Source organism: Pezoporus flaviventris, unplaced genomic scaffold, assembly GCF_033815535.1.
Source record: "Pezoporus flaviventris isolate CSIRO_AGI_PZ_B2104156 unplaced genomic scaffold, CSIRO_AGI_Pfla_v1 ptg000036l, whole genome shotgun sequence".
NCBI lineage: Eukaryota > Metazoa > Chordata > Aves > Psittaciformes > Psittacidae > Pezoporus > Pezoporus flaviventris.
Window position 1 is genome coordinate 1,851,385 of NW_026892584.1, and position 288,358 is coordinate 2,139,742.

At 38.4% G+C, this 288,358-nt stretch overlaps 1 protein-coding gene and 1 long non-coding RNA gene across 2 annotated transcripts; one reads left to right on the forward strand and one right to left on the reverse strand.

The window, feature by feature from the left end:
- The first annotated feature begins 14,752 nt into the window (after positions 1 to 14,752).
- Positions 14,753 to 210,181, forward strand: SPON1 (spondin 1). Its single transcript, XM_061462830.1, has 16 exons — positions 14,753 to 15,014; positions 22,297 to 22,403; positions 54,279 to 54,412; positions 72,811 to 72,884; positions 73,557 to 73,679; positions 77,398 to 77,546; positions 172,345 to 172,409; positions 200,395 to 200,596; positions 201,647 to 201,787; positions 202,125 to 202,200; positions 202,629 to 202,811; positions 203,119 to 203,289; positions 203,402 to 203,569; positions 204,499 to 204,663; positions 205,935 to 206,198; positions 206,499 to 210,181. Exons 1-16 carry the CDS (start codon positions 14,792 to 14,794, stop codon positions 206,660 to 206,662), a joined length of 2,409 nt encoding a protein of 802 aa, XP_061318814.1. The 5' UTR covers positions 14,753 to 14,791; the 3' UTR covers positions 206,663 to 210,181.
- Positions 210,182 to 246,326: 36,145 nt separating this feature from the next.
- LOC133274732 (uncharacterized) lies at positions 246,327 to 277,959 on the reverse strand. Its single transcript, XR_009745218.1, has 4 exons — positions 277,868 to 277,959; positions 270,805 to 270,917; positions 247,065 to 247,214; positions 246,327 to 246,805 (listed from the first exon to the last, which is right to left on the reverse strand). It is a non-coding gene; the product is annotated as an uncharacterized LOC133274732 (long non-coding RNA).
- Between the last annotated feature and the right edge of the window lie 10,399 nt (positions 277,960 to 288,358).

Consider the following 288,358-nt stretch of genomic DNA (forward strand, 5'->3'; position numbering starts at 1 on the left):
TCCATACTTCAGTATAAGTAGTTTTGTTAGTTTCTTGCACATACCTTTTGGAACAAAAATATCTCATCCTTTCCAAAATTCTGTTGATTTACTGTTTCTACAACATTCAGTGTTGTGTTTCACATTCAGTACACATTAAACATTTAGTGTGCACTTCAAGTTTTCTTTGCAATAAGACTAATCATTTTAAAAACTAATTTGTGTAAAGTAACATTTGCCTACCATTGCAATCCAAAATAAAGCTTCATCCACATTTGGCAGAACATGTGTTTTGTGGGAGGGACAATGGTAAAGACCTAAGGAAATCTGAACAAGTAAACCAAAGAAATAGAATTCATTAATAAAAGCCCACTTGGGGCACTGGTTAGTTGAACTCCCTTCTGTTTTAGACAGTTGTAATCCCAGACGAAGCTTTCCCTGGCAGCATTTCAGGGCAAAGCTCATTTTCGTTATGAGGAAGTTCTCTTGAAAAGTCTCCTTACTTAGGTCAGGAGACTGAGGTTTCTTAAGCACAGACTACAAATGCCTTTAAGTTTTTATTTTTGTCTATGTTTATTGCAATCAGTTACATGAAAATTGGAAGAATGCTGATGATGAACAAGGAGTGATGATTTGGAGGCTGGTGTCTTACTCCATGAGCTCTACTGAGTCAGCTGATTTCTGTCCTTTAGCTTTTATCTTTTCTGAAAGAAATTATTTTCCTTAGGTTTGGGAACAGTATCTTTTGTAGCTCAAACCCATGCAATTCTGCAACAGCTGAAATACCAGAATCTTTTAAAAAGTGAAGATAGGATTTCTCCTGGGCTTATTTTGATTCCCAAGACCTGTCTGCAGATTACTTATACTCAAGTATAATTCTGTGTTTGCAGATACAGATGCTTATCATTTTGCAAGTAAAAGTTTTTGTCTTCCAGAAAATAAGGGATAACCAAAATCACAACATTTTAACCAGAGCAACAGGATGTCTGCCTCTTTAAGGGGAGTGGTGGTGTGTAGTATCTGCTGTATGAATGCCTTCAAAGATCATTTATTAGCTTCCACCCCTCCAAAACCCCAGCCTCCTAAGCACAGTACAAGTGTGTTTTGTATGTCCAAATGCTTAGGAGCACCTCCAAGGACATTTTGCTGGGTGCAGATACACTGCCTTTGTGGAGACAAGTTAAACTAACAGCAGGGATGTTTTATCCTATTTCCATTGCCAGATAAGCTTTCTGGTCAAACAGAAGACTTAGGAAAATGCCTTAAAATCAGTCTTTATCTTACAACACTGGAATGAGATACCCTCTATTCACATATGAAGATGGTTTGGCCATAATCATAGCAGTTATCTCTGCTTGCTCCACTTTCCACCTTGGACAGATCCCAACCAGAGATCTGGTATTTGTAAAGGCACTCTTTCTCCATACTTTTCGGATTATTTTACAGTTTTAATCTGTTCTTTCTCTGACAGGTGTAGCAGTTTTGAGACTACAGTGACCTAAAAATTATCACAAAATAACTCTGCCACAAGTGCTCACTCTTTCTCAGAGACTTTGATCTCTATTCCTCTAGTCCAAAACTGGATCTTCCTAGATCAGTTATAAATATTGTACTAAGCTCTTGACCTCTCTGTTTACCAGCTTTCTTCAGAAATCACATGGAACTTCAACAAGGAATCACACAGTAACAAGTTACTGCGTAGGGAATCTATTTGCCCAACTCCTGGTGTTTTTTCATTTTTAAATGGCTAATCTGCAACTGCAGTGGTACCAGCCTTTGCTAATCAGCCTGTTATTTTGGGATAAAATCACAAACCATGTAGATGAGGCCCTCAGTGGTACGGTTTAGTGGTGGTTTTGGCAGTTCTGGGGTAATGGTTGGACTCAATGATCTTGTCTCTGTCGTAGAAAGCTGGGATTTGGCTACACCAGTGTCTTCCTTCATTTCATATCTAACTGACCAAAATGATTACCAGAAACACACAAGTAACACAAATGAGTCCTGGCACTAAATATTAAGGGCTACTGGCTACAGTTTTGTTTGTTTTACTTGCCTTGTCATTAGCTCCTTCTCTGTTAAATCTATACTTCATTTCATTTGGCTTCGTAAAAGGCTTCCTAGATGAACACTTATTTCTGCCTTTACGGAAATATTGAAATGACAAAACAAAAACATCCAAACTATTTCTAAATGCTAATTTTACTTATTTGTTGGTAAATAAATGAACACTTGAACATTAGTGACCAACAACTCTGATGCCCTACACTTGCTGTAGTAAATGCTGATGTCATTGTAAAGTGTATAATTTAGCATCTGTGTCAGATTATTATTTTTTTTTAGGCTTTACCTCATTATCATCTGTAACTGAGCTTTACAAAGCTGTAACTCTTTCTAAATTGAATTTTAAAGAGTGTTTTGAACCCTAATTCACTTATGGCCACAAACTCCAGGTGTACAGATACAGATTAGTTATTCTTAGTTTACAGTTACTTATTTTTTATCATCTGTTTCTCTAGAAATTGTGAAGCTCTGATTTTCTTTCATTCTTTAAAAATCTACTTGTATTTCTCTTCCTCAGTATGTTTTGATAGTTGTAATTCAACAGCCTAGTTTCTAAGTATTTCTTACGTGCTCTCACATATTGCATAAATTAACTAAATTGCAAGGACCTGTATGTGATAATAAATTCTTGCAATCAGTAGAGCAAAGGAATATTTTTAGTAATTTCCACTCCAGGCTGTAATTTGATATCTAATTTTCTTACAAAAAGCTTTTCTTGCTGACCCATTTTGTCTTCAGCTGTTCCACATGATACAATGTACCTCGCTTTTCAAAATGCCTGTGAATGATGTCTTTGAAAGAAGGTTTTTCTACATGACCCACAATCATTTTTCAAAAATGTCATCCCTAGTCAACCATTATTTGGGTTTTCCCTGTGCACAACACATTCCTGCTTCAGTGATGTGTCATCTTTTTAAAGACAGCTTTGCTGTTACAGTAGGAGAGTTCACAAGGTGCAGAAGTGTCGTCACACTTTCAGTTAGAGTAGGACAGGCCCAGTCCAACAAATCACAGGGTCGTTTTATCAGTCTTTTGACTCTTCTGTTTGTGTGGAGAAGCTCAAATGAAGGTGTTGAATTAGCACAGTACACCTGGCTCTGACCCTTCATCTGAAACTTGAATAAAGTAAAACTGAGTGTCTGGAAAGCTAAGTCAGAAGGCATTTTGACTCCCAAAAGACTTTCTGATAGGACAGTGTTTTGCAGGATTTAGGTTAGGTTTTGCTTCAGAATTTTCCCCAAATCTGCGTATTTCTACTTTACTGGGAGATGGTTATGGATAGGCTCCGTGTATGGTGATGCTTGTCCTTTGATGGGATGTCCAGGCACTAAAAAAAGAGACAGCTTATTTCATGAGAGGATCATTTTTCCTTTCTATTTCAATGAGATCAGGGTATGGCTATTTTTAAAAAAGCACTGTTTCCATAGCTGCAAATTTAAATTGCATTTGATGGCATTACATTTACGTATACATCTACAAAAATACCTTGCTATTTTGTGGACAGTCTCAAATTTCAGATAATTTCTGAGGACAAAGTAAAAACCATTCTCTTTCCCAAATGCTGCATAGCTTTCAAAAGCTCTTGCCTATCTGTCTAGTACATATATTGTTAAACCAGACTGTACTTATTTTTTCCTTATCAAACAGTAAAAGGCAATAATGTAGCACTGAATCGGTGGGGTTTACCTGCTGACAGATCAACATAGGTATTTCTCTCTGTGTCATTATATACTTTAATGCTTAAAAAAAAAAAAAAAAATCTGTTGGAAGCTTTATGGCCTACGCAGTGCATTCTTTGCTGCAAAGTTTTATAGGATTGTTCTAGTGATTAAATCACAGTCATAAAGAGCACTTGTCAATAGTTGTATTGTGACTAATTTTTCATAAATGGGGTCCACTGTGGAACCGAGTAGTAACATGCTTTATTTCGCTAAGTGAATAAACACAAAGGCTTCCTTATTACAAAATAATAAAACCTTCAGTTTACATCTTCTAGATTAAAGTCTAAAGTCATTCATGGTGTGCATAGGTACAGGATAATTGAATTCTTAGTAACAGGTCTAATAAATTTAAGTGGACATGAAAATAGGACTACAGATGTGTTTATGTACCTGTATGTGCTGTTAAAAGATAACAAATTAAACTCTTCAGTTTGAATTTTTTTTCACACATCTGACTAATAGAATTGTTGAACTATGGATGTACTTTTTCCTTATAATAATATTAGAGCTTTTTGAACCTTCAAGGTAAAAAAGCCAATTTGGGTTTTTCAAGACCTTCATTCAAATAACTTGAGCATGTATTATTTTATGAAGTTTATTTTAGTACAAGTTTACTTGACCTGTAAGGTTGGACCAGATCCCTAACAATTATGTTGTTTAGGAAAGCAGTGTTAATGTATGATAGAGCCAATACAGGCTAGAAATCCAGAGTTAAACTCCCAGGCTTGTTTTAGAAATATTGTACATCAGAAGGGTTAAAAGCCTCAAAATAAATTTTTGAATAAACTGACAGGAAGCAAAGTGAATGACCTTTTAATAAAATGTGAAAATAATCATAAGAGTAGAGAAAATAACCTGTTCTAAGTGACTAGGTGCAGCAGTACTAGCTGCAGCTATTGCTGTGAGGTCATGTATCCATTTTTGTATTGTTATAAAGTCTGTTACCTCACAAATTTTGTGTATGATCTTCTGTTCTTTCTTTTCTTGTGTTTTGGAGACCTTGACACAAACACTTCCATTACTGTCTTGTGGTTTGTGTATTCCATTGCCTTCTGTCCCAGTAGAAGATTTTATCAGCTGTAGATCTTGTCAGTCAACATTACATTTTTCAAGAATAGGCTTTACTTACATTGACAATAACATCTAAAATGGCAGACTTGCTCTTCTTGGATGTAAGCATTGAAGGGTTTCTAAGCACAGTAGTAGTGAGAAGTAAAACTTGTATTGATAGATTTATATTATCCAAATAAACTGGAGAAATAATATGAAGTAAGTAGAATGTAAATTGGTAAAGATGCATGGAGTGTGTGATAGATGGGAAGAATCAGCTGTGCAAGTAAAAGATGGAGAATGACTAACAAGGCTGTAGTACTGTTGAAGAAGGATAAGATGGGTACAGTGAACAAGACAAAAACTGAACTAGTTCCAAAGTAGCAGGCACTTTCCTGCATATGAGGACATGAACTGATCAAGAATAGTTTTGAAAATTATAATCCTGCTTTGGTATATTTCAGAGGCCCTTTCAGGCCTGTTTGCTGTGCTTTCTAATGTTTGATTTTTGAAAACATCACAAAGTGTTATCAACTTTTCTTTGTACTACAAATGCACTTTCAACAAGTACCCATTGCATGGCTGCAACAGATCGAACTTGACTGAACTCTAGCTGCAGCTAAAACCGAGTCCTGCTCCTTCTCACCCCCTACGCATTGTTTAGTTCTGCTGCAGGAATTACAAATTGAATGCTCATCTTGAACTAAAGCTTTACCATTTTATTAGGTTTATCTCTGCACTATGAATTAAATTAATGAAAAAAATTTCATCAGGAAGAAACATGTTCCACGTCAGACCAACAGGGAAGTGCAGGGTATCTGGTTTAAAGTTGCTCTCAAAATACTGGGGAATGGTTTTTGGCTTCTGATGATTTCTAAGTGATGTAATAGAATTTTTTTAGCTGTTTGGGATCAAAAGCATCTATTGCCTTTTTGCCTAAAATTAGAGGGGACTGAACTTAATGATCAAGTAATTCTCTGTAGTTATATATCCTTCTCCCGGCACAGCTCATCAAGTTTATGGCTTTGCATTATTCACAGTCTGTGGCATTCATTATTTTTTGTCAAAGAAATGAAGACTGATTTCTTCAAGTATTCCTGAAGTTCTTGAGTACATAGCCACTTTAAAAGCTTGATCAGTCATGGTTTGAATTTTCTCATGGGGCCGGGAACTTTTCCAAGGGTACGCTGCTGTCTCCAGATACTTTTGTGTTCTCTGCTTTTTCCAGCTTATGCATTGCAATCACTGACGCTTTGTCTCATCTGCTTTTTCTATATTGGATTTATGGAAATTATCACAAAACTCCTTTCTATACCATTAGTCTTTTGATATCACTATGCCCCATGTAGCATATCCTGCCGCTCTCACATCACCTAGAACTAACCTCTCTGGAGTTCTTTGTTCAAGTCTTTCTCTGTTTAATCTCATACTCATATTCTTTATCATGTGCATCTTCATTATAGTATTTTTTTTCTTCCATTCTGGTTTTGGGGTTTACTTATACAATTTTCAACGTTCTAGTGCTCTAAAAATATCTTGGAGAATAAAGCCATTAATTTTAGACACTTGTGATCTATGCTTTTCATATATGGTAGTGCAAAATAATGATGAAAAAACATAATGACTTAAGATCTTGATGAAATATGGTATTACATGATGTTTTGCTTTGGATAGGGGAAGGCAGGGCATTTGGTAGTTGGAGAAATCCATTCCACCTTGCTGCTCCTGTGATTAAAGAAAAAAACTACTACATACAAAAGTATTTCACAACTGTATTGGATTTAGACTTTTTGAGGGTGGGGTTACAGTAGTGTGCATATTTCAGTGACCACAGTTTATCTTCATAACTTTTCTGATTTCTCTAGAAACATTCCAGATGAATCCCTGTCAGTTGACAGAGCTGAAGTCTGGAGGCTGTCAGATGTCATTGTCTGCTCCAGCAGATATGACCTGTGAAACTGATACGAAAGAATATAAGTTGTCGGCAGACTTTCAGTTATCATTGTGCTTGTAGTTACTAATGGATTGTGTCTCAAAGAAAATTACATTCTCTCCCAGTATACCAGGTGAACCTCTTTGGGTGGATCTCTAAAGGAAAAGATACCCAGCTGCCATTTCCAAGCATTCCCCAGAAAACTGTCCTTGTTTCCAGTATCTCTGATCTTATTCTCAAGAATAAGTAAACTTGCAAAATACATTCCAGAGCTGAGAAAACTAAAATGTAGCACAACATGGAGCACCAAATTCCAGGAGCTCAGTAGAGACACTGGTTTATGGCACACACTGGTATCCTCCCACATTAACTCCTGTGTATTCTGTAGGCTACAAAATAACTCACTTTTTCACCTACATATGACCCTCCTCCTGACACTTTTCTCCTTCCTTCCCTCTAGCATTCTCTTTACTACTTAGGCACCAATTACCTTTCTTCACAGAGATAGTCTAATGAATGTGTTGCTAACTAAATCCTGTGGACATGCACTTAGCTTTGTAAAACAGCTTTCAGACCTGCAGAAAGCAGGTGCGTTTGAAAGTTTATCTTTTTCTTTTTTTTTTTTCCCCAGCTATGCCAGCTGCTCAGGGATATTTCTTCCTTGCACAAAGCCTGTTTTGCATTACCAGCTTGCAATTTTAACCTAATTTTAATTAAAATAAGATGATGTGCACACCAAACTTACAAGGTACATTGTTAGCATAGTACCTTTGGCTGTTTGAAATTCCATCTGTTTGCCAAGCAAGAAATGCTAACTTTAAACATGTTGTATTTTTCCCCCTGTGTATATGAATATACACATTTGAAAGTTTTTCATATATGTATTTTTTTTTTACCCATTTGCTGTCAGATATCTTACATTCCTTTCTAAATTGCAGCCACAAAACTCCTTTGATATGACAAGAAATGGGTCTGTAGATCTCTGAAAGATTTCCCAAAGCTCCTTCAATATTTGAACTGGAAATCTGAGATTTAAGAAACTTTGTTGGAGAACTGTTGTGTTTTTTTTCTGTCATCCCCAGCTGCAGAATCTCTCCATAGAGATTTCATGAATAGTGACTGTCTTTATTTCGCCTACACTTCTAGTGACCTGCATGAATATACAGCAACATTTGGTGTAACAGTCAATTGGAAAAATGCACTGAAGAGAAACTTTCTAAACCTCGTTCATTGCCCTAAACCTGCTTTGAAACTATCTTCCAATACTTGTAGAGCTTTAACCATTGCATACAGTAACAATACATAGCTAGTAGCTATTCCTAGGTTGTGTTTTTTTAACTTTAGATCTCAGCGCTTTACAGAGGTATTCCGCTCTCCTGTTTGATAGGGAGCTGAGCTACAGAGAAATGTGTGCTCAGACTCAGCCCAGCTGTTCAGTGGCAGAAGGAATTCTGACATGTAAGTCTCTTAGTCTTGCAGTCCCACCTTGGCCTTGAGTCTGAGTCCAGACAAACCTGCCACCTAATGAAAGATGAAAAAAAAAAAGCATCAGTCCAACCTGTTACAGTAAAAAAAAATTCTTTTTTTTTTTTTTCAAGGAAGGCCTACTGAATTCTGAAGGAAAATATGGACAGAATAAATGCATAACAGGTAGCAGGAGGCGGTTGTAAAAAGCATTGCTTTGGGAAATGGTTCTATAGTGCAAACATTTGTGTTCTTGAATTATAGTGCCAGCTTGCAAAGGTGTCAGTGAGTTATGTCGCTGATGGCATCACCTTATACTTAAGTTTTCTTCAGGTTTCTTCTGTCTTGGTTTCATGGTCAACACCAGAGATCTCAAAGAGTTCTTCATCCTTCCCCTACCTGCTTGGTTGGAGATCTGGTGGTTGTTTTGGACAGGGGTTGTGTGTGTCTTTGAAGGTGATGCAATTCTTGGTTTTGAATCTTTTGTGTTAATAGGATGTGTTATTTCACGAGCATTTTCTCTCCACTTTTACAATGTAATTGTTACTGTAATCTGAGCAAGTATGTAATTAAGTCCTATTCTTATCAGTTGATTGAAGCTTTGATTATTTATTGTATAAAAATGCTTTTTAAAGAGGACGATGGATTGATTGGTTAATTGAATCAATAATAGGTATATATAGAGCTTGGTGAATGTTTTTATAAATGATTTGTCCAGATGTCTTTTATTTTCTTAATGGAAAAAGATGCAGCCCAGGGATTGGTAAAAAAAGTTGTTCTGTATACAAAATTGAATTTATATTAATGCTTGCCCTGATTTTTTATCCTAGCCATTCTTGAAAGCTCCTTACAACTTTCATAGGTGAGCTACTGAAAAAAGAGGAGCTTTATCACGTATCACATACCTTAGAGGAATAAAAATGCAGGGTGAGCAAGTCAGAGCAATAATGTATCTACAGTGTTGAGCAATTCAAACACTATGATACAGTGATAAGCAAGCACTGAGTAGATATCTGTAAATGGCAAAGGTGCTGAATAGCAGAATTCAGTTTGATTAGTGTTCATTAATATTTTAGTCAGATTCAGTCAAGTTAGACTAAGGTCAAGGCTGATGCAAGAGAACCAGCAAACATGTAAATTCAGTATACTGAACAAATTGCCAAGATGCTGATTTCTTTTGGGTTGGGATTAGTGTTCTAAATTAACAGAAACCCTTGTAGACATGTTGTGTGGCTTAGTTTGGAAAGAGCATAAATGAATTTGTTTCTAGTTAAGGTTTTTTTTGTTTTGTTTTGCTTTAGAGCTAAACTTTTATTCTGTGCTAAAAGCTTATGTCCTAGGTGCCCATGGACATAGTGATGGTGAGACCAGCAGTGGTGGGCACCTGGAAGAGGGGCAGCAGGGGGGGTGGATGGCACAAGCACTAGAGGGAGAGCACCAAGGAGCACGTCCCCTCCACCCCCACCATGCAAACTGGGATGTTCCTAAAGGCAGCAACGGGTGGGGGAGACAATTAGGCATAACTGGATGAGATGTGACCTAGAAATTGCTGGTACTCCAGGTTTATGTCAGTGTATTTTCCTTATGGGTAAAAAGCCTCATGCTGGGCTTGGCGAAGCTGGTTCTATTTAATCCACTCTTTGGAGTTTTCAGGCATTCCCACGATAGCTTTTGAGTCACTGTGTGGGATAAAGGGAGAGATATTTTAAGAACATGTTTACTCTCTGGTATTGGAAGGGATCCTGAGTTTAAATGTTCCAAGAAGCCTGGGTCTTTCCTCAGCAAACCTCTTCCCCAAAATAGACTGAGGGTGGAAGATGAGTTTCTGTCAACATCTCAACTTGAAAGATCCATTCAAGAACAGCTTTACTTTAATTCCTGCTCTGCCTGTGGTACCCGGAGAGCTGGCAAGACTTTTCTAGATCTTTTGCAGCCTCTGTGCTCTCTTAAAACCATGGGACAAGACATATGTTTTCAGCTTCATTCAGTTTTTGCCCCAGTTAAGCACAAAAGGAACCTTAACAGGGCTTCTCTCTCTCCTTCTGTTTCAGCATTGCAGTATTTCTCTAGTAAATGTATGATACTATTCTCATCCTGTCAAGAACCAAATATTTCTATAAAATTAGAAATGAAATGAGTATTAGCAGTGAAAACTTTTTTGTATTGTCACTATAAAAATATGCTGAAGACATGCACGAATGATCAAGCAAATGTAACTGAGCTACTGGGAAGTTTAATATTGGAGATGTATTGCATTGACTGACAGTAGTATTAAATGGTGAACAGACCTCTGCAAACATTTACTGTCATTACTTTTCACTACTTACATTCTTATGAAAGAGGAAGCTGAGAACAGTGCTACAGAGCCATAATAGATCATCTTAAGTGTCTCCCAAGCCCTTTCCTTTGTCTAACAGGACAACAAATATAGAATCCTTGGGTTGGAAGGGACCTTAAAGCCTGTCTCCAAATCTTTTTACTGTACAGGCTTCAAAGACAGCGTGGACCAATCTGCATTAGAAAAGACTCATTCCTAATGTCGATAGAGGAGAATTGTAGAGGCAGCGATGGTATTTTCCATTTAAATCAATAGAAGAAGTTTCTGTCTTGTTTAAGAAAATGGACTGTGACTGCTGGGGGAGTGGGAAAGGAAATAGAGATACAAATTAGATGAATAGCTAGAGCTATAGTATGACATAAAGGTCTAAAAATGGGATAGGCTTATTTGAAAATGCAATCCTCAAATTCCCTGCTTACCCTCCCAATCACCAAAGATTTACTGTAGAATCTTTTGAAGTGTTATTTGCCAGTCATCTCATGCACTCTTACTTTGCCTGAACAGCAGTGTCCTCTGTCTTGGCAGGGATGAGCAACTAAATATTTAGCAACTAAATATTTAGAGAAAGATCTCTCTGGGGACTTCCTACAACCTATGTCTCTTAATTTGGTAGTAGTATTCAGAATGCCCTTAGTGCAAACTTCCAATATTAAGTGATCACCCAAACTCTGAGTAGCTTTTGATCCCAATACAATTATTGTTTTCTGAGGAAGAGAAGGCTCCTCTCAGTCTCCAGAAAACGCATCCTGTTCATTTGAGCTCAACTTTAGAGGTCTCACATTTCCATGAGGAACTGACGGTGCCTCAAGAAGACTTAGAGCTTCACAGTTACAAGCTTTCTAAGAAGTGAGGGGTGAGGATATAAGAACTTGCAAGCAAAGCAAGGAATTGAAACCCATGTCTCTCTGACATCCTAAATGATAATTTAATCTCCAGCTCTTGTGTCAAAGCATAGGCATCACTCTTGCCAGTCATCTTTTGAAAGAGATGAATTCCCCTCTTATTATTAATATATATTTATATATTAAAGCTGGGCTTAAGCTTCTAGCCTGTGGGTTTGGGAAGTGACTTTTACAGCCCAGTAAATTATGAAGCACTTGATGTCTGTGAGATCTAGGGCACCTGTCGCCTTTATTTCTTTTTGGCTGGTTTTGTGGGCATCTGCTCAGTGAACTGACTCTTCTAAGGGGTCAGATAATCTTGTAATCATTTTAGACATTAGCCTGAGGCCCTGGTTTACTTTCAGGACTGGGGCCTTAAAATTAGGTGTTGCATAGCCAAGCATTGCATTGCACATATCACCTCATAGGTAATTCCCAAGACTTCAGATAGATATTTGAAATTGGAAAGAGAACTTTTAAAATGCCACCTACGATATCTTCCAGTCAATACAGGGACATTCTGCACTAGTTAATGCAGTTTTCTAAAATGGCAGTTAAAAATGAGCTCCTTATTAGAGAAACAAAAGTAAGACAGACTGCAGATCTTGTGAAATGCTTTTGTTTGTTAAGAAAGCCCACTTTGTGGTGGGAGGGGACAGAGTATCCTCCAACCATCACAGCTTCATCATATGCAATATTACCCCATAATGGTTATTATGCCTAATAGTCGCGGACAGCAACTTGATTCATCCCAGGAAGTACACAAAGAAAAGCAGCACTGCAGTCTCTAAGATACGAAGCTTGTGCTGTTAAATTTGCCATGGATGGCTGGATTCATCACTTTGCATGTGTCTTTGACTGATACATCATGCTGGATGCTTTAGGCAAGCACACACTAATTAGTAGAACAAATAGAAAACCCTGAGGATGCCCATGCTTAATGACATTGCCCAGCTTCTAAACCGGCTCTGCGACAAATTACTTATTTCACGGTTGTAGGCAGCGCAAGTTAATTTATCTGTATCAGTTGCTGAGTTGAGGCATTCAATTTTAACAAGGCACACTGTATTATACCTTTCTAGGAAACTGTCCAGCACCTTAGCTTTTAACAAAACAGAAACTAGAAGAAACAGGCCAGGCCAATTCAGGGATAAAAAAGTAAAAGATACAGAATCTATTTTAAATTTAAAGAGTCAACAGATGCTGATGAATTAGTTAACTTTTAATTAGTTTGGTACCATATAAAACCCTGAAAATTGTGAAAAGGAATCAAACCAAAATGCTCAGAGGAACGCTGAGTTAGAACCCAGAGCTCTGGCTTGGAACAAAGGTGGATTGTGCAGGACCATGTGCGGTTCTCAGTGTGAACACTTCAGTCAGGTAATTGCTTTTCAATCAATCTCAGCAAAAGAAATGAGAAGTCTAGTATGGAGAGTGAATCACAGGCATCTTACACCAATATGGTTATAGTTGTCATTTTCAGTTGTGTATTGGTTTGCTTTCCTTCACTGATAAATTTGACTGAACCTGGATAAAGTGCACCTTGTTCTCATAAAATGAATGAGGTGAACATAGCAGTCAAATGATACGAGTCAATGACATGGCTGAACTGTAGTCACTTAATTACCTAAACGAACATGATTTTCAGAAGTGTGCAACTAAATATACAATAACAGGTGGATGAGAATTTAGCTTTTAACTTTGTCATTACTAAACATATGTTTTGAGGGTCTATTGGTTTATATTCTTTATATTTTTGTTTATATGTTATATGTTTACAGACAAGCTTACAGTAGCAAAGCTCTTGGCGAGTATCCTTCCAGAAAGTAAAATGTTCAGTGTCCTAACAGAGACCTGGAAGAACACCTTTATTTGGCACATAGCACTAGGCTGTTGCTAAACAACTTCTAATGGGACGTTTGGAACCCAAAATCTTGCAAATCTGATACTAACAAATGCCTTAGTGGGCACCAAGAGAGTTTGAAGCTGCTTCCTATTTCCCATATTTCCAAGGGAGTTGTGCTTAAATGCATTGCATTTATGACTCTGCTACAGTCTTCAAGGCAAGGTTAGACAGAGCCTCGGGCAACATGGTCTAGGTGGCAAGGTGCCCTGGCCTATGTCAGGGGCTTGGAACTAGATGATCTTAAGGTCCTTTCCAACCCTAACCATTCTATGATACTCCCAGAGATGGAGACTAAAAAGGAGTTTGCGCCCTCTTGTACATCTGGTGTTCTGAAAGTACCCAGGTCCTGATGGAGGACATACCTTTCCAACTTTCTTTTCCACTTATAAAGCAGTGGAGAAAGGGAGAAAAGAGCAGCACCTGGGGATTGAAGCCTTGGGGATCCTGGGCTGTCAAGGTTGATGTGTTTTCCGCTGCCATAAATTCCTTTTGTGGCTTTAAAGAAGTCATTATGTGTCAGCATGCCTTGTATTAAGGCAAAACAATGAGACCTGCTCCCTCCTTATTTAATCCTGTTTGCATCTGTCTGGGTTTTTTCAATATCTCCCATGTTCATGGAGGTGAACTTTGTTCTCAGCTGTTGTGTGTAGATGGTGTGCTTGCAGGCACACTTACATAAACACAGGTACATCTACATACGGGTACACTTACACAGCCTGCACCGTTGGTGTGCATGCTTGTAGGCTGGGGTAGGAAAAAAATCTCATGTTTCTGGCACATCTATCTCTCTGCATCTCTCTCCTCTGTGGCACTGAGATGCTTACCCCCGAGAAGCTGCAGTCGATGGTCCTTGCTTGTCGAATGCAAGCTGTTGTCTTGGTCCATCTGCACTGGTTTAGTTGATAATGTTTATCATGTCTGCTGGTTTGGAGAGAGATGGGGGAGTGGAAGAGTGGGAAATTCTTCGGGGCTTGTTATCCCTGCAGTAACTATAGACTGTGGCATGAATGTGGGTGATTAATTTCAGGTCTGAGGGCTCAGCCCGAGTGGCAGCCTTTCTGCCGCTGGATGTCTGGGAGACAACAGCGTCCCCCCCTGCTCCGCTCCTCCGCCGAACACAGTGAATTCAGCTAGGCTAAATAAACACTGCCGAGCCGCTAATCACACGCTCTGAAACAAACCAGCACTTCACTTCGGGCTCTGGGCAAGATCAGACGTACCTCCTCCTCCACTCCCTCTCCCCTCCCTCTCTGCCCCCTCCCTGCTTTTCCCCTCCCTCTCCCCTGCAGCCGCCCAGCCTGTCCCTCCGACCCGGCAGCTTCACGCTGGGGGCTGCTGCCGGCTGGGGCTGCCCGACCCCGTCCGGCCCGTGCTGCCCGCCGTGCCGGTCCTGGCCGCCCCCCTTGCGGGCGCCGCCGCCGCCGCCCCGCCGGTCAAAAGTTGTGCGAAGCGCCGAGGATGGGAGCGCATCTTCAGCCTCTCGCCCTGCGGCTTCTGGCGTTGACTTTCCCCTTGGTGGCGAAGGGCTTTTCTGACGAAACCTTGGAGAAAGCCGCGAAATCCGAGGGATATTGCAGTCGTATCCTGCGAGCCCAAGGCACCAGGAGGGAAGGGTACAATGAATTTAGCCTCAGGGTGGAGGGCGACCCAGAATTTTACAAGCCTGGGAACAGTTACCGGGGTAAGTTGACCATCCTCTACATCCCCTGTGAACGACAGTGGTCAGGACAAGGGGCTCAAACTATAACGTGTCTCTGCCTGTCATCTGTGGATCCCTTTTAGCGTGCATGTGTGACTGCGTGGGTTAAAACAGGGTAATATATTCCCACGCATTACTTTATTGGGGATGCTTTCATGACAAGTGAGAAGGAGTTGGATTTCACGGTATCACTTTACTCCCAGCCATTAACTCAGTATTGGGAGGAATTTCCTTTCTTTTATGAATTCTCTGTACCGGCTCAGCGCTAGCACAAGATCACAAATTGATGTAATACAAACCACACTCTTCCCCCGTTTACCTACTTCTCTAAGATTTCTTCCTATCCCTTTAAATGTAACACAGTGAATAGGGGAAGCTTTAAGATTCAGCAGGAAGGAAACTCGGAGCTAGTTGTTCTTGCCCTGAAATAGGAATGTTAATATAATGAGTTAGCATATGGGCAAACAGTGATGCAGCACGCTGCCAACTGCCCACATTTTCCACTTATGTTTATCCCACCCCCGTCCATTTTTTTTTTTTTTTTTCTTTTTTTTCCGGGGAAATGAACAGATGGTTCAAACAGGAAAGAGGCAGGGATGGTGCTAATGACCACTGCAAATAAGAGATGAAGGCATCGGCTCTTTGCTGAGCAGTTCACATGCAATCCTCGAAATTACCTTCCGGAGTACATTTCAGTGTGTTTTTCTAGTTAATAGGCAAAGGCAGTTTTTGGTCACTTGTCCTGCCTCACCATATAATACCTTTAGAAACAAACCTTGGAGCACGTTGTTAACTTCGTCTTTTAAAAGCACTTTGAAAACAATGTGGATGTTTTTAGGTACCAGAGCTGATGTACTTGTTGGGCAATATCTACTTTTTGGAAAGCAAATTTTGAGACTTTCTTCTAAGTATTTCTCCTTACCTTCCTTAGATTCAGTGTAAAGAGCAATGTTTTCCCATTGCATGAACATAGGAACCTTAGCATAGACAGGGAGGAAAAAGTGTGCACACAGCATAGGCACCATGTTCTCTTAAAGGCTGAAAAATACATCTGCAGCAGTGATTAACTGTTTTGAGGATCATCTTGTAACTTTTCATTACTTTAATTTTTATTTTTTATTTCGCACCCCTCCTTAGGAATTGTTTAATTTTAATGTGGTGTGAGGAAATGCCCATTTCCCACAAATTGGTTGACTATTGCAGGTGTTAGGATTAGTACCTTGGGTCTGAAAGATTTCATCTCGCATGCCTGCTTGATACATCTAAGAAGGGTAAAGATAAGTGCTGTTTTCTTTGATAGTGACAATTGTGAATGTTCTTAAAAAGTTTTGGAGTTTATTTCCGTAGAAGTGTTGTTGAATATTTTCAGTCATCTACAGAAGAGGTTTCTATTGTGTGGAGCCATAGGGGGAAGGAAACCCCCGATGAATTAGCGCAACTCATTTTGTAGAGATACTAGGTCTTGGCATTAGGAACTCAATTAATAAGATCATATTAGTATATTGTAGCTTCTTGGCAGTGAGAAAATTACAGATAATAGTAAAAAGTAAAAATGTAGACCAAATATGTGCCCAAGATTTTGGTACTTAGTATTGAAGTACTTAGAGGGCACATAAGATTATCTAGACAGACCTTTAGCAACACTTCCTAAATGGCGCGAAGAAGTAAATGTTACCATAGCATACATGTTATCTATGGCAACAGTTAAACTGCACAGCATTAGAGGAAGTTTCAGAGCTCATTCCCAAAGGAGTTTGTACAGTGCAACTGCAACTCTATTACTGTCTCATACAAAAGCTAGAAAATCCAACTAATGATAAAAAAAAAAAAAGGTGGGAGGTTTGTGGGGTTTTTATCTGTAAATTACTAGATGCACAACACTGAGGAAGTTTTGCACAACCATTGTTGTGCTGGAGCCAAATGTGCCTGTTTCTATGGCCCCTGCTTGATTTAATGCAATCTGGATCCTTGGCACATTCCCTAGCAGGCTCCTGGAATAAACTAGTGTGTATGCCAGGTGGAGAACAGAGGATTTAATTGCACGTAGAAATGCTGTGCTCCACCAAGTTGATGTTATAGAGGCATCCATTTATGTTCGTAACTCTGTTGATCATTGGCTGCTGAGACGCTCCTGTGAGACCCTCAAGCTACAGTGACTGGAGGGAACACCGCAGCACTCTTGCCATGGGAGAGTCAGATAATCACAGTTCACAACTGCCATTTGTCTTTGGGGAAGTTTCTATGGCTTTCCTGTAGCTACTTGCCTTAAATCACGCAGGATCTATTTGCCCTAAAGGGAAATCTCTGGTGGATCTGTGTGTGTGAAAGCCTTGGTTTTCCACTTCTCTGGAACTGTGGCAGAAGAAATGGCCCTGACCCCTGAATAACCTATTTGAATGAGTATGTGCCTCCTCTGGTCTGCACACACTGGCGGCAGTAAAAAACACGTTTTCCTGTCTCAGACACTTCAAAACGAGGTACCTGCAGAGCTGAGGAGATATCTTCCTTTTCTCCCTTATGTCTAACAAAGCGACACTGGCTATGGGCTTTGTGGTGTCTCACAGGGTTGGTGACATGACTGATTTATAACATCTTATTTGGGACTTCAGATGCTGTAGTCTGCAAGGGACCTTCATCTGCCTGGTCTTTCAGGCTGCAGTATGTTGCATCTCCCCTGGCAGCCAAATGCATGTGGTGGGCAAATCCTCCTGTAGTACCACATTTGTGGGCATACCATCCTGGGATGGAGATTCTCTCCTACCTGCTGGTTAACTTACACCCTGATGTAGCTGCTCTTTCTTCACTGAAGGTCAAAGTTCCTGTTGCATTCAAAGGACACAAGTGAGCCTTAAGTTTAGATGGTGTCATGGGGTAATGATCTTTGAAAGTACTCAGTCATAGTTTTATTGTTCTGTAGAGTTAGATTAATGATTGCGTGAGTTTTCCATGAAAAATGGGATAAATTTGATCCTATTAAAAATACAAATGAAATTGCTTCTAAAAAAAGGCAGCAGTGTGTCCATTTCATGTGCTAACATGCAGTGGACATGGTTTCTGCCATGCAATTAACATATTATTCTGATGAAGAAAACAAAGATTTGACTAGTGTAGTCCTTAGATATACCATCTATATGGATGCTGTTTATCTTTTTTTAATGGAATTTCCACTTGCAGGTTTGTTCACCTCAGTTTCCAAGGAAAAGCTCATTTAATCTTGCATAATGCATTGCACTGGTTTGCAGACTTCTAAGGAATGTTGAACCTTTTTCTTTCCATCTCTCTTCCCCCCCCAAGATGCAAACCCTCTTTTCTATACTTTGCATATAAACAGTCATCCAGTAAAAATTTTAGCGATTCTTAAGTTTCACAGATTATGGTTAAAAGCAGATATTAAAAGTGTATTTGTTGGTACTTGTATGATATACAGTGCAGGATGTGCTGTTGTGTAGGTTGTAGAAAGTCAAATTTCATGCCTGAAACCAAAGGAAAAATTGCTTTGATCACCCCACCTTTAGCTGGGGAGACTGGGGAAGGAGGAGTGTGTTGAAGGTGTCTGCCAAAATGCAATTTGTAATCAGAGATTTGCTGGAGGGGGTGGAAACAGACAAAAGTAATTGTTAATATGTAATCTTTCCCTTAAAGCATAATCTTTAACTTTGAAACTTGCACTGAGATGTAACTGAACTTTACAGGAAGTTCATATTATTCAGTGGATATTAATGTGAGTACAGTGTGAGCAGTGCCCAGCTGGTTTGTTAAAGGGCAGAGTTTAGCTCAGGAAGAACTCTCAACTCCTAGGGAGGAGGAGCTGCTCTCTCTTGTGGAAACCAGATGTAGCCTGACAGCTTCCCACTGCTGACTGTGCAATGTGAGCCTCCTCCTGGGCTGAAAAAATCAGTTCAGAGCCAGTGCCTACAGAACCACCACCATAACAAGGCTGTGTATTTAGGAGCGCCTCAAATATAAGCCTTGCACTGCAGTGGTGTCTGAGCACACTGGGTAGTTCAGAAAACTGACAGAAATCTTTTCAGCTTGAGTGTTCGTTAACATGTGCTCTGGTCTAGTCCAGGGGCCACCAAAGCACGTGTTCGTGTTGGTACCCTTGAGTTGAGGTTGCACAGACACTAAAATCCTCAACAAGTCACACCAACATCTCACTTGGGTCCACTTTGCTCCTGCAGTCCATCACCCTCTGGCCCCTTGCCAGTCTCTGGGTGTCCTGTTCCTCGGCAGCAGTGGCTACTTAGGGGCTGGACCTGGGTCAAGTCTCCAACGGTTTGTTCTCCCTTTAGGCTGGATGTGTTCCTTGGTCGGGCTGACAGCAGAGCCGCCTGGTTGCGGGTGCTGGAGGAGCAGTGCACCACAGGGAAGGGCAGGATCATTTGTGGTGGGGAAAGCAGGGATTTATTGTGGGTTTAAATGACTGTGCAACCACAGCATGAGTACTGCTAACCTTAGGCATGCAAAAACTGTAAGTCAGGCTTTGGAATGACCTTCCTGTCTTCTTTTTTCCTTTTTCTTTCCTGATGTTTTTGTAGCATTTCAGATGTCCTCTAGTTTATAGGTAGGCATTTGTTTAGAAATTTGAAAGCTGGCTGGTTTGATCTGTAAATTTGTGAGGAAAATGATGAAAACTGTTGAGTCAATTCACAGCTGGATTCTCTGTTTGCATAATTAAGTGTTTCTGGTGTAACCTTTTACTCATAGTGATTCAGAGTTTTGAATTATATGTAATACATGGAAAAACTTGTTTAATGTAAATACCTTTATGACAATTAGTTTCTAAGAATTGGTGTTCAAGCAAATGTGATGCATTTGTGCTTGTTGAGTTGAGCAGTATGCTGTTGTCAGTTACTGTAACTGAGGGGCTGGCTGTGGATTTGCATTCAGATAAGAGCTGCGAAAGTGTGTGAAATTGGACAAATAATACTAATTATTGAGCAGATAATGGATTAATTAATTGGAGCAATACTTAGAAATGTAATAAGAAATCTTAATGCTATTTTGCTACTGCTTAGTTCCTGTATATAAAATGTGAAAGTTTTTCTCCCCCCAATTATGAATTTTAACCTTATTATAAGGTTCCATGGGATGGAAAGTGTGCTGAAAATTCTGAGAGCTGGGGGACTTGCTGTTATGCTGATTGCTGCTCTAGGTTTGTAAAGGTGCTTGCAGGCATACAGGTCTAAACAGGTCACTTCGATTTAAATTTTTAACCTTTTGTCTCTGTCCAAAAACCCCCTTTTCCACATACAGTCAGGAAGTTATGTATGTTTTTTAGACCCAAATACAGCTGCATAATGCTATAAATCTTCAAATCTGATTTTATATTTTTCGACAACTGAATTTCTGGACCAAACAGCTCTCCATATATTGCAAATAACTCTGGGAATATTTTGAAATCCATCTCTTTTAAGAACAATCTGTAATTTTAGTAAGGTGATTCGACCTCTCATGGCCTATTTGTGTGAGGAGGAGTCTTCTGTGAACACTCTCTTATGAAGCAGCACTGGTAGTTGTATGAAAGCTCTGGGTGGTCTTTAGTTTTTATTGTGCCAGTCAGGGTTTGAGAGTGCGACAACAGTGCACTACAAGCAGCGCTGCCTGCATTGTGCTTAAAGTAAAAGCTACTTAAAAGCATCAGTAGTCTGGTTTTCTGTCTGTCTTAGTTCAAAAAGTCCTTTTCCCTAATATTTACCTCTGTTTCAGAAAAGGATTCCTAAAAGGTGTTGAAAAAGGTTCAGTAATTTTAAAACTCCCCCAAAAGTCCTGCCTCAAAGTTCTGCCTTTTTCCGTCTTTCTGATAGTGTTACGAAGGGTTGCAGCTGGTGTCACTTGACTGTTGCTGGTGGTGCCTAGGTACTGATGATGGCAAACCGGAAAACCATACAAATGTATCTTGCTCTAGCAGAAAAGGAGGGATGTGATCCTAGTCCTGAGTGTTGCAAAATCAGATTAGTCAGCATTATGTTACTTGTTCTCTGCCGGTGGCTCTAGTGACACCCTCCTGGACGGGACTGGTATGTAAAGAAAGGGGGATTGCTGATGTGTAGCATGCTTTGGGCAACCGGAGCTGCCAGTGCAATCTTTAGAGGTCAGCTTCAGCTATGAGTTGTACTCTGCATCCTCCTCTGCCCTGAGGTTCAGGGAGAGGAAAGACAGTTCTAGAGTGACCATCTCCACCAGCTGGAGTGCTGAGCTGGAGCAGACAATGTGGTCATCTTGCTTTGCAGCTAAAGAAACTTCCTGCTGAAGTGCTGAAATGTGCTGAAATACCTATATCCTTGTCTGGGCAGGACAAAAGCTGAAGCCAGATATTCAGGAGATGTTCCCTTGCATTAAAGAAACCCACAAACTGAAACTGAATAACCCACAAGGAAAAAAAAAAAAAAAAAAGAGATCCACCACAATAACCCTCTGTCCTGCCTTCAGCTTGGATAGAGTTAATTTTCTCCCTAGTAGCTGGTGCAGTGCTGAGTTTTAGCTTCAGTCTGAGAACAATGCTGATGATAACACATCAGTGTTTTAGTTGTTGCTCTGTAACACCCTGATCAAGGACTGCTCAGGCTCTCATGTTCTAGCAATGAGGAGGGGCACAAGAAGCCAGGAAGAAGCAGGGACAGGACACGTGACCCAAATTAGCTAAAGGGGTATTCCATACCACAGCACGTCATGCCTAGTATATAAACTGGGGGGAGTCACCTGGAAGGGCAGATCACTTGCTCGGGTTGGGCTGGGTATCGGTCAGTGGCTGGGTTTATTGTTTTTTTCCCTTTTAGTTTTATATTATTTTCCCTTGTTATTTCCCTTGTTAGTATTAGTATTAGTAGTAGTATTAGTATTAGTAGTATATATTGCACTTGAGTTATTAAGCTGTTCTCATATCAACCTGCAGGTTTTACATTCTTTTGATTCTCCATCCTGCCTGGGAAAAGCTAAGGTGAGGGTTTAAACCAACTGTGTTTAAACCATGACGCCCTTGTGTAGATGTGAGCAGATTAGCAATCTGCTTTGAGGGGAAAAATACCCAAGCAAATCCACAAACCCTGAGGTATTTCACATCATGCCAGTCTTCTCTGGTTTATGTGGAAACTTGGACTCAACGTTTTTATATTCTGGTTGGCTCTGCTCCATGTTGTTAGCGCTCTAGGTCCGGTGAATACCAACTTAAAACACATTAAAAGTTGAACTCTGAAAATATATGCAAGTGTTGACTTCCCAATTAATATTATATTTCATTATTTCTCTGTTCACTGTATCTTAGTGACACTTTCTGCTGCCACTCCTGCTTACTTTCGAGGATTCACGTTGATAGCCCTTAAAGAAGGAAAAGAAGGTGACAAAGAAGATGACCATGCAGGAAGTTTTCAGGTGAGAGAACTTTGCTGACCTGCACCTCTAGGAGTCTTCCTTACTGCATGCTTGGCTCAAAGGGTGATGTTACACACACAGCAGAATGCAGACAATGTTGTGTAAGCACAAATATTTGTGGAAGTTGACGTGAGAACAACATGGCATATTTTATATTCGATGCAGCCTCTTAAAGAGGTCAAGACTTTTGTGCCTTGACTTCAGACTGCCTTCTCACATTCTTAGTTAAAAATAAGCATTAATTGTTTGAACTAGAGGCTAGGACACCAGCATTTGTTATCCAAATAATATGAAAATTGCTTTGTTCACATTTTGCTTTTTGTGTTTCTTTGCCTAGATATTTTTGTCCATTCAGATGTAGATTATGACTCTGAGAAGTGCTTGCCACAGCTATAATTACTACTTTATCAGTCATAAATTAGATTCTGCTGTTTTATTGATGCTCTGTAGTATTTTACTTAACAAACACATTCAGCGGGATGAAATGTTGTTTATCCTTATTAAAATGATCAGAATCCAGAGTGATGATTCACGTAATAGTGTTTCCAGCTAATTCAAGATCACATTGCATGAAAGGAATTCTGGAAATTGAGAATACAGTTCATATTTCTGAAAGTAGGTAGAAATGATGTAGTTCTGTTGTTTGTTGATTCTAAGATGAAGCATTGTTTGCTATTTGACTTTCCAAACTTAGAAAAAATGTTGAATGATACTGACTATAACTTACAGGATGGGTAATAACATTGATAATAATAACAGTTTATAGAAAATTATGCTTACCTCAAAGAATAAGTTCTATATATTTAAGGGAAATACTCTAAAGTTCTAATATTGGTGATCTACAAGGGGACAGAAACCAACTTAATCCTAGCAGCTCTTCCTGAAGCATCTTGTGGTTTTTGTGTACAACAAATACAATATGCAAACTCTACATGTATTTGCCCTTAGTTTGCCTAGAGGCCTTTCTGCTTTTTATCAGAAAATCTAGAATAAGTGCGAACTTATTTGATATTGGAATAACTCCATCATCCTTGATATTAAACAATTTCCTAATAGCATTTGAGTGAAATATTTTTAGTTTTCTTAGGTTGTTTTTTTTTTTAGTTTTTTTTTTTTTTAAAGCATAAGCTAGCATTGAAACATCAGCTGCTGTTCAGGAGTGGAAATGGCATTGTTTTATCTGTTTTAAAAGAAACTTGTCACCATTCATTTCTGTATTTTAGTTGTTAATATCTCTCTAGCTGTGGGTTATGGGAAAGACTTGGCCTGACTTTTGCCTTTATGGCTAGGCATATTTCTAACTCAGTGCAGTGAGAACCTCACTAAGCTTTGCTGAAGTACAGAGGAATTGAAAGTGAGCAGAGTGGGATGCAAATGGAAAATCTGTATAGGTCAAAAAAAAAAAAAAAAGCCCAGTGGGTCTCAGTGGAAGGAAGATTGCTGAATTAGCTTTATTTTATGACTTGCAATCTGAAATCAGTATTCTTGTTGGTGGATGAGAGTTTCAAAGGCTCTCACTGTGCTCACCCCACATCAGCACAATTAACTGAAGTTCACTCAGGTAGTGTCTGCCAGTCTTGATGCAGATTTAAGATTCATACTGGAGTATCCAATGAATACTTACAATGATGAATACTGATGTCTCTTGTGTTGTGGCTAGGAACTAGAGAAGGAAAAATGTTTAGCTCAAGGGTTTGTGCTGCTTTTATTATAATGTGGAGGTCCTCATGGTGTCTGAGCAGCTGTGCAGTGGAATTAAAACCTGTGTGTGCAATAACTTTCACATTGCTCACTGTTACATTTTTCCTGTGCTCAGATGGAGAAAAGGTTATTCAATGAATTACTCAGTGGAACAGAACTCAGTGAAAATTCCTTAATAGTGGCAAGAAACTAAATGCTACTGCTGGACTACTGGCATAAACCTCCGCCTCCATGAGGAGACACATAAACTCTTCAAATGATAGTCAAGGCAAAGCATGTGAATGCACTGCATGAAGCGGAGTGCTTTATTCATGTTAACAAGACTTTGCAGTATAGCCAGGATAGAAAGAAATGAAAGTTGACCACAAAAAGCATGTCTTCCCCCATGCTTTACAGATTGTAATCCACCTTATTTTCAAGCCTGTGAGCATCACTTTCAGGTCATGAAGCGTGTGTTGTAATGCTTTTGGTGGGGAAAACCTGAATCCATGCTCTGCACTCAGGTCAAGATTCTGTTGGGGCTGTGGCTTCTGTTTTACACAGCTATAGAGTTTTAAACTGATCAACAAATGTAGTGCCTCAAAGCACTGGAAAGGGGCACATGCTAGAGCAACAAGGTGTTAAGGGCTGACATCTCAGTGACTGGTGTGGACATTGTACACTCGGGCTGGAAGAACACTTTTTAGCAGTTGTGGTCATGCTGCAGCAGTTCGAGTGCTGCAGCCCACTGCAAAGGGTGACTTGCAGTAAGCAGCTGCCATGACTTGCCTCTGCAGGGGCTTTGCTCTGCTTTTTACAACCTTCTTATGGTTCATTTACTTCTGTCTGACACTGCGAGTCAGCAGGAACGGTCAATCTTCATTAATCATTAAGCTGCAGGGTCTTGGTCCTATAAATAGCACAGCTGTTAAAAAAGTTCTTGGACAGACAGGTATTTTTGGGTTTTGTATTCTGGTGGGAGTTTTTTGTTTGTTGTTTTTTGGTGGTTGTTTTTATTTTTTTGTTTTTCTTTTTTTTTTTTGCTACTTATGGTTACCTTTATACTTGCCATGGAGCAGAGACCCTTAGGGAAGTGTAGTTTGGATTCTGCCATCCTAAATCTGTTTTCCTCTGAGAAAGTTGAGGCTTTTAAATCTGATTTTACTACTGTTTATTTAATGCTTTGACACTTGTTTTTCTTTGTCCTTTTATCACACCCAGTGCACAATTTGTCTCTAAAACAATCGACTGATATTGTCTCCCACAATTGTGTAAACGTATGTTAAATAGCTAAATTAAATATGGTTGGGGAGTTAAAGATGCCAAATTCAGTCATAGAAGTCTGGGGATATTATAACACGGCTCTTACACCAATAGTAATTGTAGAACTCAGGGGCACAGTGCACACTTTGAAAGCTTTGGTTATCATGTCCTGTTGGCTTCTTTACATAAGCCGTTCCCAACTGTTGTCATGCAGATTGCTGATCTGTCTCTTTCTTGATGTTTAGCAACAGTCTGGAAATTGTTTGAAGGCAGATTATACTCTAAGGCAACAATCAAGCACTGATTGTCTATAGGATAGTACCTAAACTGGCCTTCTTAATCATCATATGTATGCAGTGTAATAGATTGAGTCTGGTAAATAACATAGAATACTAGCAATGTAGTTCTGACCCTCATCTCGTCTATCTCCCTTGTTTTATGAGAAAGAATAAATATCCCAAGAGAACTCTTGGTGGATGTTTTCTGAATCTGTTCTGAAGAGGTGTTCAACGCCACCAAAAACTTCATCTCTTGATGTGGCCTGTTCAAGCTTTAAATAATGTCTAAACTGGAACTTCATTAATAGTGTTTATATTGCTCTCATAATATTTTCTTCCTAAATTAAGAATTTGCTTGGTATTTTGAGACAGTTATTACGAAGTTTCCCCTGTTCTCTCTCCAACTTCACATACACTCTGCCTCTTTCTTGTTAAAATTTCCATATTTTCATTGTAGGGCATCTTTTTTTTTAATTTTGTCATTTCTGCAGCTGAGAGTTCAGTCTTATTTATAACCCCCTGAAAATAGTCAGTCTGGACCCTCAGCATAGAATAATGTAGGATTCAGATAAAATAATCCTTGGGAGCATCATAATTTCTTCACTTGTCTCCATGCAGAATCCCCTAAAGGTACTAAATGTGCCTCTATTGCAGGAGCATCACAGCATTGGTCAGGAGGTCCATGATAAAAGTCCTAAATCCTTTCCTGGATGTGTTGCTGCCTATGTTGTGATACCTCGTTTTCTGTCTGCATTTTGTTCTAAGTGCAGAGCTTTGCTGAATTTATAAAAAGTTCTAAACTACAATCTTATCCTCCAAAGTGCTCACCATTCATCCAAAAATTGGTGCTATTTGTGGACTTTATAAGTACATGTTTGAAAATTAATGTGAAATATTGTGTGCAAATGTGACCTGCTTTTCTCATGTACAGTGATAAACTGAGTCATAAAGACTCAAAATTAGAACCTTATCTGTATTGCTTTGCATGATCATTTGTTACATACTTACGTCCACTATTTTTGTGGGAGTTCGGTGTTAAATGCATTTATTGTATTAGTATTTCTGGAGATGTCCTTTTGACTTATTTTTCTTTAGATTGAATTAAGCAATTCTTAGTTTAGGTTACCGAATTTAACGATCCACCAGTGCAAAACCACCACAAGAGCATAAGCAGGCACTGCAGTAGCACGAATGAAGGTTTCATTAAAAGTATGGCATTTGTGAAAAACGGGAATGTGTTCTGAAGAAGAAAACATTTCAGGAAAGCTAGAGTAGTAGTGAGCTAAGTGAGGAAAGTGGTCTTTTATTCTAAGTTCTCCTCGGGGCTTACCCTGAAACAATAGCCCAACCTTTGTTTCGTTGCCTTTGCTGTTGAAGACGTGCTGACTGGTGACCAGGTCTTTTGAATTGTTTAGCTGACTGATGTGCTTACTAAAGCTTTTAGATTAAAAGATGTTTTTACAAGCTCTTAGAAAAGTAGCTCCTCAGTTGCAGTGTTCCAGCATTTTACAGGAATTTGACAGCTTTTTAAGTAATCAATATCACTGCAGTTTGAAAGAAGCAGTCTTAAAAGGCTTTTAGCCATGTCTCACGATTTATTTATACTTATATTTATAGGCAAAGCCTGTTTATAGTTTTCTTAAAATTAATGACTGCAATTATTAAGCTTTTTATATTAAAATTAAGCTATACTTACGTAATCTTGATGTTGCACAGAACTTGTATTTTGTTGTGGTTTTTTTTTTTATTTAACCTTGTATCCCAATAAAAGCACATCGGGCTATTTAGTAAACTGCTTACTCTGAGATGTATGCAAGGATATAGTTTTGCTTAACAAGTGCTCAGAACTTTGCAGTACTTTGCTCGTCTGCATTCTCTACATTCCCTTTTCCAGCATTTTATCACTGAAACTGAGTCTGTCCTCTTAGTGCTTGTAAGCACATGAAAGTAATGCGTTTTTACTCTGATGTGAAACGTTCAATCACTAATGGTTTGCAAATCGGGGGGTGGGAATGAATTTCCAGTTCATAGTGAAATCTCATACTTTAGGTTTCTTAGTAAAGCTTCCTCACAGTACTGAATGACAACAATGTTTCTATCCAATTACATTTTCAAATTTTAAACTCTTCAGGGTTTTCATGGAGGAGGGCTGAGACACTGCGGGTAGAAACACAGTCCTCAAGTGACGGATGATGGGAGGGAGAAAGGACTCAACCTATTTACTTGTGTCCTTAAGCCTAGTAATTATATGGCCATAACATTATATACCTGCATTAAATTTTCAAACAGAATACACAGTAGTATGTGCTGGTTTCAAAGAGGCATGGATGCTGTGTGCCCCCCCCCGCCCCCCAAGGGGGGTGAATGCAGTTGCATCCAAGCACCTAAATGAAAATTGTCTTTCTGAAGTACCGATCAGTTCTACTACCAGCAGGGGATAAATCAATGTGAAATACCTGCACACAGTCATTAAATTAATGATCCAAAAGGATAACTACAGGAATACATTAAATATGAAAGAATTAAAATATGCCAGGTATATGATTTGGAGACTGAGACAGTAGAGGTGAATTCTGAGTCTGTAGAATTTAAGTCTCCAGGTTTTTTGCATTAGTGAGAGTGTTCATGAATTTTCTTTCTGTAAGAATCATTGCGTATATTATCCTAGACAGAAAAAAAGAAACAATTTCATAATAGTAAAACAAGCTCTAGTTCTCACCTTTTCTGCAGGGTGGAATTGATTGTTCTTGATGTAAACCTTCACATATTTTTCTACAAGTCTCTTGACTTCCACATGATGATACTCAGGGATTAAATGAGTTTAAAAGCAGATAAAAGGTATCTGCCACAGGCTGGTCTAGCATTGATTGGAAAATGTGAACACTTTGAATGAGATTAAATACCAAAATCTCTGGTACAGTGGAGAAAACAAAATCTGAACCACTTGTTGCCAAGGGTTTGGTTAAAAATTGCTTCAGGAGATAGCTGTGTTTTGCTTCATACAGCAGGAGATAATAATTTAGCAGACTGGTGAGTTCCAGGAACTTGTAGAAGGCCAACAGCTCTGTGATAGTCACTATTTGTTACTGATGAGGCTGTAGGAAAAGCTACCAAGATTTTGACCATGTATGGGGTTTTGCATTCTTCCTTTAAGCGTTTATTTGGATTGGTTTGAGTTTACCTGATGAATGAGGCAAAGACACTTTGTGCATTGTAACATTTCCCAGTGTTTATACTAAATGTTGGCTTCTTGCACCTTGGAAATTCCCTCAACTCACTGTATACATAGTTGCAATATCTTTTGGAATTAATTATTGAAAGCGTAACATCTCACAGCCAGAATCAGAAATCAGCAAATTTCTGAATACTGCCCTTTTATGTATTTTTACTACAGTGGGTCTTTGAAGTAAGATGCGTTTACAAAGAGGAAATAAATATTAAACTGTACTTGCTTGCAGTATAACTTCGCTACTAAATGAAAGTGGGTTTTGGTTACTCAGTCTTGGCTCTTGTCCCTGTTGACAACTTGCTTATCTCAGTTGTTTCACTGGAGAGAAGGGATGACATCCAGAGGGACCTTGACACACTTGAGAGGTGGGCCAACGTCAACCTCATGAAGTTCAAGCAAGCCAGGTACAAGGTCCTACACCTGGGTCAGGACAATCCCAGGCACTACAGGTTTGGCAGAGAAGAGATTCAGAGCAGCCCTGTGGAGAAGGACTTGGCGGTGTTGATCAATGGGAAACAACATGAGCCAGCTTTAGTGCGTGCTCACAGCTCAGAAAGCCAACTGTAGCCTGGGCTGCATCAAAAGCAGCTTAGCCGGCAAGTCAAAGGAGGTGATCCTGCCCCTCTACTCTGCTCTCGTGAGACTCCATTTGGAGTACTGTATGCAGTTCTGGTGTCCTCAACGTAAAAAGGACATGGAACTGTTGGAACAAGTCCAGAGGAGGGCCACGAGGATGATCAGGGAACTGGAGCACCTCCTTTATGAAGACAGGCTGAGGAAGTTGGGGCTGTTCAGCCTGGAGAAGAGAAGGCTGCTTGGAGACCTCATAGCAGCCTTCCAGTATCTGAAAGGGGCCTATAAGGATGCAGGGGAGGGACTCTTCTTTAGGGACTGTAGTGACAAGGGGTAGTTGGTTCAAGCTAAAAGAGGGGATGTTCAGGTTAGATATAAGGGTAGTGGAACAGGTTGCCCAAGGAAGTTGTGAATGCTTCATCACTGGCAGTATTCAAAGCCAGGCTGGACAGAGCCTTGGATGACATGGTCTAGTGTAAGGTGCCCCTGCCCATGGCATGGGGGGTTGAACTAGACGATCTTAAGGTCCTTTCCAACCCAAACCATTCTATGATCTCACCACTGTGAGTCTTAATGTAGTTTCTTGGTTGATAATGTAATACAGAAAAGCCAAGAGGCTTTTTGTGACAGCCCTCTGGGATTTATGTGGCCCAAACTTTTCCACCATGAGTGCAAAGAGGATGAGTGTCAACACATAACAAGCTGAAACAAGGCAGGGTAAGACCAGGTCTGAGGAAGAACTTTTCCTCTGTGAGGACAGTCAGGCAGCGGCAGAGGTTGCCCAGGGCAGACTATGAAGTTTCTCACTGCAAGTTTTGAAGACTTGTCTGGATACAAGTATTTGTATGCCTAGTAATGTATTTTGATCATTGAAGTTATGAACAAATGCAAACACACAAAATACTGCCCAGTCTCTACTACCTACTTTAGAGTGTGCACTGTAAGACATGTACAAACAGCCTTTTACATGGGCATTTGAATCAATCTGAAAAAGTTCATATCCTTTGATTTCATATTGAACAACTTGCCTATATATGTATCTTTAAGCTAAATAGTCATAATTTGAACACTCAAAGCAGAAGTCTCTTTCTCCCCAGCACCCCTTCATCAGGGCATACACATGCTGATGGAAGCCTGCCTCTTGAGATATGACAGCTAAAATTCCTGACTCCTTTTCAGATCCAAGGCTTATCAGAGTCAGGTTATCTGAAGTCCAACTTCTGCCCTGCCTTGCAGCCTACCAATACGTGCAGCCTACCCGCACAGTGCTGGGTTACTCCATGGTCAGATATAAGAATTGCTTAATTAAATTTCCTGTTAAAAGAGAGTATCTACTAGTTTATTCTGTTCCTTGGATTAACACTAAACTGTAAGGCTTTCTGGTTCTAAGAGGCTCATTAGAGAATTTTTTCCTAGAATTTGGCGCTGACACATCAGCTCCACTCTGTGAGAAGAGTAAAGAGTGGAAATGACTCGATAGGACAAGGGGTAATGGGTACAAACTGGAACACAAGAGGTTCCACTTAAACTTGAGAAGAAACTTTTTCTCAGTGAGGGTGACGGAACACTGGAACAGGCTGCCCAGGGAGGTTGTGGAGTCTCCTTCCCTGGAGACATTCAAAACCCGCCTGGACGCATTCCTGTGTAACATTATCTAGGTGTTCCTGCTCTGGCAGGGGGATTGGACTAGATGATCTTTCGAGGTCCCTTCCAATCTCTAACATACTGTGTGATACTGTGTGACTCTGGAAGCACTGTCCCTTTCTGCCATGGAGACTCCAGTCAGGTCTTCAGACACATCAGCATTGGCAGTTCCCTTCTTGCCCTTTTGGGACTTGGGATCATTTGACACCTTACAAGGTTCACTGTTCAGGTCTCAATTCCAGAGTTGAGGGCAGTTTTGCTCTTGCAGTTATTTAATTCAGAGCCAGTCTGGTTCCACGTGTGCAAATCCCACTAACTCTTTATCAGTCAGTAAAAGCTGTATGTTCTTCCTCTGGGCGCTGTTTGACAACTCAGTGACTCTAAAGGAATGTATTTCAAATATGCCTTTTCTACAGCCCAGGTATTCTACCCAACTTGTTGTTCCAGTCTCAGATAGTCTTTCTTCACATGGCGACTCACCTGGGCCATGTGAAATTTTAGAAAAGACACTTAACCCTCTGGCAACAGCCAGGTGCTTTACAGTTACCATTGTAGCTCTAGATGTACATAGGCTCCAAGTTGTTTGAAATGTCTGTACAGTGTCTCTTTCTTCATTCATCATGTTGCCATCAGGCTTTCCTCCTTAGAGTTCCCCTTTGGTCTCCTCATTATTTACCTACTTCATCTAAGGCACTCCTCAATTGCTCTAGGTTCTTTGTGTCTCTACTGAGAAAGATCGGCACTCTTATCTCATTAGCTCCTATTATCCTTCTTTAATGCTCCAAGAATTACCTCTGATGTAGTTATTAGCAATTCTGCAGCATCAGAAAACCTTCAGTGTGTCAGTTCCAATGAATTGTACCTTAGAGCAAGCATCTGTTCTTTGCACTTCCACTTCACATAAGGTTACGAAGCCCTTATCAGGTATTTCCTACTGATCTGGACTTCTTCAGCTATCGCTGCTTGCCACCTTCACTATGATAGCTATGGATCTGGACAACTGTGCTACCCTTATAATGACACAGGGCTTTAAAAGGAAGTGTTATCCTGGGGAACATGCTTATTCTGATGCTTCTCTCCAAAAGAGCACTGCCAGCCACCCGGCTGCAATGACTAGGCTACAGACACAGAAATATGTCTGTAACTGAAAGTCTTTTCTCATAATGTGCTTTCTTTTCACTTCAACTGATTGTGGGGGGTGGGGCGGGAGGAAGGAGGAAGGTGATGATAAAGGTTGAGGCTCAACTTGGCAGTTTCTCCAGGTTATGCAGACTTTTCTACTGCTGGAAAAAATCCTGCTGTCAGTCCTCTGGACTTGAGGGAAATATGCAGTAGAAACTCTCCCAATTAAATAAAGAAGATGACTTACTTATTATTGCCCCCGCCCTCCCGCCCCTTTGTGTTCAGAGAGTCTGGTGACTTGGAAACAGAATGACCCTTTTAAATTCAGGAATTTACCTGCCTGACTCAACAACGAATGATTGTGGTAGGAAAAATCCTTCCTCCATGTTTCATAGTCAAGTGAGGAAAGTCCTCACCACAAGTCATGGCTGAACTAATTGCTAGCAGACTAAATGAACTGCTTCCTATGGCAGTTGTCTTGAGAGCTGCTTTTTAAATTCTGAAGGGAATTTGCATTACCAAAGCGACAAATATTCATTATTCTAGACTGCATGTGTACCCTTCTCAGCCCCAGATACTGTCCACTCTGACAGTCTTCCTTAATAACTACTTCCTTTCTAATGATGGTAGGGACCTCTCAGTGTTTGCGGAAGGATACTGTTTTAACTCCCGTTGCTGTCCTGAACAATTGTAATTGATTATTCTCTTTGCTGTGATAGTTCTTTCTCATGACCTAATAACCCAGGATCGTTAGTCATCTGATCACAGTGTATTTATTCTACACCAGAGTGATACAAAACCTGTTCAGGGAAGTGGCTGTATCTTTTACTTCTGGTGCATTCAACATGCTTGCCTTTTACTGCTTTATCCTAATGTACCTTCATAGATGTTTTTAGTCATTTCATTTCATTTAGCCAGGAATGCAGATCCATAATGATGCCCTCAGAATCACATGCAAGGACTCATACAACTGAAAAATACACATTCTCATCCTAAACACATCAGATGTTTTGTTTCGATGCTAGTCTTACTCAAGAGACCTTGCAGACATGTTTCTGAGTAGGATGCTTGATTTTCTTTGGTCTATTTTGTCTGAAAACTGCAAGGTAAGGCTAAGATGTAGCTTTAAGAAGTCTTCTTTCCCTAACCTGGCTGAGACTAGAGTTCCAGACCCCAAAGCCATATAATGTTGCTTTTTCTGTCCCACCTACTCTTGCAGAACTCCAGGGACTTCTCTTGTCCAGCATGATGCTGGATTGCTTCAGTGTTAAAGTGACTGTTCACCACTGGTTTGTGAAGTCTGGGATTATAAGGATATTGCTAGATGAAAGTATTTATACAGAAGGATCTCTTCAGACATATGCACAAAGTTCAGTCTTCAGAATTTCTCCTGGTTTCAACCTGCATTCTTGATTATTTTCTAATTGCTTGCTATCTACCTCATCCTATGCTAGATATGGTCACCTGAATGTTATCTCCTAGTAACATAAAGCCCTGCCAGAGAGGTTTTTAGTGGTCATCTGCTACATAACTGTAATTTTACAAGGGCATCCTGAGGCACTATCCCAGTGTGCAGTCCCACCAGTGGAATTTTATTCACTCCTGTCTGTTCTCCTATGACCTTTCTGTTAAGCACTCACACTAATCCCAGCCTGCCCCTGCATCTCAGTCTGTGTGGATTTCCTGATGGTGGTCATCACTGCTGTAAGAGTAATGCTTTCATGAATGACTTCTCATCTGCTAAATTGTTCAGTCACTGAATTGCCCTGGTACCTGTGCAAGACTGTCAATCAGCAGAAAAAACCAGGGCATACGGCTTTCACTTTAAGCCAGAAAGGTTATCTCTGTCTCCTCTCCTTCCTGGACTTGCCCCTTTAGTTCTGAGATCTTCCTAAATATAAGAAGAGCTTTTATGTTCTGCATTGGCTGAGCCATGTCCTTTCCTCAGACTCTAATCCCTGTATGCTCTATCAGGGAGACGCCAAAGAACAGCCGTAAAGAGATACGGTCTCACAGGAGACCACTTCTGAGTCAGGTTATTTCTCAAGCCGTAGTATAGGTGTTTCTATACTAGATAGCAGATAGAAGATAGCTTCAGGACAGCCTCTGACTTAGAGGAGTGACTGGCAGGAGATTGACTTGCTAAGGAAGCACTACAGATGCAAGGATATATCTAGAAATAATGCACTATGTGCCAATATAGTTATACAGTTTTGTTTTCTGAAATGATTCTTAAGTCCCAAGTAATTTTGTTAGTGGAAGGACCTGTTGCTGGGAATCACCCCCGGGTGGAAATTTCCATAGCAGCAATCATTGAAAGGGGACAGAAAAGTTACTTGTGAGTATGTCACTCCTTGGAGGTGGCTTGCTTGTCTTTGTTTTTTTTTTTTTTAAAACAAACCCAAACCAAACAACAATTTAGCTCCATCTATCCTGCCTTCTGCTCTGTTTTGCCTCCCTTTTCAGTTGCTGTGAGAAAAAACTGAAAATCATGTGTTCCACTTGACTTTTTTCGTGGCTTTATAAAGGGTAGGATATGGATGCACCCTGCCCATACAGCAAAAGCAGAATTTTATGGCTTGCATGCTCTTGATTTCAGTTGATATAGGTAAGTGAGAACATAATGAATACCTATATAGGCAAGACATCTCAAGAAGCCATTATTACTGGCAACCTGTATATAAAAAAATAGTCAACCTCTATAAAAAAATAGTCAAATAACCTCCCAAGCAATATTTCCTGGAAAATATTTTATTTGCTATGCAGTTACTTTTGCTTATTAAAAGAGCATATTAAAATTAATTTTCATATGAAAGTAAACTAAGAATAGTAAGGAAATTCCTGACCCAGCTACACAAAAGCTAATGTTTGGCTCTTGAAAGTGCTTTTCAGAGCACTCAGTAATTAGAAAGGGAAATTGCCTGCTGGTATAGAGCTGCCATTTTGTACCCCATTCTCTGCATTGTCACTGTGGGTAGGGTTATTATGCAATCTCTGGCAAGCTCAGCCTACCAGACTGCTTACTAATTTGTAGGCTGGAGGTGTAAATTGAAAAGCCTTCATCCTGCTTCTGTTTACTTCATGTATTGAACTGGCCTCCAATTATTCTCATCTATGTGAATTGAGGCACTGTTGTTGCTCTTGCCTCTTTTTTTTCTTTTTAACTTGTGGGTGGGCAGAGCTCATTTGGACCTGCCTTTCTTTTCAAAAGAAACATGTAAAAGAACAAGTATGTAAGAAGTAGTTTCACTACTTGCTGTTTTATAACTTTAATGATTATATAACTTGATACAGTCAGTAGTGTAGCAGGGTTTCCTTAGGGCATTACCAGTGTTTGTTCATGATTTGTCAGGTATACATCACGGTTTTGTTCTCCTGGAACGAATTTCATTTTATCCCCCATCCCCCGCCCCTTAATTCTGATTTTAAAGCTGACTCTGCTTGCATAGGAGGCTTAATTGTACCTGATGTTGCTCAGTTTCGCCTGTTTGTCACAAACTGATTTTTGCTAACCTACTGCTTTTAAAGAGGAGGAAAACAGAGAAAAGGAGAGAGGGGACATAAAGTAGCAAACCAGTCTTTAAAATGAAGAAATGCTTTCTCCTGCAACGTCTCTTGGGCAATAGGTCAATTTCATAGGAAAATTGGCTACCTATACAGTTAATAGAAAAATATTTTGTGGGAGCTTCAGGGAGGTATTTGAAATGGTTGCCAAGGCAGCAGTTTGTATCTTATTGGTGGTCCTTTTGCTCTGGCCTCTCTGTACGTGATCGTGTGGGAATCACAGATGTAGGAATAAAACAAGAACCTGCAGTTAGTAAATTATCCTCCATGCTAATCCTACCTGTTAAGAAAATCTGCCCACACGCTGTGATAAATCCCAGTATTATTAAGATAATCATAGATGTTTTCTGTATGTTCTGTGTGCATAGGGCCAGTATGGCTTTTGGCTATGCGAAGTTTCCTGGCTTTGAGATTGTTTTAATAACCTAGTTTTAAAGGTTATACAAAGTACTTTACATAAATTAGAGCTGGGTTATGATATATTTAGACACTGGGATTATATAATAGCCTTAGCTTCAAATACATTGTGTTCCAGACAATATTTTGGATTTTTTTTCTTGGAGCTCGCGTGAGATTTCTGTAAAGGATGAAAAAGAGCTGTCAGCTACAGGCTCAGAGCTGTCTGTATATTGACCTGTTTTTTCCTCTTTGTTCAGCTGATGATCATCAGCTCATCTGATTGCATGAGCTGCAAAATATATTAAACCCACGTAATAATAAACAACCAGCTTTGTATGTGATGCGGATGTTACGCAACTGCAAGCTTCCACAGGAAGGACACAGTGTACATCACAGTATTCTGGGGTTTCTAAACACATTTACCTCTTGCTGCTGACTATGAAAGAGACTTGGAATTTCTTTTTGGGAATAACAAACCTGATACAATCTATGTGAAAGCTTATCTTGGAGTATAACCATTGCTGTTCATATTTTCACATCAATACGCATCATGTCCAATTAGAAGTTAGTTTATGCCTGAGCCAAATAAGTGAGAATTGCATAAATATGTGAAGGAACACTGCAAGATTAAAAATATGATAACCATAAAGGCAGGATAAAATGCTGAACTCCCTGCTGTTTTAAGATATTTGACTCTTGATGCATACTTCTTGTATGAATTTAGAGAAATTATCACTAAATTTTTCTTTTTTTTTTTTTTTTTCCACAGTTAAATTTGCTGAATCTTGCCCTAATGGTTTCTGTTGTCAGTGCTACCAGAGTTGTGTTTACATTTACGGATATAATACAGCTTTCAAATGTGCCTTTATGTTGCCTTTCTACTGAAGTTTTTGGAGTTTTTGCATAAATTAAATTTCATAAACGTTTTTGTAGGAAGGGGATTTATCATATCCACTTTACAGAAGAGTAAATGTTGAAGTAACTTACTCAAGGTCACATAACATACTTGAACTACCATTAAACTTCAGTTCTGCTCTCCACTTGTGTTTGCCTCCCAAGTCAGGAATGTTTAAATAGTCATCTGTCTTCTTGCATTCCAGTCCTGTCCATGCATAAAATCACAAATGTTTGTAAAATGTATAACATTCCAACTGTAAGTGTGAAATACAAGATGGAGTTTTTAACATACAGGAGTGTCTCTACAGTGGGGTCCCTAAAAACAATTCCAGTATGATAGCTGTTGTGCTGTATTGGAAAGATAAGCAAGTCCTTCCTACTGCAGGATTAAAATGACAAAACCCCTCCAAATATTCTTGGTGCTCATGGCTTAGTCACTTAAACCAATAATTGGGTTTGTATCTGTACTATATTTTAGTTCTTCCTGTTGTTGGCACAGATTCAGAAACAGCAGCATTTACATGTATTTTAGATTAGTAAACAGAATGAGTTAATGCCTACTGAGCTCTGTATAATATGGAAATAGTGTGTTAAAAAAAAAAAAGGGTTAAAATAATCGCAGAAGTAGTGAGTCTCATCTATTAAATATTATTCCCAGCCTTTCATTTTAATACTTCTCTAATTACATGGTTCATATTCTGGAGACAAGCTGTCATTTATCAACTCTTGGCATCTCTTGCAAATTAATTTTTCCTTTATATGTGGTTGAATTTCTGACCATCAGAAGCTGTTTTTCCCTTTTTGAACCATTTTTTCCCATGCTGCTTTGTTCAAGTTGAGGGTTGCATACCTTGTAGGATTGTTCTCTCAAGTACCTGTGCAAAATTTGTAAGAAAGTCTGCAAAAGATGTAAAAGCACAGAAAAATAACAAGAAAATGAGTGCTGACTTAGAGCTTTGTATAGCTTTTAATTGAAATGTATTGAGAATAATTCAGAATAACTACCAAATGTGAATCTCTGAATAGACACCGGTGTGATTGGATGTTCATAACCTCTGAGGCAGATTTCCCATATCGCCAAAATTTAGCTTTAAATGTGAAAAATGGCATGAAACTTCTCAGTAGTCCCTTTGCTGGAAGCATTTAGTTTCTGCAGTGAAAGTCCTGCATTATTTCTAGGCCTTACATGCTCACGTTCTGTAAATGTTTCCATAGACAGGTTAGGCTATTTGTGTTACTCGTGTTGAAATTACATGATTTTGGGTACATTCTGTTCTCAGATAAAAACCTTCAGAGTTACATACTTCAGATTATCACATGGAAATCTAGAAGAAAGGGACAGCTGTTTATATTCCTACATGTCAACACTTCATCAGGTTCCAGTATAGGTTGGGGAACGACCTGTTAGAGAGCAGTGTAGGGGAGAGGGACCTGGGGGTCCTAGTGGACGACAGGATGACCATGAGCCAACACTGTGCCCTTGTGGCTAAGAAGGCCAATGGCATCCTGGGGTGTATTAGAAGGGGGGTGGTTAGTAGGTCGAGAGAGGTCCTCCTTCCCCTCTACTCTGCCCTGGTGAGACCGCATCTGGAGTATTGTGTCCAGTTCTGGGCCCCTCAGTTCAAGAAGGACAGGGAGCTGCTGGAGAGAGTCCAGCGCAGGGCAACGAAGATGATTAAGGGAGTGGAGCATCTCCCTTATGAGGAAAGACTGAGGGAGCTGGGTCTCTATAGTTTGGAGAAGAGGAGACTGAGGGGTGACCTTATCAGTGTCTATAAATATATAAAGGGGGAGTGTCACGAGGACGGAGCCAGGCTCTACTCAGTGGCAAACAATGATAGGACAAGGGGTAATGGGTACAAACTGGAACACAAGAGGTTCCACTTAAACTTGAGAAGAAACTTCTTCTCAGTGAGGGTGACGGAACACTGGAACAGGCTGCCCAGGGAGGTTGTGGAGTCTCCTTTCCTGGAGACATTCAAAACCCGCCTGGACGCATTCCTGTGTAACATTATCTAGGTGTTCCTGCTCCGGCAGGGGGATTGGACTAGATGATCTTTCGAGGTCCCTTCCAATCTCTAACATACTGTGTGTGTGTGAAAAGATGGTATTGTCTTGACTTGTATTTGGTGCTGCACTTGGTTTTATATCTTATGGCACCCTCTCCCAGATGTCTCAAGTCATGTGAATGAAAGAAGCTTTGTTCAAGGTTGGAAAAACTACCTGTAGCAGATTAAGGGTAGTAAAAGAAGACAAGGAAGTACAAAGAAACGTTTTTTAATGCATATAAAAAATGAGAAACAGAAATTAATTGACTACGTACTTCACAAAATCGTAGAACAATGCAGGTTGGAAGGGACCTTGTAAGGTCATCTGGTCCAAACCCATATGGGGGTGATACCTCTTTTATTCCATGGAAATCTGATCATTGCCAAAATGAAAGTTTGTGCATAACACCTTTGCTACTGCCTTTTGCCTTGTAACTATTGCTGGAATTTGTATTTCAATGACCAGGATAATGTAGGAGCTGAATGCAAAGAATAAGGCTTCATGATTTCTCAGACTCTTGTGTAGTATCAATCTACAGACAAATAGAAGCTATATATCTTGTGACTATCAGGCTGTCAGAAGCACATAGAATCATAGAATAGTTACGGTTGGAAAGGACCTTAAGATCATCTAATTCCACCCCCCCTGCCATGGGCAGGGACACCTCACACTAAAGCATGCATGAACATGGACAGCACTGTGAGTGTATTGAAGACGTTTTTGATTGGGAGCAGAAAGTACAGGCAATTTTGGGTGATTTCTAATTAATGTTACTGCTTCCTTTTGTTGCTGCTAAATGAAAGACACACCCAAATAATGCAGAAGGACTATTTATTTTCTGCAGTTAGGGCCAGTAAGGCTACACAGGAGGTTCTTTGAACCAAGAGGAAAAGAAACTGGTTGAAATGAGAAATTTTCACTGTCAAAATATGCTACAGTTCAAACTAGTTAAACAATGTAATCACTTAGAAATTTCCAATAGAAAGGTCAGCAGTGCTTTATATTCAGATAGTACTGAAGCATACCATTCTTTTTACTGCATTATATACAAAGCTAAGCATTAAACAAAATATTGACTCAACAATGCTTGAGATGATGAAAAATCAAAACATTTCAGAATGGATTGTTTTGAATGTGTTAATTTTTCCAAATGCTTTAAGATGATATTTCAATAAAATGGCCTATATCCAGAAGAAAAATTAGTTTTGACAAAATTACATGTTGAAACTGGAAATGTTGTAAAATAATGTTTTTCCTATTACTTGTAGTTAGCAATGGTAGGAGTTCTAAAGCCTAAATCTCAGTGTAGCAAGAAATACTACCACGTCAATTAGAAATGTAGTTTAAAATGTACCTTTGACATAATGAAATGTCTGGGGTTTTGTTTTGTATTGAAGTGGGTTTGCTCAGAGCGCAAAGTTGAGGGCTGGAAATGGAGCCAGCATGAATACAGTTTTGGCTCCTTTAATTCACATAATTTATTCCATTCTTCTCGTTCTTGATTAATACACATTTGCCTGTTTTGCAGCAACGGCGTATTGCTATTGTTGATGCTACAGATCTGCAATTTTAAACTTTCTTGTTTATGTGTCAAATCGGTTTGGAAATGAATTTTCTAGTTTCTTAATGAATATCCCTCTTGGTCTGTGACTGCATATATTGAATTTCTACTAGTCCTAATGAAATTTCAAGTGGAACAACTTTATAGTCTTGAAATACATATTCATTGGAATTAAATCCCTTTGAGATGGGGATAAATTTATGTCTCTTTTTGGTTTTTTCTTCCCTAAAGGTATTGTGTTGTCATCTGCATGTATGGTAAGATGGGAGTACAAATTTTTAATTGGAAAACCTATTTACAGACATAAAGTTGACACATATAAAGAAAGCTTCTACTTCAAAGCAAAATATGCTAAGCCATCAGGAGATGAAAACTTTGTCTAATGCATATATACATATATATACATATATACGGTTGCTCTGAAATGTGCTTGCAGCTTTAGCTATTCTATGCAGCAAACCTGAGATCATTATGTTGCTTGCAGCTTGGTGGTGTCAAGGCAAGTGATGTAGGCAGGCTGTATTCCGCTTTCTTCTTCACATTCCTCATTGCTCTTCCTACTCCTTCTTCCTCCAATGTGGGCAGAGTGGCCAGCCTTGAGAACTGGCACCATATGTAAGCATCTGGTCTGCATGGCACCCTCTTGGCAGGACCTGGTTTCACACACAGAATCATAGAATCATAGAATAGTTAGGGTTGGAAAGGACCTTAAGATCATCTAGTTCCAACCCCCCTGCCATGGGCAGGGACACCTCACTTTAAACCATCTCACCCAAGGCATTGTCCAACCTGGCCTTGAACACTGCCAGGGATGGAGCATTCACAACCTCCCTGGACAACCCATTCCAGTGCCTCACCACTCTAACAGGAAAGAATTTCGTCCTTATATCCAATCTAAACTTCCCCTGTTTAAGTTTTAACCCGTTACCCCTTGTTCTATCAGTATGTCCCTAATGAAGAGTCCCTCCCCAGGATCCCTATAGGCTCCCTTCAGATACTGGAAGGCTGCTAAGAGGTCATGCCTTCCTCACCTCAGTTTTACTGTGTTTCTGTCCTTCAGAAATTTGCTGTCCTCTATGCAATTTTTCTTGGAAATGCACTTGGAATGTACAAATACTTTCAGAAGCAGATTTATCAAAATCACTAGATTAAAAAAAAAATGTTTTGTGCCAAGTACTTGACAAAAGTGATGGTCCGTGTCATAATGCAGAGGTACAATCAAGTTAACATTTTATTTGGTCTATCATTTGAAGCAAGATAGAATCTGTGTATCCACTGAGGATTATGAAGAGCCACTGTACTAATGTGGGGGGAGGAATGCTATTTTAGGCCCTTGTGCAACAACAGAGTTGGAGCTTTTTATGCTTTGTAAATGTTTTGTAGCTTTTAAAAGTTAAATAGACAATGATGTCTGCATGAGAAGATGCCACTTAATATGGCTTTGTTTCTCTAATCATAATAGTATCAAACTTCTTCAGACTCCTGCGTAGGAGAATGCTCGTCATTGAGGCATGCTTCTGCCTGCTAAGCCAGGTTTAGTGAGTGAGAGTTGCATTGGACAAACCTCATCTTTACCACTGTATACTGCTTGGAATTAATGTGAAAGCAAGATACCACTATATATATTGGTTTTAGCCTGGCAAAGTTTGTTAGTCTTTATAATGTTAATCTATGTACAATTTAATATAGTTCCATTTCAGTTTACAGCTTATTTTTTTAGTACTTCAGTTTACAGAGCTCTGAAGAATTTTCTTACAAGCTTTTACAAAATTTATTGTTACCCTATTTTTTCAGAATCCATTCCTGCATTTTTATTTCCTTTAAGAGGATTGTGCAACTCTCTAGCAGACATCTTATAGCATGAAGAAGTATCATGAAATATCGTAATTCCAAGAGAATACAGAACCTTTTTTAAAAACAAACAAACAAAAGCAAACCCAAAGCAAAACCAAAAACCAAAATCTACCCCCCAAAACAAAATCAAACATTCCAACCAACCAAAAAAATAACCACCCCAAACCCAACCCAACCCAAAACAATGAAAAAAACACCACTAAAACACACACGCCCATGAAGCTTTAAATGACTTCTTTCCTGATATGCATGCTATTGTTTTGTTCCCTTAATGAACCCTTTGTGCAAGACAGTATTCAGAAGTGTCCAAATCAGGATTTAATAAATGCAGTTTTCACATTTGGTGGTGAGAGATTTTCCTTTAGTGACAGCACTTAACTCCCTTCAGTTGGCACTTGAGGAAAGCCTACCACACTCTTGAAAAGAAACCTGAAGTCTGCCCACAAGGCTCACCTTGTTGCCAGACTGTGGCTTCACTTTTGACTTACTACAGTGTGTCTTTCTGAAGCAGAACCCTCTCATACTGGATGGGAAAAAAAGCATAACATGTTGATTTCCTTGAAACTCTCAGTAAGCAGGTTTAATTTACCAGAAGGGTACTACAGATAATGTGAAATTAGGCTTTATTGAAAACCTTGGACACAGAGGCAGGCAGGGGAATTACTCCTGACTAGACTGTACAGTCTGTGATGTCCTCTAAGGAAAGAATCTGAGGATCTGTGCATTGGCATATCAAAAGTAAGAGAAGCCTTAACTTGGATTATCTCTTGTCTCTGCCTAACATGCAGGCACACACTCATATATGTACAAAGAATTTGGTGGCTTTATATTTGCTCTCAACTATGTCAGTGCTGCCACAAACCCTGACTTTCTGTAGCTCTTCCGTACCGACAGTATTCCTCATTCAATAGCCAATGCAAATTGTTAACCAAAAAATTTGAGAGCTCCTTTAGGGAGGTAAATGCTGCCTTAAATTTATCTTTATAAAGCCTGTAGTTCCAGTTCACCTGTGTTTTTTCTCTAACTGTGGTTTTAGCAATAGATTAAGTCTCTCTGAAATAGATTATGTTCTGTATGCAGTCATCTGAAGGCTATGGGAATTTGTGTGGAATCTGCCTGAACTAGGTTAGGATGTATGTTTTGGCATTGAGATGCTCATGAGAAACATGAATAGCACAAGTGCCAGAGCTGCTAATGTGTCAAAGCTCCAACACCAAGCAGGATAATAATGCTATTAAAAATATGTATTCTCTGTGATACTTAAATCCCTTCTTAACTTAAATGAAGAGCTCCAAGTGAGGTAGCTATTCTTGGCAGATTATTCATAATGCGGAGTAGTGTAATATTTCCTAAAATGAAGGAGAAATGAAAAGCCTGAACAAACTAAGCAAGTTGAAAAATGCTGATCCAGTAAAATGTGCAGAGTCACATTTTGCTATGTATTTCATGAATTTGATCAATTTTGATTCTAATAGCAGAACAGGCATTTCCTTTGTAGTTTACTATCTAATGTTATGTTGTAGAATACAGTAGAAATATAGTAATACTATTGTTGATTACATTAGTAAGGAAGCTCCCTCTGGGTTTAAGCTCGTGTTGTACTTTGTACTCTACAGAGTCATAGATAGTAAGGTTCCTTTGGCTGGCAATTAACACTCTGACAAAGGCAAGAGAGGAAGGTTGAGGAGGAAGGCAGGCTGTTATCATCACTCTGCAGGGAGAAACTGAGATATAGAAAGGTGGCTTCAGTAGAAGAGCTATGTGTGTCTTTTGAGCAGCCACTATAAAATTTCTTCCTTATCCAATGTTTTGTGTGTCTCCTCAAATTTAGCATTGCTTTTCTTTTGATTGACTGGTTTTGCAACTGTGTTCTTATCGGGGATGTTGTTCCTGAAATAAAAATGGCAGTTCCTGAATTTAAAATGGAATTGACAATGAACCTAGAGTTCCTTGCCACAGAAATGTAAATGAGAAGTGCGTGTGTGAGCAGAAGATAAGGTCCATGTCTTCTGTGTGAGCCCACAGCAAATATTTCTCTGGCACTCACATTACTTGTGTATTGCTCATTACGGTGCTGAAGATATAGGCAATATACAATTGTGACAACAGTACATGAAGAATGATATTCTTATCAAAAGATAATCACATCATTAATTTCAAAGGGAAAAGCTACACCTCAGCAGTCTCATTTAACACCAACTTTACTAAACTGACATGCAGTGATTAGTAAATGACTCTCACCCAGTCCATGTGGTTTGTTCTGATATGAAAGCCAGATATTTCTGATTGCTTAGATAATCTTTCTGGAACTGATGGTAAGAATGGTGGATTTAGGACTAAATCCTACTTTCTGTCTCAAGTATTGTTTCATTATGACCATCAGAATGTGAGGGGTTTTTGTTATTTACATTTCTCAACTGTTTCGCTGCTTAAAGCTTATGTTTATGGTGAACAGAAGTTCTAGACCACTGAATTTAAAGTATGTCCTTGACTGGACTTGGATGGTGGCTAGAAATCCTTACTAACAAAGTTATCTATTAGTTGCAGTGAAGGCGCATCCTGTCAAGCATTTATAAATGGTATTTTTGTGCAAAGATCTGTATGCATTGACAGAAGCGAAGACATATGGGCTCACTCATGTAAAGACAGTTCCTGCAGTTATTTAGGAAAACCCTAGTACCAGTATGAAAAGTTTCATATAGTTCTGACAAATTAAGAATGTGCTGACAAGCTTTTCCTTTGCATATAGCAAAAATATAAAGGCTGATTTTTTGTGAAAATATGCTCACAACAATCAGACATGCCTTTGACTTTCCTCAAGCATGTCCATAAACATATTTTGGATTTGTCCTAGATTCAGTCCTGCAAGGGTCTAAGCACTCTTCCTCTGATTTCTAATGACCTTAAGCTACATGCTTAGCGTAAGGCCTGCATGTTTGTTTAGGTCTATATTTATAAGTCTTTGTCTTGTGCTGAAACATAAAGAATCTGAATGAATCCTTTACTATAGGGATTTAGAAAATGTGAGGGAAAAAATATTTTGTAATGCATTGTTAGTTTCCTTTACATGCATGCATAAGTGGCCTCCTGTGTCACCCAGGCATTAATCTTATTCACTAAAGTTATTTTGAATTTTTGGTGCTGCCAGATGCAGCACCATGTGTGTATGTATATACATATGTTGCAGTTGCAGTAACAAGGCCAAAGTGCTCATGCTGACTTAAACATAAATTCTTGATGGAGACGTGTTATATCTGACTACTGATGAGCCCTGGTTAAAGATGAAACACGAGGCCATGGCTGGGGAGGAAGTTTGGAAAAGTGTTCTGCCCCTTTTCAGACAGGGGCCTTTGTTTGTGAGGCTCAGAAATAAATGCAGAAGGAGCTTTGTTGTTTGTTTTTAATTGAATATTTTCAAAAGTGCTAAGTTAGCATTCTTAGAACTGATGTGATCTCAGCCCTGAGAGCAATGCTAGAAGAGATTATCAATATTTTGGGGAAACTTTTTGGTGTCTTGTCTCTTCCGAAGGAAACACCAGTATATTAACCCTTCTAATGAAATACAGAAATTTTCAAATTGTGTTTTTGTTGGCTAAAAATTTCTTCCAGACATAATTTTGCGTTAGAAGAAGAGGTGGCCCACATGTGTTAAAAGGCATTCGATCTAGATAGAGAGAAGATTCAAGTGTCTTGAGTTGTTAGAACAGGGATTGCACCAAGGAGTTTTGCAGCCCTGAAGAGTGCTCCTCCAAGCAGCAATTTCAGTCAATTTCCAGACTGATTTCTCTTCCTTTTCAATCCCTCTGCGTTATAAACCCAGTAAAATACGTCACTGGGTCAAGCAGGGAAGTCATTAAAATAAACAGAGCAGAGATTTGAAGACACATTCCCTGACTGTCAAGTCAGTTTTTGCCCTTGGTTCAGTGAGTATACATGTGAGGTAGAATGGACCAAGAAAAGAGACTTGCTGAAGGTTACTCACTCTGTAGAAGCTTGCACTGACAGTGAACTGCCCAATTCAGAATGCATGAATGAATCCGAGTCTTCCATAGCTGAAGCAGAGCCTTTAATGTTGGTCCCAGAGCAGGCTCTACTAGAATGTCCTTCAGCTTTTACAAGACAAATAAGTAAATAAGGTTTGTCTTCTAATCCCAGTGTGCAGCCAAATTAAAATATAAACTTTTTTTTTTTTTGCAAAGCAAGGTTCTTATTTTTTAACAATATTTAAATTTCCATTTTAGATTAATTTTGCTACAACCTCTTGATATGTTGAAAAATGCTGTCATGTAAAAGATGCCATTGGTAAACTGGAGCTCTGCCAAACTTGTTTTTTTTCTACTTCCTGGGATCTGTGAGCTTCAGTGCACCAAACTGGGCGACCTTTGTCAGAATTTGGCTACTCTTTTTACAAAAGTGAGATAAAGGGTTGGTACACAGGGGGGCATCCTAACTTTCTGGCTTCCACGGGTTTCCCTGACTTGAATTCCTAGTTGATTCATTAGCCACTTTGCCAATAGCTCAAATTAGATGGAAATCACAGAGCAGGCTGATCTGGGCTTCTCATATTTAATCTTTTCCCAAAGAGCTCCTGTTTATGAAGTCTGAGACCAATTGGAAATACAATGAGCTGTTAAGGATAATAATAAATAAGTTTTTATAGAGCATTTAATACATTGTTTTGAAAAAGGAGGTCAATGTCTATATTCCCACTTCACAACTGAGGAACAGACAACACTAAAGTGATTTGAGAAAGGTTGCCTAGCAATAAAAATTACATTTCACTTCCAGTCCAGTGTTGCTTTATTTTATATCACTTCCTTTTATAAGGCTGTGAAAACACTTACTTCCTTATACAATGTGCCAATGCCTTTATCCGTCTAGAAAATCAGGTTACAATGGGCTCTTAAATACGAGGTAGATAAATTGCAGCAAATATATTTGTGAGAGATCGCAGCAGTCTTTTTCTCTTTCCAAAGAAATGTGTATTATAAGCTTATATGAAAGATCCTAACTGTAGTAACTTGCACCAGAAATATAACAAATCCTTAAGTTTTTACTGCTTTCAAGTGGTTGTTATCTGAAAATTCTTGATTACGAAGTTGATTTCTGTATAACATCCTCTTCAGCAAGCACTGTTTCTCTGGGGCTGAAAGCACTTGAGGTGCCACCTATCAAAAGTTACTTTTTTTCCTTGTGAAAATTTCTTATCAGACTAAAATGCTTCTTACTTTCTTTGCAAAATAAATAATACTGAAGTAGTTCGACAACATAACACTGAGTATAAATAATCCCTCTGCAAAAGTATTATGTAAAGAATCCTGTGTGTGTCTTTGTTGGAGTTTATTGTGGTTATAGTAGTATTTGAAATGAGTGTGTTGGTTCTGTAATCTTAGAAGGATCATTTACACTCTGATCTTCCACATACAGGGAGGAGAGTAACAAGAAATCCATATGAGCCAGTGATAAGCCTAAGTGGTCATTCTCAATTTTTTATTTTGTTTTTTTTTTTTTTTTTTATATTGGGTTTGGTTTTCTGCAGCTGCTGCTTTGGGCTGTCCTTGGCTCAGGTGAAGGGAACTGCAGCTAGAGCACTTCTGTGATTAAAGCTGACTGTTCCCAGGGGGCCAGCCAAAGATCACCGTAACATAGCCTTGCTCTGTGTCCACATCATCCTCACTGTGGTTGTTTTTCTGTCTTAAGGCTGCAATAGTGCAGTTCTGCTTCCTGATGCTGGGAACAGTTTTGAAACTAGTACATCCTCATTTTCATTTGACTAAGTGTTCGTAAAATTTGCCCTTTTTTCACCTGCTTGTTTCATGCTTCCGAATGTAAGCTGTATCTAGATCATAAAAGAATCCTGATTTCATTGACAAGCAAGTTCAGTCTCTTAGCTCCTGCCTGAAGGGAATGAAAAAAACGTGCAAGTTAATGTGTTTGAATAGTTCAGCGTCGTCTGACCTCAGTACGTTTGCTCTAGATTTAAGTCTAACTTGATTAAATTATACATCAAGCCAGAAGTTCTGTTTCTTTGAAACTAAAATTTTCAGTCTTGCCCAGAATCCTCATACCTCATTTCAAATGCTGTAAAAGGAGCTGTGTAGGCTGAACACAAAACACGAAGAATAAAGGTAAGCCATTTGTCATGCAAGGCACGAAGGGACTCGTTGCTTTTGTACCAAATGTCACCCGAAGTATATTGAATCAATTTACCTAACTGTTTTCATAGCAATATTAATGTTGCACTTAGAAGAAAAATTTGTAGGAAACAAAAAATAAACTTGTGACCTTTAATCCACTGTCACTGAGTACTTGGTTGAAAGCAGTCTCAAAGCACAATGGTCTGTGTTTATTCATCTCTTGAGTTTCAGGGACAGCTTTTACTAAATTGATAATTTTCAATTTACAAGTATATGCCTTTATAATTCAACATGTTGCAACATTAAGTTAGCCAAGAATGGTCCAAACTCAAGAAAAAAAATATAGTGTGTGTGTATATATATATATATATATAAATAAAATAAGGTTTACTAAATGCTGTCAAGTTATTGTTATCTGTCTTTACCAATATACATCTTCTTTTTTCATATATATAGAAGTAAGAAGAAATTGCTGTGCAAGCCATCCATAGACAGTCTCTTGGGCAGGAAAGACTGTTTAGTGTAAAAGCTGACAGTGTGGTGCGTCATCTGTAATGCACTTCAAGTTCCCCTCATGTTGATCTTCTTTCTTTCTCTGTTTGAATTGCACCTCAGAATAGACCCTCCTGCCTGCCCTACAACAGGTGTAATGTAACTCTCAGGTTTGTTAGGCTGAACAGCAACCTACAGTACAGTGTGACTACAAGATTCTTGAGAGCAAATATTTTGTTAATGCATAAGAGTCTCATACAGGATTCCTGCATTTTTTCCTTTTGATCATCCAGCACAGCTTGCTTTTCAATGAACACACTATTCAAATTGATTGTTTTAAAGAAGAGAAGGTAGTTGGACAGAAGTATTCAAATACTTCCCTTCAGAACACCTCACAGACAAATATTGTGGTTTTGTTTTTTTGTTTGCTTTTAATTTTTGGAAGATGGTTTATATCAGTTCTGTGATTCTGCACAGACTCTGAAGAAAATACTGTGTTCTTTAGTCAAAGAAATTGGTTACAAGAGACACATCTTTGAGGCAGGTTTTTTTTTAAACTGACTTTTTACACCATGAGGTTTCCATTCCATATAATAATCTCTCTTCTAAATTAATCCCTAAAGGCCAAATATTATTACCATTGTGTTAGAGCCAATGTTCTTTTTATAATGGAAAATTTTCCTCAAGGAGGTGATAGTTTTTCAACATTCTGGAAGTCAGGCTCCATATTAGCTCTTCCAAAGAAGAACACTGCCTACAGAGATGCTTATCTGGTGAACTTTGAATGTTTTGTTTTGTCTTTAACTCAGTTGTTCCAGTAGAGCACAGCTGTTTCAGTGGGTGGAAAGTGATGATGTGTCCACAGAACAAGAAATGGTGCTGCAGATCCCAGCCAGTGGTTTAAACTGAGGAAGTGGACGCAAGCCAGTAGAGGATTTATATAACTTCATTTCCTTTTGTTCTTTATATTAATTCCCTTCTTTGTGGTGCATAGCATTCTGACTTTTGAAAATACTGATAGAAATGTAATAATAGAGAGGACACCTGCTTGGTGTCATTTATCTGACTACCATTTTATAGAAATCAGAAACAGATAGCAAGCTCTATCACTCAGCATGAAATGTTCCAATTCTGGGAAAAGAAAACCACTCATTCATCAGTTTAACTACTAAGCAGTTTTCCAGTCCTGCTTTTCAGGAGCACCCAAAACTTGTCCTCAACCCTGCCAGTGTTTGGAATAAGCAAGGAATGCAAAGCTGAGCCTGGAGCTGGTAAATTCTCCCTTTTACTAATCTTCTTTTCATGCTTGTAGATTTACCCAAGTTCAGCTAGATACTATGACATTTGTTCAAATCAAGGTTAACTCTAAGTGTTTTGTTCAGGATTTACACTAGTTTCCCTATGGGAATAAATTGGTCTAATAATATTACATTCATAATGGGAAAAACCCACAGCAAAGCACACTAAAAACTAAATAGAAAGTTAAGATAACGTCATTGCATTTGTGGATTCGAAGGAATTAATCACATAGAGAGTCCACACCTCTGAGACCTCAGATTCTTTGGCCAAGGTTTCTTTTAGCTTTTAGGAATTTTGTCCATTATGTAGTTAATTTGCTGGCCAATTACTGAAAATGTGAGGCTTCCCGTTACAGATAACCTGGAGTTTTAGAAGCTGTGATTTTGCAAATGCTGCATTTTAATCTGCATGCCTTTTTCCTGCCAATTCTTTCCTTCATGCTTATGTGGTCTGACTTGATTCTAGGAGGAAAATCAGGACTGTATTATTTTCAGAGATTAAGTATCCTTCTCCCCCCAACCTCAAGTTGGCCAGGATGCTAACGCTTTCTCCTGTGCTATGTGTGAGTGAAGCAGTATCATCGACCGTCCTAAAATACTGTGTTATTTGGAATCTTCTTGTATAAGTAGTGAACCCATTCTGTATCACCCCCTAAGAACCTTTCATAAAGAATCAAATCTCCATGGATATGGAAAAAAAAATGTAATTTAAAAAATATATATTTTGAGTTTGGTTTATATTTCTCTGAAGTCCTAGAATCTGCATCATTCTCCTGTTTTTTATAAAATTTCTTAACATATTTTTTTTTTCTTTAATCCTCTCAGGTTAATTGGCATTTGAGCCTTTCCATCTACTTAGGAGTTCTTTACTATATTCTGTCAACAGTAGGAGTCTTTATTAAGATGTGTTCTCTCTAATTTTTCTTCAGAGGAGTTCTTTTTTTTTGGAGGATCTTGTCCTTTTGTGGTCAGATTTTCCCAGTAGACACTGATTGCCTAAGTCTTCTTGCTCTGATTGTTCCTGATGCAGGAAATTGTAATGAAGCCTTGAGGTTCAACCACTTCCTGTTCTTCCAGGATTGTGTTCTAAAATGCAGGCAGAACTTTTAAATTACTTCATTATAGGCATCTCTATTCCTTGAGAAAATTCATAACTAGCTCAGTTGCAGGAATTGGGTAGATTATAGAAGTGCAAAATATGTCTACATTTCTGTGTGTTTGTTGCTACTGGAAAAGGTCACGGATGTACTCCCACTTAATGACTATCTAGAATTCAAACAAATATTTCAAGTTCAGGTTTTGCAGTAGCCAAAAATTTGACTTATAATAATGACTCACAGTTGCTCACAACTCCTTCTTGAAATATTAGTTATTGGATTTGATTTTGGTGTTCCTTGTGACTGCGTTTATTACTGGGGGAAAAAGCAGGACTCACTCACCTAGAATGGATTCAATTCACCTTGAATGAAACAAAAATTGTCTTAACATGCAAATACATCACAGATGGGTCTACAATGATGACTGGCGGAGGAATGGTATTTAGGGATATGAAAACAGCCAAGTTCTTGTTGACTGAAAATAGAACTCTATCCTTTGAGAACACAGGTTCATTTCAGTTGGCTTCTCAAGAAACACTCACTAATGAAGTTTGTGGCAGAAGAGCTAAACTAAATTTGCAAATGCCAGCATACGTGAAAGGTTCATTGATCATTGCTGAGTAGTTTTTACCTGGTCAGTTGTAAAGTAGTTAAGCTTACCTATAATTCCTCAATCTTTCTTTACCTGAACTGAACATGTTTTTAAATCTTTTAGCTAATGTGAGTTATGATGCTACAGCAGCAGTTTGCATCTGACAAGAGAATATGGGGCTAATGTAACTTGTACAGTGATTTTCAAATTTTCTGCTTTTCTAGAACAGCTGTCTTTTAGGATGACCTCCTAAGAGCCCTTTCAAGTGAATCATCCTGCTTTTCTATAACGTGCAATAGAATTTTATTTTGTATGATATAAAAATCACACACTCTTCACTAAAAGCTTCCACCAAAACTCGGTTTTGATTGAGAATTAATTCCTGTGAGATATGGATAAAAGGTCAATTGACATGGTCCTGAATAATCAAGATAACCTTTCTGAGGGATAAGTGAAAAGTTTTAGGTCTTTATTTTATTGTTACATAAATAAGGCAGACAGAATGAATACAGTTCATGACCAAGACAAAACTGTAGAGTAGGGATTTATTGATGCTCAAGTTCATTAAATTGTATCAGGTGGAAGTATAAAATGAGCAGTGTCACTTTAAGCCTACAGTAGATTGCATGCTTCAGTGTTAGATAAAATCTAGCAAAGTAGATGTAGCTGTACGCAGTGTTTAGTTACACAGATTCTGCAAAGCATTTAAAGAGTTGAACAATATTAGTGGCTTTAGATTTAAATCCCATTAACCATTACCCCATTGACCAGCTAAATAGTTTTTCAGCATTCCTTTAGGGCAGTGCCCCTTCATTCTGCCATGGAAAACTGGATAGGTTTGTGGGCTCAGCTAAAAATGTTTAGGAATGATGGAAGTATCATTGGGTGAGGCAACCTTGCTGCTTGCTCACTAAAGCAGATCTGGTCAAACTATAGAGATTGCCACTTTTTCAGACTGTAAAAAGTATTTTGTTTTGGTTTTTTCTTTTTTTTTTTTTTTTTTGCTTGTTTGCTTGTGTTTTAGGTTTCTTTGGGTGTTTTGGCTTGTTTGTTTAAGTTCTGTTTTGGTTTTGCTGGTTGTTTTTTTTTTTTCCCCAAATACTTTTTTAAAGTTATGTTACTGCCAGAAGATTTTTATTTTTCAATTGTAGTCTGGTAAAAGAGTCTGTGTTGTTACAATCAGAATTGTAAAAAAGCTCCTTCAGAGTTCTCTTGTACATGGATATATACAGCTTCTTTCCTCAAATGATAAGGTTTATAATTCATTGCCTGAATCTTGACCCAATGCAATGTGAATTATGGCTTCATTGAATGAAAGTGGACCACCAAGTAATTCTGAAGAGAAATTTGCAATATCACAGTATCACCTGTTTCCAAATCAAACTTGGCAGCTTCAGATGAATTTTCTTTGAGCTGTGATGAACAGAAGGTTTAAATTACAATCCCTGAAGAACATATGTAATGACAAAGCTATTTTGTCATAGACACCTTTGAGTAAAATCCTTAGAACACCACCACTTCCAAATCTGCCTCTCTGGTTTTGTGTTGACTTATGCCACCTAAACCTTTCTGTTAAACATCAATCAACCAAAAAAAAAGCAAAAAGCTCTGTAAATTGAACTAAATAATGGTCTCTGAATTATAGACTGTTATGATTCACATTACCTCTTCTGACCTGGAGATTCTTTTGGTACATCAAGAAGAATACTGTTTAGGCAATATTTACATGGATGTCCACCCATGGACAGATGGAACATGTTAAAAGCATGTTCCACCTGTCCTAACCAGTTGCCATGATATAAAAAATATATTAAATTATGCATTTTAATTATTTTTAGTTCATTAACATTTACGGGACGCTCCAGTAATCAGGATCTACAGAAAAAGGTTATCTGTAGCCTCTCTCAGAAAGGACTAACTTCTGTTCCCATGGAACTGAATTATTCTTCTGTCTTAGTTTTTTGGATTTTTCATTTTCATTTCACTGAATAATCTGCGTGTTATAAATAAATTTACCAAAGTAGTGCTGAGCTAAGCAGAGAATTATAAATAACCCCACTGAAGGGAAAACATGAACTTACAAAGCACATTTAAGAGACATTGGCTATCTACATCCTTATCTTTTCATATTCTTCTATTTCCTCAGATCATAGATGAAGAAGAAACACAGTTCATGAGTAATTGTCCTGTTGCTGTTACTGAGAGCACACCTAGGAGGAGGACACGCATTCAAGTGTTTTGGACAGCTCCTCCTTCCGGTACAGGCTGTGTAATTCTGAAGTGAGTATTTTAAGGCATATTAAACTAACCATTAAAGTAAAATTTAGTTAATAATGAATCTAATATTTATTAGATTAGGAACTACTGGTGTTCTTACATATTTTTTTCTTCTTTGACACATTGTGTCAAGGGTTGTACTACTTGCACGATGAAATATTAGCAACTTAAAGCCCAAGTAATCAAAGTTACTCCATGCCTTCAGTAACTATTGAATTGGTAACCCTAATTGAACTGGGTAGGCTCTCAGTCATTTATTTCATGTGAAAATCTGAAGATTCTGAATCTTAAAGGTTAAATTTCCATTACTTCATTTGAGATTTGGATAAAACACATGATCTTAATTCAGATGATTAACAGGGATTTTCTGTAGAGTTGGGATTTTCTAAACTGACCTTTATCAGTAAAAACTGATTTACTTGTTTCAAGGTGAGTGCTTCGATTTTTGACCTGGTGATCTGATGTTTTTCTATTTTTTCTATAGGCTATTTTAAAGCATGTGCATCCATGCTTTTTAGCAACAGACAAAAGTAACATTATGTAGGTGCACTTTGCTTTAGGGCCGCTCATTTGTCTGTAGACACCTTAAGGCACTTCTTACTATGAGAAGTGTCAGAGGAAACTGTCAGAGAAACATTGTCTTATCTCTTAAGATTTTGCTTGTCATATTTAATAGGACAGGTTGGTCAAATATGCATGGAAAATTGGGATTTCTTTGCTTGCTTTGAATCTGTGTCTGTGATTACCCTTTGCAACTGCCAAGATGTGCCCTACAGTAGACCAAAGGATTTCAGAGAGTCTTGTCAGTACTGGGGGCACCTTCAGAGACATAAAAAATTCCAGGTGTTTTAAGGAGATGCTAGGGTAAAGGTTGCACTGAAGATAGTTCAGTGCAATTCAGAAAAATGTGTTATTAAAATTGCAGCTGATTTCTGAGCAGGCTGCAAAATTGCCACCAGCAACATTGGTCCATGACTTGCTCTCCCCTTACCCTGTGCTTCTCTTTCTTCTCCTTTTGCTAGTTATGTGAAAAATGCAAGCTTGCTCCCAGTGGTTTTATTGAGCTCCGAGGGTGACTGCCCAATTCCCGAGGGCAGTTCAGAGAAAGAATGAAACAGTCACTGATAGTACAAGTTGCTGATGCCAGATACTAACATCATAAAGTGGCATTTTGTTTGTGTTGTGGTGCAGTCCTCTGTGGCATCATACATAGCAATCACTGTGGTTTTGGCATTAACATTTGCATTTTTTCTTTTGTATGTAAAGCTTTGACCACATCCAAATTAGAATTTACAGTCAGCACTCTATAACCCTTCTTTATGGTCAGCTCCCATGGAAGAGCATAGACATGTTGGAGGCAATTATCAAAATTATTCTGTCATTTGTGAAGGCTTAATAATATGATAAAAATGAAGGTCTAAAAGCAGTAATTATTTTAAATAGTTAAGTCCAAAGTCATAATGAAAAAATCCTGAAACCTTGACCTTTAGAGGACACAAAAGCCATCTGTATTTTTCTATTTTCTGTGTGTGATGGAGTGTATGTAGCTTTTTATTATCAATACATATCTGTTTCAGTCCTTGGAGACTGTCTGAACATTTTTTTTCAGAATTTCCAAACCAGAATGGCAGCATATTGGAGCCTGTTCTGAAACAGAAGGATATACTTTTTCCTTTGCACAATTGACTTCAATATATAGAAAAGTTAAACGTAGTCAGAAGTAAAGCATAGCGATCCATAAAACTTAATATGGTTGTAGTGCTAAATATTGGGTCTTTTTTTAGGTTTATAATGGGACAATTAAGTATAGAGGCTTCCAGGAAGTTTTTCCTGGACTAATACTGCAGGTTGGGAATTTTTTTTTTTTTTTTTTGTCATGGTCTGTGAAGTCTGTTACCTGTGATAGAAACAATTGCCCCCATTTGACTTCTTCTCAATGCTTTCTAGGCTTAGTGGTCAGTCTGGTTGTGGCAAGCATAATGTAACACAGAAATGGTAATTTGCAGTTCTAGGGTTCAGTAAGGGATGCTAAATCTTTTGGCACTAGCACGTGTGTATAATGCTAGCTTCCTGGGGGACTGAAAACTACAATGTTTAGGAGAATATGATCACTACTTTGCTTTCCAAAACATCGCTTGCTGTGCAAAAGCTTAGAATTGAGGGGAGGAAGAGGGAAATAGTGCAACATTGAATGGTAATTCATAATTGCTTAGTCAGGGACAATTCATCCATTCTTTTCATTCCCACTACGTGATGACACTGAAGTAGCCTAAGAGTTCAAATCTTCCCAGCTCTTTACTAAACTGCCACTGTGCTGAATGTACTTCCAGGATGCAAACAGTAGCCAAGGCTCTGTTTTTCCAAAGGCTGTGCTTGAGTCTCACTGAAGACACAAGACTGCTTAGATTTCACACAGTACTCAGGAGACCCTCTGGCTTTAAGCCCTCTTTTCACTTGCCTGATGTATGCTAGGAACACTGTGCAGCTAAATCCAGTTATAGGAAGGTGCACCAACTCCAGCATACCAGCTCTTGAAACTATTTCTGCAGATGGATGAACTGGAGAAACAGTGTATCATTTGGGGGATGGCTTCAGACACTGCAAGACAATTTCAAACACCTTGATTTTTAGAATGACCTAATGAAAATGGAATGCGTCATCAGGTATCAGTGTAGTGAAACTCATCACAGCACTAGGTACTTGAATGGGAAGTTTTGCTGTGTGGAACAAAGTTATTATAAAAAGATAAATCAACAGAATGCTCTTGGGTCTTACGTAGCAATAAGGATTCACTTGGCTGCCTCTGGAACTGTGCTAGCTTCAGAAGTTACCCAAAGCTATCAGCAGGAGCAGGAAAGTGCTTGCAACAATATTTTTCTTGCTTCTGTGGTTAAATGTACGTATCTGGACCATTCTGAACTGTTACACTGTGCGCAGTCTACTTGCATGCATGTTCGGAATTCAAGATCTTATCCTAACTTGCTTTCCCTTGTGTCTTGTGATTGATTGGATGCTAAGGTGCCATGTAATCATATGATAGGATCAGATCATCGCCTTCATTTTCTGATAAAAATTTCTGTTCTAAAGCCTATTTACTAGATTTCTGGGCACTTCAGAAAGCATTTGCTTTCTAACATTTATAAGCGGTCATTAAAAGTTTCTCAGGAGTGATGGAGAATCACCTCTTTTAGGCCTCATCTAGCCCCATATTCCTAGATTGGACTGATTAATTGGATTCCTCCAGATTAGGTGTCTCTGAGCAGGCAGGTAGAGGTCTGACCACTGTAATTGATGGAAAACTCAGAACAAATAGTTTTCTGGAAGTACTAGAATTATATATACATACATACATAATATATACACACACATATATATATAAAATATATACTAGAATTCCATAATATAATACAAGAGTGAAGAAAATGTTGTAAATTGTCTTAGTTGTCACATATTAAAATTTCATGGTAGGGAGAATCTTGTTAACATCCAAATTGTTTCTATCTGTCAGCTGGTGCAGATCTCATGGAGTCAAGTATTGCTAGATCGTAATTATCTTTTTCTCCTTTAGCATTTGGTGATTTTTGCTGAGTCTGAGATTAATTGTTGATGTAGTGAATGATGACTGTATGCAGATAAGTTGTATTCAATTTGCCATTTAGAAAAGAAACCACAGTCCTCTGATTGGCTCCTGGAATAATTTTCTCAGGCAATGGATGTGACTTGTATGGGAAATGTAACAAAAGTTCTTGCTGACGAGTTCCTTCTTTCTGCTATGCATATAATTAAATAGCCAACAAATTGAAACCTGGTATCTATAAATAGCGTTTATTACCATTACTACTTGCAGAAATCATTGCATTTATCATAATATTTCTACTGTATGTTTCTAGAAATATTTTCTGAGACATATCCAGGGAAATGTTTTCTATTTTTTCAGGAAAATTGTGAAACATTGTTTTTCTGCATACGTAATGATCTCCATGATTTTAATTACATCGGGGTTGGCTTGTATGTAGTCAGAGAGTAGAGGAATTTTAATATAAAAACTATGATATATTTAGTAGATCATCTTTTAGGTAGTTGTGCTATTGTAGCAAAGCTACCATAACTACGAGAACAACTTCAGTGTACCAACCCTAACTATAATATGATTCTACGAATATTCGAAGTATAAAAGCAAACAACAAAAAACCCTGCTTGTTTGAATTGGGTATCGAGCCTGTTATTCAGTCTTTTCTAATTATCGTTTCAGTCCTCCTGTGCAACTGTTCAGATATGTGTCAACAATTTTACCTGCCTGTTTATGGGAGTGCTAATACTGAAGCAGTTGAGCACAGTTATAAAGCATTTACTGAAAGCTTTCCATTATGACTAAATATAATGGCCAAGGAGACACAGAGAATAATCTCGCTGCCTTGCCCAGCAAGAGCTTTTAGTAACAATTATATACAGTTTGTGGAAAAATAGAAGGTAACAGTTCTCATATTGTAAATAGCTATATTGATTTTCCCAGTGGAATTAATGTCTTCTGCATGCAAATGATCAAAATTCCTGTGCTAATCTTTAAAGAAATACCAATCTGTATCTTCCAGTTAACCTCTACTCGACAGCAGCAGTAAACTGCTTCTGAACTTAATTTTTCATAGAGATAATAACAGCATAGCTTAATATTTCTTTGTGCATAGCTTAAATATTTTATGTAGACACTTTCTGTATTTCTACACAATTAAGTTAGCAATCTAAGATATTTCTGTACATCCTAACAGTCCTTAGAACAAATGCAACCTTTGATATATAGAAAATGTGCAGTTTCCATATGCAATTCTTTTGACATGCTGTCATTTTTCCTCCGCTCTTCACTTTTAGAAACTGATGTAACAGAAATGTACACAGCTTTAAATGGCTAGGGGCATAGATTGGAAGTGAGTAGATTTGGGTCCATTCCTATTTTTCACACACAATTATTACAGCTCAACTCATTTTTCAATGCCTCTGTTTTCTCAAATGTAAATAGAGGCCAGTGACTCTATAAAACACTGCAAGACAGAAAAGATTGTGTTAAACTTTCTATGACAGTTAGTATTGTACTATTCTAATTACTTAAAAATAATTTAAATGTTTTCTTTACTATGACAGTTAGTATTGTACTATTCTAATTACTTAAAAATAATTTAAATGTTTTCTTCATCCAGCTATTTTCTTTTTTTTTTTACAAAAAAAGGACAAAAATGTAAATATCGCAGTGTAACTAACTGCTCTGTATTTCATTTTTTAGGCTAAACACCCACAGAGAGTTTACTTGTATTATGAAAGAAGAATAACCCACATTCCTATACACCTTCTGTATTTATAGCAGCTCTAATATTTAGTTGTAGAAATGCATATTTGCGTTTTAATGTACACAGTAGCAGTCCCTTGGATCTACTGACTAAACACATCTACATTTAAAACAATAATCTGTTTCACTTCTAGTTTCTCACAGATAGAATATTGTTTGTGTAACTTCACAATGGAAACACCTGAATTTGGAACTTTGTAAATGGATTTTCTTGTAATTTTTTGGTATTCTAAATAATCTTTGTTGCAGCACAATTAATATAGTGATCCTGTAAAATCTAGGTAGATTCATTCAAATGCTGTTTTGTTTGCAAGGGCGTAGTGTTGCAAAGAATCTTAATGGGTTTGCTACTGGAAGAAGGGTTTACTCTTTCAGGAGCACAAAGCAGTAGAAACACAATGTGGAAAATAAAAGGTAGTAAGAAAATGACGGTCTTTTCTCTTAGCGGTAAGGGGAATATAGTTATGGCTTTATTATGGAAGACTGTACATTCAAAATGCCTACAATAATTTCATATTTAGAAAAATCAATGTCATGGTACGTTTTGAGGTACTTGGAATTAATGTGCAAGTACTCTCATTGGTTACTATTTTGCACAAATACTTGTTTTTTGTAAAACAAGCTTTTAACAGAAACAAACAAACTAACAAAAGTGTCTTTTGATGAGCAGTGGGGTAGGAATGCCAGCGTTAGAATAGTACAACATGCTTCATGGTAAGACACTGATGTCAGTTCCCATTTTGATCATTGTTGAATTTTCTCCAGATTTTCTGGAAAAATCTGCAATTGAGATTAATTATTCAAGTTCACGTTCAACATAGACTCAAACACAGAGCTGATCAGAAGTGGACTGTATTCACATCTGATACTTAGAGAGATGTATGGGATATTTAAAACTTTCATTTTTATTTCTTAGAAATAATCCATGCAGAGTTTCTTGGTCCTTCTACATTGTCATAACTGTTAAGAGTACCTACTATGTGTTTAAATTGTGCACCTGGAAAAAAAAATCACATGAAGAAGTATGTCATTTGTAGTGCTACTATACCGATACTATATAGATCTACTTTCTGATCCAAAGCTTGAAGATAAATAGAGAAGCCGTGATAAATGATGTCAGAAGGGATTTTTGTGAAATACCCAGGTCTTTTACTGTCTGACAACAGCATGACAATAGGATGTACTATGAATGAGTTGCCCCTGTCCACTTCCTTTCTTCTTAGAGGTGGAGCTTTGGCAGTTTCCATAAGAAAGTGGTGCCAATACTTACGTATTACTGCTACCGTTTTGCTAATACGATTCCTCTGATGCCCCTTATTCTCAGGTACTGTAACCCTCTTTTCAAGCCGCCCTTCTAGAAATCTGATTGTTCTTATCAGCCTTGTCTGACCTGACCCCATATGATCCATGTCCTTGAATTTTGATGCCCAGAACTGGGCATTGTAATCCTACAGATGCCTTACATGTCTCCATGTGGTCCTAGAGAAAGTGCTTCCAGCAGTGTTTGCTGCTTTTCATAAGAGAACATTTACTAGACTTCCTTCATCCTGCTATCAAATGCTTCTCTCATTTGCTTTTCCATTTCTTTGTACAAATAATTGCTCTTATCTAAAACTAGGACTTTGTGTTCAATGTTATATAATTACAGCTTGATACTGTCTGCAGTCAGGCACTTGTTCTCTATTCATGTTATTAATGCAAATACTGATGTATGTGCATAGCTACACTGAACTTGAAACTCTTCAGTGAGTTACACCTGAGTTCTAAACACATGAAAAAGCAAAATCATTTGTTTTGAACACATGAATACTGCTGCCCAAAAATTCCTGCCATCTATTTCTGATGTAAGTAATGTGTAAGCATTTTTTTTTTTTAAAAAAGATAAAATCTGAGATTTGGGGTCTGTGTATTTAGAAATCTTAGATTTATGCAAAAAAAAAATCAAGAAAATATTTTCTTTGGTAGTATTTTTTTATTGACAAAATTTGTGTTGAAGGAGGATAAATCCTCAAAGAGTTATTGCATCTATTTATATATACAAGACAGGAAATGCAAAAATATTTAAGACATGTAAGGAAGGAATATATCTGAAGTATCTTGCACTGAAACCTGATGTTGTCTGAATTTTGCTCCCAGTAAGTGGAGAAATAAATCAGAACTCTGATTTCTTTCTGGCCAAGTCTTTAGTGTAGAGTCTCTATTTTCATAAATGTCAAGTAGTGGCATGATTAAAAACATAATAAATAAACAGACTCCATAATTTTCTTGCTGTTTGCTGTTTGTAAATGAAAATAGTTTTTAATTTAAGAACCCAGCAGCTGTAGAGTGTTTGCCATGCAGTAGCAGCTGTCAGGAGCACTCCTGCTTATGTTACAAACAGATGTTTAATTTGACTTCAATGACATTGTCAATTTTTGAGGGGAAACAAAGAGAGGAAAGGAATAAAAATAATCATCATAATCATAATTTGATTTCCTTTTAAAACATAAAGCAGAATTGCTATTGATGAAATCTCAAATGTTTTCATTTTGTTTTACTGAATATTTTAAATCAGTGGGGTTTTTAATTACACGAATTGAAATTAAGCTTTCTCAGTGCATAGTAATTCATGTAAAGGAAGGGAATTATGTCAGGAAACGAATGTGTTATTTTAATGTAGTATGCTACATTTTAAAAATATTATTTATGAATCAAAATATACTATTTCTGCAGTTTATAGATGAAGAGATTTTTGCCTCTATGTTAAACCCAGGGCAACAGTGAGCCCACTGTAATACAAACATCATTCTGTTTACTGCAGTTTAACAGTATTCTCATTTCACATCAACAAAAGTGAAGGGCAGAGTGGGTCCAGTAATGATGAAATGAGATAATGAAAGAGCTAAGTAACATGATGTGGCTAATTTTTAATTTTAGTGACCAATGATTTTATACAGTATGTGCCCTGTGACTAGGAGGCCTTAGTAAAATGTGATTTTAGAATATCTTGGCAAGATCGACTGTTACTCAAAATGTTTATAGACCTAGACAAGAGAGATGAAATTGGCAGTTTATGGTCTCAATACTGAAACGCTGGCAATTTTTGGATGCTACAAAGTCTAATTTAAATTAGTCATAAAGATGGCACACCTTCCTTGTCATTTGCTCCTTTGTAATCCAATCTGCTCAGGTATTTCAGGGCTCTGTGTCTCTATGAGGGTGTGCAATAAGCCTGCAGTTAAATTAAAGAAGGTATATTGGGTATGCTGATTTGTGTGAAATTTTCTGTGTTAGCAAAATTTTTCTAGCATGCCAAGTTCAGTATTTGCTGAACTGTCTGCATGCCACAAGAATCCAGCACAGCTCTGCAGAATACATTTTATAGGTAAAATTTCAAGCCCAACTGTATTTCGGTATGAAAGGCAAATGGGTGAATTAACCATCCTTACTTATAGTGAATAGTTTTTAAATTCTCATGTGGATTTAAATATATTAACTGGAGACTCTTGAAGAGTGTTCAGAATCTGAACACTGTATTTATCTTAATTTTCTTTTTTTTTTGTTTTCATATGAAGCACCACTAAATCAGTTCTGATTTGTTTCCTTAAAGCAGTTGCTACGTGGCTTACTGCAATTCTTTAGAAATTATGAAAGGAAAAGAGCACCTAGAAATAATAATTGATCTTCATGTAAACTGATGAATTGATTCTTATTGTCTTTTTACTTACCTGGTTTGACAGTGTTTTGAAGGGGTTTGTGAAAGGGTTGAAACATTAAATTCACCAATAATTGAGTGGTTTTTTTTCTTGCAGTAATTAGGTACGCACTTTTTCTGTCTTTTATCCTTCATTAGACATGCATTAAGTATCTTTGCTGCCTGAATGCTTTCTGCACTGCTTTCCTGAATAAATAGATCTGTTGCTCAGTCAGTTCACTGCTTCAGCAGAATGTGGTTTGAAGTCTTGCAATGCACCAGAAAGCAAGCTTGGTTCCTTCAGTGGTTCCTGGGTTTTCATTTGCTGCAGAATAGATATAAGCTGCAGATGCCAAGGGCCTGTGTCTAGCGAAGGAATCGGCCCTGTTTGTTAGGGAGGTAATGAGCTTGATGCTGGCTTACTGCATATTGTATCTACCCTGGTGATATGTTTAATTTGTACCAACACCTCATTTAAATTCTACAGATTACCCATCCTAATGTTGCTTGCCATACATATCTCTGAAAATTGAATATACGCTTGCTTGGTACATAGGAAAAAGGTGTAATCTCTCATGATGCAATTGCCTTGCAGTAGTTTTTTGAAGTAGATACACAATGAGACATGAAACTTGTCTACAAAATAGAAAAATGTTCCATACTGCAGGGCTGATGCCATATTCTGAGATGCCACCATTTCATGATGGTTCATAAGGAATTGTCTTGTTCATCAAAGTTAATTTAGATAACAAATACTAATAAACAGCCATTTATCTAATCGCTCTGTATAAATTGTGGACAAAACATTGTTTTCAATACAGTGAAGAAACCCAAGTAGTTCTTCATTCTTCCCACTTTTATAGTATTTGCCTGCATTTTTGCTGCACATAGTTCTACGCACAAAATACTAAATTTGTTCAGGCAACTAAACAATTAACTCATAATTAAACAACAAACTCATTAACAGGAAGCAAATTTCACAGATACTCAGAAATGTGTATTATCAGTAAGCCATTGCATTCAGCAAGAATAAATTTTTAAGTACTATCCTAATAATTTTTCAGTTTTCCAGTGGCTACTCATGCATCAGATGAAATTCAGGCTGTGATTGCCTTCTGATTAAGTGAAACTGAAGTTGGTAATTGATTTCAGTGGAAGGTTGGTCAGTTCTGAATGGAATGTCATCTCACAATCAACAGCAGCATAAGATTGCAGGGCACATCTCTGTTTTCAAAACACCTTCAACATCATTGCATGCTTTAATTTTCAAAGCATGTGTGTATTCTGTCTCTCTGTGTGAATGCTTGGTGGTAGCAAATAACTGCCTGCTATGAAAACCAATATCAGACTGGTATCTTGCAGATTTGTTTTCTTTGTTGCTTCAGTTTTGAAATCTAAACCAGCTACTGGAAGAGTTCGAATTGCACTGCTGTGGTCCATCACAAAACCACAACTGATTTGTATATTTCGCATGCACAATACTGGAGGAGCAGCCCTGCTTTTCTCTTCAACTCTGATACCTTGCTCTATTTCCTCCCGTGTCTGTAATCATGTGCAGTATTTCTCAGTTATCCACATTCAGACATTTCCTTCTTAGAGTTTCTAATGAACTTAATCTAATTAACTTCACTTTTCTTCCACATAAAACTTGGTAGGGCTGGATTCTAGATCCTAGACTTTGCCTGCTTCTCAAAGCTGCTAATACTAATGGTAATTCACAGCCTTAATCCTTTCATTTCTACTTACTGCTGTTCACAGTGCTCCTTTAACAGTGCTATTTATGTGCTCTCCTTGTCCTGATGATTGAGGGAGATACAGACTGCATAGTGTTTCCTTAATCCCTAGTCCTTTATGCATAGTTGTAATCATTGTAATCACTTCTTCCATGAAATGGTGACCTTTATCCAGATCAACAAGATTTCAAGAGCACCACAGAGGCAAAAGGCTTCTTGATACTGTTGGGTTGTTTTCCTCTCCCTGCCGCTGAATGATGTTTTATGGAAAAAGCTTCAAACCAACCACCTTGAGAAGGAATCGGTCACCTTCAAGGAGGTTCATTATCCCAGACAGTTTTGGGAAGCTAATTGTATATAATGTATATGTAGTCACAGCCACAATTCTCAGCAAAGAGAGAGGACTAGACTTTTTTCTTGCCTCCCTATTCATATCTTGGACATTTTTTGATTCTTTTCCTAATGCTTTTTTTTTAGTACCTTTCAACATTGTTATTTCCTTAACCCTAAGGGTATTTTTCTGATTTTCACATAGTGTGCTTAGCAACTCCTTCTCCATTTATTTTCTTGGTCCTTTTGTTTGCTGTGCTCCAGTAACAGTGATTACTGTATATTTCACTGTCCCAGGTCTGTGCTGCTTTAGCTGCTGAATCTTCTTTATCATCCTATTCAGCTTCCGGATCCTTACTCCTTTGAGCCTTTAGACACCTAATTCATAAGTGTTCCCCATGTCAATTTTCATGCTTATGAATCTCTTTTACATCAATTCTTATTAAAAAAACAGCTCTGTCACCCAGCCTTTACCTTCTCCCAATCTAATCAATCATCTGATATTGTTTTCCCTTTGCACAATAATCTGGGTCAGGTAAAATCACAACAGACTTTTTTTGGTGTCTTTAAACTTCAAGGATTACTGTGGTCTGTTTGCTGGGCTGACCTGCTTAGAGTTGTTCCATTCAGCTTCAATGCATGCATGCCCTGTACACGGTTTCCATCAATATACTTTGAAATTCCACTAGTAAGCCAAAGGTGATTTCTGTTGTAATTTTGTACTGAAATCGTTCAAAATCTTCCTCAGTCCCATGTGTAGGTGTTGTCTGTAAATGATTAGGCATTGCCCTTCTGTTCCCGTGTTGATTAGAGCACAATAAAAGAGATCAGGTTACTGAACTTGTCTGAGGCTAATCTGTGGTTTGTTAATATTAATGTCCATGAAACAATAGAAGTATTGGAAGCTCTGTGCTTCCCGTCATGATCCTGGCAGAGTATACTTTAAAGGCAACTTCTTATTCGCATCATTCATAGGGGCAGTACATGTGAATGTTTCATTTTTGCATTGTCCAAGCAGCTGCTCAGTATTCCCAAACATAAAATGAAGAGCACAGCTCTGGTATTGATATTTTTATTTATTTGTAGGTTACTGGGGCCAGCTTGTTTTTTTGATCTGTTGTAGCAAAACTGCTACTATTGCTGCTGGTGTGGCAGCTAATCAGACACTAGAAGATTATATTCAATTTAGCATTTCTAGGACTGAAGCAGGAAGAGTAAAACCCTGCTGTACAGGCTCCCTGCATTGCATTCTCTAAAAATCTACCTATCAATGTTTTGCAATAATATTGGCTACAAATCCTTACTGCAACAAATTTTTGCAACCAGAACAATTGTACGAACTGAAGACTCTACCTGACATTGGTCTCGGCTGCAAACTTGTTGCAGCAGATGTTAAACAAAGAGAAGCTTTATGAAAACCTGCCTAGTAGAATAACTTCATGGATTAATTTGATCATTCTTTTATAACTGTAAGTTGCATGAACAGGGTGGTCTTTCAGCTATTTCTGAAATACAATTTGAATGTGCCTTCTTCCCATGTACTATCCCTTCAGAATGAGGAAAGTGGAACAGATCAGTGCCCTCTTATCTTGATTGGTCCTTTCTTTCCTTTCATTTCTCTGCACTCATGTCTTCCAGTGTAAACAGGCAGTATATCTTGGCATGAGCTGTCTGGATGTTTGGTAGGCTGCAGTCTCATCAGAAAAGCCCAGGTAGAAGAGATTCAGATATTACAGGTATTAATTCTTGAAAGCTGAAACGTGTGTCTTAGCTGTGCTATCTCTTCTGATGGTTTCAGATCCAGTTCTAGTGGATATGTAGTGACAGACTTAACTTCAAGTACTAAAGGTACTGCATCCAAATAATCCTACTCTAGGCAGATATATTCATAATTTTAAGGTCTCTTTTTACTATTAAGCATTTTAATATCAAGTGAAATTATCTTAGTTTCAGTGGGTATTAATTCTGTTCATTGTGTCACATTAACCTTCAAGCTCCTGTCAACTGAAATGAGGTGAAGATTTTTCTTGATTGGAAGACATCAAGACATTTGGAAGATTTTTCTTGATTGGAAGACATTGCAAGACACTTTACTCCAGTTTGGATTCCTGCTGCTGAATACCCAGTAATCAGTATATCACAAGTGGGTGGACCTGGTTAGGATGTTTCTCTGACATATTTTTGTCTGTACAAGCAAATAATTCAGTACACTGCTAGTTGACACCTCTTCCAAAGCAACAGCTGGAGAATAACAGCTCTGATATTTTTGGGTTATATCTACAAATTTTCTTCCTTCCTTCCTGAATCCCCTACAGATATTAAAGATTTAGAACAATTTTTCTAAAGTTTTGGGGAATTTTTTTAAGCTTCATTGACTGGACAATTATGTTGAAGTTTAACTTTTACTTATTTTTCTATTTTTTAAATACAATATAAAAAAAAATGTTGTTTGTGGGTTTATTTTCTTGTTTTTTATCACCCCCAACCTGGAGTGAGGGCAAGTGGCTTGACAAGGGAGAGAAATATGTGTAGGATATAAAGATTAAAAGAAATGTAAAAGGGCAAATATGTTTTTTACCGTGTCACGGCTGTCCACACTTGCTGTGCAATAATAGCAAGATCAGCAGAGGTCAAATAGTGACAGCAAAGAGCTTGAGCACCGGTGAAGAATAGCGCATATTGGAGGGTTTGAAATGGAACCTTTGCCAGTGTAGTTCATTTTTTTGCCATATAAAGTAGGTAAAGCAGACTAGAGACTGAAAATGGGGGCAATGATTGCCCCTTCTCTTGAACAGCCAGAGGAATCAAGTCTTTGACAAATGGGTGTTATATGGGTTGCACAGGCCTTTTAAGCAGAAGTAAAAAAAAATGCTTGATAAGTTTTTTTGTTTTTTTTTTCATTTTTTTCATTTTGATTTTTGGATTTATTAGTTAATACACAAATGCAGTGCATCAGTTCTTATTACAAGTTAGCTCAATGGATACAGCTATGAGGTTGTGTGACTTTGGGCCCACTAGCTTGATAAAAATGATATTCCCACCTTTGCTAGATTTTTTCCATCTACTCCACAAAACCCGTGCTCAGAATAACAAAATAAATCTATTCCCCAAACACCCAGTCCTATCCAATCTTTTCTGCCTTTTCTTTATAATGCCTAGTTTTTAACTTAAAGGAGATAGTACTTGCTACAAACAATGGTGACTAGCAAAATACCTGGTGAAGATGCAGCCCACAAAGAGCAGTAGGCTTTAAGCAGTACGAAATTTGCCCAGGAGTCCCAGACAAACTCCTCCTTTCATCTTTTTTGCTTCTATTGTTTTGGATTCTCTTCTCCCACAAGTAATAGGTGTAGTGTACATGTCAGAAATACTTTTGTCAGTATGAGTTTTTATGCTGTAGATTTTAGATTAAATATTTATGTCTTGTGGCCATTCAAGCAAAGAACAGAGAAATTTTCTGAGGACAAATACAAGATAGCAGCATATATAATTGTGTTTTCCCTTAGAGCTTTTTGTTGTATTATACATGATGGCCAAATCAGTCCTGAAGTAAGTGAGCTTCCATGGGTTTTGTTTGTTGATTTCCTGTTTTGTTTGGACTTTGTAAGCGGTGTCTTGTTTGGTTCATTTGAGTAAGCTTTGGCAAACTGGTTCTTTAAAATTATGTTTAAAGCAGAGGATCATAGAATGCTGTAGGTTGGAATGGACTTCTGGAAGTTGTTTAATCCACATCCCTGCCTGAAGTTGGTGTTGTTACATCAGGTAACTTGAGTAGGTTGCTAAGACATCTGATCAAGTTTTGAATATATCATGGGGCCTTGAATGTCTAGGCAGCCTGTTTCAGTGTTTGATCACTTTGACCGTCCTTGTGGTAGGAAAGATTTTCCTTGTATCTGCATGACATTTTTTGTGTCCACACTTGTCTGTTACCTTGCATCCTACCCCCATGCACTTCTGAGAAGCATCTGGCTCTACCTCTTCTGTATCTTTCCTATAGTTAGCTGAAGACAACAAGCAGTAAGATCCGTCCTTTGCATTTTCTTCTCTCAGCCTCTCCTCAAACATCATGGGCTCCATTCCTCTAATAATCTTAATAACCTTTCACTGGAGTTTCCCTAGTAATGTAGTGTCTTTCTTTAATTGGGCAGCCCACAACTGGATGTAATACTCCAGATGTGGCCTCACAATTATCAAATGGAGGGGAAGAAATCCCATTCCTCTACCAGGTTACTAAGCTTTTGCCGACACTCCCCCCCCTCCCCAGGAGGCTGGTGCCTCCTGACCCAGCAGCTATGGCGTTCTGCTGACTCATGGTCAGCTTGTCCACCAAAACCGCCAAAGTGTTTCCTGTAAAGCTGCTCTCTGGCTAGCAGGTGCCCATACTGTACTGTTGTAACTGCATTATTCCACCCTGTGTGCAAGACTTTGACTTTTCATGGGGTTCCTGCCAATCCATTTCTTAAATCTGTTGGAAATCAGCCTGAGTACTAGCCTTACCCTCCAGCATGTCAACTGCTCCCTCAATATCCTTTGCAAACTTGTTGAGGTTGCACTCTACCCTCTTATCCAGGACATTAATGAAGATGCTATTGCCCCTACTGTCAGTCCTGGAGGATGGCGGCTGGTAACTGGCCACTGTATGAGAAATTAAAGCATCTTCATAATGTGTGAGTTGTGACAATGCATATACATTGCAGCTCAGATTGCTCTTACTTTGAATTTTATTAATCATCATACATGATTTTCCAGTTGTATACTACAGTGTTTGCAAAACCTGATTGATGGTGTATAAAAAATAGTATGTCTTTCACTGAGTCTGTATGCAAATATTGGTTTTCAATTGCAGTGTAGCACACAGAAAGTCTTTAAAGTTGTCTTTGGTTTTCAATGCAAAGACTGGAAAACCTAAGGTAGCATGCCACAGGCTGGCCATTGGGCTGATATTCTTGCCAGCAGTTCTTTTAGTGGTTTTGTTTGTTTTATTTTTCTCCTTGTTTCCTGCTGGAAACCTTGAAAAAGATTTCTCAGAAAGCTTTCATTCTGCTTCTCACATACTTGATTGGTCTCTTCTGGCACTTTAAATTGCTCCATGATAGTTTTCATGTTAATATGAAAGACAGATAGGTTTCATTTACTTTCTATTATTTGCTACAGGCTCATATTTATCCCTAGTGTAAACACTGCCTTATAAAGATGAGACCTAGGAGTTGCCCTTCACCAAATACTGGCAGATCATGTCTTTGCTTTTTGCAAACATCAGTCTTGCTCTTCCTTGTTTCACAGTTTTTTCACAGTGTTGGTTAGTGGCCTGTGTTGTCATTTGCTACATCTTCCTTTAGGAGTTGCCAGCACTACTATGGATGAGAGTGAGCTGTAGTTTGTGCACCCTTTCAGGTTTGATCTAGCTTTGAGAGGTTTACAAAATCCACATATTCTCCCAGGTGCTTTACAATGTGAAACAAAGAATTCCTTCCACTCCTACTCTAGCCTTGTACCTTGGCAAAAAAAGCACAGTACAATTGCATCTTAATTTTGGTAACTTTATGGGTGGGACAATTGCCAAGTTCTTAGCCAGTTTTCTGAAAACCTGAAAAGGATATTTTTGGGTATAGACTCTGGGCCAGATGTAGCTCTGGTCTGGCCACGCTCATCACCCTCTGTACTGGTTGGTAGGGGTGGCAGGTGCATGTGCCCCGGCTAAAGCCCCAACCAAAGCCTTGGCCAAATCCCACTAAATCTTCCCCTGAGACAGGCTCCAGGGAAAGTCTTCCGTGCGCAGCTCTTGTCCGATCCACCTGGTGGCGCTGGTGGCTCAGGGGCGGGAAGTGGGCCCTAAGTGCACGGGGTACATGACCATAGCTGGTCACAGGTCAGACTGGCCCAGGATGTGAAGCAGCCCCCGGGGCAGCCATTCTGAGCCGCTGCTCCACAAAGCAAAGCTCCTGCAGCCGGGGATCTCCCTGGAGTTGGGAGCTGGTCGAGGGGAGAGCCCTCCCTGTGGAGGTGAGTGATGGTGCACGTTGGGTTCTTGAACATCGACTGTGAGAGCAGCGGGGTAGTGGCGAGTCCATGCGACACCCCATATGACATTTTTTTTCTCACTTCAGTTAGTATGAGTGAGGAGTAATTCAAGTTATCACAAGATAAATATTTGACTGTAAGGTTAAGCTAAGACAAGAGTCTGGCCCTTGCCATGTAGAGTTTTAAAAAGGAGTTACGGTACGACATGTTGCTGGAAGAATGTGCTCCCTCACTGATAAGCACAGAATGCCAGCTCCTGAAGAAGGTTCTCCTCAGAAAAACCTGTGCAAAGAATGTCTTTGACTTTAACAAAATTCCGTTTTCTTATAGACAGAAGATAGAAGTTTACATACAAATTAAATTTTTATAGTTAAAAAAATAGTCAAAGAAGCCAGTTAAGTTTGATTAGTACTGGAAGGGGTCACCCGAGCCATTTGAACTTATTTTCCAGTTGATTATTGGTTTTGATATTTACCATATGGTGGTTACATGACCCTAATAATTAAGGAGAACTTGGGTTCGGTGCTTTGCTGACTTGAAGATCTTTGATGCAAAATTCAGTTTATGTTCTCTAAGATGGGAGGCTAAATCTCAGCCGAATTTCATCTGTACCATTCCAGCTGTGAAAAATAAACTTACATGATTTTCCCTGGATCATTTTCAGGTTCAGCCTCCTTCTCCTCCCCCCTGCTGAGGCTCACAAACTCACATTTTGTTTGAACTATAAACCTTAATAAATTATTCTGCATTTAATTACTTGAAAGTGGCTTGTCTTCTGGAACCTTTGAATTGCTTTTAAAGACCTTAGCTTATGCTACCTCTTTTTCTGTGTTACGTGATATTTGTGCTGAATTGCTGTCATGTATCAAAAGTACTTGTGTCTTCACAGTGCCATGTAATTTCCTACAAACAGCTGCTTGCTTTATCTGTACTATTGTTTCTGAAATTGAATACAGTTTTAGTATTTCAATATAAGATTTGATTGAAATATTGCATATTCAGTTGACCATCATGCATTCCAAGAGCAGAGAGCCTCATCCTATGACTGTGATCGCTTCTCCGAAGGTAATAACATTCCAAGGTTCTGAAAATGTGATGAAATTCAAATGCAGTTTGAATTAAAAATATCCTATCTGTAGTCCTGTATGTATATGTGTTGTCAGAAGATGGAAATATGCCTAGGTCTTAGCAGTCCAGTTCTGTCCTTTTGCTAATTTATCATGCATTTCCTCCTTCCTTTAAGGAATAAATGTATTTAAAGCTTTTTTTTTTTTCCTTTCTTTCTTTTTTCTCTCTCTCCTTATAGGGCCAGTATTGTGCAGAAGCGCATAATTTATTTTCAAGATGAGGGTTCTCTCACCAAAAAAATTTGTGAACAAGGTAGGGTAAAGTAAAACATGTTTCTGACCTCCTTGTTGTGTTCTACATATTTCTCTTAACTCATTATTTCCCACTAAAATTTTTAGACCTTGAACAGTCCAGGTTCTAATTTGGGATCTTCTGTTTAATTATGTTCTTCCTTATCACATATACTGCTCCTCCTACAGTTTTCCTTGTCTGCCCCTAATTGTGATACTTGTAACTTTTTATCTGGTCTTCATATGAAACTCATTTGTTTCTGGGGCACTTAGTTTATTGAATCCTGGGCTATTCCATCTTTTCCTAAACCTAAGAATTGCAGTTGGTTATTGCTTTGGAAATAAATTTGTGTTATGTGCTTTGGCGGTCCAGAAAATTAAAGCCTATTGTGTTTTGAGATTTTTTCCATATCAGATAAGAACTAGAAACAAACCTGTTTCAAATCTAGGATGACTGGAATAGTAGTGCCTTCTTATTAAAAATGCAGATTTCAGTTATTACATCCACTTATTTGTAAGATTCAGGTACATCAGGGTTCGAGTTTAAGCTAGTGTAGCCCAACTTAAAAATAAACAAAAAAGATGATGTGTTGGAATCACATTTATTTCCTGTAGCATTTATTATGTCAACATTGCGATCATTTGCTGAGTTTGAGTGTAACCCTTTTCAATGGGTATGTTGCTGCTTTTTCAGACTCAGCCTCAGAAGGTGTAACTGAGAAACCAATTTTAGATTGTTGTGCCTGTGGAACAGCCAAATACAGGCTAACTTTTTATGGAAACTGGTCAGAAAAAACACATCCCAAAGATTTTCCACGTGAGTATTACTGTTTTGCTATTGTTGTACTATATAGGGACTGTGAAGAGGGTTGAAGCCTGCTGTATGACACATTACTTATTTACAGCTCAGCAGTGCAAATTATGACATATATGGAATATATATATAAAAATATTCAGTATTGAAAATCTATGGATCTTTCTGTAAATGCTATCTGTTAAAAATAAATTCTATTACTTTGTCTGATATTTTGAATGGAGGTACGTATGAGATCACAATTTCAAGATTTCTTTGTGGTGGAAAAGTTACTTTTTTTGGCTTATAATCTACAGTTAGGAAATGAGATTTTGAGAAAAAGGCCACCATGGATGGACAGCACACTGACATCTTGATACTTCAACCATGCCAATCTAGCCAGTATGTTTTCCTTCAAAGTCTTTTAAAAAGATTCTAGTTAGTTTTGGTGAGCCCTGAATCTTGCTGCCCAAGGACACTAATTAGATATATAAACCTTTATAATATCATCTTCTTTGTTAGTTTCATAGACAGATAAAATACAGAATCTGAGCTTTGCCTGTCTTTTTTTTTTTAAGTTTCTGAACTACAGAATCAGTATTCTTGTTGCAGTAACCCAAGTAACTGTAAAGAGCTAAAATTACAAAAACGTGTATTATGCATTTGTTCCTTCGTTACTGACTCCACAGTCTGTGGTAATAAGGGTTAGGAAACAATTTGAGAAGATGAATCTCATTTTACTTGTCTTTAAACTTTGTTCTGTTGTCTGTGGCCGATACTTATATAGACTTCATATGTCAATTATAACTCAAATACAGTTTTTGTATTAGTTATCTCAGGGTCTTAACAGCCTAAGAAGTATTGCTTATGTTGACTCTCATAATTTTAAGTTGAATGCAGCATTATTCAAATATTATTTGTCAGCATAATGCATGGCAGATGAATAAGCAAACCCAGTAATTGCAGGAATGCCCTTTTAGGTTGCTGCATTATTTGTATATTTGCTGAGTGCAACATTATCCGCATTATTTGCATGGATTCAGCTGGTGATTAGAAATAGTGTATGAGAAAATGATTGAAAACTATGAAATGACTATGACTTAATGATGTAATATTGGGGTAAATGGCCTTTTCTTTTAGAACTAAGTCAGTAAGCACATAAGGAGTATGGGTGCGTGAATGAAAGTAAGCAAGTTGTAATAGTTTGCCACAATATTGGACTCTGTAGACTGTCTCTCCCCACTGAGAAAGTCTTGAATAATATTAATGTTAAAAAAAAAAAAAAAAGGGCAAAGTGAAAAGCATGTAATACTAACGGGTTTAAGCCCAGTAAGAGCAGCTGATAAGATTTTATGTTGAAATTTCTGAAAGTCATGAAAAAGATCTCATCCAGATCTAATGATGTCAATAATGAAAACTAGTCATTGATGTTATTCTTTAAAATGTTGATCTTGTGGAGTAATTACATTAAAATAAAGCGTTATTCATGATGGACTGTGATAAATCACTAATTATTTGCCAACACATCACATAAAAAATTCTGCTCTCTATATATCAGTATGGGTGAAGTAGAAAGCAGATCATTATACTTTCCACCTTTTATTTAATTTATCTTTTTATTTGCTTTAAAAATCCCTGAATAATAGGTACTTCATTGCTTAGCTTTTCTCCAAAGAACTGCTTTTGCCAAATGAAGTATTTTCTTTTGCTATTACACAGAAATATTCCTGCAAGGCACAGCACAACCCTTTTAATTCTGGGAAACTATTCTGAGGTTATCCTCAATAATTTCACATTTATTATACTATTGCAATTAAAATACCTCTGTTCCATTCAATTTAAAAGATGTTTTCAGAGTTATCAGATGTGTCTATGAAACACTGCTTAGAATGAAACTGCTGCAGCACAGTCTTCTTCTGAGTGTGCCGACTGAATGGAGAGAGATATACCACAGCTGTAGAAAGGGTTCAAAAGCTAACTCTTGCAACAGTTTTGCTCTGCAGAGCCAGTATCTTCAGGGAGAGGTGTTTGGTGGAAGAGCTCTGATTGCAAAATGTTCAAATTTTCTTGTCCTGTTCAAGATAGAGAGGGAGAGAAGCTTTGGAGCACATGGAACAATTCATTATCATTTTTACTGAAGACTTAGAGGCACTCTGGTTCCTCTCTGTAGTGTTGCATTTTTCTTTTGCAGGGACTGTGTGAAACCTTCCCTTTCAGTAAACTTAAGTGTCACAGTCTTTCAGGGAAAGCTGTTGTCTATGACTTGTGAGATCGTTAGAAGTGTGTGCTAGGAAGGAAGAATGGGCAAAACTGGTGGTCCCATCACTGGACCTGAATGACAGTATCTCTCTCTGGTTTGACAAGGTGCCAGTATATATTTAAGGAACTACTAGGTCTTAGATTAAGAAACCATCTTTTGACACTGTTGTCTCCTGAGCTATTACCTGTGGGGGAGTGGAGGTTTAGTTGTTTTGCGTATGGTTTTGATTTTTGCCCTCCATATGGGGCTCAAGTACAGCTTAGCTTTAATTGATTCTGAAAACAACAAGCCTGCTACAATTCAGAGCTAAGTAAGTGTACTTTGGTACAAATTTAGCATTAAGGAAATGTTAGAGGCTCTGCTGTGTTGCTAGGCCATTTCCCTTATCTATCTATTCTGCTTGCTATGCTTTTTTAGCTTTCTTTTTTCCCCTACTGTTGGTTTTCATTTTTTATTTCTAATCTATTTTCTGTTCTCCTGTGGTTAGGTTCCTGAATCTGACTTTATCTATTCAATTCTCTACACTGTCTTTTTCAATGTCATTGACCCACCTTTTATTTCTTAAATTTGCATTCCTCTTATTTACTTCATTATTCATTTTTCATTCATTTATTCTAGTTTTCAGCTGGTTTTGCTGCTACTCTCTACATTTTGCATTGCAAAGAAAAATGTTAAATATTATCTCACTCCATCATTCTGTCTCACTCATCTCCTAGTCTTTGCACTGTTACCAGACTGTTTGCTTATATGAGCAGTTAATTTTCTCATCCTTTTCCTTTAAGCATTCTTTTTCCCAAAATCTTTGCAGAGTTATTTGACACTTGAGTTCAATTTTATTTCCAGCACTGTGGGACTTGTGTGACTCCTTATTTCTGCTTGACTCTCTTTTCAATTCAATCAGACTTCTATAAGATTTTTCTCTTTAAACCTTGACATTTTATTCTTTTTCTGTTCAGCAAGACAAGAAACAAACCAGGAATTCTTTGCCTAGCTTTACAACTCTTACACTGAGAAATCTGAACAAGTAAACTCAGTGAATATAGACGCACCAAAATTCGCTTCTTTGCCCTCTTCCTAAATTAATAGGCACCACTACTAATGGAAACAACTTGCTGTTAACCTTTGAGTGACCACTGAAGTCTTCCCTTGCAAGTTCCATCCCTCAAAATATTTTATATGGAAAGTTAAAATTACTTAAACTTCCTGAATTGAAGTCTTTGGCGGAAAAAAATATCTGGGAGGCTGCTTTGTTAGTTGGAATACAGTCTTTCTCACCATTGCTGCCTGTGTTGTTATATCCAACAATTACTGACACTCTAAAGATACAGTGTATTGATGGAGTGGGAACTGACAGCATGCAAAAAACTTGGTGCTGGTGAAGACCGGGCACTTCAAACCTTGCACTTGAGTAACAAATTAGGAATTGTGCTTTGAAGTTGTTTGGGTTATTAATTTTATTTTATTCCCCTCCCTCCCCGATAGGACGCACCAACCACTGGTCTGCTATCATTGGTAGTTCTCACTCAAAAAACTACATCCTTTGGGAGTATGGAGGATATGCTAGTGAAGGTGTCAAACAAGTCGCAGAGTTGGGATCCCCAGTGAAGATGGAAGAAGAAATTCGACAACAAGTAGGTGTAATTTAGTGCATACTTAAAAAAAAATGCATCCTGCCTTGGTCTGCAAGTGATTTGTCATTGACAATGTCTGTGAACGTCATTTTGCCAGTTTATTTTGGGTTAAGCAGATTAGGAGAGCTGCCTTTCTTTCTAGGCTCATTCCTACTCTGGCAGAAGTTTTTGCCTGTGAAAGGGCAAGTAAATTGCAGTATTCTGAACTTAGAGATATCTGTGTGTCATGTAAGGCATAAATCAGAGGTAGAAAAGTAAAATTCATCTTTCTGGGCATAATTATGGAGGCACATATAATTTGTTAAAGGAAGACCTTGAAGACTGCTAGCAGGATTCCTTATTCCTTTTTAAAGTGGCAATTTTTCACTTTATAGTATATAACAGCATTTAGATTTGTTTTTTTTTGTTTGTTTCTTTTTTTTGCTGGTGTGCACCTTATTTGCAATTTTCTGCAGATTCATTCAAGTTAGAAATGCTCTTACAGGAAAGTGAGGTGATTTTTGTTGCTAAGCAGGGGAGCTTTACACAACTGTACTAATGAAAACTGATGAATCAGGATTAACGGTTTAAGGGCAGAAGAGCCTTTACAATTTATCATCTTACAGGGGATTGATTCAGCTGAACAGAAATCAATCTTTCAAATAGTTTATAGATAATTTTCATTTTGTTACATGAAGTAACATGCAACGAAATAAGATCTACCAGGACATGGTGATGATTATTTTTAGGATGTCTACCCCCATGAAGTTTAAGGACTCACTAGAGACCAACCTCAGTTGTAAGACAGAAAGGATGTAAATATTATTACATATAATAGAGCTATACATATGATTTTATGTATATGTATGTGTGTGGGAAAGTGCATTATATAATATATAGTTATCATTGCTTCACATGGGAGAGAAAGTAGAAGGTGCTCCTAACAGTATCACCTTGTACAATCAGGACAAAAGGGAAAATTCATTTGGTAAAAAGAGTTAAAAGCAGAAAAGTTAAAGACAGGTTTGGTTTAATGCAGTCTCTGTTTGAGTCTGCTTTCCTGACTTCCCCCCAAACTGATTAAGTGATACAAGAAAAATTTAATAAAACCAATTTATAACATAATAGATTATAGGGGATATGTAGGGGAATATGAAAGGGAAAAGCAATGAGAAGTTGGGGGAAGGGGGAGATATGATGATTGGGACGTTACTCTTTTTCTCATACTAAACCTTGGTGTACTAGGGGAAAGAAAATAGGCCTTGATCATACATAACATGCCTTTGCAACTTTACAGAGAAGTGTCTGGATTTTACCCTAGCAATCCAATATAAACCCAGATGGATGAAAATTCTAGTATTCTTTATACCACATGTGATTTGTCATTTTTCCTGCTTGCTTGGCAAATCAAGATTTTCTCATAACAGGTCCATATGAAATAAAGAAATTCAGCTTAATTAGAATCTTTGTGCAAAAAGAGATAATTTCTTTTCAGTCTTCATAAATACTTTATAAATAAGGGTTTGGAACATCAGAACTGCCACTATACAAAGATTAGGTCTGCTCCAGAAGTAGCAGGGGCATAGGGAAAGTATGGGATGAAGTACAAACAGAGGTGCAGTTATGAAAGGTCATACTGAACGTTGGTGAAAGAGGCAGTGAATGAAGAGAATCTGGTAAAGAAAAAATATGATGACTCTCTGCTTTCCAAATTCTGAGTTCTTTCTCATTATGTGCCCTGTATTTGTAAAAGGGAGGTATATTTGTACGTTCAATTCAAATCAGAGGTGATTGTGACTTTTAAAGTACATAAATAGCTAACTGGCTACAGTTTCAGGGGCTGTTGAAATTGGAGCCGAAATGAATGAATGTCACAGTTCATATCACCATCAGGCTTGTCTCATTGCGTCAGGCCTGCAATCAATCCCACTGATTCTTCTGGTTCAGTCTAATCCAAGCAGTGACCTAATGCTGCTGTAACTGGATTTTACCTAGAACAGCGTGGCGCATCGACAAATGCCATAATATTTTTTCAAGTTTATTTCACTTTTTCTTTCATTTTAACATGTCTTAAAGCTGTGTTAATATTTTTGAGAGAAACTAAGGTAAAGTCCTAGAATGAAGACAGCAGAGCTGCTAATGCCAGGAGCTAATTTCATTCAGGCTTCCAATACCCCTGCCAATCTTGAAATCTGATAGCATTGTTTCCTCCCCCACATTTCTCAGTCTATCCCAGAATCCTTCTGCCCATTTTCCATTTATTTTACCTTTATTTCCCTTATCTGTTGTCCTCACAGCCTTCTGCTGTAGGGTGGTGGGAGGATGCAATTCGTTAAAACCACTCTTCCAAGCTGCCTTTGAGTTTTTTAAAGATACAAGTCAATTCTGTTCTTAATTCTGGTACCTGGACCCAGGTGCCTGTGCAGTGGCATGGGGCTGGGGCTGTAGTCCTTGCCTGCATCGTGCTCCCAGTAGGTAGTGTACTGCTCTCAAGGCCAGACTTGATTTGGAGATCTGCTGTGTGTCTGCTGTGTTTTGAAGGCAGTTTCTTAGGGGAATACATAGGCACATATTTATGTAACCAATGTCTGTGTTATCTAAGATTTTATTAAGGAAAAAAAAAAAGTAATGATTTTCATGGATTATTACTAAAAAATTACCAACCATCTATGAAACAAAGAAAAAAGGGTTTCTTTAAGCAGAGTTTGAAGCGTTCTAACAGTTATGTCATTAACTAAAGATTCTCAAGCATTTCTGCTCTCTATTTGACAGACTGCTGAATCATCATCAGCTTTTCCTCTTGACTGAGCACCTTCAAGTGCTCTGGTGTGTGTTGTTACTGTAAAGAGCCTCTGCCTTATTTTTGCATGAATGGCTCTGGGTACTGTAAACTTCCTTTGCAGTTTGTTTGTCTGGGAGACCTTAAAGAAACTAATCAGCCTTTTTGTTGAACTTTTCCTGGCAGCCTAAAGGAAAGCCACAGCAATGAGAGTTTTAGTAAAACAAACCATCAAGTGGTTGTTGTACGCAAGAGGATAATTCATGTGTTATACTTCAGGGGTTAAAAATGAACAGAGGGTGGAAAAGGAATTTGTGAGCACAAGAATGTTCACTGTCCTCATGTATCTCTGAAATGTATTCACTCTTTCACTTTGTTCTCAGAAAGTCTGATTTCTCCAGAACCTGATATTTGATAAACTTCCTGGGCAGAATCAAATACAGAATTTGAAAGGGGAATTCTGCAATCATATTGTGATTGCTCTGTTTAAACAAACAAACAGGTGGTCAAAACATGAACCAGAAAGAATAAAGCATAGTGCTGAATGTGATATCCTGGGTAGAGGAAATGAGATTAAAATACAGACATTGTCGTTCCTCTTTGATTTAAATGTCTTGAACCTTAAGAGAACTCATTTGGTTTTGAATATTATTTTAGGATAAATGCTGTGTTATTTTGCCACCATTTTTTGAAAAAAAAGCAAAACATGATATGTAATATTCTGTACCTTTCTGCTATCTCCAGAAAATACAGTATGTACTCTTTTCTTATTCCTATGGACACATAGATGCCATTCTTACAGGTTTGGTTTAATGCTCTTTGAAATGTCAGTAAGTGTGATAACTTTTTCTATTGTCTTGTGACCTCAGATTAGAGCTGACAATCCCTCCAGCCCTTTCAGAAGTGCAAGTTCTGCTTTCGAGAAAGATGCTGGTAAATTTTTTGACACATAATTTAAGTTGCATGTGGTAATTGAAGATGAAACTTGAAATATCTGAACGTTCTACAGGATAATATTGTTATGACTCTATCCAGACATTTATTTTTACAAAATAGTTCTGGTTTGGATTTATTTATTTATTTATTTAAATATGGTGATGTAATTAAAAGACGAAAAGAGATTAAAAAAGAAATAAAAATAATTTCATTGTTGGATTTATCCTGTTTAATTGATTTCCCCCCCTCCCAACCCCCATCCCCCCTAAATGTAACTTTAGTATTTCAATCAAATAGTGAATGTTTCGGTAATTGTTTTGTAACAGAGCAAGATGTTGTTTCATAGAAAAATGGTGTCATTAGGTTTTTCTGACTGAAGCTGGTAAATCACCTGACTTACAAACTAAAATTGGCAGTGTATTGATTACTTTTTTGTCACAGTGCTAGGCAAATTATTATCCAGTTTTCAGAGGCACCAGCCTCTCTCTGTTCAAAAGACAGGAATGCTTAGGAATGCTTATGGTGTGGCCATAAAGTCAAATATAAAAAGCATAGTCACTATTCTTACAAATAGCCCAAAACCCCTTTAGGTTTCTGTGCAAAGCCCATAGAAATTTTCATTAGAATTTGGGCTTGGTCTAACAGTGAAATAGTAAAACACTGTCCAAGCACGCTTTCTGCTTTTGATACAGTCTGACAGCATATTTTTAATGGGGTGTTTAATCTAATTCTGGACTGATCAAGCTGCTTGATTGTAAATTTGTACCTGTAATTTGCTTGCTCAGATTCTTCTATTGCTCTGTGCATGAACCTCTACTGTGAATTACGGGACTTTTAATGGCTTTTGCAAATGTCAAGTGGTAGATTTCTTTTTGGAAGGTTTACCTTATATAATAATTTAAAATCTCTTGTTAATCGAGTTTTGTAATGCCTGTTTATTGTGCTAAATTTCATAAAGTATTCTTGCCAAAAATAAATGGATGCCTATTTATACCATAAAGGGGAGGTTTCTCTGTTTACCTATCAGTAAATAACTCATACAACAGGGTTCGGAACAACTCTTCTAGGGTGCCTTCCATCTTTTAATAAACTTCTGTTGGAAACTGTAGTTAGGATGATTCACAGTTTATGTTGCTGTCTTTAAACAAACCAACCAATTTTTCCGAATTGCATTTTTTTTTTTTAGTACTTGTTGAGAGTAAAGATATGCTTCTCTAGTAAGAAAACTGATTTTGAATGCTGTGCTATTTTGCTCTCTGTGGCCATATGATTAATTGCTGTGAGTATGATAACACTTCAGGCCAAAATACTTTTGCAAAACAGTGGCTTGGTTATGATTCATAGAAAAACTCTAAGAACTCACCAACAAAGTTTAAGTTGACAAGCAGTTATTCTTTATTGCGGCGCCAGGAGAAATGGGGGTTAGCTTCTCCGCGCATGTCTCGTTCAAGCACCAAACAAGCCGTGATTATACAGTCATCAAACATACGTATTCATTACATTACATGCATATTCATAACACTACTTATACATGACCTCATTCTTCTAGAAAATTCCTCCCACATGCACAAAATAATTTGGTAGTGGTCTTTGGGACCCCTGGTGGTTGTTTCTTCATCATCTTCCTCTTCCTCTTCATCACTTCATCCTTTGGCTGAACGTTGGAGTTGGCCAGCCTTGTCCGTTTGCCAGCTCCTTAGGTGGTTCTAACTGGTTTCCTTAAACGTTAACTGAAGAGTTCTCTGCCTTATCATTATTATAGAGTCCACCTGGGGTCCAGGTTACTTAGTTACAAGCAAAAGGTTCATTCTATATCCCATGAGCTATCCTTCATTCTGTTTTTCTTGTCCTTTCTCCATCTCTGTTAACATTGCTTTTTCAAGTTTTATCAAGTTGCTTCTTGCCAGGTTTACTAAAAGGAACAGGAAAATGCTTTAAAATTACTGGAAAATCACTCTTTGACAGTAGAGCTGTAAAATCTTAGTGAAACAACCTGGTTACCGTTGCTTATTTGGATTTGTGGTATGTCTTTAGTGCATTTGTATTTGTTATGTGCAGAGCTAGGCCAAGCATTTTGTTGTCAGAGAGAAATGAAGGTCTTTTCTGCTGCTAAAGATCTGTGAAAATCAGAGAATTTTTGCACTTGTGATCTACAAACTGTTAAACCACTGTAGTTCTGTGGTGTATAGGTATTCCCCTTGCAAGAAACAGTGCTTGCAATTTGTGTGCATTATGGGGCACTCATGCCATAGAGAACGAGGATGGGTGTTTGCTATTGTTGTTTCAAGAATTTTATCTCAATATACTGTGTGGGTGTATAACGTTACATTGCAGGACATTTCTTCATCTATTTAAAATTAGAAAATGCTTTTGGAAATTGTCAGTACTGAGCAGTCTCCTGTTAGGATGTTGTTTCCTTAGGAAATAATCTCATGTTGACTTGCACACGCTGCACGCAAATGGAGCTCCAATCTTGCTTAATGAATTCCAGAGGTTTCACACCTCTAACTTGTGTGGGAGTCTTTGAAGTTTTGCCCTCTGAATAATTACTCAGTTTTCGGTATAAGACAATTTGTGTAACCAGTCGAGTTAAGGTTTTAACAGTTAGCTTCCTTTTCATTTACCTTAATTTGCCTTGCTGCTTATTTTCTTCCAATTATCATAGACCATCTATTTCTAATATGAAACAGGAAAAAATACTTTTCAGTAAAATCTAATAATCTGGTTCTCTTTGAATAAAAAAACCCTTAAACAAGATAGAATTGTTCTTTTGCAAAAGACAGGGTTTAATGCAAAGGCTAGTCTTTTCTCAGTGAATCCTGATGATAAATTTTGCAGAAATTCCTGCCCCTTTTTAATGTCTGTAAGAGCTGGAGGAGCCCATCAAAGCTTATAAAGATTTTCTCTGTGTCTCTGATACCTGGATACCAGTAAAGCAATGGCAGAGGAAGGAAAGAGTAGCTTCTGGTAGGTTCATTCCTTTGGACAGTATGCAGTATTCTTTGTTCTCCAGTACACAGACATAAAAGTCATTAGGAAATGTTGTTTGATCAAGACAATATGATTGGATTGCTTTTAAAATATCCTGCCTTTTCATTTCCTGCAGCTATATTTTATCATATGGTTCTGCTGTCACAAAATTATTACTATCCTGTAGCAGATTCATTCAGTGGAAAGATGCAACGGAATGAATTTCAGTTTATTTTCCTTCAGCCTACTAGTTGTAGTATTTTTAAAACATGAACATTTCCAATGAATTGATTCTTCTTGTGGGGATAGGCTGAGGGACAAACTCTATCTGACAGCAGTAGTTCAACACTCCTAACATCAGACTTTGGTCAGAAGAATCAGTCTTATTACTTCGTTCAAATTACTATGTGGAATGGCAGATCTAAATTCTAACAAGAAACAACAGACGCATTTAAGGAGTGACTCTAAGGCACTCAGGAACTATCTTACAGCAACACGAGCAGAACATTAAGTAGCACAAACTGTAGAAGAGCTAACACCACTAATGCCAAATTGCTTGTCAGGCATGTAGAGCAGATACTTAGGCTCCTCCTACTCTGGGAGACATTGCCTAAACTCCTCTTGACTTTAGCAAAGTCTGTATTTTAAGGGTGCAGAGTACCCCTGAAAATTAAACTAGGAAGAGCTGACTTCTCCCTGAATGCTTTCACCTGCAGTGAATTAACCTGTGATTAAAATGCAGTGAATGCATAGTTGGTGGCATTCAGCTGCCTATCAGGGAGGTCCTGCAAATGCTAAAGAAGTGCCTGAAGTCTCATTACCAGCATTTGTCAGGAACCACCATTGTTTTTTTTCTTGATGCATTATAAAAAAAATGTTCAAAGGAACAGCATAATGTAACAGCTGAAGCTGAGGAGTCTTACTAGCTCATTTGACTTGCAAATACTTAATTATTCAGATAAATTTTCAACTTACACTAAGGAAGAAAACCCACAGTGCCAAGTTCATCATCTTAAAAGCATTGGCTTTTTAGGGGTTTGTTTGTTTGTTTGTTTGTTTAGGAATCTCAGTTCAGAACTCTGTTACTGTGATTATATCAAATGCTTATTTCAACCTAAATTCCAGCAGAACACTCAGCAAAATACCACATACAAATGCCATACGTATGTACAAAATACGTATGCAAACATATGAATGTTACTTCTCCGGTGTCATTTTCCAAGACAGCTCCTCCCAGTTAAATATCTAGATCAGATACTGATTTCAAAATGTCTTATGGCATTTAGTGTGCAATGAATAAGCATACTCGGGTATTATCTTACATATGTATTAATATGTAATGAAACAACTGGTCCAATAAGGAGGATAGTCATCAGTCATTATTTAAACTTTTAACTTTGTTTTCTTAGATTGCTTTTTCAGTCTGAATTTGAAAGGACTATTGTTTTGTAGTTTATGTCAGTGAAAAACAGAAGCAGGGCTACTTATTTTTAGTGAGGGGAAGGTCAATGCTGTTGACTAGTATTTAGCTCAGGAAGGACCGACATGCTTGCAGATTGTACGTTTCTTTGAAGTTCACCCATCAAATATTAACACAAAATAAAACATGAATTAATTTAGGAACTGCAGCATATGCTGCAGCCTGAAACAGATTCAAGAGTTAACATATGGCTCAGATGGCAATGTCTGTTATTGTCATTAATTGTTGGTTACAAACTCCCTGGATTCCTTTCTAAAAGATGTCACTGGGGTCTCTGTCAGTCAGCTATCTCCTTAAACATGACTTAACTCATTTGTCATATTCTGGCTTCAGTCAGTGATAGAATATTTATATTATTCTATAGAAAATTTGTTTTCCAATAACAAATTGGGAATTTGAGTGAGATAGTAACCTGTAGGACAACATGTAAGTTGATGCTTTGCCACAATAAACACTGAGAACCTCAAATGCTTATTTTCTTCTTAATGAGTGAAAAGAGGCCAGCACTGTACCTGGAGTGGTCTGTGAGGTGCTTAGACACTGTATACCTTACCTATAGAGTGAGTCATCTAATTGGGACAAGCCAGTTTATTCCTTTTACAAAATTTTGTTTTATGCTGTACTGGTCAATCTTGGGAAAGAAAAAAAGAATGAGCTGACTGGATAAATTACTTGCAGAAATTGAATGCATCTTAAAATCAGAATCTGGTCCATATTCTCCATAAAATGATAACACTAATTTAGATGTTGAGGATGCAGTGATTTTTGCCTCTCTCCCTTTCTTTTATAACTGACTTTTTGAATGCTTTCAATATTTTTAATAAATTCAACACTTTAAAAGTATCTTACTTAAGAATAAATATCAACATAGGAAACAGAACACTTTAAAGTAGCCTCTATTTGTAAATTCCATTCAAATATGGAGTTTATTAGGCATATTTTGTTCTAGACTAAAAGTACACTTATACTACATAATTCATAAAGTTATTTTGATATGCAAACCAGATAAATTCTTTATACTAGTTGCTGATTTGGGGATTGGTTATTGAGTATCTAGCAGACAGATGTCCCTACAAACAAGGATTAAATAAGTGTGAGTATGTTTCTGCTATATGACATTTTAATTTGTGTGATATGAGATGGGATTTATTGCTTCTATTTAGATATAAATTCCTGTATTAGTTGAGAGCAGAATGATAAATGATTTCTTGATGACTATCATTTTGAGCATACATAAATCAAAACTTCAACTTTCCTTTTCAAATATGCTTATTAATCTATTAACTGTACCTACTTTATTTCATTTTGAAAGAACATTCGTACTTTGAGGGTAAGGGGAATGAAGAGATGGGAAATGGACAGTTGGTGTTTTGCCCACAGAGGAAGAAGTTTAATGGTTTGGGGTTTTTTTGGTTCATTATTTTTTTATCTATAATGGACTTAATCTTCAGTTGGCTGTGTAGTCAGAGAGGTTGTGGTCTGCAAAATGATGGTTTATCATTTATGTTCAAGTTGCTAAGAGGAAGGAGCTGTGCTTTGGGGTTGTGCAGGAGGTTGAAGACAAATCCTTGTACTTCTAACATAAGCAATGTAGATTCTAGCTAAAATTTTGGAAATATACCTAGTCCCACATAAATCTAAGACTGATTAACTCTTTCACTTGGCATTTTCTTGTTCCTTACATTCATGCTCCAAAACACCAAAATGCAACATTTGCTTCTAGTGTTCTTCCAAAATAATTAGGTCAGTTCACTCAGCTGAATCATCCCTGTTGTTCCATCCTCACAGCTTCAGTTCCCCAGAACAATTTTCAGAACGCAGTTTGTTACATGTATGATTTTTTGCTTTCATTCCTCTTACAGCTGAGAATGGGCCTCTAAAAGCAGTTTTCCATAACTGCATTTTTTTCTGCTGAAAAATGTAGTGTGGCTATTGCATTTAAAATAAAAACCAAATGAATAAATAGGTCTTCGTTAGTTTTAAAACAATATATATACAAAGGGGAATGCATGCGTACAAAAATGCATGTAATACACAGCCATGAATAGCAGAGTTCTCTTTCTTACAAGACGTGTGCATTTCCCCAGTCTTTAGATTAAAAGAGTAATACAGAAGTTCCTAAAAATAATTTGCAACCAAGGTCTGTTGCTAACTCTTCATTTTTCTTTGGCTTAAAGAAGTGACAATACTACAAATAAATGGAATCTCTTGGTTATTTGAATTATATGACAAGACTTTGTGCTGTAAGACTCGTGAAACAGATTGTGTTGATGGCAAATTAAAAATGCATGATTCCTTTTTAAGCATAGGAGTTTGAATCCCACACAGAGACCTTCTTAGAAACATAGTTACAGAAGCTTTTTCTTTTCATTTTGAAAATGGTAGTGCAATTTTTCTATATCCCATATAAATTGACTTTGATAATCACCCCGTGAAATTAAGGTTTAAAAATTTGGTATGTCGTTAGTCATATAAAAATGTTTCACTTGAGTTCTACAGGCAAAGAAATACCCACAGTAGACACCTATTCAAAGATACAAAAGCTGCCAATAAATTATCTGTTAGCTGCCACTTTGGACATTTCCTCTGTGTGGGTTTTTTTCCCCCCACCTTTTTTTTTTTTCTTTCTCTTCTCTTCCCACCCCCCAAAAGAAGACTGAGCAGAAATAGTGCCCATGTGCATCTCTGCTGTACTTTTTATCTCTCCCTCTCTTTTGCTCTGTCCTTTTCATATATGTTCATGGACAAAGTGGGGAAAAAAGGCTCAGGAAAGAACAGACATCCTTCATCACTTTACCCACAGTAGTGTTAAATCCTAGAATATAATCTAACAGTATTCATTTAAGAATCTTTAACTAATTTAATTTGCATAAATTGCAATATAGAAGACACTAGATTTCCCTGCATCAGTACCTAATGTGTGTTTGCTGGTCTGCTATCACTGTCAGCCCTGTGTTTCCACCATGGCTTTAGATAGCATGCTCTCAAACATAGCTTCAGACACACTACTTTTGCTGTCAGTAGCACTGGTGTTGCCCCAAAACTCTGTGTGATGTTCAGAATGATTTTGATCATATGCAAACAATGCAGTAAGTTCAGAAAAACCAAGACCTGAGGGGTTTTGTGTCCTTTTGATAGAAGGCGTTTTTACTGATTACTGCTTCAGTTTTGTAGGTGTGCACATGAGTGTCTGTAGGAGAATATATTCAGTTTGTTCTGAACTTATCGTCAACTTAGCAATGTTAAGAACATAAAAAGCAGGTTACTCCTTGATTATTCATATATTATCAATGATATTCATGTTTCTTAATTTAGTCAGAAGCCTGCCTATGTGAAAGTCAGTGCATCTTTGCACATTTGGGACTCATCTTCCTGGGGCAGCTTTTGGATGTAAGAAATGGTTTGAGTTTAACAGACAATAGTTATGCTGCGTCAACTCCCCAGGCAGAAACTGTTGTTCTGGAGGGGTAGCTTGCTTGCACTTTAGCTTCGTGATGTTTCAACACACTGAAAGACAGCAAACAGCAAGGAAAGGAAGAAAACTGAAAGGAAGAAAACAGCACAAACCAATTGTAGCACAGAGTAACAGTCCTCATAGGTGATCTGTTCTACGGTAGCTCCTTGGGCTTTTGCAGGCAAATTCAAAGTTACAAGGGCATGTGTATAAGAAGATAAGAATCCAGAGTGCCCTGTCCTGAGATTTACTGAGTAAAGACATCTCTCCTTGAAATTACAGCATATAGTGTCAATGCTCATTAGATTCAATTGAAAGGCCCATTACTTTAATGGGACTTGAATCAGTCCTTCAAGGCTTCACAACTAGGGTCCCTGTTGGTTGTAGTCCCAGTTATTTCACTAGGAAAATTCTGTAAGCTTTCTTCTCAGGGTCAGTATGTGGGTTTGGGGCATACAGATGGTTTGGGATGTGTCATCTCATGTCACCTCACAGGACGGAGGTCTAAATCAAAATCAAAACAGTTTGAAAAGAAAAAGCTTTCCAATATAAAATTCAGATCTGTTTTTCAGAGTGAAATTCCAGGGGAATTTTATGTGGGATATATAGTGTGTTTGTAGTTAAGCAGGAGCAGAGTTTATTTATATGTCTGCCTTTACTTTTCTTGCTCCTTTGACCAGAAATTAGCTTCTATTTTGTTTGTAGAATCACATTTTTACTTTTGCAATACCTTCAGGAGAAGTGCCTCTGTCTCAGCACTTCTGCAACAATATTAAGGGAAGTAGAAGGAAAAATTCATGTTCACTGAACAAAATAAGGGTAAAGCCTACTGTGTTCCATACATACACAGTTGTTTTAAATGCTTCCCTTTTCTAAAGTTAATTACATGATTGCTGCATTACTGAAGAGTTGAGAAGAACGTATCTGTAATGAGCAGAATCTGGATAGATTTTAAATGCATCTCTTTTAGCTCTCCCTGTGTACTAGGAGTGCTTATGAAGATCTTCATTTACAATAGATTGCTGTTACTTTTTATAAAGTAGTTTCCCACTCTCCATAATTGATATATTAGTATGTCCCTTAAGTGTGTTTTCTTGTTCATCTGTACTCCATTAAGATTAAACAGAATGGTCATTAGATCATAAAGAAATAAAATATTCACTTCTCTACTTACTGCAAAAAAAGGCTGCTATTATCTGTCAAATATAAAGATTAACTTTGCCTTCAGGTACATTTTTAATGGCCTTTTAAATATAGCCCTGAACCACTGTAACACACAGTAACTGATGAAGAACTTTGTTCATCAGGGGAACTATATCTTAATTAGGTATCAGCTCCAGAATTTTTTACTCAGCTTATGCTCTTAGCTGTGAAAGACTTTTATCCATGGTCATCTGAATTCATGACACAGATGCAGGGCAAGTTAAAATCACGGAGACAGTTTGTACTTCATTACTTGCTATAGACTTTTTAATAGGTTTTAATTAAAATGTCAAAGATCATATTCTGTATATATTTCTTGTTCAAATAACAGTGGAGAATATGAGTTTGTAAAGGTATGAGATTATCTGATTTTCAGTGTGCAAGTGTAAATTGCATTTGCAAAGGTGTTCAATCATGTAACAAAAGCAAAATCTTATTCTTAGAAATGTAGGGAATGGTGTTTGTTTCCCTTAATCATTCTAGTCTGTTGTTACTTTTCTCCACTGCTCTTTTCTTCTAATGGGAAAAAGATAATGTGTCAAATGGTGAAAGTAGTTTTCAAATCAGGGAACACAGAGGTTGCTTCTATTTTATTCTATTTTATGACTGAGTAGTAATAGATATAAAATACATATATCAGCATATATGTTATATGCAGCAGCATAACTGCAAAGCTGTTCTTGCCAGTAATGGTCATGTTTGCTGACAGTGTTTATCCAAAGGTAAATTTTGCAAAATAAATATGGTATTAATGACTGATCATTTTTATCAGGAGCATTTACAGTCAGATTTATTTATTACATCATTATTAATGCTGCCATGGCTCCAAAGTCACAGTGTTCAAAGTATCAATATTTTGTAATTTTGATTGTTACTGACAGTGAGATCTCCATTAGTTCTTGGTTCTGGGCCATTGTTCTGACTGTCCTGATACTGCTAAAGTAATTTGAGATTTGGGTAGCAGTCATAATTGTAATGAGAAGCTTTGGGATATTCTACCTTATGTTTTTTGTATTAGGGTTTGCTTGTTTTTTTTTTCTTTAAATGATGTTGTTAATTTCCGTGATACTTAAGATCTTAAGGGAAAAGCCCTTTTCCTGGGAAGTCTTGTGTACTGTAATGCCATTCTATGCCATCATTTATTTGGAGGCTGTCTTGGGCACAGCAGTCATGAAATGATAGTTTTTGATTCTTGATGAAGTAAGGAGGGGGTCATCAGAACTGCTACCTTGGTCTTCTGGAGGACAGCTTTTGACCTGTTTAGGAGACTGGTTGACGGAGTCTCCTGGGAGACGGTCCTGAAGAGCAGAGAAGTCCAGGAAGGCTGAACATTCTTCAGGAAGGACATCTTAAAGGCACAGGAGCAGGGCATCCTATGTGCTGAAAGACAAGCCAGCAGTGAAGGCAGCTGGCCTGGATGAACAGAGAGCTTTGGCTGGAACTCAGGAAAAAAAGGAGAGTTTATGACCTTTGGAAGAAGGGGAAGGCAACTCAGGAGGACTGCAAAGATGCTGTGAGGTTAAACAGGGAGAAAATTTGAAGGACTAAAGCCCAACTAAAAATTCATCTGGCTACTGCCATAAAAGACTAATAAAAAAAAGGTTTCTATAAATACATTAGCAACAAAAGGAGGGTTAAGGAGGATCCCCATCCTTTATTGGATTTTGTCAAACTAGACTTTAATAAAGCCTTTGACAGTGTTTCCCACAGCATTCCCCTGGGGACACTGCCTGCCTGTGGCTTGGACCGGTGTAGTCTTCACTGGGTAAAAAACTGACTGGATGGCAGAGCCAGGAGAGGTGGTGAATGGTGTTAATTCATTTGGAATGGGTTCCCCAAGGAAGTAGTTGAGTCACCATCCCTGGAGGTACTTACAAGATGTATATATGTGGCACTTGGCACATGGGTTAGTGGTAGATTTGGCAGTGCTGAACTTGATTTTAAAGGTCTTTTCCAACCTAAATGATTCTATTACTCTATTTACAGGAACTAGTAAAATGACATTTCATCCATTTTAAAGAACTAGTTTTTAGTACAGAGCTCATGGAAAGATTAAAGAAAATTGTTATTTTGGTTTTATAAACTGAAATTTTAGTCAGCACATGTTGAAGATGCCTTATTTTAATACCAAGTACATGTTTGGTTAGTCAGATTAAGGCTTTCAGTTTTTAAGTCAGAAACATAACATTTAAGGTAACAGTTTGTTGGCATCAAAGCCACCACATTCTTTCAGTAGTGGTTTAGTTTTGTTAGCTGCAGATGCCTTCCTGAGTGCCCTCAGATCTCCAGGACTGGTTCAGCTACCCATAGTAGCAGTTCAGCTCAGGAGCTGATCTGATCTTAGTACTGCTGCCTTGTCCCAGTCTGGGAAGGAAGGTGCTCTTTTCTACTTGGTGTTTTGACACATCTCTCTGCAGTCTGCTGTGCCTTGTCATTTGAGTGGGAATACAGCTCCTGTGATGCTTATAGGAAGTGTTGTTTCTTCTTTTTATTGGTTTTCTTTGGGTGAAAACATTCTTACTGACACATCCCTCACTCATTATGTAAAGCAGGTAATTAGCTGATTACTTGTGCTCCAATTAGCAGCATGATTGGATATGTGTCACTCAGCAAAGTTTTAGAATAATCTTCAGAAGAGGGCAGCTTATTCAGAAGCAGCTCTTCCAGTGTCACCTTCTCAGTATCCCAGCATCTCACCCTCACCAGTATCCCAGAAGCCCCCCTTCTCACTCTCTGCTGAACTCCTTGTGTGGGTCCTATATCAGTGACTGCATCTTCTTTTTATGGAAATGGACAACTACACTTACCTGACCTAAGCCTGTTTCTGTCTCTCTGCTTCCTCTCCTAATCAGGGGCTCAGATAGAGCTGCTTGATTTCCTCAGTGGAGCTCCACTGGAAACATGGGCTGGAATTAAATTAACAATAAATACTCAAGATAATTTGATCCTCACTTATCTGTAAATATATTCTGACAACCTCTACACAGCGCAGTAACAGTGTCATTTCTTATGTGTTTGTTGTGCAAACTAGAGGAAATGAGTTCTTTGCATGTTCAGTCTTGCCTTTTCAGCTCATCTTCCTTTCTAATCTTTCTGGACTTCACTGAAAAGCATTATAGTAAACGTATCGACTTTTTCTGAAATGGTTTTCCAGGCTTCTCTTAAAGAGCACCTATGTTTTTCAACCTCTCCCAGATTGTATGCCAGCATTTGGTCAGTTCTTCTGCACTTAATTTTAATGCTTTCCAGAATTTATGAAGTATATAATCTTTTCTTTAAATAGCAGTTGCAATTAAGTGAAGGAATTCAGTTGCAGGCTGTTTATTCATCCATAATGTTACATGAGAAAATTTTTCTTTTTTTTTTTTTTCCTGTGCAAGATACAAAAAACAAGATTGTAAGTCCCTTGTCATTTTTTATTTCTGACTTCACATCTTTTTAACATCTGTTTCAAGAAGACTAGGCTTTGTTTCAACTCCACTATTGTTTTGGACAGTGTGTGCTGTAAAACAATACTGCGAAGTGTCGTTAAATTTACAAATAAATGTAATAAATTCCTATATGGTCCTAATATGTTTTGACTGTCCAGCTATTAACTAAAGCCTCTAACCTTTCCCATGTGCTGGTGACTTTAAGCAAAAATAGCAATAACCCCCCCCCCCAAAAAAATAACAGACAAATGAATTGCTTTTCATATCTGTGTGCCATAAGTCTGTTACGTGTTTGATAAAGCAAGAAATATATCTTGCTTTCTACAGAAAAAATTAGATCTTTGGTATCCTGTAAAATTTAATTTTTTAGTAGCAGAAGGGATTGGACCTAGTCAAATTAATACTGGCTTTTTTCTTGAAGCACCGACAGTCAGACTTCAACCTAAGAGAAAAATCTTTGTAATAAGAATAATTGCAGAAGACCTTTGTGTTTTTCTAAACTTATGTTGCTGGCTTTCTTAATGTAAATTCTTGTAGAGACGTGAGCTTATTGCTACCTATATTTTTCCTCTTAGATTAGCTTGCTACTTTTCCATTAGATGTGATATAGACCCAAGTTATTTTTAAGGATTTAGAAGAAAAAGCTAAGAAACTTAGAAAAATAAAGGGAAAAGGATCGATGGCCAGTTTGCACTTGAATGAGTCACCACTGCACTTGTTATTGCTTTTTCCTTGGGAATAGTCATTTATGTCCCCTGAATCTTAGATACCTTTTGGAGAAAAAGAGGCTATCGGTACTCTCTTTTCTTATTATGGTGTTAGGAGAATAAATAGAATGTATCAGTTTAGTACATGTTGGTGAAGCATATAAAAATGCAGGGGGAAAAACTGGCTTATAGGTATTTTTATCCCTTTTGCTTAACTGATGACACAATTCCTTGATATCATAATTAAGACAAAAATGATTTTCCCACAGTGATGTCCAGTAGCATCTTCTGTTCACAGAAGGTTCTTCTAATAGTTTCAGAGCACTTTAAAATATTTAATAAAAGAAAATCCCTAAAACTCAGGCAAGTTATTTTTGTTAGTGTAGAATGGTTAAATGCCTTGCATGTGTCCTAAATCAGTGACTAAACTGGGAATTAACTTCTGGACCAATTTAAGGACACATGTATTTGTAAAGCTTTTCCTGGTTGCTATGTAGAAATTCTTCAAAATGTTCATAAATAAGTATTTTTGTTATGTCTCTGTTGTGTGATATCTCTAGACTGAATTTCAAAAGAGGAAGATTGTGTTCCAGTGTAAGACAATAACTAAGTCACAGGGTCTTTTCTTTAGCCAGTGCCTTTGAACAGGGATTTTGGCTGTGCATGACTTTCAGGGTTGCTTTAAACTAAATTCTTTCATTAAAAGGTGATTCTGACAGAGCCATTTTCAAAGCTTAAGTTGCATGGGAACTTGATGCTTAAGAGTGAGAATATTAACTTGTAAGATAGTATGGGTACTGTAGAATATATTTCATCACCTTTTTTTTGTTAGGGCACAGAAAAGTGGCTAAGGCAGAATACCAGCAGCCAGAATTCCTTGGCGCTGATAGTTCTATTGCATCCTGCAATAGTGGGCATTTCAGTCTATCTTTTAATACCTGTCACAGACAGTCATACTGTGAATTGACTGTAATGTTAGGCAGAGCATGTATGCGATGTGACGGTTAATATTCTACATGCCTTTGTAAAGCACTTGTAAAATACTGTGAAGTGCTTCTGACTTTTGAGAGAGGGAACGTTTGTGCTGTTACTCTTAATATCATAACCCCATGCAGGAGGAGGCTGATAGTGAAGGAGAGATGGAAGAATCATTTGAAGGTTTCCAAGGTAAAAGGGAAATAATGTAATCTTAATTTGAGGAAAAATAGGAGAATCTATAGGAATTAATTAGAATCCTTTTAACAGTTTTGCACTTCTGCAAGTGTGGATAAAAGGAATTTGGCCTGCTCTTTATGCAATAACTAAGACTTGGTGATAGTGCCTTCATTTCACTCAGTTTGTGAAGCGTGAGAAAATAAGATAGTTTCCAATCCAAATGGGATAATTCTATTTTCTTCACAGCGTATGAGAGAAGAAAGACTGCCATGTGTTAATAAGATCATCACTTTAATAGCAGCTATTTATCTCAGAATGCTCTCTGGAGGTAAACACAATGATCACTTTTAAAAGCATAATTCAGCTTGGCTATTCTCTGAATCCTGTTCTTATTGAGGTGGTTGGTTCAGCTGATCTATTTAAATGGTGACGAATGCAGAAGACTATTTTTTCAAGAATGCCTCTTATACTTGTTCTAGCTTGATTTAGGATTCAATAGCAAATGCAACAAAAAAAATGTCTAAGCAGAAGGGCTGATCAGTCTGGGTGGAAATATACAGGAAAAAGCATTCTTCTTTATGCTGCACTGGAGGGATGTGAAGCTGGCAAAAAGTTATTTTGCAAATGGCAAGAAAAAATCATACATTCTCATCAGGAATGACACAGATCACTGCAATCAGGTTTGCTGCTAGAAACAGTGCTGCTTTGTATATGTGGTAAACTGGTTGCTAAGGAATATGTAGGTTGAGCCTTTTCACATTAAAGTATAGGCTAATACCTGTGGGAGATTCTTATTAGAAGCTGGTTACAGGTGAATTAAAATGAATTTAGAGATAAAGTGGTTAGAAAAAGGCAATATGCCCAAACTACAGTGGTCTTACAAGAACTCAATCCAGCAGTCTGTCTCATAAAAACACTGATCACAAACTTTTGTACAGCTTTTTTGGCTGCTGGTTTGGTTGCTGGTAGAGGGGAACCTCCTACTTTTGCATCCATACATTCAGTTTTGTACTTGTGAGGGCGGATGTTTCATACTCCAGCTTTTGTTTCTTTTCCAGTGGGATTTTATACTTTCCCCTAGTGTAATAGCAATGAGCCCATCCTGTTTCATTCTCTTCCTAGTAAAGGATAGAGCTGTTCCTTTTCCTTTTTCTGGGTACTCACTTTATACAGAGCAAGACCTTAGAATGAGAATCACTGTGCATTGCTTTGAGGCTCGTGGATGTGGGTATTTGGCTGTTGACTCATGAATACACTTTCGTTGAGTCTACAGAGCCAAAAAAAAAAGGTACTCTAGACCTCTCAGTACTAAATTAAAGAGTTTTTCTCTTCGGGTGTATTTGTAAAAAACAAGTGGTTTAAGAGACATTTTCCCATAATGAAAATACTTTCACAGTCATGTAGGTTTATAATTGCTTTTCCAAAATTCAGAGAAAGTTTCTAATATTTCCATCAGAACCTTCACCCAGTGGCAGTCCAGGTAGTCTTATGCACATTTGCACAAATTGCACCTATAAATTTTGCAAACAAGACAGAAAACTTTTCAATGACTTGGTCATCCATTTGTAGATTACTACCACATATTTATTCCCTAATATTCTCCTTCTTCATGTATAGCTCTAGAAGTTGGAAATGTGACGTTTTCTCCTCTGAAATAAAAACAGTATTAAAAAAAATAAAAAAAATCCCTTGCACTTATTTGGCTACTTATCATAGGCATTTCCTTTAAGTTTTCACATTTACTTGACTTGAGTTACTGAGTTTAATAATGTTCAAGAAGCAAGTATAGACATAAAAAAAAAAAAAAAGGATTGGTTAACATTGAGGAGAAATGTATTGATTTAATTAAATTTCTGTCATGTGCCCTAGAAAGAAATGTCAAATTAAAGCCAGTTATATTGGTTAGATATTTCAGATCTGACACAAATGAAGTCTTTATTAATTCCTAGATTCCTAATTGTTTTATCTGCATCACAGCACACCATAGCTCTGCTACAGTTCTGCTCTTGCTCCCAGTGTAGTTACATAGGATGTGGGCACAGTAGAGAGGAATTCAAACCTGTCTCCTTAATTGCTTAGTTTCTTTTAATGCTCATATATTACCTGCAGAATTTAGTTGATGATCGCTGCTGCTGCTGTTATTGGAAGCCTCAGCTCACAGTCTCTTTCATCTTATGGTTCATCTTGACAGCTAGGACATGCTGTTATCTCCAGTCTGTATATGAAGAATTGGACATAGGTAAAGTGGTTTGTTGAAAGAGCATGTGGGAAGTCTTTAGAGGAACAGAAAATTATTCCATTGCTGGCTATCTAAGGCTACCTCTGAGAATTTGAATGTGCAGAGTAAAAGCCCAGACTCCCTAACTGGAGTCTTTAGTTCCTGCCCTGTGTAGCTGTAACTCTGTCTCTGTCTTGTCTCTTTTTCCTTTACTTTTTTATCTTGTTGATTTGGGTGTTTTTTCTTTTTGACTTTTTTTTTCTTGTTTTTATTTTCCCATCTTCCTTGTCCATGCGTGTCAGTTGCTTTTCTCCCTCCTTCTTTTAGAATGTCCTTATTTTCTGGAAAGAAAAGAAATATAATAGTTGAACTGAGCTATTCCTGCCCTGCTCAGTTATGCAAATATGGTGCTATTTAATTTGAAGAAGTTAGAAATATCTTCATCCTGCATTATTGTTTTTTCATCTTGATTTCAGATCCACAAGACCAATATTGTTTCATAACTTCTCTCCAGTACTTTTTGGAGATTAGTAGTGCGAACAGACCAATTTTGTTAAAAAAAAAAACAACAAAAAAACAGACCCCCAAAGCAACTGTGGTTTTTAATGAATTTGAGCAAACTCTTAGAATTCTACAATTTCATGTCCAGGAGAATCCTTAAACTAATGTTTTCCAGTTTATTCAGAAGATTTCACTTTGGTAAAATAGGTTGCTCTTTTTTATGATTTGTTTGTTGTTGGTGGTGTTGGGTTTTTTATGGTTGTGCTGTTCCATTGTATGGTTATCAAAGGAGCATCTGAAAACGTAGCATCGCTACTATGTGATGAACTAATATATATAATTAGTAATTTAAAACAAATTAAAAAAACAACTTCCAATTAAGAACATGAATATTTTTTTAAATTGAAATACGGTTCATAAAGATTCTTATTTTCTTTCTAAAGTAATTTTTTTCTAAACTGGCGTTTTTATTGCAATGGGCTAGAAAATCTAATTCATACATTGAAATGAGCAACAGAAGGAATATGAATGGCAAATGTCATGCCTACCCTATAACACTGGAATCCAAACAGTTAATATGAGAGAGAAGCTAAAATAATTTAACTACTAGAACAAAATTTATATTGAGGAAAATGAACTACCTCTGACAAATGACAGAAGACAGTTAAGGACGAGTTTGTTTCTGCTGAAAAGACATACTTCTAGAATCATGTTACTTTAATGAAAAACAAATTTTACTGGCAAAGGCCCTATTTCCCATTTTTGCCGGGAGAACTCGGAGCCTTTATAGGCAGGATTCTCTCAAGTGAGTATCCTGAGTCATGGAACATCAGCCTCTGCCAACAGTACTGATGCTCCCAAATCAAAGCTAATAGATAATTTCTCTCTTACCTTAGAAGCCATTCTTCCCTACTTTTTTCAAGGCACACATTCTTTCCAAATCAAAGTTTGAAACCCAGGAGAAAACAGGGTGAACAGAGTCTCATAAACAAAAGAGAAACTTGGTTAGTCAAATTCTTTTCTTTTGTTTCAGAATAGAAACGACTTCTACAGGGTCAGACAAAATTTTAGATTAAGATCTTGGAAATGTTAATAGATTTTTGTTTGACTGTCCCATGAGAGTGTCTCAGACCTGATGATCCCTACCAATTTTGAGCCAATACAATTAAAATGAGAATAAAAAAATAATTAAAAAAAAATCCTTCTAACATTTATATAGTTGCTTGGGTTTGATTTTGTCTGTTTTTAATTTATTGTGTTGGAAGAACACTATTACTGTGCTCAGCTGCAGTTGTTGCACAGTGAAATTTTCTGTACACGTTTTCTCTGCCATAATTTATTTTTTTAGCGTTTGTGTTGACTTTGTAGTTTTTAGCTTTTGTGTTGACTTTCGTGGCACTCTTGCTGTCCGTTATCAACCAAACTGGTGAGGCCAGTGCCGATTCCTGCTTGTCTTGGCATCAGAGCAATATGTGTACGGTATTTATGCAGATATATCCTTGGTTGTCTGCTGCCTCACAGCATGTAGAGCCCTGATTAGTACAAGGATCTAAGCATATAGAACTGCAAGAACAACATTCCAGCCTGTTTTTAGACCCATATCATCTCACAGTACAACCAGAAGTGTGCTTTATTTTTCCATGGAAGTGTTATTAGTGCATATATGCCTCTATACTAGCACTGACTTTGACCCTCATAAACTTTGTCTTCCTGTGAAATTAGACTGTTGTTGAAATAGTACTAACATTTGAATGTTAGAATGCTATTGAACCTGCTTTTATATATAAAATCATATCAATAAGGTAGAAATAATTTTAATAGGTTTAATAGCACTTTCATCATGCAAATAGCTTGTCTGTGACCACATAAGTCATTAAGGTGTTTGCTGACAATGCAGACTAACAGTAGTATAACTTGAATACTTCTGTGTGAAGGTTTATTTTAAAAAGCTTCAGCAAATTTTTATGCCTTTATCTGTCCCCATTATGTCTGGCTGCTAGAACCCATCTGTACTCCACATACCTTATCTTGCTCCTTGACAGGGAGCTGCTAAACATACATAAATTTGTGAACCTAATTGCTGTTGAATATTTTTCCAATTGTGTTTCAGGGGAAATATTCTGACCCATAAAAAGTCTGAACCATAAAAATACCATAACTGTGAAGTTAAGGTATTTATACTGCCTATACTTCTGGTCTTTTCCTTAAATTTAACTTTACCTATCTTCTCCTTGAAACAATTATTATTTTGAATGTAAAAATAATGTTCAATTAGCTGAAATTTAATCAGCCATTTCTTCTGAGTCACCTACCATGTTAGCTCAAAACATAGCGTGACTTGATGCAGCAATAGGGGTACATTGTTTATTGCACATATAAGAGCCATAGTGGTTTTCCAAATGGGATCTATTGGTGTATTGTCAGCCTTTGCACTTATTTCATCTTTGAGTGGTGGGAAATGGAGTAAATGCAATACTTTGCCAGAGAGTTGTAAAATTGACTGAGAGTGAATAACTCTCAGGGAATGATATTCTTGTCGTGTCTCTCTTCCTGTTGTATTAACAGATGATAGTGATTGTAAAAAGATTGAAATAATATATATGTCAATCTTGATATTTATTAATTTCATGAAAAAGTGGGCATTACAAGAAAAAACTAACACAGCGTAAGAAAACTCAGAATTATAAATAATCCTTCCTGATTATCAAAATCCATTTAAATCCATAGTTTTTTTTTTTTAGAAAAAAACAAAAAAACGTAGCTATAGGAATTTGCTGCTTGACAGTACTTGAAATTCGCATATTGTAGCTTGACCATGAGTGTCATCAGCACTGTTGAGGGAAGTGCCTGTTGCTTATATTTTCCTCAAAAGCTACATCTGGTATTTCAAAAGTTGTCAGGTTTTTTATATTTTCTTTTTTCTCTTTTTTACTGCTATTACAACTAGAAATTTTGCTGTTCTCTGCTTTTCTATCCATCACCATACATTTCAGAGTATCACATCATAGCCATCAACAACGACTATGATGTGAAACATTGCTCAACATTGGCATATATATCATTAAAAAATGCAAACACACTTATTTTACAATTGTTTTTACAGACAAGTGTAAAATAATGGCTTATTGTGAACAGTAAATGTAAAAAAAGATAATCTATTTCAGTCAAATAATTTAGAATCAGATATTTCTCATATCTAACTTGATGTTCTGCTGTGATATGAAATTCCTACCCAGGTATTTAGTAGGCAAGTCGTAGGATTCCATGTAAACCAAAAAGGTTTGAATAAAGTTGAGGTAGCTTGTTACGTGTGGAGATTTTTGGCTGCCTAATATGCATGTAAAAATAGAGTGCAGTCTCCACGCAGTTTGAAAAATACATTTTTGTGTCTAATGATGATGATTTTTCTTCAGAAAACTTCAAACTTTTTAAATTTTAAATTTAAAGTATTTCTTCAGTAAAATTAGCAGAGAAACAACAAAAAGACACCAGACATGGAATTCCAGTGCACCATGCAATTTAGGAATATGAAACTTTTATTGTAATTCCTTTACTATTTTTAATATTTGTAGCTTTTTGTATCTACTTTGATCATATGTAACAGGAATAATGTTAATGTTTTGGAATAGAACTGCTTGGAATAAGTAAAGTTTCTATTACAGCTGTTCACTGCCTTTTTTTTACCATATAACTAACTTTCAAACCTGCTTAAGCTTTATATACTTCAAAACAAATTAGCTTTATCCCATAAGTATACATTTTTTAATAGGATAATGTACTTTTAGATACAAGAAATAAGGAAAAAAACCCCAAACCAGAGATTTTCAACTTCAAAAGTTTTAAGTTTTAGAGTAATTTTTCTAGGAGGATTAGTAAATGTATTTCCCTGGCCAGGTGCTTTGTTACAGAAAGTGCTGAATGTTAGTATGGTTTTGTGAGAAAAAATGCTATATACTGTTGCAGGCACTTAGTATATACAGAGTTTTGCTGTGCTTTGAACATAATCCAGTGCTACAGTCATTGCTGTCTTTTGCTTCTGCAAAATCCTGCCTTTTGGTACTAAGTTAGCATGAGACTGGCAACTTCCAGCAGCTCATTGGTGGTGTTAAATTCTTCTGGATGTGGGATCGGATGCAGTGCTAGCTACATTTCCTGCTTGTGCAATTGAGACTAAGAGCTTGCCTGTGGAGATAGATTACTTGGGCATTAAGGTTTCAGCTGTGCCTGGCGTCTGGAGAAGCACAGGGCTGAAAGAGCAGTCATCAAGCTGGTTCTGCACTTTTGATGGCTATCCGTGTGAAAGAATTCATGGGTGCCTCATAAAAGAGGTAAGAAAGGCAAATGCTGTACAGTGCCAGACACAGTGAATCCAGCTCCCATTCTTCTAGAATGCTGCTTCCTCTGGAGTGCTCGCTACTCAGATCAGAGTTGTTCTTCCAGTGTTAAGAACACAGGCATGAGATTACAAGATCATTTTGAATAACTTTTATTTCTCTGTATTACTAGGCTAAGATCTTCCAATACCATGATTAAAATACTCGGGTTCATGAAAGTGGTTTTAAAATTGATTTATAAGAACTGGAAAAATGAGATTAGAAGAATTTATATCTTCTTTCTTCTGTAAGTGGTTTATATGCTCATTTTTGGTTGTATGGCTGTCTTTCCAGTTATTGTGCTACAATTATAAGAAATGGAATTGTTTAAGAAGAGGAAATTTTAAAAGACACCAGACTTCTTGAGATTTTAAGTAAAGCCTTGAACATTATAATAGTTTTGATGAAACCTCAACATTTTCAACTGCATATAACCTTCCATCTTTCCTTATTTTACAACTTCATGTATTCTCTAAACTAGTCTCTAAGCCGAAGTCTAATCCCTGTGGTCACTACAAAGTATTTTAGGATAAAATATGACTAGGAAGCAGTTTGCCTCCTGCTAGCTCCAATACTATATATATTTTCAAAGCATGTGGCCCCTTGCTTATATTTGTTGAATTTAATATGCCCTGCAGCATATATAATACTGTTTTTTACATATATAAATTATGGAAGCTTGAGTATGTGAACATAAATGAGATCTTAGCTTCTCAAAGGACTTAAATGCTTGTTTTTCAGACACATGAATTTATGCTTCTTTAACATGGATTTTGAACTGTAACATTTTTGTTAAAATATTTGAAAAGCATAGATATTCATTTTTAGGTTTGTTTCCTAAGGAACAAGTTTACATGATCGTGCTGTTCATCTGCAACTATAGATCTGGAAACTATTGAGCAAACCTGAACGAAGGGTAGAAACTGAAAATGAGTTTGTGTTAGAAGAACTTCCCTGAAGTGCCAGTGAATGATTTCTGCTTTTTCACTTCACATTTCTAAGTGGAGCTTGAGCAATGTGAGTATCTTCCACTGTTCTCATTTTTCTGTACAAATGAAGATAGAATCTCATTTTTATCTTTGCTGAAATACAGCAACAGCATTACTGCTGCGCAGCTTCCTTAACCCTGGGCTGTAAGCTCCGTGAGAATACCACGGTTTGAGTGTACCTCCTTGTGAGACTGTCACTGACTGCAGCTTTCACCGGTATAGCAGATGTTTCACTGCTTTGCAATGTGTCAGTGGTGTACTCTGCCTTGGAGAGCAGTCAGAGGTCTGGCAGCATTGTATGAATCCCCATCATGGAACCAGTGGTTTTGGTAAATGTGACTGAGCTAAAAGGAACTTACCTCTTAATTGAAGTGAAGGTCTCTCAGACTTTTATTCAGGTGAGAAAATTTGAATCTCTTAACAGAAAACACTTAAGCATTATTGAAGGGCAGACTTGCTTCAGATTCTCACCATATCACTAAACGACTAGTGTCAGGTTTATGGCAGATTGCCTGTTAGATTGACATATGGATTTGTCGGGTGCCTCAAAACCAATAAAGCAGATTAGTGAGCATCTGATCTCATTAACTGCCCACTCATTAGTTTGGGCACCAACAGTGGCTCTATTGTAGCTGTCTTCTAGATGGTTGAGTTTATTTTCATAGTCGTATGCTCGGACAGTGCAAAAATGAAACTACGGTGAGTTACTGAAGTAATGCTGATCTTAAATGAGCCCAGGATTTGCTTTGGTGGATAAATTTAAAATGTTGATGGTAATTAAAGTAAGGCCTGTTAATTACTCTATGTATCATAATCTCATTTTCTCAGATTTCTTAATTTTCCTTTCTTCATCATTAAAGTTAATGAAGATCCTCAGTTTCACTACTGTCTCATATTTTATGTGCTAAGAATGCCTAAAGTTATGCCCCTCCTCATACTGGGTCTTTTCCTCTTCATTTATGATCAAAGAAAAATTTTGTCCTGCTATCCTTATTGCCATCATTAGAATCACAGATACTTTGAGAATGTGTATTAAATGTTTTGTTTTCCTAGCATCATTGCCTTGTACAGGTTTTAAAACTTTGTTTTAAATTAATCATCTCATAGCATAGTCATTCCCTAGGTGTCCATGATGCATTCAGACACCAGGTTTCCCAGTGCAATGTTTAATATCCATAAGGTCTTTGTCAGTTCTTTTCATTTTCACATTCTATTGTTTAACAAACACTGTCTTCTTATTCTTTCTTTTACCTAACCCAATGTTAAAAGGAATATTAATTATCTTGTTCCCGGTTTTATCTGTTGTTTTATACGAATTGTTCCATTTCGTACTATATTGCGTTGAATCTTTATTTCTTTATGAAATAATTGACAAAAGGTCTATCGTGTAGTATTCTTCATAATTATTCTTTTGGCATACATCCTTTGTGTGTGTGTATATATCTATACACATATGTATGTATGCAGGTGTGTGTGTATTATATATTACACACACAGCTGCAAAACCACATATGGAAATATTTGTAGCCTGCCCTTCTCTCTCAGTTTCATTCAAACAGATTTGAAGAGTAGATTTAAAAGGACAAGGAGAATCCGACACCCTGGAGTTGTGGAAGAGTGCTTGGGGAGCATTACTACATTAAAAACCCAAGTTTACTTTCTCTACTTTGTATCATGGCAAATACTTCAGTTCTCTGGTTTTGTTTCCCTCCTGTGAGGTGATGACCATAGAAATAATGTAGATTAGTTAGTGCAGATATATAGAGTATCATTGCAGCCATATGTGTTCTTGTTTTCATGGCAAGAAATAGTCAAATCAGTGTAGAAGTTGCAGTGTCATAAATTAGGTGTAGTAGAAATTCTTGCAGGATTTCTTTTTTTTTTTTCTAGTGGGGGGGCGTTTTTGTTTGTTTGTTTGTTTAATAGACTCATAGAATAGTTAGGGTTGGAAAGGACCTTAAGATCGTCTAGTTCCAACCCCCCTGCCATGGGCAGGGCCATCTCACACTAAACCATGTCACCCAAGGCTCTGTCCAACCTGGAATTGAACATTGCCAGGGATGGAGCATTCACAACTTCACCGGGCAACCCATTCCAGTGCCTCACCACCCTTACAGTTTTTGTGCAAGTATAGCATGAAAAATCGTCATTTCTGTCCTGGTTTCTTGCTGAGTGTAGAATCAGAATTGTAGAATCAGAATCGTAGAATCATTTAGGTTGGAAAAGACCTATCAGATTGAGTCAGGCCATATAGTCTCCTATTTTTTTCATTTGTCATTAATCAATCTAGTCAATGAAACAGTTGTGGGGAAAAAAAAAAATAAAACTCTACTAAGGCTTAACCAAATTATAAACATCAGTCCATAGAACTCATCAGCTATACAAAATGTAAAGCTTTAATTACAATGATCTGGGAGAAAAACTGCCAATGATTTTTGGTTTGGGATATTTATTATGGGCAAAAAAATACATTGGTCAGAAAAAAATACTATGTGTTAAATGTCCTTAACCAAATGTTGGTAGAGTAATAAAGTTGTATGCTACAGAGAGATCAGACTTTCTGATAAAAGATTTAATATATTTAGGTGGAAAAACTTGAATATGTCAAATATTTGGTGTGGTAATTAATAAAAATTTAAAACCATTGGATTAACTGCAATTAATTACATTTTTACAATGCAGTGACTTAACTATGCTGTATTATCAAATCATAAATATGCAATATAGCATGTCAGGGGATATGCTAATCAACCTAGAAATTTATGCCTTTATATTATAAAGAAGGAAGTCCTAATGAAGTTTTACTAGTGTAAGATGATCTCTATATCTAATATCATGAACAACCGAATTTCTAATAACAAAACTGCTTGGTTCTCCGTGTGTTTTGTTATGTTAGTATTAGTGGCAAATTATTTGAAATGAAAATAACTGAGGAACACATTTTAATTATTCTTCAAATTGAATGTAATATTTCTAAATATCATGAAGAGTTTAATAAAAAGGGAAAATGAAAATCTGATAAGATTGAGAGAGGAGAATTTTGCCGTGGTAGATCTGACATTCTAGTCCATTTCCTCTTGTTATGCAATTGCCAATTCTTAAATTATTAAAAATGCATCAATACAAATTTGCATACTTACTATAATGTATCAGAGACATGCTAATAAGAAGGACAAAAAAGATTTTACTGTTTTATTGAAAGAATTACTAGTTTTTGAATTTTAATAAAAGTGTGGTTTCCTATTTTGAAAAATAAAAACCAGCCCAGCGACTCCTAGGTCTGTTCATAACTAAGTGAAAAGCACATTTTCAGATCGTAACAAGGAGTTTTATGATTTGTTCAGCAATGTCTGATTCTCAAACATCTTCCTTTTAGTAAATGATAACTGTAATCCTTGAAGTAAAGAAGATTTTTCTTTAGCCTGAGTGTAGGAATCTTATCCCATCAGAGGTATCTGGACCTCTGAATAAATGGACTGGTATATTTCTACTGTACCTTATTGTGTATTAGCACCAAGGAAACTTCTCTGAATTTCCGTGAAGAAAAATGTTAGCCGAGAGCAGCTCAGATGTGCCTAACACATTTTGACAGAGCAAGGAAATTTTAAACCCCACATATTATTGAAAATGTGGTATCCCTATATGGCATTTTGGGAGCTTCTGCACTGCCTAGAGTCTGAGAGCTCATTCAGGGGGTTTTCCATACCTCTTCCCTAGTCTGTTCTGATCCCAGTCAGTTCTGTAACCCAAAATCTTAGAAGTTAATTTTCAATCCCAGTAATCATCCTAGCTACTCCTGAGCACACCACCTCTCTTCCTATGACAGCTCAGCAAGGAGATTATTAATGCTCTACTCAGGGTTAGGAGGGAGGCAGATCTGGCATGAATGCCTTATGAGGATTACCTTGGAGACAGCATAAGAAAGAAGAAAAATGTAACCAAAATGGAATAAAATACCAATTGCTTGGGTAGATGTAACCTGCTGGCTCCCGGTGTGCACCTGCCAAGAGTAGGGGAATGTTAGTAGAGTTGAATAGAAAAGCTAATTCACTATCTACAGAAGGAGAAAGTTGATTCACAGGGACTCTTAGCAAAGATATGAGTGTTGGGTCATCCTGCCTATGTGTGGTTTGACCTACCCTGAAGCTTCATGTAAACTGAAGTTACAGTCCACTCTTCTTCACATTTCCTTAACAAGTGTTTTTTTCTGGTGGTTGGTCTCTAAAGTCAGCTCTGATAAGAAACATGCAGATTTCCCTCTCCCTACCCAAAATAATTAAAAAAAAAAAAACACGTGATTTATTTCAGGAGATTTTTGGAGAGCTCTGCATGTGCCATACAGCAGCTCCCCCAAGGAATACAGGGAAAAGTGGATGAGCAAGTAAGTGGAGCTTCATCTGTACCTAGAGGTGGTGAAAACCATGGAGGAGTGGGTGTACAGTAAAATGTGCCACCTTGAGATCCTGTTTAGAGTGGAGCTAGGGAGCATTGCCTGTTGCTGCCTGCGTTCTGCTCCTCTTGCATTAAAAAAAAATAGAATGAAGAAAAATCTTCTGTTTTATCCTTTTGGTGGAGAAAATCTCGTGCTTTTATTTTCTCATTACAGATTTCTGCTCAAGCCCAAAAACCTTGAGGGCATAATTTAACCAAGAATCCCAATATTTATTGGTTAAATGAAAATCTGATGTTTTCGTGTGACAGGTTTTGTAAGGTCTGTTCATTTCAGAATCTGAGGTGCTCTATGCCAGGTTGTATATGGTGCTGATGGGACTTCAGCCATACTGCAAAGCTCTCTCTTGGCAGAAGCCCACTGCTCTGTCTTCTCTGTGTGTTTATGAGTCTGTATCTGCCCACCTGAAACTCTTGCTGGGTAGCTGCAGTTAGAGATGACCAATTGATGCTTCCATCTTCAAATGAATTTTAAAAATATCTGCTTGCTCCTTCTTTTTAAATAAGCCCATCTATGCGGAACAGTCCTGTACAACCTTATATGTGCAAACTATGCAAAATACTCAAACCAGCACAGCTTCACAAGGAGAAAAAGTTCCCAGTGACAACTAGTCCACTTGGCATAATCACTGAGCACAAATACCCAGATCTGAAACTCTTTGCTAGTGCTACGTGCTGCTGTAGTTCTGTCCAAATCTATTTGTTTGCACTACATTGTGGCTTTTACCTCCAGCAGAAGCAGAGTACTTTATGGTCACAGATGTTAATGCAGATTTTCTTGATGACCCTTTACAGTTTGTGGCATTTTCTCATGCTGTTCTCAAGAAGGCAGCGCATCTTCATTCCAGTGACAGCCAGCAGTATTATAGAGCGAGTGCCAGCTGAATGGGAATAGAGCTCATGCTTATCTGGTGATACCTCAGGGGGAACAGAACATTTGTGAAATTCTTCTTGGCTGTCAGAGGAGTCGAGGCATTTTCCTTCTCTCTTCTCAATTCACTTTTCAGTCTCAATAGCTTATTGGAATGACAGGGTATCAAAACGTCTGGAAAGCTAATACCATACATCAAGCACCTGTGTATTGCAGAGGTCTGACAGTGCTAACAGAATAGATGGATTTTATATAATCTCTGTCTCCTGAAAAGAATAAAAGAAAAATATTATAGACTTGACCTGTGATCTCAGAAAAATAGTCTGAGTTTTGTCTGGGTGGCTTGGCAGAATTGGGTGCACTGAATACTGTTCCACTCGGTATTTCATAAGCAGAAATGTCCCATGTATAAGAGTAGTTGTGACCATTCTGAAGGAAATGAAGGAAATCCTCAGAGCGCTGGTCCCGTCTCTCAGAACTGGTGTCCAATCCAACTGCTGATCTTGTTTCAGGAATTTGAGTTTCATTACCACATTACCCATGACATGTTGATTAGCTGTGCATCCAAAAGAATCAAGGTAACTTTCCTTACCTCCCAGTTTTCACTGAGACTCAGAAAAGTTTCCTTGTTTCCTGTCTACTCTTTTCAGCTGAAGTGAGTTATCTGTTTAAGTCCATCCACCAACTCAAAATCTCCAGTCAAAGTGACAAAGTGTAACACGTGCTGCCTGCCCAATGCTGGGATGCTGCCCACAGTTCTTCTCAGAGGAGGCTGGCAGATCTGGGGGAGGAAAAGAAGCAGTGCAGCAGCTTTTTCCTGTGGAAAATGACCTTTTGGAGAGTTGGTGGCCTCAACAGACACCAGGGTGCTGACTGTCACACAAAAGTGGGAAAAGACCAAGAGTGCAGAGATGGTGTAGAGAGCTGAAATCTCCTTTCAGAAGGGTTTGAAGGATATTTTCCTTTCTAGTTCCCCCACATTCATGCATTATTTGGAGGGAGAAAAACAGTGGGCAAAAATGGGTCCCAGCATCCATAGGCTCAAAGGAGCTTGCTGTCTTTGCTGCCTGCTTCCCCTCTACTACTTCCCTTCACTAACCAGTTTCTTCCATGTGTGTCATCAGTAATGGCAAATAGAATTTTGAGCTTTCCCTGCAGACATAGAGGTAAGGGTGCATTTTGGGATGACCAAGTTGTCCAAGTAGATCTTTTTCTCACATAACACAGCCCCTACTACTGGGGAAAAACCATCTTGGTGTGAAGGTTGTTTCAATATTGATTCAGCATAAGGGTAGCTGGGAATTCAGAACTCCAAGTGGTGACAACAGATCACCCAAATACTAACATACTAAAAGTGAATGCTCCAAGTCTCTAAAAGAAGTGTATGTATGTGTAAGTTTGCAGTAGTAACACACTTGTCTATCAAAGATCCTCCTGGTGTTGAATTGAGGAAGAAACATATGTAATGTGGCAGTGAACAAGGACGTTTGGGGAGCTGTTGAATTATGCATTTTCTGGTTAAATTGCCACTTAGTGCTAGAGCTTGGCTTATGAAAGATGCAAACGTGTAGACATTGATGTAAACTTTGGAGGAAGCATGATGTAACGTGCATGGCGTGTGTTGGGAATGAAGATTTACTCATGCTATGTAAAAATTAAACTGATGCACAACACTCAGTTTATCAAAGCAGATTTTGTACTTACTGGTAAGAAAGCTTGTTTCGGACTTGTTTGTAGAGCCATGTTTAGGAAATGCAAACAAGAGAGATTTGAGCTAACTTGTGCTGTTAGGAGTTTACTATGCAGAGTACCAGTCACAGACAAATGGAAAAAGCTATTAGTAAAAAAATGTGTCTTAATTACTTGAGTACAGAGAATAAAAGCATTATTTTTGAAGGAAGAAGCCTGGGAAAATTTTTCTGTCTGATCTTTTGCCCTTGGGATATTTTGTGCAGCCTGGATCTGTTTCATATCTGACTGCTGTTCATCACCTACTCTAGCTGGTGCCGTACTCAGTTCTGGTAAGGTAGCCTTACGAGTTATATTTCGCTCAAGGCTAGACCATTACTGGCATTGCTGTGAAAATAATACTTGAAAAGGCATGAAGAAACTAAGGGTGTTTAGTAAAATCAAAACTAGCTATTTCTCCTTACAGACAATTAAAGCATAAATAATCACGTGAGGATTCACTTCAGGCTGAAAAACATTGGCATCTCTTAAAAATCTGTTCCTTTGTTTCAGTTACCACAAGCATTCAAGGACTGGCATTAATTAAGGTACTTTTTAATGGGATATTACTACTGAGTGCAGTGCTAATGGGCTTATTTTTCCGCATTGCCGTTCCATTTATCCTATGTGTGCTTTGCATTTTACAAGCTAATTTGATGTATACTACTCCATTACTATATATAGCTGCTGAAATAATTTGCAGAACAATATAAACAATTCATGTGTCTTGTGTGTTTGTTGCCTTAAGTATTGTACATAAACCTAGCAGGAAGATGAAAATACAGTATCTTTTCTAGGACTGTATCAGGTCATAATGGCATTCCTTGAGATCTCAGAATTCATGTTGTAATGTTGTTCACAGATTTTTCCTATGTCCACCAAATTACTGAGTGGTCTGTCATGATTGAGATTTCCCTGGGCTCCCAGTTAAAACTAAGGCCTTTCCTAATCCTAAACAAATGCTGTGATTGACTCTGATAGAATGGTAAAAAAAGAGGAAGGGGAGGGCAGAAAATGTAGATGTCTTCTCTTGTCAGGGCCACATGATGATTTGCTAATATTTTAAATAGCTGCTTGCCTAACTAGCTATTATTTTCAGGGGCCTCTCATTCTTGCTGTGCACTTGTAGTTATTAGTTTTTTATCTTGGGAGGGGGTCGGGAGAGGTTCTGCATGTAGAGCATGGAGTTTCAAGAAATTAATTTAGCAATGCCTATATGAACTGAGCTTACTGTAACCAGGCAGTACTCTCAGAGCCAGGGAAGAATTTCTGTGGTCCCTAAATAACAAAGTCTGTTACAACAAATAGACCATTGCAGCTCCTCCATGGAAGCAGATTTCAATGTGCTGCAAGATTTTCTTACAGCTCAGTAGAAACTGTCTACATGGACAGACCTATATGTATGTGAGAAGCAAATAACCTCTCATTTGTTTGGAATTTATGGCTTCCTAATTACAAATGTGGAGATACGGTGGTTTACTACTTTCTTACTTCATAGCAAACTAAATTGTATTTATATAATGTTCACATGGAGAACTCGTAGCTCTTAGCAACAGCTAAGAAACAGCTGAACAGGTTTAGACAGTAAAGAATTAAACAAAGTGCTTTACTGATATTTTTTTTCCAATACTGGAAAATTTTAAACAGGCAGGAGAAAATTTATAATAATGTTTTATTTCTTTTTACTTAAAAAGTATCCTCCTCTAAATTAGGGTTTTCCTGCAGTTAACTAGGGTTAAAGAAAATAGGTTTTGATCATAAAACAAAGCATTTAAAAATGCTTTAAAAATAATGATATTCGCCATCTTTAAGGGGAAAAATAAAGTGACATAGTATTGACTGAGAACTGATGTTCATGAACTGAAAGTCAGAATCTACTGGTAGAACAGTTTTACTGATGTAGGGAACAGTGCCTCATTTCTGAGCAGTAGCTCATATCTGTCAGACTTTGATATGCATTTGCAATGCAACATGTTGCAGTTGTTAGAGGAAATGTCAGTCTCTAGTGAGCAAACTAATAGTGAATTTAGTAAGGTTTTGAAAGTATTTTGGAATAAAAGAACTTCCTCTGGTAGACAAGAGACTGAATTAAAGGAGTAGTAAATCCGTGAGACCTTCACAAGAAGATTTGGAGGAAAAAACATATGGTGTTTATTTTCCCCAATAGTTTACGATTATGACTATCATTTTGCATCTGAAATTATTTTTCAAAGATTTACAGGTTACAACATAGAGACATACTGTTGAAAAATATTATAAAAATAGAATTCTGAAATTTCATCTTTACCTTTGGAAAATTTAACATCTGGCAATGAAACTGGATGAAAAACTAAGCAGGTTCTATAGCAAGCACACGTCTTTTACTAGCAAATGCTTCTACATCCACTTGGAAACCCATGTAAGCACACAGCTTTCTAAACTTCAAGCTTGGAAAAACTTGAACCAAGCTCCAGAAATCAGTTGAGGTTTATTCGGGCTGTCAGTATCTTTGTTTAATGCCATCACATGCAAGATGGCAGCAATAGTGGATTTTACTAAGAGCTGTATGTGAGATAATAAAGTAAGATCTACTTAATTTTCCAAAGTAGCTTTGCAGTGTTAACAGCAAGGAGAAGCAATAAGAAGTTGTTCATTGCAAAAATGCCTCTTCAAACACACCCAGTAGAATTGCAAATGAAAAGTGGACCTCTTTTATATATATATATATAAAAAATCTCATTATAACCACACATAAAAATTTATGACTCATGTAGCCCTTAGTATTTCCTAGTAAAATCTTAACTTTTTGATCATTCTGGATTCGATACGTTCTCTCTCAATTGCTCTTCTTGGCATAAGGGCTTCAAAAGAGGAAAATCAACTATAGTTATCTTACTACCCCCTCACACCTGTGTTATGCATCATTTTCTTAAAATAAGCAATGAGGTAATTGGTCTGTATACCTGTAGACCTAAACTAAATACCTAAATCTATTTTTATTCTGAAAGCTGAAAATATGCTGTTTAGTTAAAAATACTGGGTTTAGCTTTTAATTTGCATAAAAATGTTTTCAGAATTGGCATAGTTTCCTTCTGCTTCTTTCTTGTACTCTGTTTTATATGCCTACTGAGATCCTGTACTGCAATTACTGCCATATGGGAAAGCAAGTTTAATTTTGCAATGGAAATCCAACACTGGGTAATCACATTGCTTGACTAGAAACAGATATGCATTAAGCGTAAAAATCATCCTGTTAGGTCTATCAAGCAAATCTCAGATAAGTAGCAGAGATTGATTTATCTGAGATTATCTGCAGAAACTCATGTTATCCCCTAAATTCTTTCATGCTAGATATGTCTTTTTGAATTTACCATCCTGTTTGGCTCAGGGCCAAGGTATTAGAAGAAAAGCAGTGTGGGCATTTTAGATTTTCTTGCATCTATCCAGTTCCAACTTTTCTTTCTGAAACTGGGTGAAACTAGGGTCAGGTCAGGTGCAAATGGAAGGTGGCCTATTTTAAGTCTGGCTTTTGGTTTGGATAGAGAATAACACCTGTGCGAACTGCAGTGGACGGCCAGCTGCCATGGCCTGAGAGCATGCAGACTACAGTGTCTCAAGGTACTGCAGTGAGCAGCAGCGGATCTGCTGGGTGGTGGAGGAAAAGTAGTGTGTTAATGTGATCTGACACACTGCGCACATGTCCTCAGTGCTGTGGCAACTACACAATGAGCACGAGCACTGCAGGAGATCCAGTGAATGCTCCCTGGAGAATTCATCTGATATCTTTTTAAACTCAACATGGCAACTTGTGACAGGTACAGTCTAACGGCCATATGTTTCTTGCCTAATTGCAGGAAAAGTTGCCCACATGCCTAAAATTAGCCAGAGAAATAAACTCTGAATGTAGGGATGCTCAGCGTCACAGAAGGACAGTACTGGCAATGCAGAGAAAGCAGTCCTTTAATTAGTGCTGCATGACACGTGTGAGTACCCACAGTACCTGCCAGTGAGGCAGGACTACAAAATTGTTCTTTTGCAGAACCAAGAAGCTTGTCCACACAGGTTAATGTCCAGCAGCTCTGCTGGGTGAAAGTTTCTTCTGCCATCACACAAGCTATGTCCTCTTCCCACATACCTGGAGCGGAAGTCAGTTTACACGTCTGACAGCAGAGTAAGCATCTCTGATAGCACACCAGTCCTTGATACTTGCTCAAAACCGTGTGTAACTGTTATAGGGGAGATAAGCTATTGATCAAAGACTAACAGCTTAAAGTAATTCTTCATAACCAAAGTGCTACCCAGTGGAGGCAGTCATTCATAGAGTCTTTATTATTTTTTTCTCATACATAGAACTGCAAGTAGAGTTTTGTATCTATTTTTTTTCTGAAATTGTATACATTCAGGCATACACATGTAAATGTGTATGTGGGAATAGCAAAGTATATTTTTTTTTCTTTTTAAGTTGTTTTAATTAATTTTCTTCAATGTTTACAGTATACAGGAGTTCAAAAGAGGCCTGAAGGTCATGTGCAGACATATGCCTTGCTTTACCACAGTCAAAACTGGAGAACCAAGTATCTTTGCGTGATAAGAGCTCCAACTATGGCAGCTATTTGTGCAGTAAAGTATCTCACTGAGCTTTTCCCTCCAAAGCCACAATCCCAAAATCTTGCTCAGACCAGAAGTTTTATCCTTGAGGAGTTTTCAAAACAGCTGCCTTTGAACCAGATTTTCAGCCTTTATTCAGGGCTGGATCTGCAAATGACTACAGCAGTGGTGTAGCGTTATCCTGCATAGGAACTAACTACTTTAGCATTAATGTCTGAAGAACATTCATGGTGGTTTGGAAAAACAAACTATATTGTAGACTCCAAGAAGGAAGACATTTCATGTAGCATGAAAAGTAAGCTTTAAATGCCCTTAGTACAGCTCAGAAAAGCGACCTCATGTCTGTTTAATTCATTTCCTCAGCCTGTAGAGGGGAAATGTTAAGGGAGAAAGAGGGTGTTTTTTTAAGGCTCTCAGGCTTCTGAAAAAAATATTCAAAGCTAGATAATGTTTTCAGCATCACTGAAGAGCAGAGGTAATTCTTTTCTAATTAGATCCATGTTCTTTCCTCCTGATTTTGAGCACATCATGAAGACATCTAAGTTTGGAGAGACATTTTCGTTACCCTGTAAAATACCATTAGATATGAGGCATCTCCACAGGATTAATTTGTGTTTTAAAGAGGAAAGGTCAGACTGAGGAAATTTACAGTTAGAATCTTTTTTTTTCTTCATAAGGAGGTACAATACAGCTCATGAAAAATACAGGACTATGGCTTTTCTGCAAGGAAAGCTGTTAAGGTATGAAATTATTTTGTGTCATTTGAGAAGAAAAATGTTGTAACTTGTTTTTTAGAGTTTTTAATTTTATTTTACTTTTCTGTGTAGCGTAGGCATACAGCTGCCCAACACACACACAGACACCTACATAAATGTTTAATAGTGCAGCTTGAATGAATTTTATTGCTTACAGATGCCAGAAAAGCTCACCAATTAGCTTTAACTTGGTTTTAAAAAGCCAGAGATGACACTATAAAGCCTTTTATTGCCTGAAAATAAAAGAACCATCTAGGATCTGCTACTGTTCTGCAACTATATTTTTTTAAATAAGTTGTCCCACTAGGCTGCTCCAAGCTACTTACCAGCTGATAATTTCCACGCAAAAGAAAATCTGTTCTCTTCATTCCTTTTGTCTTTCACCTGTTTAAGATTTGAACTTTTGGATCAATGTTAACACACACTGCCTCAATTCTTTTGGAAATCATTAAAAACTATTAATAAACTGAAAATATATTGTAGACATAAGAAGTTGAGTGGGAGAGCTGCAAAGTATTTGTTAAGTAAAGGGAATGTTTCAGCAACATTGTCACTGAAAATCAGACAATTTTCTGCCATTTCTGCTTATAATGCCTCCTGTTTCTAAAATATTCTGGGTATATATTTTTTTCCCCAAACTAAATTTTGTTGGTTTGTTTTTTTTTTTGGGGGGGGGGGGATTTTTGTTTTAAATTTACTTACTAAGAGGGATTGAGATTGCAAATTTTATTTTCCATTTCCTTTTGCTAATTGGAACCTATGATAGTTTCTGATCAAGAACATAGCCTCAAAGTCTCACTCAGCCCTTCAGTGTCCTCAAACAGTTTTCCATCTTTTGGGCTGTTTCAGTATGTGCTGTGAGAGAGGGGCGGGTGAGGGCTGTGAATGACACAGAGCCTGTTAGGGTCTTGGATATGGAAGAAGGTGCCACAGGTTGAAGCCCCTTGTGCACTGAACTGAAGAGGTCTTTCCTGATCTGTTGTGGAAAAAGGTTCCTTGATCTACTACAGAAATACACAGATAAAGTCTGCCTGGGCTGGACTGGCAGCCCTGCAGTCAAAATTGTAAGTTTGAGCCTCAAGGTGAGTGACACCTATAATATGGAAGGGCCACTCTCTTACAAACCCAAGTATATTCGCTTCTTCTGTATTTAGAATTGTAACATATAGGAAACTAAAAACTTTGATGTCCAGCTTGTAGTATTGCCAGGCACCACACATTTTAAAAATACTTGTATTCATATTTGTCGTGGTTTAAACCCAGTCAGGTAACTTGTTCACTCACTCCCAGTGAGTGGTGCCGAGCTGACAACAATCGAGGTCCGTGTCCGTCTCCCCCCTGCCCCGCACCGGGGCTCTCCCCTTCCCCGCTCCCGGAGGAACGGGGAGGAGGATCGAGAGAGTGCAACTCCTACGGGTTGAGACAAGAACAGTCCAGCAACAAATCACCACCGCTACTATCAGCTAAAACAATGATAAGGGAAAATAACAAGGGAAGAGAATACGATACCACCGGCCAAGAAAACGAGTTCCACCCGGAAGCCCGTGTCCTTCCGAGTAACTCCCAGTTACCCCCCACCCCGGGCATGACGTGCTGTGGTATGGAATACCTCCCCGGCTAGCCCGGGTCAGGCGCCCCGTCTCTGCTTCCTCACAGCTTCCCCTCCTCCCTGGCAGAGCATGAGCCTCACAGAGTCCTTGGTCAGGGTAAACATCACTTAGCAACAACCGAAAACATCGGCTTCACCAACACTGTTCTCAAGCTAGAAGTCAAAACACAGCACTGCACCAGTTAACACAAAGGAAAAACATGACTGCTACTGCTGAACCCAGGACATTATCCACCCCTTATTCCATACCATTCACGTCGTGCTCAGATCCCACATTTTCAATACACCATCGCTCTCCCACATATATACATCCATATACATACAGACCAAGAGGAAAAAATCATTTCCTTAGTGCATGGACCAATCCCTATAATGCTGCCGAGTCCATTCGGTCCATGATGTTCAAAGTTCATTCTCTGTTGGGATGATGGCTGGAGGGAAGTCAGGGCCAGTCGCTGGTGACCTGGAGACATCTAGTTGATGGGCTATAAAAGCATTACACAGCAGGCAACGGCATACAATTGAGTTCACTGGCTGTTTTCCCCTAAAATCAAATCCCCTTGAGGTATACATCGGACTTCCCCATCTTCCCGCATTACCCACCAAGTATATCCAGGTCCCTGAGCAAAAGCAATCCCACGAGTGGGTTTGCCTTTACCTGAAGCAGGAATAACCCAGACTGTCTTCCCCAGCAAATTCTTCATATGCACCACGGGAACTTTGTCCCCCTCTACAATATGTAAAAGTTCTGACTGGGCTGAGCCGGCCCTGTTGGCAGATCCTCTGGTGTTGACCAACCAGGTGGCCTTTGGTAAATGTGTATCCCAATGCTTGAAAGTTCCCCCACCCATTGCTCTCAGTGTAGTTTTTAACAGCCCATTGTACCGTTCGATTTTCCCAGAGGCTGGTGCATGGTAGGGGATGTGATATACCCACTCAATGCCATGCTCTTTGGCCCAAATATCTATAAGGTTATTTCGGAAATGAGTCCCATTGTCTGACTCAATTCTCTCTGGGGTGCCGTGTCGCCACAAAATCTGTTTCTCAAGGCCCAGGATGGTGTTCCGGGCAGTGACATGTGGCACAGCGTATGTTTCCAGCCACCCGGTGGTTGCTTCCACCATGGTAAGCACATGGCGTTTGCCTTGGCGGGTTGGTGGCAGTGTGATATAGTCAATCTGCCAGGCCTCCCCATATTTATACTTCAACCATCGTCCTCCATACCAAAGAGGCTTTAACCGCTTGGCTTGTTTAATTGCAGCACATGTTTCACACTCATGAATAACCTGGGCAATAGTGTCCATTGTTAAGTCCACCCCTCGGTCATGGGCCCATCTATATGTTGCATCTCTGCCCTGATGGCCTGAAGTGTCATGGGCCCACCGGGCCAAAAATAATTCACCTTTATGTTGCCAATCTAAGTCCATCTGAGCCACTTCAATCTTAGCCGCTTTATCCACTTGTTGGTTGTTCTGGTGTTTCTCAGTGGCCCGACTCTTGGGTACATGGGCATCTACATGACGTACCTTCACCACCAGGTTCTGCACCCTGGCAGCAATATCTTTCCACAGTGCAGCAGCCCAGATGGGTTTATCTCTGCGTTGCCAGTTGCTCTGCTTCCATTGCTTCAACCACCCCCACAGGGCATTTGCCACCATCTATGAGTCAGTACAGAGATAAAGTACTGGCCACTTTTCTCGTTCAGCAATGTCCAGGGCCAGCTGGATGGCTTTCACCTCGGCAAATTGACTCGATTCACCCTCTCCATCAGCAGTTTCTGCAACTTGTCGTCCAGGACTCCATACAGCTGCCTTCCATCACCGATGCTTTCCCACAATACGGCAAGAGGCATCAGTAAACAAGGCATACTGCTTTTCACTTTCTGACAGTTTATTATATGGTGGGGCCTCTTCGGCGCGCACCACCTCCTCCTCTGGTGACATTCCAAAATCTTTGCCCTCTGGCCAGTCCATGATGACTTCTAGAATGCCTGGACGACTGGGATTTCCTATTCGAGTTCGTTGTGTAATTAGTGCAGCCCATTTACTCCATGTAGCATCAGTTGCATGATGTGTAGAGGAGACCCTGCCTTTGAACATCCAGCCCAGCACGGGCAGCCGGGGTGCCAGGAGGAGCTGTGCTTCAGTGCCAATCACTTCCGAAGCAGCTCGAACCCCTTCAGAGGCTGCCAGTATCTCTTTCTCAGTTGGGGTATAGCTGGCCTCAGATCCTTTGTATCCCCAACTCCAAAAGCCGAGGGGTCAACCTCGAGTCTCCCCTGGAGCTTTCTGCCAGAGGCTCCAGGTAGGACCGTTCTCCCCAGATGCAGTGTACAGCACATTTTTTACATCTGGTCCGGTCCGGACCGGTCCAAGGGCTACTGCATGAACTATCTCGCATTTAATTTGCTCAAAGGCTTGTTGCTGCTCAGGGCCCCATTTAAAATCATTCTTCTTCCGGGTCACATGATAGAGAGGGCTTACAATCAAACTGTAATTCGGGATGTGCATTCTCCAGAACCCCACTGCACCCAAGAAAGCTTGCGTTTCTTTCTTATTAGTTGGTGGAGACATTGCTGTTATCTTGTTGATCACATCTGTGGGGATCTGTCTACGTCCATCTTGCCATTTTATTCCCCAAAATTGAATCTCCTGTGCAGGTCCCTTGACCTTACTCCGTTTTATGGCAAAACCGGCTTTCAGCAGGATTTGGATTATTTTTCTCCCTTTCTCAAAGACTTCTTCCGCTGTATCGCCCCACACAATAATGTCATCAATGTATTGCAGGTGTTCTGGAGCTTGCCCCTGTTCCAGTGCAGTCTGGATCAGTCCATGGCAAATGGTAGGGCTGTGTTTCCACCCCTGGGGCAGTCGGTTCCAAGTGAACTGGACACCCCTCCAAGTAAAAGCAAACTTTGGCCTGCACTCTGCTGCCAAAGGAATTGAGAAAAATGCATTGGCAGTATCAATCGTGGCATACCACTTGGCTGCCTTTGACTCTAGTTCATACTGAAGTTCTAGCATGTCCGGTACGGCAGCACTCAATGGTGGTGTGACTTCATTCAGGCCACGATAGTCTACTGTTAGTCTCCATTCTCCATTAGACTTTCGCACTGGCCATATGGGGCTATTGAAGGGTGAGTGGGTCCTGCTGATCACCCCCTGACTCTCCAGTCTACAGATCAACTGATGGATGGGAATCAGGGAGTCTCGGTTGAGGTCCGAGGTTGAGAAGTTACCTCTTCTTCTTCTTCTTCGTCATGTGATGATGACTCCTGATCAGATTCTGGACCGGGTGGTGAATTCATTGGTTCTTCATCTCGCTTCACCCTTTTTGCCTCCTTTTTACTTGTTCTCTTGCGTACAGGGGCAACCAATATTGGTACAAATTGGTCCTCTGGTTTGGCTGCAGTGATTATCACTGTGGTTTGAGTAGCGACTGTACTTGTTGCTGGGGGTGGTGTAGCTACCGTGCTTGGAGCTGGGGTAACCGCGCTGTCTGTTGCAGTTGAAGTTTGAGCAGCTGCTGTACTTGCCACTGGGGTAGCTGCGCTGTTCATTGAGGCCAAAGTTTGAGTAGCGACTGTCACTTTGCCCTCAAATCCGCCGACATTCTTTTCCTTTTGAAGGTGCTGGATAGTGTTGAACAAGGCCCTGTAAGCATAGGCCAAGCCCCAGCACGTTGCCGTGATTTGTCCATCTCTGGTATGGCCAGAATGACCACACACCTCATTTAAGTGTTTTACTAATTCTTCTGGATTTTGCTGCTGTTCGGTAGTGAAATTCCAAAGTACTGGAGGGGCCCACTGACCTAGATACTTGCCCATACTATCCCACACACCCTGCCACTCATGGCTGTCCAGCCTCAGGGAAAATCTCTCGGTCCTCCTACATCGTCGTTTGACCCCAGACAAGACCCAAACCTGAATCTGCTTAACTCTTGAAATCAGTAGTGGGCAAAACACACTCTGTATGCGTGTTAGCATGGTGATTCCCATCACCATCAGCAAACAAGTCTCAACAGCATTAAAAGGCCATTCAAAAAATTCAAAACTCTCAAATGTAAATGGTCTGGGGGGATGACTAGGAGGGTAAAAGGATGTCTCCTTCACAGGTTGAGCACCTGAGAAGGAGAAAAAAGATGTGTAATTGCTAAGCACCTCCATCATATACCTCCCAAAGTATAAAGGTGGTGACCACACTGGGAACATAAGCCAGATCAGTTTCATGATCAATGATTCTATTGTATTACAAGTCATTACCATAAAGTACAATGGGATAAAAACCTTAGCCCAAGCCCCACACTTGAAAAACACTAATACAGCAAATACCGGATGGACGTAAGATATGATATACTGAAACTGTGAGATCAAGAGGAAAAACCTTGAGAGCCAATAAATCAGCATTGTGACGAGTGACTATCAATCCAGTCAGATCTGTTCTTATCTCACCCCCTCGTGCCCCACGTTGGGCGCCAAAAAGAACTGTCGTGGTTTAAACCCAGTCAGGTAACTTGTTCACTCACTCCCAGTGAGTGGTGCCGAGCTGACAACAATCGAGGTCCGTGTCCGTCTCCCCCCCCCCGCACAGGGGCTCTCCCCTTCCCCGCTCCCGGAGGAACGGGGAGGAGGATCGAGAGAGTGCAACTCCTACGGGTTGAGACAAGAACAGTCCAGTAACAAATCACCACCGCTACTATCAGCTAAAACAATGATAAGGGAAAATAACAAGGGAAGAGAATACGATACCACCGGCCAAGAAAACGAGTTCCACCCGGAAGCCCGTGTCCTTCCGAGTAACTCCCAGTTACCCCCCACCCCGGGCATGACGTGCTGTGGTATGGAATACCTCCCCGGCTAGCCCGGGTCAGGCGCCCCGTCTCTGCTTCCTCACAGCTTCCCCTCCTCCCTGGCAGAGCATGAGCCTCACAGAGTCCTTGGTCAGGGTAAACATCACTTAGCAACAACCGAAAACATCGGCTTCACCAACACTGTTCTCAAGCTAGAAGTCAAAACACAGCACTGCACCAGTTAACACAAAGGAAAAACATGACTGCTACTGCTGAACCCAGGACAATATTGTAATCAAGTTTTCCCCCTTGCTTATTTTCAAAGTGGCATGGTTTTACTTATATTGAAGGTAGTGGGTTAGTTAGTGCTGTGTCTGAATAACAAGGGTAAAATGTCTTTAAAGTTGTAGAACTCATTTTCCTGCACTATTTTTCCTCTCGATTACATTTTAGCCATAGAGGCTTATTCTGTAGACTAAAAAGCCCTGCAGGAGACTGAATCACACATGAACTTTTATGCAACTTTTTGTTTGAACTTGATGGGTTTTTTCACCTTTCTCATCAGAATGGTCATTGTTTTACTGAAATGTTGGCATATGGGGAGCAGGAAGGGTGCCAACTGATATTAATGTTTCAACAACAACAGGAGGGGAAAAAAAGAAAAAAAGAAAGAATAGCTGCAGAGTGTACTGTTTTTATGGAATAATGACCTTTCTCAAAGCATTCGATTCCCCTTGAGCTGTGGCTGCTTCCAGTCATTTCTTAATGTGTAAGCACAGCCAGGCTCAAAAGTGTTTTAGGCTTTCGGTTCCAACTGTTCCATTTATCTCCAGCTTGACAAGTTAACATGGTAACCATTATGTTAAGCCATAAAAGGAAAAGTCATGAGATAAATTGTGGCTTTTTTGCACTGCTCTTTATTCTTGTTTTTTCTGTAACCAAGTAGAGCAGACATGCACTAAGTTTGATGGAATTAGTAATTCTCATCATATGAGGATGAAGACGTGATGACAGTTACAGTTACAAATCTTTTATATTAGTGCAGTTTAATCATTTGTCCCTGTGGCTCATAAAATACAATAATGCAACTATTAAAATAATGTTAATGAGTTGCAGTAAGCAGACTAATGGTTCAACCCATGCAGGACTGTGTAGAGGCTGAGAACTTTACTAGTGATACTGCTTCCCTCACTGGGCCTACTTTAATTATATTCCCTGTATGTGTTCCCCCTTAATAAAATTTCACTACATTTGTCTCCTTTATTTGTCCTGGAGTCTGTTACCTCCTGAGGATATTCAGTTACATATTTTGAATTAAGACCTCTTCTAACAAACTCAACCTGCTTAAAGAATAATGTGTAAGCTGGTGGTTTATGACAAAGATAATTCCTGTCATGTTTATTACAACAACATATCTTTATAAATGATCCTGAGTCATAACACAGCCTTTCTCAGTCATTGAATTTCTGGTTCCAGATAGATGAAGTTACCATTTTCAGTTTGGCCTTGTTTTTTTTTCTCAACTGATGTTCAATTCTTTGCTATTCCAAGTAAAGCTGTTGCAGACTAAAGCCTGAATTTGTTATGGATATTGGGCTGAGTTTTATGATGAGTTTTTTTTTTTTTTTAACATTGATTGATGTGTAATGAGGCGTGAATGTGGGCATAAACGTTGCAGTTAGGAAACTGGGGTATAAACAATGCCTGCTTTGTCTGCCTGATTCCAAATACGGTTTAACAAAGTTGGCTTCCTGCTATGTGTAAATGTGTTCAAATGTTCAGCTCTCAGTTGCTCTAGTGGGGAAATTTTTTATTCAATCTTGGCTTATGTTGCTCCTTTCAAAATAAAAACTGTTTAAAGTCCATCAGTCTAAATTTTGCAATCTAATCCTAGGAGATTTACATCAGCATTGTAACTGGAAACTAATCAGGTACTTTAGTAGTGAGCAACTAACATCTGTTATATATATACTTTAAACAAACAAACAAACAAAAATAAGGTATGTTTTATTCCTTACTACTTATTCCAAGGAAGGTGTCCTTAAAGAATTGATTGTTTATAGGAAAACTGGGGAAATGTACAGTTTCTGTAGTAGCTGTGTACTAACAAGGATAATATTGTATAAATATAGTATGAGTTACATGGCAATTTTGAGTGATAAGCATAGAATGAGAATGGGTCAACCTATAAAGGAAAAATGACTAGTAAACAGGGGGAAATGCCTGTCCATATCCTATTACAGATTCATGGTAGAATCTGTAGAGTTTTGGGATCAATAAAACCTTCTACTGTATAAGTCACTATAATTCATCCCCTTTTACAATGAGATTGGTAACTTCTGCTTGACTAAGTCTATTTTTGACTAAGTCTGATCTTCTGGAAAGAAGTACAGGCTTAACTTGAAGAAAAGGCATGGGGAATCCACTGTGTCTCTTGGCAGGTTACTTTAGCGATTCATCACTGATAGACTTTTATGAGTGTGAGCAGGTTTCTCTAAGTCTCCTGAAAGAACTACACCTAAAAAAAATGCAATGCTTGACAGAATTAGTAAATCAGACCTGATAGGTCATAAACATGCTCAGTTACTTTTTCAAGATCAGGCATAAATGAAAGTTTAACTTACAGTGTCAGATTTTATTTAAAGGTATTTAGAATTCTCCACTAAATTCCTGCTAACATTTCAACAAATTAGAAAATTGAGTTGTAACATCTAATTTTTTCATACTCTGTCTGATAGTTTTTCTTTAAAGTCATTTTGAAAACATATGTTTGAACTCTAATGTTTTCTTTCAACAAAAATTAAGTTTACCCTTGGCAGAAAGGAAGAGAAAGGCCAGGAAGACAAGTTTGATTAAATAATGACATGCAGTTCTTAAAGAAGTCTTTAAAAATAAAAAAGGAAAAAAAAAACCCAGAAGAAAAAAAGAATGGCTGTCCATGGAAATATTAATTGAGGCAAATGAAATGTGCAATGAATTAGGGAAACTAAAAAGGGAATTTTGCACAAGCAAAGCACATTGGGAACAAAAAATGTTAAATATATGTTTCTGTAAAAGAAGTGTCTGAATATTGTTAGTTGGCTAAACTAGTGAGGGAACCAAATTTCTTCATTAGTTTTCACTACACAGAAGAAGAAGACAGCTTTTTGACATATATTTTTTGCAAGTATTTTACGTGAAACCTTAATACATGAGGTATTATGTCCTGGAGAGATTAGACTGATTGGTATCTCCAAATTACAGTAAGTCATCATACCTAAGCATAGCCATTTATAACTGAAGGACGTTATGAATGAAGGTACAAGGTTGCTAAGAAAATGGTATGAGCTGTCATTGAAATAAATTATCTTTCTGGAAGATAAACAGTGAAACGGTCATGTTTATATATGATGTAACACTTTTTTATAATTTGAGTAGTTCATCTGTTGATGAGCAATATGTAAGAAAGCCCCAATAATGTTAAAAATAAGCCATGAGGCTTACACAGACCTTGTATTTTTGTAGTGAAAACCCAGATCAAATGATTGCAGTATGGAAGCAGCAGCATTAGAGGAGAGACGGAGACAGACCAACCACTTTCAGAGGTGTCTGTTTGAGGCAGTGCCATGATACACATACTATATGAAAATCTGAGGCAGCAGTAAAGAAGAAATTTGAACTACTGATGAATATTATCAAATTCGTAGGAAACACATTAGAAAACACTTGACTTGTATACTTCATCAAATTACAGATAGTCAAAAAGCAGGGCTAAGGTAATAGGATACGTTCTGCTGTCTTGTAGGGTGGCTAATAATACAATATCAGAATGTCATATAAACCAAAAATCACTTTGATAATTTAGGTACCTGTTCAAAAAATATCTACAAATATTGATGGCAGTTACACATTTGCATAGTGTGGAAAAAAAAAAATTCCCAGTAAAGTACAATTTTTACCAGTCTTTCAGTAGTGACTGAGAGAGTTTCTTTCTGTACAAGCTATAGGCAACAAGTAAAATATTTTGGAACTTTGGTCTGAGTAAGGTAAAAAAAGTCAGTCTTACTATAGTACAACTTGATGTGGCTGAAAGCAAAACCAGAACTCTGGCAAAGCTTCAGTTTCTTTTCCATTTAACTATAGCACTGACCACTAAAGGTGCTACTTTTTATGTTGTTATTTGGTAGTTGTTTTTTTTTTTTCCCCAATCTATTTTGGCGGCAATTAGTTTCTTATAGTCCTTTTATATCCTTCAGCTGCTGTTCAAGTCTCTTGGCCTTAACTGCCTCTTAAATGTTTTTTCTATGGGGAGCAGTAAATAAAGAATAGTATAGAAATGTTATTCAGGAGTTCCTACTTACTTTTTTATTTCTCAGAATATACGAATAATGAATTAAATTAAAGAGCTTAAAATACCAAATGGATAAGAAGTAATGCTTGTTCAGGGTAGTTTTGCTTATGGAATTCATTGTTATGGCCCTTTCAAAGTCCTATTCTAAACAATTATTTCAAAAGCTGTGATTAATTTTTTTATGTACACATTTGGCACAGCTAAACTGCATAGAATAAAGTAACAATACTGATATTTGAACCCTAATTGCTTGGGTTTATGAAGAAAAATTGTCTCATACAGACTGTATAATTGTCCTTCCTGGGTTTGTTACATGTTTTTGTGATAGAACAGGATCTCAGCACACAGGTCTGGATATACTGGAGCCTCTGTTTTAGTGATCCTAGCAGTAATGGCTTAAAGACGTTGAAAGACTTCATAAAGTAGGGGACCATTTTGATATTAACACTAGTGGTAACTGGTGACAAGTCAAGTGACTGAAGTTTGCATATTTTTGTTGTAATCAGCATGAAGCTTCTGAAACATAAGTAGTTTTTTCTTTTTCTTATTCTTTATCAACACACAATAGCTGCTTATCTGTGTACACTTACTATCTTTCTCCTTTTGCTACAATTCAATTTTCTGGCATACGTCCATCTTTTCCATAAGACTCTAGCAATTTTCAAATTCATTTTGACTATCTGTATTCAAATGCAGATTTTGTCTTTGTAGCTGGGACCAAGTAGAAGGCATCTTTGAAGAAATGCTAATAAGAGTACTGTGATAAGGCACTGCTCCTTAGACATACCTTCCTTCTTAAGAACATTTCTTTGAAATCTAGACTAAAAAAATAAACCATTTTCCTCTTATCAACTTGGCTTTAATGTGCTCAGAATAACGCATCAACAGAAAAGTTGATGGGTGATAGCGAGCTGTTCATTTACTGTGCTGAAGGTAGGAGAGTCTGCTTTATTCCAGTCTATAAAGGGATTTTCAAGAAACACCTATTTATGTCCCTTTTCTTCTCTATTATTTAGCTGACTGAAATGACACACCAGCCCTGGGCACATGATAAACAGTGCTGAAACCTGGCTTATCATCTTCAATGTAGAGATGCAGAATACTGCAGCAAAGAAATTACTTGGATGGGAAATGCTATCAGGGTAGCTTCAGATCTGATGTATAGAAATGTCTTTTAAAAAAAGTAATGGATAAAAGAATGTAAAGCCTGTAAAGGGCATTTGTGTGAAATCTGAGAGAACCTGAAAAATTGCAGATCTTGAATGGTTCTGTCGCTGTAAGAGAGAACATTTTCTTCACTGAGAAAAGATCACTGAAGAGAAAAATGTCATTCACAAGTCTACTCACATGATACTGTGTGATTTGCGGCATGTATCAAGCTACACAATTGTACTTAACAATTGCAAGACAGATTTAAGGTTAAAGAAAATTCCTAATAGCTATTATTCTCTCTTAAAAGCAGATAAAGTCCTTTTAGCTGCATTTGGTATCATTTTTAATATGGATCTATTAGAGTTAAGTTGGTAGAGATAGCTCAGTCATCACAAATTACTTTTCTGTCTGATGTTCAAGCCTTTGATAGCGTACTTTGTGTTTGAATTGAATTTTGGAGTGACACTAAGCATGTTAATTAGATTCTCTTTGTGCTGTAAGAGGGAGGAAAACCAGAAGGGATCATTTTTAACATTTCACTTGAGCACTGTTTGCAGTGCATAGATCTCTTTCCTCCAATACTGCATCTAATTAGAAGTAGACATTTCTAGTATTGACATGTTCACTATCTAATCTGAGTTTGCTAAAGGTATGTGTGGCTGTCATGGTTTAAACCAAACCAGGGAACTCGTTCACTCACTTCCCCCCCCCTTCTTGCCCTCCCCCTACTCCCGGAGGGGTGGAGAGGAGAGTCAAAAAGAATGCAACTCCCACGGGTTGAGATAAGAACAGTTTAGTAACTAAGGTATAACACAGATCACTACTGCTACCACCAATAATAATAATGATAAAGGAAATAACAAGGGAAGAGAATACAACACCTCACCACCAGCCAACTGATAACTCGCCCTCCCCCCCCCCCCCAGCCCGACCAAGCACCGACCGATACCTCCTCCAACCCCGCAGTCCCAGCCCTTCTGGGTAACTCTCCATTACCTCCTGGGCATGACGTGCTGTGGTATGAATACCTCTTTGGCTAGCTTGGGTCAGGTGTTCTGTCTCCGCCCCCTCCCGGCTTCCCCTCCTCCCTGGCAGAGCATGAGGCTCACAAAGTCCTTGGCCAAACCACAACATCATTGTTATCAGCTCTATTCCCGAGCTGAAAGTCAAAACACTGCACTGCACCAGCCACCAAGAAGGAGAAAAACGACTGCAACTGCTGAACCCAGGATAGTGGCCTTCGGATAATATGCACCTAGTGGAGAGTAATTTTTTTAAAATGAATAAAAAGTATTATCCTGAGTGTTTTATTTAAATGTTAATATATTCTATTACAACAACGCTGTTTTATAACATGGAAACTGCACAGCTACTTGACTAGAACAAAAGTATAGCACACATCAGCTAAACAGGGAAAATATTTAGGTTGGCTGATCCTTGTTTCACAACCATGCCTTTTTTTTTTTTCCTTTTAAATCTTTTTTTACAAATGGAACAATGGCATCAGGGGTGTCAGTAATGACAAGGAGAGGAGGCAAAGGGCTTTGCCTGCTTTACTCACAGTTGCTGAAGTGTGCTGGTAGCGCCAAGTGCCAGGATGCATCACTGCCTATAAGCTTTGCCAGTACTTATGTTGGCACTCCTGTCATTTGGAACAGTACTAAGTGTGTTAGTAGGTGCATCTGAGGAGCTGAGGACAAACATTTTCCTCTACAAACATGTTGCTATGGTTGAGAGTAAAGCAGAAAAGACCCTCCTCCATCTCCTTGTTCATGCTTCTAATTCTGCTGCCAGTAGGGGTTTGGATGCGGAGTCTGACCCAGGGACTGTCTGGAACATTACCATCCCCAATGCCTCAGCAATCAGCCAGAGCAGCCAATTGCTTCTCAAACCCAGAGTCCACCTTGTCAGCTGTCCAGTGGTCCCCATTTAATCTGATGTGGTGACTCTCAGGCTGAGGTCTCCAAAGAGGGTGGTGGCAGGAATTTGAGGGATAACAAAAATGTTAACTGTGTGCACAAACACACTAAAAAACAAACCTGAAAAGGGAGAAAAGGAAAAACCAGTGGAAGAGAGAACAGAGTAATGAAAACAATGAAAATAGTAACTGTACCACTGAATGGTGACAAGACACGAGAAAGAATGAGGTAGAACAAAACAAATGATGTAAAGAAAATAAAAATAAAGCCTATAAAATGAAGAAAAGTGGCATTTACTGTCATGCTTATAAAGGCCAACAAGTTCAATTTGCAGTTATTGGGAAAGTTTTAAGGTATTAGAAGAATATAAAAGAAGTGCAAGGAGAAAATAGTGAGTTAAAACCTTTGCAACTCACCCACATTGGCAGTGTTTGGAAGTAAGGGGTTTGGTGCAGGAGGTGGCACAGCTAAACAGGTCTTTCTGGAGAGCTGACTTCTCCCAGCAGGCAGCATGTCAAGGAAGATATCCGGGCATTTACCACTAACAGAAAGATTATGGATCTGCTAGAGAGAAGGGATCTGACAGCTGTGAGAAGATCTGGCAGAAGGGAGACATAGAAAGATTAAGCCCCAGATGAGAGAGAACTGAGGTCAAAACAGGAACAGATGTGCACCAAAAATATAAGGACAAGAAAAAGACAGTTGCAAAGGTCTTTGCAAGTAGTCAGATAGCAGGGAGCAGGCAGAGACATCTTATTAAAGGAGAGATGGAAAAGCAGTGATAACACAAAAGGAAGAAAATAATTGCAGTGCATTAAGAAGCCTCTTCCCTCTCTTTTAATTCAAGTCATTCTCATTTAGCTCTAAATAAATCACCCCTTGAATCCTCAACCTGTGTTATTGCTTGGAAAAGAAATGAACCTTATGTAAAGGGCACCAGGGCAGACATTACTGAATGCCACTGCAAACCCAAAATAATGACATTAGAGGCATTAGTAAAGTACAGTCTACATTTAGTTCTAATTAGAGAAAAGATAGCAGCGAAATTGCTACATAAAGTTTAGATAGAGAATTCAAACTAATTACAGAAATTGTGGAAACGTGTAACTTTTGGATCGTGTACGATTCCCTGACTTTCCTCTAATGTATCTGCTCCATTCTGGTGTTTGTTGTCCCTAATAATTTCCCAATGCATTGTGGGGAGCCAGCCCCTTTCTCGGTGGTAGGCCAGAAGCTCACCTCTGTCATACTGGCATCTGAGTCCCCAGCAAGTATCTGGCTGACAGTTTCCATGTGGCAGTCCTGGTAGTAGGAGGCTGTTTCTGACAGAGGGACAGGGAATGAGAATAAACTTCCAATAGCAACCAAAAGAAAGAACGATAACCAACCCATTTGAACTTACTTAGCTTTTTTCTATCGCAAACCCAAAAGTGTTAAAGTATCTATTCAGCAACTTACTCATTCTTTCTGCAACATTTCTAAAGAAAGTAACCCTGAGCTGTAGTGACTTTCTAGGAATGTCTTTGAGACAGAAAAGACAGTGTGGGGAAAAAAGTGGAGTCAGAAATCTTATTTGCTTGAGAATGGATCCTGGGAGACCATCAGAGCTGAACTGGCAAGGTGGATGGAGAATCTAGACATTTCACTTTTGCGTTTGGAATGGAGCAACAGCACTCAAAAACCTGGTTAACTTTCACATATTGGTATGCAGTTACTAGTGAATGTCACCAAATGTTTATCTTGGTATTGCCAATGAATTCCTCGGAAATAGGCTTGTGATTCCCAATTAACTAATTTTCTTGTTTCACTTAGCTTGGTATTTAAGGCAGACCAACTTGCCTCTCAGTTTCAACCCCAAGAGCAGTCTTACAGTGCTGACACGTAATGGCAACAAACTCACCCCATGAACAGATTTTGGTGGCTTATTGAGGCACAGTGATTTGAAATGATGCATAGATAAGCCTTCTGTAATAACAGGAAGAATAAATGTTTTTTTCTCTGTCTTAATGTCTAAATCCGGTTGCTACTGTTACTAGCTTTATGGCATGCACGATTCTCAACCATGTGAAAACAGTTTTACATGATTTCCTATGCTCTCTTTCTGTTATAGGTTCATGTTTACAGCTGTTTCTCCTGTTATTCCCTCTAGCAGTTTGATTGCTATTCTGCTTTTAAATTTCTTCAAGGGATTTTCAGAAAGCTGTATGTACAGTCTTTCATCAGATAGAAAGAGGACAGTTGGCAGATTCATTACCTGTAAAAATAGCATTTTATTTTTATGGCAGTGCTGTAAAACAACTGATACACTCGTGCTAATTAACAAAGTTACATTGGTAATTAACTCACCCAAATGGCTGGTCTACATATATGTGCTTCATTTTACATGGGAACATTTTCCTTTTTAATTTGTCTGTCTTTATAGCAGCTCGTTAGCAGCTGTTCCAATAGCAGTCATCCATTTTGTGGACCTAACCTTAAGGGTAGGTGGGGACCACAAAAAAGCCTGGTTTATGATATATCTCTGCCCTTCTGTCTGAATTTATAAACCCCTTTCCACTTGTCTCTGAGCCCCAGTATTTAGAACAGTGTAACTTCTTGTAGCAGCTACAGTATTGTTTCTATGGAAAAATATGTGTGGGCAGTTATAGACAGCCCTGAAAAATATCAAGTGCAAAAAGTTGGGATTCTTTTTTCAGCTTTTTTACTTCCTGTAAGAGGCTACTCCTGTCCTTAAACAAAACAGTGATTATCAGGAGGGAATGCAAGAGATGACACTTCAAATTTGAGACTCTGATAAAGGGAAGATAAAGACTATTCTCAGAAAACTGCATGAGGTGTGCAGTACAGCCATGGTGCTTCCGACTTCAACTTTGTTAAGGCAGCATAAAAGATGACAAACAAGTATAGTGGTGGTGGTTGTTGTTGTTGTAGAAAAAGAGGTGATAGAGCTAGTAAGGACAGTCACAAGAAGAGCTTCCCTACAGGATATTTCACATACAGGAACAGTAAAAATAGTACCAAGGAGGAGATAAAATGAAACCTTGACAGCTCTCCTCTCTTAAGCTTTTAGTAGCAACAGAACAGATGCCTTTGCTAAAGAATGATCCAAAGAGGAGTAGGGTGAGGGAAACTCAAAACCAACAATGGTAGAGCACTTGTGTACAGTGGAGGGAAGGGTCCAAACAATGATTCATATGTGTCAAAAGGATGCTGTGCTTCAGGCTGTTACAGGGCATGGCAATATTTTGTATGTAGACTAAAATGCCTGCATTTGCACCTTGAGCAAATATGCATGGCTAGCAAAATAAAACATACACAGACATAATATCCCTGAGCAGAAATCTGCATCATGATCGCATTACTAATTACAGCATTCACTGTTCATAGCAAATATTCCAATGGACCTCCTGACTAAACTTTCCGTAACTATATTTCTGACTTATTATTTCTTGACAAACATGCATGAGAACTGCCAGAGCTATGTGGGCTGTTCCCTGTCACTGTGAATTGGGCATATGGTCTGAGCACAGTGACTGGAAGCAAGCTTTTCTTTGGGTAGCCTGTTTTATTGCAGCTCCCATGTCTTGTCATCAGATCCACATAAGCACATAGTTTATACCGGCATTTGCAGGCTCTTATAGAGAGTCTACAACTTTGCATATGTGATGTTTGAAGATGTTGATACAAAAGGATCTTTCTCTTTGCTTTTTGTGTCACCTATTACATGTAAAAGTAAGCAGAAGCCATGTAATCTAAAAGTAGCTTTGTGTCCAGGCATCTCGTGAACTGTCCATCCTGAAGTGCTACCAAATTTTCATAGCTGTTGCAGACAAGAAACTTCTGTTTCCAATAAAGCTAGTGAGAAAAATAGTTAGGAGGAAGAGCATTGACCTAGGACTCTTTCTGCCTCTGTTCCCTCACCCATCCTATCCTAATTAAGCTAACTTCTGGAAGATTTGGTGGACTAAAGAGTCGTTTGAAAACAGTAAAGAGTCATTTGAAAACAGTAAAGATGTCAAAAGTTGTTCTTTGTGTAACATCACAATTAGGTATGTTTATACGATACATAAAGCTGGAGTCTAGTTTTGAGCTTTAATTTGCTTCCAGTTCAAATGGTTGAAATACGAAGGTCTCCAGGCACTCATGGACCTCCTGATTAACTAATTCTCCCCCTAACTAAAGTTAATTCCTCCCAGTTATAAGCTGGAGGAGGCAGAGAGCTGAGAGCCATTTGAAAGAGCTCTGCTTATGCACCGGAGGGAGGCATGGGGAAAAGAGAACACTCAGCCCTAGGGACCCTGCAAGCCCATGGAGAGCTAAAGGCTCACACTGTTGTGTCCATGTTCCCCAAGCTGAGGAAAAAGCCACCAGTCCAGGACAAGTCTCTTCAGTCAGTTCTGGGAACCACCTCTGGGGACTCGTCCAGTCCTGTTTGGGCCACTGAGCTGTAAGCATATGTTTTCTACCTGATGCCTGTTCTTAACTGCAGGGGCAATGTTAATCTGAAATTTATTATATAATTTTAACGTAGCTCAGGGTGGACTGAAGAGGAAGCATGGTCCCAATTCCAGAAATGTAGAGCATTAAACTGCATTTTAGTGGCAAGAACCACTAAGCAATTTGCCTTTCTGCTGGGTAAACAGACTACGACTCAAATCACGTCTGTTTGAAGACAGGAGCAAAAGGTACTGAGCAGGAAAAAATGTCTGCTGAATTGGCTTAAGTTCTTTCTCACCCTGAATTTTAGGTCTTGAACTATTCGATATAAATGACCAAATGCTGGGCCAATTTCAGTGAACCGCCAAAATTGCCTCAGGGAAGGATTTTATCTAGTGTTATTTATATAAATTTTTAGACAATTGTGCTATAATGAGTATCTTCAGTGCACCTAGCCTGTGGAGTTCCTCACCTGAAGAGTGCTTATGCTAGCTAAAAGCTGTTTCAGCCTTTGGAGAAAGGTTCAGTCCTGAACTTATTTTCCTTGTGTAAGTCTTAATTTTATCTCTGGGTAGTGAATTCATTATGCATGGATTCTGAAAGCAGCTTTTGCAGAGCCCTATATACTTCATTTGTAGTATACTTGGTGAGAAAATTTCAGTGAATTTCAGCTGAAAAATGTCATTGGACTTCAGAAACAGTCTAAAGCTTGAGGAAAGGGAGTTTACAAATAGCCATACTTGGGAAATGAAGCTTCTATGAAAACTGTAAATACAGGAAATGTATCTAGATAAGAAAACTTGTCTTGAGAGTTAGTTAAGGTATAGAGATGCATAAGAAAGTCATAGTTCACATAATATAAAGCTATAGCAAGTAGTTCTCACAGATGTATTGATAGTTTCCAGTATTTTGAGTTTGCTACCCATCCACTGTGGAAGGTTTTATAAAAGAAATTTCCTTTAAAATGCAGTTGTGTTCTGAACTATGGGTGTGGGGAGTTCTGGACTCATTCAGTGATTTCTGTATTTAGTTTGCATTGTCGACACAAGGCCTTTTTTTCCATTTGCTCTACCTGTAATTTACATGCATTCTTACGTGTCCTTAACTCCCACATTCTCCTGTACTAAATAAAACTATCCCTGGCACTGAGCAATCTGTTATTTGGGTTTTTTTGTTTGTTTTTTTTTTTTTTCTGAATTTCTGGTCCTGATTTCATTGTTCTAAACCCCTTAGTGGTTTGGTTGCCCTCGGTATCTAACAGGAAATTTGTAAACATTCCTGTTAATAAGAAACAGATATACACAAATCTCCCCAGATCACTTTAACTGAAATAACAGAAATGATGAACAGAATGCATTTTTAATTCTTCCATCAGAAAATTGGACTATGTATGCCACAGGGAACCAGACCCACTGAGGGAAGCTGTCTAATATTTATAGTGTAGTTTTTGAGAGTAGCGGCATATATAATTGAAATTATGTTTCAGGGGGACCTGTCATAATACTCGTGGCATATGGAATAACATTTACTTAGTGAATGATTTGAAACCACTCTCTTTTTCATCCTATTAAGCATCCAGATGTTTTCCATGTTTGCGTTCTTATTTGCAAAGTACAGACACAGTATTGCTATTGCAGGATAAGATATAGAAATGGAAATGAAGTAGGTATTTTCTGTCTGCATGTGGAGTTTTTGCTACCTGTTTGTGATGAGATTGCAATGCTGTCCTGGGTTCAGCAGTAGCAGTCATTTTTCTCCTTCTTAGTAGCTGGTGCAATGCTGTGTTTTTTGACTTTCAGCCTGGGAACAGCGCTGATAACATTGCTGTTTTTAGTCATTGCTCAGTAACGTTTACTCTGACCAAGGACTTTGTGAGTCTCATGCTCTGCCAGGGAGGAGGGAAAGCTGGAAGGAAGCAGAGACAGGACCCAAACTAGCCAAAGCGGTATTCCATACCACAGCATGTCATGCCCACTATATAAACTGGGGGCAGTTACCCGGAAGGGCTAGATCACTGCTCAGTCAGGCTGGGTATTGTTCAGCGGATGACGAGCGGTTGTATTCTCTTCTCTTGTTATTTCCCTTATCATTACTATTATTGGTGGTAGCAGCAGTGGTTTGTGTTATACCTTAGTTACTGGACTGTTCTTATCTCAACCCATGGGAGTTACATTCTTTAGATTCTCCTCTCCATCCCTCCAGGAGTGGGGGGAGGAAGAGGAGGAAGCAAGCAAGCGGCTGCATGGTTCTGAGTTGCCGGCTGGGCTTAAACCATGGCAAATGCAAACATTTGCAGGCCATCATGTAGGGAGATAAACTTTCTATAAAAGTTTTAGATTTGTCTGTATAGTAATATTCTGTTTTACCATAAAATTTTATTTCCATATAAAGTATATAAATAATGTTTGTAAAAGCATGCAGAAGTTACACAAGATACTACAACATGTGACCTCTAATTAAATGACAAATCTGTTATTAGGGTGATGGATATCTCAGGAGTTTGGAATAAAACAGAAAACACAATGATAGGCATGGTTTCAGCTGGAATTAATCCAAGGCAGCAGTGCTAGGAAATGGTGCATCATGAAGTGGGAGACAATGGCTGAGAAACAAGCTTTGTATCCTCACATTCCAAAGTTATCTCCCCAGTTTTACAACTAATGTCTGTGGTAGCATCTCAGAGAAGAGGCCAGTGTTTGTAAAGATGCTGATAATACACTATCCTTTCCTTTATAAAAAGTGATCCTGCTACCTAAAAGTTGACGTGAAAAAGTTGGGTTGCATAAGAGAAGCATAAAATGCCCAACTCATCTGGCCACCCTCTGAGAATAAATTTAGTGGCAGAGAAACAGTAAGAATCAAATTTTAGGATTGTAGAGTCCCCATCTTTCACATGGAAAACCCTATTATTGATATAATATGATACGATAATATATCTGCTGAATGTGGTTTATATTTAGGTCTAGAAATGTCAGTAAATTGTATCTGTATAGTGAACAGTTTCTGGAATCAAAAATCTGCCTGTTTTTTTCCAAAGCTCAGTAGAGCAAAAGGCTTAGAGCTTTTTGGCACATTGATGTCAACAGAAGGTTTGATGCAAGGGAATTCTAAATACGTGGAATAAATACAGCTGAAATAATCTAACAGTGATGTAGGAAGCTCTCGTTCTACATCTGTTGTTCTTATCTCACCAGAAGAAGCTCTCCATGGCACAGTTTCTACCATATCAAGTAACTTGACTAAATAATGCCACATTTAATATTCATTCAGAGGCAGTGTCCAGAAAGCAGCAGTTATTTTCCAGTTAGACATCTATCTGTACAGTCCATACAATTTTACCAAACCCTCAACTTTAAGTATACCTTTTTGAACTGTATATAATCATACTGTAAATACTTAGAGTCCTGTTAAAACTGTCAGATAAGAGGTATTCTCATAACAGCCTTCCTGATAGGAATTTGCATCTTAATTCAGAGTTGGATTTCTCTCATGACAGATTTCAGAGATTGGGTACTCATAGGTCTGTCTTTGTCAGATTTGATAAGCAACTTTTTTTGGACTTTTTTATGTCTGCAAAAATCTGTGCCATTCTGAAACATTAAACCAATTGCTTCCACTTCTCAGGAAACTGTTCCATTTGTCAGGGTGTATGAAGTATTGGAGGAGATCCCAACCAATCTCCTGCTGCAGTGCTGCTGCTTTCACTGAATCACAGGACAGCCGGAGGGTGATTCCAGAGGCTTTGTCCTTGGCCTGGGAACAGGCATACCAGTGCTTTTGTAAAGACAAGGATCAGCTCTGCCAGGAAGATGGATTTTGTTTCTTGGCACAGACCCAAGTATGCAAACACACTTCTTGCATAAAGAAAAGGATTCCTGACTATCCTGTCTATTGTTGGTAAGGGCTTATACCTGGTGATTCCTCCTCAGATATCTTAGTTGACAAAGAGGTAACGTGTGTTGGTGGGGTCAGGGATGTCAAGGCTGACATCATGAAGGTGAATGAGTCTGTTTCTGGAGGGTAGCCTTGTTCAGCACTTGGCAGAACACCCTGCCAAAGAGAACATGTCTTTGCTGCTACTGGATCTCAGCCATTCCCAAGATGATCCAAGAGGTTCAAGGGAAGAGCCAGGATGTGGCTGGAACTGCAGCTAGCTCCTGGAAACAGCTGAGAGTAGGACCTGCTGCTCCTCCTTTATGTTTTCTGGTCAAAACTATTTAGCATACTTGAATTTTATCTGAGTTTCCTAGAGGAAAAGATCAATCAAATGACCATTGTAACCAATGTTACCAAGTTCAGAAAGTGATTTTTAGTTAACGAAAAAAAATAATCAGTTTTCTGTGGAAAGTTATCTCTTTTGAAGAAAAAGTCCATTTGAATCCCTGTAGACCTCATGTATTAGAATGCTAATGAGAAGAAAATGTTTCCTATTTGGAACTAATGAGCAGATATAGTATAGAAATGTGACTAATAGTTTATATTAAACCAAGCATTAAAACAAAAAGTATACTTTGTGGTCCCTAGTAATTAAACGTCTTCAGTCAGAAGAGCCCAGTGCCTTCTTGCTGTGTGGTAAATAGGGGTGATACATGAGCTATCAGAATTGAGTTTCAAAGTGATAATCGGCTTAAGGCAGTCTAGCAAAAAAAAGTATTTAAGGTGCTTCCTTTTTTTTTTTCTTGTCAGTGATTAAATAGGACAGCACTCTTGGTTTAAATTACCTAAGTAAAAGTGCAAGGTTTTGAGAAAAATATATACATTACTTCTGTGTATCTAGAAAACATAAAATTATTTAAAAAATAGTTTTTATATTTCTCAGATACACTGCTGGGTACATTTAAGATATGTTAGAAGTAGCACAAAAAGAAAGCTACTCGTCTTGCTCAGTTGCTTTATGTTAGAATAATCTTTACCAGGTTTCTGCAGAAGTGTTTTATTGTAGTGTCAGTCATACCAGGAATTCTAACTTATTGGAGCTCAGCTATTTTATGTTCAAGAGGTTCCTGGAATAGGAGGGAGATTTTCATAAATACATGATGGGGCAGATGTTGTACTGATATCTGTTCAATGAAAATGGATACCCACTTTGGCTCCTCATCTCTGCCTGTTTGAGATAATCACAGTGGAAGCGAGTGGTAGTGACAGGCCATTAAGTTTGGTACTGCCACACACTGGGAATATTTTTCTCCTACTACATTTTTTAATGCTGTAAACTCAGAATAAAATCAGGGGTGCACTGTCTGCAACAGCTTGAAAACAGTCTATATTTCTCAGTTAGTATCGTATTTGATAAAGAAATATGGCAGTGGTCCATGGCAAATCCTGTTATCAGAATAATGATGTGATACAGTCCATTTGGTTGTGCTTAACTACTGATAAACAAATATACTTTTTATTCCCTCTACTTTCCCATCCCTGCTATGAGGTTCAATATTCAGGGCACTCACACGGCCACCTTTATATGAATCTAAACAGGTTTACATAAAGTTAAACCAAAGAGAATGTAGAAAAGCAGTAAAGCTAAAGTAGTAAGCTTATGGGAAAGAAGGACTTACTAGAAATACTTCTTCAGAAAATGTAACAGGATTCATAACTGGTTTGACTTTGCTGAATGCCTCACTCTTCATGAGATGCTCTTTCTGTAAGTCAGTTTTTCTTTCCTCATCTCCTTCCATTCCTTTTTCTTTCTTTTGTTCACTTCCTCTTTAGAAGAGACAGAAGAAGCAAAAGTCCCTTTGGAGATTAAAAGTACTTGGGGTGATAAAACAACGTTTGGAAGGAAAATTTGGTCCAGATAACTCTTCTTTCTTAGCACTTTAATAATTGGGAAAAGAAAAGAACTTTTGGTCCAAAATCTTATTATGTAGCTGGCCAGTCATTTTTCTGTGAAACTGAAACATGTGTCTTTGTGTCAGACATTTTTGGGATTTGAAATGCAGTCGCTGCAAAGACTGCGACACACTGGTTCTGGTCTGAGTGGCATCTCTTTGCATAGAAGTTACTTTCAATTACTTTCAAAAAGATACTTCTTTAGGAGTTATCTTCAAGCAAATTAATAAAGGTAGTGAGAAAAATGTCATACTTTTGAAGAAAATTTTTGATGTGCACACTTTACAAACAAAATTGGGTCAAATGTCAGCCTCATTGTTATAACTGAAATCTGGGATACTTTTGGCTTAATCAAGAGATAACGTAGAAAATGCTTTGTTTAGTATGTAAGTAGTAAGTCATCACCTATATTTGTTGTCCATGGGACATTAAATAGGCATGACTCCAACCTGAGTAGACTCTGAGACATGTAATGGCCCTTGCTTATTGCTTTTAGTGTACTGATGGGAGCGTGATGTTTTACAGTTAAATCTTGCTGTCTTGGTTAAAGGTATTGCCACTGTCAGTAGTCTGCCTAGCCCCCTGCTACAGAAGATACTGTGGCATAAAAGCGTATATACTCATCCTCACATTCTTAAAGTGAAAATAATATGCTTGCTTAAACTGCACATGAAGATGGGCTTGAGATAAGGTTTCAAACTAAGAATTCTTACATGTTTGGTTTTGGGTTTTTTTCCCTTTTTTTTGTTATCCTTTAAATGGTGGGCGCACAGATGTGCTGAAGAAATTAGTATAGCCATCCATCTGGGATCTTCATCAAACAAAACTTATCATGCTCTTTTTGCAAACTTTCAAAATACTGTCCTCAAAAAAAGAATTTTAATGCCCTTGGCTATGAACTTAGGACTCAGAAAATAGCTCTTTTTCTTTCCAAATGCATTGAAAAAGCCAAAGCATTAGAAACCACTCTATAAGCTTTTATCAAGCTTTTTTAGCAGCTCTTATCCATTTTATAAGCTTTTACCTGGTATATCTATCCTAAATGCTGACAAATATCAGCCTAAACCTGTTGATTTTACTCTTATAAATTACACTGTTAATAAATAATAAAACTTGTTACTAAAAGAACTGAGCCTTCACTTTTAAAACAATACAACAAAATACTAGACAGCATTGAGGAGTCCGGAAAGAGATGACAGCAATCAAGATTTGTCTTTGTTAACATTTGTCTTCATTAATAATTAATGCTATAAAAATGGTTCCTGGGAAAACAGCAAATCAGTTGCTGGAATAGAGAATTGCAAGGCCAATGAAGAAAAAGATTTTCTTCCTATCTTTTTGGGCTCATTTTTCAGACAATTAGGCTTCAGGTACATTCATTTGATTGATTCAGAATTTTATTTTAAAATTCTGAAATTGATGAGCTATTTGTTAAAGTCATTCTAAGTGTCAGTATAATTATGTGAGGGATTATTGTCTCTTCGTTTATTTTTCTGGAGTGATTAGCTTGTGATGCTCTAAAACTCATTTATAAGAAGGACTTAAATTTATAATGTTTTAATTAAAATTGGATTTTGTAGAAAATGGGAAAATTTACATTCAACACATACAGTTGTTTCAAATGTGTTTGACAGCAGTTGTCTTTTTATTAGTTTAGAATAATTGATTGGGGCATTTATGTACTAATGTTATTTAATTAACTTCAGCAGTGAGGTAATTAATTGAGTTACTGGTTGTCCAAGAAAAAAAAAATAATTGTGTGGTAGTTTAGCCAGCTGCTTTCATTTCCCTGAATTCTTCTTGTTGCATGATTTTTTCAAATAGGCATTATCTTTAGAAGGATTCAGAGGCTATATCTGTTGTATTGGAGAGGACAATTTCTGCATTTTTCCCATGGCAAACCAAGGTACAGTGTAAATCACACAGAGGGAGCAGAGCAATTGCATAGTCTTCACTTTGGAAGACGCTATTAAATTAGATACACTATCCATCAACAGCAGTTACTTCTTTGCTTTTGAATTAAAAATGTAGATTTCTTTTAAAACATTCCTTATGGCAACATTGCTGAATATCTGATGTGTGTAAGAATCAGGTGTAAAAGTTCGACACTGAGCAGATAGATAACTAAAAATAAAAATAAAATAAAATACGTGTCTATGCAAAACCTTGGGTGAAAGAGAAGTTTAGTTCAGCATTTCCAAGAGATAGGTTTAGGATGCAGCATGGAGAATTATACGTAAGATACCTAATTCAAAAGAATTCTGCCTTGCTTTCCACATACCGAGTACTGACATTTTAGTGATGCATAAGGTATTTGGGAACTTCCTGTGCTTGTGGTTTTGCCCATGTTTTTTCTGTGCCATAAAGTGTGTGCTAAAACTGCCCCTGAAAGAACCCCGCTGTTTACTTGTGAAATATACATGTTTCGTCACATTATTTCTGCTGAAAAGACTGAGTTAGCAGTGCTTGGTGAAGGACCATTCTCGGGGTCTCAGCAACCAGAAGACTCACTGTGTTAATAGTGGAAAAGTTGTGTTGAGAGTGCTGACAGTGATGCACCACAGCTGTTACCATCACAGCACATCAAGACTGCTATGGTGGGTGAGACCAAAGGTCTGCCAGTGGCAGTTGCCCACTGTCCCCTCTCCAGCAAAAGGCTTGGCCTGTGGGTTAGGAAGCAGTCGCAAATGGCCCCCACTTCCACGGGAGGGCTGGGCATGGCTCTGATTCCTCCTGATATTCCCCCAGCCTCCAAGTATTTTCAGCTCAACAGCTTCCCAAGACGTGTATGGTTTCTCATTAATTAATTCCCCAAATCCCCCCCACACACACACTTTAATTCCTTGTCCTCTTGAATGATTTAGCAGGCCCTGCAACACTAGCCACATATTTAGAATCCTTCAGGTGTCTTATCATGTCTTTCTGCCAGTTTTGAACCTGAATGCCATGAGCTTTGTTTTATGCTCTTTAATTCTTAGAAATGGTTTCCATTCACTTACCAGGTTGTAGGCCTTAATATATGATGGCTGCACTAATCTGCTCCTGCAAAACTGTATGTCCTCAAGCCTTGCAAGATGGTGGTCTGGAGTGGGATTCTCCCGGTTTACTTGGTTCTATTTAAAGAGTATTTGTTTAATTTCCTCTACTAACGAGCATGCCTAAATTTGTGTCACATCAGTTCTTTAAGCTTTACTCATATTAGTCAAGTAAGTAGACACAGTGAGATGTAGAAATGGAGTGATTTAGAAAAGAAGCGTACTTAAATTCCTGGAGTGCTTAAAATAACAAATGACATTAAACTCTGAAAAGCAGTTCTATGAAAATGATACTGACATCTCTGACTCACAAGGACATCTAGTCAGTTTTGGGGAGGGAAGAAATATCCAGTCAAATGTTTTATTGACTTACAGACAGAAAGGTCAGGTCAGAAACCTGCACTCTGCCCATTCAGGTCTAAGTAACTCCATACAGATCCCCCACAGCAGCGTTAAAAGAGTAATTTTCTGTCCTTTCTTCTACCTTCTAACATTTGGTTCCTGTCCATGTGTGTTTCATTGCTCCTGTTCCTGAAAATTTTGCTTTGCCTTTGAGTATATTAGAAATCCTGCTGGTAGAATGAGCCTACATTGTTGGGTTTTTTTTGTCAGTAACAGACTTAACCAGCGTCAGCTGTTTCTTGGGAAGTTACTGTCTGAACGGAACTCTCACCTCCATACTTCTAAACATTTACATGACCTCTCTCATACCTTTCCTCACTGATGTTTTTTTTTTAATTTACTGAATGATACACAGCAGAGAACAGCTCATTCTTTGCAGCTGTTTTAATATCATCCTGTAAGCAAACCGTATGCTATATTTATCTATCATTGTCAAAAAACTTTCTATGGTGCTTTTTTATTTGTAGTTAGCTAGTCCCAAATGTGATGTTACTCATAATAATTCATGCGCCATCATGTCTCAATGCCTAATTTAAAAATTGATGACTTAAATTCATCAATGTTCCTGGCATTCCCTTAAATATTCTCTTACTTTTTATCATACCTTAACTGAAAAGTTTCTTGGTTGATTCATAAGCCTATTCCTAATCCAAAGAAGTGCAAGTGAGAAAGTCACATTTCTCATGTATTACAAAGGGTGGAGATTGAGAGGTTGTTTCAGAAGGGCAAGGATGATTCTGTGTTTTCGAATTTGAACATCCTGGGTTTGTTGTTTTTTTTTGGCATACCGTTTTTGAGAACTAGCTACTATCTGATGTTTTCACAATTAAGGTAAAAAGACAGAGATCGAGTAACTTCTTAATATTTCTGTGAAGAAGTTTAACAAATCAAATGTCCTAAGTCTCATTTAAAGTCTAGTTTTCTATATCTGGGGTTTTTTTTTTCATTTTTTAAAGAACCTCCCTCCCTGCTTTATTATTTTTTTTTTCTTTATCCCTGTGTGCGAAAGCCAGTGCTAGTATTCGTCCACATGATGTGGTGATAAATACTGTGATTTCCCTTCTCCTGCTTGTTATTTATCTGATTATGCTCAAAAATCTGAATTAGTATTCTTGATGTTTCATCTTTTTTGATTAGCTACTGTTTCCTAAGCCATTTCCAGAATTAGTTTTCCAGGATACCGGTCCTTTGTTCACATATTCTGTATGCTTTGTTCCTAAACCACAGGTATTTATAAACCTCTGCAGGGAATTAATCTAATTTACTAAGTGATCTGTGCAGTAAAATTGACCTGCTCTTAACTTTCTGCAACCATTGCCATATTCTCATACTGTTAGGAAAGTACCATTATCCCTACTTTATTAGCTACATAAACATTTCGGTGCCGACGCATAGTACATGTTTTGTGCTCCCGCTGTAGTAGGAGTTGTAGCATGTGACCCTTACCAAGTGGTAGCTCCAGGCATAGGTGGCCTCTCAAAACTTCTTTTATTTTTCCATACATATTTTAAAAGTGTTTTGGTTAATGTGGTCATGGGGTATTTAGGAAGAATACCATACCTTAGCCATAAATTATCCAGTATCACAAAGGCTAGAAAATAAGAATGAGCTAAAAAATATTTTAAATATCCACCTACAGATTAATGGTTGTATTCTCGTGTAGCCTTTAAATAATGCTTTTCTTCAGTATCCCTGTCTCCAATGTGTATCTAGTCATGCCAGAGGAGCAACATTCTACATCTCTTCCACAGACAAGTCTGAGCAGTCTCCTGCCTAACCCTGCTTGACAACCACAGAACAAAAGTACAAAGAGAGTAGAATGATTTTTTAATTTTTTAATTTTATTTTAATCATGTTGTGGGTGGAGTGGACTGGTGGGGTGAGAAGGGTAGAGCATGGGTTGTATTTTTAAATAGCAGTGGTTGACACCTCCTTTAAATGCTTCCAGTAGCAGTAGCATATGAACACAGTGACTAACAGTGCCTGACAATTTCAGTTTTACTGCAGTTATTGCTTTGACAGGCCTTGACTTTCTGCCAATTCAGTTGGAAAGAGGCTTTATACCCCTTTTGCTCTAAGGGCTTTCCAGATTCTCTCTCTTTTTTCCTAAGCACATATTTCATTCTTGCATAACTCTGATTTCTCTAGAGTAGTGGCCACAGTCACCTCTTTTCCCCCCATACCATGCCCACCTGTGCTGTCTCTGCTGTTAAATCATTAAGACACCTACACACATTCTGAGAAAACAGGAGAGATAATTACAACATTAACTGATCTTTTGTCTCATTATTTTTTTTTAAAAAACATCTGTCTTTGACTTGAACTGCAACTGCTTGGAACTTATAAACGTTAAGTGTAGAGTCAAGCTGTTAACAGCCTCCACCCATGACCATGACCGTGTTGCTCCGAACATAGATGCAGTATTTCTGTAGTATGTCAGTCTCTTTAGGCTACATATGAGCTCCCAGTAAACAGCTAGACATGCTGGGTGATGGACAGTAGAGATTTACCCTCTTATAAGTTCCTGGCACGGTGTCAATGTAAAACAGGCAAAGCTGTGGGAACTTATATTTCTTAGAAGAAACACACTTTATTAAGGACCAACATCAAGGTTCTCACTAGTTCATCGTGTCTTTTTCTCTTCAAGTTTAAGCCCATTACTGTTTATAAATATTTATAATTTTTAGTTACTGAGAGAAATAAGGTTAATGAAGTTAGTCATGTCCACGAAGTACTTAAACTGACGGGTCTTAGTTTAACATAAACCAAGCAGGCAATTATCAGAATAGTTCACAAGTTGGGCTAAAATGAGTTGCTGATGTCAACTTGTCTTTAAATAGTCAAATGTTCACAATGCAAAATCCCATTGTCTTTTCTGCTCTGCTTTCTGGGACTACAAAAACTACCTTGGCATTGGAGAATGGATTAATTTTTCATTCTGAATGGTGCTGCCAGGTCCAGGCTGGGTACTAGAAAAGTACTGTAAAAAGTACTAAAAAATGTACTGGATATTAGAAAAGTGATGCCACCTTTTAATGTTCTTCATCTTGTTGACGGCTTAGAAAAACTCAGTGTCTGCCACCATCAGTCTACAGTGGAGATGGAGTTCACTAGTAAAAGAAAAGTTTAACAGAAGAAATATCTTCTTTATCTCCTTATTGTTGTCTTATAGTCACCTACTGGCAGAATATTTGTGAGAAATAAATTTTGTCTGTAGGTAAATAGATAGCTCAGGAGGGCTATTTTTTTCTTTTTATCCTCGTGCATCAATACTTTGTTGTAAAGACTGTAAGACTGTAGGACAAACCAAAGGAGCCAACACAACCCTCCCCCCACCCCAGCAACTAAACTAATTTCAGAGTTTCTATGAAGTTACAGAATGATTTTTACTTATTTCATAGATATAGTTATCAATATGAATACTTTGTAGAGGAAGTTTTTAAACTGTCAGCAAAGTCCCCAGCAGCTAATTGTAGCGTGAGTGGTCAGTTTTACAAACTTGCCGTTTTCCTTTGATAAACCAAATATCTTCTGCAGAGTTCTCAGGTCTTTTGTAATTAAATAATGGATAATACTTAGGTACCTTACCTAAGTAAACATTGGAAAGCCTGTAGAGAAAATGGCTGTGAACTGGGAAGGAGAGGGGGGAAGTTTTGGAGTAAAAATATGTATTAACTCTTCGTATGCTATAATCATTATCTTGTGCAATAACCTAAAAACTACCATTTGGCACAAAGAATAACGAATACAAATAGTATGTTTATATGTAGGAAGTTTATTAATATCATTCTGGTGAAAGAGCTGGAAGTGGCTTCTCATTTGATAAATTTTTTAAAAGCATGTAGTAGTGATAAAAATATATGAAACATACTAATAGGGATTTTAACAGATTATTTATCATTTCTCAGAAGAAATCTGCTAGATGTGCTAAGATACTTTGGGTAACATACTCAAAACGACTGTCGAGATTCACTGAGGGACACTTACACCTTTCCTTTACTTTGTGGCTTACTATTGTCAGTAGATTTTCCTCTACACAGGACGTTCTCCAAAGGACAGGTGCAGTACTAGATTTTTTTTGGGTGGGCCCAAGTGAGAGTCAAATAATGTTCCATCATCTGGAGAGTACAATCTGAGCTAGTCTTCAAGCATATGTTGCCTTGGCTATCTCCACTATTAATAGACATTTACAGGGCATTTTGACAGTGGCTGTTAAAAACATCTGGCTGCATGAAAACTGAATATGAATTTCACATTTTATATGTATGTATATATATATATATATATATATGTATGTATGTATATATGTTTTCTAGTATCGCAGCTGTGCTCCAGTTTGGAATTACATTTTTTATGTTACTCTGTATCAGTACATAATTGTACTTAATAGCTCTTTGATTTTGAAATCTAAGATAAGGCTTTTCTGAGATACATATATATATGGAATATTCATTCACATTAAACTTTAAGTTTCAAGCAGAGTTTTATGCGGAGTAATAACATAAATTTCACTGAAATAAAATGAAGAATTCAAAATATTTTATTAACCTGGGCTCTAAGTAAGTTCAGTTCTAGTTTAATTTCAATGAGTTTTCTGGTCTGCTAGAGATGTAATTTGTTAGGCATAATTAACGCTCTTCTTATAATTTTTATACAGGCATATATATTAAATTGAAATAAAAACTCTTAAGTAACTGCAATAAATTGTCAGCTCAGAAATTCTCAGTATAAAACAAAGCCTATATCTTTTGTTGTTGGTGCCACCTGCAGAACAGAATAAACGAAAAACCTTTCATATAAGTCAGCTTTCCTAAACAGGCTACCAAATTTTTACCATCACTTTGATGTATAGAGTTTTCACCAAGTATTGTCTGTTAGTGGTATGTCACTCCAGTATAGCTACATATTAATGCACAACATCTTCCTTCAGTACTTCTGCTGTTGAAAAGGAATCTTAGTTCATCATGGTGTTTTGTAAATGCTGTAACAAACAACAGAGGACTATAACAATCTAATACAACATAATGTAACAATACAATGAACACTATAACAGTCATCATTATGGCTAAGTGGCTAATGCATTTAAACCTATATGAATTTTGTGGTCACTGGCAATTTTGAAGACAAATGTCCTAAAATGAAGAAATTACTGAAATAATCTCAAAAACCCCTCATAAAACCTATTTAAAGTTGAATAAAATTCAAGTCAACCTCAAAACCTTCCTACTCTTTCAGTGATTTTTTTTCTTTAGGGCTTCTTCTGAATGTGCAAGCAAAGCCCATTCAGCATAAAATGAGAATATGTAGGAAAGGGGATTTTGTGGCTATCTGCACTTTTGCAGTTTCAGACCTGCCAGGGCTCAGGCTGGTGGCCTAAATACTCCTCCACTGAGTTATGATCAGGTGCCTTATGCAGAGTCACAGAAGCTGCCAAGGAATCTGATATATTCTAAGTCAGCATATGTCTGATGGTTTATTTTTTCTCCTCCATTGTTTTGTTTCTTTTCATTATGTTTGCTCTTCTACTTTTTTAATTTTGAGTTTTATTTTGTTTATATGTATGGCTCATCACTAATGCATTTTAATGCTTACTGCATCATCTGGAAAAAATAGGATATTAAAAGCTATATAAATCTGTTTATAAACATGTTACTGAGTATAGCTCTTTGCAAAGGGAAAAACATCCAAGATGTTTTAATTGACGGTTTGGTTCAAGCTCATCCACCTCATTTGTGAATATCTCCACATATGAACAGCACTCACATTTACCCATTTACAGCCACATCTTCACTGAGTCCATTTACATAATAAATTAGCATACACATGGATGAGAGGTAGAGTAAGCTTAGCAGTGAAAGCATGTTCATGAGCAAAGTGCACAGCACTGTTCAATGTTCATGAGCTGTGTGCAATCTAACAAGTCACAGTGCAGAACAAAGGGTGGTTGTGTTATGTTACATGGTGAATGACCAGCTATGAAAAATGGAATTTTCAGTGGATTTACAGAAGGCCAGCATATTGAGTTGGAGTGTTCGCTCTCTCTTCCTCAGACTGAAAGTCTTGAAAGCTAAGATTTTCTTTTCTCTGTCTTCAGAGAGCAGAATAATTTTGAGTCAAATAAGGGAATTAAATATTTAAACACTGTCAACAAAACACATCTGCATATATTTGTTAGAATCTATGAACATAACTCCTTTTCTATTCAACCTGATTTTTACTCTTGAGATGGTTTTGCACCTAAATGTGACAAACCATAGTGTTTGGGCCAACAGGGTAGAAATGCCTTATTGTTTCATAACAGAGGGTTTTCTTACAATCTTTCCCAGATTGAGAATTGTAAAATATTGTTTTCAGTAAGTATTTTACTCTTAGGAAATCTGTGTTCTGAAGTTTAGCAGACATGTCTTTTTATTGAACTAATACATACTCTAAGGGCCAGATTTTCAGATAGACTTCCATAAGTGTATGTGTAAGCTGATCATACAGATTTTATTTAGAAGTACATACTTTCTCAGTTACTGCAAACTTATTTTAAGAAATTGAAATATGTGGGTTTGAGTACTGAACGTATTATTTTACACCAGCAGAAGACAACTTCTGACGAGGAGGGGGTACTTAAAAACCTGAGTCAGTATGTGCTCTGAGTGCAAGATAGACACAAATACTTTCTCAGAAAGCCCACAGAGAATCTAAACCAAGACTACTCTCACATGTCCTTCTTGTACTTCTTTCTAACAGGGTATCTCCATGGGATGGGGTTTAGATATGCAAGGAGACAGTACTGGAGCTTACTTTTCAGTCATACATAATGTAGTTAATAACTGTGTCTTCCACATCACTTTTGCATCCTGTTTAAATGAGACCATTGCATACTTTTTTGTCCATTTTAAGCTAAAATATCTAGTGGCTTAATAACAGCCCTTGTTCTTTAAAATGTACTTAGAGATCCAATTTAAGATGCTAAGTTGCTTAAGGATGGAGCAGAACTACTTTTCCTTCTTGATAAAAGCTCTTTCTGCATTTTAATCTCCTAATCAATGGTAATAAGCTATGAAAATATAGAGGTATAGTAGTTTTTTTGAAGAGGGACATTACTAACAAAAAGAAGCCGCTTTTTAAGATGCTCTTCCAGCATCTCAAGTGTTTCAGTTCATACAGTCAAAAAGTCTGACTCACTGACATCCATGGGCAATCAGGTCAGTGACTGAACTCAAAGAATGGCCTAAAATAAACATGCAGCCTAAAACAGCTGCACAGTTTATACCTGTTCAGCGGTACAGTATTCGCTTTTGCAGTGAACATGAATATTTTTCTAGTTGCATTGGCCTGTTTTGTGTTGTAGGTTTTTGTTTTCAAGTTTGTTTTCCAAAAGTGAGACAGTACTGGCTGTCTTGAACTCTCAGAAAATTGGCCAGGGTAAGGGAAGAGCCTTCCATTCAGGCAAGGCTCCCAGTGCTGCAAGAAGCCTATGATCCCGTAGGTTACTCGCCTGGACAGCGCTCGCAGCCACATAGCAGGCAGCTTGGAAACTCAGAGCTGCAGGAGGGATAATCAATCTCATTTCAACTTCATGGCAGGGAGCCAAAAAATCCTACAAGTCATGGCCTGAGCAAAAAGCTGAGTCCCCTTTAGAGACATATGCAGTGTGCTTCTGGATTTGTCAGACCTTTGAATACCAGTCACGAGCAAATTAAGTGAGATCCCAGGGTCCCAAGCAGCTTGCTAGATGGGAAACCAAGTATATTTCCAGCAGAAGGCTGCCCAAGCTTTGAAGGAATTCATCAAAACAACCATGTGTTTCTACAATCTCTTTCTACCTCAGCAAATTAGTGTTGTTGCACTGAAAAATTGACATCCAGCTGTATTGCTATTAACCCTAGATTTACATCGAGTCTTGCACGTTTCAGAACAGAGTTCCTGTTCTGCGATGAATACCACTGAAGGAGGTATAACAGGTTGCCCTAAGAAAACAATAACATATATTGTGTTTATATTATGCTTTAACATATTGCCTGAATCAAAATACCCTCTCCTCTCTTTTTCTCCTCCTGTTTCTTTCCATGTTTGTCATTCTGGGATAAGAAGTTGTTACTTCCTAACAGCAGCATGCAGTTGTGGCTTTAGATGAGGTGGCAAAATCTTGTGTTTATTATTTTGCAAAGGACTCACTCTGCCAGTCCCAGTTTCTGGAGTTTAACAGCACGGTAGTTGCTTTGATGGATAGCTAAACTCAAATTCCTTCTAACCAGGTATTGTACTGCTCACCGGTAACTGTAAGGAATGTGTGGGAATAAGGCACATAGTGATGCTTCCTCTGAAAAAGTAGTGGCTTTGAGCACAGTGTGCAGCATGCAATGACCTGAGATGATTCCAAAACCACAGGAGTTTAATCAGATAGATGGGGACTAAATAGCCCCCAAATACATGTACCATGAAGTGAAACTTAACCAGTGTGTGTCAAGCCCAGGGTTTGGTTATTGCAGCATAATGCAGAAAGACCCAAACTCGATTTGAACTAGGCTAGATATGGCAACAAAGAGATCTGCACAAGCTAATTTATTCTACAGAGAGAAACTATCAGCTGTCCCTCACTGCAAATCCTTTTGGACAAGCAACAAGAACAAGGGAAGGGACTGGGGAAGGAACTCTGTTGCCATACCTACAAAGCTGTTAATTCCTGAATGATTTCACATACAACACCCTTCTTTCATTTCCACTATACCAAGTTGTATTGATTTTTGCTGCTGTAGCAGTGCCATAAAGACCTGACCACTGCCTCTAGGCATAGATGTGTTATGTTTTTATAGGCGTGTAAGACAGAGATAATCCATGCCCTAGGCAGCCATAGAGTCAAAAAACAACAGGATGTTAAAAATATATGGGGAAAAAGAGGGCTAGGAGGGTAGTTAAACTGCCTATGAACCTGTAGACAAGAAGTTATAAACTGAAACAAGAACACAAAGTTGCATTACTATTTCTCCCATACCATATGTGAAAATTAATCAATGTTAATCACTACAGCATTATGAGATAAAGCAGGGATTTTAGTACTTATGATGTGAATGTGTTCATTAGAAAGGACTTGCTTGTTCTTGCAACAGGCATACAACAGGTCACTCGACCCACCAAATACCATCTTATTAGTGAATCAATGCTGGTGTGCTTTCATCATGTTGTGTGATATTAATTAGCTGAGACAAGGTAGGAGACACAGAATTTTTAACACTATTGAAAGTATATAAAAAGCAAGAAGTCATATTTTATTTTGCTTCACATCACATATTCAAAGCTGAAAGGGCTGATAATATGACTGCTTGAAGTGAGGTTCCACAGATGAAGGTAGGGTAATTTAGCAGGGTTAATTTCAACAATAACAGTTGTTGTTTTGATAACCACTACATGTCTCACACTTATACAAAGTCTCCCAGAGAGTCTCCTGGAAATCCATGTTTAAGTTGTCCTTGATCAGCAATAGAGAAAAATCTTTGCCTTGTAAACGTCTGTTCTTGCTCTGCCTTAGAGCACTGGAATATTGATTTTAATCTTTGCTTCTCATTCATTCAATTAGTGTAATTGCATATGAATGTTCTTCTTTGTCCTCCTTTTTCTTGTAATGTTCTCACAGCTCAGTCAGTAACATCATGTTTCACTGGGGATTTATCTTAGCCTGAGCATTGTGACAGCGTAACTACAGATAGGTCAAGTTAGTCACTGGGTTGAATCACTGGTAGCATGTCCCCACTGAAGCAGGCATTCCCCAGTCTTAGACTGTCAGCCCAGAAGACTGCTATCAAGAGATATAAGGATCAATTTTTAAGCATCAGTTATCATTCTTGTGCCTAGTTTGAATATATCTTTGCACTTCTATTTCATGATCAGATTAGCTGTGGATTTAGGATACGCTAGAAACTAGTTTAGGACTTGCAGATTTTAGGTGTATATGCGTAAGGTGCATCTTTATAGCTTATTGTGGCGAGTCATTTTGATTGCTGTCGTGGTTTAAACCCAGTCAGGTAATTCGTTCGCTCACTTCCCCCCCCCCTTTTCTTGCCCTCCCCCTGCTCTCGGAGGGACGGAGAGGAGAATCGAAAAGAATGCAACTCCCACGGGTTGAGATAAGAACAGTTTAGTAACTAAGGTATAACACAAATCACTACTGCTACCACCAATGATAATAATGATAAAGGAAATAACACGGGAAGAGAATACAACACCTCAGCACCAGCTGACCGATAACTCGCCCCCCAAGCCCGACCAAGCTCCGACCGATACCTCCTCCAACCCTGCAGTCTCCCAGCCCTTCCGGCTCACTCCCAGTTACATCCTGGGCATGACGTGCTGTGGTATGGAATACCTCTTTGGTCCGTTTGGGTCAGGTGTCCTGTCTCTGCTTCCTCCCGGCTTCCCCTCCTCCCTGGCAGAGCATGAGACTCACAAAGTCCTTGGCCAAACCAAAACATCGTTATCAGCTCTGTTCCCGAGCTGAAAGTCAAAACACTGCACTACACCAGCTACCAAGAAGGAGAAAAATGACTGCTACTGCTGAACCCAGGACAGATGCGCACTGATGTGATGTGTTCATTGAATTAATACAATTTTTATTTCTTTTAAAATCATGCCTACACCTCACTGACTAGGTCTTCCACTTTCATGCATACTGTGTCCAAACCTTTGTTTTCCATGGTCTTATGTCAATAGGAGCAATCACTTATTAAAGTTTACTTTGTAGCAAAAGCTTATTGTGTTAAAAAGAATGGCAAGTACTTGAATGAAGACATTTATGCTGCACTTATGTGAGGTACAGCAGAAAAGAAACCAGTAATATTCTATTTGCTAGTTTAAAGTACCACCACTTATGTGTAATCAGAGGGTTTCAGAATCCTATTTACACAAGCAAAATAATAAAAATATTCACATTTTCTATAATTGTTGTGTGTTAAAATGATGTATTTAAACTACGTAGTACGTTGGCTGAATGCATGTAAGAAATACAGCACTTCACTAGCAAGTTGAAATGTATTCTTGTAAAACTGATTTTATGTCTTATGTATAAAGCTACAGAATTTTCTAACATTAAGGCCAACTTTTCAATGCTATTAATGGCCAGCACTCTATTATTTCAATAGAGAGCTGGTTCTTCTAAAATAATTTCTCACACTATCAGCATGGTTATTTTCTTTTTAACGCAATCTATTAGAAGGTAATTAGATGCAATTCAAGAGACAGTTCTCCATTCACCAGACAATAAGAACATTTTGGAGAAGAACTTTGCCTACAGATATGTGTGTGTAATGAATAAATGAATAATTTTTACCAGATGACAATAATATATTCTATATTGTGCTGGGGCACTTACTTATAAAACAGCCTAGAAATGTCAAACATTTTGATATATAAGCTCTTACTGAATTTTAGTTCTCTCAAATCCTATATAAATTGATGAGAATAAGTCCTTTACTTCCATGAGATAAAATACGTATCACCCCTCAGGGAGAACTTAAAGAAATGCGTGGATAAGAAGACTGGAAAAGGTGCTTTCAGTGTCATAATTGATCAGTTGACGGTACTGACACCCAGGCACCAGCTGCCTGCTGATCTAGATGGAAATCAGTGTAATGAATGTGTAGGGGAATTATTTCAGGCATTTCATTTAACAATAAGTAGCTAAGCTATAATGTATTCCAGAAGAAATTATGCTTCAAAGTTGAATAAGCACCTGATTATTTTCACTTAAATTATTTTAAGGAAAGTTATCTAAAACAGAAAATCCCATCTTCTAGAACTGCAGGTTAATAAAGGTCTTGGACTTTCTTCAATCACACCTTAATAATAACATTAGCTTGTGGTGATTATAAGAACTAAATTTTCCAAGGCCAAATTCCTTGTAAAACATTTCAATTTCATAGCCTGGAATAAAAGCCCAAGTTTTTTGAAAAATAAGCTAAGTACTAGGGGTTCCACAAGTAAGATAGACCTCTTGCTTCTCAAGGGAGTGAGATTCACCAAGAGGCCTTATGTTAAAATAATAATAATAAAAAAAATAAATCTAAATGTATATAACAGTGTGTCCAAGTGATTCCTATTAGATGTTTCTTCTGGGAATTTCTCTTTTGTGGGATCTGGAAGTTAGACGAATAGATTTTTCCACCTTTGGCAGAAACTGACAGCATGTCCCACTGCAACTGGCATTCCAGTTGTGAGGCTGAAGATTGTTATGCCTTTTTCCCAATGTCTTTCTAAAATGTTCCTTTCTGATTCATGGAAATCCTTAAGCAATATATTTCATTGGTTTCACTTTGAGATAAATGGATCCACTATTTTCCTTCTTCTAAAATTTTCTGAGACAGATATCAGCAATAACCTTAATACTTCTCTGAATCTTATATTCTTTTTCTTCTCTCTCAATGAATCAAAGTGAAATAGTTTTAGAAGCTGTTCAGAACATCTGACCATCTAAAGACCTAAAAGCTGCAAACATGCTGAGCTGCAGAACACATCAATTTATTTTATTAAGATTAGAGCCCAAAATAGTCTTGGTACTTTCCAAACACAGAGGCAGCACCTGTCTTTGACTTTGTGTTATTACTATGAAAAAATCCATGACATTTTGTTTGAGATTTTCTCATATTTTTTTCAACTTTAAAATGTTGCTCTGGCATGAAATATTTTTGCAGGTGAACACAAAAACTTGCTGAATGTTCTTTTTTTTTTTCCTAGCATGTTAATGAAATAGAATGTGAAATCATGATGTTTATTTTCTTAATGACTATGCTTCAGGTAATTAATTCATGTAATTTCTAGGTACTGGATATTTCTTTGCATCAAAGCTTATGTTGTAAAGATAATGGGATTAAGTGGTATGTAGGTGGTATAGATTCTGGAAATGCTGGCAGTGTGTGTTCATGAAGCCTTCTGTGGCCTGCAGAATGATGGAGCTCCTAAATATATCTTCCCTTCTCTGCTTAGGTAAGCAAATAAATGAAAAACAAAACATGCAGATCTAATGAACACTGTAAGAGCTCCCTGCTCTAATCTACCAGGAGATCCCAGTAGGAACAAATACTTCTGTTTTTAATAACAAAAGTTTGATTCTACTTTCAGAAATGCCTGTAAAGCTTTAAGTTTCAGCAGATAAATATTTATGTCTGAAAGGGAGAGCTTAGACACAAAACCGGATTGACTGCATGTTTAGCATTTATCTGTGGCTTTTTTGTGTTTTCAGTCCATAGCTGAGGAGTTTAAGTGTGCCCTCTGAAAGCAGTCAGAAAACATTTAGGGCCAGATCATTGCTGTTCTGAATGTGGCTACAGGAAGAGCACGCACACATTGAACATCTCCAGAAGAACAAGGAGGCTACTGTCACAACTCAGTGACAGTCTGGTCTGGTCTGACAGTGTGTCTGGTCAATGGGTAAATTGAGACTGTTCGTGCAACTTTGTCTGGGTGGTCCTGCAGGGTTTATTGCTTCGGCTTCTTCCTGTACCTGCTACTTCCTTCATAATTCAGCACTGTGGGAGGACAAAGGCTGCAAACTGCTTCTTGAAAAACTATCATGACCAATTGTTACATATTTTTCAGCAGCCAAACACATTTCTAGTACTGAATAAACAAGCCCCACCTTCAAAGTAATGTTAAGACCCCCGAGGCCCAGCTACTTTGTTACTATTTGCTCATTAGCCTAAAACGTCTGCTCTTTTGCTTTCTCTCCTCCTCTCCGTTCTTTTGAAGGTGATTGCTGCAAGGAACAGAAAAAGACCTTCAGAAGGATGGAGGAAACTGAAGGAAAAGAAAAAAAAGGGAAATATCACACCCTACTGTGAAGTTACCCTGAAGTTACCTGGGGTTTTTGGCAGATACAGAGAATCAGAAGAAAGATCTGGCCACAGATATTATTTTAGCTACTTTTCAATTCTGCATATCCTGTGCAAAAATAATGTTACATAAGTGTACAATTCCCTGTACTTTATTCAGCCAGATTAATAGTGGCCAGTAGTATAAAAATAGAAAGCAGTTACCTGATCTGAAACCAGCGGACACATTTATCATTTGGGGTCCTAATGTTTCAGTGTAATGAAAGGGCATCAAATGCTTGGTAAGACTATGGAAATATTTTAATACCTGATAGTTCATGCATGTGTCAAAGAAGCAATATACAATGCATTCCCAGGACTTTTTTAAATCAACTCAACTATGTGGATAAACTTGTACCTTTCACAATCATAAATCTTTTCTTGCTTCACATTTCCACTGCAGAGAGTACATTTTTGCAATAAACTGTGCTGGTTTTGTTCTTGCTGATTACAATCTCTCTTTGGGGAAATACCAGTTTACCTATACGCTCAATTTTGCCCCAGATACATCATAAAAGTGCTCCTGCAGACAAGAGAAAAAATTACATGCGCTTATCAAAGTACAAAAATGGACCTTCTACTAAAATCAAATCCCTAGACTTTAATTTTGGTGAGCATTGGATTCACAACTTGTCTTTGCAGCTGAAATAGAAAACTGGTAAAATGGTCTCTCAGGCTTTTGGAAGAGAGACAGAAATAATCTTATCTCTGTACCTTCCCTGATGGTCTTTTTAGCAAGAATCTCCCAAGAATGCTCAGCTAGAACATACTTCAAAGAAATGACTCCCTTAATCATCACACTAAAATGTGAAAGATTTGGGAAGTGTGGCAATATTTTCATCAAGAATGTACTTGTAGGAAATTACTTTGTTAAGTAATTGTGAATTAACCTGTTCTCCCTGTTCTCCTTGCTCAGATGCTGGGGTTTCATTTTTTTGAACACCACCTTTAAAGCAGCTATTAAGAAAACAATAGGACCACTCACCTAAAATAATTAAAAAGTAAATCACTGCTGACACCAAAGTGTATTTAAAAGCAGCTGCAGTTGATAAGATGGTTGGATTTTTGTCCACAAAAATGAAAGGCATGCAGCCACGTGGGACCAATAACACTGGATGATTTATTGTAGGAGAAATGTGCAGAACAAATCAGTAGAAATGTGGACCTGAAGGCAGAAAAAAAGAAACTGTGAATGGTTAAGGCTTTTTGTACGTTCTTGTGCAGCTGAAGGAAATAGTGATTAAGAGAGCAGTCTTTGAGAAGAGCTGGTACAATTTGGTCTGTATTCCTGGTCAGGAAGAGAGAGCTACTGAGAGCAGTTTAGAACTTCTTGTATCTGTGAAAGGTACAAAGAACTATATGTAAAGCAGGTGAAAAGAAAAAAAAAGAGAAGGGTACTAATCACTTTGGTAATCTGATCATACCTTATGAAGTGTTAAATTCAGATTCACTTGGACATGCTTATAGTAAGTAGTAGTTTCCTTCAAAGAGAGCCATAACTTAAGAACTAAACCAACATTATTTGTGAATAGTATCTGCACTTGCAAATGTTCTTGCCTGTTGTATACAGCAGTTCTGACTCAGAAAATGAATAATTGGTAAGATGTAAGCCTATGAGCAATTGGGATCATTCCAGATCTTTGTGTGAGAAAGGTTTACTTTCATCTGTAAAAGGAGGTGAATGTTTCGGAGAAATGGAAGCTGAGTGGTTAAGAGTATTAAACGTTGGCTCAGTAGGCCCAGGCTGTGTTCCCAGAGTTTTCACAAATGTTTGTCCTACAGGAGAAAATTTTACAGGAAGAAATAATGCTCAAAATTTAAGGTAATTCTGAAGTTTGAACATATCCTATGTTTAATTAACTGGCTGGGTGGTAGGGAGGAGAAACCATATGAGACAGCAGGAACTGTTCAAAACCAGGGAGTAGTGGATCTTGGTCCTCAGACTTTGAAAATATTTTGTAGGTTTTCCTGGCCCATCAGGGTATATCTTACTTGAGACTGGATTTCTCTTTTCCTTGACTGTGTGATTTCTTTCTAGGGCTTAATATATTTTATTTCATTTATATAGTTCCTGTGAAATGTTATGACTTCTGTGTTGGTTCTGGCACAGCAAGTAGCACTGTATGAAGTCTGTTGGTGAACAGAAAGCTTTTGGAATTACAGTTGTCGAGACAGGATGGAGTGGCGGAAGGTCATTTGCTTTCTGAGTGGGGTAAAGATGGAGGAGGCTGAATCAGTAGTTTGAGGTATTATTTTTGGGGAGTGGGTGTGTTGATTTTTTTTTTTCTTTTTTTTTTAAAGCATGGGTTATAAAGCAATTACTCCAGAACAGGATAAGATATAACATACTTCCAGCTTTGTAGATGGTATTTGAGGAAAGGAATTGTTAAGCATTCTCATCTGTCTTCCTCAGAGAAGCAACCTCATTTATAATGCTACTGTAGTTAGGTGCCTATTGGAAAGACTCACTTTCATTCTTCAAAGCCAACTACGTGCCCTCTGAGGGTCTGGTTTATAGCATGCCTTTTACATTGCTTTTACATGGTCTTTGGTTTTGTGAAAGATGTGGTTTGAAACATAGATTATCTGTTTGATGGTGTCCTGGTTTCACAGAGTTAGTGTAGTTAAAGTATTTCAGAGACAGCTTGATCATGCCTGCTGGTTTAATTAATGTTTTAACCACAAATTCAAACTGACAGTCCAGATTGTAGACAGTGCCATGGTTGCATGTAATTACTTTGATTATAGAGGGTGGCTCTTCAAGTCATTCACTATCATAGAACAAGCTTGGTGTCTCCACCTTTACTGTGGATTAGCAGGTTTCACTTCTTCACAGTTACAGATGACACCAGTGGTGGTGTGATTGTCACTCTTACTTCTCAAGGCACGCTGTTGTATCACCATAGTACTGCTGGAAGTCAGTGAACATGCTTGGAAAGAAGCTTTCTGAACCGAAAGTGCTTTATTGCTCTGCTAACTTTGCTGTAGTTTTTTGTGTCTGCACAGCAGTGCAAATGATTTACGGGAGAGCTCTAGAACATAATCATTATTTAAAAGCATTTTTAAAGTCCTTGAAGCAAGGTGCCATGAAAATACAAAGTGCTATTAATTGGCTCATCAAGCTTCAGAGAATGCCACAGTAACTGCGTATTTAATACCCTTTCAGCACTTACTGTGGTACACCTCTGCAGTTCTGGTGTAAGTGAACATTTCCATCAGTTTCTTTCAGCATACAACTGCAGCATCAGGGGAAGACAAGATGGAACGAACCTGTGCATTTTACAGGCTTTTGCATTAGGAACATGAACACTAAAAACATTCATCCTGATTAGCCAAAGGGTGATGTATCTTTAAAGTTACTCCAGTCAATAGAGTCCAACTACTGGCTTCCTAATGAGACGTGGCATTTACCATGCTTTGCTGCTCTGATTATTAACCGCTTTGGAAGCTTGCCCTGCAATAACAGAGCAGTTCTAGTCTCTTTAGAGATCTGTGAAAAGAAACAACCTGATTTTATTTTAAGGGATAGAAAATGACTTTAATAAAGTGGCTTAACACCTAGAGTTAGGACTTCAGTGGTACCAGTCTACTTTTGTACAAAATAAAGAAGGGAATAATGTTTGTGTTCAGTGGTCCCCTGGAAATCCCCCAGCAAGAGGCTGATATGGGAGGGGACTCCAGGGAAAGGAAAAAAAAAGGATGAAAGAAAATAAATATCTGCACGCAGTATCCCTGATTTAAGAGAACTGAGAATGATTCTAATACTGTACAGCTCAGATCATGGAGTTCCTAGGAAAGAACTTAAAGGAATACAAATGAGATGATCACAACAGAAATATGTGCTTTACCTCTGGAATGAGAAGTGTGCTATTTTTTTTTGTTGGCTCTGAATATGTCAGAGAATATTCAAAATGCCTGTTTCATGGCATAATAATGTGTTGTGTCTTTTCATGATGACTAACAGCTAAACTCTAAAATTTAAACCAAATTTCAGCACATAAGCTTCAGAGATAAGCATATAAATATAATTACAAATCAGCAAGGGATGTACATCACAATAGTAATTTTTAGCAGTACACACAGCTTTAAGGTGCATCTCTACCAGTTAGTGGTATTTTACAGCTAAAATGAAGATACTTGCATTTTCCTGACCTTACTGCAGTGATTATCGCTGTTTTCTTATTATTAGAATTAATATTGCAGCATGCAAGATCAGAGTAATATGTTGAGTACCCTCTTTTAAGGAACAGCCCCCGTCCCTGTTCCTTGATTTAGAACAACACTGATCATAAAATAACTATATGAATGATATGCTCAGCAGTTGGATGTCCTATGGATTTCCAGAGTCCTTTAGGGATGTTCGGTAAACAAACACATTTCTTCATGTCTGGCTTATTACAGAGACAACATCACCCATTTATCTCTCATTACTAAAGGCTGACATACAGCACTGTGGCTATAGGGTTTAATTCATGTTTCTCTGTTTTATTTTTGCTATTCTAAGTAAACAGCTAGAAACCAAAACATTACTTTCAACAGTGGAATTATTAGTTCTTCCCTGGTATGTTAAGTACATCAATTGCAGATGTCATTTTAATAGCATCTCCTACTGTTTTTAAAGCTGTAATCGTATATAATTCATCTCTCATATATTAATTCTGCTTGATGGCACGTGTAAATTATAGCCATATTAACTGATCTAAAGATATCTGAGGCTCTTAAAGCTCCTGTGGGCACCAGGTAGGGAGATAACCTTCACCTGACTTCCCTTTCACTATTCTGAGGGAAAACTTAGTGCTAAATGGCTTACAAAACCAAAATCAAAACCTCATAATACCATTCCCAACTGTGTAAGTGCTGGAAAGCCATCAGAGATGGGAGACAGTGTTGCCCAGCTCAAGCCCCTGATCTTTCTGAAAAGTGATACCAGTGACAAGATGACTTTGCTGGTCAGTCTCAGTTTCTGGATTTGCCTCCATTGTTGTGGATGGAATGATGCACTTCACTCACAAGAGAGAAGCAAGGATATAGTTCAGTGAAAAAATGTGAGTTAACTGAGGCCAATGGTAAATGAAACTGGTTTAACAGGCAAAGTACACTTGGTTGTGTACTGCGTAGAGGATAGGGTCAGACAGAACTGTCAGGGACACCCTCCTGTTGCATCCTGAGGGTCAGAAAGACCCTCTTGGGTCCTAAACTCCTTTTCAGAGGGGAGTCTAGTAGCAACTGCCTTTAGACTTATTCCCAGACTTGGTGAATGGTTTATGTCTAAAGGATTATATGTGCACAATCTATCCTTCCCTTATATCATATATCTACGATTTTGAAGTTTCAGTGCTCTTATTCCCAATTCACTTACTATCTGACATGGTAAGGAGTCTTTCAACCTCAAGAAGTAACCTTGAGAGGGATCCCTGCTCAAGGGGAGATCTAGCATGCAGCCCACTGCCATGCAGGAGACCTCAATGGGCTCTGGGTTGTCTGCTATTTGTGGAGTAGGATGATTGGGTTATATTCGCATACTAGACATATATCAGTTGTAGCATGCTGTACTAGTCCTTGGGTGTTGAGCAAAATTTAGAGCCCTTAGCTATTGTGGTGTTACCTATCACTCCAGAGTCCAGCTGAAGCCAGATAGAGTGGGGAGCACACCACGGCATCCACGTAGCATCTGCCTAAACAAGACCTTTCTAAAAGTATACAAATCCACGCTGAGGAACAGGACAGGAGTTCCCTGTCTGAAAAATAAAAGCTGTCAACTGTGAAAGCTAATCCTGCCCACAGGATGGATAGTGCAGTCAGTTTCCTTCTCTCTCTGTCCCAGCATACCAAAGTGCAGAAGCAAAGATGAGAAAACTAATGTACACAAGCAGAATCGGGGCTATCAGATGTAGCTGCTGTCTGTGGAGAGCTACGTAGATAGTCTTTTGAGTCACACAGGTGTCGGCTGAGTTGTTTTTCAAAGGCAAGGGAGTTGCAAAGAAAGGAGGCGGCAAAGGCAGCCCCAGTGGGAAAAATGTCAACATCTCCATTCCTTGGAGAAAACTCTGACATTCCACTTAAACCCCTGCTCTCCAAAGTCCTGTCAGAGATTGAGATGACTGTATTTAAAATCTGAGACAAGTGTGATTTGGTCATTAAATTCTGAGCCAGTTAATGCCAAAGCATAAACCATGAGACTGCACAGTGCCAGAGAAATGGTCCAGGAGGGCAGCAACCTGTTTGTCATGGCAATGGCTGAAAGTGTAGGGGGAGAGGAAGAGGTGAAATTGATTCTAAGAGAATACTGCTTTGCAGATTATTAAAAATGTAATTCATGGTAGGATCTTCAATTCCTTAATTTGTTTAAAGGCTATATTTTTTTTTTTTTTTTTGTGGGCTTATGTATTTTTTGAGGAAAGGAATGGTACAGGGTGGCTTAGACACATCTTACTGAAGGGATATGAAGCTGTTATGATTGCCTCTGTACAGTAGTTAAAGCGCATTTAGAATACTTCAGTTGTACATTCTGAATGCAAAAAAACACCTAACCCCAACATTGATTTGTCAAACTACCATCGGGGTCAAGAAAACTTACCTCCTGAGCTAATTTTATGGTCTTCTTTAACATCGTTTGTTATTATCCAAAGAATTGCTTGTGTTCAAGCTACTATCTTTGAGTAATGTCAGAGAGCAGCAGCAGGATGAATAATAGCGATATCTGGAATCTTACTGCCGGCATTTGCCAGAAAACGGGATCTTTCTGTCCCCATTCTCTGGGCTTCTTCTCAGAGCAGGCCTAGCCTTCTCCTTAGGTTTTCTGCGGATACTTAAGCAGCTGGAGCTCACAAATTCATAGCATGCCCAAGAACCTGTCTCAGTGCTTTCATTCCTGTCTGTTTTGAAACTATTTGAAAGAGTCTGAGAAAAAAGATGTTGTAGTTACCTGAACATGGATATGCTGAGTGAACCTAATGCTTTAAAACACTTTTCTCATTATCTCCAGTGAATGCAGTGTTTGTCTTGCTGCTTGCAGGTTGCCATTCAGGTGCATACATCTGCTTTATTATACACAGAATGCCTTGGTGTGTTGGATTGGTTTGTGGTTTTTTTTTCCCTTCTGTTTCTTTTCTGGTGTGCTCATGTATTTCGAAATCATTTGTAAATTTAAAATAACAGTAGCTTTATAGCAGTTAGGTATAGGTTTAAAGGCTAGTTTAGTCTAGAGGATTGATGAAATTGTCAAGCTAGGACAGGAGGAGGGCAAAAGGGTATGGGTTGGATAAACCTATTAAGAAGAGCGTGGGATTTACACCACTTACAATCAGCTTGAAAGTCTAGTTTAATTTCCTACCTTAAAACCAATCATCCCTAAGGGCAGTGAAAAGATATTCCCTTGTTTCTGGTAAGTAATTTAGGACTCTGTAATGTTCCTGTAGTCCTAAAGACAGCAAAGCATTCTAAGAATTAAGCAAAATGTGGAGTAAAAAAATCAACGTGCAGTCAAGAAGTGGATTCACAAGAGAAACCCTTTTCTACAAAACCTGCTCAGCCACAGAAAGTACTTTGAGCATAGCTAGGGCTCATTAACACAAACTGCTAAGCTTTGTACTATGCAAAAATGAATTATTGCTTTATTGGGACACCCTACATTATGTAACTGCACCTTAATGGAAATAAAATAGAGCATATGATTTCCAGTGTTGCCATTAGCAACACTTCTGTTATTAATTTCAGCCTACATTCACCTCCTGAAACAGCCACTTCATCGAAAGAAAACCCTGTGGGACAAGTAATGCAGAAGGCTGTTAATGCAAAGTGAGTCAGTGTTTTGGGGTTATATACTAAGAGTAGCAATAAAGAGTAACAAAACTTCTTTTTAATTCCCATACTAGTAATTTTTAATAAAATCAGGAATTACAATTAGTATAATTCCCTTTTAAAAGCTTTTCTTAAGCATACATTGTCAGCTAAAGTCACCATCCTGAAACTGTAGCTTCAACGTATATTTCCATAGTTCCTGGAAAATATAGACAATATCCACATTTCGGGAAAATTCTCAGCCTGATTATCTAACACAGAGTTTTTTCTTTGTTAAAGTGAATTATAGAATTGCTAAGTACAGGAGAGCTTTGCTGTACAGCTCAGTGATTCAGCTGGGACTGTCTGAAGCACTGGTTACATGCTCTTCTGAAATGGAGATGGTTTCGTCTCAGTTTGTTTCAGTTGCATCCCAGCAGTATTTTCTTATCTATCTCAGCCCTGAAATCTTAGAATTACAGAACGATTTGGGTTGGAAGGGACCTTAAAGCTCATCTAGTTCCAACTCTCTGCCACAGGCAGGAACACCTTCTACTAGATCGGGTTGCTCAAAACCCGGTCCAACCTGGCCTTGATTGCTGTCAGGGATGGGGCAAATAGTGCTTTTGTAATTGAGTGGATGTTACTAAAAGTCTGAAAATTCCCCCAGGTTTTCTTATTTGGTGAACTAAACCCCACGGATTTTGTATTCCCTGAAATGTCATTACCCATTTTTTGAAGAAAAGAAATAAGACGTTTTAATTAAAGACATTAAAGAAAGTATTTGTACAGGAAAATACTGAATTTGTATGTACTATGACCAAACAATGGCTTTCATTCAGGCATGTTTATATATCTTGTAATATGTGTTGTTTTCTCAGCTGCCTCAAAATAATGGTCATGAACATAGAGAAGTCAAAGTAAAATGGGCAAACACAATTCTGGTATAATTCCACTGACTGAAATGTGTTTTTGCTGTTGCTTAAAGTAACCCCAAGTCTGTGATCCTTTAACTATAATCTACATTAGGCATAGAATTTAACAGAATTTAGAATTTAATTCTGGACTTTTTTTTTTATTTTTCCCCTTCCAAATGAACTAATTTGTGACTAAAAGCTTAACCTTTTCAAAAATGCTCTTTCTTTTATGGAATGGAAAAAAACCAGCTTCTGCACATTCTTTCATAAAAAAGTCTCTGCATGTTAAAAAGAACAGAAAAACTGCATCTCAGCACTGAGGCTCAGGGCAACTTCAGCAATCTCCTTGGCTGCACCCACAAGAAAATAGATGTGTACACTTCACTTATAGCTTAAGTAGAATCTAACTACATGTACTTGAAATTAAAATTATAGTGCTAATATCTTTCTAGCATTAAGAGGTTGTTACATGAAAAACAAAATCATTGTCCAGAGCTCAGAATTCTTCCTTCTCCAGCAAGTACCCTAACCGTGAGTCTTGCACTCTGGCCCCAAAATTGAAACCTTTTATTAGGCTGTGGTAGTTTCATCAGAATAGATAGCAACATCATCTAGGTAGTCTTTCACTCAGCAGCAGGGACAGTTGAAAGACAGTCCTAAACATAAACCTTTGGTAGAAAATTGGGCCTATATAAAGGTATGACCACTAGTAGAGCACTGTAGCAAACACTGTCACCATTCCTAGTTTAGAAGGGAGGTGTCTGCTTTCAGAAGTGATCTTCATGCCATCAGTTCCAAGTAAACATGAGCTTTTATCAATGAATAAGATGCATCAGCCCATAAGAGGAATAATATAAGCAACCTCTTGTCTTCAGTGCTGAACCCTAAGGCTTCTTTGTAGCCTATCTGGCTGCTCAAAGTGTGCAAACAGATGTTTGTATTGTCTGTCAAATATTTCCTCCTAACAGCACCTTTTAACAAGGTATCTAACTATATAACGTATGTAGCAACAAGAAGCCAAAAACTGAGTCTTGAAGAGTTCTGTTAGTCTGAAACTATTTCCAGGAACTGAAGAAGTGCTAGGGATACCGAATAAATGCTTTTCACATCCTGAAGTGATTTCTATGTGTCTGCATAGAGTGAAGGTGGAAATAATGTCTATATATTAATCACAGAAAACTGATTGGCTTTTAAGAGCACACAGCTATGCCCCCAAAGCACTATATCATTTTCATTTTCATAGCATTTGATTCCCCACAGAAGACATATTGTTCATTATACTTCTTCATTCTCATCTTATCTCTTCTTCAATAACAAATTATTTTTTGAGGGCAAGGATGATCCTGCAGTGCAGATGTTATCTTAAAAATCAGATATGTAGGTTTGTTTCCAGAAGATGCTCAATTAATCATCTGTGAATTGAGAATAATGTTGCTTTTTCTACTTTCTAAGAATCTTGTGAAAAGGAGTCTACTGTGGATATTACAAAGATGAGTGTTGTAGAAGGAATTAAATGTTCTCTGCTCTAAAACAATGGAATGAATGCCAAACGGTGGTGTGAATTGAGTGCATTGAAGCTCTGTCTCAGAACAGGTTTTTTTCATTCCCACAGTTGACTGAATCTGACTCTGATTTCGATATCAGATAATACAGTCACGTGTTTAGCTGAACTGAATCAAATAATTATTTTGAAGTGCTAAGTGATCTGCACACTAACATTTTCTAATGTAATTTGGCACACATAAAATACTAGTAATAAGAGACACTTTTTAAAATAAGTTCCAGTTCAGAAAATATACTGATCACATCAGTTACCAAAAAGCAGCAGGAGCACATGAAACAGTTTATGCAGCTTTTCAGATCCTACTAATCTCTCTTTTATTCTAAAGGTATTCAGACAATGCTTAAAACTTCAGCTGAAAGCTTTCATTACTTTTTTAACGGATGTTACCCTTTAAGAAAGTTGCTTTAAATTCCCTTGGTTGAGAAAAACTTCAAATCAAATTCCATCTTCAGTGCTGCTTTTTTGAGCTGTATCCCACTTTCTGTTCTTGAAGATGAGGAAATGTTTTTAATCTTTTGTGAAGTGCACAGCTGGATGAACTAATTTAGCGGTGGTTTCACACTATGGGATTCTATATTTGTTGCCATTTAATGCCGTTATTCTGTGTGCATGTTCATTTGTACATTGCAGGAACAAATGGATCTAAAGTAAGTGATTAATTTTTGCCAACTTGAGGACATCAGTAAGCCGGCTGTATTAGAATGACATTGGCAACTTTCTGAAATCATGCTATTAGGACTTTTTGGAGGACAGCACCTTCATAAAGAACTGCTGTTGAGTCAACCACTCGCCCCCAACTTGAAACACAAATATAGAAAGAGGATCTGAAGAGAAGGAGAATTGATTGCTATTTTTGCACGTGTTAATGTAGGCCAAATCCAAAAAATATTGAAGTCAATCTAGAAACTACTTTGGGTTCACTGGACTTTTTGAGCATATTCTAGGCATGTAAAGAAGCAGTCATCCTATTTCAACTGGTTGTGTCGAGGCTGCCAGTGGCATAGCACAGCGCTGTGCTCCCTTCTTAGCAGAACCTGCACTCTGTTGCATGATACCCATTTGCACAAACAAAGCTGAGCAAAAACTCAACTGCAAATTCCCAAGTATCAATTCTGTGATTTGTACTAAAGGATGAAACTGCCTTAAATGAGAAAAGGAAAGAGGGTTGAGACTTTTTTCCTGTGTATCTCTGTAAAAACTGACAGGTAGTCCAGATTTATTCTTTGACAACTTCCACATGCACAAAGGGCACAACACAGGCTTGAAAACTCTGTAAGCCCTTTCCTGTTTGCCCTCCCCATCCCCCCATCCATCCCACACCCCACCCCCCCACCCCCCCCCCCCCAGGTTTATTGTTGAAAGAGATGTGTATCAGACTTTACCTAAAGGATTTTCAACAGCTCCAAGCAAGAGGTTCGGTGTCCTCTTTAACTTGTTCTGACATTGTAATATTTGACACTCCATCATTTTGTAAATGATGTAGTTTTCTTTTTAAAAATCTAACAGTTCCATTACTTGGGAGTCATTGCTTCCCAGCCAAATACATAAATGATGACACCTTGCAACATACAACAGTGAAAGATTCTAGATCTTTTTGCCATATTTTGACATGAATCTGAGTTTGTTTACTTCAAACATAAACTTTGGAAATATGAAGAGGAAAGAAAAATGAGTTCAAATGTAATACAGCAAAGAAACTTTAACTAAAATTCATAAACCCTGTATGCCTCTACAAAATCTGTGCAATTGGATTTTCAAGGCAGTTGGATTATATCAACCAGTTACATAACATTAATCTGTGGGTTTCTCTTCAGGCATTTTGTATCCTCTCAGTTTCTCCCATCTGCCAGTAAATTATAGCTGATGCCAGCAAATCCAAGCATCAGACCTTTTCTACGAATTGTTCATGAGGCTGTGAACTTGTGCGGTGTGTAACATCTGTTTGCCTGGCCTCTTTGAGTTTATCGTGTTCCCTTAGGAATGTGGAGGTCCACTGGAGGTAGAGGAAGGTCACTGCTGTGCTGGATGAACTCTGGAGCCTGCTCCCTTCAGAACCTGGAGAGAGACAGGCTGGTAGCACCACGAGTGATGAGGGGAGCTGTGCTGCCCAGGCTGCCACAGAACTGACACCCAGACCTCATGCACAGTTTGCTGGATTGTTTACAAGGACATAAATATTTGTCCAAGGGAAACTCCTTACTGTACAAACCATCTACTGAGGTGTCTTCCTATTACTGAATGTAGTAGTAGATACATACTGGCATTATTGTACACATTATATTTTAATTTGTTTTTAATTTTTAATTATTAAAAATTGTATGATGGAGGTGACTGAATAATTAGAATATCAGTCTGGAGTAACAATTATTTAATTCAAGTTGCAGCTTAATCCTGTATAATTGTTAAGGATCTCTAGGTACCAAAAATGTGCATTTTCATTCCAACAGAATGCTGGATTCTGCATCTTTGGGTTTTGGTTACTGTTCAGGTCATGAATTCAGCTGTTGCACCTGAATCTTAACCTCCCTTAAAAATTTTGGGATGTCTGAATGCACCCTGCTCTGTTTATTTCCTTCCCTCTGCACTTTCTCCAAAGCTATTACTTAGAGGTCATTTACTCATCATCTGCATTTTTAGTTTGAATAACACTTTTAGTTTGAAAATTCTTTCAGATATGAGTGATTTGAATGTCAGTGACATAATTACTGGCTTGTATTAGATAAGCAGTGTATTATTTTAATAAATGTAACCATCTATGCTCATAATAATCTTCCTTTGGGATGTACAATGCGCATTTAATAATTTTGAATGCAGATGTGTTTTCAAGGCAAATAACTGAAGGTCGGAGTGGCTGCAAAGTCTTGAGATGCTGAAACAAGGAAAATTAAAAGTTAAGGCAAATTCCATTGACAGAGAAAGACAAGTAAAGTCTTATAACTTCAGACTTTTAACTTCATTAATTTATCAGTTTCCTTTTACATTACTTTGAGGGGAAACCTGTCTTTTGCAGGCATGGAGGTAAGAAGATTTCCATAGGTGAGCCTGGACGCGCATGATGCCCTACTCTGCTGGGTTCTGCTCAGGAGCAGGAGCTGGGCAAGGGTTGTGCCGGTAGCTCAGGCTTCTGCTTCTGGCCCAGAGCCTGCCCCAGGGAACCCAGCTGCCCACTGTGCCTCTGCTCCACTCATCATAGTGTTCTCTTCAGTCCCACTGCACTAGTAGTATGGGAATTTGATTAAATCTTTCTATACTCACTTGCCTTTATAGAGTCAGATTTTCATCTAATGTAGAATAGGCTTTGGCAAAGCAGTAGTGTTTATGAAAGGGATTTTCAAGCAGTGTCTTATCCGTTCACTCAGTCTGAGTGAGAGGTCATGTCACATAAATATTCCCAAGACTAAAAACTCTCTGTGTTACAGAGCGGGTCTATCAGCACCATAATTACCCTGCTTTGGTTAAAAAGAGAGAGCCAGATTATACTGGGAGTGGTAGAAACAAACAGCAAAAATTATTTTCTTTAAACAGGGGTGTATATGGAGCTAGTCTGGGGTATCAGAGCTATTGCTGTCTAGCAGGAAATGGCACTATTATCACTAAACTGAAAGGTCAGCTCTGCTGGAAATGCCAATTACTGGTGACGTATGGGGTGGGTTTCTTAGTGTAATTGGGGTAGAAGTCATGTGAGTGAACTGTAAACTGTGTGTTCCTCTCAGTGATTTACTGGGGTGGATTCCTCAAGGAGATGGGGAAAATGCATCTAAAAACTGTGATAGATGTCTTCTGGGCATCAGAGCCTTGTTAGTGGTCCTGCCTTTGTCCTGGGTTTATTGTGCCAATATAAAGTTTAAAACTGCTGATGCAGGAATTCCTACAGACTTTAGGAAATAATCTTTGTACAATGCTTTGCCACACTGTGGGCTTCCACAGATGGCTGCTATATTTCACACTGTAATTTTCATGTGCGTAAATGGAGAGCAAACACAAAGTGCTATCCATGGCTTTACCTGGAGGAGATTGTAGTGCATCCACCATGGATTTGTTATATCCTCTACCCAGATAAGGATAATAAATAATATATCATACATGCTCACATGTTTTGTTAGTTTGCCAAGAGCAGCAGAATCTAGTTTTTGTCTCCCTCGTGATCTGTAGATCTGTAACATATTAAGAGCTATTTTTGTGTCTTTGTTTTTTTTTAACCTGGTAAATTAAATTCTTCTGGTGACAAGGGTTGTTGGAGAGTCACAAATTTGACAGCCCAGGATATACTTTTTGCCACTAAACTACTACATGTGGACTAACAGCCCAGCATACAGCACAGCTACCTCTTTCTGTGACAGTGTTACCAGAACAAGGCTCAGCTTGGTAATATTATCTTGGGGTATTTCCCCATTACAAAGGTTATTGTCTTATTTATTCATGTCATTGTGCATCACTCTGAAACCTTTCCCTTCAGCTCATGATGCAAAAATAACATAGTCTCTCACTGCTAGTGGTTTAAGCTCTCTTTAGTTCCTGCAGAAAAGAAGGCTGCACCCAAAATCTCGCTGCCTTTGCTTGCCGCTAATCAGATTACTCTTGTTATAATATTGTCCCAATCACTTTCTTTTCTCTTTTTACAGAGCGATGAGGTTTTAACAGTCATCAAGGCAAAAGCACAGTGGCCTGCCTGGCAACCCTTAAATGTGTAAGTAAGTAGGGAATAGTAGTCTCAGTTAATGGGCTGCTGTAAACGCATTGTCTCATAGAATCATTCACTCTTGCAAAGAAATAATCTAAAAGTATTTTGATAGATGAGCTTTTTCATCCCCCCCCCCCCCCAGCTGCTTTTTTCTGTCTCTCCTCGTCAGCATCTCCTAATTTTTTACACTGACTCTTACAGCAGAAGAATTATCCCATGGAGTTTGTGCCTTTATTGAACGATTATGTTTATTCAATGCTTGTTCAAATACATGTTGTACTCCTTACATATAGTATATTGTACCATCCTGTGTCACGCGCCGTGACAACTCTCTTTGTCAATACGGCAAATCCACAATCCACCACTGAAACACTTTTAAATGACTAATTCTTTAAAATGCTTATCTGAAACACTCTACAATAGCATCATGATCCTGAAGGTAGTGTAACTATGGTTGTTTCACCAAATGAAACAGCAAACTGGCTTCCCAGTATGCTGACTCCAGGGTTTCTGGCACTCACCCGAAAAGAGGAAAAAACTCCTCTCAGGATACTCTTGAGTTTACTGGTTGTCTTTTGAGGGGGTGGGTGGTGGTTCCTGCATAACTTACCTGTTCTTGGCCCAAAGTTCATGCTCATTATCCAAGCCCACATGAGTGAGACTTACAAGAAATGACTAAAGGTGAGAACCCAGTATAAGGGGACACCCCACTGGCTGACAGTTGAAGTCAGTCCTTGGAGAAGCAGGGCAATTAGTCTACCACAAGACTGTAAGGACCAGGTAGTCCTGTTTCCTCTGTAAAAAGTATAAGGGAAGCAGTTAGTGGAACACTGTGTCTGTTTTGTCATCTGTATTTCAGAAAGTTTGTGAAAATTTGGAGGTTAGTCAAAAAAAAACCTGCAAAAGAGTTCAGTTTTCAGAAAACATCCCCTACCGTAAGAGGCTTAGGAACTCTTAAGCAGCTTAGGGTTTAAGCTGTTCTGCTTATCCCCTCCCCCACAGCTAAAAGGGAAAAAAAAATAAAGAAAGGGTGAGGAGGTGAGCACAGCTTAAATAGTGAAGAGATTTCTGATAGCTGATCCCTCTTTAATCTAGAAGAAAAAAACCCAACTGTGAAATCCCTCATAGCGTGGAAGCTAAGGAAATTTGTGACAAGGAAATTCTCAGTAAAAATATGGGAAAAAGCTTTAAGAGTGTGACTAACCTTCAGAGCAGTTTACCTGAACATGAGATGGATTTTCCATCACTTGAACGTATTTTAATCCTGAGACAGAGCTGTGAGCTCTGCACAGGAATTGTGGCGTAGGCTTTTTTTGGCTGGTGTTATGCAAGTGGTCACTCAAGGTGACAGTAATGGCATTCTTTATTTATGGTCTTATTCCCCTGAAAGTGCCAGTATTTGGATTTGGTAGTGTTTGAATGTTGTAGTTGTGGATAGCAGTTTTTTCCTTTCTGCCTTCTTTCTATTCACTCCAAACTAACACTTTAAAATGGAAACTTCTGTCCACTTCTCTGTTCTGCTACAGGGAGGTGTCTGACTGAAACAAGTCATTTATTTTTTTCATTTCAGTTTCAGTTACTTTCCAACCATCATTTGCATATGATGTTTCTGTATCAACGTGAGCAGTGCTAATAGGAATTAACAACTCTGGGTGCTAGGATGCCAGCACTGGACCACCGATGCTTTGGCATTGACAGGAAAGCAAATTTGTACTTTGTTCACAGAAAGATGGAGAGAGGATATCCTGCTCCAGAGTCTCAATACATCATCTTTCAAATGCACTGAATATATTACATAACAAAAATCAAAGCTAATGAAAGTATGTTGCCCCTCGTCATAATACCTACTTTAATATATCATTGTGAAACTTCGCAAAAAAATTGAGAGTGAACAACTTCAGATACTTCCTAGGCATATTCTTTCACAGATGTGCCTGCAGACATCTTTGCAACATACTCCAGATGTTATTCCACTCAATTGTTTCTTTTTCTATCTGGTAATTCTCACCTTTCAGGAATATAAAAAAGAATAAATCTTGGTGTTTGTGTTTTTAAATGCTGTGTCAGTGTTCCCCTAACAAATGTTCCTTCACTTTACAGGTAGTGTTAGATTTTTGGCTTTTAAAATAATTGCTTTTCATAATTTATCATTATGCCCTTTTTTCTTTTTTTTTTTCCTGTCGTGGTTTAAACCCTAGCCAGACAGCTTGTTCACTCGCTCCCAGTGAGTGGTGCTGGGCTGACAGCGCTTGCCTTGGCGGGTTGGTGGCAGTGTGATATAGTCAATCTGCCAGGCCTCCCCATATTTATACTTCAACCATCGTCCTCCATACCAAAGAGGCTTTAACCGCTTGGCTTGTTTAATTGCAGCACATGTTTCACACTCATGAATAACTGGGCAATAGTGTCCATTGTTAAGTCCACCCCTCGATCACGAGCCCATCTATATGTTGCATCTCTGCCCTGATAGCCTGAAGCGTCATGGGCCCACCGGGCCAAAAATAATTCACCTTTATGTTGCCAATCTAAGTCCATCTGAGCCACTTCAATCTTAGCCGCTTTATCCACTTGTTGGTTGTTCTGGTGTTCCTCAGTGGCCCGACTCTTGGGTACATGGGCATCTACATGACGTACCTTCACCACCAGGTTCTGCACCCTGGCAGCAATATCTTTCCACAGTGCAGCAGCCCAGATGGGTTTACCTCTGCATTGCCAGTTGCTCTGCTTCCATTGCTTCAACCACCCCCACAGGGCATTTGCCACCATCCATGAGTCAGTATAGAGATAAAGTACTGGCCACTTTTCTCGTTCAGCAATGTCCAGGGCCAGCTGGATGGCTTTCACCTCGGCAAATTGACTCGATTCACCCTCTCCTTCAGCAGTTTCTGCAACTTGTCGTCCAGGACTCCATACAGCTGCCTTCCATCTCCGATGCTTTCCCACAAAACGGCAGGACCCATCAGTAAACAAGGCATACTGCTTTTCACTTTCTGACAGTTTATTATATGGTGGGGCCTCTTCAGCACGCATCACCTCCTCCTTTGGTGACATTCCAAAATCTTTGCCCTCTGGCCAGTCCATGATGACTTCTAGAATGCCTGGATGACTGAGATTTCCTATTCGAATTCGTTGTGTAATTAGTGCAGCCCATGTACTCCATGTAGCATCGGTTGCATGATGTGTAGAGGAGACCCTGCCTTTGAACATCCAGCCCAGCACGGGCAACCGGGGTGCCAGGAGGAGCTGTGCTTCAATGCCAGTCACTTCCGAAGCAGCTCGATCCCCTTCATAGGCTGCCAGTATCTCTTTCTCAGTTGGGGTATAGCTGGCCTCAGATCCTCTGTATCCTCGACTCCAACAGCCGAGGGGTCGACCTCGAGTCTCCCCTGGAGCTTTCTGCCAGAGGCTCCAGGTAGGACCGTTCTCCCCAGATGCAGTGTACAGTACATTTTTTACATCTGGTCCGGTCCAAACTGGTCCAAGGGCTACTGCATGAACTATCTCGTGTTCAATTTGCTGAAAGGCTTGTTGCTGCTCAGGGCCCCATTTAAAATCATTCTTCTTCCGGGTCACATGATAGAGAGGGCTTACAATCGAACTGTAATTTAGGATGTGCATTCTCCAGAACCCCACTGCACCCAAGAAAGCTTGCGTTTCTTTCTTATTAGTTGGTGGAGACATTGCTGTTATCTTGTTGATCACATCTGTGGGGATCTGTCTACGTCCATCTTGCCATTTTATTCCCCAAAATTGAATCTCCTGTGCAGGTCCCTTGACCTTACTCCGTTTTATGGCAAAACCGGCTTTCAGCAGGATCTGGATTATTTTCCTCCCTTTCTCAAAGACTTCTTCCGCTGTATCGCCCCACACAATAATGTCATCAATGTATTGCAGGTGTTCTGGAGCTTGCCCCTGTTCCAGTGCAGTCTGGATCAGTCCATGGCAAATGGTAGGGCTGTGTTTCCACCCCTGGGGCAGTTGGTTCCAAGTGCACTGGACACCCCTCCAAGTAAAAGCAAACTGTGGCCTGCACTCTGCTGCCAAAGGAATTGAGAAAAATGCATTGGCAATATCAATTGTGGCATACCACTTGGCTGCCTTTGACTCTAGTTCATACTGAAGTTCTAGCATGTCCAGTATGGCAACACTCAATGGTGGTGTGACTTCATTCAGGCCACGATAGTCTACTGTTAGTCTCCACTCTCCATTAGACTTTTGCACTGGCCATATGGGGCTATTAAAGGGCGAGCGGGTTCTGCTGATCGCTTCTTTGCTCTCCAGTCTACGGATCAGCTGATGGATGGGAATCAGGGAGTCTCGGTTGGTGCGATATTGCCACCTGTGCACTGTTGTGGTCGCAATTGGCACTTGTTGTTCTTCAACCTTCAGCAACCCCACAGCAGAGGGATCTTCTGAGAGACCAGGCAAGGTGGACAGCTGCTCAATTTCCTCAGTCTCCAAAGCAGCAATACCAAAAGTCCATCGGCACCCTTTTGGGTCTTTGAAGTACCCTCTCTTGAGGTAGTCTATGCCAAGGATGCATGAAGCCTCTGGACCAGTCACAGTAGGGTGGTTTTGCCATTCCCTCCCAGTCAGGCTGATTTCAGCCTCCAGCATAGTCAACTCTTGGGATCCTCCTGTCACTCCAGAAATATAGATGGGTTCCACCCCTTGACAGCTTGATGGCATCAGGGTACACTGTGCACCGGTATCTACTAGAGCCTTATACTTCTGTGGGACTGATGTGCCAGGCCATCTGATCCACACAGTCCAGTAAATCCGACTGTCCCCTGCCACCACCTGGCTGGAGACAGGGCCCCTCTAATGGTCATCATAGCGTTGGACACTTAAGTCATGGTGAAAGGGATTATTCTTCGTTATCACAGGAGCTGGAGTAAAATCAGCTCTTCCACTCCATCTGGGAAACTGCTCACCAGAGACTGAAGCCGTAGCTCTCATGGGATGATCAGTCTTGGCCCTTGCTCCCCTCTTCAATTCACTCACCCGTTCCTCCAAAGCTGAAGTAGGTTTTCCATCCCGCTTTGTCATGTCTTCTCCGTGATCCTGCAGGTAAAACCATAGGGTACCCCGTGGCATATACCTCCTGTGTCTCCTCTCTCGAACAATAGGATGCCTTTTGTTAATAGCTGAGACGTGTGTTGGTACATGTGAGGAGCTGGATAAATCAGATAGATCGTCCCTCAATTGTTTGAGGTCCTGGGACAGTTTTTCCACAGCTGAGATGATGGAAGGGGTGAGATTGTCTTTGAACTCTGGGAGTTTACGAGCCATTTCATCCACTGTTAGTGGTACTATGTCATTCCAGGTTACTGTTGCCAATGAATGGGCATATGATGACGGTGCATTCCCTGTAAGTTTTTACCACATGGGTCGTGTACATTCAACTTCATCTGGATCTATGGGTGTATCCCCATTATTCGGCTTGATGTGATAGATCATCTCTACGATGGCTGATTCCCTCAGAGACTGGATGCCTTTGTCTATAGTAGTCCACTTGGCCGAACGACTCGTAACATCGTCCTTGTACAGAAACCTTTCTTTCACAGCTGCCAAGAGCCGCCTCCAAAGGCTGAGGGACTTTTTCTCTCTTGCAATTGCTTTGTCAATTCCCCCTTCTCTAGCAAGTGATCCCAGCTGCTTGGCTTCTCTACCTTCTAGTTCGTGACCATCGGCCCCATTGTCCCAGCATCGGAGTAACCAGATGATGATGTGCTCCCCTGGTTGACGGGTAAAATCTTTTCACATATTCCGCAGCTCGGTTGAGGTCCGAGGTCGAGAAGTTACCTCTTCTTCTTCTTCTTCGTCATGTGATGATGACTCCTGATCAGATGCTAGACTGGGTAGTGAATTCATTGTTTCTTCATTTTGCTTCACCCTTCTTGCCTCTTTTTTGCTTGTTCTCTTGTGTACAGGGGCAACCGATATTGGTACGAATTGGTCCTCTGGTTTGGCTGCAGTGATTATCACTGTGGTTTGAGTAGCAACTGTACTTGTTGCTGGGGGTGCTGCAGCTGCTGTGCTTGGAGCTGGGGTAACCGCGCTGTCTGTTGCGGTCAAAGTTTGAGCAGCTGCTGTACTTGCCACTGGGGTAGCTGCTCTGTTCATTGAGGCCAAAGTTTGAGTAGCAACTGTACTTGTCACTGGTGGTGGTGAAGCTGCTGTGCTTGGAGCTGGAGTAGCTGCGCTGACATTCTTTTCCTTTTGAAGGTCCTGGATAGTGTTGAACAAGGCCCTGTAAGCGCAGGCCAAGCCCCAGCACATTGCCATGATTTGTCCATCTCTGGTATGGCCAGAATGACCACACACCTCATTTAAGTGTTTTACTAATTCTCCTGGATTTTCCAGTTGTTCTGTGGTGAAATTCCAAAGTACTGGAGGGGCCCACTGACCTAGATACGTGCCCATACTATCCCACACACCCTGCCCGTCATGACTATTTCCTCAGGGAAAATCTCTCCGTCCTCCTACATCGTTGTTTGACCCCAGACAAGACCCAAACCTGACTCTGCTTAACTCTTGAAATCAGTCATGGGCAAAACACACTCTGTATGCGTGCTAGCATGGTGATTCCCATCACCATCAGCAAATAAGTCTCAACAGCACTAAAAGGCCATTCAAAAACTTCAAAACTCTCAAATGTAAATGGTCTGGGAGGAGGAATGGGAGGGTAAAAGGATGTCTCCTTCACAGGTTGACCACCCGAGAAGGAGAAAAAAGATGTGTAATTGCTAAGCACTTTTATTATATACCTCCCAAAGTATAAAGGTGGTGACCATACTGGGAACATAAGCCAGATCAGTTTCATGATCAATGATTCTATTGTATTACAAGTCATTACCATAAAGTACAATGGGACAAAATCCTTAGCCCAAGCCCCACACTTGAAAAACACTAACACAGCAAATACCAGATGGAAGTAAGATAGGATATACTGAAACTGTGAGATCAAGAGGAACAACCTTGAGAGCCAATAAATCAGCATTGTGACGAGTGACTATTAATCCAGTCAGATCTGTCGTTATCTCAACCCCTTGTGCCCCATGTTGGACGCCAAAAAGAAGTGTCATGGTTTAAACCCTAGCCAGACAGCTCGTTCACTCGCTTCCAGTGAGAGGTGCCGGGCTGACAGCAATCAAGGCGCCCCCCCCTTCCCAGGGCTCTCCCCTTCCCCACTCCTGGAGGAACGGGGAGGAGGATCGAAAGAGTGCAACTCCCATGGGTTGAGACAAGAACAGTCCAGCAACCAATGTACAACACAAATCACCACCGCTACCACCAACGACAACAATGATAAGAGAAAATAACAAGGGAAGAGAATACGATACCACCAGCCAAGAAACGAGTCCCACCCGGAAGCCCGTGTCCTTCCAAGTAACTCCCAGTTACCCCCCACCCCGGGCATGATGTGCTGTGGTATGGAATACCTCCCTGGCTAGCCTGGGTCAGGCGCCCCGTCTCTGCTTCCTCACAGCTTCCCCTCCTCCCTGGCGGAGCATGAGCCTCATAAAGTCCTTGGTCAGGGTAAACATCACTTAGCAACAACCGAAAACATCGATATCACCAGCACTGTTCCCAGGCTGGAAGTCAAAACACAGCACTGCACCAGCTACCACAAAGGAGAAACATGACTGCCATTGCTGAACTCAGGACATTTGCTTTTTTTTTTTTTTTGCTTTTTTTTTTTGATTCCATTTAAAAATATGATCTAAGCTTCAAAAATATGATCTAAGCTTCAAAAATATGATCTAAGCTTCTAAGCTTCAAACATCATTTTCAATAGCTATTAGCTCCTGGTGTTAATTTCCCATGTGCTGTTATGGATGGTCCTTCTTGAAATTTAGATTAGAGTTGTGCAAGTGTTGAATAATGACTCCTCAGGGTAAACATTTGGTCTATTATTATGCATAGCACAGCCATCTTACTAATCAAAAATTGACTAAAAGTCATGACTAACCTTCTTTTGCATAATCATTAGTCACATTTCTAATATATAATATGATGTGACAGGGGTGCCAATATGGTGTTACAATGTGTCATAATAAGCACAACCTAAAACCCTTCCTGAATGGGTTTTACAACGAGTATCAAATGCATAATACCAGTGAGCTGATTTACAGAGACCTGAAGTGTCAAAAGTTGATAGATTTGGCCTGCTTACAGTTCAGCGCTCACCTCAGAATTTCTTGTAGGGATTTTTGTTGCTAACCTTATCCAAGTTAGTTACAGCAATTACACTTAGATCAGAGGGAGGAGGAACAGTGACCTCCAAAACTTGTGAGGGCTGTAAGAGTGTTACTCTGTTTGCACGCTGTTGTGGAGAATGGGGACAAGGCATGGCAACAGCAGGCTGTGAGAGCAACAGCACAGGTACTGACTCTGCTGGAGTGCAGGGACATTCACAGAGGTGGTGGCAGACACTGTCATGGAGGAGAGCCTTATGGGCTCAGTATTTGCTCATCACAGGCACCAGCTCACTCAGACCCATCCTTTTTCAGGGGAAAGAGAGAGAAAACACACCAGGTGGAGGACATAGGGGGCTCAGAATGACCCTGGGCACCAGGGTGATCGCCACGCAGCCAGGACAGGCACTGCACCTGCCCCTGGGGCTGCCGGGTCCTCTCCCATCTTCCCAGAACAGCAAGGGAGACTGCAGCATCTCCTCTCCCTACAGAGGCTGTACAAGGGAAGCCCTTATTTCTTGCCCATGTTTGAGCCATGAGTAAGCCCCTGGTTTTCTACTCTGGCCACCTGTAATAACATATGAGAGGATGTTTTTGGCCAGGCACCTCTAACAGATTTGTCATGGAGTCAAGCGGCTTTGCTTCTACCCTGTCAATGCTGATCAGTGAGGCTGTGACTCCAGAGGCCAGTTTTACCTTGCTAACTAATGTTTCCAGCTCTTTATAGACAGAGGACATGAAGTGTGTAAGTCTGTGTCTAAATCTGACAATGATTCCAAAATCCTTCTGTTTATGACACCAGAGGTAAGAAGGGAAATGGAACTGGGAGCTTTTCTTCTGCTTAGGGTGGAGAAATGGAGAGTTCTCAGTGTAGATCCAGTGGGCATACCATGACACCTCAGGAAGAGTTCCTTGGCTTCAGACAGTGAGTTCAGATACAAGAAATCACAGTAGGGACTGAGACAAGTTGCCAGCCCTATGCAGGGAAAGATACAATGACACCTAGTAATTTTCTGAAATGCTTTCTGTTAAGTATGATAGAGGCTAATATACTTCAACGTATTGTCATCTCCCAGTACAATATAATGCTGTGGAAACTGTAACCTCCCATACTTCACTGTCTGTTTTTCATCATTCCTCTCCTCAGTTCCTGTATGTGCCTGCTCTTTGTCACTGTTTTTCCTTTTTTTCCCTATTACTTATCTTCACTGTTCTCTATTCAGTTTCTTACCCAGGGCACCAGCATGCAGGAAACTCCTGAGTTTTTTTCATGCAGGAGACAGTTTTGGGTGATCTTTGTGAACTAGTCTTATGGCTGCCCAGCTGAGAGAGCATTGGTAAAGTGAGGAGGAGTGCCTGAGAAAGCATGCCAGATCAAGTAATAAAAGATTTTGCTGATACTGATGTTTGTATTACCAAGTTAGGTGTTTGAAAGTCTGACTTTAAAGTACTTGCAGGGAATGCATTCTTCCTTGAGCATGAGGGCATCGGTATACAGCATGCTGGCACATGAAAGTAGTTTTTTTCTTATCTTACTTGTATAAACAAGAGCACAGCTCATTGCTCCCTTCCTCTCAGCTGTGTTTCAGGCAGAATAGAATTTTACTTTCATACCCAGCTGCAAATCATTGGCCTTTGGCAGTACAGAGGATAAAATACAGCAAATACAGATAGTACAGCTGATATCCAAATCTGCACATCCAGCATCTGTAAAACAATCAAGCCATGACAGAAGAATGTGGGGATAAAGAAGGCAAGACTTCAGAGATAGTATGCATCAAATTCCACTGGAGCAAATACCTTTAAAAAATCTTACCTTAAATTCTCTTCCTCCAAATATATGATGTTTGTTTTGTGGTTTTGGTGGGGATTTTTTTGGCTGTATTTGTTATGCCTCTTTACAAATGCTGACATCTCTCTTGTGATGCCCCGCTTTTGCATTCAGTAGGCACTTTTATCTAAATAAAAGCTTCCCAGGATAATCCACCAGAAGAAAATCAGCACACATCTTATATCCTGATCAATTTCTCCTACTCTATAATGGGAGTGAGTTACAAGAACAAAACCAGGACCTTTTGGGATGTGTAGGGGGCTAGTTCTTGGGCACAGAAGAAGCTGTCAATTCCACATCTTGGCATGAGCTGGATTGTCTTTAATGTGGTGAAATCCAAACCGCAGATTGTTATCAGGGTGCTTGCTGCTTTTCCAGCTGCCTGTTTTCTCATGGTCGCTGTGTCCTCTGTGATTCCTCAACATCAGGGAAAGGCATTATCATATGTGTATCGTTCTTTTATATAACAGCATGTTTGTCCTGATGGTTGGGGAGTAGGATAAAGCAAATTCTTCAGGTGGCACTCTGATTTTCCAAAATGGCAGATCGTCCATGCCAAGATGCCTCATCAGCACAAGGAATGTCATCTCACCATATAGTGCTTAGCTCTCTGGAAAAAAAGAATGGAATTGAAAATGGGTAGTTGGCCAGGAGTCACACGTAGACATATCTCTGGGTAGTTTCTGACATTTTGAAAATATATCCAGTAAAAGTATAGGTTCTTTCTCAATCTATGCAAAGACAGAGGTATTTGAATGGTAATTCTTGTGTCTAATCACTTTTTTGTAGTTCCTGTAATCCAGGGAAGCATTCAGCCCTGTGCAACATTGTGGAATATAGCCTTCCATGTACATATAGCCTAAGACTGATAAACACAAGCACAGATCAGCTGAGGATGGAAATTATTCTCCAGTGTGGCATGTATTGCATTATTAAACACCTAGACCTTACCAATTATTAAAGACTGGTACAAATAGCATGCCTTTCCAAGTATTTTCATACGTTCATTCTGGCTTTTCCCGATTACATAAAAAGGCAATATCAATTTGGGGGAAAAAAAAAAAAAAAGTTTTAACTTTCTGTCCTAAAACCATTCAGATTCTAAAAAACTGGTAAGAAGACCTCACTTCTCTGCATAAATTAGCTGCCTGTTTCCCATTCCTTTCCTGCCAGAGCTTCAGTCTGTGGCCCTACCTAGGAGAATGAATATGCTTGGACAGGGGAGTCCAGCAGTATGTTTGTAATTATTAGTAAGCACATCATGTGTTTTCTAATTATTCATTTTATCAGATGGTTCATTTTAGGTTTAATAGGTCAGCCTATAGACAACATGTTTCAATGCAAAAGTTCAAGATATTTTATCTAAGAAAACAGCATAGTGGGAGTACCCAACACTAAAAGGTAAGGCTTTTAATATTCACAAGCATAACTTTTCATACTCCTTTCATTTATTTTTTCTTTTATGCAGAAGCAACACTGCTTTCCAACCTTTTTACCTCCTCTGTCCATTATTTGTTACAAGCAGTGCACATTGAAGTGCTAGGCACTTTTCTTTATTATAATTCTGAAGTACTTGAAGTTTGGAACATTATCCTCCTCTTGCTTCTCTCCCTCCTGTTTTCATTTCATCTCTCCATGTTGTTTGCGAGGATAGTCATGGTCCTGTGGTTTTCCTGTGCCTCTTGACTTGTGCCTCTTTTTCTCATCCATTTAAGCAGCTCTTCCTCCTTTATTTGGGGATTATCTGAAAATGCTCCAGTGAGAACTTGGAAGTGAAGCTTAGGAGAAGAAGCGGCCTAGTCCTTTACCCTTCAGATCAATAGAATTATTTAGTCCAATTTATCAGTTAGTATGGTTACCTCATTATCCCCTCCAGATTACCCCATCAATCCCCTTCCATTTCGAGTTTTATAATCTTTCCTCTGAATACAAAAATATTAGGGCTGAAAATGCAACAGGGTATTCCCAAGTGTGGTTTTTGGCATCAAGGTAGATAATATGACTAATAACTGGGCAACAAAGTAAACAGTTCCAGAAATCAAATGAAGAGTATTTTAGAGAAAGGTGATGGGAAATGCAAAAATGCTCTGATCCAAAATATGTTTGAGCTGATGGATCATACTAGTTGGAGAAAAAAAATGCTGACATACTGTATCTCATTTTCCTTTCTTTACTCTTGAGTGAGAGCTCTTTCTATCTTTGCTTTCTTTCAGAATTATTCTTCCACAATTTGAGCAAAAAAGTCTTGTATGATTCGATCCTGCAGTGAATTTACTGTGATAAATAAGTCTTCATTAAAGCACTTGGGAATGGAAAGCTAAGCCACAGCTGAGTAGGGATTTCCATCTATTTGGAGTTTCAGTGTTTGTTTGCTTCTCATTTTACTTATTTTTTACTTACATTTTTTAGTTTTTGCTTTTTCTACTTTACTGTAATCTGCTATTCTTGTGTCCATAAAACTTCTCTTCCCTGAAGTAGCCTCCATATTTAAATCATTGAATGATTACTCATTGTAAGATGGAGAGCCACTTCAGTCAGAAGTTGAACTCTCTACTGTCTTCGGAAATGTAATAACATAACTCCCTCTCCTCATCTTATGCTTCACTGATAAAGATCTCAATTTATTGTGTTTCATACTCTGCTCTTTACAACTCACACAGTCTTAATGTGGTGGTATCTCACTGATTAATGTCCTTGTGTAAAACCACCCAAGATTATGTATGCAGTTGCATACTTAGAAGCCTTCAGCAGTGTAAACAAGTGTAATAAGAATTTGTGACTACATTAATGTTATCAATATTGTCTAATCAGTTCTATCAGACGATAGAGAGCTGAAACATGAATGTTATACATGTAAACATGATGTGTTGCTGAACCTCTCTGCTGACCTTCTCAAATGTTATATCTTTTGTGAGCTTCAGAGACAGGCTGATTTACAAAAGGACACTGGAAAGCGTTTAGGCAACCATTTGCTGTAAACACCTAATTCTCAAGCTTTCAGTTCCTCAAGTGTTGATATATTGAGATAGTTATTAGTAACATTTATAAATGCATACAAAGACAACCAAATAGTAAATACTTATTAGCCAAAGAAAGCAAGCAATCAATAGGATTTTCCCCTTAATGACAGGGAGGAAAGACAGAAGAGTTTTCTGAAGGAAATTAATTTCTAAAATGTTTGGTAAACACAGTGACTTAACCAGCTTTGTAATCAGGGAGGGTATGTGTGGAATACGTACAGGTCAGCTGCATGTTCTCATCAATTTAAAATTCCTCTACGTTTATTTTATGGTACTTACTCCTTGATGATAGCTTTCAGATCCCAGCTGCCTTGGAAGAAAGCCTGTTCCTGGCCAACAAAAATATTTTCTTCTCTTTCCAGATTTTTAGCCTTTTTTAAAAAACACCATCACATTACTTAAAATAGAATGCATGACAGGTCATTTTTCACAACACTTAGGTTTGTTTCATTTTTTGACTGAATTCAACCTAAGAAACAATGTTCCTGTTGACCTAAAAAAGCACTTTTAAATTAAATGATAATTTGGTTAGAATAGTTGAAATTGATTTTCCATTACTTGTGTAATTTCTCTGTGCTGGAAATAGGACAAAATTACATACATTTACATAGTTTTCTAGAGTGAAGATTTCAAGTAGATGTTTCCTTTTCTGTTGACCTATAAAATAAATATTATCTGAGAAATCTTTTTAAGGTTTTCTGTATATCTTTCATAAGTAATCTGTTTTGGGATTTATGTAATTGATCTTCATAGATATCTGTCTGGGGAATACGAGAAATGAATTTACCTATTCATCTATGTGAACTCTTTCTGTCTAAACAGCCTGTGCAGAAAAAGTGTGCATGCATGCATGCCATAACTGAAACTGGCAATTTTCCTTTGATAAGACTTATATGAATAATATTTATAGGTTATATTCAAAATCAGTACCTTGTTGTGCTACTACATTTGGAGCAATTTGTTTGGGAGGGCTTAATGGAGAGAGTGTTGGAGGAAAAAGAAACAGATGTGCAGAGTAGTTTCATGGCTTCGATCAGTGACCTTAATGGAGAAGAAGAAACAGAATTTTGTTTCTCCCTGTTTACTTGTTGCCTCTGATTTTGGTAAAACCAAGCTAGTGTCAGCAACTTGCTTATTCTTTTGTTTTTGTTTCCCAAAATTCCTTAATTTTGGGAAGGTTCAATGCAGTTAATTATTATAAATACAATTAAAATAATTAGGCAGTTTATTCCAGCTACATTTTTCAAGGCATTTCAGTTAAGGTTTGGGATGTGCTGCAACCATGTGTGACAGCAGCACTGGTCTGAGCCAAGTGAGTCAGTAAGAGCAAAAAAGCAGAGATAGTGGAGTTGTGCAGCCTTCAGACAAGGTAAGCCTTGCACATGTGTTGGGAATCTGTGGCACAGTCTCACACCACCACCTTTGCTGCCAAGCCTTGCATCAGCTGCTGCTTGAATGCATCAAAATAACACTTTTTGTAGGGCCAAAATGTACTTGGCTTGTTCAGGGCCGACAGTGTGTGTTTAACTGTTTAAGAAATCCACATAACAAAAATATGGTCTGTTTAGTTGTGTCATTAGGAAATAAAGCCCCTGTTCGCACAGCCACTATCTGGGGATGCTCTGCGCCAGCAAGAGGATGTGCTTTGCATCCCATTCCCTTGCTGCCACCACCTGGTTCTGCACTGTCGCACCTCTGCACCAAGGCCAGATAGAAACCCTCTCTTTTTATTTTCCTCTGGAGCCAGGCATTTGCTGTATCTAACTCAGAATCCCTATGACAGTGCCAAATGTCATTCTCTGATAAATTTATACTAATCAGCATTGAGAGGGGGAGATAGAAATCAATGCACCTTTCAGCTTTGATAACAGAGAGGCTTTAGATAAAAAATAATTAAATGCCCAGAGCCCTAGAGACTAGAGACCTGACTATGTCTGTAAGTTAATTCTGTGAATTAGTCTTCCTAGAGCATCTTATTAGGGATGGATAGAATTATTCACAAGTACCACACCAAACTCCTCACAGCATACAAACTAAAATTCACTGAAAAGTACCTACTAATTTTCATTAATCAGCTTCAGTAGAGAAGACAGGGGTTTGAATTTTGCAGTCATCCCAGTTCATATCCACCTACTTACAGTATTTCACATGAAAGAAAACTGTACCTTTAGTTCTTTTAAAATGTTATGTAGTGACAAAATTTTTGCTTTGTGTGATGTCTAGGTGAGTAAATTCTGAGATTAGTTGCTCATTTTCATTTGCTGTAAATCTCTTTTTCTGTCCCATTAAGAATACTGAAAAGATTTCCTGTCCCACCATGCAATGCACTGTTATTGGTATTAGAATTTAATTTATAAATATGTACATTAGAAATGTGTAAATGATTCAGCTGCTTAATTAATCAAGTCCTCAGACTATGTAGCTGAGAATTAAAAAAAAAAAAGCCACATTTAAACACTTAGATTTGGGTTTAACTGGCATTCTGAATGGCAGAATACAGACTGAACTGCAATTAACCGGCTATAATGGGCATAGTTTAAATTTATTTCTTGGTTTTGCCAAAGTGAAAAGAAAGAAAAGCTCATATCATAGTCCTTTAATCATCTATCCACTGTATATATTAACATTTGAGTATACAAATTGCTTATAAACATGGTTGCACCTAATGATTTGAAAAATAAATCATGCATGTGTAATTCACCTAGTGTGACTGAGAATCAGCAGAGGGTCATATTGAAATAAGAAAGCTTATTACTTATTGCTAATTCTTATATTCTTAAAATGCTCATTTTTCTTGCATGCTTGTTAGACATTTTCTCCTAATTGAAAGCTGCATTTATCTTCCTCTGTATTGTTAAGAAATAAGGTTCGGATATTGTCTTGCTTTACAAGTTCATATATCCTTCCCTTGCTGCATTTAACCCATCGAACACCTTATGATGTGTATGTTGTTGCATTACCTGTAAGTTTCTTTTAATAGAGAAAAGTGTGCATAGCTAACTCTCCAGTTGTAAAAGTGTACTGTAAACCAGCAGCTGTTAAATCTTTCAATGTGGAAAGGGTGAAGGCATATGAAGAACAGGGACATTATTTTAATTAAAAGAAAATAATGCAGGTCACATGGGAAACTGTTTATCATGCTGTCAGTGCAATCCAGTGAGCTCAGAGTGTTTGTGACAGTGGCTCTGTTAGGGAGCTGGGCAGCAGCAGGGAAGCTCACAGTCCTGTTATTAAAAAATATGCTATTTATTTTGGACACCAATAACATTCTGATGTTACAATAGATTTTTGAAAGACATTTTCTGTCTTTTAATATAGTAATGTGAATAGTATGGCCCTTGCAGAATATATTATATATTGAATATGTTCTCAGGGACTTGCTACTGTAATGAAGTGGGATGAATGAAATGTGGTTATAGTTGACATCTCACTGGATCTATGTTATTCTAAAAGAAAATATATGAATGTTTTGCTGAAGAATTATGCTGTGCTTTTCTCTTGACAGATGAGTGCATTTAAATTTTGAGATGCTTGAAAATATATTTTAAATCCCCAAGTGGCTCTCCCCAAGTACACATATGCTTTTATAAGAATAACAGTTGTAATGTATTGTATGGCCCATGTTTTACCTTAAATAGACACTATGGGAATATTTAAAACCAATTTTGTGTGAGGTATGTCTTGTCTAAACTTAAAACCCTACTTCAATTCTGCAGTGAAAGCATTATGATCTCTGTAGTGTATGTACTTATAACTATGGAGACTATTCATAATGAATAGCTACCTACACTGCAAGAGGAGCAGAACTGTAGATTGAAACAGTGCTGTGAGGAAGTGACACATTTTGGGATGGGCAATTGCTTTGGGTGATGGTTGCATGGAGTGTGGCTGTCTGCTGGCACAGGGAGTGAAGGGGAAAAGTTCCAGCCTAGACTGATTGGAAGGAAATCAGGTCAGCACTGTGAGATTGCTCTGGGATGAGACCCAAAGCACAGAGGGAAATTCACCTCAGAAAGGCAACCCTCGTCTCAACCACCCATAGGTATCTCTCTGCACTCATACAGGATGCTGCTCAGTGCTATTGCACATTACAGCTCAGTGCTGGCACAGAATAATAGAAAGTGATTTCAGGATGTGCCTGAATAGAGGGAAATAGCATGTTCAATAATTTTCTTGTCTGGGTGAATGTAAACAATGGATTCATTTTTGTAACAAGTGCAAGATGAGGGAAACATTATGTATCACTTGTAGTTCACCTTGTAGGATATCGATTACAATACCTTGTTTTCAGTTGGTTTAATTCAGATTTAAATTTTCATGCTAAGTTAGGGGAAAAATACAATGGTTTAGTTATGTGTAGGATTTTATAATAGCTGTTTAACTATGAAGGGCTTGTTTTGTCATCTTTTGGAAAAATGACTTGATAATCACTGACTTGAAAAACTCATCCACATCTGACCAAGTTTAATGATTGTACAGAGATCTCAGTATTCCCCTGATCACTTGTTAACATCTGGTAGCTCATTATTTCTGCAGAAACTGACCTTATTTGAGATGCCGTGTAAAGCATAAAGAGGTAAACAAAAACTTTGTGAAAGCCAGAGTAGAAGCCCATGAAATGCAGCAAGAACAATCAGAATGCAGAGTGCAGACTGATGGGGAAATATGTTTTGATAGAAGCCTTTTGGAAGGCAGAACTGTTTTTAAAAGTACGGTACTTTGGTGAAACTGCAGGAAGAACTGGAGGAAAGCAGCTAATGCAAATTGGCATTTGCACACTTATCATGGCCAGTGGTATTACTCTTGCAAGAAGTAATCAAGACCTGAATTTACAGTAATTCTTTTGGCATTCAACAATAAATTTTATTTTCCTTACATTAAAGTAGGAAAAAAACACTGAAACATATCTTGAAGTTCTAAAACTAAGAAATGCTCAAATTCCAACCTATTTTCTTAGAAAGTAATTCTTTAAAGTAAGAGTTTTCATAGGAAATGTAACAAAGGCAAAAGAAGACAGTTCTTCAAGGCAAAATACATTACATTATCAAATCTGCTACATTGCAGTGTGGAAGAAATGCAAGCGCATTGGTTAAAGTAAGTATCTGTCTTGTTCAGTGTCTTGTTCAGTGTTTTGTGCTCAATTTCTTGGATGAGATCTCTTGTTATAGTCCTAAATGGAAAAAAATGTTTTCTCACGAAGTATTTCTTATTCATTACTGATGAAAAGGCTTTGTCATTAAGTAAAATATATTTTTTTTTGGTCAACTGCTCACAAGGGAACAGGTGTAATAATATTTCTGGGTTTAAACGTTTAAAAAAATCGTTAATCATAAGGCGTGGTAGTAACAGTAAGTCCTTGCAGAACTTTCCAGGCAGTCAATGGTACCTACTACAGCAAAGAAACAGCCATAAAAATCATGTTCTGGTAGCTCTGTGCTTTTTAAGTGTAATTTTTACCAGTGTGAGTGTGCTGTTTGAGCCTTTTAACTAAAAGCCACATTAATTTCAGTAGTCTGATGACATGCGCCCCAGGGCTAGAGTGTAATGATAGTCTGCAAAGATTTTTGTTGTTTCCTTCTCCCTTACACACACACACACCCCCACACCCAAATTCTGGAAAGCATGTATTTGTATTTTTGCATGGTTACATCTTATTTCAGTAGTGCACTACAGCACATGCATTGTCTTTACTTTTTATTCCCGTAAATCTCTGGAGATTTGTTTTCCCCACAATTCCTTATCTCTCTTGTTATCTCCCACTGTTATATTGTTCTGTCAATCCTAAAATGGTGTAAAAACTATTATCTGTCAATGCAGATATAAATGAAGTTTCCTTACATGCAAAATGTCATTACAGTACTAGGAAGCATTTCCAAAGTTTGGGATTTTGTATACAAAATGAGAGAAATGAGAAGGGGAGACAGAGCGCTGTCTCTATGGCAACACTATGGTGTGTCTAGTTCAGCTGTTTTCTTCTTTATGATTTTATAGATAGCTGGGATTGATCCAGTGAAGTTTAATATTGTCGGAAATAGAAGAATTCTAATACTGCAGTCTGATCAGAAATAGTAATGGATAAAGGACAATCTGATATAAAAAAAAAAATCCAAACATATATAAGGAAAACGTCAGGTGCGACTTTTGATAATGTGAAGACAAATAAATACATAAGTCATAAGTCTGTCTGGAGTATGAAACAATCCTGAGTGATCCAGCTTTGCATTTGGCTAGTATTTAAACTCTATTTTGGGTCAGCAAAGTCCCTGTGGTATATGTTTCTTTCCTGCTTTGTATCATTCCTCTACACTGTTGATGCACCGTCTTAAAGACCACCATCTCCCCTAAACCACAAGGTGATCCCTGTTCGTAGGACTTGACTTGAAGTACTTCAAAAGGTTGATAGAAGTGGCAGTAAACTCCTGAGAGCTGTGTGCAGGAGGAATTTATGTTGAATGGGCAGTTTATGCATTAAAGCTAATCAAACCACTTTTGTTAAAAGGCTTTGATTTCAAACTGAAAGCTTTCACATAAAACTTGGACCCAAACAGTAAATTTATGGTTTCACACTGAAAACAGAAAATCTTCCTAGTGGTTTTAGATTTTTAAAATAAAAATTCTAAATTTTAACAAAAAAGCAGAAATATTTGTTTCACCAAAGCCAAAAGATCTAACTGAAGTAAATCTCAGAGAAAACATTGTAAAAATCCACACAAAATAATTTGAACTTTTACCAGTTTTTATAATTCATCTAGATTTGAGATTGGGTATGATTGAGCTCAAAATGCATGTATATGTTTGGATAATTGTCCTGGGTTCAGCAGTAGCAGTCATGTTTCTCCTCCTTGGTAGCTGGTGCAGTGCAGTGTTTTGACTTTAGGCCTGGGAACAGAGCTGATAACAAGGATGTTTTGGTTTGGCCAAGGACTTTGTGAGCCTCATGCTCTGCCAGGGAGGAGGGGAAGCCAGGAGGAAGCGGAGACAGGACACCTGACCCAAACTGACCAAAGAGGTATTCCATACCACAGCACGTCATGCCCAGGATGTAACTGGGAGTTAGCCGGAAGGGCTGGGAGTCTGCAGGGTTGGAGGAGGTATCGGTCGGGGCTTGGTTGGGCTGAGGGGGGGCAAGTTATCTGTCGGCTGGTGCTGAGGTGTTGTATTCTCTTCCCTTGTTATTTCCTTTATCATTATTATCATTGGTGGTAGCAGTAGTGATTTGTGTTATACCTTAGTTACTAAACTGTTCTTATCTCAACCCGTGGGAGTTGCATTCTTTTCAATTCTCCTCTCCATCCCTCCGAGAGAAGGGGGAGGGCAAGAAAGGGGGGGGGGGAAGTGAGCGAACGAATTACCTGACTGGGTTTAAACCACAACAATAATTAATATAAGAAACAAGCTTTAATTGTATGAATTTTAATTCTATTAACATCTTTGGAACATTACAAGAATGACTAAACCCAGCACCATACACTGCCCTTGCAACTTGGTTAGTCTCTTTTAGTAGCTCTGTGAGCTCCATTTAAGAGTAAAAAGAACAGAGTATCTTATTTTCACAGAAAACAGGACTAGAGATAGCTGCAAATTTCTACCTCTCCTAGCATGACGTCACATGCTATTGTAAAGTACCACGTTCACCCAAGTCTTTGCATTTATAGCTACACACATTCATTAAGTGTTGACTGAGAAACACTAATCACAAGACTACATCATGCTTATAAAAAAAAATGGTGTCTTAAGTGTTATATGTATTACTGAGACTTAGGGAAACTTCATTGTTTGACAGATGGAATGACACACGCCTTAAGAAAAAAAAGGTAAGGGAGAACATCTGTGTTTGTTGGAAAAGGAAAAAAAATTGTATCGATTTTTTTTTTGTCAGAGCAAGCACATATGGCGGTCCCACTTTCACTTATCTTTTGCTTTCTTTTCTCTCTATTTCAAATTCAAATGTCACTAGGCAAGGACAGAAGTTGGGTATTACAGCATAGAAAAGGTTTAACTAAGAACAGTCACTGCTAGAACTTGATACTAATTGTTCATGGAAATTAATGGCCATCCAATTAAATCAAACTTACTCATCCCATTCTACCCTTGCTTTTGTTTTCTTTACATGTTCCTCTCATTGGCAGTTACTGTTTTATGATTATTTCTTAACCATCTGTGGTCTTTCCTGGAGCCAAAATCATTTCCCTTTATAATTTCATGAGTAATCACGTATGCTTTTTTTCATGCAATTATATGTGTCTAGTTACTAATCCTAACTCCTCATTCTTGTGTAAGTACTCACCAAGTAATGGGAATGATTTGCCATTTAAGTTAGTAGCGAACAGAAATCTATACGCAAACTTTCAAACTCCTCCAACTGTTATCTTCTTGCATTGTTATGAATGAAATGGTAATTAAACATTTACTCTAGTTCACATCTCCAGACACCAAAAGGCATGTGTAGGTTAGATGGGTATAGATGCTGAATGAAATAGTATGTGTATCATTTTAACAAAGATGGTGAGGGGTTGGACATTGTCAGTGACAAAACAGGACCAAGGGAATGTAAAATGCAATTCTGAGTTTTTGCTACTCATTAAATAAATGATTTTGCAATGCCTGACAATACTGTTTTAAAATCATTGAAAGGGATTTAAAGAAGTATGTACATTTTGCAGCTATTTCAATAAATAGCCTCATAAGCAATTTGTGTTAAAAATAAATATTTGCTGTAATCTAATATTGAGAATAAATTGATAGCAAAGCAGGTTTCATTGCTAAAGCAGTCTGATAAGTAAGTCTATGCTGTTTATCTGATATTGTTAATGGGAAAGAAAAAGATCAGAAAGCTGGCTGGTATTTTTCTTATGCTGGGTCTAAGAACTGATTTTTCATCACTGTTTCCCAGGAAAAAGAGAGCATGGTCAGCGTTTTGTAGGTGAAGAGGTGATACAAAGCAACAGTGCTTTTACAACATCCCATAGTATTTCCTTTGTAAAGACAGCTGTAGTTACTCTGCGCAATTTGTAGCCTCAATTTTCCTAGGAACTGAAGAAGAGAGTTTCCTGGATTATGTACAGTTAGAGTCTTTTGGCTTTGTAGTCAGCCTGGCCCTGGTAAAACACAGCGATGTCATATATTGCAAAAGGATTCCTGAAACATGATTTGAATGTAAGTGCACAGTAAGTGATCTAAGAAGTGACAAAGTTATTCTAAACAGAAGCAAATGTCACCAGCACCATGTGGGATAACCACACCTAACTGGTTTGTGACAATCTGCACAGAACATGTACACAAGAAACCGCAATTCTAGCTTGAGACATCCCAGATTTAACTTTTTACACTTTTTTTTTTTTTTTTTTGGTGAGGAAAGCCTGTTCATGTTTGTTAATTGTATCATTAGGGTGTACCTACTCTGAAGGTATTAAATCAAACAGCTGGTATAGTAATGAAAAATACATTATTATTATCTAAAGTAGCAATCCAGGTATGTTTAGATGACAATTTGAAAACGTCTGAAAGATGTGCTGCCCAAAGTCCCTTCCTTTTGTAATGCTTTTTAAAAATACACAGATTAATATGATTTTAGAGCAGCATTTGTTCTGATCTGTGGTTTTTATGTCAGTGGCAATAACATAATTGCTTAGTGCTGTATGCAATTATATATCCATCTCTTACCTGGTTATAGGCAACATTCTCATTTTAAGTTTCTTATGCAGGCCTTTTTGTAGTCCAAAAGGTTAGCACATAAAAATTATTTGTGGCTTGGTCTGCTCTTTCATTGTGAAATAAATAGCTAAACTCTTACTATCCCCTCCTCTGAGGTGCTCAGAGACAAAAACATCTTTGCATTAAAGTGCTTTTCAGCTTTTCATATGGATGTCAGAAAAATTTCATTGACTCAGTGTTCATTTTATTGCAGTTTTGTTTTCCTCAGCTCTTTTGGAGCATGCACATGTTTAAATTATTCATTAGGTTAAATGCTTACCCACCCTGCATTTAAGCAGAACTTAAACAGGATTCTCCCCTTCCTCTGTGCAACTCTGAAATTCTGTTTCCATGTTCAAGTGTTGATACATGTGGACAAAACTTTGTTGTTCATGTAATGGTCCTAATTCTTTTGCATCATTTCCTAAATAGTATACTTAATAATACAGCATCTAAATATGCCATCAAATTAGTTCTGTTAGTTGTAGACTTCTATGAGAGTAGTATTTTAGATTTAATTTTAGATGTTAATTTTCTTCTTTTTTCTTTGAAACTAGTAAACTTTTCAGGGTGTTATGATTTTAAAGTTTTTTTGATAAAACAGATGTTGTGTAGGTGCTGCTGGTAGGCAGAAGGTGCAGAGTTGGAAGTTCAGGGGTGTGAAATGTGTTTCCATGCTTATAACTGTTTGTATCAATAGCAAAAGGGTTTACAGATGAATAAATAGTGTTCATCCTGGGAAGTGTATATGAGATGCAGTGTAAGCCTCTCAGAAAGGATGATGTCACTTTTGCTGACTAGAGGTATAACAGGCATTAATTTACCATTTCCCTAAAATATGCAGTTTTCATGGTCTATGAGTTAAACTCTCTGCTTAAAATAATAGCGTTTTCACATTCTCAGTGCCGCCTAGAACTGACACTAAACCTCAAACAGGCATCAGACTTAGATGGGCTTCTCTTGCGTGTTGACTTTTTTCTTCCTATTTGAAATGGCTACTTAGTTTAGCCTTAGCACAAGCGAGATCAGATCCTGGCATATTCAAAGGAACCTGGTATCCAGACTCTAAAAATGGGCTTAGGATGTGATTACACCTTAATATAGCTCTATGAAGAAACCTGAAGAATTACATGCTATTTCAAACTACCATGTACCCCGTAGAGTTATTAAATCCATGAAATCAATTAGATTTTTTTTCCCCAGCATAAAATGTAGAAGAATAACTGATGCAGAATTTTATTTCAAAGAACCATCGTAACGATCAGTATTTTACCCTCTCCTGTCAAATACGCTCACTTAATGACAACATTATTTTGTACCTACCGCCAAAGTCAGAACGTGGATAACTGTGAAGCAGTTCCATTCAGCTCTGTCCTTACATAATAGGCTTTAAGCATGGGTGAGGCAAATGTCTGTCTTACACAAATGTAGTACACACAGCATCCAGGAAGTAAAATTCACATTGATTCCAAAACTCTATAAATAGTCTAATTTGTTGAACTAGCTCCTGTCATAGAGACAAAGAGTACATGCTCAGGCTGCCTTTTTCTACTTCTTTTATACTAATCAAATATTAAATCAAAAGTAACCTAAAAGTTTTACATCCTGAAAATATTATTTTCAATATTTCTATCCACCTTCCTTGTGTGAGCTCCATTACCTTGTATGGGGATATCGATAAAACACAACACTATTGGTTCAACACTCAAAACCACATCTTGCAGCAGGTTGAGGTTTCTGTTGGCTTGTCAAAGGCTTTCTTAACCACCCACCCCAGCAGTGATAGCAACTAGATTGTCCCTTAGGGGAAAAGCATGTAAAGCAAAACCTTGTTTGTGTTCTTTCAGCTTTAAAAAAAAACCAAAACACCACAGAAACATATACATATAAAACCAGAAACAAACGCAACCAACCAACAATAACCCTTGGGAAAAAAAAGAGCATTTCCTTGTGCTGCTCAGTATGTGTCATCCCTACAGCTGGAGATCCAAATCATGCTAAGATAAAGAACATACATAGAATAAAAATAAAGAAAATGGAAAACATTAGAGTGCAGGACACTATCTGGTACTTTCCTCACCCTGTACTATGTGACAGGAATTGTGAGCAAGGTGGATCAGGCTCACAGTGGAAAAGTACTGTCTGCTTCAGCTAATGAAAGCAGGATTCCCTAGGCCTGTGGGGCTCTCAAGCTTGTCACCTAGAACTTACCTGATGTTTAGGATTTGATCTGCAACTCCTATTTGCCATTGTTTTTGTGCATGTATATGTGAAAGGGAATGGAACATGTTGGTCTCACAGCAAAGTCACATCAGTTGGAAACTTTAGGCTTTTCCTGTGGGCATTACCAAACATGCTCAACCTGTCACAGAAGAACACTCTCTTAAAATTTAAGAGCCTTAAAATGATAATATATACTTATATTGAAAGCAGAGATAGAGATGATGATCTACATTCCTGTTTCATCAGGTGTGTTGACAATACAGAAATGAAAAAGGTCAGGTTTAGGATGCACTTGAGTATCACTAGATTCCTTCAGAATATCCATAGGCAAATCTTAGGACACTTGAGCCTGATGTGTTGTTGAGGTATGCCGGGAAGGATTTAGGTTCCTGCCAGCTTCATAAATTGTTGCTCGTGTGGAGAATGGAAACATCTGAAATCTGTCACTTCATTAAAAACCCTAGTAAATAAAACCCACCAAAGATCATTTAAGATTGTAAAAGACCAATCAGTGCCTGCCCCTATGCCCAGGTAGTATTTACTAACTGTGCCTTAGATCAGCCCATTTCTCCTCCTTAATTACAGCAGCTCAAGAAGGACTCTGAATGTTGGGTAACATTACACATCTGTGGTTCAAATTATTCATACTGCTTGCAGGTACCACATAAAGTAGCAAGTATAACAAATACATTTTATGATAATATATAAATACTTCATTATTGTCTGAACAAGAGTCGAAGAAAAAAGAGAAAAAACATGCCTTCATTCGTCTTCTATTCCTTCACGTTTCTGTTAAACAGCTACAGGATGAAATACAGTAAAACGGTCATAAAACTACCTATTTTTCTTAAAGAAGGAGCAGAAGATAGGTAATTTTTTTTCAGAGTGCTCTGAAATTGGAAAATGATGCAAGCTGCAGATCTCCTGATATAATTTAACACATGCAAAGACTTGCAGGCAAAGCACATCTCCTGAAGTGTTCCTTTGCACAGTTTCAATATTGATAGAGTTTAATTTAACTACTCAAGTATTTTTTATTCATATGAATAACACAATTAATATTTACTTTCCTAACAAAGTACTCAAAGCTTTAATTATATGTGCCTACCACAAGAATAACAGGTGACAAAAGTTTTCCATTCCTATGTGTCTAAAGTGATTGCCAACCCTCTGCTTTTAAATGGTATGACTGTATCTGCCTCTTGTTTTTCCTGAACACATGTGCACAGAGCAGTGAGTGTCGTGTCACACAATACATACCAACTCAGTAGTATCAGCTCAGGTGCTGGATGCAGTAGTGAGCAGCTCCACACGGCCTTTGCTTTTCCCCTGCAAGAGCTGACCCGCGACTTTATTCTGCATCTGCAATGTCCATATTAGACATATTCTTAATCTAAAGATCATGTATGCAAACACATTTCTTACTGTTTTGATTTCTGCTGTGTATTGCTTCAAGTACAAAATTCCTATAGGGCATTCTTAGAAACCCATGTAATGCAGTAAATCCTTTAGTTAATTGAAGTCAGCTGGCAGGGTTTTTAAGACTAATCACTGCTACGTACTTGACAAATATATCAGGATACTGTACTCACAGATTGAAGTTGATACCATCATTCATTATTTATTACTTTACATTAGGTAAGTTGTTCAATTGAACAAAAAAAAAAAGAGTCATTGAGTCCTTAGCATCTCTTTCTGGGAAAGGGAGGATTAATGTCATCTCTTTTAGAAGCTGTTCTACTTGGAGTCCTTAATTTAAGGACTTTACGCAGTTAGAAACACTGGAACAGAAGTGGCCAGAACATTTCACCCATTAGCAAATGCCTGCTTCTTCATTTGACTCTTGAGGATGAGCTAGAAACACTAATTTTTAGACATCTTACATTTAAAACTGTGATAACTACTCAAAATAACGATCTCTGGGCTGTTCAGTTTTCTAATATGCTGAGAATGCTAAGAACTGGGTGGCATGGTTTAGTGTGAGGTGTCCCTGCCCATGGCAGGGGGGTTGGAACTAGATGATCTTAAGGTCCTTTCCAACCCTAACTATTCTATGATTCTAACTAGGAAAAATAGACCAATGAAATGCTACATTTTTACAGGGACTCAAGCATTTGGATGCTCAAAAGGCAGTGTGTTTTAGCATAAAACACAAAAAGAACCAGGCTTCAATTTGACTCTGTATTGGCTCGAGTCCTGTAACTGAAGAAAACCTGTGTTGACACCAGCCAGACCAGTATTTGGAAGAGCAGATTTGCCAAAATCACATTTTAAATACTTCTGCATTTGTTGTTGCTCACCAGAAGGGTGCCATGAAGTGGTCCAGCTTTTCATCTGTGAACAGGAACTTCCAGTTCAGGCCTGATTTTATTTTTCATCTGCACAGGAATGTGATAGCTGCTCGTCAGCATTGCAGAGCACTTCATGATTCAGCATGATTTGATTTCTTCCTAAGAGAACAGCTGACAAAGGCTGGATGAATAGGGGCTCTTTCACATACATTGGTAGAAACCTACAGGAGATTTGGATGAACTCTCTAGGGCTGGCAGTGGCCATTAATCTCTCAGCTGAGCACCAAAACTCTGTTAATGAGTGCTTTCTTGCAAAAATACGCAAGTAACACTTCCAAGCACTTTTGGCATCAGAATTTCTATTCTCTTTTGGGGGTAAAAAGTATTCCAGCAATCAAACCCTCACAGTATTTCTCAGCTATTTTACTTATTTTATTATTGTTATTATTATTATTATATGACTAAGACATAAGCTGCTGCAGCTCTTTATTGCTACATCTCTCTCACCCATTAAACTGTAAATCTCCTTGAACAATGTCAGAGCTGTTTCTCAGATGATACTTGGAGACTGAAACTAGACAGGGCCAAACAGCTGTCTCCCCCCACCCTGTTTCTCCATCTCTACGTACCAAACAGCATTGTGCCAGTGTTCAGCATTTCCCAGTCTGAAGTACCAGTTTCATTTCCATCTAGCAGCAAACAAATTCATGTCTTGCTATGGCAAATTTGCAGGAGAGCTGCTCCCTCTGCTGAGTTTTCTGTCGATCGTCACCGGCACCTGATGTCCTTCCTCACCATGCTTGGCCCCAGTCCAGACTGGAACGTGGGTCTGTCTGCTGAAGACCTCTGTACCAAGGACTGTGGCTGGGTTCAGAAAGTCGTTCAGGATTTAATACCCTGGGATGCTGGTACAGACAGTGGCATTAGCTATGAGGTATTTGTAATATATTAAATACATAAAGTTTATCTTAATCGGTGAAGAATTAGTGCTATTTGATCCATGGTAATGCCATACATACCTTTATACTACTCTTGTAAAAATTTTGTTCATAATGAATTAAAAGTCATTTAGACAGATGCTACAACTACTGTCGGTTGTTGTGTCTGAATTCCCTGAGCATTATTATTAATGGATAATATTACATTCACCTAGGATATTATTACATTCATCTACTTAATAAATGGATGACTTAGTCTGCTCAAAACTAAGTATCAAGGTGTCCAAACCCTTTGATACACATCTGTGTGCCACCAGCAGCCATTATCGCCTTTTCTACTGTTTCAACTCCAATGCCAACTATTCTGTTTTGCACAGAAAACTTAACTGTTCCTTACAGTGTTTGAAACTCTGAGATTCTCATCACTACAAGGCTCTAAAAATCATACATTTTCTCTGTCTCCATCACTTTCTCAGTCCTAAAGATTCACATCATCATCAGGTAAAGTCCTGGTTTTGACCAAATGAGTTATGTCACATTCATGAACTGGTTAGGTCTCCATAGGTTCCAAGCATGCCTACACTGTGAGTCTACAGAGAGTACAGAAAGTTGATGGTAGACAAGAAGAGGCACAGCCTCAAACACCACACATACTCACTTTTCAGGTAACAGAAGATAGCTGATTTTTTTCTTTCAGACCTGGTCTCTTTAGAACCTAAGGAATTTCTCCAGTTATAATACAACTCTGGAGGCATACTGGATATATATTTTTTATTAATGTAGTTGTGTTTAACCACACAACAAGACTCACATCTTATTGTGAACCCAGCTTCAGGGTTGAACCCCAAAGTGTTAGAGAAGTGCTTCCTGACAAAATAAAAATTCCAACGAAAAATCCAACACCTTACCATTAAGTACAACTGCACTGAGTTCATCTTAGATTGGAATTTCTCAATTTCACATTCTGAAGAAGTTTTAATTTCTGCAGATGAATTGTATTATTAATTATTTGTTTCTTTTTAACTATTTTTTCTTTTTGACTGCAGTCTCCGAACAAACCTACAGTGCCTCAAGAAAAGATCAGACCACTTACAAGTTTAGATCATCCCCAAAGTCCATTTTATGACCCGGAAGGAGGCTCCATCAAGCTGGTAGCCAGAGTTGTCATTGAGAGAATTGCACGCAAGGTATAATGCACATATATAACATTCTTAAGCAAACAAAACACCCTACTTCGTACACAAGAAATACCAATCCTACCCCCCCCCCCCCCCAAATCTACCCTCTTTAACCTACACCAAACAAAGATTATGGCAGAAAAGAACTAAATCTTTCTTAATGTATTATTTCTCCTGCTTGTGGTAATAACTGCATCTGCTTATCTGGGGATTCGTTTTAAGTATGCATAAGCATGAGAAGAGAAGAAAGTGCTGCAGATGCGATAGGGCCTCACAGTACACTGGGTTAATCCCCCTCGCTGCATACATGTATAAGTTTCCTGTAACACAATTAATTCCTTTGCAGGGGGAGCAGTGCAATATTGTACCTGATAACATCGACGATATTGTGGCAGATCTAGCACCAGAAGAAAAAGAAGAAGGTACATTTTAAATTAGTTTGTGCTGTACTAATTTACATTTTGTTCCATTTTCTACTGTCATTTTTAGATAAAGTACAAAACTGACTTAGGAGCAAAAGCCTTATTCAGTGCCAAAAAGTGATTTTGGTTTTCATCTTTTCTGGTATTTACAATTAGCCTTCTCATGCAGTAAAGGAAACTGCATGCATTCCTGGAAGATGACAGTAACAATGGAAGTGATAAAAGAGAGAAGCCTTTTGGGATTTGAATTTATTTTTTTTTAAATGAAAGTTGGCAATTAGTCTTGGAGGGTGGGGGGCTAAAATGGAGAAGATAGAATGCAGGAGGAAAGACTGTATCCTACTAGCATCTAAAGTAATCACCAGTCAGGTAAAGAGAGCCAAATGGAAGACTACTTTTAACATTCACTGCCTTTTCTTACTTTTCAGATGATACCCCTGAGACCTGCATATATTCAAACTGGTCCCCATGGTCAGCTTGCAGCTCTTCTACTTGTGAAAAGGGCAAGAGGATGAGGCAGAGAATGCTTAAAGCTCAGCTGGACCTCAGTGTGCCCTGCCCAGATACCCAAGATTTTCAGCCATGCATGGGTCCAGGCTGCAGTGATGAAGGTAATAAAGAGGAAAGAGTGGAGAACCTCTTGTAGGGTTTGCTCTTCCCTTAAAGTTCTTAAAGCTACTGGCTGCTGCAGTGTGACTTGAGCTATAGCAAAGAGGACTAATTGCTAAATAATACAAACTGGATTCATCTTGGTGCACAAAGCACACAGAAATAAAAAGGAAAGGAGCAAAGTAAGCAATCAAGGAAGCACAGTATGTGAGAGGCAGCATAAAAGTGACATTGCACACAAATAGGCAGCTACAGAATTATCAGCAATTCTGTTAATATTAGCTATTGAAATGGTTCTCTGTGTTTTAGATGCTTCCACTTGCATGATGTCTGACTGGATTACATGGTCCCCCTGTAGTGTTTCCTGTGGAATGGGAACGCGATCTAGAGAGAGATATGTAAAACAATTCCCTGAAGATGGCTCTATGTGTAAAGTGCCTACTGAAGAAACTGAGAAATGTATTGTAAATGAGGAATGTTGTAAGTATTTTATTTGGCTTTGTAAAACCCAGCCAATAGCAGGAGTACTGCCCAAACCATGGTTTTATATAAGCTCTACTAGTGAATGATTTTGTCTGTCCATTTTAAATAGCCCCTAGCAGCTGCCTTGTCACTGAATGGGGAGAGTGGGATGAATGCAGTGCTAGCTGTGGCACAGGGATGAAGAGACGACACAGAATGATCAAGATGACTCCTGCTGATGGATCCATGTGCAAGGCAGAAACTACAGAGGCAGAGAAATGCATGATGCCTGAATGCCGTAAGTGTCCATGAGTTTCTCTTCTCTGCTATAAAGACAGGCATAATTTCTGACATGTTCCTCCATCACACAGATAATATACCTAAACAAGAAGCAATGCTGCTTTTTCTTGTTCTTCTTAAAATTAGCTCCCCTAAGGAATGCGCATTACCAGTTTCACCAGCAGGATGAGAATGTTGAGAAAAAATATTCAGTAGTATCCTATTACTGTATTACCCAGACAGCAATGTGCATATTAGCAAACCATACCTAAGCAACTCTGATTTATGGAATATGAGGTATATTTAATCATAAGGCTATAATAAAACAGTGCGCTCTCCTTTTAGCTCATGAACAGTTCAGAAATTGAAGTGCTCCTTTCATGTGGTCAGCCAATCTCATTCTTACTGTGACTACTGAACTAAATGATCTTAAGGTCCTTTCCAACCCTTAGTATTCTATGATTCTATCATTCATATTGTTTAAATGGCAAGAAATGTTAAGATTTTCATGAAAGACAACGAATTAAAATTTAAAAGATTTTTGGTAGACAAAATGTGGAATTATCACATTTTAGACTATATCAACTCGAGTTTCAGTCAGTCCACTTTAACAATCCAGATTTTTTATAGGAGTCATGACTGAAACATACCTTCTTAAACTATTTATTTCCCAGGAGCACTGGGATTCTGCAGATATAAATAGGCTATAAAGACAGCAAAGAAAAGGTATTAAAATGAGGCAAAGCTTTCAATTTAATATAGTGTTTTCTGAGCATCTCTAGCAACATCATTCAGATTATGATTCATTTTGTCCAAATGTATACAAAGTATAATTGGTTGATGACAGATAAAGCCGTACATTTTCCACCTGTATTATTTTCAAAATAATGCAGTAGCTTCATAATTTATGTACAATAAAAATTCATTACCTTTTTGTTTTCATATCAGATACCATCCCCTGTCTACTCTCGCCTTGGTCTGAATGGAGTGACTGCAGTGTAACATGTGGGAAGGGCATGCGAACCCGTCAAAGGATGCTGAAATCTGCTGCTGAGCTGGGAGACTGCAATGAGGAGCTAGAACAAGCAGAAAAGTGCATGCTGCCCGAATGCCGTAAGTGTGGGAAACTCTCTGGAGAGAGAAGTTTAATTATGAATGGCAAAGTCTATGGGTCAAAACTCTATCACCAGTTTTTAGCATCACCTCTTAGGCAGGATAGCAACTATGGATTTTTTTTTCTTTTTATTATTAGCATTATTATTATTATTAGTGCGGATTTTCATTTACTGAATATGACCATCATTTCAGCTTGCCTTACTGAACCTTATGCTGATGACCAATATTGCTTTCGGCATACTGTTTCTGCATATTTAACACACTACAAACTTCAGGCAACAGTCTGTGCCCTTCCTAGTAGTAAATAAGTCAGAATTATAAAACCTCTCTTTTACTCAAAAGCAGTGTGTGTTCTAGGAAGGAAGGAAAGAAGAATTAAAAACATCTCTGTGGTTCTTTTAGCTCACGCAAAGAGCACAAAAGAGGCTCGCTCCATCTTTGATACATCTCTGAATGGTATTATAGATTTTTTTACTGATCTACGTATCCCTTTGTAACCAGGAATGCATATGAGCCACTGGATGCTGTGGAAACAGCTGCATTGATTTTTTTTTACCTTACTCTACTGAAATCTGCTCCTTTCTTGAGTGATACAAATTTCTAGTTGCTTTGCAGTCTTGTGAAGTGCCCAAGGCGCTGCTGAACAAGTAAGATATGATTGCTTTTAGTGTCCTGTTGCCAGCTGGTTTATGAGGATTTATAAACAAATTACATTATTTTTCACAGAAAGTATTAGTCAGTTTGTTAATTCAGCTTTTCTTAAATTATGTGAAATATCATTTTCATTATTATTCACTGGGGCTGTAAGTTTTAAGTAGTGCTGAAAGATGAAAACTTTTAAAGCTTTTAGTACATCTCGCTTATTGCATAACACAGCCAGTAAAGCGAGGCTTACACCTCAGAGGCATCAGATTCTTTGTGAATATAACTCAGTATTTAACAGCTTTTCATTATAAAACAGGCATATGGGTGAGAGAGTTGAAGAAAGCACAGGGGAAGAATTATTTATACTTTCTTGGTAATTTTAGTGATCTGCCAGCACCACTCTTGAAAAAGAAATTGAGGAAAGTGTCAAATAGTAATTCTGACTAGAAATGGACTCCAAAAAATTTGACGTGTAGCCTCACAACATTTGCTGAAAAGACTGGGGGCTTAAGCTGCTTTCCTGTGTTCAGAGTGCAAAAACTCATTAGGCACGTCTGCATGTTTCATCTTGACCTTATGTTTAGGTCTCACAGCTTTCATGTAACATTTCTCATTCTTTACAGCCATTGACTGTGAACTAACTGAATGGTCCCAGTGGTCCGAATGCAATACCTCATGTGGAAAGGGCCACATGATCAGAACGAGAATGATTAAAATAGAACCACAGTTTGGAGGAACAGCATGCCCAGAAACTGTCCAACGCACAAAATGTCGAGTCAGGAAATGCCTGAGAGGCCCAGGTATGGAAAAAAGGCGCTGGAAAGAGGCCCGGGAGAAAAGGAGAAGTGAACAAGCAAAAAAAAATATAGATAGTGAGCAATATCCAGGTGAGTGTGAAACCATTTTTCAGCATGCTTATGTCTGTTTTTCTTTTCTGCATGACAGGAGTTTGTAAGCAGCTCCAGTTCATGCATTTCAGTCTAGGAAAAGGTTTAGCAACAAAGCAAAGCATTTTTCAGTGTTTGACAAATGCACCTTGAGTACACTTAACTAGGGTTTCTTAATTCGTACTGTAAGAACTAGGCTCTATGCTCTCTTCTATGCAAAAGCTGTAAGTGTGCACAATTACACTGAGATAGGTAGGTTAGACTGAAATACTAAAAACTTACTCAAATGACTTTTTTCAGTTTGTAGGCTGAAGCCATGGACTGCTTGGACAGAATGTTCTACACTCTGTGGAGGTGGAATTCAGGAACGCTACATGATGGTAAAGAAGAGGTCCAAAAGTACTCAGTTTACTAGCTGCAAAGACAAAAAGGAGCTAAGAGCATGTAATGTTCATCCTTGTTAACAAAACACAAGGCTTCCAAGAGATGCACTCTGAGCTAAATGGAAAGTCAACCTTGGTTTGTTTTTTAAAGAAACAACAAAAATATAAAGTGTATATTAGTTTTCATTTTTTGCAGTGTGGTTTGCTTTTCAGTCTTGCTGGTGCAAGAAATATATTTTATAAATATTTCCTTACAGGTTTATGCTGAGAGTAAATCTTTGATACTCCAGCCAGCCCTTAATGCATAAAAATAGTAAGTCATTATGAGTCATTTAACTAAAATACAGGCATATCTGTGAACATGGAATAGCCATATAGAAACATTACTTGTAAAGACATGGAATGCATGCATATTAGCATTACTAAGTTAAAGTAACATGTTTCATATGTGGGAGGACTTCTCTCAATTAGATTTTGAAAATCCAAAGCAGTGCCTACTTGATTCCGCAACTATGCCAAGGAGTCATTTCAGTGATGCTGGTTCAATACTATTGAAGGTGCATGTTTATCATTTTACACTATTGGGTCAAGCTATGGTAATTATCCTGTATACTTTTCTTCACATGGATGCTATAGTCCATGCAAAATGGTCTTAGTTTCTTTAAATCTTAAAAAGGAAATAATTTGTGCAGCTCAATAATGGTGCCTGCCCACTACATAGTCACAGCCAAAACAGCACACACAGAAAACCTGTGAATGTCAGAATATATTTAGATTCCATATTCTTGTATTGGGTCTATCCACTACCTCTCCAAATGGATGCAGAACTACTAGAAATTGGTTGCAACAGCTGTGTCATGGAAAGACTTCCACACGAGACACTAAAAATTAGATTCAGTTTCATTAGGATGTTAATCACAGGCAAAGAGAGAAAGAGGTTTATAAAATAATAAAAATGGTACAGAAAAGGTGAGCCAGGTTCTCATGCGTCCCTTATAACAAACAAAGGGAAGGGAGCCTGTGAAATGAAATAATGACAGCCTTTTAACGTATTAATTACAGATTGACACAAGTATATATGTACAGCTCTCTCATTTATGTTTTTTTTACTCAGAGTATAGGAGGATCTAAAATTTACTAAATTTGTGAGAATTTCTAGTTTGTAGATACACCAGCCAGGATAAATGTTTTCCCTGACCACTTGAGTGATTAACAAACTGCCTAAGATTAGAAAATAACTGCTCAGCATTCTAATGCTATTTCACACCATCTCTTGCAGAGTTTAGCTCTCATCCCTACACATAATCAGGTGTAGGACCAGCGAGACCTTGGGCTTCACTTGCTACTGGAATATAGCACTGTCCTATAAGTTTAACAGTATAACAACAAAGATGAAAGGTGAAGGTGATGGGTTATCTTTTGGTCCAGGAAAGGCAGCATAAAGTCTATGTCTCTACATAAGTAATAACAATGCCCTGAAAGTAAAGACTGTTGATGTTGACACTTGAAACAAGCTTGAGAGAAATGAATGGAGAAAAATTTACTTTATAGTCTCTTTAAACTAGCCTTAAGTAATTTACTCACTTCCTTAACACTTGGTCACAATCCTGAGAACCTGGCACCCAGGTTTTAAGTGCCCACATTTGATGTGAACCACAACCCACTGAGGCTGTTCAACTGCACCATCACTACCCTGGGAATCCTCTCATTACCTCCCTGCACCCAAGCGGGCTAGATGGGCTGGCTGCATGATACTGTAGGCTTTTCATCGTCGTTTCTTCACTAAACACTGCAAGGCCTGCTCAACTTCCACAGTTGTTGCATCCCACTCCCTCAAGGCATTTTACTGCTCTTTTTGAGATCTGGAATGAAGGGAGGGCTGGGGAAATAATGGAACCAACCACAGTGTTAAGCCTCTCCTGCCACTGCTAAACAAAATGGCTGCAGGCCCATAGTGAACCAAACCAGGAGGGAAAAAATAATACAAGGTTTAATGCCGAAACCAAACAGCTCCCCACTTTGCACAGCGTGGCTCATTTAATAATATAATTCAGATAGTTTGCCTCCTTGCGCCTGTTGAAAAATTTTGCAGTTTATGTCTCTACAGCACTGTCATTACAGTGTAGCAGCAAGACTGTGCCTAGGTAATGACCTTACCTTGCGCATTACCCTTTTGTGACTGAAATAAAAAAAGTAACCCTCCAACAGAAAAGCCCAGTGGAATGATACAGGTACTGGAGGAGTGACCAGCTGAACATATTTCTGATGAAGAATCAGATGTCTACAGGGAAGGGCTACAGTGATTCCTGACAGGCGCTCAGCCAGTGAAAACCTACATGTGCAGTCAAGACTGCCACAACCATCTACCTTTGCGAGCTGCTCTTGCTGAGCCCGACAGAGGCTGTGACAGTGTGGGTTTTGTATGCTTGGGTCTGTGAGAGCTTGGGGCAGGGGGAGCATAGGAAAAAAGTTTGTCCTCAATGGAAAAAAAAAATATGTGAGTTTATGGACTATATTTATCTCATCAACCTTTACCACTTGTTCAAGTTAATCTTGCAAAATCACACCTGTTTCTGCAAATAATCAATTAAAAACAGCACTGTATTTTCATTTCGTTTGTTCCATTTCATTGACCTATTTTGGTTTTTAATTACTCCCTTTGCCAAAGGCTACATAGTCCAAATACATCTTGAGGTATGTAGGAAATACACAACATCTTCCCAAACGTGCCACAAAATTGTGCATTAAAACAACCTGGCATCTCTTTCAATGTGGTCCTTACTAATTTGATTCTCTATATTTTTTGTTAGGAGGCTGTCCAGTGTGATTTCCAGTCATTTCTCTTAGGCTTATTAAAGTAATGAATGTTGGATTTTCCCCTCCACACTTTGTTAATGCATGCAGTGACACCATAGATTGCACTGGCTCAGAAATGTGTGATGGTTCCTGCTTGGGTTCAGCTTTTCACACTGTTTTTCCTGTTGAAACATTTTACAAACCACTTGTCCTTCCTATAACTTGATACAATATTTAAGCTTGTTACATTTTGTAAAAAAAAACCCACACAAGCAAATGAAAAAAAAAAAAAAGGTTGATTTTCTATTGAGAAAAGAAGCTCTGATACACAATCTCTAAAAATATTGCATCGTTACTGTAAACTTTCTAGTAGTGTAATAGCCACTGATTATCAGTCAATAAAAATAAGAACTGTTATCTCTCCTATCTTGCAAATAATCCTGCTGAACTGAAAGCACAGATGTCATTCCAGTTTTGTAGACCTCAAAAATCAGATCTTAGCATTGTGTGTACATTGTGTTTTTTTTTCCCCAACATACAAACTGTAGAGGTTTTACACATAGTAAAAAGTAAAAGCTAGAGGCTTAACACCTGTACAGTAGGACTCTGTGTGCAGCATACGATTCGAACAAAATTTTGTTTATTTGCATTTTTAGATGTCCTTCCTTGTTTCTGTTTGCTGTGGAATTATGAAAAAGCTACCATGAACATTTCTTACCAAAGTCTTGTGTAGATGTTTTGTAGCTGTCTGGCTAACACATTATTATTATTATTATTTTGGAATAAAGACATCTTTACTATGAATTTTATTCTTGTATGAGATTCTGTTCAACCAATATGACTATGTACACCAAAACCCCCATACGGTTATCAATATAAGCAGTCATGTTCTTATTTACATTTCATTCTTGTTTCAATCTAACAGTATATCAGAAGCGAGCTGGATTTTACTAGAGCCACTTATTCTTTCCTCTTGGAAGTGATTTGTATCACAGTTTTTGTTGGATAGTTTGTTGTTCTTTAGGAATCACTGAGTAACTTAGGATCATTACCCAAATTACCCTGTATAACTCTCATGAGGGTTTTGTTGCTGTTGTTGTTGTTTTTTAATAAAAGAGAAACTATTTAAAAGAACATATTTTAAAGCCTTGTGAATGGAAAAATAGTTAACAAATGAGCTTTTGAAAAGTCTAAGATTTTGTGAAACTTTTAACTGACTTTTTGTGCTACTAGTAGACTATTTAGGCACACTGCGAGTGCAAGCATGTCACTGATAATTACACAGAAAATTACAGACCAGTTTTCCCCATAAGGGGTCACAGAGCACCTAAATCAGCACAGTGACCATACAGCCTCTATAAATGCCAGCCATCCAAGTTACTGCTTGGGACCTTCTTGACAGCATGCCTGCGCCAACTGGGGATGCTCTTCTTTGCATGGCCAACACACCTAAACCATAACCGGCATGGCAGAAAGACAGAGTAGGTCCTCAAGCATGATTTGTAATATGATTATATCATTTAACTCTCCTTTTAGAGGTACCTGCAGTTCTCAGGGCCACAGATACTGATTCTGGGGTGGGAAAAAATAACAAATCCCTGAAAATATGCACAGCTCAGCTAAAATCTGAAGCCTATCATTGCAGTTCATTTGGCAACTATCATTTCCATTTCTGATATAGTTAATAATACCACAACATATCATCACATGGCTACGTGCTTAACTGCAAAGCAAATTATGGTGAGAATATGTGTGTATAAATATATCATATGGTACCGAGTACCTACACCATTTTCTTATGTTTTTTCCACTTAGGAAGCAGTATACTAACTTCAACTACTAAGCACTTCAACTAACTACTAAACTTCAATTTACCAAAAAATTGAAATGTGCTTAAAAATCTCTTGCTGCCATGTTCCAGGCACTTAGTATACTTTGCTTCACATCCACACCCATTTAAGATCTTTATTGCAACGTTTTCAAATTTGAGACTCAGTCACTTCATGCAGTGTTGTGCAAAACAAAGCAATTACAGGCCACCTGAAAGATGCTGAGTTCTGTCTCCTCTGGTTTCCAAAAGACAGAACAGTTTCTGCCCTAACTGATGGACGCATTAACTGCTCAGGAGGCAATGACAGTTTTCACATGTGGTCTAGATAGTAGCTTAATGAATCTAAAATGCTAACACTTGGAGCTCTGAGTTCTTCTCATCTTCTTTGAAAAAGTCCTAGGGAACATCATGTACTCCACCTTCAGTAATAAACTTTCAAACACACAGGCAGGAAAGTCCTCATATTCTCCTTACCTGTCACATTAGCACAAGTGAAGATAAAGCCACTCTTAACTACCAGTTTGCTTCCTGTTAATTAGCAAATGGCAGGGTATTTTGGAATAGGTCTTTTAAAATATACATTTGATGTAAGTTTCAAAGAAAGATCAAAGGTTGTTTCCAAACACCATGAACATTTCCCATCACCCCTCTCCCTGCACCATTTGAACCAGTAGCAGCATTGCAGGCACAGAGAGCAGCTCAGGCAGATGTCTCTTAAGGACTCTCTCAGGAGCGTATGGCAGCACCTGGACAAGCGCCTGCTATCTCTGAAAGGCCCCAGAGCCCTGCATGACCCCTGCACTGTGCCAGTTACTGCCTCAGTGCACTTCGTGGACTCAGCCCCAAGGCCATCCTAATCACCACAGCGCCAACTCACCAGATTCTCTGTGAAGCCTGAACATGCCACAAGATGATGCTCTGCAGGGAGAGGCCATGGGCACGGTACAACACCTGCCTTTTAGAGTGTATCATAAATTCTGGGTTTACACACAATGGGCAGGACCATGGATCAATCCCCAGACATGGAGAACAGCTGCACTCCTGGTGCTCACCCATTCATACTGGAAATAGCCAAGGTCCTTGAACATTCACCCACTCAAGGCCCAAACACGGAAAGGATGCCACAGCAGCATGGTGTGTGCCAAAACAGCTGCGCTTACACTGCCTTGTGTCTGGAGCAGGAAAAAAAAAAAAAGGAGAGCGAGCACACATGCATATGAAGACAAAGAGAGCAAACAGGAAACATGAGTGGATCACAGATTCCTTTCAAGCAATGCTGTCTCTCCCACCTAAAGACTTATATGATGCTGCAAAAAAGTCATCCCTCCTTGTGCTTGTAGTGGCTGGGGCCAGCATGGAGAAGATGGTATGACTGAATCAGTACAGAAAGCATCAGAACCTACACCACAGCTGCTCTGCTAATACTGCCTGTAAAACTATACTGGACAGTACTAGCAGCAAGGTTAGGGTTAGCAGAACAGAAAAGTCCCACCGTTGACTTTCTCGCAGTCCTGATTCGTTCTGGAGAAGGGGTGAGCATCACCTGTGGAGAGCCAGTGGCTCATTCCTGCCTCTGAATAGCCTGGGGCTCAGATCAACAGAACTAGGGGGCCCAAAACCATCATCCGTCTCCTGGGGTGGTAGAGCAAGGACAGTGTATAGGAGTAGCCAGTGGCACACCCATAAAGCCTCCTTAAGTAACCTCCCCAGATAGGACTACGAGGGTTAGAGATAGGATTTATGCTTTTGTTGTATTTATATAAGCCCTGAACCAAGAAATTTGAGCCAACAGCTGAAAAAAAAAAAAAAAGAAGCAAATGACAGATCCCACACTTTATCCTGAACCTCCAGGTTTTAGACGTTACTTTTCCACAATATGTTATCAACAGAAGTTAGAAACAGCAAAAAAAGTTTTTTTTACTCACAAAACCCTTAAGCCCACCTGAGCAATGAGGGAACCAAACAAGCATCTAGAAAAGAAAAGCAAAGAAGGGGTCTAGATTATAATTTAGAAATGTGAAAATCATGTACACCATGAGTTCAAAACACATAAAATGTTATCAATGGCAGAAGAGAATTTTTATACCACTTACATAAAAAGTTACACAGAGAACAGAATGCACAACTAGAGGAACAGTACTTCCAAGTGCAAACAAGCAGCTAAATTACTTCGAAGGTCTCTCTCAGAAGTCTCCATTAAAGACATTTGTCATACAAGCTACTTGCAAACATATAGTTCTACTTACTTTTCTATGGCTTGTTTCAACTTCTAGTTTACATCTACCTTAAATGTCGGAAGTGAGTATAAATATCTATAAATGGATCACTCCTGAAGAACACAGGGGTGTACAGAAAGGAGTACTGATATTAATGTACGCACGCATATAGGCTCGAAACGCGCTACTGGAACGCTGCCTACTAGGGAAATAAAACCAGAGCCCACTAGATGGCACTGGAAGCTAATACAGACAGCTGCCCTTTCAAAAAGAAAGAAAACCCCAACTGAGCAGTAGAACCTATACGCGCAGTATCACTGACTGGATACACTGATCTGCACAGGATCTAAGTCAGCATTTTTATCTGCAAACTCAACACTGCTAACACCAAGAGCCTTTCCACTGCAGACATGCCTGGTACCTCGCAGGGAGACATGAATCTTATCCTACCCTTTTTCACTTAGCTGCAAAAGTGCAGTGGGTACAGACTGGATGGGAAGGTGTTGAGAAGGATGCAGTGAAATGAGCTAACAGTCTGTTTTCTGCACATGAAGCCACAGCATCCATGGACTGCTTTTCTAGTGAGGCGTCCATACTGTCCCCTAGAGAAAAAGCGTATTTATGAATCTTCAGAAGCAGCTACACTGCAGAAATCCTACAGCCCAGCACTAAACCAGCTGGCTGGGAGGCAGGAACCTAGGGCTCCAAACACTCTGGCAAGGGAGGGCAAAAGGAGATGAGGTTTAAAGCCAGCCTCCTCGAGTGCTTCTGCTGGGATGCAGGGCTGGCAGCCCTGGGGCTGTAGCTGGGCCTCCCAAGCAACCCACAGGGTGGCACCTGGTTGAAGCCAAAGTTAGAACCATGCATGAGGTTGTGAGGCTGGTGTGGCTCAAAAGTCATTTTTTGCTGCCTTGTTTCTTCATGGGTGAGACAGAAAAGCACCTGCTACAGTTGTGGTGGGATTGTTTTAATCACCATTACTACATAAAAATAATCACTTTTGTGGTGAAACTGGTTTAGAACTGTTAAGGAATCTGACTTATCTGACTTCTGTGCCTGGGCACAGAAAAGCAGCCCCAGCCTCTACTTGGCTGGTTTGGGTCTAATGGGCAGCTACCTGACTACAGCTTTTTCTCCTTTTTTTCACATTAAAGTACATTCTTATATTAAAACAGTCTTACAGATCAAAAAAACAGGGCTCATCTCTATTTTGATATAATTTGTGAAATTTTCTTAGGGCGAATCACCTAACAAAGCAGAAGGTTTCAAATTCTTTATTAAAAAATAAAAATAACATTTTGTCTACTTTGCCAGTTAGAAAAAAAAAGAACAAAACATCAATTATCAATAAAAGCAACAGGTAGGCATATTATTTCAAGTAACAACAACTAAGCATTCTCATATACAGTAGGTGCTGCGCTACTACTTAAGGTATGAATTTTGTACTGGCAATTAGACTACAGAATACACAAAGAATAGATGCAACACTATTTTATAAATTAGTAAAAAAAGATTTTATTCATTTTAGAATTTTAAATGTAAAATATAAATGACAGCCAAATCAAGTTGAACATTTTAACATTCCTTTGAAATGTTAGATTTCTCACTGAGGGTTCTCTTTTCAGTTTATACTTGAACCATTTATGCACTGGCTTAACAGAACATCCTACCTGCAGCATTCCAAGAAGGGAAAGTTATTGAAGGAGCAGTTTGTTAGCAGAGCTGTACTTCCAGAGAGTCTCTCTGAGCACAGGGCTAACAGCATGCATGGTCAATTGGCTTACCCTTTTTTGTCTTGCTAGAAGCTGATGTGCAGCATTTATTCTAAAGCAGCATAAAAAAAAGCATACCTGGAGCTAGCTATGTCTATCTTCCATATGTTCATTTAATGCGCTTAAGACATTCACAATTAACAGTTTGCCTTCCTGAAATAGCTATCTCTAGATGCATTTTTTTTGAGCTTTTCATTTCTATGGTGACCAAAACCAGACTAACTGGGGACAACTTGGTTATTTCTGTCCTGCTGCAATGATCTTTTTGTTTTCTATTTAGAATTAAATTGAAAAATTACAGAAAAAAAACCAACCCAGAGCTGATTGTACAGAACACACACCTCTAACAGGGGTAGAGGCTGTTTATTTTTGTTTCATTAATTGCAGGAAAAGTAGTTTTAACTGATTTCTTGAGAGCCTTCAGGTAATTGCTTAGAACTATTTCCAAAAGAAACGCGCAGAAAGAAAAGCCCCAGCTTTTACATCCACCCCAGGCTGAAGTCCCCATCTGAGACTCCTCCACCGCGTCTGTAGGGGGCAGCATGAGAGCAGGTTTCTAACCCAGGGAGCTTTGCTCTTCCCAAGTTACTCCAGCAAAGTAGCTCGGGCGCAGAGCTGGGCCAGGGAGCAGGGTAGTGGACAGGAGCAAGCAGAGTTTCCCACAAACCAAAACAGTGCTTTTGACGTTAGGAGAGCTACAAAGTTAGACCTGCTGTGAAATGCTGTCGGCCTCGACCGCACAAATCCAGACCCACCAAGCACCAACGACGACAGACAGTGCCTGTAAGAGACAATGGGCTGTTGCAACCTGAAGGGGCTCCAGGAAGTCAGTCGAATCTTCAGACACCTACTGAACATAGGTCCAACTCAGTACAGACTCCTTACATGCTCTAAAATCACCATCTCTTGAGAGCAAAATTTCTCTTAAGTATAGCATTTTGAAGGAAAATCGCTTTGCAAAGATAAAAAAAAAAAAAAGAACTCTAGTTGTTAAACTCATCAGCAATATCATACTTGTGCTTTACATGGCCCACAGAACACACATGCAGCAATAGTTTAGGAATCTGAAGTCTCTGACTGAATGTTTTGGTAGAGCCAGGCCCCTCAGAATTTATTTTATAAATAACAGCAGGGAACTGATTGCTCAGCTCCCAGTTTTCAAACTGCTCCCTTAGGTCCATTGCCTTCCCTGAGCTACTCCTCCTGGCATGAAGCGATTATATTAAAGTAATTGGATATTGTGTGATTTGGCTGCAGAAAAAAAAAACCAAAATCTCAGCAGAGCAAACTTTGCTTGTGATACAACAAAACCTGTTCCCTCTTCCCTCCCTTCAAATACCGAAGGGCCAGAATGTTAGAAAAGAAAGAACTAGGTTGCTATGACTACGATAATTTAACATCAGCATCTTCTCATTAACACTCTCCTTCTTAAAAATCTAGGTTTTAATCATCTAATATACTTAGAGTCTTTAATCTAAAGTTTTCCATATAATGTTCCTGATTTTAATCTTTGTCAGTGATATGGACAGTGGGATCGAGTGCACCCTGAGCCAGTTAGCTAAGCTTTGTGGTGTGGTTGACAGGCTGGAGGGAAAGGATGGGATCGAGAGGGACCTGGACAAGCCGGGGAGGTGGCACCACGCGAGTCTCATGCAGTTCAACAAGGGCAAGTATAAGGTCCTGCACCAGTGTCAGGGCAATCCCAAGCACAAATACAGGCTGAGTGGAGAATGGATTGAGAGCAGCCTTGAGGAGGAGGACTTGGGGGTGTTGCTTGACAAGAAGCTCACCATGATCCAGCAGTGTGCTCTTGCAGCCAAGAAACCAACTGTGGTCTGCATTCCCAGCACCATGACCAAGGGAGGGGATTCTCCCCCTCCACTCTGCTCTGGTGAGGCTCCCCCCCTGCAGTGCTGCATCCAGCTCTGGAGCCTCTACCGCAAGAGGGGCAGAGACCTGTTGGAGCAAGTCCACAAGAGACCATGAAGATGCTGTGAGGCCGGATCATCTCTGCAATGGAGACAGGCTGAGAGAGCTGGGCTCGTTCACCCTGGAGAAGAGAAGGCTCCATGGAGACGTTGGAGCAGCTTCCAGTGCCTAAAGGGGTTGACAATAAAACTAGACAGGGGCTTTTGACAAGGGCCTGTAGTGACAGGACAAGGGGGAATGGCTTTAACCTGACAGAGGGGAGATTTAGATTAGGTATAAGGCAGAAGTTCTTCCCTGTGAGGGTGGTGAGGCTCTGGCACAGGGTGCCCAGAGAAGCTGTGGCTACCCCATCCCTGGAAGCTCTCAGGGCCAGGTTGGAACTAGATGACCTTTAAGGCCCCTTCCAACCCAAATCATTCTATAATTTAGCATGTGCTAAAGTTGTTCAGATATTTCAGTAATTCATTTTTGAGAACGTGTGCTGCTTTACCAACAGTTAATTTTTACAGCCCACCATGCTGGGACTTCGCAGTTTGGTAAGAGAGGATGTCCTCTTACTGTTAATGAGAAGGCAACACCCATCTTTCTGTCTTTATGAGGAACAATATATGGATAAACTAGACAGCTTTACAGTAAACCTCCGTGTATACCAGCAGGCTCTAGTTGCCCTGATGAACCCCTTTTTTGCCTGTTGAGACTGGGGAATGGGTTGGAGACAGTATTGTTCTATAGCATGTTGTTTACTGTAATGGGTCTTCACACCTTTCTCATTACTACACTGAAGAAATATACAGTGAACAGTCATGTCTGAAAGCCTCTCTGCAAAAACATTTCTTCCCTGTAGAAAAGAGGACTGACAAAGTGAATTGATCATACTTTCTTCCTAAACAGGGTTAAGGTTTTGCATGTTTGGAATCTTATTAGTAAACTACATTACACAAGCCAACATCTCTATTTGCTACAGAGAAATTGCGAATTAACCCCGTTCAAAAGTAGGTCAGCTCACATCGCCTGAAAGATCAGTACTGTGTGATCAATCTTAATATCGTTATCAAGTAATCTGTGGAAAACTGTTTGGCAGACAATGCACTTTGACTCCATGCCCAGGGCTTTTGCTTTGTGATTAATGATTGTGCTATTCCCCATTTGTCCCCTGATAAGTTACACCTGTCCACCACTTAAGTAGACTTCATCTAAAATTCATGGAAGCATTAAAAAATTCACCACTTGGGAAATGAGAACAAAAGAGGAAAAATATTCTCAGTATTTAGGGGAAAAGTTACTGGAAGTTCACATTTCAGACTCACTGTTTGACAATCAGACTCACTGTTTGACAATATACTTCCACAGAGTGCTTATGATTTAATGTTTTCCAGATATATACAATACTTTTAACATGTATGGCTCTGAATGTATGCTTACAATTAAAGGAGATTTTTCACATTTTATTCTTATCCAACCCACCAAAGGAACAGAATCTACTGTCTACAGATCAGACTAAATTATGCTGCAGTCCTCCAAGACCAGCTGGTGCGTCTTATATGGATAGCTGTTTGCTTCATCTCCTTCAACATCTGTAATAACAATAGCATTTGAACAACTCAAGAACAGGAACAAAGAGGATTTCAACCTCATATTTAAATTCTGAGGCATTATAACATATTAATTTTTTATAACATTATAACATGTTATTTTTTTCCAAACAGCTACTGGCAAAAGATAGTGCCATATATTGGCATTTTATAACTGCAGCTAACTGAGCCACTCAGACAGGAGCCTACGCCTACCCCACCCTCCAAAAAACCCTTTTAAAGTAAAGAACTCAACTGTTCAGAACTGGAAAAATATTCCCCCAAAATCTTACAAGAAAAATAATCTGTGGGTTCTTTCAAGGTAATTTTGGTGTTTTCTCAGGCAGAACTTGGGAACATGATCATAATGCAGTTTAGAACATTTCCTGCATGAGTCTATGGAAGCCAATATACTGAGTGACTTCAAGAAGATTTCAGTGTTGCAAAAGAGGAAATAAATTTGAAGAGCATTTCCTGGAGCTTCTTTGCTCTTTTAGATACTCCTCAGTACCCTCTTGCATTCTTTGTTTTTAATATTTAAAGAAATATTAATCGATCTCTCTGGAAGCCCTATAAAACTGAGTGCATCATCTGGCTGTAACAAAGTCAGCAGAAATTGTATAAAAACATTCACATGACTGATACTTAACTCTTCAACAAATTCAAAATTCTTTATATTTCCAAGTTACACGTTTCCTGCAGCCAAGAGATGACTGAAATGATTTAACTGAATTTCACAATTTAGCAGATACTAACTGAGAACAGCAGGCAAAATTGCAGCAGAAAACCACAAACATCTTTACTCCACAACATGACTCTATTTCAGTGGGTTGCTTCGCAAAATAAACAACCTTCCCCATAAAGAAAGCAGTATGAATCTGGTGATTTTAAATTAAGATATGTGAGGGGTTTTTAAATTTTAAGTCCCCGTTATAAACCACAAATGATTTTCCATGAAACACCAGTGCCCTCTGTAAAGTTCTCCTTGCAGCCTTGAATACACCTTGCCTTGTATGCCTAAAAGACGTAGTATCTAAATGCACAGGTACCTTCCTCTGTCAGAGGACTGAACCTGCAAGCTTTATTCACAAGCATTTGGTAGTAAACCATACAGAAATGCAGTCCCCATCCCTTCCCTTCCCATTAAGAGATTAGTCTCATCAGAACTGAGCAAGTTTTCTTGTAGAAGGGTAAGAAAGACATTGCATATTGTATTGGTAAAAGCAAAACTGCAGCATACCCAAGAACTGAAACACAGCTGATGAGGCTCAGCTTCCAGTCCTGCTCTCCCCAGGACTGAGGAAAAGGGCTCGATTACATATAGCCAGATGGAGGAAGAAGCTTCCATGTATCAGCTTAGCAAATGTCCTGTTGCCCAACAGCAAGACTTCCTCATCTCAGCCCTTTCAGCTTGTCTTCCAGCCCTCTGCTGAGCCAGGGACTTGAAGTATGTTTTAGTTGGCCATAAAGTTGGAAAGAAGCAACAAGAGATATAACAAAAAGCCAAAAAAAAACCACAACAAAAACATAACAAAAGCCAAAGAAATGACAAAACAAATTAAACAGCTGGAGAAAATACAGAAAAAAATGCAAAATAACCATTAACATCTCCATGTTGCATTAATCTGATAGGCAAAACCAAGGAACACTCAGATATTTTCAAAAGTTTTTAAAAAACAAATTGTTATTTACAGTTCTGACTTAATTTTGTATTTCTAGACTCTTTGTTTTGTTATGTTGGGTACACACTTTATACAGTGATGGCTTTATTTTATACACAAACAGAAAATCAAAAGTGCCAAGCCTTGCTGATCTCACAGAGTGCCAACAGCTTTAAAGGCAACAATATATTTTCCCATAATCTGCTTCTATAGCATGAGTAGTTTCAGTGGCTATAAAAAAGAAATGGGAAAAAAATGAGGACACATTCAAGTTTTAGTTTAAACACTGCTTCCTGGTTACTGTCAAAAATTACTTTTAGACACTCCTTCAACAAACAGTGTCTATAGGACACAAATGCCAGTAAACTACTATTTATGCACCCAGGTCATGCCAAAAATCCCTGTTTATTGCCCTTCGCCCCCTCCTACCTGTTTGCCCCTTGATACAGAAGAGGCTTCCAGAATTAAACCTGGTCCTGAAGGGTTGCCAATACATTTTAAGAGGTTTTCAATTAAGTCTTTAAACTGATTCAGGTTCTAATCCAGTTAATTTAATAAACAGACAGTAGTAAGAAGAGTTTTCATAATATACCCTTTAATTCATAGATACCAGTATTTTGGGGGGGGGGGGGGGGGGCAAAAGGGGATAATTTTTTTCAGGCCAGGAGAGCATATTTATCTTCTCCTTTATTTTCCCCCATTCCCCATTTTATGGTTAATATTGTACACTTGAATATTTTTATTTGATAATTTAAAGGCTCCTTACCCTTAATATCCCAATGAGTTGAAACAGTTTTGGCCTCAGTTTATTCATGGCATAACTCCATTTTCTCCAGTTGGAAAGCACCAAGCATGGCAAGTTTTTCATTAGTTGTAAATCCTGTCTGTTCTTCACAAAAAATAAACAAAACACCAAACCCAACACACAAAAACCACACAAAAAACCAACCAAACAAAAGAAACCACATAAAAAAACAAGTGAGCAAATTATGAAAGGAGGAATCATGTAAAACCTCATGAATTCTTATACAGGCTCAAATTCCTAGACTGATCAAGTACAACTTTTCCTTCCTGCAATTTCTGAAATCCTATTTTCATTTGGATCAATCTGAGGCAACAGAAATACTTTTTCCTTTTTCTCTGGTTACACTGTTTATCCTTGTCTTACTCCCCAGAGCCATAAAATGCAGGGCAACAACTGCATCATCTTCATTAAAAATAAACATGAAATCTCTGCAACAATATTCAGCTTTTCCCTCAGAATAAAACTAGAAAAGGGTAGCCACTTCATGTTAGCTGATAACTTTGAGCAACTTGGTCTAGGGGAGAGTGTCCCTGCTCATCGCAGGGAGTTGGAACTACATGAGCTTTAAGGTCCCTTCCAATACAAACCGGTCTGTGATTCTATTCAGAATTATATAACTGATGCATCCCATCCATCTCTGTCTTTTGCCAGTTCTGTTCAGTCTGGATTTTGGCCTTGCATATATTGCAGTCATGTTAAGCTGTGAACAAAGTGGAATAATTTAATGGTAAAATACTACAAAAATCAATAACTCCAAAGAAAACATGAGGTGGAAAAAAGAAACTCATCCACTATATGAAGCACTGGAGAGACAGGAATAGGTGACAGAACCACAAGAAGCCAGCATTTCAGGCATGCCATCCTCTCCGCAGGTCTGACCTCCCACACCTAACGTCAACCTACCTGTACATTAGATTAACTTTTTAAGCTGTTTTAGAGTGATGTCATGCAGTAAACAAACCACTGTAAATAAAATCAATGAAGCAAAATAGTTTTTATACAGGAAGAGCTTTTACTCCACCCAGGAATGTGATGAGAGGGGAAGGGACTTCAAACAAGAAAAGAATAATCTCTTATTCTTCAGATGCACCACAGGTTTAAGCACAAAGCTTAAGAGTCTTAAAAACAGAGCCACAACTTGTGCTTTGCTAGAAAAAGAGTTGGCAGAAGGGAGAATTGTTTTCACAGAACAGTATCAGCATAGAGAGAGAATAATCCTAAAAAAGATAGGAGGGAAGCACTGAAGAAAAAGTTCATAGTTCTCTCCAGTAAAAAGCCATGATCAGGTGTGGTAGGTAAGATATTCTTCTGGTGTTTTAAATCCTAAACAAAATCTGGTTTTATGCACATGACTCCTGGCATATTCTGGTAAAAATGGGTCCATCTATGCTTTGCATTCCTCACAGAAAAATTGTCTACTGTTGCATAGACTTCAGATGCAGCAAAGGCAGGGGAAGAGAAGGGAAGGATTGTGCTAAAAGGAATATATGAACCTATAAAGGTTTTATTTTCATATCAATAGAAAAGCATATCAGAAACAATGGAAAATAACAGAAACTGAATCACAGCTTCTTCATACACATTCTGGCATTGTTTCTCCTGTAAGAGTGGACCTAATGTATTCCTCATTCTCCACAGATAATTTTAATCTATCAAAGCATAAACAGATTTCAGACTGTCAAAGCCATAGTATTTATCTATATACAGCCTCTGCCAAAGTACATATCTTCATATACACTGCCATATGTTTTGTACAGTCTGTTATTAAATTAATCAAACATGGCAGCTACTACTAATGGCTTGCTTTAATAAACTGCATCCATCACCATGCAGACAGGGCTTGTGTACAGTTACATATGCTGAACTCAGCCCTAGGCTTGTTCATACTGTCCTCCTATACAGCTCACATTTATCCTCTGTTGCCACTAGTCGACATCTCGTATTTATCACCACCAGGAGACGCAGATGCAGACAGTGCTAGACTGACGCAATGACTTGCCAGACTTGATGCAAGAATAATGGCAGAAATATTACATTTGCTAAATCCAAAAAGTGGATTTTGTAGCTTTCCAAAAAAAAAAAAAAAAAAGTTCCAAGTATTCTGTCATGTTTTCCCAGCTGCTGGAAGTTACATTTTGTCTCTAACACTGAAATGGCTCTTTGGTGCTACAGAAAAAGCATTCTCATAAGATTATTTTCATATTTTTAAGCACACAGTAATTCTCACATTCTACACATTTCCCCTGTTTCCAGTGCAATTTGATTTAGGCAGGTGATTCATATAATAGTGGCTTCAGCTTAACCCTTTTGAGTACATCCATCATTCTGGTCAGGATCATAAGTAATGTTGTGCTCTCAAAAACTAAATAACACGTTTGACTGAAATATTCATCTGTTACGTACATATTTTCCACTCAAATAGCTTCACCTAATAACTCACAAAAGCTTTTAGTACATGAAAATTATGAGATTAAACATGATGCCTTTTGATATACTTGCTCCCTTCCATCTCAGAACAGCATTAAATAAAGCCATTCATTTTATCTAAAGGGATCTCTGTAGTGCTTCATCTGCTAAACAATTTCATTAAATTCTCCATCCCTAGTAGAAATAAAGCACAATTTCACATAGCCACAGATTTTAGCTGCGTTATCACTGCTGAGATGCATTAAATACATTTATTCAGTCTAACATAAATCAGATGATCTACATGCTATAAAACCTCCTGGGATGGTAACTAGCTGCTCTTGAGATTGGACTCATGAGGAACAAAATGTCTTTCTCTCACCACTACTGTAGGTCACAGCATTTGTGAAATGCTAGGTACCAGAGAAATAGTGGCCACAGTTGCCTAAATGGAAAATACAGGCCTTTATCATCACCAAATCTCAAGCCCCATAACATTTTGCTTTTTGACAGGCATTGGTTTCATAAGACTGCAGAAGAGAAAAGGCAGCTTTCATTGCACCAAGCAAATTAGGGAATACTTCTTCTGCCAAACTGAGAAAGTGGAGGTGGAAATCTCTCTGCTGTGGTATGAACATCCATAACTGTCATTACCTACATTTTCAGAAGTTGATTGGCTTCAAAAACATATGCTATAACGTTGTGTAAGGAAGGTTCAGGAGGTACTAGCTGATGGTTTTGAAGACAGACAACGTTAAATATTATGCCTTCTGTAGAAAATACAGGAGACAGGAAAAAAAACTCATTTTGCTCTCCAACATTTTAAAACTGTGTTATGCTGAGCATTCATCAGAAGTAAAATTTTGCTTGACTATGAAGATACTGCATCCTTCAGCTCATAAACCAGTAGGAAATAATGTGTTCTGGAACAAATTATTTGTTGGGAAACCAACCATCTGTTTTTCATAAAATGGGTCAGCATACATACATATTGGCCTGATGAGCACCAGAGGCAAGATTACATACAACAGAGGTATTTTTAGAATCGGGAAAGCCAGTTCACACTCTACAGCCCCTTGTAGCACACAATCACTCATCCAGCCTTTTTATCCAGCTTTTCTCATGGTGCTTCATATCCATAACCTTGGGAAGCAGACTGGGGCCAAAGAGCGAGCTCCCGCTGCCCGCAAAGTAGGTTATCTGAAAAGGAGACCTGATGCATGCAGAGCAGCTATTGATCAGAGGAGAAAAGAAGGACTATGCCCCCCTCTTATAATCCCCGGAAGGGCCTAGGGCTGCTAAAATATTCTCATATCATTGCCTCGGGGCCTGGCTGGTATAATTTTTTTTTTCTTTCTGTAAATCAGATAGTTGATTTTGTTTCTGGTGCTAGTCTGATGTACACAGAAAGCTTTCATGATGTCCAGGCAAATGTTTTTATACTGAATATTAAAATGCAGTAACAGTATTCACATCTGTTATTACAGCAAATCATGCCCTCGTGATTACGCACAACGCATTTCAGGATTAGCAAACAAAGGTTCGGTCAAGTGAAGTTATCATAGAATAGTTAGGGTTGGAAAGGACCTTAAGATCATAAATACCACCCTCAGAACAAGTTGTAGTTTCATTCTAATGAGTGCTCTTAGTAGGATTTAACCAACTTCTGTATTAGGCTGTCTTCAAGGAAACGTTCTACATCTTCAGTTGTACACTGACTGAAGCAAATCTTTTCCATCCACCCACAGAAAAAAAAAAGCTTGTTGATTTGGAATTCAGTGTGGCTACACAACTAAGTAATAATGACCCCTGGAAAGATTTTGAAGAGGCCACAAATAAACGATGTTAAAACAGAGATTAGCAATGGAAGCTTCTGTACTTCTCTGAGTAGCTGAGTACAGCTGACAAAAAGGTTTTTTTCTGAAACAATAGAGTAAGGAAGTCTTTAGAAAAGCTAGTTAGCTGAAGATACAAAGACTGAGAAATATTCATAATAATTGGGTTCAAGGAAATGAAAGCAGCAAAAAAAAGTGCTATTCATTTGCACAAACACTTGGGTTTCTTTAAACCATTCATCTGGAGAGAAAAACCCACTATCAAAACATATTCACCATGGCTCCTGGGCTGATTTTCAAGGTGCTGGCTGGAAGTCAGCATCATGCATGGCACCCTAGCTCCCAGAGCTGCTGCTAAAAGACATTCCCACTACAACTTATAGACACCAGGGGTTTTTTGTCTGTTTTATGCAACAAGTGTAATATATTACCATATAATTTTCTATATAAAACACTCCTGAAATATTGACATATTTCTCCTGTATTTATTATCTGTCAAGGATCACTCTCTCTTCTCATACACATCATCTTGCATAATGAGCTTAAGCATCAAATTCTGACCTCAATATGGGTATATTATTACATGGTGCAAAAGAGAGATGTTGCATAAGAATTAAAGAGAGAGGCTAATGCAGAAATTGTACAAGGTACTTCATATCTGTGCCATTAAACAAGAGAAATGAAAACTTTTCTTTTTCAGATGCTCTTTAGCTGCTGATATCCTGACAAACGTGTGAACAGGACATTTATTGCCCTCAGATCCCATATTTTGTGAAGTGAACCTGTACCTAAGGTATTATACTGTTAATACACACCTTTTCACAAGGATAAACCCACAATACACATGGTAACTCAAGCCCAGTGTACATGTTCCTGATTCTACATTACGGATAAGGGCTGCACAAAGCTCTTCCACTCACCACTCTGTTGCTGAAAGTATGAAGATTTCAGACCCACACACATCCCATATAGCCCCAGGCACCAAAATCACCTATCTTAGAAATCATAGGCTGTATGAACACTCAACCAGGAAAAACATTATCCATTCGTTTTCATTTCCCATGGTTTCTGTATCCTTACTGGATCCAGCTGAAAAGCAATAGCACCCCAAAAAGATCAGGATCTTATACTGTAAATCAGGGCAACATTTGTGTTCATCTACCTTCCTAGTTGTCTGGTATATTTTCTTGTGACAGATTTAATTACAAATACAATAATGTACTGTTACATATGTTTAATGTTATTCAGTAATAAATCTCCTGTCTCCTACCCTTACATTCCTTTCACTCACTCATTTTTTCTGCTTTGCTTCCTATTCTGTATTCCCTCTAGGTGGAGAAAGGTGTTTTGTTTCTTTGTTTGCTTGTTTTCCCACCTTAGAAAATACAGATTTCATCAGCAGGATGTTAGCTGCCATATTTGACAGCTGCTTAAGACAGCAGAATTTAACTCAGTCAAAAGTTCATTGTAATTCAAACTTTTGTATGCGAAAGAATACCATACAAACAGAAACCTATCACATGGGTCTTTGGTCCAATAGGATTCCCCCGTTTAAAAATTTTCTGAAGGGGAAAAAGCTTTTCTTTCGTAATTAGATATCAACAGTAATTGTTCCTACCTACACCAGTGAAGCACAGAGCCACTAAAACAATTATGCTCTCTGAGGACCACTCAAATACCAGTATATACCTCTGAGGCTGGAAAAAATTTGCATGTTTCTGGTCTGTCAGGAAGAGCTTTCCAGAGTCAATATTCATATTGCTGCAGGGAAATATATCTAATCTCTAAATATTCTCTCTATAATTGTTATTATTATTATTATTTATAAGACAATATAGTGTGTAAATAACAGCAGCTCCATCTGCATGCGGAATTGATGAGAAGCTGATTTCAGAAAGCAGTGATTCATAAAACCTCCCTGAAATGGAAGAATGAACAAAACATCCTCCCACTACACTAAGCAGTCCAAAATCTGTGAGTCTGAAATGTACTCTTTGAGCATCTTCCCTAGGTTAAAGACACACCTGTGGGCTTAGCACCAAGGTTTTCCTTCTCTCCGGTTCACAGCTATCAATTTTACTGAATAAAATATTATGAACAAACAAGATCAGGAGGTTTTTTACTCTGAGAACTGCACAACCACATAGCTGGAAGGAAATCCAAAAGCTTACTTTTGAGACCAACAAACTAAGAATAGAACTGGATGGCAGAGTGCTGCGATGCCATACATTCACACAAATGTACAAAAGCAAAGTATGTCAGTAGCTTTAAATAGACTTTTTAACTCTTGACAGAAAACATAATTAATGCTTCTGTAGTGATTTTTCATTAAAGAAAAAATTTGAATGAATGCACTGACCTAAACTTTTCATGAAGAACACCAAGGTAACAAAGTATCTACAGCAGTATTTATGACATTTTAAAGCTAAACAGACTTATCAAAATTTTATGCATTTTCTAGCAATTGTTCTGAAAAAAACTTAAGCAGTTGCATCAATTCAAGTGAGATCAGTCTTACTGTTAAAAGGACACACTGATATGGAGATTGCTTTGGCAACCATGTATTGCTTTGATGACTTGGAATGCATGATTGTCAAAGCTATGTGAACATTAGCAGAGTGAAGCTCACGCCCCAGCTAATGAAGGGCCTGCCTCCAGGGTGATATTAATAATATTATTTTTATCCAGTTAAACATTTTATATTTCAGCTACAAAGCAATAATAATTAAAAAAAAAAAAAGGATAGAAACTGAAGGCTCAGTAGTATTGTTATTAATAATTGGCCATTATAATAAAACAGTCTCATTGCAATTGTGAAGAATGGCAATAGAACAGTCCTACAGTGAAAAAACAGAAATATAATGTTCATACTTTCTACAAATTTGTCATAAAGTCAGTTTATACACTAAATTTTATGAGTAATTTCTTCTTTTATATCTGTATCATATGTGCTTGTGTTTTCTTTTTATTATTACAGTTAAAGCGCATTATAAAAAGGACAGAGGAAAAATAAAGCTGACGAAGTTGATGTGAATATAAGTTATGTATTGAAAGCAAAAATATCTTATCCTCTATAAAATGATAGCTTCCAAATTAAACTAGTGGTGGTCTGTCACTGCTTGGACTTAGAATAATAAAAATACAGAGCAGACACATATCTGGTTTATTATCAGTTTCCGAAACCACGCACACACTTAATTTACGGACCAGTAACACTTCAGCTGCATTATTCTCCACATTTAGAGGTTTGTGAGGGATTTTTTTCAGGTGTAGGGTTCTCAGAACATAATCCTTTTATTGTGAGGGCATTCTTCTTACAAGTATCACACACTCATGCGTGCACATAGTGTAGAGTGTAGCAGGCTGAATGTGTGAGACTGCAATATCTAAAGCCTCCTACCCTGCTTCTGCAAGTGTCTTTTTCCACTTTTTAGGTGTTAGACTATTTGGTTTGGAGAGCATTGCTTCTTGGATATGACAAAAAAGATAGAAAACCCCACAGCTTTAATACATCTTCCAGCTATAGCAGATGGTATAAAAAAATAAACTACCTATCCCTCCAGTCTTCCTCCCTGCCCCTGGGTCCTCATACAATAGCCACATCAAAAATAAACTCAGTTCAGATTTCTGTAGTTTTACTCTCCACTGAAGAAACAAGGAATACACTTTTAAATTCCAGTTTAACTACCAGGCACAGTGGGTTGGTTTTTGTTTTGTTGTTGGCTGGTTTGTTTTTTTATGACTGCTTACAGAACAGTAAACCAGCCCATTAAAGTTAAAACTAACAGCTAGTTTTCTCACGTATACAAGGGATTTCAAAACCACTCAAACCAAGAAGCTGAAAAAGCAAGTGCTCTGAGCAAAAGGAAACAACTGGATGTGGAAGATTGGCAGAAAAAGATAGAGCTTTCCAGGCATGGGTAGTGCTCCATAGTTCTCTGCTTACCACCTCAGTCACATGAAAATGTTAAAGGGACTCTAAGCAGTTGTCTGCTGGACACAAAAATTTATTTTCTAGCAGACCAGCAGATCATTATTTATCTTCACTGACATTCCATTGCCATATGCCTGGCAACAGAGGACATGGAGTAATTAAGAAAAATAAAAAAATATGAGAGCTTCTAGGGAAATTTGAAATGTTCTATCATTAGTCTGTGAAAACATCAGCTCAGATAATGGATGTCAAAAACAATTATATAAATCAATCTATATTGTCATAAAGATTATAACCTTAACCTAGCTAAAGATTTGGAACAAAACTATAAAAAGCTAGTGCATTTATGGTCATTTAAGATCACTATTTTTTGCTTCTTTTCTTATGGAATAGGGAAATATTAATCCCATTTTACAAATGGCAAATTTCAAGGAAAAATACTTCATGACCAAAGAGTAGAACAACTTATTAAGCGCATGTCTACACGAAAAGATGAGAAAGATGGAGTCACTCTAATAAAATTACAATACTACTGTAAAGTAGCAGCCATCTTTTAGGAGTTGATACTTCTGTTTATGAATAAATATAGCACAAATGGTCTTGAGTTGAATAGCTCAGCAGATATGAAACTTCTGGATGAATAAAAAAAGGATTTGGGGATCACATCTCCAGACTTTTGCCAAATGACAAATGAACCAGTTTCTGTGCCTGGAATGAGCAGAGGCAAACCTATATCACATATGCTGAACAACCACTGAGGAAATGGAAGCTAAACTCAGATAATAACATCAAAGAATCATAGAACAGTTTGTGTTGGAAGGGACCTTCAAAGCGCATCTAGTCCAACTCCCCTGCAATGAGCAGGGACATCTTCAACTAGAGCAGGTCACTCAGAATCACATCCAGCCTGGCCTTAAACGTCTCCAGGGATGGTGCTTCTACCACGTCTCTACCGTAAGATGGTGCTTCTACCACCGTAATGAATTTTTTCCCATACATCCAGCCTGAATCTCCCTTCTTTTGGTTTAAAACCTTCACCCCTTGTCCTAGTGAAACAGGCGCTCTTAAAAAGTCTTTCCCCATCTTTCCTATAGGCACCTTTTAAGAACTGAAAGGCTGCACTAAGGTGTCCCCTGAGTCTTTTCTCCAAGCTAAACTAAACAACCTCAACTCTCTTTGCTTTTCCTCACAGGAGAGGGGCTCCATCCCTCTGATCATTTTTGTGGCCCTTCTCTGAACCTTCTCCAATAGGTGATGTCTTTCCGGTACTGAAGACTCCAGAGCTGGACCCAGCACTCCAGGTGGGATCTCATCAGAGCAGAGGGGCAGAATGACCTCCATAGATCTGCCAACCACACCTTTTTAGATGCAGCCAAGATACAACTGCCTTCTAGGCTGCAGGTGCACACTGCCGGCTCATGTCCAATCTTTCATCCACCAGTATCCCCAGGTCCTTTTGCTCAAGGGTATTCTCAATCACTTCATCACCCAGTCTGTATTGACACCAGGGGCTGCCCTGCCTCAGATGCAGGACTGTGCAACTTGGCTCTGCTGAACCTCATGAGGTCTGCATGGGCCCAACTCTGCATGGGCCTGTTCAAGTCCCACTGGATGGCATCCTGTCCCTCGGCCATGTCAACTGCACCACTAAAAGTGATTGTCTCAAACTATTTGCTGAAAGATTTCAGCTAAGATCATACACGATTTCAAACACAGAAAGTAAACAGGACAAGAACTGGCATTATTGCTGGCATTTCCAGCATTTACTAATTTGATTGCCTAAATAATGAGAAATGCCTGCATAATTTCACTATTTAAATCCATTGGTGGAAGGTACATTGAAAGTTTAGGTAAGTCAATTTGCTTTTAGCTCATAAATAAGTCTTGTTTTCAAATTCTAAGAGAACTATGAGAAAAAAAAATCTGGTAGAACAGGCACTATGTGGTTTCACCTTCTGTTCATGTAGATTTTTGGTTTTATTCATACTCCATCAAGGAAAAAGAAGAAAATAGTTACAGCACACAGCATTGACATGCTGCCTAGGTTCTCAGATACTCTTTCTTCCTATTTGAGGTTGGGGAGGACTTAAGTAGTATAGGAGAATCCGTGGAATGAAAGCTCAAACAGCCAGAAAAAATTTCCCCATTATTTGTAAAGGTGATAGCACACAATACATTAAACCAAAGCTAAGCTAAAATCTCCTCAATAAGGAAAAAAAAAGGAAATAGTCTACTCATTTATTAAAAAGACCCCAAAATTGTTACTCATGCAGCAGAAGACAAATTCTGTACAGCTTGGGTACCAGCTCTGTCAGTAATGCACAGCTTCTGCTCTTTTCAGCACGTGGTTTAAAAAGGCCATTTATATGATTTTCTTTGATTATGTAGATTGTCAGTCTTATTATCAAAGCCTATTGGAAATTTTACTGATAATTGTAAAATTAACAGATTCAACATGAAACTTGATTAAGAACAGCCTACTTGATTTCAAGTATGGAGACACAATAAGCACTCAATTGCCTTGCTGAAATTAGTGCAATTTTTTGTTGAATACTCTGCATAAACAGAGTATCAACTGGAGCCACTAAATTCAGCTAGGTGCACAGACTGAAATTTCTGTCTAATGAACCCAGGAGAGACTGGACTCAGGGAAAAACTCTGAAGAGACAGGGCACCTGGGAAAATGCCATTTACAGCCTTTTTGTTACCACCAAGACCATCCTGCCTACCTGCATTTTTAAAGCAAAGAACAGACAGAGAATTTTTGTTTCTTTAGGGGGTGGGGGAGGAGGGGGTGTTGTGGTTTAAGCCCACTGGTAACTCAGAACCAGGCAGCCACTCTCTCACTCCCCACACCCACTTCTTCCTCCCCCCCCACTCCTGGAGGGATGGGGAGGAGAATCGAAAGAATGTAACTCGCACGGGTTGAGATAAGAACAGTCCAGTAACTAAGGTATAACACAAATCACTGCTGCTACCACCAATGATAATAATGATAAGGGATATAACAAGGGAAGAGAAAATAACCGCTCACCACCTGCTGACCGATACCCAGCCAAACCAGAGCAGTGATCTAGCCCTTCCGGGTAACTGCCCCCAGTGTATGTACTGGCCATGACGCGCTGTGATATGGAATACCCCTTTGGCTAGTTTGGGTCAGGTGTCCTGTCTCTGCTTCCTCCCGGTTTCCCCTCCTCCCTGGCAGAGTATGAGGCTCAGGAAGTCCTTGGTCAGGGTAAACATTACTGAGCAGCAACTAAAAACATCGGTGTTATCAGCGCTGTTCCCAGGCTGAAAGTCAAAAACACTGCACTGCACCAGCTACTAAGAAGAAAAATGACTGCTACTGCTGAACCCAGGACAGGTGGAAGGGGTGTGAGGATCTAAAAATAGAAGTAATCTCAAACAGTTTCAGTTCTAATTTGTCAGAATATTTTGGCTCAAAGTAGATAATAAATCATGGCCAAACTTTCTTTTTCACATAAGATGCCTCTTCTGAAGGGTTCTTTCATTCTGATTAAAGGTTTGAATCCTTAAATTGCTCTGATTACAAACTCCTAAACAACTTACAGAACCAAACCAAAGAATTTTTGAGAACTTCATTAGCACAGCATTCAGCACAAACACAAACCCTGCAGCAGACTGAAAGACGTGACAAATGCACTGGGGTAGGGGTAACAGTAAAACAGGCAATTGGGCTGAGGCAGTGCCCATTTATCCTTCCAATGATAACATCTTTAGCTGAGAGAGCATATGTAGCCATGGAGTGAGTTCACGTTTATCTCTAAATCATATAACCTTTTCCTTTTATAAATTGTAATTATGAAAGATATATATAGGTGAAAACTATGCCATTGCTGGCATGCATTGTACAGGCTGTATTTTGTAAGATGTATGTCTGGTGCTGATGCCAGCAAAGACAATAAATCCATCTTTCTTCAAATGGCATTTTTGAAGACAATAAGACAGGATGATTCCATGATTCTATGTTTCTGCTGCCTGAAGACCCCTGTCCTAATATACTGCCTGAGCTTTTTCGTTCAGCTTGCTGTTTAGCAGCAAGAGTCTTAATGCAAATAAGAATCACGTTGCAAACAGTCGGACTTCTGCAGGTCTATTTTATACGTTTATCTAAAAACCAAAAATTAGCATGTGATTCTTCTATATATAATAGAAGCCAACTGCCTGGAAGACATCCTGCAGTTATCTACTTTACAATTTACTGAAGATATTTATTTCCAGTCAGAAACAACACAGTAATTTTTTGACAAAGTTGACTGTGGAACCACTTAAGACTGTAACAAGGAAAAGCTGTTCTGATGAGCACCAATGAAAACAAACACGTGTTTACAGAAGTGACTCTGGTGTACAAAGTGTATTTTACTGCTGTATAAATTATGGGGTCTCAGTATCTGGTGTTTAGCTTTTATAATGTTTTTGACATTCACCACTCTAACACTTTGAAACATCCTCTTTCATTAAGAAAAAGTATTTTTCATTCCCTGAAACTAATAAAATTAAAATACAATCCCAGGCAAAGTTTACTTTGAACAAGGAGGAGAATAAAGACTCCATAAACACTCTCAAAGATTCTGCTTCTGCCAGTCTGATTTACACAAAAAACCCTCAGACACATCAGCCAGTCACACACACTAGAGTGGAAACAAAACCAAAAGGACTAAGGAGATACTTGTGTTTCCAGACCCACAGCAGAAGGAACACAACATAGTCAGGACACTGTATGCCCAGCCTTGCACGTCTAGTTTTTGATAACTACATTTACTCTAAGCTTAGACCATTTCAGTCACACATATAAAATTGAGCAGAAAATAAGCAAAAATAAATAATTAAAAAGAACCTACTGGAGCCTATATCATACCTTGAAATTTCACAATCTTACTAATAAATACCTTTTTAATGAGACAAATGGAGTAAATAGTACTAGCATTCAGCTGTATATATACTGATTTATAAACTCCAGTTTTAAACAACTAATTTCTGTGTAGAGCTATAAGTGAAAATTAGTAAAAAACATGATTCATTATGCAGAAGTGAAGAGGAAAAAGGGATTATAGTTTACTATCACACTTGCAATCATATGCACACAAGCACATTAAAATAACTACACTCCATTAGATCCAAAATCCATCTACTCCTATCTTCTGCCTCCAGCAATGGCCAGCAGCAAGTAACCAGGAATGGAAATAATGTTCAGGTAAGCAGGCTGTGCTACTTTCTACAGCATACTCTGCCTGCCTTACCTATGTAATGAGGAAAATAATTATAAGATAACTGGGTTATCTCCACACTGAGAAGTGGCATCTTGGGTTTTAAGATGCTGCAGAATATTATCCCCAGGCTATTACACTTTATGTTATTTGCCTTTCACAAATCTAACTTTCCATACATACACTTAGAACAGGAAGCCAAAGAGATGTGCACTGTACCTTATTATACTAAAACCCAAACAGCATCCAAACTAGAATCTAATTTTTGAATGAGGGCAACACCTACTTACTGGCTGTGTCTCAGCTAAAGATCCAGAGGCACTTAAAATTAGGGGATGACCAGCATATCAGGCTAGGGTTGATCCACATGAAGTTTAGAGCATTAACAGGGGCCAATGATACCACAGTGAAGTTGAAATCCCCCCACAAACCAAATATTGGTTTCACTAAAACATGAAAGCCTGCCTTACCCATTTGCTGAATTCTCTTTGGTTTCTTTTTACTTTAGGACACTGTGGTTGAAGTTTATACATCATGTCACATCACCTCCTCTAAGGGAATCCAAAAGGGAGAATGAACATTAGGAAGTGTATGCGCCTCCTCATGTATCTGTATCGTTGAGTATCAGTGCCCTGAAGAAACTGTACACAGTCAAGATGGGCACAGAGTAGCTAACTATTATTTTTTTGTCTCTTGTGAAATAACCCCATGGAAAGCTCTCCAACAAACTGCAGGCAAGAAATTGAATATACACTAGCATCAAAAGGCTGGAACCTCAAGAACCAGTGTATACCAGCAGCTTCTAAACATGGCCGATCAGCAATAACAAGTCAGTGGATATGTCCAGCTGCACACTTGTGTCCTGCATTGCTGTGGCTTCGAAGAGAACAAAGACCTTTGCACAGACTGTGAAAGGGTTTATACATTTCTGCTTGCTGAATGAACCAACAGTGTATACAGGGCTGCTGCTGACAATTCTTATCAGTAAATGTAGCTGTTAAATCTTGAATTAGTTTGTAGTCAGGCTTATTAAATACAGAAATGAGTTATAAAGATGTTTTAAAAAAGGATGAGTTAGTCAATTTTTAATTACTTATCAAGGAGCTTTTCAGGAGATGCTTTCTTCACAACTGTGCAAAGCAATAAATATAACACATATACAGCTATTTTCATTTTCATGGCAAACACCCAGAATTTGAAAGTAATACAGAGATCAAAAAAAGGCTTGTTTTGACCAATACTGATGTAATATTCCGTCTTCCAGCATGGAGGTAGAAAAAAATACAAACATAACATCCCGTTCTTAAAAGAAATAACCCATGGTTTTATATTCAAGCAAAAATAATGAGATGTTCTGTTCAAGTCATCTTAAACTTTCCTTACACTCCAATCATAGAAAGATACACTTTGATCAAAATCTGGCATTTGTACAGCAAGTTCAACTGCTGGAAGATTCAGCAGGTTATCACTTGTAGGTCTCCTCATTCATTCTCACATTAAATCTGGTTGCATTGATCCAACAAAAGCAGATCAATAGCGACAAAATGATTTACAGAAATTATCATTCATGCCAGTATGTTTTATGGCACTCAATGCATTAGCATCTGGCTTGATTTACATCTGGAATTTACCCTAGGCAGCTGCTGGCACCCTGTGGTGGCTGCTCTTGCTGACTTGCTGAGGGTTCCAAGCACAAGGCATTGTTGCCTGATGAAACCATAGGAGCAGTGGCAATAGATGGCACAGATGCCTACACCACCATCAGTGAATTCGCAGGATGACTTCCTTCCCCTAATACTTTTCAGTAGTCTTTCCTTTTCTGCCATGGGTAATTCTGAAATGCTTTAAAATTGCCTGGCATCAATTTCAATGTGTTCAGAAGCTGCTGTGTTCTTGGTAGGTTTTTGTGGTTTTTTTTGTTTGTTTTGTTTGTTTGTTTTTTGTGTTTTTTTTTTTGTTGTTGTTGTTGTTTTGATTTGGTTTTGGGGTTGTTTTTTTTTTAAAGCAAATGTCTGTCAAAATATTGTGCCATAAGCAAAGTAGTGCCTTATGCCTCATCTCATCATGGGGGTGTGCTTCCCTCATCCAACCTGTCTCTGCAATCAGACCTTTAGTACATGCTGAAATGTAAATAAGGCGTACCATACAAACACTTTATTTCCAAAAACTTGGGTTTGGCTTTATCAAGGGTTCCCCCTACACTACAAATCACTTACTGTATTTTAATGTAAACAGAGGACATCCTTTGCACTCACTAAACCCTTTATGCAGTCATAAATGCCAGAGAATGCAGTTCTTATGCCACAGAAGCTATGGCTGCCCCACCCCTGGCAGTGTCCGAGGCCGGGTTGAACAGGGCTTGGAGCAACCTGGTCTAGTGGAAGGTGGCCTTACCCATGGCAGGGGTTGGAACTGGATGATCTTTAAGGTCCCTTCCAACTCAAACCAGTCTGTGAGTCTACTATTCTATAATGACAGTACTGCATGGCTCTTCAGCTCCACTGCCAACAAACCTGTAATACCATGACCCAACAGCACCAGAGTGCTCTGCACAAGGCAGCCAAATAAATCACTCCCACCTTGGAGTAGGCACTGGATGGTTGTTTTCAGCAGATGACAGGGCATTTTTATTTCCAGAATAACAGCAAACAGATTTTGAGCCTCAGAGAAAGCATGTTAAAATAAGAACCTTTTGCTTCAGAAAAATTCTTTTGTCTAAAGTTAGATTTGCTTCAATAACAAATTACTGGGGTTGAAAAAAGACTTCCAGTAAACGCAGGAAAGATGTGACATAACACTCTAGCACAGAGAAAGAAATAATCAGTGAAAGAATGTAGAAAGGAACTTTATACCTTATTACATGTCATTATATTACATATTATACTGTTACACAGTTGAGCTCCCCAATTACACCTAACTCTGGAGTTGAATCCTGACTTTCAATGGACAGATTCTATCCTTCCCTCCCCTTCTCTCTGCTGAGCATACTTCTGAATATGATGACTGATATTCTGCTTCCAGACGGGAAGTCTGGATATATGTGCTGATACTCGGCAAAGAAATTGCAGAATATATCAGTACATACAATGTTGTATGCCATATTTGTGAAACATCCCTACATATTTTGTAATGAATTTAACAAGGACAAAACCAATTTAGTTGATTATTTTCAGTACATATTCCCTCAGTATTTGAAAGATTTCAAATTCTGACAAGGTATTACTGAGAATTAGACCCTTTCTGATAAGAAGATCTAAGACTTTGAATTTGGAATATTTTATATGTTACTAAAATCAAAGTATTGAAAATCAAAAGTTCCAATTCATTAAATCCCCAGTTTAAGGTTTCACATTTTCAATTTTTCTACTCTGAACCAGAAATGTGACAAAATTAGTTTGAACCAAATAAGAAATAAATAACTAGCAGAACTTCAGCTTTAGACATAGTTCCAAACTTCACAACAATCTGCACCACTACCATGGTTTGGTAAATACAATGTATTGATAAACTTCTCTCTCATGAAATTTCCTGCCTGGAAAAAAAAAAATCATGGTGTGATTCATTAAAAAACGTATCAATAAATAATTTAAAAGAAATTGTAATGTAAGAATGTACTGACCATATTGTCTCTACTGGAAATTCTGAAGAAGCTGCCAGAAATCAAATATTCTTTTAAGGGTGAGCTCTGTTACAAACAGAAGTAATCAGGAGCAATCATTTCTAATTTTATCTAGTTAAGTATCAACATAGCATTTTTATTATAAATCCTCAAACTTGGACACTTTAACATTTCATTCTAAAGGCTTACCATGTTTTTGAATTTGAACATAAAAATCTCAAAGACCAGCATCAGCTTTAAAGGGCTTTAAAAAAAGCTCTTTAAAGCATCATGCAGCATGTCTTGGGATGCACATAAACAGGCATCAGCAGACCAGTGAGACAGAGGACTTCTTCAGTCAGAGAGATGCACTTAGCAAAACAGTTCAGAATGTATTTTTCTTCCTGTGGTCTTTTGGTTTTGCCTTACCATAACGACACATAATCAGTAGCTATAATAGAAAGTGCCTTTCCTGGTCCCTTTAATCCCTTGCTCCACACACTGGTGCAAGCAGGTGGTGAATGGTGGATGAATCATCTCCAGAGGAACCTGGTGCCCGAGACTAAAACGCAAACCACCCAGCTGATACATCAAAGGGGATTCCACTACCTCCACTTTTAGTCAATTTATGAAGAAGAGTGCACTCTGGCCACTTCTTCAAAAGACAGACCAAGGTACCCCTCTTCAGCTGATGGCACAGAAGTATGCACTCCAAGTGATCACAGGCAAGCTCCCGGGGCTCTGATCTAAGGACTGTAAGTTGATTTTCATTCTTGCCATCTCTCAGCTCATCCAAAGTGGGTGACCATAGACAGGTCTGTACTCTTGCTATCTCAAAATGCTCTTCAGATGTGCCTAAACTTATTCTGCAGCAGCTCTTTCACCAAGATTAAAGTCCATGCAGTAGCTAGCTTATATGTCTGTATCATAAATCTGGAATCTGGATTTCATGCTTGCACAATCAATGTCAAAACGTTGACAAAACAAAACACTTAAATTCAGAGTAACCTGGATTTTCACTTTAGTTCATTTTGCAGACAGTTACTAACCCATGTCATTATTCACATTTTAATATAGATTTTTTAATTCAAAGAACAAAAAACCCTACCAGACATCATAGTTAAAAAGAAAATAGTTTGTCCATATTTTGATCTAATGTTGATGTATTTTTTCAAAACATATCCAGGAACCTGGCAATTCCATTTCTAATCCCAAATACATAAAGATATTTAGGTCCTTGACTTTAAGGCACTTCACTTAAACCAAAGTCAATGGCGCTCAGTGACAGCAGTATGCTCACTAATCAGGCCCTCATTATGACTAAGTTTCTTCACATAAATATTCTGTATCTGTCATATGCAGGGATTGCTGCACATTTCATTATAACAGGGAGTTGCATATACAGAATATTTCTGCACTTTGAACACTCACAACCTATTCATAGCAACTCGTTATGTTCATGAAATACTTAGCATATCTATACACAGCTTATATATACTTGTTAGGTATATAAATCCAAACAGAGCACGTTACAACCACTGCACTCCAGTGGCACAGAGCACTTTGGATATAATAGCATTTGTGCAGAATCTATTTATTAAGTTTTGGCATGGAAGCCTTACTGCAGGGAAAAGCAAAGTCACGACAGGATGTGGTTGCTTTGATAACTAATGGAAGGAGATTGCATAATACAGAACCCTGTTATCCCTTCAGCATAAAACACAAGGGAGGACAAAATCTAATAACAGAGCAGCATAAATGTCTTCTAATGGAGAGATAGGCTGATTCTTCCCTCAAGGGGAGCGGGATTAGGGTTTGTACAAAATGAGCCAGGACTACCAGCTATTAGTTACTCCAAGTTTATCAATAGGTGGAAAACTCAGCACAGCCTGCCTTTACTCCTCAGACTACAAGACAGTGGAAGTAACAGGGAGAAGGGGTAGCACGGGGTCTGTGCAGCTGGCTGAGCTCCCAGACATCAGAAACTTGCTAACCAGGCTGCTTGACAATCTCCTGGCCAGCTCTGCACTGCTAACAAGTGGTGACATAGCACAGAGCTCATCATGATTTCACTTATACCCCAAATCAATAAATGAAATTCATAGAATCATAGAATAGTTAGGGTTGGAAAGGACCTTAAGATCATCTAGTTCCAACCCCCCTGCCATGGGCAGGAACACCTCACATTAAACCATCTCACCCAAGGCTCTGTTCAACCTGGAATTGAACACTGCCAGGAATGGAGCATTCACAACCTCCCTGGGCAACCCATTCCGGTGCCTCACCACCCTAACAGGAAAGAACTTCTTCCTTATATCCAATCTAAACTTCCCTGTTTAAGTTTGAACCCATTACCCCTTGTCCTGTCACTACAGTCCCTAATGAAGAGTCCCTCCCCAGCATCCTTGTAGGCCCCCTTCAGATACTGCAAGGCTGCTATGAGGTCTCCACGCAGCCTTCTCTTCCTCAGGCTGAACATCCCCAACTTTCTCAGCCTGTCTTCATATGGGGGGTGCTCCAGTCCCCTGATCATTCTCGTGGCCCTCCTCTGGACTTGTTCCAACAGTTCCATGTCCTTTTATGTTGAGGACACCAGAACTGCACACAGTACTCCCAAGTGAGGTCTCACAAGAGCAGAGTAGAGGGGCAGGATCACCTCCTTCAACCTGCTGGTCACGCTCCTTTTGATGCAGCCCAGGATACGGTTGGCTTTCTGGGCTGCTACCACACACTGAAGCTGGCTCATGTTCATTTTGTCATCAACCAACACCCTCAAGTCCTTCTCTGCAGGGCTGCTCTGAATCTCTTCTCTGCCCAACCTGTAGCTGTGCCTGGGATTGTTCTGACCCAGGTGTAGGACCTTGCACTTGTCATGGTTAAACTTCATGAGGTTGGCATTATTCTCCTTCAGGATTTGAAAAATGTCTCCAAGTTTTTTGCTGCTTTCAGAACACCATGCTACTAGACAAAGGGTTGTAGAAAATACATGAATCTCTTCTTAACACACACACACACATACACACACCCCATCAAGCCACTGTGTATTTTGTTAGTTCTATCTCTTTAACCATCTACCACAGCCATCAATTTCACTTCTGATCAGGGACGTGGGGGTGTGATGTAATCATGTGGTATAATTGTTTGAACAATTCAGTGTTATCTGGGTATCCCTTTGCCATCTATCATCTAGAATTTTATACTGCTTTTCAGATCACTCAAAGGAATTAAAACTCTTCCGAATATAATTTCTTTCCCAGTAATTCCTTTCCCTGTCAAAACCAGAAAGAGAAGTTCAATCTCTTTACACTGAAAAACAAAAAAGCATTAGACTATACAGTCACGCTCAGACAGCTGTGCGTATGTGTCTGACTCTGTATATCTTTATTTTTCTTTCCCAAAATCAAGAGCAATCTTTTTGTGAACACTATGTAAGCATGTTGAAACTGAGCCTCATCTCAGCTGAAGCAGAGATCATTTCCTTTTGATGCAATACAATACAATCAACATCTGTGGGAAACAAAGCTTCACATCAGGGCTTACAGAGCGCAAACGAAAGAGCAGCCCGAGGGGGAGATAATCAGTTTACACAGAATTTATTGTACCCATGTTATCAAGATGGAAAACAGCAGCAGAAATTAGTCTGAAGTGAAATTTCCAGTACTGCTCAGTATGTGACTGAAGAGACCACACTGCAGTGAGCCCTTAGAAAGCTGCTGGTGAACACCACTGACACTTGTCATATCAGCAGATAAAGGGAGGTTAACTTCGCAAATAAACTGAGCAACTAATTTCAGGCTCAGTTTTCTAGTTTTTGCCATCTCTAAAGGCAAAGTCCTTGAACTGTTACTGCTTTTACAAAATCCCCAAGGAGAATCTAGTAGAAAATACAAGGACCTAGAGGATTAAGCACTATGAAATAGTTATGTCCTGTAGTTTGAAACACTCAAATTGCAATCTCCTGCCATCACCTTTGCAGCAGTGGCTGCTCACACTGCTGCCCCCATATCCATCACCATTCTCTCACACAATGACACAGTGTCAGAGGTAACAGCAGCAGTAGAAAACCCATCAAGCAGAGGAGGCAGCAGGAAAGGTGTGCTGGAAATGCATGGGACAGTAGTAAGTCAGGGAGCAGGGCAGCCAGGTTATCTGTAGGTAGGAAGGTCTCCTCAAATTGCATCAGCTGAAAAACAGTGTGGAAGATGTGGAGTAGTTATAGGCTGTCTTATTGTTATGATCGCACAGAAACGTTGCTTTGCTGCTCTTTGGCCAAAGACAAAATGAGGAAAAATGTCAATCTAGAACAAAAAAAAATCTTTTTTTTTAAAAAAGACATTTTTCCTTCTGAAATTTAATATTTGACACCAAAATTACATTTCATTAATGCTTTTTTTTTGAATTTACAACTGAATTTTAAGAGTTTAAAAACAATGCACACCTTAGAACTGAACAATTTTACATATTTGACCTACACCTGTGAATCACTTTGGTTTGATAAAAATGGCTCTTCGTTAATGACCTAAGCATCCCTTGGTTAATTAACTATTTGTCCAAACTAACTTCCCAGGGTCCCAGGGGACATCTGCTTCTGTGCTATGAAAATCTCTACAGAAATATCCTCTGCCTGTCCCAGTAGCATCACATCATAAAATATACCTTCTACTAAATTTTCAGGACTGTCTAGTAACCAACTGGTTTGTTTGTTTGCTTGGTTTAACATTGCTGTATGATGACATGAAGCATCTACTGTTGCATTAATCATAAAAGAGCTCAGACATTTGTAATAGATCAAATGTTGCTAATCTAGTCTGACATCAGGGGACTGAGGTCTGATATGTTTTCTCAGGGGAACAAATGGCTGTAATTAACCCTATTATGTTAAAAGGTCTGAGAGTAGCCATTTTATCTCTGACCTGTCCAGTGCCTGCCTTGAAATTGCACCCCTGTAAAGAGACTTTAACAACATTTTCTTTATTCAACAGCTAGCATGCAAAGAGATTTTTATCCCACATAACTGCTGTCTGGAGACACTGCTTGGAGCACATTACTTTTTTTTTTTAAAAAAAAAAAAGCCTTGGAAGAAATATCCCCATTATATTTCAAAAGAACCCAAACTAATTCAGGCATAGTCTTGCTGCTATTTTATGGGTATTCCCCATTACTCTTTCCTTAATACAGGAATTGGACTTTCATTGCATTCAGGAGGTGTCATGGACCAGCAGGCATTATTCTGAGCAAGGCTGCCATTTCAACATTACAGCCTCCTCCCCATGCTCTATAGTCTCTATTGCTATCACCAACGGAATGAAGAATCTGAGATGAAAGGCTGTAAAACATTAAGCACCATTGCCATGAATTCTTCTGTTCCAGCTGCTTGTTCCTCATTCTAAATTACAATCCTCTGCATAGCCACAATATCATAAGCAATAAGGATGTCACAAAAAAGTGAAGAAGTATCAAACTGAGGGAATCTTGGCTGGAGTATAGAGATGAACAGATGAGTAACACTGATCCTGTAAAATATGTAAAATAAATACATGCTCAACAAAATAAACTGCCAGCTGTGACAAATTAGTATTCCTCCTTTGACTAACTTGGAGTTATGCTGGTTTACATCAGGTGAGGATCTGCTCCATGGCTTAGCCTTGTCATGTATCATCAGTAATTTATTTTCATATTATTAATTGTGCTTAGGCACAATTTCTACGTCATAACAGTGGCCTCCTCACTGTAGCAGCCCTACAAAATATACTCAGCCTCCTCCCTGATACCTTCAATTTCAGCCTTACACTGTAATGACTCTCATATAAGACAGTCCTTGAAAAATGCAACGCTTCTAAAACAAAAATTTAGAGCTCTACCAGTTTTTCACTGAGGATCTGACATATTTGCTTTAAACAACTGCTCTTCCTGTTCTAAACAGTTCTGTTGTTTATCATATTTGCTAAGCAACACATTTTCCAAATTCTTAGGATCCCATTGCAGCTCTTTTACCTTCCTGTGTCCACTGTTAATGCTTCCATATGAGGCTAAGTGTGTTTTCTTACAGACAATGCTCTGAATAGCAAAAAAAAAAAAAAGCTTGTCAGCTGTTTCATATGGATAGGAGTCTTCAGTTTACTAGCAAAAAATGACTGCACATCCCATTTATCACAAGCGTTGAGCTCACGTCTTTGTAATTTCTCTCCAGGTCAACTGGAGAAACAGCAAGCCAGGCAAAGACAGGACACAAGCAATTGTGTGTACTCATGTAGTCATCCTTCGTGCAACAGCAACTACACTACAAACTAGCATCACTCACGTTTATAAAGTTAATTCTCCATGATGCAGAAAACATGAAAGCTTCCACTCTGAAGTTTTAGACAGATTTCTTACAGAAACATTCAAAGTCTCAGTATTAAGTCAATATCCTGCAAGGAAGATCCCTTTCTTTATTTTAAAACAGAGATGTTCAAACAATACAATCCCTGAAAAAGAAAACTGTTAGGTGAAAAGAAAGGATGGAAGTAAAAATCTTTACAGATAACCTGACAAAAATGCCAACAGAAAGTGAGAGTAGGTGGGTATTTCTTATATACTTTCATCATCATTAATATCAACATTACTTGAATACAGACATCAACTGGGTCATCGAGTCCAATTCTCTGCTCTCTCAGGCAATCATATTGTATAAACCAGTTCATAAAGCCTCCTTGTATGCTTTTTTTCACTCCACTAATAACCCCATAGATAATCTTTTGCTTTATATAATGCGTAAGACTGAATATCAATACTATCAAAAGCGTGACGGTGCTTTAATAAGTTGCCTAGTGATATTTGTGATGCTGCCATACATGTGCAGCACTACATCGCAACCATAGAGAGGCTACAGGTTAATAAACCACAAGGATTTATTTAAATCTTAGAGACCAACATTATTGTTTGACTCATATGTACAGTATTCTAATTTGCTAAGTAGCTGCTTGCATACATGACCTTCTTAGGAGATCACATTGCTAAAAAGTCAGCTTAACTGAACTTGCTATATACATGGCTTGTATATGTATATACGTATATATATATATATACACACACATATACATGTATAACAATACACTTCTACCTTGCCAATTGTATGCATAATTGCTATAAATGGCACAAACCAAACAATTTTGGTCACCTATCAGCTAGAATTACTCCATGCAGATTTTTTAAAATCTGCTTCCTTCCCTGCACATCTTAAATTGATGCCAGAAACATACAAGCAAAAGAAACTCCTCTCTTCCCCCTTATAAATCCCTATATTAAAGGCACGTAATAGGATGAGAAGGCATACAGAAGAGCGTCACTACAGTTACTCTGGACTCAATTTCAATAGATTCAATGAAAAAATACAAGACAGCACTTGGATTGTTTTTTCCCTGCTTTATAACACACTGGTGCACGCTGAGCTTTGCTGCTTCTGAAAGGATCCTTGCAGCCGTTCAATGAGATTTAAAAACTTAGCCAGTGACGCAATCCTTATAGCACCTTAGATGTTACTGAAGTCTCTCGTGCATACTTGGGCCAAGCTTGAGAAAGGTTAAATATGCATCAAAAATGTTACCATGCCGATGGCAATATTATTCACATTACAGCTGTGCCAAGAGGCCCCTACCAAGCCTGAAGCCACACTGAGCCAGAACTGTATGTGCTGGTAGCTAGAATTCATGCCTGACCCTAGGAGCATTCCATACCAATTGATTGCGCAGAAGAAACAGAAGAGAAAAAATGATGTTACAAAGACTCACTTGAAGCTCATAGCCAAGCCAAGATCATAAACCACATCTTTTGAATCACAGGCCTTTACAAAACCCAGTCCTTCAGCCTGCATATGCACTGAGCAATGAGAAACAATAACAGACACTGTGAAGCTACCTTAAATATCATCTCAAAGACTTCTCTAGGACCTGAAGATTCTCAGAGTCATAGACTTGTGCTGCATCTGCCACTTTCAACCCTCACTACTGACAAGTTCTCCAGATAGAAAAATCCAAAGGTGCAATTCTACAATTCCATTACCTCTGTCACAAAGCCATACTTGGGGAAATTGCTAGTTTATTCGCCACTGAGCACAGTGCTGATATCACATACAGCATGTACATTTCAATGCTACCACCTCAAACTCGAGTATTTACTTTGCTTTTATTTCCCTTTTTAAATGTGTCTTCAACCTCCTACTTGTTCATTTTGCAGAATCTGAATATGCAAACACACCACAGTACATCTGGATCATGGATCATCGCTTAAGTCTTCAATTCACCAACTAGCTCCTTCTGCTGATTCATAGGCTTAAACCTCAAAAAAACACCACTGGTTTTACAGTTTCTAAAGCAATCTAATATCAAAGGTAATCATTACATGAAAAAATTGTACTTCCTAGAAATAACAAATAAGGTTATTCAAAGACATATAAATACAAAGTCACACCTGCAAGAGGCAGAAAAATAATTTCTAATATATGCATAGTTGACCTGAGCTGCAGGATGAGAGTTTACACTACACAAGATTGGCTATTCAACTATCATTTGTTTGTTCCTCTGCCTGACAGTTTCCCCTGCAGCCTGGGTTGCTGGTATCCATGGCAGCCGTGCATCCTGCTGGGGACCTGCCGAAAACACCCTCTGTGTAGGGACACAAAGAAAGAGAGTACAGTGGGTAGAGGAAAGGAAATTACAGTTACAGGGTTTTGAAGTCAAAAGGGTGGCACTTCAATTTATAATTAGAAAAGGCATGTTAATTACAGATTATTGAAAGTGAAATAGGTCAGAAGACAGAGATATAAGTGATAATTAATGTACCACTAAAACAAACGCTAAAAGCCAAAACAACCCCCCAAACACTAATTCTCTCAATAATGAATAAATAGTGAGTCATGCATACTTTTTATGCCTTTTCCTCTGTGTTCTCCTCACACACAGGCAATTGCATTATTAAGAGCCAGTAGAGAAGACATTTCAGCATGGGTGTCCAGAGGACAGGGGAGAAGAGAGGGTCTCCAGAGACTCCATCCTTAATTCTAGCCACTATCAGCTATATAATATAATTGAAGCAAACAAAAAAAAAAAATTGCAAAAACATCACACGAAGGTTCTGCCAGTGAAGAAAAGTATTTAAAATTCAATGTTTCAGCTAGAAGTGCCAAAGCAATGCAAGGGTCAGAGGTGGGGGCGGGTAGCACAGGAGACCATTCTGCCTCCACAGAAAACTCACAAACTTTGAGCAGCACGAGTTTGAGGATTTCTTTAGGTTAAAGGGCTGCTAATATTTGCAACCAAAACATTTGCAAATAGCATATCTCCTCCCTGAACAAGGAATACCACAGTACACTCTGGGCCTGTAAATCTCTTAGTGGCATTACCAGTACAAACTGGAGCAAGGCAATCCAACCCTCATTACAGCACCATCTGAATACTCCCACTGTTTATGCTTGATAATAATAATCATCTTTCCCCAAGGCTTAGTCACTAAACCCAAATACTGTTCTCCTGAACTTCCTGGTGCAGTAAAATCAAGTGGAAGATATGAAAATAAATGTCTGACAAAATAGCCATTTAAGACAAGGTCATTTTAAGCCCTGACTAGTTAGCACAAAGAAACCTATTGATTACAATATGTGACTGATCAAGCCCTAAACCAATGCCTTACAGGACTATTTATGTCAGTTACTTTTGAATCTTCCTAGACTAAACTGCAACAGAAAAATCCAAGTTTTGTATTTCATCTATGAGGTCAATGAGAATCATGAAAACTCTCGAGATAATAAAAGTGGGTAGAGCAATTACTGTTATGACTACTAAGCAATAAAGCAGGAATTTCACTGAGAGAATTAATAAAAATCCCAAAACACAAGAATGTTTGATGTGGTGAACAACTCTTCACTATCTATTATTTCTACTAATAAACAAAACCAAAGAGAAAAATACACTCAAAACTGATCCTAATCATGTAGCTGCTTTGGAAATGAGAAGAATATGACCCACTGCAGTGCTTCACACAAACACTAATTAATTTCCTGCAGCAAATCTCAACAGAACCGTGGGATCCAGGAGCAATTTGAAATTTGCAAGCTGAAGAAGACTGTAAACCCTTGTCAAATCCTCTTCTTTCACAAAAAGGAAACCTTGTGCCTTTATATCCTACAGTCTCACACACCACCCCATCTGCCCAATGCAGTCCCAACCAGGGACCATGAGCCTTTGAGTCACGATCTTCCTTCCAAGGTGCTCATTAGAAATGCTAATTTTTTTATGGGTAGGTGGAAAAGTGAACGTGGAGCCATTACTTTGCTGCTTTTATCAGCTTTACTAGTAATTTTCACATTACCTTTCCTCCTATTTCTTATTTACCTGTTTTGAATTGTCCATGATTAAATCAATAACGAAAAACTTACCTAATGAGTTACAGAGAAAAAACAAAAAACAAAACAAAACAACAGACCAACAAAAAAACACAAAAACCCACCAAAAAATTAAACTGTGCAGAGCTTTTACTCCCACTGGTAACTCATGGAGTACAAATAGTGATTAGGCAATATTTAACCATTAGCAACAGAATTTTCTTATCATGTTAACACCCTTAGCTAGAAAAGAAGAAAGTCTACAGTAAAGTCTGTAGCATAAATGTCAGTATAAAGCGAATTTAAAAATCATTCCCATCCGCTATGAATGCAAAAGCTAAAAAAAAAAAAAAATTCAGTGAGCTTTTCTGACATTGAAATATTTAATAAACCTGGGATGACAAAAGATAAGAATTTTATTGAAACCAATTTATTTCTAATTCAAATATTTCAACAAAACACTGTGCATTGTATATGGGTTTTTTACTTGCATTTGCACTACAAAAAGTTCAAATTTCCTAGGCAATTTTTATATTGTATACTAAATCCACAGAAAATGGGCTTGAACACAAATCTCTCTCTCATTCAAATGAAAAAAAGTATAAAAGGCCAAGCCTTACATATTAAATCTCCTAGCCTTCCTCTTGAAACTAGAGGACAGCTAAGATCATCTTCTAAGTTTTAACAGGAGGAAAACCACTTCAGGCTGAGAGCGTGCTTAGGAAGCTGCTCCTAATTCCTCCTCGAGCCATTCCCCCATTCCTTTCTGTCATGTACTTGTGGCTTGTAAACTCTCTACTAACCCTTCTTCAACTGCAACACTAATCTCACGAAAGGTACTTCCAACAGCCTTCCTTCCCCTCATTAAAACAAAACACAAGGTCCTTGCAACATTCTCAGTGGTCTTGCTCATGTCCTGGAAAATTCTGAAAATTCATGATCTACAGCTGTAAAAAAACCTGAAGTCAAACTGCTGTGGTTGAATTTGAGGCTCTTTCCTGTTTATTTCCTAAGCCTGGGCTTCCATTACTCCTTTTTCTTGTCTGTAGAAAGAGCACAGTACTTCCCCCATCTGTGGGAAACTTAATCAATTAAACTGAGTAATTTATGTCGTTAAAGCATTTCCAGATTATTATACAATAAGCAGTCTAGAATTGCATCAGTGAGTTAAGTTATTTGAATTAAATTTACCTGAGACCAATTAAAAGGAGATCAAGAATTTGAACAGAAGAATGTGAATGCATTAAGTAATCAAGCCTGCATTTAAATACTGAAAAGCAGCACATTTAGAGTTATTACAGCCTGGGATAAGCGATAAACAATCAGTATTCCACCTGAACACATATTCTGTGGTAGAGCTACTGAAATTGCAATACCCAATATTATTCTTTAGAGAGAAATTAAATGCCATGGAAAACTCTCTTTTACATAAATACCGTTTTGCCCATAAAGATACCACAAACACCCTGCTGAAGTACATAACCAATTATTTTAATCAGATATTCCAACAAAACCCCCACAGCCATGTACATTATGTCCAGTGACGGCACTGATAAGTGCTTGTCACAAAACATTAATTGCATTTCATTGAAAATACTCGAACAGCCTAAATGAATTCAAATATTGCGTGCCATTTCTCTATAATTGGTCCAAGGAAGTATTCCCCTCTACCTTTCACGTCCATGTGAAGTTAAGAATTGTTCTGGAACTTGATGAAGACAAACACTTTGATGTTCTTTTGTGTTAGAAGAATCTTTATGCAATAAATTACAATTATGTAAATATTAGCCCCTCTAGGGTAGAAGTGCCTCTTTGAGGCATAAGATGATTAGAGCAGAAAAATTATTAGATTTGTCCATGACCATGGACAGATTTGCTTCTTCAGGAAATTCTGTTATCAAAGAGTTTAATCCTATTCCCACTGAAGCAAGTAAATTTGGCCACTGAGGTAAATGGAAAGAGAATTCATTTCATCCATTCAGGCAGTACCCTAAAAGCCCAGATGATAATAACATCCTTAGTATGAATATTTAGTTACAGTTCTTAACACTGTCCTTTCAAAGCTGTGAATGCTTTTACTATTAGCATTCCTTTTCTTCTGACATGAAATCTCAGGCTTCTCTGAAAAACTGCAAAATGTTACTAAACCTCCATAACAGCTGGGCAGCAAGCATGCACGCCCATAATCACATATTGTGGTTAGTGCAGTGGGATTGCCTGGTGACAGGGCAGCACACAATTACATTGCTTTTGGCATTAAAGCTTAGTGGATGATGACTTGAACTGATGGTTGCAAGGCTGCAACAATGATTACAGGATTTGTGAGAGACAGGCAACTGTGGCTGTGTAAGAAGAAAAATGCATATGAAGAAAAGGATGTTTGTAACCCTGATTACATCATGCAGTCCCTTCTGTCCCTCTCACAAAATGCATCATTTGTACTCTGCTCCTGGAGGCTTTATATTATGCTTCAGAATCTGAGGTAGTAAGTAGCAAGCAGTTTCCTCTGTTCCTTTGCTCGTGAGATTATAAAAGGCTCCAACAGAGCTAAACTTCTATTCCCTAGGAGCAGACCAGTTAGTTTATGATTTGGTGTAGCTATTTCCTTATGGGTTTTCTCATTGTTGAAGACCACAAGATAGACTGAATTCCCAAAGAATGCAAAGGAGACAGTGCCTCTTCACAGCAAGCAATACAGTAATGGCAGAGTGAATTTGAGGCTGTTTGTAGACACATGAGGTTTTGATAAGGAAAGTGTGAAACAAACATTATCTGAAGATTAAGGCTTTATCCTTAAACACTGAGGCCAAAGACAGTACAATCTCCTGAATAATTCATGCATGCGCTGAAACACATGAATTAGTGTAGAACTTAATAATGTCTTTTTCTTTTATACCTAGAGTAAAATTAATAGTGAACAACGTTACATTTTCATACTACAACACAGAGCATACTCCTGCTTCACCAAAGGTTTATGGTACCTTATGTGTCCAGCACAGAATTAGGACAACACGCCCTATTTCAAATACGTTTTGAAGTTTTGCAAGTCTGAGCTGTTTTCAAGAAGGGAGATTATCATCCCATAGGTTTGACATTTAGTGCCATGCTTTCAGTCTGTAACACTTGTACAAAATATTTGTTACACACACATGCTTTCATGAAACTAACATCTTTCTTTAGAAGTACAGCAATAATTACCAAGAACGTTGGTCAGTGTCTGTGTATTTTTAAAGACCTGACTCGGCAGGTGGTTTAGGGGTGGAGAGTTAATATGCAGTAGAAAATTCCTACTTCAGGAAATGCTCAGCAGATGGGTTACTTTATTGTCCTAAAAATAAATTGTGACAGATGTGCTTCATGACTAATATGCTGAATCCATGAGGAGGTGAAGAGGGGGAAAACCTACACCCTGAAGTGACAGCTCTGCTTCACATTCTGACATGGCACTGTCTCCCCCTGCTGAAGGGTCTATAAAACAATAGCAAGATGTTATTTGGAAGTAGCAACAAAACAGATACTGTGGCTCAGCAGCTTCTTGCTGAGATATTTTATTAACGCAATTCAGGTTAGAGCCCAAGATCATAAGCGCTTCTGAGTTGGAACATCAAGGTGAGCAGTGCCCCGATACCCCGGATTTACACCAACCTGAATGGACTAGAAAAAATCATGGAGTGTTATGGGGGCATTTGATGTTTGTACCAGCAGGTGGACACACTTGACAAGCCCATCTGTGGAGCATAAGTTTCACTTATTTCTATTACACACATACTGTGTTATACACACACTTATGTGCATATGTATATGTGTTCATTATATTCCACAAAAAGACTGATTTTGGTGTGCTCCCTCTTCACCCTCCCCCCCCCCCGGCCTTAATGCTTTATTTTATACAGAATTGGTACTCATGCCTGGAGAAGTTGTTGCTGCCCCATCCCCAGAAGTGTTCAAAGCCAGTTTGTATGGAGCTTTGAGCAACTTGGTCTAGTGGAAGGTCTCCCTGCACATGGCAGAGGGTTGGAACTAGATGAGCTTTATGATTATGAAGGTAACTTCCTAGAGTTAAGAAGATAACTTCCTAGAATTCACCAGTACCCAGATGAAGAGATTAAGCCGGGGTGTCTGATTTTAAGAACAACTTTTGGTTGTCCAAACCTAGAATTTACCATTTATGGAAGGATTACAGAACTACCTACAGAAAGTTACACATTTCCCCCCAGTTTTCTAAGGCAAAATCTTTTGCAGCAGGGAGGGGTAATAGAACACCTAAGTGAGGAAGAAAAGCACCGACAAGAACTCTAGGAGCTAGGATATTCCTGAGCTGCCAGTGGCCAATGGGTCTGGCTCTGCCCCAGCCCACAAGCCTACTGAAGTGCCTTATCGAACAGATCCATGCACTTGAGTATAAAGATTACACTCTCTTTCTAGTCTGAATGTGACTCAGTCTTGCAGCTTTTATTTTTTTTTTAAGAAGGCTTTTGTGGAGAAAGAAAACAAAAGCTCTGCCAATCATGTTTGCTTTATCTTATCCCATAGACTCCTTCATACAAGAAAAGCTGCAAAATACTCTTTTCAGTTTGTTTACCTCAAGTTCCGTAAACTCCATGCCACTTTGAAAGTATAAACACATATAATGAGAATGCTTTTGGAAAGCATTAACTCGTATTTTCACAGTGGCCTGTGAGCACTTTTATTTAATAGGTAATTTTAGGATGACACATTTATTTTAAATTTTAGAATGACATTTTAAATTATTTTCATTTATTTATGTTTTTAAATTTATTTTATATTTTAAAAGATATTTGTAATTCTAAAAATTTAAAGTATGACAAATTGTTGTCTTGGCAGCCTTCCTCAGCTACCTCACCTCTACACTGCTGACTGTGAAGTAAAGTACTACACAACACAATGTTTTCAGCCTGACCTTGAGAAACATTTCCATCCTTAAGAAAGGAATTATCCTGCTTTTGAGAGATGAGCATGGGTACATCCAGATATTTGTACACCATTCAAATAGAGAATCTGTTCAATCTTTCCTCACTATTTAGAAATAGACTAAGACTAAAGGTATGGACTTCAGCTTAGTCAGTCTGCCACAGCAGATGCTTCAGAAATACACATTACATGCATTAAAATAAACTCCACATTGCAGTTACTGCTCCCAATAAGCTGCCTCTCAAACCCATTCTTACTATGCTTACTGAGTGTAGTATATTATTCTGTAAATGATTTCATCTGATTCCAATATGACAATCGCAGGGTAAAGCATGCTTTAAAAGGGTTATGCAAAGGAAAAATCAGGATCCGCTACTTGTTTTGCACTCTTTGTTAGCGTCTCAAAAAGAAACAAAACAAAGCAGCTTTAGCAAAGTAAAATATTGGAAAAGACGCTTTTATTTTTCCCTAATCTTCAGTTTGACGAGAATCTGCCAGCACTTCACACAGTAACTACTTGTACGTGGCTTCAACTAACAAACTGCTAATAATTTAAACTTCTTCAGCAGTAGTATCACATTTTAAATTACTTTGGAGACTCTCTAACCTATCTGAATGCTATCTGATCTTAACCAGTATTTTTCACCCTCTTTCAAAGAGTTGATACTGTACCAATGTAGAAATCTGCAAATATTGTGGTGTCTCTTTGTATTGTTACAAAGAAAAAATACATATTACCAGGCACCCATTTCTAATTTGTGGTCTTCACCAAATCATGGTAAAAAAAATCTTAGCACAAAGATAAAATAATCACAGATCTCCTTTATGGCTATTCATCAGTCTTGAGAAGTTACCTCCTCACTTATCACTTTTAAGACTTGGGACCTACTTTCCAAATGTCAAGGCAATTTCTCTGTAACTTTCCTTTCAGCAGTGCTGAGTCTCCTCTGCTGGTAATTTTCAGGTAACACAAAATTTCAAAATTACAAAAATGAGAACAGATGGTTTGGACTTAATTCTCCCTTTTCCTTCTTTAACACCAGCAGGAGAAGTTACACTTACAGACAATTTTCTCTATGCTCGCATAGCTAGTAGGTTTCTCCAAATAAACAGATATTATACAATCTCTGTTACTGTAATTATCACATACAGAAAACTGAAAAGACAACAGACCAGTGTAGGGTAACGGAAGAAATTATACAAGATCCTGCTGTGAGCAGGCTAAACTAGATTCCCTAGTGTAGGCAGGTAGCTAAAGCCATGATAAATTACCACTGTGTGATATATGTTTCTTAAAATTGGAAAAGAATGGACCAAAACCAGCACTAAGATGGCTGTTGTGATGCATGAGTAGGAAGGAGAAATAACTACATTAGAAATGTTCCAGATCCCTTTCAGCGGTGGAAATTAATGGAACACTGTCAATTAGCCTGAAACACTTAGCATAATGTATTTGGAATTTGCATGATGGATGGTTTATGTAACTCCATAACAAAATTCAACAGACGAAAATTGGTTTCTTCAACTTCTGTAACTGTTCCTCACAAAGGTAAAACAGACCAAAAAAATAAATCCATTTGAAAACATTTCCCAGAGATAAAGTTGGGCATTTACTCCTCTGTTTAGGCTTTCAAATGCTGTCCAGATGTAAAGCCGTTGCTAAAAAGCCAAAAGGAACATTCTGAGCTTACGCGCAGGACTCATACCTAGCAGTTTCACAGCAATCAACAAGACTCCTCACAAGCTTACCGCCTTAAACCTGGGTGAAAAACTGAGAAATGGGTTCTAGATTTTGAATCTCTCCAAGTGTGTGCTCTGCGGTCCCTACTGAGCTGATCCATTCAGCTTTGTCACCCTTCGAGCCCTGCATTGCAAAATGCTCCAAACACAGAGCTTATTTCAATAAGGCATTTCATATGCCAGATGGACGCACACTGGAGTGCCTGAGTGAACCAGAGCCAGGTAGCAGAAATGTTTTCTAGTCATTACCATACTGCTCTCTCCACGTAACCCCATTAGATCAGAAATAGATCAGTGATAAGGAAATGCAGGATGTTGCAGAGATTGTAGCCACTTGGCAAAGTGCTAGGACCTGTCTCAAGAGCTGGTTCTTCCTAGACAAGAAAAGGAGAAACTTTCCCTTGCTAAAAAACACTTTTCTTCTTGCAAAACTGCAATAAGGCCAAAGTGTTTTCCCCTCATGCAAATTTAGCCATCTGTCAAATTCCTTATGGAATAAGAAGTCAAATAGATAATATAGATAATATGTTTTAAAAGTATAAAATATTCAGCAAGAGGCAAAACCTCCCTCTGGTTGCTAATTATTAAGCCACATACTGGTACAGTTATGTAATTGTAGCTGCACATCTTTCCTGCACTTTTTCATTATTTACTTCAGCAAGAGGTGGAATTAAAACAAAATTACATTCTTCCATGCCTTCATCAATTAAAAAAAAAGTCTTCTTCTCAGACCTGAACGTTATGAAAGCCCCTGGCAAAGCCTTTGTCAGCTAATACCTCTCACTGAATATTAAATTCTTTGATATTTGTCACCAGTATAGCTCCTCACTTCTTCATGACATTAGTGTTCTTAAGTGTAAAAAGAATGCTGTGCAGTTTCTCCAGGATAGGCCTCCCCCCCCAGAACTGATCTGTGGGTTGGAAAACATTATATAAAAAAGAAGGAGCCACAGCTGGTACTTCTGTGGCAGTCCAAGATGTTTAAGATCACCCCCCTCCCGTTTACAAAAGCCAAACAAAATTAAAGCATCAGATGCCATGGCACATATCAGAACTACATGCTCAGTTTGTCACTTTAATCATACAATTAAACCATAATCAGGCTACATGGAGCAAGACACCTCATCTTCTAGGGTCACAGTTGCTCCTTCAGAGAAGTTGCAGCTAGGGGTTACACAGTCATCCTGGGGTTTACAGGATGACCTGTTAGCATTACCTTCTCCTTGCTTTCCCCACAAGGGTATTCCTGCAGTGGGTGCAGAATGTTCCCAGAAACTTCTCTCATGCCTACCCACTGCTGGAGCAGAGACCACTTCATAGAGAGGCAAGAGGAAGAGGGGATGGAAGCAGTCCAATTAACATTTAAAGACAAAGGATAAAACGAAGCTGCGGCTGCGCCTGAGAAGGTGTGTGGGATAAATTGCCAAGGGAAGTGAGAACACAGGTGGAGAGAAGACAGGGTGGTCAAAGGAGAACACAGGTCACCTGGCATAGCACGGGCATGCCTTGACAAGGACTTTGCAGTGGTGTGGAAGGAGGAACTAGTGGAAAGAAGGTAAACATTGAAATCAGATTTGAAGCTAAATAGATTTGAAACAGATAAAAATAATAGAGGATTATTTAGTTATCTGTTTATAATTAAAACAGAAATCATCCCACTTCCAAGCAGGGAACTTCCAAATTATAAATTACTCTGGACAGGAGGTCTGCTTCCTAAGATATTTAGATCTATTTAAATTCAGTTCTAAGGCTATGGCTACAGAAAAATATATTTTCTTTTAAATTTCACTCCACAGCAAACATTCATAAAGAACTCAATATGGGCCTGAAGGTGACAAAATTACCATTTGCTTAACTATGGCTGTGACTTTCATATGTAATAGTGGCATTTTTAAATGGTAGTTTGAAAATGCGTAATTGATACCCATAGTTAGCACAGGTGAAGAGTTCTGTCACTCATGACCTTATCACTCATGAGCACTTATCACCATTCACTTAATTTAGTCAAGTGAAGATTTCATTTTACAACTCTGCCTTACACCCAGGTTTGCCAACCAATTTTGCATCCATCTGCATTGGTAGAGTGCCCCTCTGACCATGCCTGGAAGCCATCAAGAGCCCAGGGCAGATGAAGCCAGATCCTCTGTGTTCAGACTCCTTCCCTGAATAGAGCAATAGAAAGACCTGCAGAAATTCGTGGCTGAGAGGTGGTAAGAACAGTTTCTATAACTGCATTAGCCAGAACCAGCTTCATGAATGCCCCTAGCCTGTTTCTGTGCTGAGACAGGCTATGCTGAACCACCTTCGGCAGTGACTCATATTAATCTATTTGACACTGTATTGAAACAGACTGTCAATGATCACTCAGACAGTAACGGAACTCAAACGAGACAGTGGCTAACAGCCAGAGTGAAAGAATAGTTTTAGTCAAGACAATTTTTTCTTATCAATTTGCAGTTACTGAGGTGTAGAAGACGACATGGAGCAAGGACTTTGGAAAGAAATTTCCAGTAGGTGAATACATAAGAATTGACTGGCATAAAGACATTTATTGAGCTGCAGACATACATCAGTGAGCCTCCAATATTAACTTGAACAAAGCAAGAAAAATATCTATAGGCTCCATGGTCAGTAGCCCTGGCTCAAACCTACTCGGCCAACATGATCTGTATGATGCAGGAAATTCCCTGCCTTTCACAGATATCTAAATAGCTTTGGGGTTTGTGCCTTATGTCCTTCTGCATCAATACACCATTTGAGACATGGAAAATTGTATTATATCCTTACATTAGCAGGTGACACAGGACACTCATACTGGATTAAGCACTGAAGTCACTATGAATTAAGAATTTACACTACATATTTTATAGGGTCAGATACCCTGAAAAAAATAAACAGATATCATAATCTCACCTCTAGTCTTGGATACATATAAGCATATAACTAAAAAATAAACCAACCCAACCATTCCCAGCCCTTTGCTGTCATTTGTAACTGTTGTCTCCTGCTTATGCAGCTGAAATCCCAGAGGGCACCTATCAAATGAATAGATTAAAATGATACAATTTCCTCATTTAGTCCCTTTCCTACAACAATCAAGGAAAACATGAGGAAAAAGCCCAACAGCAGAGTTTCATTTACAATTCTCAGCCTTCAACCTGTGACACTAACAAAATTTAAAAAAGGCCTGCCTAATAATGTTGCTTACTATTAACAAATACTGATACTGCCATCTCCCAATTGTAAGGGAATTACAAAAGGCAATTGAGAACACCTTTGAAAATGTGTTACATTTTGTAAGCAGTCACACTGACATTAGGCTAATGGAGTGCCACTGAAATCAGTTAAATTGGCCTGGCTCAAAGTTCAGGAAGCATCACAATATCTACAGCCAAAAAGTTAGCAAGAAGATTATGTCTTATCCAGCAAATATCAAGTATTACCATAAGCCTTTTTCATTCCTGTTTTCCCAAAATTTAAAAATCCTCTGTGTGAAGAAGCAAATAGTCAGCTACATGCCCAAAAAGTTGGACAGTTCAATTCCATAACTTGCTTGCTTCACAATTAACAATTAAAGAAAAAAATTGATTCTGAGCTTAAACCTTAGTAGAAAAATCCTTGTAACAGCCACATCAAGTGAAGGGCCTAAGGTTGCAGGATTTACTGGCAATTTAAGAGTCACTTCCTGCGTGTTGAGACTGGACATCCACCAATAGTACCAATCTTTCTTTCTTTCTTCTTTTATTTCTGCCTATAAAAGATTTCTACCAATACTGGATTGGAGACAATGTAAGTATATCCATAATTAACCATAAAATAACTGAAAAATTCAAGTGAACACACAAATTCCACCCCCCCTAAGTTTATTGTTTAAACTCAAAGCTTCACTGACAGAATCACAGAACCAACTAAATTGCAAAACACCTTCAAGATCAAGTCCAACCAATCCATCATCACCTTCAAGTCCGCCACTAATCCATGTCACTAAGGGCCTCATCTTTTGAACACTTCCAGGGATGGTGATTCCACCACTGCCCTGGGCAGGCTGTTCCAATGCCTGATCACCCTTTTGGGGAAGAAATTTTTCCTAATATCCAGTCCAACCTCCCCCCCCACCCCCGGCACAGCTTGAGGCTGTTACCTCTTGTGCTACCACTTGCTGCTGGGGAGAAGAGACCAGCCACCTCCTACATCAGCTACAGGTTCGGGGTGTAACATGGACTCGCCACTACACTGTTATAGACTCTTAGAGTCTACATCCAGAGACCCAGCTTGTGCCATCACACCTCCACAGGGAGGGCTCTCTCCTTGACCAGCTCCCAGCACCAGGGAGAGCCCCTGGCTGCAAGAGCTCTGCCCTCAGGAGCAGGGGCTCGAAATGGCTGCCCTGGGGGTAGCCCCGGGGGCTGCTTCACATCCTGGGCCAGTCTGACCTGTGACCAGCTATGGTCATGTACCCCATGCACTTAGGGCCCACTTCCTGCCCCTGCACCACCAGGTGGACAGGACAAGAGCTGCACAAGGAGGAGCTCTCCCTGGAGCCTGTCTCGGGGGAAGATTTGGTGGGATTTGGCCAAGGCTTTGGTTGGGGCTTTAGCCGGGGCACATGCACCTGCCACCCCTACCAACCAGTACAGAGGGTGACGAGCGTGGCCAGACCAGAGCTACATCTGGCCCAGAGTCTATACCCAAAAAAATCCTTTCCAGGTTTTTAGAAAACTGGCTAAGAACTGAACATTGTACACATCCTTTGGGGGCTGGTATAGAGTCCATTAGTAATCCCCTTTTTCTGAGCTGATGCATTTCCACTGTTGCTATGACCCTGCTGTTGCATCCCCCTCTACCCAACAGCACCTGCTGCTACACTGGCAATCACGTAGCAGCTCTGCAAGACACACTTGCAAGAAGAGCATGCAGCAAATATCAGTGACACTTCAAATTCTGACCCTGTTCCAGTCTTCTGAGATCCTGCCATAGCTGATTCACTTGGCAAAGCTTTGCAGTGCTCTCAGGAAAGGGAGAGAGCAAGACAGTAAAAGGATGTTCAGGGAAATATGTAAGAAAAGTATGTAACATACTGTGATGTACTCTCCCAGAATCCTGTGATGTGCAGTTCAGGCAACTTCTGAGACAGAGAGCATCTTTGTATTTAGCCCTAAGTGAGTTCCTCTTCCATTAATTTCTTTGATCTGCCCTTAAAAGCTGTGAAAGCTTTCAGAATTTATGTTATCTTATTGCAAAGGCTTCCACATCCTGATTATATTGGGTGAAGAATACAAAAGTACAAATGAAGATCAAGTTTCTGCTGTGGGCTTATTTTCTCTGAGTGCTCCTTCTACCCCTTGATCATCTATCAACCTTACTCTTTAACCTCCCAGTTCTAATGTGTTTGAAGGAAAAAAAAACCAAAACCCTCAAAAAAACCCCAAACCCAAAGAACCCAAACAAAAACCCAAAACCCAAAAAACAAAAAACCTAAACCAACAACTTTTTCATCTTTATTCTCTCTGCTACGTGTCCATCCCCCCACTATGTTTTTACATTTAACCTGCCGGAGTCCACCAGCCATTGTATATTTCCCATTCTAACAGAGATTCACTTCTCGGTAGGATGTTATCTTGCTTACTACAGTCCCCTTATTCTGCTCTTCAACAATGCCTCTTTCTTTCTGCTTCTGGTTTCCAGAATGTTTTGATGAGTATGTTAGTTCTGTTTTTCTGGTACAAGCACCCCTGTGTAGTACTTACCCTGCCTGTAAGAAATTTTCTTTGGTTTAAAAACAATTCTATCTCCTTTTAAACATTAAGTGCCAGCATCTTAACTATATTTTTGTTCAGATAAGCCTGTCTGACCTGTGTAGGCTTCCTCTACTACAGACACTTCCATAATTCTGAAGAAATCATTCCCCTCATCCGTGTGAGCTCTCTCCCATGCTCCCAGCTGCACACAGAGACTTAACCCCTACATCTCTTTACCTTGGCTAAGTTCCAAATGGAGCCAGGGGCTGGAGACTGCAGAAAAGGGCAAGTACAGTACAAATGTTGCATTCTAACCCTCAAGTGATTTGCGATTCTATTCAATATTCCTATTATCCCAGATTAACAACCACCGTGAAGAATAAGCATAATTCAGGTGAGACTGTTGATAAACTATGTTATTACCTGGCTTACGCTGTTCCAACACAGCCCTTGTTCTGCTAAGTGTAGTACTCAATGGGCTGATATAGGAACTGCAGCGTATTGTATTTCTTATTGCCAGTAGTCAATGTTAACAACATTTTTGCACTTGCTGACTTCAATTCAGAGGGTACAACTGCTACCATTGCTGCTCTGAGAGGGAAAAGCCAGTGTCCAGGGAAATAACTTCAAGGTTGACAACTGCAGAAGTAGGACCCATTTGCCTTTTGCCATGTGAAGAAAAGTCCAAGCCATGATACCAAGAAATGTGCCCCGTCTGTGCTAATTTTTGTCCACCTTTGATTTATTTGGAAGCAAATATTAATCCTTTTCCAACCACCAAACCACAACAGCCTCTGAAGAGTTATATCAGAACATTGTTAATGAGTTGTTGTCAACTAAGTACAACACTGCTGACATCTAACCTACCAGGCACATGGGGAAAAAAAAGAAAAAGAAAAACAAAGATTAGGTGTGCCTAAGCAAAGAGCAGTTTGATGCTTATTATAAACAAACCACACTCTGAACTCAAGCCCATGCAGTAGCTTAATCAGCAGGGAACATAATGGCAAGTGAGGGTAAAATTAATCCTCAGTGTTATATCATTCTAAGAAACATTAAGCAATCTTTCATTTGTTTCAAAACAGTGGTTTTCCCACTGCTTTCATAGAAATTATTAGTGCAAATATTGCTACATATTTGTTCAAAGTGACAAGGAGTATATAGTGCTACAGGAAGGACTTAAAGAATACAGGCACTTTCCCATCACTACACCTATGAATTTATTCAAGTGAATCACCACTGTGTCTTATTCAACTAATCCTAAACAAGAAGTTATTCCAAATTCATCCTGCTGCTTTGAACTGAGCTGTTTTTCACACTTAATTCAAATATGCTTTCCCTAAACAATCATCACAATTTCAAATTGAGCAGAGGAAGGAATAAAAGTTCAAACTCATTTATTGTAATGTGCTAGAAAATCCCTTATGATGCTTTGAATGCAACAGCAGTGATTGAATTAGAGGGGAGTAATTTCTCCCAGTTACATGTGACATGATAGATACTAAAATGGCATTTGTTAGGTATTACTATCAGAAAAAAAAAGCCACCCAAACCCAAGTAATAATAATAATAATAATAATAATAATAAGCACAACCAAAAACCCCAAAAAAACAAACCCACAAAAAAAATCTACAAAACCTACAAAGGAAAAAAGAAATGGCAGAAACTACATTACAGTTTGTACACACAAATTAATTCAGTAAATTCTCCTCCCCACATGCTTTATTATGGCAATGAGTAGCTGTATAGACAGAACTGTGTTTTGTTAATTCTATTGTATTGTATACTTTTGCTGTGTTTTAAAGTTCAGAGCTTGTGAATGCCAGCAAAAGCAATCTCAGTTACCCTTCCTATGTAAGTTTTAGTCCTGTCAAATTATTACAGTTGGTGGTCCAGACTTCTAAAGCATGATGTTGAGTCTGTGCACAATTATGCCTTTCCCTCCATTTCTTAGTTCCCCCTCTCTTTTTTTTCCCTTATTATCAATTGATTTGCATTATCTGTTTAAACACAGATGTTACCAACCACCCTTACTCCTGTTGTAGATACTAGAGTGGCCTAGAAAACATGGGTGTGAATCTCTCGGGTCCTGTCCTTCTAGGCTGACAGCTAAACATCTGGTCAGCTGCCTAGACAGATTAATTTCTCCACTTTCTGACTTTGTTTTATGGATATTGTTAAAAGAATGCCAATAACACAGAAATCATTAAAAGCATTTTGAACTCAAAAGAACTTCAGTGTTCAAAAAATTTCACTTTCTAAAATTTGTTAAACAGCTCTCAAAGTTAAAATGATATAATGGAAGCACAAGCAGAACCTTTGATATAAAGGGCATCACAAGAGCTTATGCTATATTGTTTTCTGGGACTCTGCACTGAAATATGTATTAAAATACTGGAAAGGCAAAGATTAGGAGATCCTTCCTGTACAGCAAGGTGTACTACAGAGGCAAAAGTAAGGAAATTGATATTGCATAACAGATTAGAGCAAAAGAGTATCTTTGATCTATTAACCTAGTTGCCTTGGTAACAAGTCTTCACCAAAAGCAAACCCCAAGAAGAAGAGTCTTGTCCCCCCAGCAAATAAGTTGGACTTTTAAGTCTGCTTTCATTCAGAATATTTGCCTAATTTTTAATTCACATCTCAAGTAAACAGGCTTGTTTTCATGATGTGTGCTAACAGTAGTCCCCATTAACAGACTTTTACAAGCAAAATACAACTATCTTCTGCCATTCAATATTACTTATTCATTTTACCTCTATGAATAATGAATAAAGCTTACCAAATGTTGAAGAGCTTTAAAATGCTTTATTATTCTTAAAAGCTTCATAATACATTTAGGAAAAATCAGAAAGGGTTTGGTGTTTATTTTTTTAATATAAAAATATGATGCTCCTTTAAGAACGTATTTCTATTTAACAGCGCTAATAGTGGTCCTTAAGTCTTTCTTCTAGAAACTGAAACCCATGATTATTTAATTACTAACAACTTACAAAACCAAAGCATGGTTATACAGCAATATATAAGCATGTTGTGGTGAAAAGATGGTAAAGAAATGGTGCTTCTTACCATAATGGTTTCCACTGGTTACTCAGTGATAGCTGTATGTATTTTTTTATTTTTACTTTTAGAAAATATCAATAGCTAGTGGCAATCCATTAAAAAATGTAAATAGAGGAAGGTGAGATTAGATGGATTTTGAAAATTAGCTCTAAGGATGATGCAAAGGAAAGAACAGCCTCTGTTATAGATATGCCAAGTTAAGGAAATTGTTTTATTTCAGGGCTACTTGACCGCTTTTCATTTATTGCTGGGTCTGCAGGATAAAAATTTCCAATGTCATTTCTGAAGCCTAAACTCAAGTTTGAAAGAATTGAAGAACAAGATTTTTGCCATGCATTCACACTCTTTAATTTTGGCAGTTAATCCTTACACACATAATGCATTCAGGTGGCCTGACCTGTCCCCAGTCTTGGGACTATCATGTAAGGTGGTGCTTCAATCAAGAAGATAACTATAAACCAATCACAGTGTTAAAACATCACCAACCTGAAACACCAGCAAAACCACAAGTCCTCTAGTGATCCCTAGAATTATAACAGAATACCACAATAAAGAGCCTACTTGTGTTGCACACATTATTTAAATACTCTTGAAACATTATTTTGCAACATTCAAAGTGTCTGTGCTGCAGTCCAGCTACTTCTCCAAAAAGGAACTGATGAAGTTTCTCTTCACTTTCTATCTTACAGTCAGACCAAAAGCAAGATTCCTCCCAGACCTTTACCTTCTTCCACTTTGGCTATCCAACTCCACGTAATTTTAATGTTAGGTTATTTTCACAGTTTGTACCAGAAACACAGGTTTAAATGTTTTTCTCCCAAATACTAGCAAACCTAAGCAGCATGTGAACAAAAGGTGGAACCATTCCTATAAGACATAACTGATATGTTTGAAGACTGCAAGTACCTGAGACATAGCTATGCTGTAATATATCTTCTTCAAGTTAATAAAACTGAAAGAACCAGATGTCTTCAAGATTGTTACAGGTATTTACTGCCAGTAACAATTAAGCCACAGTAGGGAACTTATGGGTAAGCAGAAAACTCTAGGATTAAATTTCAAGTGCATTCGGGCTAGCTACACATTTAAAGTATATTGTACCATATCATGTTGTAACCATTACTTTGCCATAGTATTATTATGTTTTTAAGGAAATACACGTATCTGATGAAGAGAATTTCAATTAAAAAATCTTGGGTAGACACCAAGACTTAGTCCTTTAAATGACTATTCTTTAAAAGCTCAATCCCAGGCCAAAAATGTCATTGCAGAAGCAAGAGACAAGCATTCAAAGCTCTTAGCATTTAAAGGAAATTCAGATAACATATGGGCAAAACTAAGGTGAATTAAAACAAACATACACCTCCAAACCCCAAAACAAAGAAATGTTGTTTACGAAAGAGAATCAACAGGTTTCATACTCGGAGCCCATTCGACTATTCTTAGAGCTCAGTCTTTGCTTTGAAAATCAATGCAAATGGCCAGAGATTCAGTAATCGAGTAACAGGTAAGTCATCTAGCAAAGGCATACAGGCACTTTTCACCTGGCATGGGTCCTGCTCTGCGTTCACAGCCTGAGATGCAGAGTTCAAAGCAGCACTGCTAGTGGTCCTCTACTGAAACATTTCTGAATTAATCTAGAACCCTGTCTCCACTTTCCGAAGTTAACTGGGCTTCTATGTGATTCAATAGAAACACGCTGTCTTCAGGTGGTTTCTTCTCTTTGTCAGAGGCTGGGGCCATATTAAGAAACAAGTTTCTTCTACTATAATGGTCTTTCACCAGAATCACACTACCTATTAAAGGAAAAAAAAAAAGTCATATGGAGAGTCACAGCAGCCTTCTATAAACCCAGCATTTTAAGGACCACAGAGCCATACAGCACTTCCATTGTAAATCTGCAGGAATTCCTTTTAGAAAAGAGATAATTTAGCTACAGCCTTTACGGGTACAGGAATTGGAATAACTATATTTCCATTTTGGGTGTCATTATTAGGATTAGGGGTAAAAGTGTCTTAGACAGAATTAATTCTTAATCATATTTAAAATAAAAATTCTCAAAATAAACCTTGCTGATACTCCTAAAAGAATTCCTGAACTGTCTAAGAGAAATCTCCTCCCAATGACCACTACCACCAAATATAGGAGGAACAATAAATTTGATGTAAATTTTTAGACAAAAGACTTCCTTCGAGCAAAGACCAATACCTCAACACAGAACACTACAGCTTTTTCCAGTTGCTCTTTTGCACGTTTCTGTCTGTACCTTCATAATACATTGATTAACATGATGGCCAGTTTTATATTTCTGAATAATTTGTACTTCTAAATTTGTACACCTATGGGTAGCTTTAAACAAATGAGGATCTACCTGAGCAACATTATTTGTTGCAGTGACAATAATTTCTACTGTCATTTAAATAAATCACGCTCAGCTGGTACTTTCTATCAAACTGTTACATAAGGGAGTCCTTTTCCATTTAACTTTTTCCTCTTACGATACAGACAAATTAATTCCTTAGCCAGATCTCCTAAGGAAATAAGATTGATGGCTGAAGTTTGCATAACTTTAAAGACTTGTAAGTCCATTTGCAAATTTCAGTTGGGAAGTAAAAATTCTGAAGTATTGAAAATGTTTATAAACTTCGTAGCATGTTCAGGAGATAGGCCCTTGCGGTCCCTACTGATGGCAAAGAAGGCTGCAGAATGAACTTACTCTCCAAGAGCTGCAAAATGAGTTTAGTTTACAGACATAAGTTCTACCTAATAAGGAATGCCTTGTGTTTTTAAACATTCTGACTGCCCCCAAAAGTTTTCATCACCAGAGGAGTGCTTAAGTGACATCTTATACTGCTTAGCCAGCAACTGAATACAGCTTTTCATTACTGAATCCAGGTATTACCTGAAATCCATTATCTGAAAGCATTCTAGCTGGCTCCCTGAGCAGGACTCATGTTTTCAGTTCAGATCCTAGCTGAACGTGAAACCTAAAAAATTTCCTTATAAAGGCAACATCCTGATTGTGTGCAAAGGAGAATTCAAATGAACTATCACTTTTACTAAGCTTTCCAGATCAAAATTTTACATGGACCGCCAGGAGCTTAGACTGCTTCTGCCATTTGCTCTCAGGATAAGCAGAGGATTTCTGCCTCCAAAGCTCCTTATTCAACCCCATCCGAAAGCACTGGATGTGTTTCAGTGCTATTTCAGAGTAAGGCTCACTCCCTGCATTTCTGCAAACAGCACAGTTCACATTAGCCTCTCAGGATTTAGATATCCACATCTAAATGTGATGCATCTAATTCTGACACCTGTTATCAAACCTCTGCTGTAGACAGCAGCCCTAACTCAAAGAAGGCAGCAAAGTGACAGCCATCATCACAAAAGAAAGGTTGTCCCAACCTGAAATGTCTTTGGAAACTGAATTAACTATCATCTTCATTGAGATTTTGAAAATGTTGTTTCCGTTTCAACAAGTAAAGAGTTGATTTCAGAGAAAATAGTTCTAGCTATGAACATAATTAGGTCTGTAGGAATCACACTTTTTGTAACACTCCCGTAGAATGTCTCATATTCTAACAGAGACTGAATTAGTATTACCACTTAGTTTCAGGAGACCTCTACCTCACTTCAAAGCTGCCTTTTAGAGCTATCAGTATCAATGTTTAAATGATTCATAATGTGATGAAACACCTACCAACTTCTATTAACTGCCAAAGAGCACGATGCCAGCTCTTCATCTGCAGTTTTTGGTTAAGGTATATTCAACCCTATATGTAGCAGATACACCCCTACTGCAGCCTCAGCAACAGAGAAGAGCTGAGGCATTAACTGCAGACACTTAGAGGTTTTCCTGTGCAAGAAGCAGTTCTAATAGCTAACCAATATTTAATTAATAAAATTCAGAGATAAGCCTACAAATGGGAAGCTGCAAATATATTTAATAGGTTAATATTTAATATGAATTGATTAAATTCAAAGGAAACTCATTATTTGTACAAAGAGGATTTATTTAATAACAAAATATTCATCAGCAGCAAAGAGACAGTGGCTTAATATAGAAAAATAAAAGACCACTGTATCTGAAGCCAAGTACATCTACTTCAGGGTTATTCGGAATACAAAGGAAAAATGGATTCCTAAAAACATTCCTTTAGAGTAGCCACTATATTTTGTGCTTGCGCTCTCTCTCACACACAACATTAGGAAACATTAGTGGTTTTCTAAGTCTTGATGGTTTCTTTATGTCCCAATATATTTCTTACTATTGACAGTATATCAGGCCAGTAATGTAGGTTCAAGGGAATAAAAGCTGTATTTAGAAGATAAAAATAACAAACCTACAAGGGTAAAAACTACTTCTACAAAGAACTTATAAGAGAATATATGATATGCAACAAAAGGGGGCATCCTTGTTGGAATGAGCTATAAACGTGGTAGCATTAAACAAAGAGATTACAGGAAATTATAAGTGGTGATGTCACCAGTTCAAGGAAACATGCAGACTGAGCTGTAACCTATCTATTTTTTCACTTTTCAGGGTGTTCGACACATTCAGGTTTTTTAATAGCTTTAATGCCTTTATTTTAAAAGATAAATTATGCACACAGGTTGCTACAGCTCATTTTGATGCCTAACATGGTGCCACCTTCCTTTAATTTCCTTACCCCAGTTTTCAGGTAATTTCTTTAAATATCCTGACTTTTATTTCTGGTTTACATTCTCCATTTTCACATCTCTCTATTTACTTTTCTCCCAGATGCCTACATTATCTCCTTTATCATGGAATTTATCTTTTCATCCTTAAATCTTCTCATTTGCTCTCCACTCTAATTCCTTTTTGCATCCTGTGATGTAGCCTGACCCTTTTATCAGCTATTCCATCACCTTCCTGCCTTTCTTCTCTCACTAAAATGACTCCTGAGAGACTCTAGACTTGCAGAGCTGAATGACAGACTCCCTAAAGATCAGTGTCTGGAGGACAGAAATTACAGTTCTTGACTTCTAAAAAGATCCTGTTTCAAAACTCTTCACTTTTACAGAATCAGAAATTTTACAGTACCACCAGGATGTTCTGAAATTGTCATTGCATTTTATATTCTTTTTGGGAATCTGTGGACTTTAAGATCCCTTTGTGACTTGAAAAAATCTAAATAACTGAATGATGAGATGTGATTTTCCTTTGTGCTGTGAAAAGCTACTAATTCACAGGAGGCTGGAGGAATGAGGAACAACTAAAATAAACAACGCCTTTCTACCAGTTCTCAAAACCCAGGCTATGTGTACTCACAAGAGCCTGCCAGTCAACTGGGTATGAAGGTTTTTATAAATTAACCAGAGGATGAAATTTCAGTGTATGGTCATGTGAGATGTGTTGCTAACTGTAATAAACCCGAGTTCAATAATAAGTCTCAGAAGTATCATTAAATACAGTACATATTTGAGATTGCAGTGAGTTATGGCTGTATCCAAAGTACAAAGAGAAACTCCTCTGATGGCAGAAATTATAAATATACAGATGTCAATGAATATTTTCAGAAAATACAGTTAATATCCATCAAATCGGTGCTGCAATTCTGAAGAGACATTTTTTAACACTGAACAAAATTACCCTTAATCCTTGCCATAGCTTCAATAACTCAGCTGTTAATCAGAGTGTTGTGACATGTACTTCTCTATATAAAAGGCTGAAGTAACAAAAGGAAAAACAAAAAAAAAAAATCACAGTTAAACACATAGCTGAACAGAGATGTGATGGTTTTAAACATCCCCACTTGAGGTCTAAACTTGACTGCACTTGTCAGTTATCTCCACCCCCCTCCCCCCCCCCCCTCCCTACTTCATGGCATATGATAGCTAAGAATTAAATCCTTCCATTTTATCATCTGGCCATTCACTGTATAATCTACATGCAATGGTAATATTTTAATAATTCACCCATAATAAACTAGAGGTACCAAAATAACATTTATTACGGTATATAGAATGCCATTTGTCTATTTTCTACTTCAAAAAGAGAAAAGCAGACCCACCTCATCAAAAATTAGATACCATCATTACCTTTTATAAAACCAAGAACTTAAAAATACTGAAAATGCAATAAAATGTTCACCATGCTAACAGCTGACACTTGCTGGGAGAGAAAGTGGCTCTTTTACACCACAAAGCCACAGCTTGCCAAAGAACCTGTTTACCTCCCATCAAAGCAAAAGGATGGGATAGAGGACCTTACCACTATAACCTTGCCCTTGGGTCTTACATCATACATTCTGATACATCAGAAAGAAAAAAAAAGAATTCTCCAGAGAGATTCAATACCACTTACAATTTCACAATCAGAAACATATTAAGTCTACACCAAAAGAAAGAGAAAGAGCAGGAGTCTTAATGACACTCATACACACATCCACCTGTTTTTCACCATATTAAACAGCCTTAAAATAAAGCACCATTACAACTGCTTTCTCTAATCCACTCATGAAGATAAACATTTACTAAACTTTCTTTATCCTGCAAACATCATCCTTAGTCTCTTTATCTTTCAAGACTGACACAGATCTTTCAGGTTATATAGCAACAGGACAAAGAAAACTATACATAACATATGTTAACATAATAAAGTTGTCAGTGTTAAATACTGACTACTGACCTTACGTTGCTGGACATAAGAATATTCTTTAGTGAGAAAATGCATGGATTTAATAATATATGCCAAATATTTACTTTAAATAAATATTGTAGAATCAAATGTTTCAGAAAATTAAAACATGCAATTCCAAGTTAACATAGTATGTGGGATGAACATCTTACCTAGGACAAACACAGCTTATTTCAGGACTGGTTGCAGTAACTTCTGTCACCAGGATCCACACCATGATTCCAATTCTGTCTCTCCTCTCAGGCTGCAGTGCACTTTAAATATTCTGTGAATCAAGAGAAACGTTTTTTCTTGAATGTGCTCTCAAAACGATAAATACAGTTCATGCTATAAGAGAAGTATGAGTGAATAATTATCCAGGATACTCCCAAGTGGCCAAGTATTGTATACTAACCAGCAAATCACATCTGCTTACTAATATTGATCAAGATCATACAATAATTTTCCTATTGATTAACTGAAAAAATTTCAAAGTGCTAGGTTAAAGAATGAAGTACTATGTTTTTCCCCACATTATTCTATTTCCACAGTATTAATGTCTTATTTCTTTGTATGTACTCATAAAAATATTCTACATACTGTAGCTATTTTTCTACAAAAAATTCTTCCAGGTGAACAATTACAGCCCTCTAACTTTCCTCTATATATTTATTCAGTATTAAGACAATTTGTCTTGTGACATCTTGACAGTTTTCCCACTGTGCAAACAACCTTACTAGGGTTTCAGTTAAGCGTCACTTCTAATGAGGACTTCTACTTTACCACCTACATTAATAACCACTTTCCTGGTTTAGCTGTAAGATGAAAAATTTCCTTGAAGCTTAATGATTAATAAGGGGGGGGGGGGGGGATAAGAAAAAAGAAAACAGCCCACTTTTTTTTTTTCTGTTTACATACAAACTCCATTAAGTATCAAGTTTTTTCATTCAGTTTGGGTTCATTGTTACCACTGTCAGGTGGATTTTGCGATTATCTCAAAATATTCTATTTACTGGATACATTATTGAATCCTCCACATACATGCAGCATTGTCCTGATCAAATGAACAGATAAAACATAGCAGAAAGGATTGCAAAAAGCTTCATGTAGAGCTTTCTAATCCTTGTACTAACTCCTGAAAATTAATGAATTCCCTTTCAGACAAAGGAATAGGATCTGTTGCTACTGCAAAGGCTGAAGGCACTCTAGACAACAACAAAGCAACAAGAGGAAGAAGTTACACATGGTCTTGCAAGGTTAACAACGCAAGAGACAAGGAGTAAACAATCTCAAATCTAAAATAATTGCATAATCTTCTATAATACAACCTAATCTCCATGCACATGAGATTTGATAAGTAGTTTGTAGCTATGCAATGGTTAGGGTGCCAATCCTTCCACTGCCAGCATTTGACTCCTAACAGGTAATGGCAGACTCCTGCACTGAAAGCAAGCATCCCAGTTGTGCACACAGCGCACCAAATGGTCAGCCTCCCTCCTGGAGGAGCATGACCAGATACAATGCGCTGTGGTGACTATTATAAACAGTTAATAACAGAGGTCATTTCAGGTGCAGCATTTACAAAAAAAAAAATCATCTAATTAAACCCCCAACATCTTACTACTGCAGCCAATATGAAACTCAGAAAAATTACAGGTAGCTGCTATTAATCAATATAGAAACAATCAAGAGTTTATTAATTTATATTAAATTGCCTTCTTGAGTGAAGAGAATTGGCAGAGAGGAGCCCTGAGACCAAATGCCTCAGCAAGGTAAGTGGGATTTTTTTTTCCAAGTGTCAGAAGAAGCTAATAAAGTTTTATCTCTTATTAATACTTGTTGCTTCTTGCCAAGAGGGAAGCTCAACCCACTTGTTAATTCTTGTTAACTAGTTTACCAAAGTCCAAACCACTCACAGGCTAGAGTCGTCAATTTACAATAAATCTCAGATTCATGACTTAAACTTCAAGACGTTAGTCTACACTGGTGCCAAAACCTACAGTATAAAGACATCAGAAGACAGGGAACATACATAAGGCTAAATGTAAGCTTTTCCCCTAGCTATTTAGTTCAGGCTAACCAAGGAGCAGCAGGCCGCATGCCTTGTGGTGAACCTGTGAGCAGGAAAGCTCCTGGCTCATGTACAAGGAAGTGAAAGTGCCTCAGAAAAATATTTCAAAAGGTGGTTTTGAAGCCCAAGAACACCAGATAACCGAAGTACAGAACACGATACCAATGCTGAAACAAAGACATCTATCCTCGTCTATACTAGTTACCAGCAGCCTACTACTTTACTCTATAAATATTACTATCAATCAGGGTGATCCCAGTTTGAGCTCTCCCTGAATTGGAAATAGACTGGACATCTGATAACTTTCCCTTTGAGCAAAGATATCTCCCAAGGTTTGGGACTCCTTAGCTGAGACTAAGAGATCCTTCTTTGCCCAAGGCAGAAAGACCCCTTACCTGTGACAGATCCTCAGTGACTGATAGCATGCCGAATTAATGCTAGTGAAATATTACTAATGCACGTAGCTATTCAATATTATTATAAACACTGTATAGATAACACCATTTGGTATAAGCTTATGTCCAAGGCTGAGACTGGACCTAGCTGTACCTAGGCTCCGTAAGGAGTTAGAAAAGCAAGGGGGTACACTCTGAACCTCATGACTCAATGGAAGTGTCATCAATATCAGATAACAGGAAGGTCTTCTTTATCCTTTGCACCACCGCTCTCTGTATGAATTATTCTAACTCAATTCTAGCTCAATTTTCCTTGTATGTTTCTTCCATGCAGTAACTAATGAGATGAATCTTGCCATCAAACATTTTAAACCTTGGTAAACCACTGTTAAATGTTGTTAAATTCCACTGAATATATTGAACTATGTCTAATTATTATTTTAACCTTAATATTTTTTTGCTGCTTCTCTCTTTCCAGTGATGTGCATTCCACTCATCCGAGACAGCTGCACAATGGTGAAAATGAAGATACCAGACCAAATGAAGCGTCCTTTTGTACAGAACCCAAATTATACCCAACCAAATTGCTAAATATATGGTTTCTGGGATTTAAGTCAAGCAATACAGCCAGGGAAGGACCTGGCTGAGGCAGAGGAGAAGCTACAGTTATTTGGTTAAGAACAGGGCAAGTGCTTGAGCAAGAGGAACCATGGCAAGCATTGGAAGGAGCCAACAGCTCTCTTGCCTGTACTGACAGCTAATTCAGCAGCCATTTGTAACACAAAGAAATACAAGCTATGTTGTGAACATCAGGTTCCCTCAGACCAAGCTCCGTTTGTTGAGCTGGTGAAGTGGAGAGATAGTACACTGCTGTTCATTTTCACCTCTGAGCTACCAGCAACAGTTTTGCTCAGGAAGAGGCACATTCAGCAATCCCATACAGCAAGCTCATTTTGCTTACTTCCATAGGATGAGGGCTCAACCCTGCTCTGGGAAATGAGATTTGTGGTGGGTACTGCCCACTGGAAAATAAGCAGGTGTCCTCCTAAACCAAAAATATACCCCTGAAAACAGGGATGATTGCCAAAAGGAATAAGTGAGTTTGACTGTATCAGGCAAGAAGGCACCTAGGTTTATCCATCTGGAAAGGACTGCCTATCAATTGATTTTGATACACTGTTCCTTTCCATAATGCTTCTCAAATAGGTAGATAAGAAAATTAAAAAACAGTGATTCAAAAATAATGCAGTTTTCCTTGAAAGTCTGCTTCCCTTAGATTTCAAGTTTATCAAAATCTTAGATGCTGAAAAACATGTGTCATTTACCATCAATATTTGAGTCTACAACCAGCCATTGTTTCTTATAATGTAAGGCACAGGGACTTCACAGCCAGACATACAGCATGTGGTGCTCAACTTAATTCACAAATGCTTTCTTTTCCCAGAATCACTCTATACACATTCAGAAATAAAACCCCACCTTTTCTTAATTTGATCATGTATCTGGATAATGTTTATGAAGAGGCTGTACATCCAAACCTGCCATGGGATGAGGATATGTGCAAACAGCATTACACCAGTGTCAACTCTTTTCTTCCTTTCAGAACACCGTCAGACACCAATTAGGTCTCTTTTTCTGAGGCAAGATTTGCTTCCCAAAGTTTATACCTGAAAGGTCTATCTTGACTCAGTGCAGCCTGGCAGAACCAGCGGAATAACTAACCAGTAAAAAATAAGAGTTTTTACCTGTATTCTTCCTTGCCTATAACACTAAACCACTTTTCTAGTAGAAAACCATGATGATGCTTAGATTATTTTTTCTGTTTATGCATATTAATCTCCCAAAGGGAGAAGCATAATTTATAAAAGCCATAAAATATAGAAGTACAGTCTTCGTACAATCATAAATACAGAGAGCTTTCCAACTGCCAAATGACAGCTTAGCAGATGATTACCTGATCTTCTCTCTGATGGTTATTTCTCACTCTTACACCAAGGAATACTACTTTCTGAATACTGGTAGCATTGTGTAAACATTACTAATTACTTCGCACTGCTGCAGTATCCTATGGTAGTAGCCCCAGATACGGAAATCGTGACCAGACATTCCTACTGAAGGATTCCCCAAGGGCTGGCCACTGCAGCCCCACTCAGACAGTCATTAGGATGAGGCATTAGATGAAGCGCACACTTTTCTGCACAGTATGGGAATGGAAGGGAAGGAGCTTCGCAGCACATTTCTTACCAAAGAATGTTGCTAAGCAGTGCCTTTCCATCACAGAGCAGCTTAATAAAAAGAGAACCATCTTGCAGGATACAGCTGCTGATGACAGCCCTCCTGGACTCAACTGAGACACATTAAAATAATGCAGTGCAAACTAATGCAAAAAGCTGCACGCCTATTTCTAGCTCTAAACAAAGGATGACATAATTTTTAAAAAGCTTTTTTCTAAACCTATCTGGCTGCTGGATGAATAATCATCATGAGCAGCTTCATCTGGATGCTCACAGGTAGTGCAAATACATTAGAGATGGATGCAGAGTTCTGTGTAGAAGCCTATGATTAAGCAAGCTAATGATCTGAGAAGATGATCTGTGGCAGAACTGGTTTGATCTTATTTTGAACTGGCTTTGGAATTCTCAAATAAGTGTTTTGAATTAGTGGGTAAAAGTCCCTGGTAAGTAATTTGTGCTTACTGATAGATGCTAAATGCCTCTCAGTAAGCACATAAGAAGTCCCTGAAATGTTATGGAAAGCCTGTGGATACACAGTTTATTACAGCCAGCATTTCTTCCAGTTAATGTACGCAATTGACAACAAAAGTCAAAGACTAATTTTAAGGTTGAAAGGAACCTGTGGAGTTCATCTGATCTAACACCTTACTTTAAGCAAGAACTAATTCCACACATATTCTCCTTTTTCTTTACTCACAATATCACAAAATAATATTCAGTGTATTGAACAGTACCGGTACAAGTGCAGGGGTCTAGTGCAGTCTAGCAAGAACTGAAGAACTTATCAGATGACAAAAGCAATCTTTATTCATACACTCACAATGCTGGAATTTAATGTTTTGAGGGTTTGGTTGTTTTTTTTTTGGGGGGGGGGGTGGGTTTGGGTTTTTGGGGTGTGGTTTTTTTTACTTATTAAAATCAGCTTAACGGACAAGCCTCATTTCTGTCCAAGCCAGCGGCTCCCTTCTCCTATGGAAGCCCTAACCACCCCCCATAGGACGCACCATGCTCCACAGGACCAGCAGAAACAAAGATCCCATGGTGATGCAAAGCTCAGTGGAGATTTCAGAAACACAGCAATAGGTTTTCTTACCAGCACTAACACAAACCCAGCATCTTGAAGCATCTTTGATTTTAAACCTGTGTGGCAACCTGTGCTACATGAGCAAAACAAAAGGATTCAAACCAAGATTTGTCAGTTGGGAGCCTGGCGCCTGACAGCAGTATTTTCAGTCCAGCTATATCTCTTGCAAGGACTGAAAACAATGATGTGTACCAGCCAAGTTACAAAAGTGGGTTTAAAGCCATAAGATTTTTAAAGCAGAAAATGAATTCCTTTTATACAGCACTAGTGACAGCCATTCTAGCCCTTGCAGCCACTACAAAATGGGATATAGAAAATAACTGATATTTTAGTAGCACAGAATATATCATTTGGGAGTTCTAAAAATCTAATTTGAAATACCCCAGCAGTGCCTTATGGTAGCAAAGGTTCACCTCCCCCAGGCTTCCCTTTGCCTCAGCCACTGTGGAGGGGTGACATTTCCCACTGTTCATTCTCCCTTGATGAGCACATGTCATGCGCTACAGGAATTGCATGGCTGCGCATTAGATGCTGGCCTGACCCAGAAGAAAGCAGTGGCTGGTAAGGCAAACTGTATCCGTCCTAAGTTAAATACCAAGACAGCTACAGTGAACTTGCAGCACATCCAGCAAAAACATTATCTGTTTGGATTGGGGTTTTTTTGCTGGTTGATTGTTGAAAAGCATTTCCACAGTAAACAAACACTCTTGATGGACACCGAGTCAACACTACTGATGAAAAACGTCAGGCCAGGCATACTGATCACATTCTCAAAGTTTTTCATATTATGTTTTTACAAAACCAGAAGCTGACAGGATTTGAGTGCCATCTGATTAACTCCATGTTATTTTTTGCTTATTATTTGTCTTATTTTTAAAGGCCGTATTGAGACCTATTCTATGTGAAAACACTGTCCTTTGAATAACTATAATCATGAGATGGTGTATAAAATCTTCTTTCTTCTAACATTTTTCTTTCCCACCCGTATGCTTATAAGTAGGTTTTACTTGCATTGGAACATTCATGGAGTATAAATAATACAAAAAGCATGAAAATCAATAGCGCAGGTAGAAAATTTACACTTCTTTCTAGTTCTTATCTTTCAGTTAACTTTCTTCTAACTGTACAATAACTTGAAGCAAAATCTCTCCTTTGAAAGAAAGTGCTAAGTAATATTTCCAGTTAACAGTGTACTCCATCTTTTAAATATACATACTGTCACAGGATATTAATGCAACAGTCTCAATCTCTGATAACATAACACTGCTGGCTATGAAGAGCAGGAGCTAGGATAGCTAAAGAAATCCTTGCGAAATCAAGCAAAGGGAAATTCTGGTGCTTTAGCAGATGTTATGTGCAGGAAATATTAAAATAAACTTATTCCAGTCTCTGCCAGGTCAGTTCTCTCTTTACCAAACACAGCCCATTCTCCAAAACATTGTTTTCAGTTACCTCCCATTGGCTGGGTAGTTTGTCACAGGCATATAACTTTCCTTCACACCTCTACAGATACCATGCATTTAGTAGACAGAGCCTTGAGTTTGAAAACAAAATTTAAAAACAAAACAAAAAACACACACACACAAAAAAAAAACCACAAACCAGTAAGAAATTAATATTTATGTTTTAAAGTTCTGGCTCATTATTAGACAGTGCTTTCCCCAAAAACTGTTGTGAGCTTTTCAGTAGCTAATCAAACATATATCGCTTTATAAGCTATTAATATTGTATCTGCATAATTGATACTGTATATAGCAGTCTCAAAAAAAGTACAAGTCAAAGTGAATTCACTAATATTTTGAGAGTTATTTAAGAACAAACGCTTTCAGTACACTGTAGTGTGGGTATGCTATTTAGGGAAACACAAATTGAAATAACACAGCTTTGTTCTTAGCTTAATGGCTATGTCTCCTTTGCTAACTACAGAATTTTCAAAAAGCTTGCAAGCACTTAAATGAAGGTTTGGAAAAATTAGGTTATTTTAAAGCTCTCCTTTATAACCTTACTTTGCTTTATGAAACATTAATATGATATTTCAGTTTTACTCTGAATCTTTTGTTTGCCTTTTTAAGCCACCTAATACAATGAGCCCTCTAAAAGTCCCAAAACTATCCACGAGCAATAGCTGTTAACAACCTAGTGAGATTAGTTTTATTATGGAGAACCTTTCTGGGAGACTTTAGATGTTGACTATACATTTAGTTTACTAAAGTTCTTTTGCAAGACTGGCGGTGAGCATTTTTGCCATGTTTGACTATTCCCTAGAAGAGCTAGCACAACAAAACATGCTAGTAAATAAGTCAGTAATCTTGAACATCTTTGCCTTTAAAGAACAGAACATTAAGCTAAACAAAGTTTGAACTGAAAAAGCCACAACAATTTCCCCATGATAGCTTACAAGATGCAGTCAACATTTCAGGTTATCTGTCCTTTCTTCAACTAATATGTTTCAACATTATACTGTTCATCTCTGAACTCTAAAGACAGATGCTGAAGATTCATGTGCAAGTGAGCCTCAAAGGCAAAGATTGACAAAATATTTCTTGCACATTCATTATAGGAAGACAAAGTAGTTTCAGAAGTGTGGGGTAAGAGGAGAAAGAAGCTGACAATATAGAATAGGAAAAGAAAAGCAGTATTTTTTTCCCTAACATCCATTACATACTTATATTTGCTTATAAACAGTAGAGGTATTTATATTCATGGTGATAATAAAATTACAAAGGCAGTATACATTGCAAGGAGTGTTTCCATAGCTATTTCAGTATTCTTTCATAAGGTGAATTATTAACATTAATATTACCACATTTTTTAAAGCAAGGGTGTGGTATCATGAATTAATTTACAACAATATGGAAATACTGTGTACATTTGCAAGCAACAGACTTAAAATGGTAGCAATCAAGTAACACTACCTCATGTTTGCAATTGTTAAGAGTTATGCATTATCCTATTAAGGATGAATAATACATGATTTTACTTTTTTTCTAACCCAGATAGTTCAAATTTTCAATGAGAAGTACAGTCACTAGGTTATTTGGGGTTTTTTTTGGTTTGTTTGTTTGTTTTTGGTTTTATTACAACCTGGTCATACAGAATTTGCTTTGTCAAAATTATTCAGCAAATATGTATATCATTCTGAAAAGCATTTGGCTTAGAGCTACCAAGTTTTGTACACGGATGTCATTTTGTGCAATTTATCTCATAAACACGTTAGCATGTTTCAAAATAAGACAAGATGACAAACAAACTGTTCTAGCTTTACTAGCTGTGGCAGATGGCAGGAAGCAGAATGTCTGGAGCCTGCCAGATAGTTGGCTTTGTCTAGACCGGACAGGCTCAGAAGGCATGGTACAACGGATGGCAATGACCATTATTTTCTCCCTCCCTCCCTCCCTCCCTCCATCTTTTTCTGTTTATACCTTCCACATCCAAATCCAATAGATTCAGGTCTTTAATTTCCTGTTGAAGAGAACATTCCTTAGCCTGGCAGCCCAGCTGAGAATGGACATAGGAACAGAAATGCCTCAGCACAGAGGTATAACTCTTTTCATCAGCTACTCTCTAACAAAGACTACAAGCATCTTTAGGGAAAAAGAAACAAGACGGGTCATTTGCATATCCTACTTGCTTCTGGAAATCTGCTGTCTGGAAACCTCTTGAACCTCAGAGGACCAGGCTACTAGATGCTCTGCCTCTCTTTTTCTCCTCCGTAAGTATATTGGATTTCTTTCTGAACTCTTAGCTTTGCCCTCTATCACATCCTGCAACAGTAAATACCATAAATTGACCATTTTTAAGGAAAACCAACCCAACCTCAAAATCTCCAAACCTCTGTTGCAACAGTATTGCCCAGGAACTTCATATCAAAGCCCTGCAAAAAGCAGCATCTCCAAACATAAAAAAAAAGATTACAAACAGAAGTTACCACAGAATATCTCAAGTTGGAAGGGACCTTTAAGGATCAAGTCCAACTCCCTGCTTCTCATGGGACTACCTAGAACTGAACCATATGACTAAGAGCTTTGTCCAAGGCTCCTTGAACTCTGAAAAGCTTGGTTATGCTCCTCATGAACACTGCACAGCTACATAGTTCAGTTTTAGCATAACCAGCACTGGAGTTATTAAACCTAGTCAAACAATCTATCAGAAGAAAAGTTCAGTTTCAAACCAGCCTGCCCCAACAAGCTTCTCCCAGTCTATAGAAACCCAAATGTGAAAGTCTCAGTGCTCCTCCCATGCAGGTGCAAGCAGAGAACAATCTTTGTCAACTCTGCTCTGGCCATGGTTGATACACGCTCCTACAGCTTAACAGAACTCTACTCCTCTCCCAGATGGCCTTAACCACAAGATTAGAAATAGGTTATTTGTGTTACTTGCTCCCTAAATAAAAGTCTTCAGTTCAATTACTAATAGCATCATCTTTTTAAGTATCATAACTCTGACTTCTGCTGGATGTCACTATTAGACTTGAATAAGGAAAAGGAAGGCAGAGATCACTTTTCACCATGCCACACCTTGAGATGAGCATTTTGAGAAATACCGTGTACCGACTGCTCCCACTCAGGACTTGTTTGACTCTGAGTGCGCATACAGAGAGCCGGGACTACATGAATAGGTTTGCTGAGGAGGTGGCGAGGCATGGAAGAAAACATCCTAAACCGCAGGGTAAATTTTGCAGCACTTTGGAAGTTACCTCTTATCTCACAGCAAAGACACTCAACGCAGGAATGCTAGAGGGCAAAGGGGAAAGAAAAATTTGGTCCTGGAGAAACAACCTCCTCTCAGACCTCCTGGAGGGAAAAAGCATTTCAAATTGCAATAAAGTCAAAACACTCTATCCAGCCCTTAATAAATTTCTTTATATAGAGATAAAAGTTTGTAGCCAGGGCCCAAAAGTTCTGCTCTTTTCCGATTTTAATGTCAATACAATTTTTCTCTCACATGAACTCTTAAAATACATAAAGGTAGCATCCAGCACAGTGCTGCTTTACTCAAAAAAACCTGGACACGCTTAGAAACTAAATGTTAAAGACCCTCACCTTACCTTGAATCACAACATATGTGATTCAATGTTTTAGTACTGACTGCAATGTAAAGAAATAGAAATTCAGTTAGCAAAAACTCTAGCACCTGAGTACCCAGTAGAGTTTTACAATTTGTATCCCACACAGTTGGTGCCAACAGCTCCAAAGGGAATTAGGAAAGATGACGTTTTTCCAAGGACTTTGTGCACTTTGAAGCCAAAAGAGCTATCATATACTATTTCTTAAATCCTGCTTTCTAAATGTCTGAGAGGAGCCATTTCTGTTTGGCTCAGAAATTGCTTTAAAGAAGAAGAGGGGGAAAAAAAACAAACAAACAAACAAAAACAAAAACAACCAAAACTAATTTCCTTTTAATGGAGAGCAGCATTTTAATCTTATGACTCTCAACTTTTATTACCAATTTGCTGCATATTGCATCCAACTGCCTGCATAGGAAGATTTCAGTTTGATATACAGCATTCCTTAAAGTAATTAAGGTCCTTTTTTATACATTAAAAAAAAAAGGAGGAAATTATCCAAGTCTTTAAGATCTTTCCTCAGACTGTTCAGCAATAGCTCTAGTATTTGATTACTTTTCATATTTGTTTGTCAGATATTGGTTTATATGCATATAAGAGAATTAGTAGATGCCTTCTATCGTATTCCATGAATCATAGAACCATAGGATAGTTAGGGCTGAGAAGGATCTCACTCCAAACCCCCTGCCATGGGCAGGGACACGTCACACTAGACCATGTTGCTCTGTTCAACCTGGTCTTGAACACTGCCAGGGATGGAGCATTGACCACTTCTTTGGGCAACCTGTTTCAGTGGCTCACCACCCTCAGAGTAAAGAACTTCTTCCTTATATCTAACCTGCTCAAGTTTAAACCTATTCCCCCTTGTCCTGTTGCTACAGTGCCTAAAGAAGAGTCCCCCTCCAGCATCCCTATAGGCCCCCATCAGGTACTGGAAGGCTGCTATGAGGTCTCCATGCAGCTTTCTCTTCTCCAGGCTGAACAGCCCCGACTTTCTCAGCCTATCACCGCTTAGATTTGGTAGAAGTAAAATCCAAATAACATTTTTTTATCTAATTATTTCTGACTAGTCACAAGAAATTATAAGAAGTCACAAGCACACTTACTGCAGGATATTGGAGTTACATGTCAAAATAGCAGCAGTTATTACCTCATTTATTTCCACATGGCCAGACAAACATCCCCCAACATCCCCTTGAACACATCTGTTGTATCTCTTCCCTGAAAATACATCCATAAGTGGAATCAGTGCTTCCGTTGCTTCTTACATTGCAACTCAATCTAGCACATTTTTTACTGCCCAAAACCAGATTCTAGCAAACGGCCCTGATATCCTGATGCAGCAGACATGGCACCCTTATCTTTCTTTTTAAACCAACAAGAAAGGTTAATTGAATATTTATAAGAAACTGCAAAACTTCAGCATTCTTTAGGCTTAGTGCACTGTACCGAGTATGCTTAACAAATGCTTCAGTTTCTGTAAAACCAGGATGGGTCAATAGGATATGTAACTGTTGGTAAATTATCTTCTCCTGGCACTATTGCAGCAACAACTAAACTGCAAGAATAAGGAAGTTAGTTGCCGTCTTTGAGGAAGTACCCCAATAGAGTTCCATTTTCCCAGTGACCTAAAAATACACTGTTAAGAAAAAAAAAAAAAGGAAAAAGTGTTTGTATAAACAAAGCGTCAAAAGCCATCAGTTTAGAATTTCACAGACAGTACAGCATTAAGTGATGCAAACTAAATAACAGGCAATAGCTAAAATAAAACAAATGCATCTCTTGCGGACACTATCAATTAGAACCGGATTAAAAATACCCATATTCTCAGAAGCCCTTAGATAAACTATTAATGGAGTAAAGTCACCAAGTTTTCCATGGAGTAAAAACCTACCCACAGAACAAGGGCTTCCCAATCTGTCTTTCCTACACGCTTATGTCTATTACACAGGGAACACAGGAGGTTCTGCATCAAATTGTACTTTTTAATTAACTTCAACTGTATTCACCTCTAGCATTTTGCAAAGTTAGCTCACTTGCAATCTCCTGTAAAAGCTTTTTTGAGAAAGTATCTGCAAAAGCTCTCAAAACCTAAGTGCTAGGCTAATCTAATAAAACATCTCAAGCATCCCAAATAAAAAGAAAAGTTTCATAGTGAAACTGCCACCTTGTTGATAAAGAGCTTCATATAACCTTGACTCATGTAAATAATTCATAGGATTATGCAGTAAGTAGTTTAAAAGTTGCAGGATTTTTATGAATTTTATGAAACCTAAGCATTGTTATTTGAACAAAAGCATTTGCTTTTATTTTCTGGCTTCTTTTCAGAGTCTCCTCTGAATGGAATAAAAGTATTTTAAGCCAAGCTGCAGTTAGTTACTAGTATAATTATGTATACCAAAGAAAAACAGATTCATTAAAATATATCTAGCTATAGAGATTCTCCACAAAGCAAAGACCTATAATGAGCAATAAAATGCTAACTTCAAATAATTACCTTAAAAAAAAGTGGAGCTGCATTACACAAACTTTATATTTAACTGAAATTCAAAGTATCATTTCAATCCATTTCTATCATGTAACATTTTAGAATCATTAATTCTGCTTTCTTTCTGCTGTTGAATACTCATACCAGTGCCACAGACATGGATGGAAACTGGGTAAAAATCTTAGCTGCATATAGGGAAATCAGGATTTTATCTGGAAATGAAGGAACATCAGATTACCTACAGTCAGCAAGGCTTTGTCACTCAACCTCAGCTCTCCCTAGGGCAACCATTCAGCCTTGATGATTACTCCTAATAGGTCTAAAAACCTGACAGTACTAGTCAGTTCTGCTAGGTTTCATTATCATTGCCACTGACACTGTATGTCCAACTTAAGGGTTTCTAGTTTATTACTCTTCTGTGAATAAAATAAGCATCTAGAGACTGCTCAGTTTTGTCATGTCCCCAGGTAAGATGGACCTATTTGCCTGGTGAGTCACCTGATCAGATTCAAAGGCTAGTTTATGAGACTGGCAAAAACCCCCAGAGCTTAATCCCTGGCATCGTTCACCAGCTATACAGACCCTTAACACCATGCTGGTGACAAGGACACAAAGGTAAGCACCTTTATAAGAACAACTATAACACTTGTTCCTAACATTTGCCATTTACTGATGACTCGGTTAATAAAATCAAGCTTCTCAAATTTTGTCAGTTTTCATACAAAGACATGACAATATGTTTTCTGGTAGGAATTCACATGTCTTTTGGAAAGCAACTTTGGCTTTTAAAAATATGTCCTGTTTTTTCTGCATCTAGATAGTTTCTTTTTCTTTTTAAAGTGTTGTACTGTATGTCAAAGTTTTAGAACAGTTATCCTAAAAATGTACTTACAGTAGCTAAACACAGACCAGCTTGCACAATAGTAATTAAAAAAAAAGTTCACAGATGGTACCAATAACATGTGGAATAAGCTAAGATCTAATGACAGTGTACCTATTAATTTTCATCCAAGATTACCCATACATAACTGAGCTTCTTATTACCACATTAAACAAATTAGACAATGGAAGACACTTATAAAAACAAATGTACACTATGATTAGTCATCCAGAAATGAAACAATTCTGATCTGGATAATTCTGCTCATTACTGTAGCTTTGCTCCTGTAATTTACTACTCTGTTTGTCATTAATTCACTGAAAGTCAGATCTATGCATTTCAGAGATTTACATAATGAGTATTTGAGATCTTCTTTGTACACAAGTAGCCATATTAACCTCATAGAACGCAATTCCCCAAAATGGTGAGTTGTGTTTTGCATTTTTTACTTACTGCTAGCTAGCTGCATTACAATATTAAGTTTGAAATTTATATTACAAATATTAAGCTGTGTTAGCCCTTGAACAGAAGTTAACTGCTTTTCCCATTTGTCCTGGGTTCAGCAGTAGCCGTCATGAACCATTAGATCTGTAACATGACTCCAAAACACTCAGTATCTCCAGACTCCCTTAGACAACTCAGTCTTTTTATTATTATTTTTTTTAATCTAAAGAAATTAAGACAAACACTGACACTCTTACCAGGACTGCTATATTACACCTCTGTGATTATGTAGTTATGTGGTTAAGGAAGAAGTTCTTTACTGTAACGGTGGTGAAGCACTGGAATGGGTTGCCCATGGAAGCTGTGAATGCTCCATCCCTGGCGGTGCTCAAGGCCAGGTTGGACAGATCCTTAGGTGGCACGGTTTAGTGTGAGGTGTCCCTGCCCATGGCAGGGGGGTTGGAACTAGATGATCTTAAGGTCCTTTCCAACCCTAACTATTCTATGTTCTGTTTCCAGCAGCCATGTTTCCAAGATTCCTAGTACAAAACCCAATGAAACATCAAAGAACGCTTCAAACAGCCTGGTTTTAATGTCAGACCCCCTAAAAAAAAAAAAAAAAGAAAAAAAAAAAACAAAAGAAAAGAAAAAAAAAACAGACAAACAAAAACCAAAACAACAAACAAATAAACCTCCTAGTAATATGTGACTTAAAGAGCAAAAATTAAGAAATGTTTTGGACACGCTTATCTTTTTCTACATTTAGTGTTACACAATTTGTTATTCCTTGTTATATTATCAGTCAGGAAAACAAAACAAAACCAAACACTAGTGACTTTTTCATGTGAAAAAGTAACAGCTAACCACAACAAAACTACTGCATAATATTAAATGCTAATATTGACTGGTGTCCATTGTTCCTTGGATAACTTAATTTGAACACCTCAAAACCCATTAGCAAGCTTTGCACTCACATCAAGTACTTCACCTCTTATTCCTGTTTAAGATTACAAGCTTCCATTCAAGAGTATCATCATAGCACTAAAGCTAGGCTCCAGACATTTTTAGGATGTATGAACATGAAATCAATAAGAAATCAGGTCCTCAGCTGGAAAGTCACAGAAACAACATGTATGCAAACCATTCCAATGCTGTTACAATTTCTTGCCACCTAACACTGCCATATCACTCACCCAAACACGCAACTGCACTGTCAGATCCACCAACCATTTTCAGCCAAACCACTCATAGCTCTACTGCAGTCTGATCAAAGCAGAACCCAGCAATGCAAAATCCAATCTTCTAAAATCATAATTCAGTGAACAGACACAAGATCTTTGGTGACAATCTGCAATTGATTGGCATGGTAATAGAATAAAGCCCACTAACCAGGGGAAAAAAAAAAAAAAAGATCAGGAAAGGGAGTGAGAATGCTGCCAGAAGTGGTGCACTCCAACTACACCAACAGTCTCCAAGAGCCCAATAACAACCAGAGCACACAATAAGGAGTGAAAAGGGAATGCGCATTTTGCCAGCAGAGCAAGTATTCCACATTTTTTAGCAGCATAAAAATTCAACAGAATATAGCAGCCTTGGAGTCTTCATTTTCCACAAGAGACAATGTGGATTCCATGCTATACTAATTACACAATTGTTGATAGCACTAGCAAAACGATCTGCCAGTTGGACAGCCTTAGCCCACAACAAAATGCAATGTGTGAAATAAAGTCACCTCTTGAGGCACACAAGATGGCGTAAACATAGCTGCTGTTCTAGAACAGTGCAATGCACTCCTGGCAATGAAACTAGCTATTTCTATAGAAAATGTTCAGCAATTTGTTTGAAGAAAAAAGCCAAAACACATCCTAATTCACAGAGATAAATACATTCTGTGCCAGTTTGTTCAACCAGAGGACTCTCAGATTGTCTTAGTACGTGATTTCTCTGATCAGCCTAAACTGATACTAGATTTCTGTTTATCTGGAATTTTCAGAAGTCAAAACTCATACCACCACACTGTTCTCTTCAGTCTTGGAAATTGATTTGTTCTAGTTCTTTTAAAAGTCTAGCACTGAAGCAAAACTCATCCTTTATTATAGAGGAAAACCACATTAGGAGCTGAGAAGCTCAGCTCTTTGCTGTTACCTGTGAAACATGTTATAGTTGGCATCAGGAGAGAATCAAAAATAGATCAAAGGATGAAATAATAACTTCTTTTCTGCATTGCAGCAATAATTTTATCTTAGAGTACATGCATTACACCATATGTATGTGTACATATTATACTGGAGAACATTCCTATTACACTATCATCTTTCTAATGCTTGAATACAAGTCATAAGGTCAATAGTTGTATACAAATCAAACCCAAGTAGGCCCATTGCAGGTGGTCATTTTTTCTTGTGTTATACACTGCATTGTACAAGAAATATTCTTGCAAATAAAGATGCTTAGAGACAAAACTCTCCCAAGACTGTATATGCCTAGTTGCTGCATGTTACCACAACACAGTTAGTAAAAATCGCCTGTCACACCCTATCTTTTAAAGGGAACACAGCTCTTCTTTTACATTGCTAGTGTTTCTGACCTACAGTTGTCCGACTCTTAGCACCTTCCCATGCTCATTTTCCTTGAAGTGCATTGTCAGTGTCTCCATGGGAATAACAACTACTCCAGTGATATATATTATAAATGAGCTCTTTACCATTAGCAGTCTGAGTTTTATAGAAAGAACATATTCTACAAAGCTTTTATTTCAAATATTTGCAACAAACACAACCTTGCACTGAAGACAAGGCTGGACAAATGGCAGAGAAACTCCTCAAATTGGGAGCAGCAGGAGGCAAAGGGAGCACCTTGTAATGCTTTGATTTCTAATTAGAATGCAAGATGCTTGAGGCAAACAATGTATCTGTGCCAGTCAATTAAGAGTGCTGCTACTGTTCTTCCACTGTACCCCTTGCCTTAGCAGAAGACAAAAAATCATTACAAAAGGCTTACTGCCTCAGTGTCTAGGTAGTTTTCAGGAAACAAAAAAAATTATTTATATCAAAATACAGTCTAGAG

Coding starts and splice junctions, on each gene's coding strand:
- SPON1 (XM_061462830.1), top strand. CDS start 14,792: ATGGGAGCGCATCTTCAGCCTCTCGCCCTGCGGCTTCTGGCGTTGACT. Junction 72,885..73,556: donor CAAAAAAATTTGTGAACAAG/GTAGGGTAAAGT, acceptor CTGCTTTTTCAG/ACTCAGCCTCAGAAGGTGTA. Junction 206,199..206,498: donor AGATAGTGAGCAATATCCAG/GTGAGTGTGAAA, acceptor GACTTTTTTCAG/TTTGTAGGCTGAAGCCATGG.